We start from the raw sequence: 237,630 nt of genomic DNA, 5'->3' as shown, positions 1-237,630 counted from the left end.
AAAGGACATCTGTCAGTGTCATATTTTAGACCGAAATGTCTGCCAGAACAAAAGACTCAGTATACAGGTACATGGGTTATTTCACAAAGCCAGAATATATCATCCCCAAACTCAAAATTTCTCAGACAATTTGGTTGTCATTCTTAGCACTTCCCACTGCTGAAAATTTAACAAAAATGTAATTTTACAAACACGTCCTCTGCGGTTTGCAGCACTGCTCAAACAACATTCATTAATAGGTGTGATTTCTTTCTCGGAAGGTCAAATCTGAAGTGCATGTCATCCGTCACATTCCTCTTCTTACTTTCTCTATCCTTTCCCACATCTCTTGTCAGCTCCCTGTTGTCCACCATCCGTCCTTCCATTTTGGGAAAGGCCAGCCAGTGTAGCTCTATGAATAAATTACTGCTGGGACCTAACAATACAGTCACTCATAACAAGATGGGGAGAGAAAGACGATGAGAGACAGGGGCTGGGGGGGGGGGGGGGGGGGGGTGGCAGAATAACATCATCGCTGGGAGTGGAGGTAAGTGAGGGAGAAGGAGGAAAAAGAGGGATGGGGAGCAGAGAGGGAGTAGAGAGACAGAGATGGAGAGAGGGAGAGAGAGAGAGAAAGGGGGGGCAGAGGAAGGGAGGAAGCCCACTTGGTCTCAGTTGTAATGTATTATGTATCAAAATGGGCAGACCAGCAGGATAAAGCATATGAGGGAGTGCATTCTCACATGCTCCGGTGTGTGTGAGATGTTAACCATAACATAATAAACGGCTTTATACATAACAAGAGCATTCAACAGAACTTTTCATGTAATATTTTTTGAGCTATTTATGTTTTGTTTTTATGTTTATTTTAAATCAGGGAGTGTTTCAGTTTATTTTAATTATAATACGAACATCTGAGTGGAAATCTGATTTTTAAAGCACCATTTGCACATGCATCACAAACATGCAGTAGATTAACCATTTATTGTTTTTTAAGTTACTTCAAGTGCTTAGGTGTATAATCAACATCTTAATTCACCTTTATTTATATGGCTCGAGACTTATGATGATCACAGAATTGAACCAGCGGTTTCAAGATTTCGCTGTCATCGGGAAGGACATCAACCTGATCTCAAACCCTTTCTCTGTTGATGTGGAAGGAGTGCAGGATGTCAGACCTCTACAGGGATTTGGAAAAGTCCAGATCTACTCAGATGAGGCACCATGCCATAAAGGATGCTCCGTTTATTTGGCTCTACATGCATATGTGAGCAAACATTTTCTCTTATGACAGTGAACAAGACACAATAAGTAATCTACGTGATGTACTTCCAATCGCTACAACAAGACTAACGCCAGACCTGACAGCATTTCTTCAGTTCAAGGCCCAGCATCACTGTTCCCATGAGGGGAGATATTTACTGGTGAGTGAGATTTAAAGTGTTCATAACTCGCTCATTATGAGAGTCTTTTAAACCAAAAGGCTTATGGCCCACTACTACATACTTTTCTCCATGTGGCCCCTGGCATAAAAAGTTTGGACACGCCTGTTCAAAGCTCACTGCATCATGTACTATTAACTGCAGTAAACCGTGTCTTCTGGCAGCAGAAAACACAACAACATTTGATGCAGGGACAGAAAATCTGGGTGAAGATCAGATTAAATTGATTAGCTCATTTTAAGAAAGAACAGAAATCCAGGTCATGGTAAAAAAAAAAAACACCAAGAAAAATCAGTTAAGTAATAACTTTCATCCCCCACAAAGTAACGAATTAGTTCATCTACTGAAGTTGTGACTAAAAGAAGAGGCGTTAACAAGCACTGAGCTTAAGAACAAAGAAATACAGCAGGTAAAAGGAGAGAGAGAAAAAAACAAGAGAAAGAATAGAAATGGAGGAGGGAAGGACAAACAGGAGAAAAGCACATGTTGTTCTGTGCTGATGTATTTAACATCAAAACAACAGAAAGAAAAGAATAAGGCTCCTTAAAATATCACCTGCTCCCACTCCTCTTGTCTACCACACACACACACACACACACACACACACAGCAAATCAGTAAAACAACATCTTGACCCGTGAAAGAAACAGAGTTGATGCAGAATGACACATAGAAGGAGGAAGAAGAAGAAGTGGGTAGGAACGAGAAAATATGAAAATAGTTTTCTTGACTCTTTCTTTAACAGAAACACATCTGAAAAAGTATGTAACTCATTATTCCACATGTCTATATGTTTTTCTCCTTTCCAAACTCTTCACCCTGTCCAGACGGTTGTTAACCCATCGTGCTGCGCCAACACAAACCGCTTTTGGAAATCTTTAAAGCCTCTAAAATCTGAGATTAGGGAATCTATGAAACTGTAACAGTCAGAGCAATTTATGTCATTCTGCAACAGAATTAATATTGCAGCGGACGCCCACAACTTACTTTTTGAAGCCAGAGTTTCAAATGTTTTCATTGCAATGGGTATTACAGTGATTTGTTGTTTGATTTACTGGCTAATGGTTTGGCTGTTGTAGTAAATTTCATTTGATAAATGTGTCAACTCTGATTTTTGCAATGTTTCGCAGACCAGACGCCATGTTCGGCCAAGAAGTTAACAAATTATGTTGATGTCTTTCTCACACTGAGGGCTGCAGACTGATTGTGTTCGCCTTGATATAACCATCTACATACAGCGGAGTATGAAGGGAGAAATGTACATCTGGAAATGTACAGCTGGAGCCACATCTGTCTTGTTTCTTACTTCTATTTCCTCCAGCACAGAAAACCGACCCTTTCTGACAGCCGGCATATCAGTCAGAACACACAAGCGGTATGATTAACTGGGCGGTATGAAATAAGAAGTGAAAGCAGCACAAACACTATCAACAAACATGAGGCGGAACTAGGATTCAAAGAAAGCCGCATCCAATCAGAACTAAATCCACCTCCTCGTTACCGACTTCAAATTGTTGGTGACATCAAAGTAGCTTCCCAGACTGCCTAGTTAGGGACCAGGCGAGCTCTGGCCCGATGCAATCTCACCACAGAGACAACAGTACGACACACAACCTCTCGTCCTTATTGAAAAGGCAAAAGACGAGGATGAAAGAGGCAGGCAGTCAAGTAGAGAGAGGGAGAGCGACTGATGCAGATGCAAAGAGAGAAGAAAAAAAACAGTTAACGGCAGAGGCAGTTTTAAGAGAGATGGACAAAGACAAAAGAGATGAAAGCAAGTGTGCCCCCTCTTCGACATCAATCCACTCCACCACGAGGAAGCTTCTCAAAGAAGACTTTAAAAAAGGTGCAATGGGCCCATCAAAGACTTAAAACTCTCCATGCTCTCCTGAGAACACAGAGGTTAGGGCTATCAAAGATTTAAAAAAAAAAACTCCCTCCATGTTGATGTTTGGAAGGAGGCTGCACCTGGAGACATCAGCAAAACTATGACACACATTTATACCTGTAAGCTCCATGTGGATGAAAACAAACTATACTGTCTACTGCAGCATCCACAGCAGTAACACAGTCTGTAAACACACACAGATGTCCCACAAACACAACAAAGTCAACTGCACACAGACGTCCTTCATGTAATGTCTGGTATTTCTTTTAATGCGCTCATATACAGCTGTGTGCACATGGACGTACATTTAAAGTGTGTTTGTGCAGACATGCGTAAACACACACATGTACACACAACACATACAGCCCTGCTAGACCCCCTGCTGGCAGTAAAAATTGTTCATTTTTTGCCTGAGTTGACTTGAAAGGGATTTTTTTTTTTTAAAGTAAAGAGGGGAAAAAAGGCGGACCAGGAGACAGAATGAAAGAGACAGAGAAGAAGAAGTGCCTCTAGGCAATTATGACTGTGTGTTATCCATGCATCCGCACTTTGTGTGTGTGTATGTGTGTGTGTGTGTGAGTGTGAAAGAGCAACTGAGTGAGTGATCACGCTGTGGGTTTGTGTGTTGATTGCATTTGAGCAGTAACAACAGTCCCTATTTTAATCACAAACTTGGGATCAATACTCTATTCAGCTGAAGTAGTGTGTGTGTGTGTGTGTGTGTGTGTGTGTGTGTGTGTGTGTGTGCGTGTGTGTGTGTGTTTGTGTGTGGACCAGAGGCATGACGGGACAGGTGTGAAAGGTGACCAGTGGGGGTCATTGATGACACAGAAAACAGGGACAGATGTATGTAGAATTAAATAAATCTGGCAGAAAGAGTGCTTCACACACACACACACACACACACACACACACACACACACACACACACACACACACACCGTACATGAACTGAGAAAAAACACCAATTTGTCTTGACAGCAGGGAAGCAAAATGAGCATAAACTCTAATTAAGAACTTCAGATTCAAACTGCAGAACAGTGTTTGCATCCGTGTCTATCTGAGTGTGTGCGTGTCTGTCTGTGTGTGTGTGTGTGTGTGTGTTTACTGGTGTCTGTCTTATCATTTAGAGGTTAGACCAGTTTCAGAGACAGAAATTGCCGGCTTGGCATGTCATGGTGCTGCTGCTTTAACAGCCAGTCAAACTGAGAAAATACTGTCTGCATGCAAATGAATTCCTACCGGACTGCTTCACGGCAAGGCTTTCAAACAATTAGATATGTGACTGTGTGTGTGTGTAATTTCTTCTGTAGCACACATATGTGGCCCAGGGCAGAGTGTGTTCCTACTGCAAAACAAGCAAGGGTCAAGGACAACCTGTGTGTGTTTGTCTGGGAGCAGTTTATGGTCTCTTTACCACTGTGTTATATGCTTGTGTACTAAAATGTGACACAATAGGTCAAACAAACGAAAGCACTCTCGAACCTTTAAAGACTAACATATACTTGAGGGTGTCCAAAATGAAATGCACTTTATGTTCTTTTGTCCATTCTATCATCATTTCAGATATAGGCTTTTCCTTAAAAGGATTGCAGAATGTCCTGATTTGTGCCTGAGATGTGCCGAAGTTATCTTTTATAGATATAATGTCCAAGGAGTAGGATTATGTTCAAATTTGGCTTGACATTGTTTGACATGTATGGAGGTGTGTTATATTTGTAATTTTGCACTCATTGTGTTAGTTTGTAGTGCCTTGTAAGCAATAACAAATAAATTACTTACTTACTAGTTACTGTACATTCACCACGTACTGGTTATCTGAGGAGTCGTGATGAAGGTAGGACTGAAGAAGAATGTTGCTATTGTTAGTTGTAACCAAGGCTGGTCAGCTAACTGGGGAAAGCAGGGAAACGCCCCAGGGCCTCAGACCACCAGGGGACACAAAAGCCCCAGGTTCATTGTTTGGCAATTGGTTTGTGGTCATTTCATTAAATGTAATTTTGTTTAGGAATATAAATGGTACATGATCTCACTTATATAGCGCTTTACAGCTAAGTCTCATTCACTCACACATTCACACACCGATGGCGACCGAGCTGCCATGCAAGGTGCTGGTCTCCATCAGGACTTCAGTGTCTCGCTCAAGGACACTTCTACTCACTTCTAATCAGCTCTACCTCCCGTGCAACAGTGCTAACCACTGTGCCACCATGCCAATATGCACGACTACAGCACAATATCTACTGACATGATAAGGGCCTTACGGTACCTTCATTGCCATTGAAGCAGTGTCTCGAGATGAGAGTCTCTGTGTCAAAATGTAGGTTTAAGACCCTCATTGCAGTTGTTCTTACTGGACATGGTATTCCTAAATTAATTTGTGTTTAAGCAACATGGTCACATAACAGGCAATGTTATACACCAGGAAAAGAAGACTACTGGTTGCCGCGTTCTTGAAGGACCAGGATCACACACAGACTTGCTCTTTTCATGGAGCTCGTTATTCAAACAGCATTATGCTGAATGCTTAAAGCCTTCATCAGGGGTCAAACTATTCACACATGTTCCAGGTTGGTTTTTGGACTGTCTAATGGCATCACCTTGAACTCTATTGTGAAGGGCATATTTCGTTGTTCTCTGGACCCAATGATGAATCAATGAATCGAGAAAAGAATCAGCAGATTAATCGATTATGAAAACAATCATTGATTACAGCTTATCTAATTGTAAATCACTGCGGTCCGTAAAGCAAATGAATGCAGCCCTGGTGGTAACTGTGTGGGAAAATGTCATTATTGAATATTAATAGATAATTCAAAGGACCATTCAAATTATGTATCACCACATACTGTGTTGTTACATGCTGTCACATGAGTACATTTCTAGACAGAGATTCATATTTGATGTTTTCTTCCCTCCATACAAAACACTTCATATTCATTCAGAATATAACACGGGCTTATTATTGCTCACAGTTGAAGGTTGACATGTATTTTTGGCATCTGTGTGCAGTCTTTCTTTGACAGAAAGAGTTGCGTGTTGAGTTCCTGCTGCTTAAAATTAATATATGTGTAAAAGTTTTTTTTGGTTTTTTTTTTACAAATCCTGTACTTACTTCCTGTACAAAGTAAATGCATTCAGCCTCAATTCAGGTCAATTAATGTGGCTGATGCTACTCTACTGTGGATTTAAAAGCCTCTAGTATGAGCATTTAACATTTCTGTCCATCTGTATGTGGACCTTGTTGAGGAAATGACTGAGCTCAAGAGCACTTTGCGGCAGTCTGGTATACACAGTTGGTTTAGAGTTTACATAATGTCCATCCAGTGTTTTTAAAACCACCAGTTTTCTCCGAGAGGACTCCTTGACGTCTCCCACTGTTGTGTGACTCATGTGCAGGACTGTATGATCCCAACTCTATGGGGCTGTCTGCAGCTCATCACCTCAGCTCAGCACACCTCCATGTTGTTGTCCACCAAAAAATATTGTGTAAATGTTCATATTCTATTCTTATATATATTCTGCAGCAAATTTTGTTTTACATTTCCATCTATTAAAATACAACTAATTTCTATCTATTAATTTCAACCAAGTTTATCTATTAATGCGTTATGTTTTTATATTCTGTTTTTTTTATTTATCTTTTAAGAGCATTATATATATTACTGTATGGGTTATTTTATTAGCTCTTGCAAAAAGAGTCTTCTTGCACTCCTTTTATTCAAGGTATTCCTCAGGGATCAATACTAGGCCTAATACTCTTCTTAAACTGCCCTTCAGGTCATTTTGTTGAAGTGGACAACAGATGGATCCATTGAGACACAGAAGACACACAGCTCTAAATCTAAACTCAATAAAGTAAAAGTCAGCACAGCACACTGTGCCCTGACCTTTGCTGTCTGTCACACAACTTCCTCTTTCCTATTTCTTCCAGTTTTGATTACTGCAATTCGTTGTATTCTCACCCTAATCAAACATCCAAAATCCATCTCCCATCCTCACCTTGTTTAAAACTGCCAGGCTGCAGACGAACAGTACAGGAGTACAGAGGGTTCAGGAGAGATTTAAAGATCTCACTGCTTACATTTAAAGCCTTACATGGTGGTGTTTCTGGTTATGATGTGGACATGTTAACTCTGGTCTCTGTGATCTTCCAGCAGGGGATTTTTGGTGACCAGGTTGATGACTGTCTTATGTTTTAGATCTTTTATCCTCAACATTCACTGTTTTATTAGTTCATTGTGTCTTGGTTGACTTCTCTTTTGGCACATGGTTTAAACCTGCTGTATTTGGAGTGTTGTTGACTGAAGCCAGTTGTAATGCTTTACAAAGTGTTAACAAAAAATGCAAGCAAAAGGTATTATTACTGTACTACTGTAGTAGTAGACTTATATATTCCTTCCTTCTATCTGCTTTAAGAATTATATTGTACTGCCAACAATTTTGGGGGAGAAATATTTTAAGAATTGAAAACATAAAAACATGTGTGGTTCCAGTTTCTCAAATGGAAGAATTTGCTACTATAAATTGAATACTTTTGGGTTTTGGACTGGCGGCCTGAAAGAACTAGCAATTTGAAGATGTCACAATGGGCTCTGGGAAATCATGGTGGCCATTTTCTCACTATTTTCTGACATTTTGTAGAACAAGTCATCTGGTAATCAAGAAATGAAAAAAAATGAAAATGAGTCTGAGTCAAATGATGAAAATGAAAACAAGCAGGACAGGCAACCACTGGTAGGAAGGGTTTAGGAACTCAAAACTCATCAAAATATAGGTATATTATTATTATTATTATTATTATTATATTTATTCATTTATTATTTATATAACATAACATCAATTTATAATTGGTAGGTCAGCATATGGAAAGCTTAGAGAAATCAAAGTACACCTTTAATACAATAACTTAAGCCGGCACAATAGTACAGTGTTTCAAATCGGAAAGATATTTACCTTCATAAACTACAAAACATAAAATCATAATTTATCTAAAAGGTTCTGAAATACTGTAGAGGAAATTTCAAAACCCAATCAGTAATTTTACCGACTGAATTGTTGTTTCTCAACTAACTGCTTCAATGTTTTTTTTTTTAAATCACAAGAGCATCATTTTACACCGAGAACCTGTAATTAGATTTTGCTTAGTGATAGTGTCACTCTCTGCTTACTGTTTTTAGGTTGAGTCTAACCATTTTGTTTACATTTAGATCATATGTTTACAAAATAAACCTGCATTTTGAAAAAAGTAATATAAGTAAAACATTGGGTGCATCCCAAAGTATGGCATCTGTTTGGATTAGAGAGAGATTAGAGAAACACTCAGCTGTCATTGGTTCCTCCAGTAAAAATGTGCAGCAGCCTTGTCACATTTGTCACACACTTGGCACAAAGCCTTTGAAGAGACACACCTTCAGTCAGATTAAAAGAGGAAAACAACATCTAGATAGAATATAATACCCCTTATATGTTGGGTAACCTGTGACACCATTAGTTGCCAGGCAACCTGGACTACTCTTTGGATGAAATACCTGCCCTTCATCTATCAAGCCATCTCAGCAGCTTCTTCCTCTCTCTGTCACACCTGTCTCCCCCTCTCTGTCTCTGTCTGGCGGGTGGGATATCAAGGGTGGAGAGGTGGAGAGTCACTCACAGAGAAGTGAGAAAATGAAGAAAAAAAAAGGATAAATGAGAAAAGTGGGGACAATGACACGCAAATGAGGTGATGAAGAGTTAGTCTGTCGGAAATAATAACAAACCAGTAAACCAATGCAACACTCAACAACAGGGGCCATATATAGACAGAGAGGACAGATAGATACACAAACAGTCAATAGTTTATCGTCCATGTGATCAGAATAATCATCACCATGTTTCCATTTGGCAATCAGCATAAAAATAGCTGCTGAGTGCTAATGGAGTTTATGTCAAAATACTGGATGCATAGCAGCCTGCAGACAGAAATACAATCAACCTTTAGTGAAAACTATTACAGTATGTGAGGTATAGCATGTGTGTGTGTGTCTACTGTAGTGTGTGTGCATGTATGTGTCTGTTGATGTATGCACAGTGTCTCTACAGCCTGCATGTACATATGCTGTTAAACAAGCCATTTCACTCGGCGCTACAAGCATCACAAAACCTCTGAATGTCCCAAATGCGACACTTACAGCCTGTCAGTGGCTTTATCTCTGTGTGAGTCAATCAATAGAGCCGATCAATAAGAAAAAGCCCTGCAGTCAGGGCAAGAGGAACCGGAGCATGGGGACACATTTTGCTACTCTACTGTACAGACCGAGCACAACAATGCCGACCAGTTGCAATAATAACTACTGTAACAGCATCAATATAACTTTGGGTAACAAAACAATGACACACACATCTGCAGCTACTGTAAGAGCAACACACAAAACTGCAAAATCAACAGCAGCAACAGAAACAACTGTGTGAACAGCAACACGTGATGAATATCAGTAATACCTGCAATAAAAACATTAGACAACAATAAAAACACCTACGACAGCAGCAAAAGTAATGGCACACACTGCAAACGACGACACAATGAAATCAGTTCAGCTCAACGGAGTCATAGGATTCACTGACCACAGAGCCATTTTAGTCCCCTCACCTGTACAAAATGATCAAAAGCCATGTTTTTTTTTTACGGGAACGAAAAAGAGGATGTGAGAGAGAGTAACCTCTCCTCGCTACATTGTGAACTCGCGAGTTTCTGAGCTGCGTGAAAGGGTTTTTTTTGTGTGTGTGTGTCTGTGAATTTGAGATTCATAAATAATTTACTTCAGTCATCTTGTGTCATTTTTATCTCCCACTTCTGTTCAGCAGTTGCTTCAAATAGTCGCTTTTATTTCACATACAGTATGCCACTAGAGGATGTACTCTTACTACTACCATGTTTGTAAGTGCAAAATATTTATAAAGATACCAGATGCGTACCTTGTACCCTGTAGTAAAAACTCTAAGATGCTATAACCCCCTCTGCTTTTCATACTGTAACAATGACCCTGTGTCTGTGACCCCTACAACTTTCCACCTGTCTAAAGAAAGACACACACATAGGTTGCCTGCAAAAACAAATGAGTAAAGCTTGAAATGACTTTCAAACTAAAGTAGTCAATGCATTCAGGCGTTGTAGTGTCACAGCAGAACAACAAACCTTAAACACAAATGTCACAACGACTGCAAGTGCTAAAGCCGGATGTCAAACCTAATTTGCTGTATGCTATCTCTTTGGCAGACTACGCCATGTTTATTTAAGGTTATTTACTCAGGCTTTAAGTACAGAGGACACACACACACGCCTACACATATATACACACACACCTCTACTGCCTATCAATTAGGGTCTTGCCACACACAGGGAGGTACTGTTTTCTAATTAAACCAAAGCTCTGTGTCCCAAACACAACTGCCTCACCTCCCACCTTAATCCCTCAAGGGAGCACACACACACACACACACACACACACACACACACACACACGCAAGTTGCAGCCGCTGACAAAAACACCATCAAAAACACTCACACACACACACACACACATAGTTGTTGCTGTCCATTGGATTACTGACAGCAACTGTCCTCATACATACACACACACACTTGTAACTTGTATACACTGACCCACTTGTAAACAAACACACACACACACTCTCTCTTACACACATGTCTGCATACACACACACAGAAACACCTGTCTGTGGCAACAGTCCATAGAGATAAGAAGGCTGACAGGAGCTGCTGGAGCCAAAGCTGGGAACCATGGGAGCTGTCAGGCCCATTTCCCTGTGACACCTCCAGGCTCTAAGACACACACACACACACACACACACACACACACACACACACACACACACTTGTGATAACATTGTATTGACTTAAACTCATTCCCTGGAGCTGTATTCTAACCGTAACCATTATATACTGTACTTCCATCCAAACCTTCCTCTAACCTTAAAGCAACACTAAATCTGCAGAAGCTTGAATCTTAAACCTGCAACATATGAAACTTTAAGCTCATCCTCACTGTAACTCTAGTCTCCATCTTTAAAATAACTTGTCCTAATAAGGTGTGAGAAACAGTCATAACAAGTGACCAGCTGGCCAGCTTTTCTATTCTTGTGTGGAACCCACAATAGAAACGGCAGAGATGGCATAAAAAACACACACTCCCTCCTCACATGTACCATGACATGATATGGAAAATAAGCAGAGAAATGAGGTGAAATAAAATGAATGTTAATAAGAGGAATAAATAAAAGGACTGTTTCAGCTTTGTCCAGTATGGGGACATATTGGCTGGAACGATAATGGATGCAAAGTTATGACATTTCATGTAGACGTAAACTTACTTATTATATTCATGCACTGAGGTCAAAGCTGCAGGGCAGATCCGCAGGTGTGACTCATAAAAAGGTTGTTTTCAGATGTACTCCCTTGTGCTATGGTTTGTGAAAGCTGTGATGAAGGCCATTAGGTCCACCACCTCAAACCTATATCTGAATGTCTGGAACTAGATCTACCTTGACTGGTGCAAAGTTCAAAGTGAGCTCTCTAAGCTAACCACACGTCTTCATGTACGTCATATGCCTGCAGCTACTTCCAATGGCAGCATTGCCTCATGCAAACTATCCGACTTCCAACTTTGGTCCCATTTGCAAATGATCCTGGCTCACAGTTTCATGGATTGTGTATGATGTTGTGTGTATGTTTTTTGTGTCATGGTAAAAATTTATTTAATTTGCTCTCGCCAGTTCATCTTAAAATTTGAACAGTTGGACCAACTGAAGTCGTTCCTGATAACATGTTAAACAAAAACTCTGTCCCCCTACACAGTATGAAGTCTTCACCTTGGCTCGTCCTTTTATATGATAAATAGCTTTTAGTATGGTGCATCAATTTGGATAAACATCACTGGACAATCACAATGATTTATATCGGCTACAGGAAATCACTGGTAGATTAGAAGACAAATCAAGGAGAACCAAACAACATTAAGCTAAAATTAATGAGATGGATTTACACTCTGTTAGTGATAGGGACAGTTGTATTACACCATATCACATAGATTACACTCTGTTTAACATTAATGTCAAACAGCTTCTTGGCATGGCTAAATTAATGCATCCATCTCCTTCCCTCTCGCATAAATACACACAATGTAAAATACAAGTTTTGTTATGGCATTCATTGAGTGCATTGAGTTGAATCAATTTGGTCCCCATATCACTCTGAGTCATTTGGACATATTTTTCTGTGACATCTTTATTTGCATTGGCTTGAATATAAAATAGACTTTCCTACCATCCTGGTGTATGGACTCATAAAATATGATGACTTTTAACTGCTGCTCCTTCAGCTGTGCGGCGCAGTACATCACATGCACGTGTGTATCTACTAGATTATGTAAAAAAAAAAAATCAATTCTAGATCAAGTTTCCAATTACTTTAATTTTTGAAACACAGATACTTTACCATTAAATAATAAATGCACGTGGGTGTCCTCCACACAGTCGAAAGACATCCTATTTAGATGTACTGAAGACTTTAAATTGATCATAGGTGTGAATGCGAGAGTGAATTTCATACTCTATGTGTGTGTCAGCCCTGTGACACGCTGGAAACTTGTCCAGGGTTTAGCCCGCCTCTCGCCTATTGTGAGCTGGGATCGGGTCCAGCCCCCTGCAGCCCTGCACAGGATAAGCTACTATGGAAAATGGATGGATGAATGGATGCATAAAAATTATACTAGTCTATATGATCAGTTATGTGCCACTTTACAAAAGTGTTTTCTATTTCTTTCTATGCAGGCAAACACAGGTTAAACAGAAAACTCCACATCTTAGTATAAATACATATACACGTGTCATACTATATCTATGTAACCTGGCTATTTAAACGTCTTTAAATGTTGGTGTTTAAATGTGTGTTTATGTGTTGGCTCAACTATGCATGAAAATAACGTATGTGTGCATGTGTGTGTGACTCAGGATAACACTTTGGGCAGGTCGGTTCATGTGCGAATGAGACCTCCACAACTATCTATGCTGGTTCTGTTTAAGCTGCACATTTGTACAGTAATCTGAAGAGCAGGAGAGACATAAGAGAAGCAGGGTTAGGAAGGTCTGAAAGCAGCAGTTCTCCACATTTGAGGTTATGTTTCAACGATAACCTCTGTGCTACTCAAAACCATGAGAGTCTTCTGGATTATTTGATGATACTGCTGTAGGTTTCTGTTATATAATGGGGTTATATTCTGAGAAATAAAGTTTGTTCCTTCAGTTTGGTATGCCCAGAGGCACAAATCAGAGCTGTAGAGAATTCAGAACGCTTCAAAACACTTCACCAGTTACTGAATTCATTTAAGACCCAAAGCCAGAATCCCAAAGTGAATTGATTAAAACTGCTGAATGTGTTTTCAAAGTTGTACAAAGCTTAAATTCTGTCATAAACATGGTGTTGGAACCAGAATTTTAAGCTTGGTGATTGGATGTTTGTTACCTAAAACCCTTTGGGAGCCATAGTTGACGTCTCTCTTCTCTCGCACTCTTGACCTTTGACTTTTAAATCACAGAGACAGATTTCTGTACACGGTTGCTCATCTTTCGTACTGATGAGTCAGCTGGAAGAGTTTCCCGGCAGCCAGGCTTTGCCGGCACCCCATAATACTGCAGAAAATTAATGGGAGCAAGCAACCAAATATTCATTCAGTTCAGTATTTCAGAAATAATTACATACTTAATTTGCCCTTCAACTGGAGGACAAGATTTTTTTTTGCCAGGGATGTGCACAGCTCCCATTTGTTATGGTTCAATTTAGATTATTTTCTACAGATTATCTATTGCTGGCCTCCAAAGTAAACACACAGTATGTATCAGAGTATGTGCTTTTGTACTTTTAATAATGAATACTCTAATACAATTCTGGACTAAGACGCAGGAAATGCGGATTAATCAGTAAATTGCCAATGTTTTGCTGTAGCACACACGTGCTGTAGATACACGAACACACATAAACAACATGCAAACACAAGTCACAATGGTTTCTCTCTGCTTTCACTTTATCTCCCTCTTCCCTCTCTGTCTCTCTGACTCTCTCTGAATATTTTAGTATTGATGAGCCCATTACTGATGATAACACAGTGCAACGTCAGCATCCTTTCTCTCTCTTTCTCTCTCTCTCACACACACACACACACACACGCTCACTCATCAGGAGTCGGGTTACAACTCTGCTGCTGTTGGATACTTCTGTACATTTCTGTGTGTTTGTGTGTGTGTCTGTGTGTGTGTGTGTGTGTGTGTACAGCAGGAGGCTGGGGGATCTGACTTCCTGGCGTCAATCCAGTAAATTGCCATATTTTTCAGGCTGAAGACCGTTCACATGCTGGCACACAAATACAGATTACGAGGGCGATGCCTGTTGGCTGCTAAAATGATGCAAGATGATAACTGCAGATAAACAAAGTGCATTGAATATGAATGAATCCTCCTAAAAAGGCTGTTTAAAAGACACACGGCAACATAAAAAGAGAGCATCAAACATTATAAACTAAGGGTGAATGGAGGTCTAAGTTTAGACAGAATACATGTATGCGATTCCTGAAACTGTAGAGCTTGGTTGATATTTCTGATGATGAATAACTGGCCCTCAAAGCTGCAATCCACACATCCAAGACCAGAAAACCATCCCGATGATAAAAACACAAAAGGCTGTGGATGCTCCTCTTGCTTCTTTTTCACCCTAAATGGTTTTATTTTCACATCACAATGCTCAATCACAAGAGGAGGCATATCCCACTGGGTACAGGCACGACACCTCTGCTCTTGTGTATTTTGTGACAGCATCACACTTCATGACCTTAACTGATCACCGATGCAGAGTCTCTAAGTCAAACCGACTCCAGCTTGAGGAAAGCAGGTGAGACCAGCTACTGAAACTAATTGTATGTCAGAGACCACTGACGTCCACCTGGCAGATTCATTATTATTCCTCCACAGCTCTGGATATTTTCTCCCAGACTGGCCAACAAATGCCCACTGTTAAGAAGCTTAGCCTTTTCTGACAAGCACTGGTGAGGTGAATAAAAGCCATTATCCTCCAGTGATTTCCCTTTGAGACAAAAAGGGGTTGAAACTTGATACGAGGAAAATGTCACTAATATTTTGTGCAATCAGTGTATAATGGCATCACAATGTTATCATCCACAAATTAGGGTATTCAGCTATGAGAGAGGGGGAGGGAACTAACAAAAACACAGAGTATATAGGCATTAAGACGCGTCCTGAGGGAAGCTCTCAACATATATTACAGTACCTGCATGCTGTTTGATCAGCCACGCGTTTTGATCACAATCACTCGAGCTCCATAAGCAGCAGATGCAGATTTGAGCGCATGCGTTGTGTGTTTACATGGCAAACTTTAATTTCAAACAGAAGCAACCTGGTTTAATATCAGGAGGGCTCTGCTTTATCAACTAACAGTTAGCTGAACACAGACTGGTATTTAAAAGTTCTCCCCCCCCCGACAGCGGAGTGACGTCAGACGTCAAACATACAAGAAGAAAACACAATCAACAACACCATAACAACTAATGGCTGTAACAGTTCCCACAGAGCTTAATGAACACCTCTCCGAGACATAACAAACACCGTGAGCCTCACAAAGATAGTTTGCAACTCTGGGCTGCTTCATTGCATTAAGTTGTAACAGTGATCACGTCAGCCTCCTTTGATCCACAGCACATATTTACTGTCCTGTGAAAACCACTTATCTCCAAAAAGTCAACTTTTCATGAACAAGGACAACAGCCTCAGGCTCAAGAGTTAACTTTCACGCTGAAAAAGCGCCTTGTTTTGAGCTCTGTGATGATGCAAAACTGCACAGAAGGAGCATTTATTCTCCAGTTTATCTAATGTTTTACAGATCCGTTATAGAGCGTTTATAATGAATAAATTTGGGGGTTAACTGGTTGTGAAAAACCTCTTTGGCTGGTATTTATCTTTTTATATGGCTAATAAAGTAGTCACAAATGTTGGTAATCAATTATTAAATGCATAATAAGTTGGTCCAGTTACTGTTCAGCTCTTTTCCATGAATTGAGTCTAATCTGTCAGAGATTTTCCCACAACCTGGCAACCCAAATGTTGTTCTTAATAATTGCTCATAACTTATATACAGTAACTTACACAACTAATATAAAGCATTAGGAAATTGTTTATTAGCAATTAATGAAGCTATTAGTTGCGGCTTATAAAGCCTTTATGAAAGGGAGCCATATTACAAAGTGGTACCATACAAGGCCACAACAGATCAGGATTTGGTTTGCTCAAAGTCAGCCCTTTAACATTTAACATAACGATTGTCATGGAGAGAATTGAATTAGGAGGGCTATCACCGCAAATGTATCTGTCCCAATAGGGACATTAGAGGAGGAGCAGCCTTACGGAGCAGCGTGAGGCTGTGATACTCAAGAAGATACAAAGGCACGATAAGGTCACTAAACTCTCTGTAGAGCAGAGACGCACTATGAGAACATTACAGTGTGATGGAGGAGAGCTACAGGACTTCTGCCCACCAGTTTACATTGACAGTCTCCTGCGCAGCTCACATGGGGTCTTCACTGCCGCTGTCAGGGGGGAATAATGACACCCAGCAGGTCACACTCACTCTAATACTAAACCACCTCTGTGTATGTGGCTCAATGCTGGGCGCCATGTGCTTCTACATATGCCCATTTTGTGCGCTGTATGTAGAAGTGGCAGGAAGCTTCGAGGTAAAAACACAACACACAGAGTTATTAGACACACACTTACATCTCGGAGGACGGCGGTTGGCTACGGCAGAGGAGCGCGTGTCCGCACGCTTGTCCCATCGCGCATCCTGCCTCGCGCCTCCCCGGTTAACCCAAACAACTGCAGTCCGGAGGACCTGGCGGGTGAGGGGAGGAAAAGAGGTGGGATGGAGCTGCCTGCGTGCTGGGAGGGGGGCGACGGAGGATAGACGATGGGTGGATAGATAGATGGTTGGGTGTGTGCTCCTCTCTCTTTCTCTCCCCTCTGTCTGCCTCGCTCCGCTCTGCTGTCTCCTCTCGAGGTCTGACAGCGCGCGGGGATTGGTCGGGACCCGGTAACTGATAGCCTACTCGAGCTGTGGTGAGCGAGGATATAACGGTTGAGCGGAGAGAGAGAGAGAGAGAGAGAGAGAGAGAGAGAGAGAGAGCTCAGCCGGTATTTGGACACATCAACAGTCAAAGACGCGTCAGTCAAACCGGAGTTGAGGCACGTCACTCCTCCGCGTGTTCTGACAAAACAATCTCCCTCAGGTCAAGCCTGCTCTTCCAGGAGCACCGGCGAATTCATCCGTGGAAATGAAAGTTGTGTTGTTGTGAAAATTCTACTTTTTCACAGTGTTTCTTCACACCTCTGCTGCGCAGCTTCACACAACTCCCACCATGCACACTCCTCTTCTTCTTGCACCCTGAATCCTGCACACTCCTCTTCTTGCACCCTGAATCCTCCTGCTTCATGCATGCAGTAGATCTTGAACAGGACTTGAACTTGTTTCCTCTCCCTTCTTCCCAAACAGAGGAGATCTTATCAACTGGCGCTGGCAGGGTTTCATTATAAACCACATGTTGTACTCCACTCCAGTGTGTCTATCATGGGACGCAGGTCTCAAGGTCCAACACAGATCCCCTCCCTTATATGGCCTTTCCAGTACACACAAGGAAGCCGCAGATTCACTAGCCTACATAGTGAAACAGGAGCCTTTGACATGTTTGTTGACATTCAAGGCCTTTAAATATCCCTCAAGTGGCTTCAGATGCCAGGTGGTTTACATGCAAAGACCCAATGAGGATTTTTGGACAATATAATCTCCTAAAACTAATCAGTATTTTATGTAAACAAATCTTAATCAGCACCTGAAGATATTAAACCCCTTGTAGCCTACAGCCATGGTCCACCCACACAGGTGTTTTCAATTATTTTGCCTGATTAGACCTCTACTCAAGGCTGTGTGAGCATGCACAGACTGTGATGGATGGATATGTCACTCTCCTAACACATTCATTGCATCTGCTCGTCATCATCATCATCATCATTATCATCACCATCATCTCTATCATTATTATTAGTTGATGAGTTTGGTGACTTCAGGAAATTTCTACCATAGTTCCACCCAACTCCAACCTGAGCAGAGGACTAATCAGCCGTAACTGGAAACACCTGTGTGAATGTGCAGGGCCTCTGTGTAGTTTAGAATAAGTTATTAATCCATGTATACTGTTAAACATTAATACTTCTGTCAGATTCCCATCATGTTCATTGAGTTTTGGTGGTGGGGCTACCCTTGTTTTAACATGTGGATTATAGATTACACCTTCATATTGTCCTTTTACCTTTTGACTCAGAGTATTATGTCTCTGGTCAAGAGACAAATATTTAAAAAAAAAAGTATTTTACTTGAATAAAATTGTGCAAAACTCAACATGCACAACAGCGGGACCCTTGAAATGGCACACCTAAATGAAATGCAGCCATTATGAATGTTATAAATTACACCTGTGCATGCATGTCTACAGCATACAGAAAAAATGTTGCATGGCAGCTTACAGTGTAGTACAGCCGATTACTTATCTGTAACAACAACGGCATCTGTGACAGGCTGTTACAGAAAGTTCAGAGGTCTCCTGGGCTCAAGGGTACAACCAGCACCTAGAAGGTGGAGGTACGGCCATGGACCTTACTGGTGGTTGTTCACTGTGGTGGATTACCTATATCACAGGTTTCAAGACCATGCTGTTGTAGTGTGCTGACACAAATGGAAACTTTAATGGTAGTTAATGGGTTAAAAGATTAAAGATAAAAATATCAATCTCAAATTCATCTTGTGACACATTGTAGGGGTCCCGACCCCCATGTTGGGAACAGGGTTAAAACATGCAAACAACTGGTACAGTATTTAGGCTGGGATAAGCTTTATTTTTTTGTAATTTGGTCATTAAATTGTGGATGCATTTGTGGGCCTGCATGTGGTATGCAGGGGTTATATTTGGTTATATCACAGGTCCTTCATTTAATGAATTGTGTCTTTTGTGTGACAAATATAAATTGACATTTCCTCAATGTCCCCTGTGGTAGTTACAGGCCTACTTTGGCTGTGTTTAGACCACAAAAGAGTGTTTATTTCTAATTTGCAGCATGTGGATGATCTCCATATCACTGTCTAAACAGATGAAACCTGATTTAAGCCAGACTTTTTCACTGTAATAGAGGAAGAAAGGAAAAATCACATCTGTTATGCCTGTGTATCTCTGTCTGTCCCTATAGTTCTTTATGTATCAACATACATAGTTGCTCATGTAGATTGTGCTCAAACATTACATCCAAATTTATGTCAAAGAAGCATTTTAAAAAGTGGGAAATTTAGGACCAAAGATGACGTTCATCTTGTTCTGTTGTCACGTAGGGAACCACCATCCGGAGACATGTGGCACCTAATTTAGTGAAACACAAATTTAGAAAACACAGTGGGACAATGCAATGTGTCTGCGAAGCCCTGCAATTTTAATAGAGGCAGCTTAGGTCGCCCAGCAGGAACTGTCAATTACAAGGGAGGACAAGACAGAGAGAGACAAAAAAAAATGGAGGGGGAGAAGGCAGGGAACAAGAGAGTGCGACAGACGACACAAGAGGTGAGAAAGAAAGAATAATGCAGAAGTGAAGATGAAGGGAAAGGGTCAGGAGAGGAGAGCAGCAGCCGAATGAGGAAGACTGTGAACCTTATTATTGACATGTCAAGTTTGCCGGTGTGTGTGCATGGATGTGTGCGCCCATGTCACATCTGGTGTGTTGGCATACAGATCTATGGTGCTCAGCTGTGTCTCAACATGTATTTGTGTGTGTGTTTGTCCAGCAGAACTCGTGTGCCTGAGGCCCCCGGTTTCAGATCTGTCAGTGTGGGCACTAACAGATCTTCCGCTTGGACTCAGGTCAAAGAAATGTCTGCAATGGATGCTCAACACCAGCTGGAGAGCATATTTATACCAGGGTTTTTTAAAAAGTGTTTTTTTCTAAACGCAAGGTACAGCTGAGGCTGATGGTAACGTCATCAGTTTTGCAGGTTATTGGTCATGAAGTATTGGACAAATCCACATTTTGACCTGAAAATGGCTCTGGACTGAAAGTCAGGGGACCATCAATGTTATTAGGATTCAGCCACTGGCCATGAATGTCTGAAGATTGTGTGGCAATCCATCAATCTCTTCATTAATTTAGATGTTTTTTAGTTTAACCTTTGTTTTGCACCAACAATAATCAATATAAGAAACGTTTATTTTTAATAAACATGTCCTAAAGAACGTTTGAGATTAAAATATGCAAGATCTTTCACACATCCCCATGTGGATCTCCTGATGTCCCTCTGCATCAGACTCAGAAACCAACATACTCACAAAAATATACCAATATTAAAGGCTTTCCAGGACAGAGAGGGATAGTAAGGGGCAGCAGCTGTAATGTGACAGCAGTGTCTGACCAGCACTCTGCAATAAAGTGCAGTGAAGCTTATTTTTATGAGAGGGGAAGTTCCCATTGTTCCAGTCTGTACTCAAACACACTGAGCAGAGCTGCTGCTGTAAATAAAGTGAGACTGATGAGCGAAGCAGCCAGCCGCAGCTCTGTTCATTTTAAAACTCTTTTAATATGTGATTGAAACTGAAGCGACCCGTTAGTGTGACCCTGAAGAGTCTTCCCCTCATTAAAAACTGATTTGTTTGTTACATAAGACTAAAATTAGAGACATTTCATCCCCCCTGAGCCCAAATGGGTTGAAAGTGCAAAGCAGGGAAATATATTATGTTTTAGTCTGGCAATGAAAAACCAGACAGAGTGTGAGATGTGCTTCAGTTTATGGCTCAGCGGGATCAATATCACTACCAGACTCAATGCTCGTTTTGAGTGTCCCATGGCAAGGTCTAATCAAGGTCCATGGATCAGATAGGAGAACAGCAAGACAAGACAACTCCCCTGACATCAATATGAAAGTTTAGTGACCGTGAAGCTAAAATCCTCTTGTTGTGATTCAACAAAGCTGTGCAGCGAAAAGAAACCGTGTCACGCTTCAGCTGATTGAGCTCCCCTGCGCGTTGCTCCCATATCAGCTCCTTGAGTTGATTACATCAGAACCTGATTAGACCTTGTGTCCTCAACGTGGAGTGTTTACTGACATTTATAGGCAGCCAGATCTACCAATCATTAATACTTCCTGGAATTTGAAAGTGCCGACTGAACGGACACTTAATTATTTATGGTCCTTTCTGTGCCCGTGGCCTGATTGGTAAATAGCTCTCGGTTGAGCCATACTATGAGGGATAATGTTGTCTTCCAACAGGCTGTGATACATGTTTTGAGACATCGCTGTGAGCTACAGTGCCTGCAGCAGACATATGGAGTGACAATATGGTTGTAAATAACCTGTCAAAGACAAAAAGGGGGAAATTTAAGAGTCTGTTGGTGAAATGTAGCCTGTGTATCTCCTGTCCTTTCCTGTCCTTCACATGGAAAGATTTATCTGTTCTCTCAGTTGGTTCATATCACACACTGTGGGGCACACAGTGCAAGGCTGGCAAAGCTGTGGATGTTTTTTTTTTCTGTGTGTGTTTATTGCTTGTATCACTCTGCCTCGCTCAACTCTGTCCACTTCCCTTTCCCAACAAACGCACACAGACATCTCCCCCACAATCTCCTTGCCGGTGTTGGTGCTTGATTTTGGCACAAAAACAATCCTACCGAGCAAGCTGCATTACCTTGTCCAAACAGCATAACCCTGCGCCTTCTCTGCCACTTCTTCTCTCGCTTGTTCTGCACACATGGTGTCAGGTTGGTAACGAACAACAAATAACAAGCAGCAGCAGTTCCTGTGGTCCACTTTGTGGAGACAACAAAAGAGATTGTAAAGACGTGGAGTAAGGAGGAACAGTTCAGGAATATAGACACAAGCACATCAGGCATTTGAAGAAACGCATAAGATGATCTGTTTACATTTTCAACAAGTGACATCTCGCGGCCATGCAAATAATGGCTGTTGTCTCTCAGTAGCAAAGCCACAAGAAGTGTGACATTACTATTCTGTGCAGGGAGTATATGGAGTTATGGAATTATGGAGTAGGTCAGGGTGGATGGTTGGGAATACAAAGGGTCTGCGTTTGAAACTGGAAACTGTCTCCTCCAGTCTTTTAGCCATAAAGGCAACCTTTTCCCAAGCTTAAACCTACATGAACTGATTTCTAAGGGGGCAGCGGAAACAACCTGAGAACAGAACAGTGACATATTATCGCGTCTTGATATGGCAAACATTTTAGCATTTTAACAGTAACACATCCAGCAGATACTGAGCTACACTAGCATTTCTTTTGGATTGATTTGATATCGGGCTCTTTAGCTGCTAAATGCTCCACTATGTTCGCAAGCTAGTCGCTCATGAGAGCAGTGAGGCTGAATCAAAACAGTAAAGTTGAGGGCCGTAAAAACTAATAAGCTGACGGATACTAAAATACTCCGTAGAGTTGAAGAGAGTCCATGATCATTTTCAGTGGGTTCATCACTAAGAGCAACCCCTGTCACATACAAGTAGTCATGTGATCCATTGTTATCATGGACATATTGATCATAGCTGCTTTAACCATTAGTTTCAGTTGCCTAAACCTCTAGACAAGAACTCCCATTCATGTGAGGCCTTCCTGGAACAGTCATATGGGTCGTTTTCGGAGGCACTGGCAAACCACCTGACTTAACGTTTAGGTGTGAGAAATTGTTGGAAGTAAATCGACTGCTAGCAAAGAAAATGAGTTCCTGCTGAGCTCACATGCTTTTCAGACATTTCTCATTCCTCCTATCTATCCCTCCTTATCTTAATCCCCTCCTTTCTCTGTCTGTGCTCCCCTCCCTCTTCCCCTCCATCCCTGCTGCGCTTGCTTTAATACCTTCCTGTAGCCCACAATCCCTGCTTCTTCTTTCCCTCTCCTTCCTCCTTTACTTCCTTCCTCTCTCTTCTTCCTTCCTCCGTTCCTCCATCCCGCCATTCCCACCAAACATAAGCCTCTTCTCACAGCCATCCAATCACAGCATTAGCTGGAAACCCTATGGGCACTGCCATCTTTACTTGATCTTCTCCAGTTTTAACTCAGCGAGTTGTAGCCCAGTGTTATCCTCAGCCCAGGGCTGAGTTTTCCCAAAACTAATTAAACCCCTTCTTAAAGTGTTCATCCTCCACATTTGGATTACCTTGCTCCAGTTCAGGGCCAGCCAGCTCAGGGCCAAAAACACAGTTACCTTATGGTTGAAATATGTTTGCACTTTAAGTCACATAACGTCTGCACATGTTTACTGTATGTACTGCATGTGCATACAGTATTCCAGCATATCTCACGATGATCTTTAACTGTGCTGACATTACTCTGCCCCGTCTAACTACGCTGGAGAACATCGAGTTAATTACATTATGTCAGCAGATACAGAAGAAAAAAAAACACTGAGAAATGTGATGCCATTATACAACTCCTTTCTGTGAGCCGTTCTCTGTGCGCATATTTTAATAATTTCAACAGCCAGGCCGCTTTTGATGCATAACTTATCAGGGTACCAGAAAGGGCTTAAAAAGTTTCACTGCAAATCAAGCCTCAGAATTTGTAAACTGTGCTAAATTTAAGCACAAAGCAGGTCACTGGGACTACAGAGTGTAACTGCTGAATGGTTGGTTTTTGTAGAAATGAGCTGCATGTTCTCAGTGTCACATTGTTATTTCAAACAACTCTCACTGAATCTGAAGTAAACCCCACACTCTATGCTACACAGCTGCAATCATCTATGTGATTATAGTCATTGTCATATAATATCTTTGGCAGGGAGGATTCGAGTCACATACAGCAGTAAGGTCACAGATCCATTAAATAGTGAGACGCTGAGGCTCCTACCTGGTGAGGACCATTAGTCACTCTGGATTAAAGAGTCCCTAAAATGTAAACTGTTGACTGACTGGTTTGTGTTGGAGCGGGAGGCATTAGGCAGCATAAAACGATGCAAGGTTATACAGTACTTCATTTGAAATGGAAACTTTTCTGAGGCCATGTTTTGGAAAGATCGACAACACTATTCAACAAAACCTACAGTGTTTGAGTTTTATGTCAGCACACAGCCAGCTGACCACAGTTAGTCATGTGCTGAGCGCGTCGCTGCCACAGTTTCTCATAATTTTCACAGCACAAGGGTTCATCCTTTTATTCCCTCCGCTTGTGTCACATGAACAGCTTGAACATCTTTTTATTTTTTGGGGCTCAGCCAGAGGCGCTGCACCACATATTGTGCTTGGGGGGGGGGACACAACAGCCCAGCTATCACCAGGAGAACACAGTCTTGCTCTTTTATTTAATTGTGCCTCTACAGCGTCTTCAATGGACTGAGCAGGTTTAGTGGACTTACAGCCCCTGAGAGTCATCCGAGAGCCTCGGATGGTTTTACAAATGCCTAGAAGACGGACAAAAAAAACTGAGAGTTGATAAATTACTTAGTTCTCCCAGCTCTCATCACTTGGTCAGGGGTGTGTAAGAGTGTGTTTGTGTGTAAGTGAGACAGAATATGAACTGCCTGAATGCTCCATCAGCTGGGAGTTATGGTCAGTATGGCCTGTCATAATATCCTCTCTCAGACTGCATGCCCTCAGATTGTCATTCCCACTGAGTTTGTTTGTGGGGTTAGGGTGTGTGCGTGTGTGTGTGTGTGTGTGTGTGTGTGTGTGCGTGTGTGTGTGTGTGTGTGTGTGTGTGTGTGTGTGTTTCAGGGGGAGCCAGATGGCTGCTGGCTGACTTAGCAGCATGAATTAAAGGAAATCATATGAGACAGTTGTGCTTATCTTTCCATTAATACACTTCAAAAAGAGTGCCTGATACGAACACGCCCCCTCTCCACACACACACACACACACACATACACACACACACACACACGTATGTCGATGTTTTGGAGGCTTTGGGGGTTTGAACCTCTTTTCCACTAATTGTTTTTGATGATTCTCTTGACAACAGTATTTGACAACCCTTCATTCATTTTTTGTTAATGATTGTCATGAAGCTAAATGAATGTGATTAGATCATGTAAACAAGTAACAGTGCTAATTATATTCACCCCTGTTGCCATCACGCCCACCAAAATTGATGGTTTTGATTGATGATTCCCAGTTGAACCCTTACGGTCCCAGCAACACACCTGCTCTCCATTCACTGTTTAAATAAGGCTTAATGAGCAGGGACCGATTGGTGTATCTCCATGTCAATCAACATGTCAATACTCGAGCAAAATTAGTGATCATGCTTGATTGTAACCCCTACTCATGTTGTTATGGCGATCCAAGCAACATGTGAGCATCAAGTTTGATTGTGTCCCACACTCCTGGATTCTACATGTATCTACATAGTCCTTCATATATCTTGATTGCAACGGTTCACATTAAATGTTTTCTCATTTACAATACCTACAATACATTTACATCGCCCTGGTTGTAGTGAAAAAGAAAATGTGCAAAAACAACATTTTTGAATAATGTTATTAGATAATAAAGTGACGAACTCAAGCTGCAGCTACCATCCATATTGCTTATGCTCACTGGTATGTAACTGTCCAGAAGTCGTCATCCATTGCCTCTGTGATCGCCCGCTGCGTGGTTTATGGTTTCTGCTCTGCAGGTACTTCAGCTGCAGCCTTCCTGGCCTGCTGGTTCTTCTCTGCTGAGTCCACGTCGACCGAGCTTGGAAAGTCTCTGTCCTCAGTCAGCACCTCCTTTAGCTCTTTGGCGGCCACCATGACGGGCGCCAACTGCCCTCTGGCCACAAAGTGGAGCAGCTGCTTCCATGATAGAGGTTTTGAACAGAGTCCATACAGGCTTAATGTCATTAAGTTTGCTGGGGGATGAAAGATGAACTCGTTCTGGACAGAGTCCTCTAGGTGTTCGCAGAAACCCTCAATATGTTTGGGCCGGCTGGGCCAGTCAGGCAGCTCCCCAAAAACCTGATCCAGCTCATCTATTGACAGTCCAGCAAGTTTCACCTGCATGTCCAGAACAGTCAGTGCGACTCTTTCTGATGAAACAAAGTCATTCTTTGAGCTTTGGCTCAGTCTTCCCTGGTACAAAGAGCCATCTTCGTTTTCTAGCATGTTTTACTCAATTAGTGGATAAAACAGAAATCCAACAATAGCAGCTCTTCAACTCGAAAGTCATACTGGGAGACCTTACTGCTCTCTGCGTTTTACAAACTACTATTTGATGCATACCATCGCATCACAGTGAGTGTTTTCCTCTTTGCAGCATACAAAGACATTGAGGCAAACCTGTTATTCCTACAGGCAAACTTTCAAAGAATAGACATTTTGAGAAACTAATTTGCTTTCTTACATGAGAGGATCAATAACACTCTTGTGTTCCTGGAGTCTTGTCATCACAGTGAGGGTACCAGGCAGCCAGGGGAAACACTGCACAGAAGTGCTGAGCAGATGGACAAAGTTGTTTGTCAAGAAAAAGTTTCACTACATTGCTCCCCATAAAACTACAAATTGTCTTTATTAAATTACTGCTTACAAATTCAACAAATGAGATGTGATGTAATGTGTTAATTAGTGAGCTTTAAAGGCAGACTTTTGAACTTTGGACAGAGCCAGACTAGCTGTTTACCCCTGTTTCCAGTCTTTATGCTAAGCTAAGCTAATCGCCTCCTGGCTCCAGATGCATGCTCAAAGTGGCATCAATCTTCTCAGTTAACTCTCAGAAAGACAGTAAAGAACTGTATTTCCCAAAATGTTAAACTGTGCAGCAGCTACTTTAACTCACATTCGCTCTCTTAAGAACCAATTTCTGTTAACAAGGCCTAAATCCACCACTAAACCTTGCTTTGTTTACATTTGGGTAAATATTCAAAAAAACAACCATTACAGCATCTTAGTCTCTTCTGTATTTTACACTTTTCTTAATCCCATGTATCATCTGTATCAAGTAATAAACGTGGGGATTATCCCTTAAGTGCAAAGCGACATGCATGAGCACACAACACAGACACTGATGGTGGCATTTGTTGGAAAAAGCTGATATGTTTCTACGGCTTAGTGGCAGCCTGGTGCGTCACACAGTAACAGTAACGTACAGCACTGTACCCTATGCGCATGCACTAATAATGAAGTTGGAAGAGAGAGGGATGAGGGTGGTGATTTTGCAGAAGAGAGAGAAATGAGGAGAGAAAAGAGGATTATGCTACAATGTCAAAAGTTCTGCGCACATTAAGAAAACTGGCAGAGAAGTTTGGAGAATCATAGTGGGGACAGACTGTGGGATTACTGTAGCTTGTCTGTGTGTGTGTCTCTGTGTAATTTAGGATACAATCTGTGTTATTTTCAGCCCCTATAAATTGTATTTTTGATACCAACCCCCCCGACTTTACTGTGTGGAGAGTTTAGCCCTTTTCCCAAACAGCTTATGTAACTCAGAGAGCATAACCCAGGACTACACACACACACACACACACACACACACACACACACACACACACACACGAGAAGGCCCTGTGGCTACATCATCTGCACAGTCTCTCTATTTTCTCTCTTGTTCCCTGAACAGCACCCATGCTGCTTTGTGCTCAGAGGGCGGATCCTAAATGTAGACATATGATGCATGAAGGCCTCCCCTGTCAGTGCAGTGTCCATCTCTATGTCTTATTTTTCAGCACCCACTATTACAGTGTTATCACTGGTAAAAAATAATACAATCCACACAGGTGTGCTTGAACACACACATTAAGAAAGATGCAGACAGATAAGGCTACAGCTTGCTTCACAATCTTTGAGAGGCATTTTTAAACCAGAAAGTGAAGAAATTTGCAAATATTGAATTTAGTTGTATTCAGTTATCACTACATTTGTGACCTACGGGCGAGGACAAGTCAAGCTGTTTTGATGTGACCAAGCGAGCTTTCCTGTACCTGTTTATTACAAGATACACTTATCATTTATCATCATTATCTCTTGAGTTATACAACACAGCTGTTAATCAAGGTGTTTTACTCATATTAACTCCTCCCCTACCAAACAGCACATGAGGTAAAAAAAAAAATTCAATGTTAAATGTGAAATGTCATTTTTTTGTCCCTGACAAAAGAGCAAATAGTTGGTCCAGTCGGTCCAATTTCTAATTTTGGCAATTTAAAATGTTCAGACTGACAAAAAGGATTAAGTGTTCCTTTATGAGTTGAGAAAATCCTCCAATTTCTTAAGCTAAATTGGGCTGTTTTTTCTCAGCTCAGTAAAAGTTGACATTTTGGAGATACAGATACAGGTTTTCAGTGATGGTATGGGTCATTGATGTTACCAAATGTGAACAGTCCCAAAACCACATTGGCTTATATGTGAATTGTATGTGTTTTAGTGAGGGTTCAAATCAGATGTTTTCTATGGCTGCACCATTGATACTTCACGCATCCTTTTATACACATTTCTCCCAAAGTTCAGCCTGACATGGTTAGTATGTTGGACAACAGTGAGTCAGTGACTGGATTTTGAAATAAAGCTCTGAGAGTTTGAACACGGCTTGTTAGCACAACATGAGTTTGTAATGACAGTCGTGTCCTGGAGTGCAGGGAAGAGAAACAATAAGAGGGAGACAACAAGAGATAAGTTTTATTTATGCCACTGTGTCAGAAGAGAAATGTGTTTGCCGGCATACAGATGACGCCACTACTGCTACAGCTGCCTTTACAATATAATACAGTGACATCATCTGCCCTGCGGTGCTCTGTGTCTGTGTGTGTGTGTGTGTGTGTGTGTGTGTGTGTGTGTGTGTGTGTGTGCACTCATCAAGTCAATCAGGTTTAATTAAACTGTACAGTGATTAAGGGGCAAATTCCTCACTCTGTCATCTTGTGCACATCCTGTTTCACCCTCCCTCATAAATTCACACACACACACACACACACACACTGACTTGTTGTGCACTAGCCAACAGCATCTTTACAGTGACTAATCTACTATTAGCACTTGTCTCCCAGGCCCTCCCATCCTCCTCCTCCTGCCGTCCTTTGCACCACTCCCTTCCTCTTCCTCTGCTCCTTCTCCTCCTCCATTGATTTCCTGATTGTTAGGGTTTAGCAGCTTTCGACAAATAACAGTGGTGATTATGAAATGACAAAGTCTTATTTTCCTTGTTCAGGTTTTCATCTATCTATCCATCTTTTCAATCTTCCTCATCCTCCTCTCCCTCCTGCTCCATCTCTTATCCCATTTATACCTCTACACCTTGTCTTTTCCCCCTTCTGTTATTTATTCTCTTCCTCCCTCCAGTCCTCCTCCTTCCCCACCACCACTGCCGCCGCCTGTGCCGCCACCTCCTCCTGAGTCCCTCCATGGTGATTGTATCTGTGAGATAAGCTGGGTGTCAGACACGAAATGTTCTCCAATTTCTCTGTGTCTGCTGCTGGTGAGCAATGGGCAGACTGAAAGATAAAGTCAAAGAAAGACGACGGGGGTGGGAGGGAAGAAGGAAAAGAGTGAAAAAAAAACTGAGATCCTAAAAGACAGCTAGAGAGGAAGACAGAGGCAGATATGAGACGAGCATATGGAGGAAAGAGACAGAAGGCATTTATATTTTATACCACTTGCCATCACTCAACCAGATCTGCTAGTAATTGAGTACAACAGTAGGATAAGCCTAAAGGAATAGTTAAACATGTTGGAAAATACACTTATTTGATTTCCTGCAGGGAGTTAGATGAAGATAACAGCTAAAGAGATTAACATGAGCTTCAGAAGTGCTGGTAGGTGGGTTTTGTTAACTTTGGACAGAGCCAGTCTAGCTCTTCCCTCATTTCAAGTGTTTTTGCTATGTTAAGCTAACAGGCTGCTGCCTGTAGCTTCAAATGGACTGTACAAACATCTAACTCTGTAAATAAGAGTATTTTCCAAAAAGTTAAATCTCTTGAAATGTTATTATTTAATGCATCGTCAGGAAGTGAAGTATCGCTGAATATTCATGTCTTATTCATAAGAGACAAGGACATCTACATTTTGTTAGCAAAAGTTTGTTTCATTGTTTGTTTTTGGCTGTCTAAAATACTTTTTGTCGCAGAAAGAAAGCAAACACAGGAAAAGTTGGAGGACATGCAGAGACACTGTGGGTGAAAATGACCAAAAATAGCCTGCGCACCAAACCTCTGTAAGTGATATTTGGTTCCTGCACCTCTCCTCTTCAGCCGGGCTGGGGCAGGACAGCCAGACGTTGTCTGATTGATTGTGCAGAAAAGGAGAAGAGGAGAGAGGTTGCCATGGGGATGAGGAGAGGGGCCTTTTCCCTTCCTTCTTTTTTTTTTTTTTCTGAGGACCAGTAATTGGTGATAAACTTGAAGGGAGAGGCTGGAGGGTGGTAATCAGACGCAGCGAAGCACGACGGCTTTCGCAGAACCGAAGAAGTGCTGCAGGACTCAGGAAGCACGTGTGTGTGTGTGTGTGTGTGACACAAAAGTCAGTTTGTGTGTGGCACAAAGGCAGAGAAAGAGTGGGAGAGAAGATTGTGTGTGTGTGTGTTTTCCAGTCAGCTGGAGGTGACTGAAGACAAGGTGTTAATGAAATGTATAAAAGGAAACTGTTCAGATGGACTGTATCCAGCTGAGAGATGCTCCACGTGGCGCAGTCGACCATCGAACCCTCTTCGCATAAGTTCACTCCAACTCCATTTTCATTTGCATCCTGCTGCCCGCAGGAGGGGCTTCAGGGATAACAAGGACTACACACACACACACAAACACCTAGGAGCTACTAACGACAACTGAGGGTATAGAGTGGCATGAGGAGAATAGCATATATTTACTTTATTTTGGTGTCAGAGTGAGGAAATAACACAGCTACATAATATATATCACTACAGGGCTTATCGCTGTGTGCTTCTTTTCATGTTTCTTTAACATTTCATCGCCCTCCGAGGAGCTCTATGTTGTGTATGTTATGTCATTTTCCCTTGGAGGTTAGAGAGCAGGCCAAACCAGGCAGTGTGTGTGTTTATTGTGTACAGGGGGTTCAGTGTTGCTGCTCAAAAACCTGAAAATTACTGGAAATATTGTCTTTTTGTTTTTGTTTTTTTAGATTCTCCTGCAAGACAATCAACATCAGTCGCAGTGTGTGAAGGAAAAACTAAAACAAATGCAGTTTTACAGACTCTGAATACAGATTTTCTCCTCTCATCTCAGTTCTATCTGTTTATTCCTACAGTTCATCTGTTGTTATCTCAGCCAGCGTTGGGAGCAACAATCTTTTTTAACACTATAAGTGTGTTGCGGTGTAGGTTTTATGACACCCCTTCAGATGTGAATGCTAAGATGGTCTGTTGGTGCGCTAAAGCTCTGCTGTGAGAAGTCAATACAGCACAAAGGAAACTAGCAACTAATTTTCCATCATTTAATTCAAAATGAGAGTAGCTTACAAGTACTAAATCAACATCATTTGCCATTTCAGTTTCTTTGTGATGGCATTAAGTATGAGTCTCATCTCTAACAGTATAGTCTATTATTATATTATATTGGCTGCAGGCCTGCTGTACTGTATGTTTGATAGGTAAACACGTTAAAATCAAATCAATATTTTGCATCTGGCTGCTGACCTGAAGGAGCTGATGAACGATCTACTGCATTCATTAATTAAGGCCTTATGTAAACATGATTTTGCATCCGTATTTTGCTCACTAGCTACACAGTCTCTTGGGACAAACTCCCTTCTCTCTCATCTCTCCAGCTGCCGTCATCTCTTCACCATCTCGTTGAGACGTTCTCTTATGTACTGACAGTGATGGCGATACAAAAGTGGCTCCCGACCTCCTGTTTAAAATCTCCTTTAACTGAGGTTTAAAAAAATTATGTTCAGGCAATGTAAACCACAATTCAAACGATAGACAAATAGCACAGAGAAGAGGTAAACATGTCTTAAACAGTAGTCAGTAACAAGCACACTGTATCACCCATCAACTAAATATATTTTGCTATATTAAAGCCTTTAGAGGAGATTTCACCTGTGATTGAACTGCAGGGTCACGTTTTTCTCTGCATGAGCCACCAAAATAAGTTGTGAGTACATGACAGTGCAGCTCTCTCTTTTTAAGCTCTCGTGTCTCATTATCTTAATCTAAGTGACAAGTTCTTGACGGTACATTACGAAGAATAAAAGGCAAGTTGATGTGCTTCCCCTCTCACCTGTAGGCCTACACGCCCCTTTAATCTGACTGACAGCTGCTTAAATCAATGACAGCGGAGACTAGAAAGAAAACGCTGCATTAAAGATGCGTGAACCTCCTGATGCAGCGCGATACCACGAGCACAGCCTACGGATCTGAAGTATAACATTAAATAAAATACAGTATGACCTCTGACAGTAATGCTTTTTATAGTCAAAATGCTGCAAGGATCAACACCTTTCATGTGATCGGTTCTTTCTTGGCTGGTTTCCTTGACAACAAAGCAGAGGATGAGGGTTTCTGCGGTTGAAATGATTTTGTCTGGGACCAGAAAAGAGGAAACGTGTAATGAATGCGAACTGAACAAACAGATCCAATCGATTATATCTGCAAAAGTTTGTCTGAAGCTCATCAGTGGTGGATTAGAAAGTTTCACGGGGGGGGTGGCAGGTTCTGGCAGGGTGCAGAGTAATTATCCAGCTCTGGACTGATGCCTCATGCAGCTAAACACTGCAGGTGAATGTAGAAGGTGCAATGAAGGACACGAGGTATGGCAGTTAAATATGATTTGTAGGTTACAATCTACAGCGTGCCACCGATAGCTGGAGTACGGCACATGATTAATGAGCGTTGTGGACAATCAAACCATTGCTGTTGTAGAGCAGGTCAGGGGATTGTTTGCTTTTAAAGAGCACTGGATGGTACTTTCAAGATGGAAATCAAATCTAATATCATTTACGCAGCCCTGACGCAGAGAGGAAGAAAAGATCCAAGACGAGACAACACTTAACATAAGAATTAACAGAGTAAATGACATACATTTGACTATGTATGTAAATACTAAGCTGAAATGAATTACTGTTGGTGTAGGGCGAGTAAATGCATCAGTCTGTTTGTCAGATAAAAATTATCTGCAGAACCAGAGATTTCTGCCAGCTCATTCCCTTTTAAAGCGGCGTGTGGTAAAATAGAGCCGATTTGCAATTCAAATCAATACTTGTTGAACTGCACGGGCTATTTCCAAACATGTCTTGAGATAAATTAACCCAAATTCACATAAGCAAGTTTTGTGGCAAATTCACAGGCGCCGTTGCATCAGACAAAGATTCGCTCCCTGATTATTAACGCAACATTGGTGGCCAACAGCAGCACTCAATCCCCAAACGCCTCACATCTCCCCCTGGATTACAGTTTATAGTGAGCGAGGGATGAAGAAGAAAAAACACTAAAGTTAAGTATGTCTGTGCTGCATTTGCTGCCGTGCTGTTGTGACGGCCACAGCCACACATTGTAATATGATCCCAGTGCACACTCACCTCAGTAGGTTTGATACCTACACATGTTAATTTCATTTGCAGTCAACAACAATTAGCATCACAGTTTGTTTGATTTGGAATCTGTCATGTTAAGGTACCGTGGTTGTTGGTGAAAGCCTCTTCCTTGTTGAGCAAAAGGCGTAGCCCCTCTTCTTCTCCTTCTTCTTCTTCTTTTTTGATTTTCCTGGCGGACTACAAACCAACGTTAATGGTGCATGCCCGGAGTGTTTCACATCATGATGCAAAAACTGACAAAAAAAAAGACTCCTGGAGCCAGCTCATCGGGCCAAACCATGTGCTGCCATGTCACTGGGGGATTTGGGTTCAGTTAGTTTTGCTTAGTATTTAGTTGTGGTTGGTGTCCATCTTGTTTACCCCTTGTGCGTTATTTGGTTTGGCCAAGTCACTATATATATATGTTTCCTCCGGTGACATAGTGGGTGGCAGGTCAGTTTGTTCAGTTAACGCCTTGTTTAGTTGTTGTTATATTGACCTCTTTTCAACTTCTCGGTTTATTATGTTCTTGCATTGTTAAATAAATTGAATTAAAAAACTCAAAGTCTGGTTTCCTCGTTGCCTGACAACTGTCCAGTGTGAACTCAAATCTTACACAAAGACTTGTGATTAGTATAGAGACAGTGGAATGAGATAATACGCCTTTACAGTACATTACAGTGCAAATGGAACAGCAATAAATACTAGTTACCTTTCTCATTAATGTTCAGTCTTTGTTGATAGTCCTGCATTAGGTGTTTTCTCCGTTGACTCAGATATATTTTGAGAATGTGCTTTGATGTGGCCGTGCTGTAGTGGACTATTTTATATAAAAAAGCGTTTTTCATATTTTGTCAACCTCACAACATCACAAACTACAGCCATAAGATCTGATCTGACTTTGTGTAAATAACAATTATAACATTGCACAGTTATTTAATCGTTTTACTATAAATATTAAATGTATCATTATAAAATATTGTACAGGGTTTTCTGTTTCTTATATCATTCTACAAATAAATCATTTCCTACTTAACTCTTGCAAAGTGTGATATGGGCTGTATGGGTGATGGCAGTCAGTCTGAGTCATAAGTCCATTGCCATAGTCCTGAGAGAAAACTTTGGGATTTGAGGCTCTATTGTGCACTACTACTTACACACCACAGTACTCAGATCCTGTACTTACTGTGAAAGTAGCAATACCACACTGTGAAAATACGCTACGAGTAAGTAACACTGTCAGTGTTTTACTATTGTGCTTGCTCATGGTGGGAACTGTTGGGTCTCTGTAATAACATCATAAAGAGTCGGTCTTGACCTGCTCTATTTGTAAAGTGTCATGAGATGACTTTTGTTGTGATTTGGCGCTATATAAATAAAATTGAATTGAATTGAATTGAATATTAAATATGATGTTTCTGGATCAACATTCCTGCTGCATTAATGTGCATGTTGCTTTTGACTGCTGCAGATGTTTAAGGTGGAGCTAATTTTAACTACTATATATAGTTGGGTAGTCCTACAGAAATGCATCATTTTCTGTAAGATCATCATGTGTTTTGCGGCGTCGATGTTCAACTTTTCATGAGCACAGAAAAACATTGTTGACTAGCTAATACAAAGGGGGATTCTAAATCATTTATATACCTTAAGAAGTAGGAGAATTTTCTCAACTGAAGGAACACTTTCAGTTTATCAACACATTTGGAGATACATGGTTTTCACTGGACACGAAGGGTATGAAAGATTGTAATCTGAAAAATAACTAGTAACTAAAGCCGTCAGACAAATGTAGGGGAGTAGAAGTATAAGGGTACATAGAATAGACATGCTCAAGTAAAGTACAAGTACCTCAAATTTATACTTAAGTACAGTACTTCAGTAAATGTACTTCGTTACATTCGACCGCTGATCTGTGAGAAAACAATGACCACAGTCTGTCATTATGCATTCAAACCCACACACTCTTTTCATTGCTGGCTTGGTTCAGGCTGAACTTCACATTAAACAAGCTTCCACGTGTGCAGCATGCAGTGAAAGCCAATTTAAGTGTTACTCCCTCTCGCTGTTCTCGCTGCCGTATGCTCTGAGTGGAAATGAAGGAAATTGGCTCACACAGGTGGACGTCCAGATTTCTGCAGGAGGCTGGTGGCTGCAATTGTCCCTCCTATTGTTGGTCTGCTTCATGGGTTGTGGCACACTGTGCTCACTGAAAATTTACATTTTATTTTCGGGAGCTGGCAGGTGGGCTGGCAGGTTCTGGCAGCTGGCACGCCCTGCCACCCTGTAGGTCCGCCCCTGAAGCTCATTTCCTCAGTTTGGACTTTATCTCCGTCTTCCATTCGTGCCCTTTCTCTGAACCGCATTCATCTGTCTCCATCCCTCTGCTTTATGCAACTGCTGCTATGACCTATGTAGTAAAGGCCATTATGGTGTGTGTGTGTGTGTGTGTATTTCTAAGCATCCTCCTGTCTGTTTGTTCTACCCCGGTGGGTCTCCTGTGCATGTGTGCGTGTGAACGACATAGTGAAGGCCTCCTGTGTGCGAGTCCCTTGCGGGGCTCTCCGGTGTGTGTCTCGAGGTACAGAGTGACCCTGATGTGTCAGCTCTGCTTAGAAGAATGAACGGAGAGCTGGTGGACCACCGTGACTCACACACACACACACGGGAAACCTCCTTAGGGCTCTCCCTATGATCACTGCACCCCACCCACCCACACACACACACACACACACACACACACACACACACACACACACACACACACACACACACACACACACACACACTCCTGACATTTTTCCTCGAAGCACATCTATAGGCTTCCATTTTATGGCTGTAGCATGACATTGTCATGAAACCTGCAGGCGTCGCAAAAGTTTCTGTCCCCATATATTTGTGTTAACTCTATAAGTACGTGTGTAATATGATGTGTACGTGTTTGTAGCCCAGCTTGTCTTTTCACAGTTTCCCTGCAGGGCAGATTAGAGTTTGCCTGTGTGTGTGTTTGTACATTAATTTCATAAAAGGGCTGAAGAAAAACAAGTGGATTACCATGAGGGCAGAGCAGAACTGGGGGGCATCAACCTTTTGGAAAAACACTTTTTTTGTTGAGAGTAAAAGAAACTATGTGATGATGCAGTATAATTATATGCATGTTCCCAAAGACACAACAAAGGAACACACAAGTAGCTGAATGTGTTTATTAGAGTTTCACAGATGCAAAATCAGTAAAATGGAGAGTTACAGAAGAAGAAAACAGACAGGGAGAGAGAATATACACTGCTTATAAAACGTATTCACCTCCCGGGTTGGACTTTTATACTTTATTGTTTTACAAAACTGAATCATTGTGTTGAACCCACTAAGGACGTTTTGACAGAGATCCCTACAAACGTCTTCAAATGTATCATACAGATATAAAAAACAAAACAATGAATTGCATAAGTATTCACCCATCATGGCTGCAGCCAAGTGTTTTCAGAAGTCACATAAAAAGTCGTAACTTGGTTAAATACAAAAGCTTCAGTTTTCTCCATAAACTATGAAGATAAATCTGTGAGTTAGCTGAAAAGAACCATTCACAGGAAAGATGGAAAACTTGAAATTTGATTGGAAAACTGAGCACTTAGAAAGAGGCCACCAAGAGGTCTGTGGACATGATGGGAGACTGCTGCTGCACTGGTGCTTCACCAGCCGCTGCTTCATGGCTCTGGACTAATAAAATGTTTGCCAGAAGGCATGTGGGAGACTGTGAAACATAGTGGAGTAAGATCATGCTGTCTGATGAGTTGAGGTTTTTGACCATCATAGTTAACGCTACAATCGTTGTAAGCTTGATATCACACATCACCACCTCCAGAATGAAGCCTGTGGAGGAACCACAGCTGCCTTGCAGATTTGTGAAGGTGGAAGGTCAAATAAAAATAGGTCCCACAGTCCAAACCTTAATTCAATCCAAAGTTCGTGGTGGGACTTGTGGTTGACTGTTTGCTCACCGTTCCCATGCAACTTGACAGGACAGGACTGGACAGGACTGAATACTTATGCAAACAATATTTTTTATTAAATATTTGGACCAGATTTTGATCAATTTGTAAATATCCACTTTCGCGTTTTCTGACGGATCGGTGTCAAAAATGTAGTTATGGTGCATCCACTGTGACTCAATGTTGAAAACAATGAAACATGGCAAAAAGTACATGGAGGGAATGAAGACTGTCTACAAGGAGTGTAAAAACATGACTACACAGAGTCTTCTCTGGACTCCTGCTGAGGTCTGGGCTGGAGGGCAGCTAATAACACACACACACACACACACACACACACACACACACACTGCATATACACACTTTTCACACAAACTGTGCTTGAAGGTGTTTAAAACTAACATTTAGCTCAACATCATAATCTCTACCAGCAGAGGTGGAGCAAAAACACTCTACAGCACAGCAGCTAGCGTCCTCTGCTGTCCAAATAAATAAGAAAGGTGGTGAAGATGGGCAGTTCAATACAGCTGGTAAGACAACTGCTGACAGGTTAATACAGTTAATATAGATTGTTTCATGGCTCTCCTTTTTCACTAGGTATATACAAGTGTGGACCCAAGTAGAAAGGACGATGGAATGATTATAACGCACTTTAATTTGTTTCTTTAAGCTTACAGACAGGAACTTCTGTGCCCTGTTTTTATATCACAATACACTGTTGCAAAGATTCTATGTTGTGCATAACAAACACATAAAGATGTTTATTCCAATGTGGCTAATTCATAATATAAAACTTCATAAATACTGCTGGTTAATGACAAAACTGTCCATGTATTGTGTACTGCCTCTAAGCATCGCAGACTTTAGAAAATGACCTACAGAGTGGAGGCAGCGCTGAGGACTGTGTGAGGACAGGAAGCAAAGAGAGCTGAGGGGGACAGACAAGACTACTGATCAGGCTGGGGCAAAAACATTGTTTTGAATACGTGAATATGGCTTGAAATGTGACCTAATTAAGGTGCACTGAGTTTATTGGACTCAGAATAAGGGATAATGGTAAATCAAGGACTCTTATTTTATCACATATTGTAACAATTTCTGACGACGGCCATCTTGCCCTTAACTGCGACTTTCTTCTTTTAAATCGTAATGTTTTTTTCAGCACATGCCTCTCCTTCCTTCACTCCCCAAAAGACACAATTACATACGAGATAACACTTGTCCACTCACAAACACACGTACACATATTCACACATACTGGTGCACATATGCAGTCGAATGGACACAAGCACAGATATGCAACTCTGAGCGAGGTTTTGCACAGCACTGTGTCCTGCAGGGTAACAGACACAGCTCCATCACCTGTCATATCTCTGCTTTTCTCTCAGTCCCGGTCCTGGTCCCTGTGGAACAAACTCTGGACCAAATCAGGTCACCATCTCCTATGACAAAAGGTTATCTTACAATTGCAATTTTGAACGGCAGGATTATCTCAACACTTCTTTGAGCAATAGTACAGAAAGAGTGCTAAAAACATCACAAAATCCTAAATCAGATTCCTCTACAACTGCAAGTCGATAAACTTAAATTTTCATTAAAAAAATGCTAAGCACTCAATGCTATTGCCTAGAATAACCTGACCGAATAAGTATTTTCTGAAAACAAATACATCAAAGGTTCCTCTCAGCATGTCTTTCATGCCTCTGTCCCATAATGCAATGCAGTGATTGAGACACATGCCACCGACCAATGGAAACAGAGGAACGTTGGCCGCAGACTTGCCGCACGTCGAGTCGGAAGCGAGTTAGGAAATCTTGATTGGTCCATCCAACCGTCCCGGCTGCTTCTTCTGTACATCAAGTCAAGTCAAATTCATTTGTGCAGTGGAGGTTATATTTTACATGTGATCCTGTGGTCTGTTTACGTTTTGGTCCAGTTCATATTCAAAAAGGAGCAGATGGCAGTGTGAGGCCATAATCCACATACAGTACGAGTGTCCGTCATTCTGGTCCTTACAGTCGCGGAATGATGATGTCACTGGAATGTTCAGAGGTCATCGGAGGCCGCCCTTTAAAAGAACAGAGGGCATTGAAATCAGTGTAGTCACATCCTAAACTTCAAGAACATGTGAATATATATTTATTTATCCATTACAGCAGACTGAAACTACTAAAATGTAGATTTTATCCCTGAACCCAAAACCAGTTTGACAGCATTTTCAAAAGTCCCCTGTGAGGTCAAGCTTCAAATTTTCATCCAGACTACGAATGTCTCGGAGCCATGGCAACCAGATATGAGGCTGCTGACAAGATGTGGACTCGATAGGCAGCGGTCAAGAGAGCGGATAAAGGCAGCCTGAAATCAGCTTTATCTTTCACTCAAACTATCATGTGTCAATTTCAGTGTATTATACAGTGGTCTTCTATACTATTCATCTAATTATTGTTTTCATTACCAATTAATCTGTCTATTATTTATTGCGATTAATCGATTCATTATTTCGTCTGTGAAATATCAGAAATCAGTGAAAAATGCAAATCAAAACTTGCCATCTTTAAATTGCTTGTTTTGTCAGACCTGAGGAGCAAAACCCAAAGATATGAACCCCAGACAAGCAGCGCGTCCTCACATTATAGAAGCTGGAACCAGCAAAGTATTTCTGTTTGATAGGTGACTTGAACGATGAAATGATCAAAAATCAAAGGTGAATTTTCTGTCGATCGACTAATTCCCTCGTTTCAGCACTATAAACTATTAACAGAGTCATTAATGATAATGGTAAGATAACCTCAGGTTCATCCCGTTTTAACAGCTATAGGTGTGATAGTAAAAAAGAGAAAAATAATTGTAACATCGTAACAGAGTACTTTATGTAGTGTAATCGACTCACATTCACAAGCACTGGCACCAATGAGCCTGATGCAGCTCACACAGACTACGGAATACACAGCTGACATATGAATCAAAATTAATCTCATTTGAAAATCTACAATGTGTGTGTTAAATTGCCTTACCTGTCTTGCAGCGACCACTATCGAACATCTCTAAAGAGCTGAAAGATAAACAACAGGCGGGGGGTTATGACACAGAAAGAGATGGACAGATGGAGAAACCGGGAGGTGTAGAAATAGATGGAGGTGAGGACAGTGATGGACTGAAGACAGGACGGAAATGTAGGGTGAAAGACATTCAGAGGCAGGCAGATGGTGATGGTGTATCTAAACAACAAGAGAAGTGTGAAGATTTGTTTGAGTGCGAGAAGAGAGATGAGGTGAATCTGTGATGTTAACATTCAAAAGTCAAATCAAACATCATTAGATTCACTGTGAGAGTCATAAACAGGAGCAGTCAATCATCCTCTCTCTCACACACACACACACACACACACAAGTTTCATACAAACAGGCACACACTGACACACATGGTCAGCATGCCATATTTACTCTTTCACTTCACGTTGAAAATTGGACATATCAATATGCAGTGACTCTCTCTCCTCCACCCCCACATACACAAACATCCCGCAAAAAAATCCAGCTTCTGCTGCTGCCGCACCATCACCAAAGCGATCACACCTCCTCTCACACTCCCAACAAAACATTGTATCCAGTCAATACACTGACAAGACGAGGTTCAATAGAAAATATCTGGAAGGCAACAACACAGCAACCCTGGCATCGTGTTATTGCCAAAGACTGAGTTGAATTCTTATGTGCTGCTGCTGCAGTCTGCAGCAAACTAATGAGAGGCATATGATGACTACAAACAGCAGGAGAAGACAACTGCATCATCAGATTGTGGACATTTGGTCCCACGGCAGCAAGACTGAGTGCAGAGTGAATTACTTTGGATGGCTGCGCTCAAATCTTCTATGAAAATAAGGGAATAGATGGAGAGGGTGATATTGATGTTGCTGAGCGGGTCTGGTTTAAAGTCAGTGCGCTTGAAATATAGTCCAACAACCAACGTGATGTTTGTCAAGCTATTGCAAAGTACACAACTCTATGAGCTGGTATGGCAGCAGTGCTGTGAAACACAGTGTTAACCATAGTTTGCCCACAGGCACGAGTTCACTTCAAACGTGTTAGTCTTTGTTTCTGTTTCCTTGGTGTTTTGAAGCTTTGGCAGAGCCTCACCAGAATAACTCTGTTTTGTTGGTTCTCAGTCCAAACTTCTACAATATGAAGATGCTGCTGTCTACTCCTGTTCACATCATCTGGATTCTTAAACATTTTCAGACCCAGACACAAATTAGTAATTTATTCTCTTGTCCTGGAATTCAGGCACTTCAAAAGGAAGAGCCCTGGAGTCTATTTTTGGTCAAAACCCACAGTTTAAGAACCAGATCCTGTCATGATGATTAAATCAAAGATGAATCATGGAACAGAGATGATTGATTCTACACAGGTGCAACCCCCAACTCCTGTCCTCCAGAGATAACTAATAAAAAGAAAAGACATATAAAGAAAGACCACTGAACGTGCATGTTGTGCATGTTCTTACAAGACTGATACTTTTCATGCGCAGTCATATATCTCAAATATTTAAACTGAGTAGAGTACATATTACACAACTAGTACACGTTCAGTGCAAATTTGTCCTCCCCTTCGGTGAGGTTTAAAGTTGAGGATCTGGACCACCTGTGCAGCATGAATGTCTCTGATTAGCCAGCAGCTTTAGATTGAGCTTCCTGGTTTGTTCTAGATTAGTCCCGGTGATTGGTAGGTTGACTCACAGCAAGCGGGTCTTGGCTGAAAGCTGCTACGCTGTTCCGCATCTCATTCTCACTGCCACGCAGAGGTATCAGTGACACATTACCATGACGCGTGTCCGGCAACACGCGGCTCACCCGCGTCTGCTGGAGTCCGTCCTGAGGCCACACGTCGCCATCGTACTTTAATAAAGAGTGGACACGGACAGAGGGAGAGAGGGGGCAAGGAGAGATTTTACATAATACTGTCAGCAGGTTTAGGAAAAGATTTTAGAGCATGTTACTGTGCCAGGCCATTTAAATTGTCCTGTTGAGGACGTACACTGCATCCAATAGTGCTGTGTTACCACTAATGCTATAGAATACTTCCACAAACCAAATAGCAGTGCTACAGCATGGCCATAAATTATGTGTTTTTAAGCCCGCCAACTTATTATTTTTGTGTGTGTCTGTGTCTGTGTGAGAGAGAGAGAGAGAGAGAGAGAGAGAGAGAGAGAGAGAGAGAGAGAGAGAGAGAGAGAGAGAGAGATCTTACCTGGATACTGAGAAAAGTAGCATACCACTCCCTCATTTCTGACTGGGTGTCACAGCAGAGATACCTGTAAATAAATAGAGGGTGATACAATGAGGGAGACAGTGTGATAAAAATTAGGAGGTGGTGTGTGTATGAATACTGTGTGTGTGTGTGTGTGTGTGTGTGTGTGGTCTTGGGAGAGAAGAAGTCAGCGAGGCAGAGAGGCATTTGGAGGCCGAGGGAAATTTGGAAAAAAATAACCAGAAGAAAGAGAGAGTGGTAGTCAAAGATATGAACTGAAATTGACATATCCTCTCTTATGGCGCCCAGTGGTAGCGCCACGAGCGTAAACACTGAGCGTGATTCCTAATTTAAACTCCCGACAAAGAGAAACACTGATTAGGACCTTCAGCGGTGAGTGTGCGTGCGTGCCTGTGTCCGTGTCTCTGTAATGTGTGTGCATATTTTATGCCACTCAGGTTGCCATCGCATAGCCCTCTGAGTCATCAGCCATGCTGTGGTGCTGAATAACTAGGCTGATTTATACAATTATTACTGTTATGAGCACAGATTTAGACTACAACAATTATTCAAGTGCTCTCCACTGAGACACAACAAGACACTGATACAGACTTGAGACGAGTACACAGTATAGCGTACACCACAGACATAAATTTAGCTACAGTCAAGAGATTTTGCACACATGCTAACACACCACACACGCGCGCGCAGAGCTCCTCCCTTTCCCTAGTTTGCATCATTAGGGCCAGAAGAGCTCATTAGTGCTTGTTAGGACAGTCACTCTATTCTAGCATGCATACATACAGTACAGTACTCAGTTATGTTCTACAATACATTCATTTTCTATGCAATTAACTGGGCCACTAATCTAGAACATTATGGACTGCAGAAGAATAAATGCTGCTCATTTATCATCATGGGTTTCCATAAAGACGCAGAATAAAATTTACATAATACTCATGAAAATGTATCAGTGAGCTTAAGTACAGTGAGCGCAAGAATATGCTGATAAAGAAGTGCTACAAAAAGGGGAAAATGAATAAGCGTTTAAGAGTTTTGAGGGGATAAAAGCAGTAACAGGATAAAACTAAGCGACATTAAGTGCAGGTGGGTAAGTAAGATTGGGAGAGAGGGGTTCAGTCAGCCACATCGGCGCCTCCTCATGCATTAATTTTCCCGTTTTTTCACTTTCTTGCTTTTCTCTAACCACACTCTCCTCACTAAGTTTTCTTTTACCTGCAATAAATGCAAAATTTCTAACTTAGTGTACAGTATCTCTCCTTCAGCGTGACACTTTGCCTCCATTCTTTGCACTTTCTCCCCCTGCTGTCTTTATCTTTCTTCCACATGCCCTCCCTCTCTCTGTTTGTTCCTCTCAGGTGTGTTTTTCGCTGTGAGCGACATGGCGGTGGAGCGTAACCGAGAGATGATACGGCCTACAGCGTGACGAGAACAGCACTCCCATTACAACAGTGCTGATGTCTACTGCTGTTGACAATGTGGAGCCCAGTATAACACGAACACACGGACACACACAGAGCGCGCACATGGATGTACACACATATTCAACTGATGCACGCACACAGACAGAGGGATGTATATGTAAACCGACCCAGATTAGAATAGAGGTATGGTTACAGGTGTACTCATGTGTGTTTCCCTCCTGGGTGGAGCCGACCTTTCATATGCCTCCTTCTCCAAACTCTCACGCAGGGATATGACCTGTTTTCTCTGCCTACAGAGAGAAACCGCCAGCTTTTTCTAACGTTGGTCATGTTTACGTGCACGTCAAAAATGTGATCATCCTGCCACTAAGGGAGAAATCAGAAAGCATCAACAGCAGGCGTGTCAGGAGGAATGAATATGTTGGCACTGAAGGCTGCATACTGCAGAGAGATACAAATCTGAGCAGGACAGGAATTAAATTACTTAAAGGCAAGAAAACCACATTCTTCAGTTCTATCCAACATACTAAAATAAGCATATATATATATATATATATAATCTCAGGTCATCTGTCTCATGCTACAGATAATTTATGGAGGGATGCTCACAAATGTGCAAAGTATGCCTGAGGACTGTATCTCTATGAGAGCCGCAAACTGGTCCAAACTAATAAAGTAATTTGATATGCTTTCAACAACGTTCATCGGACTGTCTATGAAGTTCAGAGAGCAGAGCACTGCACCAAATCTGTCTTGGGTTGGGGTGTAACACAGATACGTATGAAAGTAAAAAGCTTGGAATAAACATGTGTGCTTGTTGAAAGTGACGACAGAACTGGCCTGAGCTGTGAGTGACAGCTATGTATTGTATATAAAAAGGTCTACATGCCGTACATACAGCACTGGTCAGCTTACTCACCACTGCTGTCTCTCTGGCTTCTCCTGTTTCTTACTCTCATACACCACCGTCAGTCCCCAACTGGAAACAGACAGAAAAATAAAATGAGTTCAACAGCAGTACAATTATTAATGGCCCAGCACTGACGATTCTTGGGCTCAGTCTGCCCCCTAGTGGTCACTCTGTTTAGTCCCCCATGAGTTATTTCGGATAAGACAAATAATTAAATGCGTCTAAAATTGAAAAATGAATTATTTAAGTTTAGCAGTTCATTATTCCTTTAAATTATTATGCTGAAGTGCAAGTGAGGTTACAGAATTGGCCGACCTGTGAACAGTTTTAAATGCATTAATTCTGAAGTAGGCTCAGGGGCAGTGACAGATTTGGTTCAAATAAAAAAAAGAAAAGACAGTTGAATGAAAAGTCCATTAAAAAACATTAAAATTTGTAAATGGTGCAGAGGTGTATACTCTTGTATACTAAAGCTATAGAAGTGGTATAGCATATAGCATTACTTTTCTGAAAATAAATACCAAAGGTAAACTTTAAGCTTTCAGCAAATAGTGTATATTCTTAACATTCACATACATAAAGACAAGCACATTATATGCTCCAGGGAAAAAGATTGGTATATTTTTTGTGCCCAGTGAAGTGAGTGAATCACCAGGACTCTGCTTTCAGCCCCCTGTTGCTTTGATAGGAAGTGACATCAGTGCTACACTGCATGTGCTCACCATGTGGGAGGACGGAGTTTCTTCTTAACACCCAGGTAGACCTTTAGGTTTTTCACTGTCCAATCACGTTCTGGACGGTTACTCTGACAGGCAGAGAGAGACAGAAACATGGTGAATGAGCCTGTGAAGGAATGTGACAAAAACAACACGAGAAAGTAAAATTAGTCTTACTCTGACTTCCTTGTACATTCTGAGAGAGCTGGAATTGAGGATAAAATATCGGTCGTGGAAACTTCCAGTGGACAGTCCCAATCCCAAGATGCTTCGCTCTTCTCGGAATTTCATCATCCCATGTTTGGATGCATCCACTTTACTGGCTGGAGGGCAGAATGATGAGATTATTAAGAAAGAGGTGACGTGGAGGACTAACAATGCAGCGACTTAGGGAGAATCATTTTGTTGGGATTTGCGGGGTTTGTGTGTTTACCCAGGTAGACGATCATCGTGTCCATAGCGACGTGTTTCTTGATAAGCAGGTGGGAGTCTGTGCCAAAGGAGTGAAGGATGGGTAAGACTCGCTCCTGATAGTGCAGAGGACGTTCTGAGGGAGGCACAGTGAAACACAACTCAGGGTGAAGTAAAATAATCTGAACCTCAAATCATTTGTTTACATCATCTAATGACTTTTAGCATTATTAAAAGGAAGACAAATAGGCGGAGCTCTTTACACCATGATAGACGGAGCTCAATATTTTTAGTGGCTATAAAATGTTTTTGTGTTTCTATTTTAGCAAACAATGAAATGCAGATTTGGTTTACAATGATATCCCCTTACATTCTTGCAAACAGTGCTTTTACGCCTACACACCAAACTCAAAAATAGCTTTTGTTATTGAAGTACAAAAGTCTGTAATAAACCAAAAAAATGACTGACAGAATTCCCTCCAGCTCTTCTCGTCACTCAGAATCAGAATCAGAGTCAGAGAATCAGAAATACTTTATTGATCCCCGGGGGGAAATTTTACAGTACTGGTGCTCCCATTCAAGATTAGAAAGCAGAAAGCAGCAACATGCTCCTTCTAATTTCCCTCTTCTTTCTCAGTATCATTCCTCTATCTCCTCCTATAATCAGCAGGTTGGTTTTCGGGCCAGTGATGGGAAATCTGCCAAATCTGTTGAGTGTTACTGGCATTTGATAAGCCACCTGCAGGATTCCCGGTGGGGAACCAGATGGCCCACATACCGGGTTCAAAACAAACCACGACACCCAGTCGCATTGCTGAGAATTATCTTTTTGCCTCTGGAGCTTGTGCGTCACTTTGGGTAGGTCAGGCTGCAGGTTGAGTGGAGAGCACTTCACAAGCTTTGAGTCATTGTTTTTGTTTCGCTGTGGGCCTTGTCATCTTTCATGTTAATTTTACATGTGAACCCATGTTGCTTTCCAAACCACAGGAGATATAAATAGAGCCTGTACTCTGAGGACGAAAGGTAGATTTAAAAAGAAGATGGTGGATAATTAAGACATATTTATAGCCATAAAATCTACATCAAAATTAAAAACTTAAAAAAGTTAGGTGTGTCAACTATTGCCCCTTCTCCCTCTGTCCTCCCATCTGTCTTACCCATTTCTTCCTTGTCGCTGACCTCCCAGCAGCTCCAGTACTCTTTGACTTTAACCGGGATGTTACGCCGGTCCAGAACCTCACAGGTCAGCTCTGCTGCTGTCATAGAACCAGGGATCTGAGGGAGGAAGTAACACACACAGTTACTCCAGAGGGTGAAAGTGTGGCTGCAAACTAATAGAGCCAGTTGTTTTTCCCTGTGGCACCTATTATACGCCACACCAGAGAAGAAATGGGCGCCAAAATGTCAAATGTTAAGTATTATTGTGTCATTTGATGAAGTCCAGGGCACCTTGACATGTTGCTCTGCTGTGTCCTTCTTTTCCTCCAGGTACACTGTACAGATGAAGTGCCCTCCAGGTTCAGTACTCTGCAGTGTCCGGTTCACACAAACACGCAAACAGAGAAAAGGTCAGACAGAAAGATAACAGCATTTGGATAACAAATAACAGCATGCATAGATGCCCGACTACATGTGCATGTATATAAGCGTGCACACAACACCAGCATATAGTGTTGAATGCAACCGATCATGTGAGGCATAAAGAACATAAACCACATTGTTATGTAAAATATCTACAAAAGGGGCAGGTTAGGTCATTGAAACGTTTTGTTTAATATAAATAAGATAACTGCAGTGTTTTGTGTGACTCACAGGAAACTTTGTGTTGAGTTTCTCTCGCACTTGGATGATAACAGTGATCTCTTCTAGCTGCTTCTTTAGCTGCTGCTCATCCACCTGCAAACAAGTACACACACATTAATTCACTGACATACAAACAATGAATTAATCATCAACTGACATAATACTTTAATTACAGCATCATGACAGTCTTTAGATCTCTAGCACAAATCCCCATCGGCGTTTTCAAACCTCTTTATTTACTCATTGTTGCTGCTAAACCAGCAGGAAAGGATTCATTGTTGATTATGTTTGAGCTAATGCCACTAGCATGACACTGCATTTTAATCTCATCAAACAAAACAATCCAGCTGAGATAAGGCTTTCTGTAGTTGGGTGGTTGTCTTTCAAGAGAGCTCATGAGAGGTAATCCCTACATTATTCATTTCCTCACTCTCTAATGAATTTTATGAAAACAAACAAAAAGGGCCATAAGAACATAATCTTATCACCACACAATTTAAAAAATGTTAAGATCACTTTACATTCATAAGATGAAAATGACGCACATTTAAATGCTACTGGAAATAAAATAGCAGTGACTGGAATCTGTTTTCTGTCTTTTTGGAGCTTGATCTTGCAGCCAATATTAGATGCCATGTTCTTTGACATCTCAACCTCTTATAGCTGTGCACTCAGCCTTGTGTTTGCCATTTCCTGATGTCACCGCTTAAGAAAAATGAATCAGCCTCGAGAGCAAAATGTTTTGCCATCCTATCACCGCCCTGTCTGACAGCGAGCAGTGAGTCTGACCTCAAAGATGAGTGTGTAGTGCTGTATGAGGTCCTCTATGGCACGGCCAGCAGTGTAGTCCTTCCCGTCGGTCTGGAACAGTGTGGGACCAAACACTATGGCCAGGTTATGGAGGTTCATCTGGTTCAACTCAGAAAAACGCTGCACGCTAAAACATATGCAGGGAAACAACACATGGGCATAAACAAACACACACACAGATACAAGAGGATTTCAGTGTGTGAGAGTGTATGTCTCTCACCAATAGAGGTGGTTGATAAGGGCTTGTAGTGTAGCCTTGTTGACACGAGGCAGTCTGTTGAACAGCAGCTGGTACTGAGAGATTTTCATACTTTCATCCTGAATGGCTGGAGAAAGAGACAGAGAGGGGGGGAGGAGAGGAGAAAATTATGAATACAGAGGAAATATAAAGAGAATCAGTATCAAAGAGAGTGTCAGGAAGTGTGAGAAGGAAAGATAACAAAAGAAAGAAGAAAACAAAAGGGAGGAAGAGAGAGATGGAAAATAAATTATCAGTGAAAAGTGGGTTGAGATATAAAAATGTAGAGAACAACAGACAGCAACAGAAAGTGAGATTGAAAGCCAAGTTTAAAAATGACAAGCTCCTGATAAAGATTTACTGTAATGCTCTGAAACAAAGGTCATATCTGCTTGTGAACTGACAAACAAGTTCAGCTGTATGTTGAAAATGGTAAGCAGTTTGTAGGAGTTCTGCATCAAGACACAGCATTTAGTATTATATAGTTTCAATAGTAAACACTGGAGTTTGATCCAAACTTTCTTGATGTAAAAACACAACTTTCCTCCCCTTTAAATGCCCTTAAAAGTTTTGAGATATCAGTCTGTTGGGACTACTTCTTAGTCCCAACACTGTTACAACTGTCCACAGCAAGGTCTGTGGATCATCCTGAAAAACCAGGACAATTTCCAGTTTAGTCACCTGCATTGTGTTGGGGTGACAGAGTATCTCCAAATATCATAAAACAAATATAAAACAATTAGCATGTCTGGATACCACTCGGTGTAAGTGGAAAAATGTGACTTGTGGTGAACTGACCCATCCTCAGAGCACAACAACAGTCTTGTGAATCCTACCAGCAGTACTGAGCCAGGTGCTGGCATCCTCTGATGTGAACAGTCCCTCCTCTAACTCCCTGAAGAAGCGTTTGAGTGTGTTGGAGACGTCGTCCACCTGGTGCTCTCCTTCCCTCAGGCGAAGACTGCGAGCGTCACGACGGAATCTCTCGCACAGCGCTGCCACGCGGGAGTTCACACCGCTCTTACGATAGATACCCTCAGACGTCAAGCCTAGAAAAAAAAAACACATTAAGTATACACAGACAACATAATGTTACAAACACAGGCTGTGTACTCTAAGAAAGGACATACTGTAGCACAATTGTTTTTGGAGGTTGTTCAGTATGTCTAAAACGGCTTGTTTCAGACAGAGGGTGAACTGGGGGGCTGCATAAAGGGCCAGTAGAAGATAAATGAGGACTTTTCTGAACTGTGAATCATGCAAAGCTCCCCTAGTGGAATCCCAGAATAAACATATAGACCTGAAATGAGCATAATATGGGACCTTTAAACAATCCATTGTAGTGTAAAATACAAGGGTGTTCCAGCTAAAAACTGGACTTAATTTCTAGAAGTCGTCCTGGGAAAAGGGGAAATTATGGAGATGGGGTTTTAAGGAGATCAATATTCCACATTGATGCAACATTACAGATTGGTTATAAGGCCAAAATATGTGGCTATTCAATTTTGGGTATTTGTCAAATCCTATTATTGTGTTCTTATAGATTGTTTTATGCAATAGGGCAAAACTCAAATCAATGATGAATGTGTAATCAATCATCAGATCAAATTAAAGTGTCCTGGGTGTGAAACACTGCTCAAATGACTTGAGTGCAAGTTGTGTCCACTAGAGGGCTTCTGATCATTAAAAAACCCCACTCTTGTTTGCTTTCTTTTGTTCCGCTCTTCTGTTAGCTGCTTTTGGTAGCATTGAGCCATGAGTCAAACTTCTCAAGTGAGATCCGATTACAATATAGTTTCCTTATGACAGACTTTAATCACTTGTCGGGACCAGAAATTCCAGGTCAAGGGCCTGCAGTTCCTTGTATGGCTCCAAACATCAGAAGTCCAAAAGAAGTCACTTTATTTTTTCACAACATAAAAGGATGATTACATCAGATGTTGTGTCATGCTAAATGCCCACTACCAGTACATGAAGGCAGCGACAGTTCTGTCCTGGTTTCCCGGAAAGCTGACCAAGGGGATTAACATTCACGACAGGAAAGCAGAGGATATCAGAATAATGAAGCCTCCCACACACACATACACATACACACAGCCCTGTACACACTTGGAAAGTGCATACAGTAAATGGAGGGGAAATGTGGGAATGAGAGGAGGAAAAGGCAGGGGGAGATCAAAGGGAGAGAACAGGGGTTGACAGAAAGGAGAGAGAAAGCTAGGAGTGAAAGAGTGAAAGAAGTCAGGTCAGCTGGTGGAGGTGGGAAGGAGACAAAGAACGAGGTGTGAGGGATGAAGACGATATAAAAGAGAGGGAGAGCAGCAAAGAGGCAGCGAGGAGAGAAATGGAGGTGGAACAGAGTTGTTTTGTTGTTGGTCTCTCACAGAGCCAGAACTCCTGCTATCATAGTCACTTGAGGACACACAGAATACGCCGAGTGTGCACACACGGTAACGTGGAGAAAGACTGTACAGACTGTGTACAGTGATGTGAATACAGGCACGTATGACTTTATGCATGTATATGTGTGTGTGTGCCTGAGTATGTCACACACAGGGCGTGAAGGGAAGAAATGCTGCGCCTCTTTTAAATGCATTTGTGTCACTGTCTGTGCACGTCTCTCACCGCACTGTGTGATGTAGCCGATGCAGCTGTGCACTATGACAGGGATGTCTGTCTCTGTCAGCTGCTGCTGGCTCAGTGTGTCTCCTCCACTCCCTGCTGCCGCCTGGATGGCCCCACACCAGCCAGCAAAATCCAACTTCCTCTCTCCCTCTATGTACAGAGTTCTAAATACAGAGAGAAATAAAAAGGGACAATAACATTCAACAAGAGATGGAAAAAGAGCATGGGAGTAAGGGAAAAAATGAAAAAGACCAAAAATGATTTACAATAAAGAGACACATTATTATACTAATGACTGTACGCTGTTTAAAGAGGCTTAACACTGTGGGACAGGTTGCGATGTCAAACACACATGTCAAACATTCAGTTTTCCTTCCATTGTAATAAACAATCTGCAATTAATCTCCAGTCTCACCTGCCTCTCTCCACCAGCACCAGCACCTCATTGTCTTGTTGAATTGCTGCAAAACATAAACATATAGTAATCATATTATTCCAGATGGCCATGCTTTTAAACAGAATAAACCTCACAGTATGTCTGTCAAACTACTGTATTTCAGTATGAAATGTACTCACAGAGTTCATTCAGTTTGCGGAGGTGGATCTCCTCTCCCTGGCTGTCTGCGAGGTAGGCGTGAAGTGTGGAACCCACCAGAGCAAACCACCCAACCTTGGATGTTTGTAGGTTCAAGCCATCTTTACACTTCAGCCGCCCAATCCGCTCAAAACCCAACCTCAGTAGAGGCTCTGCAGAGGCTGGGATAAAGCTCTATAGATAAAAGGTGGACATTGAGGCTTTGTAATACATTGCACATTAATCACTGTTTCCCTTCTCTTCTGATGATTATTTAACCACTTTCGTCATTACTGAAACCCTCTGCGAAAACCAATGCTAATTAAATTGTTAGAAGAAAGGTCAAAGCTCCCATGCAGTACTTCACTGCTAGCGGGATTGCTAGAAACATGGAGTGAGTGGTACAAATTTGAGGCATGCAGGAGCTACGGATGTGCTATGGATCTACAATGTTGAGATTCATGTTAGACAAAAACAGCCAATAGCTGCAATTTTTTTCTTTATTCAGCCAGCATCGTCTATGCGGTTTCTTCATGACCTTGAGCATAACTCTGACACATCCAATTGTTTTTAGATTAAAGATGTTGAGTCCACACACATTCAAACTAACTGCTCCATTTCACAGGAGTGCTGCTCTGAAGGAAAATAAGTGACACAGGAAACAAGTCAGCATTAGTTAGCTGTCCTGACAACAAGGCAGCATTTCCCTCCTCAGCATAGCTGGAACTGCAAACCTTCCCCTTATCAGAGCTCTCCAATTTCACTACAATAAAATGAACAATTACTACCTCAAATCCTCCCCCTGTAAGGCTCTACCTGATGAGAAAGTAGGAGGATTGGTGTTTCTAGACCCCAATGTGTATTTGGTGGTTACCTTGGCAATAGACTTGACCCATTCCTTGTGGCTGTCTGGGTCATCAGTGCCAAACAAATAGAGACGCTCTGACTCTGAGTAGAGTTCAAAGGTATGGTCATACCTGAGGGTTAGAAAGAGACGTTTGGAGGAAGTGAGACAGAGGGCGATATAAAAAACAGGAGGGAAAGGAGTCATTTTGTGTCAAAAAGATCAGTTTGTGTGTGTTTATACCCGTGTTTCTCAGGGGTGTCGACAGCCAAACAGACTATCTCTGAAGCCTTCAGAGCTCCGTTAGGGTTAGAGTTCTTGTCACTCTCGTAGTAGCTGAAGGTGCCATCATTCAGCGTGCACCAGCGACGACTGAACTCTACATGGAGGAACAAATCTATATTTACCAAGCATAATATCAAGCAGCAGCATAATAAAACAAATGGCATCTATAGACACTGTGGTTTTGTTTACTGTATTGTGTCGCTAATTGTGAAGCCAATTTTTTAAGTACTACATGACTTTGTTTAGAAAATGGCTTTAAAAATACACAATGCATTCATTATTAGTGTTCTGTATTGTATGTAGTGTAGTGAGTGTATGCAAGTGTTAGTGTTGCATGGCGTCCGTGTATACCCTCTCTGGCCTTGCGCTCTGTGATAGCTCGAGCCATGGATGCAGTCTTGAACAGGAAGCCATTGTGAGACACACAAGGTGGTGCTGAGTAATGTATCGTCTGCATGGCCCCGCCCACCTCTGATCGTGGTAGCTCTGCAGGAGAACGAACAAACAAACACAAGAGTTAAATACTCTTCTTGTGGAAAAGCTACTATCCAGGCTGTCATCTACTGTGAGTCTACCTGAAATGAGAGAAGCTCATCTGGTAAAGTTAAGTGGAAAGCAGCCAAAACACTCCAGGGTATGACAGGAGTGTGTGGCACATCGAACAAAGAATTAAAAATATGTCTTCATTTCAATTTTAACTGTATTATTGTCACATAGCGAGACACTATCAGGCTTACAGCACATATATAGCAAATATCATTTTGCAAACTATTATTTTATATATATACTTCATTCATCACAATGTACAATATAATACCTTACTAGCTTTTTTTTAATTTTGGATCTTTATGATAAGAGGAAATGGATACAATCCAGATAGTTTGTTTATTAACAACTCCATGCAGAACCCTTACATAAGCATCATTAAAATCAAAGGTGCTCTGATGTGACCGCGCACATGCACAGTTAAAACTATACCTGTGTTGAGATTGTGGCTTAGTAACTCAGCTTGTAAGGGTTGTGCGTGTGCGTTGGCCAGGGAGAGAGGAGAGGGCCAACTTGCCATACCAGTTGAACAATTCACATCTGCACCGCAGAAAATCAGGCTTAATGTCTCCAGCACATCACTGCACTGTACATTTATACATAGAGCCTAGGGAGAAGGAAAGAGAGGAAGGGAAAATCAAACAGAAAGAAAATGCTCATGTACAAAAATAACAGATGGAGACAATGATGTGTTGCTTTTGCCATAAACAATGGCCTCCAGCATTTTTAGTGTACAGAAATCTGCTATCAGACTCCATTTGGGTGCGGTGAAAATCAAACCAAATGACCACAGCAAGTCAAATTAGCAAGCTTTTTTGTTATTGACTAGAATGACAAAATCTGAACTGGCCTAATACAGCCAACCAGCAATCTGGTATAAGAATACTATTTCAATAGTATTTGTAAAACTATTGTAATACTTTTAAACCTCAGTCTGGTTGGCAGGGAAAAATAAAGAGAGAGAAAGAAAAAAAGAGAATGATACTAAACTGATAAAGTGATGACTTTTGTACTATGGTCCTGCAGCTGCTGACCTGGCTTTTATCATGTCATGTGATCCTCTGTCAGCTTTGTTTCGAAGGAAACGGTTGAGGTCAAACTCAGTGCATCTGAGTAGGCAGGCTTTCAAACCTGCAACAGGCCCTCAGCTGATCCAGAACCACCAACAGTATAATGAGCTTTCTGGTTGCTTCACTTGGGCCAGTACCTGTTAGCACTGCTATGCCGTTACCAAGTGGAACTTTAATGCTGTATCTTCTCTGCTATTGTTGAAAAACAAGTATACTGTACTGTCAAAAAAAACCCTCAAGTAATTATTTGGGGATTTATAGGTCCCGTGGAGGTTATTATTATGATAAAACTACCAACATGGTGTTCTCAAGTATTTTATGTTTTGTGCCAATTGTTGAGCGCTCTCTAAATCCACTGTATGCACATTTAATAACAAAGCAACCTGGAGCCATTTTATAGTGATTAGTCTGTAAGTCCAGATATACTTTTTGCTTTATGGTAACGCCACCTGGTATGAGAGACTTTTGCTAGTCTTTGTTTAGGGCTGCACAATTATTTGCACCCACATTTGGTGTGAAATAAAAAAAATCTTACATACACCTTTGGAAAAACAGAAACAGTAATTTGTTGAAAGATGAAAACAGAACAGAAACTCGCGTCAAAATCATCCCACACTCACAAAAACAGTGTTTTAGTCACTGAAGTGGATTTTAAACCAGATGATGGCAAATAAATACAGATTTCTGTACCCAGCAACACCCCCAAGGATGAAACTACAGTGTTGTCTTTAGACTGTAGCTTTAAAGTACTGTAAACAAAAATGTACAGAAAGAGGAAGGAGGGGGACGCGGAATAGAAAAGATGTTATGACTGAGAGGAGGATGCAGTGTTTTTACAGCTGAGGAACTCAACTCAGACTCATGCAATTAGACACACACACACACACACACACACACACACACACACACACACACACACACACACACACACACACACACACAGAGACACACAGAGACACACACAAGTCTGTCTTGTGTTAAAACCAATAAGCTCTTTTGGATCTGATTGAGAAATTCCACAGCACTCTGTCACACACACAGACAGAGCCCCTCCTCTATTTAAGCACTGTTGAGCCTCTATACACACATACAGACAAACAAACCAATTAACAAAGATTAAAATTGCACAAGAGACCCCTACACACACACACACACATACACACAAACTGCATTTCTCCGTTTCACACACCATTGAAGACATCAGAACAAAAAGCTTGTAGTCATCCATTTGGAGTGGAACACATCCACATGCACAAAGTGAACACTCCAACAGTCTCATCATATGGATCACATGAGTGCCTCCACAGCGCTGGTATACAGGGCTTGGTAATGTTATTTCAAGATGCATTCTACATTTATCAGTGGCTACAATAGTCTGCCATAGTTTTTGAAGCAAATGATACAGGTGCCATTTTCAGGTACACTTGACTATACATTTTATGGCTGAAAAGGCCAGTGAACTATGAAAAGGGGAAGTATCGTGCCAAACAACCTAAAGGAGGATATAAAGAGTAATGTTAGCATTATCAAGGCAAGGAACAGACAGCAAGTGAATACATTATTAAACAGCCGTTTGAAGATAGATACTGAAATAACCCTAACTTGATGTAATATTTCTAATATTAACAATTGCCTTTTTGCCTTCTTTCAATAATTTAGTTAGAATCATTAAACTTTGACTTACATGAGATATTAGACAGTATTTATAAACATAGCTGGGGGAAAAAACAGCTTTATTTTGGCAGGTACATGTAAAAGGCCAGCTGTCTGTTTGCTTCAACTGACTCTGTAAATGCTTGTCTTGTGTTTCAATACAGCTGATCACATTAAGTTGTAGCAGAAAGGAAGAAAAAAGGGGGAAAAAAGTCAGTCTTCCCTTTTAAAACGTTGGAATAGGAGTAGATACATCTGTGATCATTGTTGACGGAGCAAAACGAGTCCGACTAGATTAGCGGGGAACAGTAAAAAGAAAGAGGTGAGAGGGTTCAAAAGATTTAATTCAGAGTCTGAATACCTACAGCACGAAAGAACAGTAGGAAAAGTACACGAGTGCCAGTATGTTGACAGCACCATCTTGGAAAACTGGATCAATGGGAAAGCATGTGCTAGATCCCTGGAGTGGATGTGATCCACATTTTGTATCTTCGCCTTTTTCTGCTTGGATTTGGCAGCACACTCTATTTTCCTTTGCCTGGGAAAGAATTTACTGTATGTCTCCTGCATTCTTCCGCTCTCTGTGTGTGCTTCTGTTTGACATTGAATTCACTTTCCTGCAAACTCCTTTTCACTGTGGATTCATATCAGAAAGATTTAACACAGCCTCGTATTTGTGAAAATTGTACACTAAAAATAAAAACATGGCTTTAGTCTGCTCTACGTCACAGTGGCTATGAGAGAAAATGGCTGCCCAATTGACTCCAATTTTATCCACATTAACTATCACATGGACCGGACCATCTTGTTTACCTACACTGACTGATGCTACAAGCCAGAAAAGTCAATACTTCAGATCAATCCCTGCAGGCTAACATTAGCCACCATGCTACAGGCCAAGCCATATCGTGATATGTGTCCAAGTAAAATTGAACAAAACAAGCCCTCTGTCCCATGTGGGGACATACAGTACATGTGAAAGCTAAACTGTATGTAGGTCAGTGTCCTGTAACAGCCAACCATGTGCTTTCTGACCGACAGAAGTGAGCCAATCAGACCAAAGTACAATGAGGAAATGGGTGTTGTTTGAGTTTGGGGTGAGTGTTTGAAGACCTCACGCCCTTCAACATCTGCTGCCTATGAAATGGGGAGAAATGTAATAACACACACACACACACACACACACACACACACACACACACACACACAGAGTAAAGGGAAGGGAATTCAAGAATCTTACCCAATTTCCCCCGAGAGAGAGAGAGAGAGAGACAGAGACAGACAGAAAGAGAGACAGAGAGATATTTTATCTGGGTGTGTCTAAAATCACAGGCCTCCATCTGGCCTCTGCAGTTATATGGGACAGAATTGGAGGAAAAGAAAGAGATGAGAGGCACAGAAGAAAGAAAAATATTGTGAAAGGAAGATTAAAGTATTTCAGTGAGGTATATTAATCAGAGACTGATTGTACTTGGCTACAAACTCAACATAATAACACTCAGACCCCCTATGTACAGCACACATGCAGCCGACTCTGCTTTGTCCATTTTAGCATATAATGAACGCCCAACCAAAGGATACACCCACATTTATATATATATATATATATATATATATATATATATATATATATATATATATGTGTGTGTGTGTGTGTACGTACGTCCATATATTAAATCCAGATGAGAAAGAGCAGTTATCCACATATGTTCCATCATTACCTCACCAGGGACAGTTTACAGAGAGGGAGGGAGATGGAGAAGGAGGTGGAGGTGAAAATCCAGACAGATGAAGGGGAAGAGAAGAGAAAAGTGAATATGACATGGAGGAAAAACAGAAAGACAGACAAAGAGGGAGGAAAAGAAAAGCACCGGGAAATAAACAACAAAGCAGATCCCATCTCTCTGTACAATTGAAAAGGATTTATGACCTAAAATCCTACAGTGTGAATGAGGAAATGAGAGGACTCAGTTGGAAAAGGGAAGAAAGATGAGACAAAAGAATAAGCAAAAGCAGGGAATGATAGAAAGAAAGGGGTATGAGAGACGGAGCTGTTCTTCCATGGCAACCACTTTCCAAAACTATAAAAGCACAAAAACAAACCTATAAAGAGTTTTTACTACTGCCTCTCAGCTATGTTTGTTTGCTATAATAAGTACCAATAACATGCTGATTGTCACCAGCACGCAGTCAACATAGACTCAACAAACGAGCTCAAGAGGACTTGGATCAGTCCTTGGTAGCCAACCTTTTTACCCTCATAACAAAAATGGGACGTGTAATCCAACATGGGATCATAACAGTCAATGGGTTTTACAATCTTTAGAAATAGAAACTTCTTTTAAACAAATGCAACAAGATGCATGATAACGAGTCTTACTTGTGATAACTGTCCCTAACTCAAACTTGGCACACACACTCTCAAACTGCCAACACTTCTCTCTGTGTTAAATAACTCAATGCCATTCTGCACATTTCTCTGTCAAACATCTTTTTATGCTCCACCCAGTGCTCTTCGGTTTCTTCCCTCTCTCACAGACACACATAAAGGAAACCACCAAACAACAAAGCATTTCTGACATGTCAATCAAAAGGCTCTAACACATGGTTAAAATATCAGTGTAATATAATAAGACTCCATGGCAGAAGACAGGCTCATAGCTGGCTGTATACATCCTCCAAAAAAGAAAAACAAGTTGATATTCCCTGGGAAATTTGGGATTTTCTGCAGGCTCAAACTAATTTCTAATACAAATGTGAACACTTTGTTCCTGTAAGAGAATACGAACCCAATTAATGAAGCATCAATGGTTGCTTAGTGCAAAAGAGGAAAGAAGAAGGCAAAGAGAGAGGGAAAACAAAGCAGGAAGGGTAGAGTGAGGGAGGGAGACAGACAAAGATGTCCATTGACAGAGGTGAGCCTATCATCTACTCTACAGTACACACACATATGGACACACTCACACACATACATACATAGAGTACAGAGAGAGCAACACAGACCAAAAATGCAAAAAAAAGGCACAGAAACATGCCTACACACACATTAATATGCATGTTAATGTATCTCAGCCCACCCCCAGTGACAAACGTACACACAATAACTCTAATGTGCTCACTAACACAGAGCTACAGTGCAGCAGCAGTATAGTCTCAAGACAAAACTATGCCCCACAAACACATTCAAATGTGGGTCTGTCCAATTGCACAGAGATCACATACTGTCAGAGATCCAAAGTCCATTGACTAACATTCCTACAGTCGACCTCATTAAAGCACACACTCACATTCTTTACAGAGATAACCTACAAGAACACACAGATGCAGACACACAACATACTTTCACTACCCTATCCTACAGCTCACACAACCTTACCTGTAAGTTTTCAGTTCCTTTCAATCACTCCTCTATTTGAACGTCAGTCCAGACAGACACGCACACACAGTTGCAAATGCAAACAAAATACCTGGTTTGCGATGTTGTAGTCTGACAGAAAAGTTAAGGGAATACTAGCCACTTACAAACAAGAAAAAGAGCCAGGAGTGAAGAGATCAACTTTCTTCAGCAGTTCCAGCCAAACAATGAGGAGGAGAAGAGAGGGAGAGGCGGAGTTACAGCACATTCCAGCTAAAGCAGTGAGTAATGATGTCACATTCAGGAAAAAAAAGGAAAAACAAAGAAGAAAGGAAACTGAGAAGTGGGGATAAAAAGCCAGGACTAAATGAACAAACCTGAATGTGGCCCAAGACACTCATGTACTCACACAGTGCACAAACTTAGGTTTCTCTCTCTCTCCCATTCACACACTAACACACACACACACACACACACACACACACACACACACACACACACACACACACACACACACACACACACACACACAACCTTAATGTCAGTGCCTTTCCACATGACTGCATGGTTAAAACAAACACATTGCAGAAGTCTATTATGTCTTAAGACACACCCAAGTGGAAGGAGCAGCAACGTAGAGCTGAACTTCAAGTATTTGATCTGGGGCCGAGAAGAACAGGTAGATCAGGAATCATCAGAGTAAATATTTGATTGGAATGAGGGGAAGTTCTGCATTCAAAAAGACAAGACAACTGTAGGAACTCCAGAGAGATCTCGTTCTCAAGAGACAGCCTGAAAGCAGTAACAGGAAAAAGAGATAGCCATCATGGACTGAATGAAGAAGGGAGGACTAGCAGCTGAACAAAAACGGGTTCAAACTAAAACAAGCAGTGATTTGTGCGTGTGCGAGAAACAATAAGAAAACTTCCTTTATCTCCTTCTGCACATTCCAAACACAGTGACTCACACACACACACACACACACACACACACACACACACGAGCTTGAACGCTTGAGGGAGGAAAAATAGAGCTCACAGTCAGGTGCTAAATGTGACTCACTCACACACTAAGTGCGTCTGTGAGCAGTCCACATTGTTTGTGGTAAGTGGGTTAAGCAGCAGCTAATGAGTGGTCAAGCTGGGTCTGACACACTAAGACATTCACTGCACACAGTGGAGCACAGCAAGGGCACAATGTACAACCCCCGACTCTAGCCATTCCCAAACTCTTCCCAAATGTCCTACAGGTCTGCAGGACTGCGCTTTGCATGTTGGACTTTGGGGACTCTGGCAGCTTTTGCAATCTAGGAACCTGCGTTTCACTCCAACTGCAGAGTGAGTTCAAATCAGTCCCTTGAAGGCCCCACTTTGGGGTAAAGTGACAAATCTAGCTTGGAGGGGGAAAACATCAACCACTGAAAGGGTTTACGATAGACTTTACTTTTACTCACTGGAGAGATGTGAGACACCATACTTGCTATTTCAGACTTTTAAGATGAGCTTACTGAGTGATTTCACATTTGCTTAAAAAAGATGAAATGCTCTCCTTTAATACAATATTAGGCTCTAAAAAGTGTATTTACATCTAGGGATTCGCTTATTTTTTACGTTCATATATTATGTTTTTTATGTTCTTTTAAATTGGTATCATAGGAAAAGCCTGTTTTGTTGTCTGTCTGTCTCTATATAGCAGGTCAGTACAAGAATGAACACTGACAGGACTAGTAAGCACGCAGATGTACAGTGTATGGTGGGTGTATATGCCTGTGCACATTCAAAATCCAGTCACAATGAAACCGGTGACCCTCTATGAGACATATGCACACAGCAGCTGGAAATGATCTGAAGGGATTCACTGTATTATGAGGCATACAGGCAATACTACATTCAGCAGTAACGGGTGTCCGAAAGCGAATAAATTAACGAAGTCACCATGATGAATTAAAAAGACAATTGAGTCATAGTGGATTGCTCAACCAACCATCTCACCACTAAATCTTCCCTGCATATGAAAGCCTTTCTTTCCCCAAGTATGTTGACTAACTAACTGACAGAATTTCCAATGTATTTCTGTACATAGAATCTCTATAACCACAGACACCACTACACAGTGTGTGAATTTCACAAAACACGAGGGTAAGACAGACAAAAGCAAATAATCAAAACACTGATTCCAACTTACATTGTTGAGCTCTCTCTGGTTTCCGTACAGAGGGTGGTACTTCCTGTATTTGCCCTGGCGGTATTTGTTGGTGATGAAGTGCCGTCTCTCTTCGCTGCAGCTAGAGGGTGTCAAAGCTTCACTCGGCGGGACGTTCGCAGCCCAGAAACTGTTTACCCGCTCGTTGCCTAGCAACAGGAACACCTGCATCACAGGTAGGGTTTAGGAGCAGTATTAAAAATGTCTGGAAGCGTGTGTAGAGGTTCTACAGTGGTCACAATGTGTGCTGTCTTCTGACGATATACACTATGCAGTTTATTAGGTACATTATTATTTTCATTGCATCATATTGGACCAAGTTGCTAATATTCTCTACTCTTATGAGTGTAAATCAATATAATGCAGCCCATTACAACACCACCTCGAACTACTGCCTCAGAAATTACCACAGAGTTGAATCCAAAGCCCTGACACAGTGTCAACAAAAACTTCACATTGTAAGCTTCACAAAGATTAATTGCAGTAGACTGTGTTACGTTATACAAGTGTACCTAATGAACTGGAACCTCAGTATAAATGAGAGCGCATCTCTATCAGGGTATTAGCAGCTAAATGAATTGGTCGTGAATAAGTAGTTCATGTCCCTGAAGGGACATCTCATCATTTTTTTGCTAAAGATTGTATGATCTTTTATTCTGTATAAAAAACCTCCAACAACCAGTTCATAAATGTTTAGATAGACTTTCTGTGTGTGTGTATGTATATACCTGTATAAGCTCCTCAGTCCAGACTTTCCTGTCCATCTTCAGACTTCGAACCTTTGAGATGCTAGGACCCAGTCCTCTGTGCTCTCCTGAAACACACATACACATTTTGAAGACAAATTACATTCCAACCGTCTAACACCACAACCACTCTAATAAAGAGTTTTTACACCAGGCTAATTGATATTTGGCTTACATCCCTATGACTGTCATTGCAACACGCATAAAAAGCCCAAATTCATCAAAATATCAATAACAATATACAGTATGTATATATAATGTATAATTTGAAACACATTTCCTGTACTCAAAAACATGCTGACAACAATATCAAAACTTTTTGAAACAAAACATATTCACATTGACAAATGTACAAACATAGATGCACAGACCACAAGCACATGAAAGCAAAAATACACACAAACCCAAACCCACACACAAACCTGCGCATCGCTTGCAGACCACCACACACAAGTTGATGGCAGCCCATTCCGGCTTGTGAGCCCCGCAGTCGGCACAGAAACTGTTGCTAGGCTCCGCCCAGATCCGCTCTGCCACCTCTCTATTCGACAAGGCCTCACCTATGGCATCCCTCATGGCGTCCACCCATTGCTCGCGCAGCTGCTCCGACTCTGTGATGAAACTGCGGAGAGAGACAAACACACGGCCGACTGTTAGTGCCGACATGATGGTGTCGATAGCAACTACCAAGTGGCAGAAATGAGAAAGCCTGTGTTTGCCCCGTGTGTGAGTGTTAGTGTATCCTTATGCTCTTGAACCCACTGAGTACTGACTCTTAACTCTGCTGTTGATTCGCTAAATATACTTGCGTCAAAGACTGGAAACTATACAAACACATACACACACATAGACTTGAGGCTTGACACAGACCCGCATGTCTGAATCCTTCCTCTTCTCATCAGTCTAACCACATGTTGGTTCTGTCTGTCCTTAAAATACATGAACACACACTTCTCAAAATGCAAAAATGTACACTTAGACCACGGCACACTGACACACAGTCCAACTCTTATACAAATACACAAGCCTTTTCAGATTTCCCCATCCTGTCAAGCTGAGCCCTTGCACTGCAGGCTGTGCGCTGTCAGCCAAAAGACCACACACACCACACCACACATACACTTGTGCACACACATCTCCCTCACTCTTCTTCACACACTCATACAAAGGGCTTTTCACATTCTCGAAAGATGTCCAGCTGAGGACTCTGAGGATAGTTGGACGGTGGGAGTTCTCAGTGAAACAACATAATCTAATTTCCTGTAAGTATCCTAGCACCAAGACCAACTGAGCCTGACTCTGACTACACTGAAGAATGATTACCTTTGCACTTAAATCCTTATGGGAAAACATAAACCCATTGCTGAGATGAAAACAGTAATAATCAGACTATGTACAGTACGTACAATTATGTGTATACACAGGCCACTTACAGAAGACACATACACAAAGCACACATCCACGTCAAGAGTGTAAGTTTACTGTATGCACATGGCAGAGAGAGTCTGTAAGTGTGTGTGTGTGTGTTTTGCACTTTTGTGTACATGCGATACCTGAATATGCGGTAAGGTGTGGTGAGATCAAAGCTACGACGATCTGTCTCTTTAACATTCCCTACATTCATCTCAATAGATGTGATTCCCACACCTATACGATAGTCCTAGAAGAAAAAACAAGAATATAGTTTATTATTCTGGGTGAGTGGCTTATATTTCAGTTTAAATATAATTTGACATTGCTTTATTATATCAACCTTACTGTTTACTTTTAATGTGGAGAAGGCTAAAAGAAACTCCACTAGTTTATCTACAAATTTAGATGATGATATTTGATAAACTTGTATAACACTGTAAAAATGTAAAAAACAATTTCTGAGTGAAGGAAAAGCAAAAAATAATACATACACAAATACACAACAAACTAAAATACATTTATCTGAAGTATGTGATTTGTACACGCTGCTCATCTCTGCAGTCACATACACAGAAGGTCCTTACCTCCATGTTTTTGTAGAGGAAGACTTTATTTGAGGCGACAACAGTATAAAGTTTGGAGCGTAGGCCTCGAAGCTCCAGATAGCCCTGATAGTCCGGGGTCAAAGGGGAGCCAGGGATCATGGTGTTATGCCGAGAGCGCCCCCTGGTGCAGTCCTGCAGTACAGTCACCCAGTCGGTTCTCTCAACTGAATGGATGTGAAAAACACAACATGTTTAATAAAATATGCATGCACAAATACATGTGAACCAAGATACATGCATATACACTACTCACAAAAAGTTAGGGATATTCAGCTTTCACATGAAGTCGATTCACATTGAGCAGAAATGAGGAATGAGATGAAGAAATTACCATTGCATGCTTCTACTTAAATGCCCTACTTTCATGATATAATATCACTGTAGCATGAACTTTTTACATTTTCCATAAATTTCACCCGAAAGTCGAATATCCCTAACTTTTTGTGTGTAGTGTATATGAGTGCACCAGACATGTTACAAACAGTAACATACATTATTTTTGATGCATGAAGAGATGCAGATGACCAGACAAAAACAAACAGACCTTCACTCTCAGCCCTAAAGATAAACGTCCGGTTGTTTGTGACGACCTCAAACTTGAGCTCTCCCACACTGGTCACATTAGTGATGAAGGCAGTAGAGATGATCCCCTTAGAATACACCTCCTACAACACACACCACACATACAGCAGCAACTACACTGTTACAGTAAACTGATCCATTTCCAACATACAGCATGCAGGAAGTGCGTGTGTGTGGGTGTGCTTATCTGTCCGTGTTTAAGTGGGCAGGGAGGGTCAGTTTTAATGCACCACTGTTTCTAATGGGCAATCCACACAGAAAACCATTTTTGAAGCATTTTTGCAGCTACACCTCCATTTTATCAAACATATCTACACTGACTCCGAGGCATGCGTGTGTGAAGCACAAATCTCCCACTGCTTATATATTGTAAACTTATTAAAGGTATCTGTTATGATTGACGGTCCCCAGTTTCACTATAGGCATACTTCCCCTGCACACTACACTGGGCAGGGAAACAAAATCAATGAAACTTGCAAACTATTTTTGTCATTTTTTTGATTTCTGCTGTCAGTCAGCGCGTTGACAGTTTGGCAGGCTGCTGTGATGCTGACAGCTAGTTCTGACGACAGTGGCGGCCTAACATAAGTCAGAGTTGGTGTGGACTGAACAGACTGGAGTGACAAATGTGATGGCGTTATTGTGCATGTTTGTTGTTACCTTGTCATTGTCAAAGTATCTCAGGTAGTCAACATCCAGCTTTACCCATCGTCTCTGATAATAAAGGGCCCTGCACAACACATACACAAACATAGGCTCAAATATGTGTGAAGCACATATTCCTTTTACTATAACACAAGAGGGACTAGGATAGGGGATTTGCATTGTTCAACTGGGCAGTATTTTAATGTGTTTCAACATTTTTTTTATTACAAAACCAACTGTATAATGTTAAAAGTAACTTTGTTAATAACAAAATGAAAAGCATGAAAAAAACTTAGTTGTATTTGGTATAAAAACAGCCCTGAGAAGCCTACAATGAAACCATAGCTTGATCTTTTGTATTGATTTCATGTTTGAAGTGTGATAGAACCAATGCTAATGTCACGTACACAGCAGACATCTGGTTGATACTCTTTTTTTAGCAGAACCTCAGCTTGTGTGTGTGTATGTATTGTCAGTTATACCCCTGGGGTGGATTTTTGTCCAGCCAGCCTATCTTGATGACAGCAGCGAGCTGAGAGCTGTCTTCTTTAGAGGTTGAATCCAGTCTGCGTGTGGTTGGCAGGTAGACACTGCCTTGCAGGCTGCTGAGGCCCTCATCCTGCCACAGAACAGGACTTTGGACACACATATATAAGCACACAAACACACACACTTAGTAAACAATATCAACTGAAAGATATGTTTGTATAATAATATTGTACATTTTTTCTAAACAAATCAATCTACCAGTTATTGTAATATGAACTTTATCAGCCAGACAAGCAAACATTTTGTGTCACCACACCAAGGTTTCTGCAGGACACCGCAAGTAAGTTTCTGTTTCAGTGATAGTTTTGATCTAACTGGTGTCTGTGTTGACAGTCATATGAAACAAGAGGGCAGCTACTGACTAGATTTACAAATAAGCAAGCTGTAAACAGATTATTTTTGCTCAAAAGCTGAATTTTTACAAATGATTCACAGTCTACAAGGATAAGAAGTAGTTTCAGTCAAATCAGTCATGTAAGTGGATTATTCAAAATCGCCAAACCCAGCCACAATGTCTTGTCATACACTTCACTAATAGTTTAGAGTCAAAGCTCCAGTCAGCTTTCTAAACCCCCTATATGATAATAGTGGTTTTGTTCTACTTGTGATTGGCATGAAGCAAGACAAACTATGGACCAACCTTTTTTGTAATCAAAGGCGCATTCCTTTTCAACACTGATGAGATGCAAAGAACCAATATACAGTTAGGCCCAGAAATATTTGGACAGTGACACAAGTTTTGTTATTTTAGCTGTTTGCGAAAACATATTCAGGATACATATATATACTCAATATGGGCTTAAGGTGCAGACTCTCAGCTGTAATTTGAGAGTATTCACATCCAAATTGGAGGAAGGGTTTGGGAATTACAGCTCTTTAATATGTAGCCGCCTCTTTTTCAAGGGACCAAAAGTAATTGGACAATTGACTCAGAAGGCTGCATGGGCTCGTCCCTCGTTAACCTGTCATCAATTAAGCAGTTAAAAGGTCTGGAGTTGATTCCAGGTGTGGCATTTGCATTTGGAAGCTGTTGCTGTGAACCCACGACATGAGGTCAAAGGAGCTCTCAATGGAAGTGAAACAGACCATCCTTAGGCTGAAAAAAAAGAAGAAATCCATCAGAGAGATGGCAGAAATGTTAGGAGTGGCCAAATCAACAGTTTGGTACATTCTGAGAAAAAAAGAGCGCACTGGTGAGCTTGAGAACTCAAAAAGGCCTGGATGTCCACAGAAGACAACGGTGGTGGATGATTGCAGGATCCTTTCCATGGTGAAGAAAAACCCCTTCACAACATCCACCCAAGTGAAGAACACTCTCCAGGAAGTAGTGTATCAGTATCTAAGTCTACCATAAAGAGAAGACTTAATGAGAGTAAATACAGAGGGTTCACCACAGGGTGCAAACCATTAATCAGCCTCAAAAATAGAAAGGCCAGATTAGACTTTGCCAAAAAATATCTGAAGAAGCCAGCCCAGTTCTGGAACAGCATTCTTTGGACAGATGAGACTAAGATCAACCTGTACCAGAATGATGGGAAGAAGAAAGTATGGAGAAGAATTGGAACAGCTCATGATCCAAAGCACACCACATCTTCTGTAAAACATGGTGGAGGCAGTGTGATGGCGTGGGCATGCATGGCTTCCAATGGCACTGGGTCACTAGTGTTTATTGATGATGTGACAGAAGACAGAAGCAGCCGGATGAATTCTGAAGTGTATAGGGATATACTTTCTGCTCAGATTCAGCCAAATGCAGCAAAGTTGATTGGACGGTGCTTCACAGTACAGATGGACAATGACCCAAAACATACTGCGAAAGCAACCCAGGAGTTTTTTAAGGCAAAGAAGTGGAATGTTCTGCAATGGCCGAGTCAATCACATGATCTCAACCCGATCGAGCATGCATTTCACTTGCTCAAGACAAAACTTAAGGCAGAAAGACCCACAAACAAGCAACGACTGAAGACAGCTGCAGTAAAGGCCTGGCAAAGCATCACAAAGGAGGAAACCCAGCGTTTGGTGATGTCCATGGGTTCCAGACTTCAGGCAGTCATTGCCTGCAAAGGATTCTCAACACAGTATTAAAAATGGACATTTTACTTATGGTAATGTTAATTTGTCCAATTACTTTTGAGCCCCTGAAATGAGGAGACTTTGTATAAAAATGGTTACAATTCCTAAATGTTTCATAGGATATTTTTGTTCAACCCCTTCAAATCCAATGTGGTGGCTTGCAGAGCCCAAATCATGAAGATTGTGTCACTGTCCAAATATTTCTGGGCCTAACTGTAGATGTACTGAAAGAGGGGGCATTCCTGTTCATACTGAGGTCACAGTTTTTGCTTTGTGTACTTACAGTTTTTAAAGATTGGAGAGCTGAGTAAGCCAATTTACTGTAATAAATTGTAAAAAGTCAACATACAGGTATACTCGTCTGTGTACTGTATAGTCACCATATTTACAGCTGCACAACAGCTGGTTTTAATCAAGCAAGCTAAAGGATCAAAAATCCCGTTCACATTAAAAACTGGATGAGCCTGGAAGGCTGAAGCAACAATGGCTGAATACGACCTTGGGATTCACAGAGTTATGAGCAAATGTTGAAAGATTACTATCATGCTCTTGTGCATAGAGACTCATTTGTGGGTGGAGGGCATTCCAACGGACGCTGTATCAGTTTTACCCACTGGACTGTGAAATGTGATCAAGCCTGTCTCGATTCACCTTTTGCCAACACTTTCATAATCATATTCTACACTAAACAATGACAACATTCCCGAAAGCTTCAAGACAGCTTCGTCCATGAGTCAGACCTCCACACTAAACGGTAGTAAAACAGATAATTACATTCACAGATAACTTTATGGCACACAGACAACTCAAGCATACGTTGACAGCCTAAGTGTGAGTTTCTGGGTTTGTGTTAATGGTTCGTTTGTGTGTTGATGCATGACTCACTCATCATCATCCAACAGCTCATCATCGCTGCACAAGGAATTGTACCGTCCCTTAGGCTGATCGGGAACTTGCAGGGACATATCCTATTGGAGGAGACAGCCGCCATTCACTTTGTGCAGAAGGAGAAGAGGAAGAGGAGTGTAAAAGAAGGAAACATTCTCACTTACCCTGTCTGGTGTGTTCATTCGATGAACAGCGGGGTAAAACAAGTCTGGATCCTCGTAGTCATCAGAGTTATCATCGAGTGAGCCCAGCCCTGAGGGAGGAGTAGAAGATAAGAACAAACGGAGTTGTTTAGTTAGCTTTAAGTCTGGTTTGCAGGGAAACTTTAAAAACAGTGACATACACAATGTGATGTCCTATCAAGACAAGACATTATTCAAGTATTCATTGTGAAATTGTGGTTTCCCAGAAAATCTATTGACTCTATAGATTCATAATCTGTCAATCAGCAACATTATTGCTCTCTGGGCTTCCTTTTCCGTTTTCAGTTAGAAAACAAGTAATCAAAACCATACTGATGAATACATCTGGCAGGGCAGATGTACAGAGACAGTAAATCCAGTGAATGGATGTTGAACATCCGTTTTGAAGCTAACTTCACTTGAGTCACGTGCAACTCACAGATTAACTCAACACCATGACATTCTTTCTCTGAGGGAGGCCATTCTATGCAGTATGCAGTAAAACACTTGCTGGTCGAGAGCAAGAACAGGGAAATGATATACAACTAAAAGTAAATAACAGCACTGATTATAACAGTTACTCAAGTTATCCAGTGCCGGAGTGTTAGCTGTGTTAATCTATGTTTGTGAACACAGAAACTAAAGGGTCTGGGAAGGACAGCTGAGAGCGTGGTAGAGCTCTCTGTCGTAAGAACTAGTTTTTCAGGTTGAGAGTCCAAATAACAATATAGTCATTCTCTCTGGCACTCAGGATAGGGTAAGCAATATCGACTTGAAACAGCCATATTTAGGAGAGAAAAACACTGTGAGCCCAAAGTCTTTACACTCTTGCAAACAGTTTTAGAAATGTAGCGGTCCATGATAGCATGGACAACATCAGTAGCACTACAACGACAAAACATAATGCCAACTCCGATTCTAACTTCATCAGACTTATTTAAACCAGGTTTACTAAATGCACAATCATGGCCTTAAAACAGAGATCTGAGACATCAAGTATATATCACATCAACTCACAATGAAGAAGGAGAAAGTGGTTTAACTACACACAGTCTCTTTCATGCCTTTCATTTTAATTACATGACATTTACAATGAGAGTATATTCAATATGAGGCTACAGCCATGGGTCAAAATGATCTATACCTGTCAATAACTGCAGCCCAGATGTCAAATTGTGATAAATCTGACACGTGCTGCAGTTCGACTGTAACTCACTGTACTGTTTGTTTACAGCAGTAAAGAAGGACTGCAGAGGAGGAACTTTGGAGAGAATACGGTGTTTCGATGTTTAAGTAGAAATAAACAGAAAGTGAAGTTCCTTTTTTTGTACAATTCATAGTTGCATGGTATCCCCTATCTCTACCGTATATACAGAACTTTAGGTTCATTATAATTCAACCTGTAGTCCTTTAAAACACAAAAACAACAGAAAGGTTCAATAAGGATTACATGCAGGGGCAGTTCTGTGGCTTAGGGGTTATGACGCCAACCATGAACTGCATGAACTGGTCTGGATCCAGCCAGGACCTTTGTTGCATGTTGTTCCCCTCACTCCCTCATTTCATATCATCTCTCAACTATCGCTATCTAATTAAGGCATAAAATAATTCATTAAGTATCATAAGCTGATTTTAATACTTACTTGACTCACAGGGCGGTTGGGAGACGCTCTTAGCAGACAGAGCCGGCTGAATGTCAGGTTGAGTTGACTGTTGTGCGTTTTCTAGAGTTTGGGGTGTCCTGATGCGAGGTGGGACCTGTGGAGTTTGGTCTTTCTGCATCTCATCAGCGACCGTCTTGGTGGAAGAGGGGCTGGGGGATAAAGGGGTACAGGATAGGTCAGCAGAGGTTTGGAGAGCAGGAGATGAGTCCCCGGACAGCACAGTAATCTGAGATCGGGTGAAAATCCCATACAGATGGCCGATTCTATACATCCTCTGTTGGAAACTCCCTCCTGTCTTGTCTTTTCTCATTCCATAGTAAAAACCACAAAGATAACAATATTTGAGATTTATTCCAGGCACCCAATACAAAAAAAGGTCTGGTTGCAGGCAAAAAAGTTGAAGAACTGCAAGAAGACAAGAAAAATAATAACTCTGGTAACCTGATTCGGTTCCTATTATTGACTGCTGCTTCTTCAGGGGTACGAGCATTTATCCCAGAGCTGCGGCAAACCAGCGTCCCTCTGCTCTCCTTCTAACTGTCTAGTTTTCCCTCTCTACTTCTGGTTTCAGCAGCAAGTCCAAACCTGCCTCATTATGCAAGTTCTACACGTAAACACGGCACACTTTTGGATCCCCCGTAGACACACACACAAAAACACAGTATGTGTTCACTAGAGATGCTGGTATACCGGTTGTACAATATACCATGGTGAAATATTCAAATGGTAACAATACCTCAAACTGTTTCTATTACCGTCATTACCATGATTATCACTGTTTTCAGAGGACACCATGAACACAGCACAGCTCTCCTGTCTTTATTAGCAGGTATATTTTGAGGGAGAACCTTTTTACCAGTCAAAGTCAGTCTGCCTAGCTGGCCCTGGCCATCACTTGCTATGCTAACATTAGCTAGTGGACTGAAGCGCGGCTAGTTGGTGTGGATGCAAGCAGGAAACACTTCGTACAAAGTTCTTGCACTCCAAAAAGTCTTTTTGGAGGGTCGGATCAAAATTGAACCAAAAATGCTGCACACTAAAATTGAATTCAAGAATTTTACCTCATGACCGTTAATCATTATATTTTTGGCAACAATAATCATAGCATTTAAATGTCATACCCCTAGTGTGCACACACACGCAGGAACACACGCATCTATCCATTCTTTCATACATTTTCTGGCGCTTTTGTAGTGGTTGTGGTAGGCTAAGCATCTCACATGTAACTCCCACTCCCCAAGGTGTTCCCAGGTCAGATTGGATATACAATCCATCCAGGGAATTCTGGGTTGATCTCACACACCATCTCAAAACACCTTAATGAACAACTCCTCCACACTGCATACATAGTACAATTGTAATATTAGCTGAAATAATAACAATATTTTATATATTATAGTTTTCCCAATGAAACAAATACACACACGGTCGCTGGGCCTGACATTACAAGGAAATAAAATAAAATACATGGCAGTATACCGTATATAAATACCGTTACAGAACGAGCATTAGCTGATTTTCTTGCTTACTTTTCACATTGTTGCTACTCTGTTATTCTTTTTGTTAGTCTTGGGGTTAGTCATAAAGACATATACACCCACAAATTGTGAAATTAATTCTTTCACAAAATGTTTAACAGCCTGTATACACTACTTCAATGCAAACGGGAAAGTCTAGAGTGAGCACACAGGCCTGGTTTCTATCCATCCAGTATTGTGAAAGTTCCTCTTTATTCCACCGTCTTTTATGAATTTCCTTCGCATTACTGTCATAAGAGATATTAGTCACACATTACAGCAAACAAAGAACATGTCACTTTGTTTGCAAACAAATCTTTAGTTTAGTTTCACAAATAATTATCTGCACCAAGCCTGAGTCAAATACTAGTAGAAAACAAATACTTGGTCTTGTTTTTATGTCAGAACAGGAAAGGTTTGCCCAATAGGACACAGGACATGTCAGAGAAGCTCAAACAATCACGCGACAGGACCTGACTGTCAGTTCAACGTACTTTAGAGACAACGTACACAATTGGAAGTTGCAGAGAGCACAGCATTAACAAGTTGGCTGTCGGACTGTAGGCTAGGAGTCAAAGATTCAAAAACAGTTTGGTCAAATTCTCTATGGGCTGAAACTGAAACACAGAAATAAACTGCTATATTGTGTTAGTTTAATTTTAAGTGGCCCTTAAGGTAGTAATACCATGTCTGCATAAGCTGTCATGACAAAAAATACCTATATTTATATACACAGCCTAAATCAATAGCAGCAAATCCACAGACCCATGTGGACAAATTACACAGCTTTTTCATGCACTTGGGTTCCAGCACAACAAACAAATATGTGAAGAAGCAGTAACCATGAACTTGAGACTCTAAATAAATATTCTATTCATTAGCTCTGTTTATTAATAAACCAGAAAATAATACACAAGGCCCACAATGACGGGAAACTGACCTGTTGACACAGTTCCTCCTTTCTCTCAGAGGAAGAATGCTGAGAGCTAGATGTTATATTTAACCTGCTCAATGACTGCTCCTTTGTCTTCACACTGTGTGTATGTGAACTTATTCTGGGAAAAATGTCTCCACTTTATCCCTAGATCGACTGGCAAGATCAAATGGACTCTTTAGTTACAGTGTTGACAGATGAGAGGCGTTTTTAACTAGCATATGTGTTGACTGCCCAGCTTCCCTGTCTTTTCTGCTCTTAAACAAAAGCAAAATGTTTGGCATACAAGACCAGCAGCAAGCTATTATATGCTGTGACACACAACCAATGTGCATTATTAATAACTTCTGTTTGAAAACGGTCTGTATGTCAGAGCTGATAGGGAGTGCTAACAGTAAAGCTAAGAGCACAGTTTTTACTATTAGAAAACACCTGATTTCCATGACGGCTAAACACGCCAGGGATGCCTTTGCAAAATCATCACTTTCTGGTGTTGTCACAGACACACAGGTAATACACCAATACCAATGTCACCCCCAGGACAGGGTAGGATGTCTGGTCTCACCCAGGATCATTAAAACACTAAACTACCTTACTCTGGACAAGGTAAAACAAACTCATATAAACACAGTAAGATTTGCTAGCTAAAATCAGCTACAACACAGCAAAAAACATGAACACAGCAACAAAGAAAGGCTTCCTTGTTTGAAACACTAACACAGAACAGAGTGAGGAGGGGGATGAGAAGGAGAGAGCGCATGCTAAAGACGAGTACAGACTGAGAAAAGACACGCAGAGATATGAATTAGTGTCAATGTTACCTGTCCCGACATGTTCAAAAGGAGTCCTCTTCCATGATGATACAACAATCTTAAAACACACACATACACATCGGAGTGGGGGGAGGAGGAGGAGGAAATGACCAGTCAACCAGAAGATGGGGGGAGGCAACAAAGCATGCTGACGAGGAAACAAGAGAACGACGAGAGAGCGTGTGAAAGTGTACTGCAGGGGTTACAAAAACTCTGAAGCTAGTTCTTGGTAACAAATCACTTTTGTTTTTCTCTTCTATCTTTATTTCTCACTCTCTCTTTCTCCCCCTGTGCCACTTAATGAAGAGTAGACGTTTTTAACCGCTCACTTTAACCCTCTGTTGTTCTCCATTGTGACTTCCTCCCTCTCTCTGCAGCTAGTTTCCCTTTAAAACGCAGACAGAGTACATGCATGCTACTCACAATAGAACTACTCCAAAGCTTGAGGCAACGCTTACGTTTCTTTTCCCGTAATGGTGATGAAACACACACAAAAAAGAAAGAGTATGCTATCACCAGGCACTACACAAACACACACGATAAAAGGACTGCTAATCGACTGCTAATTGCCTATTTTTTGCAAACGAAAACAAGCAAAACAATACTGCCAGTGCAAAACATTTAAACTCTAAACACAGGACATTATAAACAATGCAGGAATATAATAGTTAAGAAAAGACCACAGAGCCTTTGACAAATAAAACATACACACAGCCAGTCAAACAGTGGTCAGGTAGCCACAAAAAAAGACCGCAGCTCAATTTACACACATACGTACACTGAATAGGTGTTCTTCACATATTTCCGTATTCAGTGGGCCATTGAGCTTTAGGTCCACTCAGTAAGTCAAAGTGCTTCAGCCTTTCATTTTCAGGAAGTGTCTAATTTTCATTTCAGGAAGTCGCCAATAAAATGTTTTTAGTCACACTTTGATGTTTTACTATTATATTTAGAAATGCATACACTACAGTATACTGTATACAAAGAACGTTATTGAGACACACAACACAATACATCTGCTGCTTGCTCACATTGTTACTACTCTGTTATTCTTTTTGTTAGTCTGTGGGTTAGTCATAAAGATACATAAACCCACAAATTGTCGAATTAATTCTTTCACATGATGTTAAACAGCCTATATACACGATTTCTATGTAATAAAAACATTTTGGTGTCTAAGCTGCTACTCAAGTTAAAAGAGATGCATTTCTAGATCTTGTCCAATAGATGGCAGCGCAATCCTCTAAGAGCTGAGTACAATTTTAGAGATTCAGAGGTGAGATTCTTGACCATTTAAATCTATCTCTCAACGCACACAAACACACACATTAACTTCAAACATTATTTCTTATTATTGTTATTTCTTGTTATTTTGCCTTCAATATAGCATCCTCACACACACAGGAACAGCAGATTACTAAAACTCACTCATAAAATAGTAAATCCAAAGTTAACACACATTCAGTACACAGTGGGAAGTACAAGTACTTTTAGAGGGGTTAAAAACAAAAATCCTACTCTTTGTACTAGGAGCAGCCCAGGGATGGGCCCATTTAAAACATCTGAAGTTATTCTGTTATGTATTTTTTTCTAAAATGCTATAATACAAATGATATGAGAGGATGTGAGAGGACAAGTAGGGTATTTTTTTTTTTAAATATCCTTACCTATGAGTTCTGGGAGACTGTGCAGGAAACCGCTGTGGGATTGGTGGAGGGCCTTTAGGTACTGCCCCTACTTTTGGAGGGAGAGGTGGAGCATTTCTGTCGTCACTGGGGGAAGCAACAGGGGAGACGGGTGAAGTTTTTCTACCTCCATCACTACCCAAATGTTGGGCAGGTGGCTGGATGGCTAATGTCTGAGGACGAGTTTGGGCAGAGGGGAAGTTGGGAGGGTGGAGAGGTGCATGTGTGGGGGTATGGGAAGGGGTGCTGGTGGGGGTGGATCTGCTCTGTACAGCTGGGGCTTTAACTGCATGCCTGTCCAGTTTAGGGGAGGCAGGGGTTTGATCAGGAGGTGAGGGGCTCAGGGAAGAGGTGAAGCACTGTGGAGGGCAGTTGGGGGTGCTTCGTGGGGGAACAGGAGGTAAAGAGGTGTCAAAAACTGGAGAGACAAGGGGCCTGGGGAGAAAGTCCACTGGAGCACTAGAGCGAAACTTAGTCCTCTCTTTAGGCACAGGCCTCTCCCTCTCTCCATCTACTCCTCCATCCCTCTCTTCCTCTTTTCCTCCTCTAGGTGTTGTTTGTCTTTGTCCAGGAACTGGCTTCTTCTCTCCTCTTTCTCCACTTTCCTCTTTCATTCTGGACACTTGTCTCTCCCTGGGGACTGGTTTCTCTCTTTCCCTGGGTGTAGGTCTTGATATCTCTCCACCGCTTTTCTCCGTTTCCTTCAGGACTGGTTTTTCTTCCACAGGGACAGGTCTCTCTCTCTGCAACACTTTGGCACATCCAGTTTCCTCCAATCTCTGATCTCTCTCAGCCTGTGCGAGGTGAGAGTGTGTGTCAGATTGTGTATCACCATTACCATGTGTTTTGTTCAGGCTAGCCAGGATGCGTCTCCGGTGACCTGGCAGGGTGATGCCCATCCGCTCCAGCTGATCCGGTGTGAGGTTGCAACATTGACGTAACGTTGCCAGCCCGGCGCTCTGAAATGCCTCAGAATACTGCTCCAGACGAAGCACACATAACCAGTCCCACACGGTCACACAGGATTCAGACTGAGACATGATTGATGTGTGTGAGTGCAAGTCGACGTCCGCCTCAGATCATGGCTTACACAACCTGTGGAAGAGAAAAAACATGAACATGTACAGTATACCAAAAAGCATTGGATCAATGCATGGAAATAAAATGGTATAACAAGACGTTTTCAAGAGGAACAATTAAAAAAGCATGCATCAGCTCAAAAGAAAGATTTCTTTTTTTTCCTGATTTAAACTGAAAACTTAGTTCCTAAAAATGGATAATTGTGTGTCTCAATAATCTTATTATAGACCAGATGATGAATAACACCTTCATGCTACACTATTTTGAGAAATCCTGCATTGGGAAATGTGTTGTGGTGCGAAAGTGCAACAATAATTTTGCTTCCTGAAAGTGGACCATGGTATAAATCCAAAAGGGGGCCATTTTTATAGACTGCAAACAGCAGTATCAAAGCTGTGTGAGATAAACTGTTGATACGGTGGATGACTACCACCTCGGTAAAAGAGGAAGTTGTGTTAATGCCTCGACAGTAAGATCCCCTAGCAGTTTGGTCATTTTAATAAGCACTGCCTGCTCACTTTGGTGTCTTTACGCAGCTTGAACAAACTGTGGATTGTGTATTCAGAAACTGCTCAGGGTCACTGCTCAGGTCAGATGATCATATTTAATTTCAGTATGACTTAGAAGAAAACTGCCGTTAGATCTGTATTCCACGGCTAATGTGTTACACATACAAAGCAAACATGTTTGACCACTATCTCACTGATGTATAACCATAAAAACACAAATCTTTAGAATTACTTAACGTTTTTATAAATGCTCTTGTAAAACCAATTAAAGTTAAATTAAAGTTTATCTACTACACTAGTTTGCTAGTTTATTACTTAACTGTAGCACCATCACATAACAGACCACTATGGGAGGAAGTGTAATTGACACAACAAGTATTGGTACACACAGCACGTTCACACCGACTCACTCAATTCTCTCAACATCTCTCGAACACACACTTGAAGGCTGCGTAAGTGGATTCAAGATCAGCTTCCCACAAAGCGTCCCCATCCCTTTCCATTAGCACTCTCTTACCGTACCATCCACTCTAGGTTTTGGTTTTCTAATGCAGTACGTCTTAGGATATGAATAATGTACATCATGACAGCGTTCAAACTGTCTGTATGAGGATTTCGTTTTGAAGTTTTTACATGCGGATCAGTCACAATGTCAGGCCTTGATTAGCACACAGCAGGCAGTGCCAGCTCAGTGCATTCACATGATGCAAACCTGCATAATTGTAAGCAATATCTCAGTAAGGACTGTTGTGATGTATAAACTGGATCACAAAAACATCAGCAAAAATGAATTCTAACAGTGTAATAACTTTGAAGCATACCTCCTAAAGCTATTTTGTTGTTGTCAAAATAATTAATCACACCTACTATGTTCACTATGTCTTATCTCTCTACGTCGCACTTTTAACCACAAGGGAAGCTGCTGGTTTCCCAGGCAGAGCCACAAACAGTCTTTTCTCAACACACACACACACACACACACACTGCTTAATATGGCTCCCTCTATACTGAATATCACTTGTACCAAGGCACCTGATAAGTGCCTAAGTGAACAATAAGAAACACAAGTACATTTGACTGCATTCTTCCAGTTCAGCTCAATGCAAGGGCACTAATATGCCTTAATGAAACTATTTATTTTACTTATTTTATTCTTATTTTAGCTCTTGAGAACTATACGCCACATTTCAACAAATTACAAAGGGTGTAATTTAAATAACAAACATTATGACAAAATAAGAGGAAAATATGCTTGAATTATGCAATATAGTAACAATTATGTTGTTCATGAAGACAGATCAGTTAAAATTACATGAAAGTATACAAGGTTAAGTAGGTGGTCTATACTCTTATTAATCTAGGACATAACTGCATTTGCAACTTAGTAGTTACTATCTGCCTTAGCATCTACTTATCACAACAACCTACATGGTCTAAACTAGACTTAGGAAATAGGCTGATAAGTCTTTATGTATGATGTCATATAAAACAATCAATGTTACGATGAATAAAACGTTTCATTAGCAGAATATACTTTCGGACTTTAACAATTAAACTTTAAATTAATTTAAAAGATTTCATTTAATTATAATAAAAAAACAGAAGCGGACAGTGTATTGTTTCACTTCACATAAATATTCTGTGAATTTACTCTATTATTAATATTACAAAGACACATTAGCTGCCTGACTAGCCACAGATTACACAAAACAGAAAATATTACAAATATGAAATGGACCTGATTTCATTTGGTGACTGGACGTGAGGGCTGAGGAGGCTGAGTGAGCGCACAGTAACCCTCACTATCCAGTCCAAGAAGTGCTATTCACCAGTGTGTGAGTATGTTGAAATGAGCGCATTTCATTTCCTGTCAAATGTTTCCTCTAACAGGCAGAGACCACAGGGCACAGGGACAGTGTCAATCTTGCTCTCTGATCAAACGCAGTTCCTATTTTTGAATTGAGGAACTCATGCAGTCTCAACTACTGTCTGGTTGGTCCTCAGCCATCTTTGGAGGGTTCCTCATAAACTAAACACACACAGCATCCAAAAATTATATCTGAACACACACGCGCGTGTGTTCTGTGAGGGTGGGTGTCTTCAAGGAACGATATTAAGCGGCTGAAGTGTTAAATATTGATATAGAGAGTGAGAAAAAATAATGAAAACAGTTCAGTTTGAATGACACACAGTTCACACCTCTTAGCTCTGGTTAAAAGCATGGCAGCTGAGTTCTGCATAGTCTGTAGCTGCTCAATCATTTTTTCATTAAGACAAGTGAAGAGGCTGTTGCAATAATCAAGGGATGACTCGATAAAGGCATGTCAGATAACGTCTGCATCTCTAAGATTTAAAGCAGATCTTATTTATGCAATATTTAGGTGATAAACATTGAGAAGGTTGAGATTTTGTTGCAACAGGCCTGATTTTGACATCAATTTTAATTTTTAAATCAAACAAGCAATCCTGTAGAGAACCCAGCTAACTAAGCTCAGTGGAGGAGGGTTAACTAGAAGGTACAACTGGGCATCATCTGCAAAACAGTTTAAAAGAGAAGCCATGTTAATGGATGACGTGACCCAGGAGATACAGTTGTAAATACAGACACATAACTTCCTGCGGCAGTTATGAGGGAAAACCAATATAAGACACATAAGCTCAGGCAGGTAAATGGGACATTTTTCTCCCAAAGTAGCCCAGTGTGGGTAATGAACATCAAAAAACATAGCACAGTAGGTAACAGTAAGTCTTACTGACTCCACCTGCACTGAAAATAAGAGTTTTCACAGTCAGCTTCACTTTCCGCAGAGGCTCAAGAAGAGAAAGGAGTTACGACCTGACCAACAGTCTGGGGTTATATTGACGGGCAGATATACAATCTTCAGTAATGGAGTGAATATTTTTCTTGTTCATCTACGTCTACTACAGAGTTTAGGTTAAAGTTTAGGTTAAATTGAAAGGAATGCTCACTTGGGACAACTTGGCTTGTCTGCCATTATGCTTAAAGCCAGATGAGAAGACTGATGTCAATTCTATTCGTGAGAATCCAGGACAGTGATATGAAGGACCTCGACATATCAAGGACACCTTTCATCTATCTTAGCTTGAAGACTGGAAGCAGGAGGAACCTTAGTAGTTCATTGTCCTCTCACTGATTACTTTTCTTCCACAGATGCAGCAGCACAGTATAACACAAATGTCTAGCCTTCATCAAAATTGAAAAACCTTCCAAGACAAACCTGCCTTGTTTACACACTGAAAGTTGTATATTTAAAGCGCCTTTGTGCCAAATTATTTTGTTATAGAATCGTTAGTTCTGTCTGTTCAAGCACACACAATCTGGTGAAAACTGGCTGGATTGGGGATTACAAAAAGTTGGGCTGGTGGATATTTTCCATTACCTCAGTTTGTCAGTCATCCATCATGTGTATAAATAAGGCATCATAACTTGTATTGTACACTCCGGTATCATGAAGTACCACTAGAAAGCCCCAGTTTCCCGGTGGTATTTACACTCTGTTAAATAGTTCAAACTTTATGACCAAACAGCCAACAAACACACCTTTAGTTTTGGTCTCTGTGAGACTAGACCATCTCATTTGAAAAGAAAGTGCAGGTTCAACCTGGCATTGAGGTCCGTCATATGACACTTTCATGGCCAATGTCCTTTGGTTGATCCAGTTGCTGGATTAGGAATTCCCTACTCCTGAATGCACTAATATTAGTTTGCTACCTAAAATCATGTAGCTACAACATTTTGGGAGTTGTTACAAGGACTATTTTTTCACTTTTGACAGAGGCTACATGCTACCCGTGTTTGTGCTTCGCTAGGCTTAACACGACCTGGACCTTTCTCTGCACTAAATGCAGAAAGATAAAATTGATATTCATCTTTTCATCCGACTGTCAGTAAGACAGCAAACAAGCATATTTTCAAAAATGTCAACAATGTTAACTGAAATCAGCAAAGAGTTTTTCACTTGGCCTCACATAATATAACAGAAAACTGTAGGTGCTTCATAAATTCTGTCATCAACTGCTGACTTCCTTTTTCCTAGGCTTTCATTTCCTTTTCGGCAGTTTCCAACCAGCATTTGTGCTCTCTGGACATTTATATTCATTTATCTCTCCATCTCTCCCTCCCTCCATCCTTCTCTGCACTCCCTCCCTCCCACTCAGAAAGCTGCCAATAACAGGGTCTCTGTGCTGCCTTCACAATGGGGCATTCTGTTGCCTAGGCAAGTACACATACACTGACAAGAAGGAGGGAAACGCATGGTGGGGACCCACTGTTCGAGTCTGGTCACACTTTCTAAAACAAGTGCTCACCAATAATATTGTGTGTCTAAAGTTGATGGGGGTGGCAGTGTCCTCAGAAATGGTGTTTCAGGCCTCATATCCCCTTTCAATTTAATACACACACACACACACACACACACACACACACACACACACACATAGCCCGGATGTTCCATTTTCTCTCTGTTTGCACTAAGCAGTGCAGGCTGACGTCAGGTTCAGCTCTTTTTACTGTCAGTGTCCTCAGTTTTGAAGCACCTTATCGACCTCTTGGACTGACGTTAAGGGATTTCTAAGACAACGCAACAAAGCGTAAAAACCAGTTTGATCTCCAACATATTGTCCTATTAACATATTATCACAATGAGACCTCGGCAACAATTTAACACATCTGACGCCAAAAACAAATGACCGTCCTTCCCTCCTGCTCTCCTTGCACACATAGTGACAAAATTACAACTAACAGCAAACAGTATGTGACAAGGCTAAAAGTATGACAGAGCTATAGTGTCAGGCTGTATACATATATATGGCTGGCAGTCTTTGAATGTTTCTGTGTGATTTAACCACTGCACAATAACAATAGCCTGGGTATGGTGTGTGCAATATCAGCCTAAATGCACTTTGTCGGTGGAAGGCTAACATACCAGGTTCTCAAAGTCCCCCTGCAGTGAAAATCTGAAATTTTAAAATTAAACTATTTGATTATTACTCAAAAAATCTGTTCATCAAAAAAAAGAAGATTGTTAGAAGATGTATGTTTATTTCTTAAATTTAATGACTGCAGACAAATAAGATGTCAGCTGCACTTTGCAGGCCCCTCGCTGAATAATAGAAAACGTGCCACTGCTTGACATAACACAGCCATGTTCAATAGACATGCTTGAATTATTTTGTAATGTTAATATTATAAAATTAGCAGAACCATCCAAGGTCACCTGCATCCATTCCAAACCAAGGTTGACACGTGTATTAATCTATGAATGCACGCTATGCATTGACGCTATGAATGACGTAGCACGCATGTGGCACTAAAAACATTACATTACAACAATATACTATCTAGATCTACACAGACACATCTACTTAAACAAATGATGACTTCTTAGATGGCAGAAATGCATTATGATGTTAATGGTATGACTGCAGCGCGCCTGCTTTTTTCAAGAAAATCTGGACTTTGGTTACAGACGATGGTGAAATGCAATAATACCAAAGTTTTTCCTCATGTCATCATGTAATATGAACACACTGACACAGCACTAGCATCCTGTTGTAAATTCTAAACTAGAGACACACGTATGATCATGACACATGTCAAATGTTCTCTGCCCATCTGGCTTATCATGACATGGAATTCAGTCCAACACTTCATGCAGATAATTCTGGATAATTTAGTCTAATTAATGCTAAACACTGTTTTAATTTGCAAAGGGTGCTGAATGATGATGATGAGGTGTTAATATGTAACCCTACTTTGCTGGTCTGTATTACAAGCTTTTCTACAGATGGCTAAGCATCAGTATTGTATTTATTGTACCCACTGGTGAATATAATATATCCTAAGTTTCTCTACATGACAAACTGATGTTCAGCTGTTTTAAAGATCACTCTTCTCTACCACCCCTCTGACTGTGTAGTCTCAGGAAATAGCTACTCAAACAAGTTACTATTTCCTTTAACCTATTTCTCACTAGGGTCAAGTGAAAGGAAATTTATTTCTTAATTATCTGCCAACATGATGTAGAACAAATACCAACAGATCAGGAATGTGGGGAATTCAAAACCTCCAGTCTAAGTGACTTCAACAAAAATACCATTGTAAAATAAGGACAGAGAAAGTCCTCCTTCTCTGCGACATTCTTACAGATTAGTGTTTTTAAATTTACGTATTCATTTGATCAACAACATATCAAAAATATTTTGTGATTGATACACTGTTACTAAGACACGGGATCTTCTTTTCTCATCTTTCTTTGAGAAAAGACTTTTAAATCAGGAACTAGTCTGCTCTATGTGCAACTGTTTTGCCAGTGGATGTAATCTACGATGTCTTTGACTGAATGGTGGCATACCTGTATGTTGCTGTGTGCGTTACAAAATGGCTCACTCTATGAACTTTGTTACACATGCCATAGTTCCAGTAGAGAACAGAGTTTAATTGTCGCCTCACATTGTGCAGCACGAACATCAACACCTAGTTGACAACTTCTCAACCAAAACTTCTAAAGTTGTACTACAGCCGCTTTGAAACAGTGGAGGGCTCAGCATAATTTCCTGTGACAAGACAGATATACAAAAACACAATGTCACCTCTGCAGTGTGATAAGCTTTTAACTGTCACCATGTACAAAACTCTAACTCTGGTTCAACACTGCTTCGACTAACAAAGTGACATCTTTCTATTGATAATTAATTGATAAAAACATAAAGGCAGTACAGGGAATACTAAGTCAGAGCCTTGAACTGCATGTAATTCACATTCTGCTGAAATTATATATGGAAAGGTTTAGTTTTAGTAAATAGGCTGTTTGCTAACACCGCAGCAATAACAACTGAGGACAAATGTTATGACCCATAAATTTAGCTTTCTCTGTATTTTGAATTTTGGATAGTAATGATAATCTGTGTATATGCCACTAAATTGACCGTGACAACACTTTTTCAGTAATGAATCAAAGATTATGTTTGAGACATTTAGAAACGGTGTCTCCGCTACATAGTTTGTCCACCAGAGACATCTTGGTGACCGGGTGGTTAAGACACATACCATATGCAACATTCATGACCCAGTTCAATTCCTCTCAGGGTCCTTTCTTGCTTATCATCTCTCTCTCTCTTCCTATGTTTCCTGTCTTGCGCTAATGTCTCAATAAAGGCTAAAAGGCAAAAAACATTTTTGAAAAATTAAGGGACCCCGGTCAAAACCTAATATTGGCCAAATAAGACCCTTTAAACTCCCAAATATCCATAACTGTATCAGCCTCAGAAATCCAGTTTCAATCAAGCTCTATTATTTACACATCCAGCAGACACAGAGCAAATTAGCATTTGGAGTTTCTGGCCACCTGATGAATGTAAGGATTTCTGATATCAGCATTCCCATAATTTCCCATAATTTCCCATAACTAAATTTGCATGCTTCCCTGGGACAAGTAGTTGGGTAGCCACTATAGAGTAATTTTCCTCAGACCCTCAGATTTCTATCAAGGTGTTGTCCTTATAAGGGTTACTGGTTAAAACACACACACACATGACTCATATACCCTCCACCAGACACACTGCTGCTTTCAGCCCACTTTCAATTAGAACTGAATAGTGACTCAGTCCTGCCAGTAAAGAAATGCATGTGAACAATGTCCTCTAGTGAACAAGCCTGTGCCTGTGTGTGTGTGTGTGTGTGTGTGTGTGTGTGTGTGTGTGTGCGCGTGCACACTCTTCAGGGTGCAACATTTCATGGGAGGATGTTTCCCATGGTAACCCTCCACAAACTACCAACCCCTTCTAACCTAGGAGTCCATTAATGCGACCAAAGGCTCAGCCAGTGACAAAAAAAACAATGTTTTAACTTTAGTGAGTGTGAAGTTCAGGGGTTGATGATGTTTTCTTCCCATGGTGGACGTCAGCTCATATTGCTGCAAGAACAAACTGTGCATACCACAAACTTACAACAGAATAGGTATCCATGCTATGTTTCCTCTCTCTCTTTTGCCCCCCCTCCCAAACATTTGTAAAAGGATAATTATGGATGTTCTGCATGTTTTAGCCCACCAGACTTAAAAATTCACATAATCCTTTTCATGAAGTCCATTTTTGATTATTGCTTAACCTAAAGTTTTGATTTTCTGACAGCATATCAGCATAGATTTGAGCAAACTGTCAAATCCTAGATGTTGGAAATTACCTATTACACATCATTAAGGCTTTAAAAACAGTGCCTAACCGCTTTCATAATAACATTATATATATATAATGCGAGGTGCTTTGAATATTCAGTCTACAAACCACATTCTACAAAATGACCAAGTTGAATCAACACCTCCCCAAAACAGTTTAAACTGGCAACTGGGTGTGTGACTCACAACACTAATGTCCACTTTTGTGTGGAAAAGATTGAAGAAAATAAACTCTACGTCTTTAATGTTCCACTTTCAACAATTATGTTCCTTTATGAAAACAACTAAATTAGTTCCTCCATGTCAAGCTAATCTCATTTTCACAAGATATACAAACCAAATGGCATGTTCCCTTCCCGTGTGAAAAGTCAGAATTTATAACTTCAGCTTAACGTCATTTTAGTTACAGCCTCCAGTTATCACTTCATGCACAACTGGGCTCTCCATTTAGTCTGTGTAATTTAACAGTCAGACTGTTCTGAACCAGGGAGATATTCTTCCTCTCACCTCATTATGGAGTGATTCAGTAGCGAGTAATCATGTGAGTGTATGAGACACACAGAGAGGGACACAAAGAGAAAACAGGGACAGAAAAATGGTAGACACAGGACGGATAAAGAAAGACCGACACAAGGACAAACTGACAAAGCCCTTCACTTGATGTCGATGACCAAGAAATAATTCAGAGCTGGCATCCTCGGTAGAAGTACAATCCATCTAAATCAAGATTATGAATTTAAATTGGCCTCTTATACTGGTAGATACAAAAATCAACAATATCTTGTGCCTTGATAAACAACATCCTGTAACACTACATTATGTGGCTCTCAGTGTGCACCCAAAAGCCAAAACCAGACAGTCACAGGCGCACTCCTTACCAGTTCCCACTACTAGACAAAACAAGGTCAGTAAGGCCATGATGCCATCTGATAGCTACTTCTGCCAGTCCCCTAAAATAACATTATTATGTAGCCTTTTTTTAAATTTTATTTATTTTTTAAATAGGCACATAGGTTGATCCTTGCTTTAAATGCAAAGCTTAAGTTCTTTAACTCAGTAGTCATAAAAATACGATGTTTTATTAACTATACTGCAAAGTTTTGTAACTGGGGAAATTATACAGCAGAATAACATCTGTTTAACCGCAACAGACGTGATTTTCATGGTTGAGAGACACTGAACTGTCCACAAACGCCTGTATTCACCTATTTTAATAGTCTATTATGCCAGCCAATCATGCAAAATGTACTCTATTTTAAGGCTTTAAACCCACATGCAAAAGGTCTTCCTCTATGACACACAGCGTAAGCATTCACATTTAAAAGGAAAAACTATCACAGTTTCCAGTTAACTTAATAACTTATCTAATATTATCAGCATATTCAAACAGTTTCACTATTGATCACACCAAAAAATAAATCCCACATGTAGGAGCCCTGCCCTAGACTGCATAAAAGCAGAAATAAGAAGAAGTAAAACAACCTTCAGAAGCTAAGTGGGTTTGTGTAATCTACTAACTGTAGGCTGTAGTGGTATTGAAGTGTCCTACTTTAGAAAGTGTTAAAATTACTGCACTAGGTCAAGAAATGCTAGGCCACCTGTCACAAGACCACCTGTCCAAAAGACAGTTCAGAAATCATGGAGTGGGAAGACAGGCACATGGTACGCTCTTATCCGACCAATTACTCCATCTAAGTTTAGTTAAAAGCCGCGATTTAATAGTCAATTGATCAATGCACACAGCTTAATAATACGAATTCCACTGGGGATAAACAACCCAGTCGTAGGCAGTCCATTTGTTCTCCGCTTTTACCACCGAAAGACTAAAGCAGCCTGTGGCAGCTGAGAAAACAACACGTCTAACAAGTTCACATTAACCAACAGAAGGACGAAGATTATTTCCTCCTCTTCATTAATAAGTAAGCCGATAAAAGCAGAACTGGACTCGACTAACTTAGCGGTCTATCCACAAAAATGTTGTCTGATTCGTGAATTTCTTTAGCTTAGTTAGCTAACATTATTTCCACCGCAGCAGGTCAAGCTAACTTTAAGCGCGTGAATGTAACCTAGACAACACCGCTTTTCTGTTTGAACCACCCCAGTGTGTTTATGGCTTCAGGCTTTTAAGTTAGTGTCTATTCTTATCAGCGGCTCTGGGAAAGTTTATCTTGGGGGAAAAAAGTTTTAAATTCTTGTCATTCACTTACCTTTTCGAGTCTTTGTGATTGTCCAACTCACTGAAATATACGGACGTTTTGCTTTTGAGGCGAGGTTAGTGGCCACAACTGCGACGAGAAATAGCGGATAACATTTTTCACACGGATGAAAAGCAGTGGCCGCAACAACTCAAGGCAGCCAGTGTTAAGTAAGTAAAATTACTATGGCATTTCCGGCTATGCTTTTCATAATAAAAACAAACATTCACATTTAGTTATGTAGCGTTTTATTTTTAAGGGTAGTCGCTGTTTATTTCCGGTGTTTTTCTGTCTAATCGAGGCGGACTTGATGCTGCAAAATTGTAAAAACTTCCGCACGGCCGTCATGTGACCACTGAAAAACACTGGACAGCCCAGTCCGCTTTCATGCAAATGCCCTTTAACAAGATATTGTCCCACTTACTTCTCACTAACAAGAAGTTCAGCTCACACAAGGCTATATTTGTGAAGAATATATACCTATTTTAAATTGTAAATCCCTATATTACTTTAATGTTTAACGGCAATAGAAGACAATAATACAAAAAATGTAAATATCATTATTAACTCACTATTGACTAAAAGACATGACAAAAAACAGACAGTATATACAAGATGCACAGTATATATAACTAATTGTTCCCTTGGGGAACAATTGTATTATTATACAAAAATTAAATATAAAAAAATACATTTATGGGTGAATTCACTGATTTATACAGTTTTAATCACAAAAATCAAAACAGTTACAGTCGTATATAAGCCAAATGACAAGTAGCTATTTAATTACATAGGTTCCAGTCCAGTCCATGAGCCCACCAGGTGGTATGAACAGGTATAATCTTGGAAACAATCAGCACTGTGACCATGAAAAGACATTTCTATGTTATTTCTATGGAGGTGGCGGTGATGTGGCATTCAGACCAGCATTAAATCAGACAGGCTGCCAATTTGTTAGTTGTAAGCTCCCATAGGAACCAGAAGAGGGCAACCACCAACCATCAAGATACTGAGCCTCGTAGAGAGATGCAGTGAGTTAAAAAAGCACAAAGTAATAAATGGAAAACAGCATATGTAGTAGAAAGAGAATGTTGCATCAAAATAGACCTTGAATTATTAAAGAGGAGTCCTTTGATTGTATTTCAGCCACAGTGAAGAAAGTCAGCAAGATGAAAGCAACTGAGAGAGAGGGAGGCTGGCATGCAATAAAAGTCATGAGCTAGACCAAATTGGAGCCCATAACTTCACAGTCGCGCCGTACATCATGATGTGCCAGGAAACATAAAACATTTCTGAACTAAAAATATCCCACTTCTGAGTTTACATGAATAAAAAAGGTCACATTTGTCACTATGATCTGTCCAACCTTTACTGTTCATAGTGTTTTTTCAAGAGCTGAAGGGGAAACGTGCGTATTACTTTGGCCTTTGTGTTTCTGTGTCACATATGTGATTCAATGTGTTGTGTCCCCTCATGTTACAGTCAGGGGCCCAGTTGGCCCAAAGAGCAAATGAGTAAAAGGGTAATATTTTAGCCTTCAGGAGCCTGGATGAACAACACACTGACTCTGTAACAAGTCAGTAACTTGGCAGTGTGTTACTCATTTTACTTGTTTTAAGATCAGGGGGCCGTGCCGGAAAGATTAGCTTGGGCAAAGGAGGTGGAAGAAGGAGAGGTGACAGATGGAGGAAACAGGTGGTAAAAGGTGAGAAGAGAGAACGAGTAGAAAAAGTTGAAGACGAAGAAGAGGGAGGCCAAACAAGCAGGAAAAAGGAAAGCAAAAGGAACAATAAATGAACAAGCTGGAGACTGTAGAGGCGACAATATGGGAATAAATGGAGGAGAACAAATGGTTTAGATTAAGAAAAGGGAAAAGGGGGAGAGGAAAAGACAAGAGTGGTGGAGAAGAGGATAATGGGAGGAGGAGAAAGAACCGAAGAAAAGAGAAGGTGGATCAAAGGATAACATAGGCCTGGATGAGAGGGGGATGAAAGGATGGATGCGAGGATGAAGGGGTTGGATGAGGAAGAAGAAAAGAAACAGGGCAGAGAGGAGGAGAAATTGAGGAAAGGATGAGGAGCAGACGATAAAGGGTCAGAGACAGAGCAGGGGGAGAATACAAGAAACGGAGGGAAGGGAGAGGAGGAGGAGGAGGAGGAGGAGGAGGGACTGTGATGAGTCACCACCAGGCTATCAGCCCTGGTGGGCCGGGTTGCTGTGGGGGTGGCAGTGTGACACTTGTGCAGAAACACACAGAGGGATGCCGGCCGTCATGCTGCTTATACGTGTCCTCTTGCTGTGGAGGCGGGTGGAAGACAATACAGGGATGCCACTGGGACACGCAGTTCCCACACTCGTGCACACGCAGCCCCTTTCCTCTGACACACACACTCACATATACATAATGATGATGGCTGAGCGAGAGGCCTCATTAAGACTCTGAGGATGGAAAGATGGTCATATACAAGGACAGAGGGATAAACAGTCAATGCAGCTGTAGGAAATAACAAAGGACCAGAGCTGTATACACCTCATGCCTTATTGCATTTCTCGCATACTCTTTCCTTCATCATTCATATTTCATTAGGTGGTACATACGCAGAGGCGGATGTTGTATAGAGGGAACAGTCAGAGAGGATGACATGCAGAAAAAAACAAACATTTTAAGGCATGACGTTACATGTAGAGTACAACACTATGTTCCTCTTACAGAGGCACTCACAGACAGATAGCTTTATGGACTTTCAAATAATCTTCTTTTGCTTTGCTTTTTCTAATGCTGGCATACCTTAAGCCATGTTACTGTGTGTGAGTGTGTTAGGTAAGACAAGCATTATGTCATCCAATTAACTACAGGGAAACAGACATTGTAGCTGTTGTACACGTGGTCCATTTACAGCATATGTGCTCTTTACTCTATTTCTACAAAGGGGATAGGGGGCTGACACCCTGCAATAAGTCACTTTCTCTGTGACATGCAAGCTCTCATCTCTCCATGTCTCCCTTTGGTGCTGAGTCGATTTCAGTGTTGCCATGCCAACAGATTGGGGGATTCCTAATTCTGATTTAGGCCACTACGCACACAATGGGTGCATGCAATCAAACGAACACACATGCACACTTGCCAGTGAGTGATAAAGTGTTTATCAATAGGTTGTATGTCATGGTGTTTCCCTCTTCTAATCATAGCAGCACAGTGTTAAAATCAATGGTTTTGTGTGTGTGTGTGTGTCACTGAAACAATGTGTGAATGAGAGCAGATCAACCACTTAATCAGGTCAATGATTCTTTGTACCTATTATTGCATCAGCACAACCATGCGCACACACACACACAGATAAAAAAAATGACTCAGCTCACCGGTGAAATTTGAAAACCTTTGTAGGAATCTGCATTTAATTTTTTAAACTCTACATACATTCATACATCTCTCAAATAGAGGAGCAGACAGTACGTGTGAGTATAACATCTGTGTATGTGTATGTGTGTGTGTGTGTGTGTGTATGAGACGGTTGCAGGTTGGGTTGGGGGTTCCAGCTGCCTTCTGCACACCTGCGTATTTATCATGTGCTTACAAAATGTGATGGGAGGCACATAATGAGTGACAGACACACAACATGGACAGAAAGACACAAACTGAGTGTATATACATGTCTGAGTGCATAAATGTAGTATGAGTAAATGGTGTGTGTGTGTGTGTGTGTCCCCTTACTGTATACATGAGCATGAGGGGCTGCAATGGATGTTTACCCACGAGATAGGTCGTAGAAATAAATTGAAATCCATTATTCATATCAGGTTCGTCTGTAAACATTTTAACAGTAAATTTTACTGAAAATATATGCTGCTATGATAATATGCATAGGTCCCGATTAGAAAACTTTGATATCCCTTGAAGAGCCATAAAAAAAAATTACATTTACAGCCTCTTTTCTGGTTACAATGAAGTAGTAATGGTTTCGCTGCCCCTTGTGAGTGGGTGGGTGTGTATTTGTGAGTGCATCTATGTTGTTTGTTTATGCATGTGTTCATACATTATGTATGTAAGTAAGAGATGGAGTTGGTCAAGTATGAGTTTGTCTGTGTGCATGAATGCTTACATACAGTATGTATGAAAGTATGTGTGTGTATGTATATACACACATATTCACATATAGAATCACATATACATACGTGTATATATGGATGTGCATGTGTGTGTGAGTGCATGGCTGTGTGTGTGTGTGTATTTGTGTTAGTCGCTGTCTTCTCTCTCCTGGGTCTCAGCCACGGAGCTCTCGTCAATATTCTCCAGGCTCTCGGCATGCTGGATGCTGAGCTCAGAGAGTGGGATGCTGGGTAATGTAGTCTGTTCTGGGTAGAGCCAGGGCTTGAAGCCAGGGTTGTGTCTCTGCTTCCACTCTGAATACTTCAAACAGACTTTGTGGATCTTCTTCATTGCCTAAAAAGAACAAAATAGATAAACAACACAAGAAAGAGGACATACCCGTTTACAGATATGTATGGATCAACAACAGCTTCAGCTAATAGAAAAGACTGTGTTGACAATATTCACTCTTTGTCTATGCTCAGATAAAGCAGACTGGACTGGTTTAAAAAGCCAAATCAAATGGTAACATTTACGTATCTATGTATTATATTTTAAATTATAAATGAATCCTGATCAAAAAAATCTATAAAACCCAGACAGAAAATTATTCTTGTATTTATTGTGTTAGTGTAAGTCATCAGCACGGTTATTTTCAGTGGGATTTGTGCATCTCGCTGAGCTGCTATTTTCTGACTATCATCATGGGATTCCTCCATCCGGGGTGCTCTCCAGAGAATCTTTGCCCTATTTCAACAAATATGCACACACTCTAAAACAGACAAACAAATACAGTAAACAGTATGTTTCTAGAATGTGTAGGAGAGATTATAAGAATTGCACGCATGCAGGTTCCTCATCTTGACAGGCACTGTGCTGTGCGTAACCTAAATGCACGCTGCCTGTGAATTAGCACGTCGACAAACACACAACACGCTCACAGAATCAGTGTTAATCTGCACATGACTTACGCGAGGAGCAAGGAAGTGGGAAGACCTGTTGACAACCCACTTGGGTAATGAACCTGCAAAGAGACACAGTGTGAACAGAGGAAGATGGAGGAAAGTGAGAGGGTGACAGAGAATGAAAGTGAGAGAGAAAGAGAGGAAAAGAGGAGGATGGAGAAGACATAAAAAAAATAATTTAAAGTTTGCTTTGTTAAATGTCATGTCATCCAGGATCAAAGTGAGGCTTTGTAACGTGCTACTCACTGCAACCAGTTGCCTCTCTCACACACACACACACAAACAAGTGATTAAAGAGGTTTACACAATCAGCACTTGCATGCGAGACAGTGACAGTAAGAGAGTGAATAAAAGGGAGAATAAGAGGAAAAGATTAATGAAAAAATAGAGAGCAAAAAAGAGAGAAGGGAGAGAGAGGAGGAAGAGGGATGGAGTGAAGGAGAGAGAGAGAGGTGGCAGGGTGAAATAGACTCTGTCCTTCATATGGTTACTATGGTGACTCATTTTGACATAAAGGCAGGGCAATGAATCATTCATTAGAACTTTGTGAGTAAATGTGTGTGTGTGTGTGTGTGTGTGTGTGTGTGTGTGTACCTGTGTGCTTCAGCCTTTTTTTGTGTGTGTACTTCTATTATTGCATTTCTGTATGAGTTTGTCCTTGTATGTTTTTGCTGTTGATTGCCTTTGTGTGCGTGTGTGTTTTTTTTGTGTGTGTGTGTGTGTGTGTATTAGTTACCTCTTGGATCTACCTGGGCCATGTAAGTGAGGATACATTGGTTGGTTCCCTGGCACTGGATCATGTAGCCAGTCTGAATGGACACAGCTCGCACCATGTCCTTTTTAGGAGGGTATTTCTGTAGGGACAATATACACACATAAATACACACACACACACACACACACACACACACACACACAAACAAAAAAACCTCTTTAGCTCTTTATGACCATCCATCAAATGGTTGACATAAGTGGTGCAGGGTAAGCACCAGGATGTTTTTCTGTGTTGTGTTTTTCTGCTGCCAGTCAATCTGATTTTCTACTTCAGTCATCTTTCTGATGCAAATCCAGACCACACTACCCTGTGAATAAGACAGCAGTAAAGGCCAGCTCCAGCCCACTATTCCACTACTGCCTCCTTTGACTATATATCTAAAGATGCTTACTCATGATGATAAAGTCCAGTACTGGTTAGCCTGTGCTAACTGGGACAGTACAAGGAGGAGCACTTAAAAGGGGTATTTCACTGCTGGAAAGATGGTCTTTTCATAAAACTGGGCTGTCTATGCAGTAGAAAGATGCAAATATTTTTGAAATTGGTGCTGCGTGATCAGAGAAAACAGAGGGCTGTGGTATTCCCTTTTGCTCAAAAGGAAGAAAACCTTCAACAACCAGAATGCCGCAGCAGCAGCACCACCAGTTGTCCCTGGCACAGGGCAGCTCTGCACCGCTATCCTCACCGGACGGCAGTGCTTGACTCTCAGCTTTGGCGGCCTCCTCCTCCTCCATACGACGTAAATCACCCACACTGTATTGTGGCTCATATAAGGAGCCCTGAATGTCTGATTCCAGCATTACACTGTGAATATTCATGTATCTTATATGATGAAAAAGGATTCATCCTCTGGGAATCATAGATCTGAACCAAACATGGCAATTCATCCGCTGGTTGTTGACATATTTCACTAAAATACAAAAACGTCAACCTCATGGTGGCGCTACAGGAAAAGTCACGGTATCATCAAAGTCAGGGAGCTTCATCCTCTGGTGACCATGAACTTCTGTACAAAATTGAATCCATCAAATAGTTAGATGGATAGATATTTCAGGCTGCACGAAAGTGGCGGACCAACAGACAGATCGACACTGCCATCCCTGAAGCCACGCCGCCATTGTGGTTAAAAAAGTACTTGAGGTCAACTGCCCCCTTATATAAACATATAGGTCTCTCTCACAAGTACAAATTAGACTATATATAACCAGTTTTGCAGTAGCGCAAACCACAGTTGCCACAGGGCAGTGGCAACTGGATCTCAAAGATTGCTGATTGCTAAAAAATTTTTTTAATGTGTGACTGAAAAAGCAGTTGTTATTATTCATGTGAAAGAGCGCAGATGAATGTAGTGTCAAATACAGTATAAGTATAAGTGACTCCTGGCTGTGGACGCGTGAACTCAGCACTCAACACACTCCCCTTAAGCTGCACTCCACAAGTCAAGCTCTCCAATTCTACTGATTATCAAGAGTGACCTTGGCTAATCACACACACATAGAGTCATGCACACACACACACACACACGTGGAACACAAACACACACACATACTGTCTATTATGTTCGCAAACCACTTATTGATGCAGGAATGCGGAAGGGGAGGCGGAAGTCAACAGCTCAACAGTCACATGAGAGGTCTTATCCTTTTGTAAACATTATATTAGTGAGCGAAACTGAGAATGAGAAACAGAGAGGGAAAAAGACAGAGAGAAAGAGGCAGGGGGGACAGACACAGAAAAGACAAAGACAGAAGAAAACGAATATGAGTCATGAAAAGAGGAGGGGAGAAGTAATTTTTCTGGCAAAAATGCCAAACATCATCTGGTTCCAGCTTCTCAATCGTGAGAATTTTCTGCTTTTCTCTGTCTTATGAGATGGTAAACTGAATATCCTTTGGTTTTAGACTGTTTGGGACAATGTGAATGGAATTTGTCACTATTTTCTGACATTTCATAAACCAGACAATCCCATTAACACAGCCAAAGTCACTCACATCATCTCAGCATTCTCTAATCAAAGTTTGTTTTACTGGCCTTTGGCTTTTAAATTACTTAAGTTCTTCAAATGCCAGACTGGAAGCCGAACTAAAAACACAATGTATTTAACTGAATCAAATGAACTATCCTACACTTAAACTGATGCATTGCCGGCACACAGTACATCTATCATTCTCCCAGGTAAAAGCATCGAGGCCAGGGGGTAAGGGAGTGCTCTCTCTCTCTGGAAAGGTGCCAAGCTCTCTTTACTTCCTGGATGCAGTCATTCCGTACAAGATGAGACGCTTAAATTACTGACACACACACAGAGGGCTTTGTATTGCAGACTTTCCACAAACATTTAAGGATTTCTTTTCATACAGGAAAACGCTCTTAAGCTTGCTAAACTGGATCAACATTCATGTCAGTGCGCACTCATTTCTAAACGGGCCATTTGTTTCACAATGCACCCTTGAACACATATGCACCATGTTATAGAGGGGTGAATGAGCAGGGCCCCAGCTGGGCATGTGTAAGGTAGTGTGTAAGGTAGTGTGTAAGGTAGTGTGTGTGTGTGTGTGTGTGTGTGTGTGTGTGTGTGTGTGTGTGTGTGTGTGTGTGTGTGCGCGCGCGCTTACAGGATGTTTGACAGAGTAGTTCATGATGATGTAATCTTTCCCTATTGGCAGCCAGGAGCGAAGCGTGACGACATCGCGGTTCCGAAGAGGTTTCGGACACTTCCCTGTTAACAAACAAGACAAATCTGCTGAACAAGACATTGCAGATCAATGTGCACTAGTGACAAATGAATGAGGATGCTTTTTATAAAGGGCACGTTTACACTTGAGTGTGCAACATACATGAGTAGTAACCAACATCCGCATTGACTGTAAGTCTCCCAATATCAAAGGTCTCATAGACGTTTGTGTCCCATTTCCTTCTGTACTCAATGTCATGGAGAACGTCGTACATGGTCTCAGCTGACACGTCCTTACACACCATACGACACTGAGAAAGAGAGACAGACAGAGGGAGACACAAGAGTGTTAAATTTTTTTAGCCAATGAAGGAAAGTGTACACAGAGCTAACATAACTGAATCATAGACTAAACCAGATTTATTGAGCTCATATTTACGATACGTAACTCATGCTATTGCACTGATCGTGCAAAGCATTTCAGAGCTCTATCCAATGCAAGCTATGATGCAGGAAAATCCATTAGATTTTAATAAAGCTGCAACCCTTAAATTCCCAGTAAAGTATGTGTGCCATTGTTGAGGAGTGCTAGAGTTTGTTGCTGTTCACGCCGACAAAGGTGGGTGTGAAACCAAAAACACCTTGGTAAACACATCAAAGACAGATATGGCAACTGACATGTAAGTGATTAGACATCAGGTGGTTGCAGAGTAAAAGAGTGTGTGTGTGTGTGTGTGTGTGTGTGTGTGTGTGTGTGTGTGTGTGTGTGTGTGAGAGTGTGTGACAGGGAGAGAATTAGGAGAGAATCAAGAGACAGGCCACTGACCACAGATGAGTCATTACTAGACCTGAGCTCTCAAATGGAAAACAGCACAGTCAGTACAGGACAGAGAAAGACAGACACACATACACAGTCGGTCAAATGGTCTGTGAGAGGGATGGCGTAGCAGCAGGTCTCAGTGCTAGACTTTTAGAGGCCATACACGTCCACAAGTCCCCTGCTGTTTGGACATGTATAGTTTTTAAAACCAGTAATGATCGCTTTCATGCTGCAAACCAGAGTCAATAAAATATTACTCAACAAGTAATGCAGGGTGAAATAGACCAGCACCCATTTTGGATCCTAAAATTTACTTAAAGTCCCCCTCCACTCAAAATGATGTTTTTCTTATTTTGAGCTGAATGATGAACGTGCAGAGTTTGACTCTAGAAGGATGTTATCTCCTGAAAGCGGAAAGTTTCTCTGTGCTCAGTGACGATCAGATTTTAAGGGGCAGGCCCACAAGCATGATTTGTGACGTCACTAACAGTTTAGAAGCCAATCCTCGTCCAATTTGCAACTTTTACAAGTGTGATGTAGAAACTTGCACATACATGGAGAATGGAAGTAGGAGACTTCTCGTGTCCAGCAGGAAACGTTAGAGATTAACACAATTTGTGGAAAAAACATATTAGACACACAGTATTGTTCCAAGCAGACTATTTGTATAAGTTTTAATACATGTCTGGAGGGGACCTTTAAAGACACCTTAAGATAAATTACAGTGATACATTTTGATTGTTTATAAATCCATAATTGTTGATTTGGAACAAGTTTGGTGCAGGTGTGTCACAGCTTATTCATGAAACCATGGGGACTCCCACCTATGTCAGGCTTGGAGTAGATGGCACTGTATATACACCATGTGTAAAGGAGAGGTGTGCAGCCCTTGAGTAAAGCTGTTACTACAGTTACAAATGCCAGGGGGAATTAGTCTTCATAATAACAACAAGGAGAAAGAGAAGGGGGAGTCATGTAAAGACAACAAAGGACAGAGCAGTGGCGGATGAGAGACACAAAGAAACACTATGAGCAAGTGAGAGGCCAAGAGAGACAGAGAGAAAAACAGAGCACGAGAAGAAGAGTAAACGAGAAAGTGATGGACCGAGGGTGGTTTGTCTGTCCCAAATGATTTTAACTCCCATTACAAATCAGCCCAGAGGGTTTAAAGCTCAATCTGTGCATCTTCTTTCCCTTGTTCCCTGAGGACTTCATTTAAGAAAATGATCACCAACTTCACTCTACATTTGCCTGTACAGCTGTTTAAATGGGAGAGCTCCTCTCAGTCTATAACAACAATAGCTAGTGAAATAGTATGTGCTCACCCTTGGTGTGACAGCACAAAATATGCACTTGCCATTTAAATGGCAGAACCGTATTCTCTGAATGGCTCATTCAGATATTGATCTGCAAAATCTTTTACTAATAATCACTGACTAATAATTCTGACCTGTGAAAAGTAACATACAGCCATGCTAGCAGCTCTAACATGCTGGTTTAGCAGGTATAATGTTAACCGTATGTTACGTTCATGTTAATGTTTATAGTCTTAGTTTAGCGTGTTTGCTAATTAATGGTGGACCAAATGACCGACACACGGACCGACATTGCCATCCCTAGAGCCTACAGCAGATATATCGATTAACACACACATTCACCAACACTTCAAGAACGTCGCTATCAAATACCCATTTCGGACAAACAAACATTCTCTTTACTTTCTCTTTACAGACGGGAAATAATGGCAGGCAAGTGGGAAAGTAAAAGTAAGGATGGAGAACTCACAAAGAGTCACCATTTCAGAACACTTTTTCAGGCAAAGATCCAAATTAAGTGAAGTTAATTGTCCTGGGACGAGATATCATTATAACTCTCAACGTCCCATTTTGGCTGCCAACCCACTTGTTCGCAAAATGCTGTTTTACAACCTCTGAATCCACAGTAACGTAACTGTACGTGAGTGTTATGCTCACTTGTTGCTGCACCACTGCTGTCAATTTTATTTATATAGCCCTTAAACATAGCCATAATCTCACAGGGCTTCTCGACCAGCCACAATATGAAACTGAATTGAAAATGCTAAATTGAAAGGACATCTCTCAAACACAGAACCATAACTGAGAACAAGGAAATGTAGGGTGCAGAAAGCGGGTAAATACGCACTGAATGCTGACAACAAAATAACATGAAACAGACAGAATAAGAACATGTGAATGTCTGAATGTGGCACAGGGTATCAAAGTCTATATTTATCTTAATCAGGGACATCATTGGAACTAATTTATGCTTCTGTTTAGGAGGTAGACTGATATATGATTTCAGGGTCAGATACAGATACTCATAATATGGAGAGGAATCTGAAAATGTCCTGTTAGACTCCAGTTATTCATACATATAGGTATCGGATGAATAGGTCACACGGGCAGCAATCAGGGGTGCATGTTAAGAAAGTTAAAGAAGTTAAAAAAGGCAGGCAGCAAGTCATGCAGGCCAAATAAAGCCACAAGCTATAAACAATATCTCTGTGAGAGTGAATACAGACAAACAAAAGTATGCACCACAGTGTGCTAAGTGAAACACCATCACAGAGCTAAAGCACACTGTGACACCCCTGTGGTGGAGGCAAAGGCAACAGTGAAAAGTTATAAATGATATTTATATTATTCCATCCTTGAAGAGAGACAGGTAATGACGTTCCACCCACACAACCACTTGTTATCACATGAACAAAATTCCTGTGAGATGTGGTTGAAAGCTCTGAAACAGCTAGCAAGTGGACCTTGGAGTTGAGATTATAATTTTTTACATTTTTTACATTCTCAAGATGACCACTGTGAAAAAGGCTCCCCATGGTTCTCTCTTCTCATTGAAAAGCATTTTAAGAAATACTGTTTTTTTGAAGGCAATCTGTTTGGTGATTACAACATTTATAGCATCAAATGGTTATGCGCTTGTATTTGGTGGAAAATGGTACTTTCTTTAGAGCACTCCCCAAATAAATCAAGATACATAATATTAATACAATATATGGACGATACTATGAATAATACACAAGGAAACAAGTACGGCATGATTACAGTAAGTTCATTTAGAAGTCCAATTTTGCCTTTATCTTTTACTTTACTTGAGTATTTCCATTTTATGCAAACTTTATACTATCCATTTACTTGAAAGCTAAAGCTACATGTCATCAACTTATATGCATTGTTATAAATTAAATTATAGTTAGCTGTTGTATTGGATTGCATTAGATTGTACCGGTGTACCTAATAAAGCGGCCACTGAGTGTATAAAGCCTTTAAAACAGCTGAATCTTGACCAGCTACAACATGAAAATGCAGCTTACACTCTGAAATGGGCCATTCTGCATGAAAAAGCACTTGAAAGTGTATTTTTCTGTTAATACTTACGTATAATTTTGTATGCAGGACTTTTAATTGTAGCAGAGTATTTTTACATTGTGGTATAACTATGTTTAATTTAGTAAAAGGATATAAGTAAAGTTTTCAGCACTGTGAATAAGAAACCAGAACATGTGGAGGCCAGGGGAGATTACAAAAGCGAACTCACAGACTGTTAAAATGTGATTAGTGGTTGTAGAGTCATCTGATACTGCTCTGCCTAAACTAATGCAATGCCAGTCTGTTAAAGACAATAGTTAAAACCTTTACAAATGTTCTATTATTACAGAACGGGGGGCATGGCTGCAGATCGACATTACAGGGAGACAACAAAGCCTTTAACAGAGAAAGCATGATGATTCCTGTTGACAGCAGAGATGGGGACGCTTTGCTTATTGCAAAATTACAGGCTTGTTCCTGACGCTTTGTTGACGTACCTCAGAGGAAAATACAGATACCGCAAATGTTAAATGTATGATATCTACAGAAGGCTACCATAGGCAAATAATGACAGTACACCAGTATCTGTAAGGTCTCATATTAGATATCTGTGTATGTGTGTAGACAGACTGGTAGAGGACTTGTAGGTCAGAAAAGACCAGGGAGAACAATGGATGTGTTGTATCCACAGGCGAACTGAAACAGGAGTAGGAGCAAGAAGGAAAGCCAAATGAAAAGGCGAATGAAGAGAACTGTAGGGAGCAAAAGACATACAGCCAGCTAAGTACACGTGTGCTTAATTCTATTACACTCTAATTCGGTGAAGTCAACAGATGAAGCAAGGAGACGGAGATAGAGGGAGGCGGGTGAAAGAGAGTTCAGGGAGATGAAATAGAGCCAGAGAGACAAAAAGGCGGACAAGAAGGTACACAACACAACACAACACAATAAGTGCGTGTGTGTGTGTGTGTGTGTGTGTGGCTTGGTGAGGCTATTCTTCATGCCTGGTCAGAGTCCACACTGTGCCCACCGCCCACTCTGAATACCCAATGACCTCTGACCCCTGCACATCCAACCCACTCCGCCCACTCCTCGTTCTCTCTCCCTTATTCCCCGTCTCACCCACTCTTGTTCTCTCCCTGCCACTCTCCTCCTTCCCTCCAACCTGTCAGCTCTCATCATTTGCTGATGTGCTGATACATGATTGTGGAAGACAATACGTACAAGAAAATAAAAATTAAAATAGACGGGTGCGTGTGTGATTCAGAGCCGGGCTTCCCTGTGTGTCAGCAGGGGAGGAGGCAAACCCAGGAGCCTCCAGTAAATGTGTGTCTGTGTGTCTGTGTGTGTGTGTGTGTGTGTGTGTGTGTGTGTGTGTGTCTGACTGTTTGTCAAACTGTTAAAATAAACAAAACCACCTACACTCTAAACACACATCCACACATTGTGCATTGTCTGTGTGGAGTCTTGTGCTGACAAATGATATGATGATGATGATGAAGATGATGAAGATGATGATGATGATGGTTACAGCTGTGATTACACCGTGATATAAAAGTCATCATTGATGAATATAACAGTGGCAATGATTGCGACAATAATGAGTCTGGTGATAATTAGCCCGCTAATGATAATGATGATTGCCAGTCTGGATATATCCCTTTTTCTTTACGGCTATCAAAGCTACAGTAAAGAGGGAAACAGGAAGTCTCAACACTCGCATTAATCATTCGACATGCATCAGCAAAGATGCATGCTTTTATTTCGTCTATAAATAGAAGAGCTGTATCTGTGGCATCGCTGAATGCCCTTACCCTCACACACACACACACACACACACACACACACACACACACACACACACACACACACACACACACACACACACACACACACACACACACACACACACACACACACACACACACACACCCCTATGAGCATGACACATACACACCGAGTTCCATATTTACACACAACTACAATTAATGTCATCATTTTGTGTAGGTTTGCAGAGGAATAAACAAACTTGTGTCATGTCCGGGTTTGGACAAAATGAGACCAAAAGGAAACCAGAGAGAGACGATGACGTGCCATTCAAAATGAAGCTCCTGTAACTGTCTTATTTGCATAAAGATAAAGTGCCAGTTAAAAGAATGAAACCGCACCCAAACTCCAAATGTGTGTGTGTGTGTGTGTGTGTGCCTGTGTGTACTCTCTACTTGTCTCTGTTTGCAGAGCTGCCGTGAGGAAATACACCTGTCCTGTATGAAAAAGCATGAATAATTCCTAATCTCTTCTGAGCACGCGCACACACACACACTTTATTCCCTGCTGATGCAGACATGATACACCTCTCCTTCAGCACACACAGGACATACCCTGAGGAATCACACAGGCAAATGAGGCAGATTTACACAATACTGCCTCACAGGTACAAAGACAGATAAAGGGGGCTGGGAAAAGCCCTCCCCCTTACGCACACAGACACACACCCACGCACGTACACACACACACACACACACACACACACACACACACATCACTTTATTTAACAAAGTAAACACCTGGTGGCTCGCTCACGCTCTTCAGACCCGGATACACCAGCAGGAAAGCACACACACATTTACACAGAGGTGAATGTGTTTAAATGTGTTAATATGAGTGGAAAATGTATCCCAGAGTAAGTGACATTAATCAGATTTTTCTGTCAGGTCAGATCAAAACGTGGAAGCAACCTTCCCAAAAACTGTCAGTTGTGAAGCCAGATCTGTCTTTAAGTGAAAGTGACATCACTGCGAGAGGTTTTGATCAGAACCAGAAATACTTGATCCCCGGGGGGAAATTGTACAAGCCAGTTACACCAGTCTGTCAGGTTGTCAGCCAACGTCTGAGGCTAAGAGGAGACTGTATTGTGCACTAGCAAAGTGAACTGCAAGTGTGTGATAACAACATCTTTCTCGATTTCTTGATCCATTTTAACAAGTTCCAGGGAGCTGTAGGCCCCAACTGCTGCTAGATTTGGTCAAAACTGCGGCTAAATGTAGAACAAGCCACATTGTTTGGATGAAAACATTTCACCGTTTATTATAACTACTTATGCATGATTTAAGTATATGTATGTATGAATGCACTGTAAGTAGGCATTTATACATTTTATAGGGTTATTAACAGACAAACTTCAGCCAGTCAAAGGTGAGACAGATCACCTGAGCCGACAAACTACATCACGGCTTGCAGCATTTCATTCTCTTTACTGATGATCTTAATGAGAAAAGGGAACTTTGTATTAAACTTTCACTTTGTATCTTAACGTGTGCAAATTCAAACTACTGATCATCTATTCCTATTCAGGGGATAACTCTTGCCACAAGCGTGCTGTGAAGGCAGAGTCTGAATTTGTGTTTTTGTTTTTTTTTTCCCTCTGGGTCTCTGTCCCAGAACACTAACAAAGCATTATTAATGACTGTGGTCAAATATAATGTGTTGGGTGGTACGCAGCAGTTTTTCCACGGCTTAAAAGGGGCATCGCTGTCCTGATGACGCCACCACACCGACTCCCAAAGACAAACATTCCCCATTTGAGAGAAACTGCCACGACTGCTATTTGACTTGATAACAAAGTTTACTCATCAAGTGCTTTCACATGCCTGTCACATTATTACCTTACCTAAACAATTCCTAAACAGGAACTTCTACATTTCTTCCACCCCACCTCTACCGCACATTGTGTTATGAATGTCAAACTGTAAACTAAAGCTGTTCTGGGGCTGGTTGATCATTCAGTCAATAAAATACCTACAAATAATGTCTTTAACCTGCATATTTTGTCATTAAACCCAATTTAGAATATGAAACTGAGAAAAAGCAGCAAATCCTCAAATTTCAGAAGCTTTAACCTCTGAATAAAAAAAACTTAAAAAGTAATCGACTGTTCAGCCATTTGTCAGTTCTATTGTCTATTGTATTGTATTTCAGTGCGTGCTTTTGTTCACTTCCCTGTGTGTTCAATGAATGACAAACTGTATGCAAATCCAACTCTTCAGAGGTCAACAAAGGAAACTGACAAGTCATACTCAACACCACCTCATATGCTTTTAAGTAGAGACCTGAAAATAGTTCCACTGGCAAAAAATAATGGTGCCTCCGGAGAATTAAGCCTGCCTCCTGAGGCCGACTCCTGCTCTCACTTCTCTTTAGTACGAGGGGATTTCTCTGTAATGTGCATGAGGCATGAATTCATTATTCATTTACAAACAGACGAGTGAATCTAACACAGGATGTGTTTGTTAAACAGTGACACTGTTACCATCACATTGGGACTATTTTAAAAATGTTTATGTGCTTACAAAAAGGGACAACACACTGTAGGCTGTGTTAGTGGGTTGGAGAAGCCTCTGCAACTGCCATGCAGCAAAAAGCAGTGGTTAAAGCAAGTCAGCAGTTTGAACCATATGGGAATATAGAAAATGCTCTTCCCTGCCAACTGGATTATACAGTTTCTTTTTTTCCCTCTCATTCCCTTTTTGTTGCAAATGACTGTTGGCTCACTTCCTTCTATTATTCCTGTGCAGGTTTGTTATGTCTCTAGGACTCAAATCTACACGTTATTGCCTCTTGACATATTCTAGAGGCAAGTCCCTATACCCCGTTTCATTCCTAGACAGGCTCACCTTAATTTTGTGGACGGATTTCCCCTCCTCCAGAACCTGGGTCCACACCGTGACGCCCCCCTTGTTGTAGCTCATGCTCCAGCCCTCCTCGCACAGACACTCCGCCTTGAAGCTGGCGAATGCCCGGTCGTCCGGGATGGTCACAGTCTGAGCAGACATGGCTTGTTACCGGGGGGAAGGTGGGAGGAGAGAGAGGGGGTCTGAGAAACTCCTGGTGGGTGGGCCCGCAGGAGACACAGTGAGCCGGGGGAATGAAGGGAAGCCGAGAGCCAGCAACTCTTGTCCTCCTCCTCTTCCTCCTCTTCTGTGGGAATAACTTGTCTAATTCAATTTCCTCCTCGCAAGACGCTTTTGTGGGCTGCACCGCGTCTTGTGATGATCAACGTGTGCGTGTGTGTGTGTGTGTGTGTGTGTGCGCGCGCGCGCGTTCAGGGAGGTGCAACAACCGCAATCCACCCCGCACAAACTAATCAAACAGAGGTGGAAAGCCACAGCCGCACACAGGTGAGCGCACGCAAAAATAAGGCAAAGAAGAAGTGCCCAACACAAAACGAGGTGCACGGATCAAATGTGCCGTATAGTTGATCGGTGGTTGAATAAGTTTCAGTCCGGTTCAGCAGTCCTCAGAAACAGCCGCTCTTCAGACAAACCATATGTTTCTGTGTTCCCGCTGGTCACTCTCCGTTTCCCCCTCTTTCTCCGTGTCTCCCTCTCTTTCTGTCTGTCTGTCCCTCGGCGTGTCTTCCTCTTTACCTCGCTCAAATTGCGGTCTTCCGTGAGCTTATATTAATTTGCAGCAGCTCTCCATCGCTGCTGTGGCAGGTGCTGTAGAGGAGATGCGGTGAGAAATAAGAGGAAGAGGAGGTGGTGGAGGGGGAGAGGGAGAGGAGGAGAAAGCAGGCTGAGTGAGCAGGCTGGCGACGCAACGACGGCTTCAATGGAAACGCCTCCCTGTGCTGCCTTTAGGTGCTCCTCGTAAAACTCTCAGCTGACAGTTTGTTCGTTTAACTTCTTCTTGATTGGAAATAAGGCAAGGTGGACTTTTAATTAATTAGATTGCTCCTCTTTTGCTGGCAACTGCTTTATTTCAGAGCCCCTGCTTTGAAACGCAGTTTTCGAAAGTTACAGCCGAGTGAAAACGTGCAATAAATAGCACTATCTATGCCTATTTACATTGACGTTATTCATTATAACCTATTTAAAAGACAAAAGAGCTGAAGCATACTGAAAACAGTCATTACAACAATAACATCAAATATATGCAACCTGCATGTTAAACTGGGGTCTAACTGGTTTTTGTGCTTCACACTGTTGTATTTTATTTTAACATTTAAAGGTACTCAGTGGAGTTTTTAATCGCAAGTAGTGCTATGGAGCAATGTTTTCATAAGCAGGTCATCAGTGTACTTTTAAGACAAAAAATACTTATATATAGACTGTTATTAACATTTTTGCATTGGTTCACACCAAGTAGCCAACAACTATTGATTAATGTTATGTTCACTTGACTTTATGTGAAAGCACATTATGTGAGTACAGCTGGCTAACTATAGCTGTAACCTGCTAACGTTTGAGCTAAGATTTTTTTTCTCCCTTTACAGCACTAGCTTGTAATTCACATTTTTGGGAGACTAGCTTATGCTAAGTAGCCTATTTTGTTAATGGGAACAAAATAATTTTGGTTGGACCAACAGTAACGTTACAGTGGTGTATGAAATCCACCAAATTAGCTTTATACAACTGTTATACAACATATTTTTTCTGTAGGCTGCCAGTTATGGTAGATGTTATCATTAGGTCTACAGCTGGAGGAAAGATGAAGGTGTAACACAAAACTTTGGAAGCAATTTGTTTTCAGCAGCAGGCTCACATTTGGTACATTTGACCCAGGAAGTGCAGCTAAGCTGTGAAGGGTGAAGAGGCCTGCGTTTTCTTTCATGTCACGAGGGTTGTGTGGTGTAAAATTGCCACAAAAACTGTATTTAAACTCTATTTTCAAGCCCCCCTTTATAAACGATTATATTGTAAGGAGCTGCACGTGGTGGCAAGGTTTTTTTTCTACAGCAACTCCTATCTATATGGTTACTCTGTTGATGGTTTTTATATTCCCGACAGTATCTGAACGCAACCCGCGCTATCGCAGCGGGGGCGCGCCTGGCCCCTGTTGGCTGACGTGTAAAGTATCTGTCCTCACCTGTCTTTCTGCCATGCTTCCTTGTGAACTCTTCATTGCTAAACTCACGACCTATATTAAGTGTCACCGTGTATCTGTTACACTCCCTCACTCTGTTGCCATTTTCTGTTTCGTCGCTCTCCCTCCTTTCATCTTGGAGTGTGTGTAAACCCATTATCGGCCTCCTTCACTCAATTTGATCTGTGGGTGTTCTCACGACATCTTGAGGCCCAAGTGCGCCTCTTCTTAGGATCACATATGTGTATGCATGTTTCATTTTTGTTCAGTGCTGAAGTGTTTCATTTTGTGGCGGTTGACAGGTACTGTAGTGTGGCCAAAGTGCTGTAGCCTACTACCCTGATCCACATCATACAGCACTCCCACTTACTACTCTAATCTACAGTACAGTGGTAAGCTCTTAACAGCATTCAGACATCTCAGTAGTGCACCGTGTACACCCATCACAGAATAACTTTCTCATTTCCCTTTCTGCAAGCGTGGGCTTTCCTCTCTTGCTTTGCACAGGAGCACTACAGCTTTCTGGTTATTGAAACTGTCTTTTCAACCCACACTCCCTCAAAGCCATTGTGCTGCCATGCGACAACCTGTGCTCAACTGTGAATAAAACCCTGTAAAAGTTTCCCATCGCTGACCCTGACCTCTGACCTCTTCAGATAGGTGAGTGAGAGGAGGCCAAACTAGGTGGGCCATTGCAGGAGGCTCTGACAGGGAAGAAAGTGCTTATAACATGGAAGAAAAGTACAACTGGTGGTGATCATCAAGAAAAAAATCATATAATCTCATTGTTGTTGAGATCAATAGTGATAGTAAAACAGATATGGGCCCAAGCACATCAACAGTTGCAGCAACAGTTAGTGTGGGCATCTTTAGCTGTATTTGTTGGTGGGAATGGATGTATTTTCAGGTGTCACCCACACTGACTCCCTTGTAGCATTTAGATGGGATGGCTGGTAAAGGTGCCAGCGGATTTATGATGGAAGAGCATGATGTCCTCTTATGATTCATGTGTGGTGAGGCACAGTAAGCTTATACTGCCAGCACACAACATACCCGCCTAATACATTGCAGCTCTACTCCACTGTGGGATGTAAGAACGACTCTGTTTAGATTGTATTTCAGTCACAGGAAAATGGCATTTTCAACTACTTTTTTTAAAAACTTTTCTTTAGTGGTAACCTCATCACATTCAAGTAGTAGGTGTAGATAAAAATGCCAACAAGTAAAACCATCAGATTTCTGAACAATCTAAATAAGAGGGTCTTTCCTTAACTGATATATCATTGCTTTACAAATTTGAACAATACCTTTTTGCATTTTTGTCTGCTGCTGCATCGCAACAGGAAACATTTACATGAACCCAAGGTAGCAAGATGCTCTCAAAATGCCGTTTCATTTCATTTTAAAGACAAGCCGATATATTTTTATCAGGAATATCAAGCTAGGTTTCTTGTGCAGAAAGTAATAAATTCATGCAGAGTTTCCTCTCAACTTTGCAGTACAACCCTGCTTTTGTAGGCATCTGTGTGTGTGTGTGTGTGTGTGTGTGTGTGTGTGTGTGTGTGTGGTGGATAACTTTTGTTCTTCCTCAACCATTTAAATTATTTCAAGCCCACTGGGTTTTCCACAATGACTAATCTTTTTATTTTCTGTTCTCTTTTTTGCAGTCACAATAAAGCAGATAAAGTACAAACAAAAACCACATCACTAGATAAGTGTGTTCACACTGGGGAGAAAGGCACAAGGTGTGTCAACAATATTTCGTACAGTAAATCCCATATTGTCAACAAATGTGACACTTACACAGGCATTCACCAACCATCTTTCCTCCTCTCAACATTAAAAAATGAGCAAATGTGAGAGCAGAAGGGTATTGAGAAAGACAGGCATATTTGAAGCATTTCATTTAGATAAGGATACAGTTTTATATTGTAATGAAAGTGCAGTATTTCTGATGAGACTGACCCTCAAATAATACTTTATTTTCAACATCTGTGTCCCACTGAGAAAATGAACCTAGATAAATTAATGTCTTATTTGTTTGTATTCGGCATTAAAAACTTTGAAAGCTAGTTGGTTTAGAGTCTACTCTATCTCAGTCTAGAATAATGAATTGGTCCAGCCATTCTCAATATCATTTCCGAGACTGAAGTCAACATTTGATGAAGATGATGACATTTTCCTGCAATGGCCCTGTGTACTATACAGAACCATCAAATTACACTGTGCTTTAACGCCATCTGGCGGCCATGATAAACTATCAAAGGACAAGTACACTGACAAAACAACTGCTTGTGTCATCAAATGTGTATACGAAAAGACCAGAAAACCGAAACAACAAGTAAATAAACTGCTCGCGATGTGAGCTGTTTTATATTGTACAGATTAATCAAATACAGTACATCTATCCAGTAAATAAAGCGAGTATTTTAGGCAAGAAACTTCAAAAGTAACCGTTGGCAATTGGCAACACCACGCATGCGCAAAAGATGCAATATTACTAATATATCATTATCATCAATATCATTGTACCTCTTTGACAAAATTGGGGCACAGAAATATGATAAACTCACTGACTCCTGAGTAAACTACTGCAGTTTGACTTCATGTTAGCGAACACGGAGGTGTGTACGAGATAGACGTCTCGCCATAACACCTGACACAGACGTTTCCAGTAAAACCACATTTCCCAAAATGCACCACACGTTCTGGTGACATCCACGCTACGATGAGGTGAAGCGGTTGTTTTCGTCTTCACTGTTGTGATTAGCTGCCTGTAAATTGAGGTATAACGGCTGTCACATCGGAATTAACGCGGTGTCCCCGGCCGGTAGGGTATCCGTTTCCCTCTGGACTTACTGCCAGACTGAGGGTTTCATCCCCCGTTTCGTTTTCGGTGAGTTTATCGCCATGTTATCATCGGTTCCCACCAGGCTAATTGCGCGAAGGTCGCGCAGCCTGTCACCATGTAGTCGCGTGCTTCAGACCAGCGCAAGCGGTGCCGCATGCCAGGGTATCCGCGAGACACCGGCGGAGACCAACCGCAACCCAATCGTGTCCACGTCCCGTGTCTCCAGAAGGGGAATTTTGGCTGAGGACACGGCTGGTACCAGTGTCAAGCCGACGGTACAGTACCACCACCTCGCCCCTAGATGGCTGTCCAACCTGGAGAACCGCCGCAGCTCCTGGGCGGCTCTGGCCAACAGAGGGCGCAACAACAACCAGTACTGGGAAGGGAGCGGCCAGAGCGGCGGAGGTGAAGGCCAGGGAACAGGTGGAGGAGACAGGCGGACAGGATTGGCCTCTGCCGGTGTGCTGTCTGCTGCAGCCGTGGCCTTCTGCCTGAAGAAAGATTCTGATAACAAAGGTAGGCTTTGTTGATCAGCTGTCATTGTGCTTTCTGACTTGGTATAATTGTTTTGTCAATTATTGATAAGTCACTGACAAGTTTTATATTGAAAATATTGATAACAATCTTGAGGGCCATCAATTTTTTCAACAAAATTCATGAATCAAGTTCCATTGTTGTCAATTGAGTTAGGGAACTATTGGGGAATTGGATCTGGCTTCAATAGCACATCCCTAATTTGCTAACATGTACTCACGTTTTCTACATTCTTATCCTGTTATGTTTTCTGTATCTGTTTATGCTTTTGCAATATCAAGGTGATGCTCTACTGGAGGCAGCGAGGACCAATAACTCTCAAGATGTGGCCAGGTACACACACACACACACACACACACACACACACACACTGGTTGATGTAAATGTTCTGATATTGATGGCTGAAGTGGAGCTTTAGCCTTAGTATTCACACTGTTCCTGCTAAAGAGGAAAGGAGGAACGACCTGGGTGGATTTGTTCTTGTTAGCTCAAATTTCCAAAGATGCAGTATTTCCTCTTATCTCTATGTTTTAGTTAAAATCAGTAGGGAATCATCAATGTGTGATGTTGATATAACATCACTAACGTCACATGACGGACTGGTGACTCTTTTCCTGTAAGATGTTTAGGCTTTTTTGGCCACACAGCTCTTGTAAATAATCCAACATCTTCTTCTCTTCTCTAGTATTGTTATGATCTCATAAGCTCGTGTAAGTCACAGATCATCTGCTGGGGACAGTTTCTAGAACAGCCTGGATCATCTGCAGTTATGAAAGCCGTTAAATCACCTGTAGTTGTAAGTCCCATCAATAACCACCAGGTGGAAGAAGAGGACCATCTGTGTCTGAGGAGGAGGATGGATGTCACACTCCTACTGAAGATTTTCTTCTCCCAGATTGCATTACCTTTATTTATCTTTTCAAACTCACAAATTAAAACCCTTGCTCTGAGGCCTCAAACATAGTTCCAGACTTGTAAATTCCCCCACTGTGGGATAAATAAAGTTTATCTTATCTTATCGTATCTTTCCCTGCACACTCAGAGACAGTCAGACACCAGCTACCCAAAAAGCAGTATGCCAGAAGGGTGTGTGTACCTCTCCATGCATGTGTGCACTTTACAAAGCTCATAGCACTTCTTGGTCCCATCTGTTCTTCTGATAATACTTTAGTAACTATGAAAACAAACCTACATTGTGCCAATTAATATATTAGTACCTTTGGTTACATAAGGTACAGACAAACACATTGCACTTCATGTTGTGGATGGTTGGCTTTCCTGTCAGTCATGCCGCTTGCCTTTGGGCAATAGTCATGTTAATGTGTGTTAAATCTATGCTTATATGTGTACAGTGTGTCGTTGGGTATCTGTATCGGTGTATATGAGCGCAGAGTACATGTGCTTGTCCATGTGTGTCTCCATTTGCTGGCTTGGGTTACCTGTGCCCATGTGGCAGATGGTGAAGGTGAGAGTGCAGTGAGACAGTCAGCGAGACGGCCAGTCAGCAGATCACAGATGTGTTAAGTGCTTGGGTTTAGTTTATAGAAGTGGTAGAGTGTCGGGGTGTGTCTGCTGACAGGCAGTGGGGAGGATAGAGGTCTCGTTTTCACACAGGCTTCATAAAAGCAGTTGTACTACATCTGTGGTGAAACATTGTATAAATCTGAGACAGCATTTTGACACTGGATGGTGCATATTAAGTTGATGTGCTGTCATAAGACCCAGGCTTTATTTATCCATTGAAAAGGGTTCATGTCGGCTGATAACAATGTATTATATATGTACTCAAATTTTAGGGATGGAAGCTGCTGTTAGTTCATATTTTGTGCTTATATATATAGATATGGATATATAGATTTGCAAATGTTATTGATTACAATAGTTTATATGCCCCTTCCAGTTTTATTGCAGCTTAGCTTGTGAAACAGCGTTTTGTCACTGCAATTGTATAGCTCATAGTAAAACCCGCATTAAAGACACTTTTTTTGGTTGGTGAACCCATTCGTGAACAATAATATCCAAGAGCCATTAAAGATCAGGTTAAAATATACAGAAAATCTAACCAGAAATGGCTGAAATGTCATTCTAAGCATAGTGTCACTACTGCTTGTAGAGATGACAGCTCTGTGAGACACACCCTTTCCTCCTCATGGAGCGCAGTTCATCTACAATGCTTTTGCTTCCAATTCTGACATGTATTTTTTTTTGAGAAATGCAACAATGTCCCTTCTTTATCATAACCTTCTGGTAAAATTAAAGTAGTATGAGCTGCTCAGTTTGACTGAACTGAAACAGGTACTGCACCCTGAAGAGCTCGGATGAAGCTGTTGTGGTGAGCCCTTTTCTCTGCTCAGACCCTGATGCATGCAGACCAGGCAGTGAAAACAGAGCCAGAGAGCGCCTGAACCAGACAGAGGCCACTGTGTTGACTGTAAACACACACACTGTCTACCTGCTCAGTACAAGAGACGACAGACGGATCGCTTATACGCGCACACACACACTCACTCTTATAAGGACTGTGCCACTCCAGTACCTGATGTCATACCCTCGGGCAGAAAAGTCAACACACACCTGGCTTGCACACACATACACATTAAGTGGTCAAGGAGCAAGTGTGTGTGGCTTCAGATAAAGACAAAGATATCATGGGCTGCTTTCATGCTGGTGTGTCTAACAAGGCAGGTCACACAAGCAGCTGGCCAGCCTTATCTCTTGTTTTCAAATCTTCATTCTAACATCATTGTATCTCCATATATGTTAAAATACTAACAAAACAACGTTGTTACTAACATATTGATACCACTGCTATATGGATACTTGTTTCAGACACCTCCCACTATATGTTGATGTTAAATTATAACCACTTTTTGTTTCTTTTTCCCCATCAGGCTGTTAAAAGAGGGGGTCGACCCGAATTACCGCCACCGCCTGGGTTGGACCGCTCTCATGGTGGCTGCCATGAACCGACAGCACAGGTCTGTGTGTGTTTCATCCAACTAAACCCACTGAACAAATCATGTGTTTTACCGTTCTGAGATGCCCTCCCTGGTGAGCATATGTAACAGTAATGTAGTGTTGTGGTGTCGCGCAGCTGTCTGCATGAGTTAGCGTGTGAGCATATGTCATCCATGTCCCTGCTCTGGTTGTTACAGTAGGTCTTCAGAAGTGCAAAGTGCGACTTTCAGACTGACAGACGGTCTTTACCCGTTCCCCCATCTCTCTGTCCAACAAATTAAATTAGCCTCCTGGCCCCCAGAACACACACAACACAGAGAGGGGCCGAGGTTAAGGCCGGGCCAAATCCAATTTACAGGGCTTTTTTCTTTTTTCCTCCATCAGGACTGTGTGGTCACTTTTTTGTTTAAGGGCCTCATGTGTCCGTGAGAAGCATACTGTGACATTTGAATATGAAAATAGCTTAAAATGAGCTTACTTACACATCTCAGGGTTACAGCTGGTTACATAGTTTGAGTTAACGCGGCTAAAATGGGACAATTTTGAAGTGTGAGTATGAATGTGGCACGAAATGTGAGACGAATCAGACTTAGTTTTCAGGTTTTAGAGCATGTCATTTGTGTTAACTTGTTTTAGTTTCAGATTGTTGACTTTCTGCATTTTCTATTCATGTTCAAGTTACTGAAGTCTTGGTTCGGTTAATCGGTTAATAAGTTAAGTCATTAATAAAGAAAAAATGCCAAACATTTGCTGCATCCAGCACCCCAAAAAGTGAGAATTTGCTGCTTTTACACAATTTTGGACAAAACAAGCAATTTGGGTTCCTGGACATTTTGATGAGCATTGTTCACATGCCAATTTATAGGCAATACTCAATCAATCATAAAAATGATTGCAAGGTTAATCGTTAATGACTCTACTCACTGTCTGTAACTCGTTCTCAGAGACGAATACGATCACAAGCTTTGATTATTTCACTTTGTGGTGATGTTTGAGCTCCAGCATGTCTTTATGTTTAATGACGTGTGCTGAGTGATTGTTGCTGTGTCACACACTGATGTATGTAATGTGTTTTTGGACACAAATTTGATTGTATGTGTGTTTGTGTCTGTATGGACTGTCTGTGTGTGTGTGTGTGTGTGTGTGTGTGTGTGTGTGTGTGTGTGTGTGTGTGTGTGTGTGTGTGTGTCACTGTACTGTTTGTGTGTGTGTGTGTGTGTGTGTGTGTGTGTGTTATGAGTGCTATAACTCAGCGAGGCAGTGACACTCCTCTGTGTTTAATCCCGTCCTCCAACCCCCCAGTGAGCCGTCACTGCTGCAGGGAAGACAGAACATCGGTTCACACACATCAGTCACACACATCTCTCTCTCACACACACACGCTCATATCCAGTCACAAAATATCCACACACACACACAGATAAGGGGAGTTTATACGAAATATCTTACAGGCCAACTGCCTATTACTCAGTCACACACAACTTTATTTGCAGCCGTTAAGTGAAAACACAGGGAGCATTACTCATGGACAAGGTTCAGCCCGTAGCTAGAATGTCAGCATGGATCTTTATTGTTGAATTACTTCACCCCCTGCCTCACACTGTATTTATATTTTCCTGGACCAGAAGTGATAACTGTGTTTCAAGAGACAGAGGAAACTGTGGAGTCCTGTTTCTAGGTGTAGCGTCCACCAGGCAGCTACACTCGTTGGGTGTTCAGGGGTCGAGGTGCGGCTGTGTGAGGGAATCAGGGGTGGAGTAGAGGGGTGTGTGTAAGAATTAAGGGTGAGACTTCAGGGGGCGTGTGTTTGCTTAGCTTTGATGTGGGGCTAAATCGGGGAGGCGCAGGGCCTGTCCCACTGTTTGCACTCTTTAACACACAATACCCATCTCCATCTCTCTTTCTCTCCCTCCATCCCTCCCGCGCTGCATTCACGTGCACAATGAACGCTCAGCCGAGTGTAACGCCTGTTGACTGTTCCGACCTGTCGGCCGAGCAACTCGATGGGAAAGAGAGGGACGTTGAAAAAGGGGAAAGCGGAGGGATGATGAAACGAGAGGATGAGTGGCTCGTTGGGAAAGAGAGGAGAGAATAGTTTAGCTGTGGAGAGAGAGTGATGTGGAGTGGGATTATGGGTTTGGGACCGGGATTAGCTGGATTGAATAGAGGTGAAAATCACCAGAGAGCTCCCGGTGAAATATTATCATCATTTGGTCACGATACAACATGATTATGATGGTAAGCAGTCAGGTTTAGTGATAGAATCAGTTACCATATATTCTTACATGCACACTAAAACAATATTCCCTCACTGATAATATAATAAAAAATAACTTCAAGGGTATTTTACCCTGTGCCACATTCAAGCCACATTAATGGGCTTGCATATAATGATTTTCAACATGTGTACACTGCTAAAGTTTTATACGTTTTTTTTATGCGGTAAATTAGTAATTTTCCTAAGAATACAGTGCTGTAAATGAGAGATCATTATCTAATTTTTTGATTTCACAGCTACATAGCGGCCATGCAGTGGTTAAGAGAGTAACAGCTGTTGAAAGTTGGACATGAACTTCACCGCTTTGCACAGCCAATTTAACAGAGAAAAAGTGACAGGGTTTAAGTGGGCTGAATTGAATAATTAGGCTTTCTCTTTCTAAAGATATTCTAGTTATGTTGTACAAGCTGTTATTTACACTTTGAGCCGTAGACAAAGAAATGCACTTAATAGTGTTATATGGATTTCCTGATGACCACACACCCACGATGGGCACCTTTTTATCTCCAGTATATTGTGACTTTATTTGATGGGAGTGGGTAAAAACACACAGAGCTAAGTGGTGGTTAACAGTAGCCATTGAAGTTATGATGGTGTAAATGGTTTTCCACTGGACAGCGCAGCAAGGTAAAAGGGTAAAAGTCGTTTACCTGGATGGCATGTTGGAGGTGTGCTGTTTCGCCCAAACTGCAGTAAGAGTTTGTTACCTGCAGCTCTTCATCTAATCAGCCCACCGTGGCTGTTTCTTCTTGGATTCCTCCCTGTAATATTTATATATAACTGATCTGCTGACCATTTTTTATTGAACAGTAGCAGCCTGTGTTACAAGTTACGCTGTTAGATGAACCTGAGCCTTTTTTGGGTGGGTCAGTTATTCCAAGGCTACCTCATTACAGTGTTTTCTTTTTGATTCTTTATGTACATGGTTACTTACAAGTTCTTTGTTTAAAAAGTAAAACATCGCAGTGTATATTTAGTGTATAAGCTGAGGACATTCAGAAGATATTGCCATCTTATTCAGGTCTGGAAAAAAAAAATACTTGGAAGAAAATGCAGCTAAATGAAATTATATTTTGAGGTTTTCAGGTTATTTGGCTGAAATGAAGAAGAGAAAAACTAAGTGCAGTGAACCTCTCCTCCTGGCATCTATCTGACCCCAGGTGTGCACCAGGTGAGATGAGGTCAAGTGAGGTCCAGCGTCTGGGCCAGGTGGTCAGAGACATGGATGGTCAGTTCGGCTCGGGTGTCTATTATAGCACAGGAGAGACGGAAGTGTCTGTTTCCTGTCTTCCCTCCAGGGCAAGGATGGGAAATTAACACCAGCCCAAACAGCAGCCACCTGCTGGCAAACCTCGGCACGAGCTGGAAGGTCAAATCTACCAGCCTCAGCACCGGCTTGTTAAGTGAACAGTTATTATTTCAAGCTTTCAATACAGGAGCTGGATGGTGGTATAGTAGGGAGAACTGGTCCAAGTTTCAAGCGTAATACCAACTATAGCTCTGGACCAGAGGAAATTTTTTGAAATTTTGAATTGCAAAAAATAAAACAAAAATATAAATCAAGATGGGAAACATGGGGGAAGGGGGAAAGGTTAATTGAGGTTCCAGTTCAACAAAATTCTGACTACATTTCGTGTCATGTCTTGTGCCACTCAGACCGCCACAGAGGGTCAAGACGATGGACACATGACTGGCTGAGAGTGTTAAGTCAGTAGCTAGATAACGCCCTCCTTAATTAACTGACACACATTTTGTCTTAGTTTAGCTATGAAAGTAAAATGATCTTGTAATTTACAGATAACATTGTTTTGTTCCGTATAAGATTGTATTTGGAAGTCTGTAATTTTTACTTTTGGCCTAGTCCTTTTAAAATGGGATTTTAACCTAATTAACCCCTGCATGCCTTCAGTTTGGCCTCAAATTAGTGCTGCAACTCTCCTCCTAAATGTCCCAAATAAAGTTAGCCACTTGATCATCAGTTGATTAGTAAAACTATAAACTGTTTTCAAAAGCTCATTAGTTTTAGCACTACCCTGTATAATTAAATCTCCCTCTTTCATCTTTTTAGCTGCACTTCCCTCCTTTCATCCACTCCTCCTCCTCCTCCTTCTCCTCCTCCTCTCTGCAGTTTTCCTCTCTTTATCCCGTCGTGTTTACCTTTCTGATGCCATTAACCCTTTTCAGACCATCTCATTTCTTCACACAGTCCTGCCCAGCCTCGTGTGACCAACCTTAGTTTGAGTTTGTGTGTGTGTGTCTGTATGTGTCTCAGAGGATGCATCGACGTGTTTGTAGAAGTGCTTGCAAGGGTGAGAGGAGAGCCCTCCGTGGGTCACGGCCCCCCTGCCGCCCCTAGCCACAGTGATACAGTAACAAAAGGGGACCCCCCGATAGTCCTTTATACCCCCCCAGCAAGGTCAGACACAAAGACCTGGCCAGGCTGTTCTCAGCCTCGCTCTCCCACAAGAACACACATATTCTGACGACACAAACTACCAAACTCTGCTCAGATTTTATTTATGTTAACAGAGATGAAGGAAACAATTTGTCTCATTCTTATTCTGTTTTTTCTTTAGTTTTACTGATGGTATACTGTACTGTGATTTTTGATCCTGGTATCCCAAACAGGATCAAACTCTGGTACCAGATTCCATTTAGAGCTGAAGGAGTTTTTTTGATAAATTTGTCTCCATCTATTTTGATAATCGATTGACAGTTTTAGTCATTTTTTTAAAAGCAAAAATGCCAAACATATGCTGGGAAATTAATATATGTATATAAATTGTAGATTCATTAGTAATTCCATTTATTGATACATGCTTCATTCTGTTGTCAAATGCACAGTATATGTTATTTATATATATATATATATATATATATATATTATTATTTATATATTTTTTTATTAATTTCTTGTCCTTTTCTTTTTAAACCAGTACTTTCTCTGTTGCTGTAACAGGTGAACAGGTAGTTTAATTCCACACCTCACCTTTAAATTACCTCTGTGGTGTAATGTCAGAGTTGACTTACGCAGTTGCTCCATTGTTCCTGACGTCATATCTCCTGTCACTACTCATTTTTAAGAGCACAGGTTCTCCTGAAATGAAGCTGAAGCCTGTTACGTGGTCAAATGTAGTTGCTCTAAAAAAGGAGTCCACCTCATCCTCTTATGAATAATCATTTAGCTCCATTAAAGCCCTTTCAGGCCCCTGCCATAACCATTTAGCTGAAAATGATCCATCACTCCCTCCCAGGCTGCATTACGTAGTCACAGGTTTAATGACAGCCAGCAGCGTACTGGCAGGGTTCATGTTTCGGCCATCACCCCCATTCTCGCTCTCAGTGGGCACAGGCTAGCTGACTAGTTTTTGTGTGTATTCATGTGTCTCAATGTCAAAGCCATTGCCCACGTTCATGGTGGTAAATGTAAAGTGTGTGTGAGTGTGTTCTGTAGACGGAGAGACGGTACCTGGAATGTCCGTTGGGTCACAGTGAGTGGTGTTGCCGAGGTTCTCGTGTTTGTTCTATAAGGCGGTACGCTCCAATGAAGGGCTACACACAGACCCCCCCCCCGCCCCAAAATGTCGCCGGAAACAGGCCCGACCCTTGCCCCTTCAATGTGCACATATGTACATGTTACAAAGCAGACAAGTGTGTAGTGAAGGAGAGAAGGAGGGAAGTGGCCATTGAAGTGTATCCACCATAACGGGACTAGAAATGGAAGTAAATCAGGTGAAAGAGTCTTTGTCAGTTGAGGAATCAGATATTTGCATCTGCGTCTGCGTACAGCGTGTTGGTTTTTCAAGTAGTGACGATGGGAGAAACTTTGTTGAAGGGTCAAGGTTATGTTTGTTTGGTGATGTGAAGGAAGCAAGACCTGACTACAGATTCAGGTTCTGTGGCACATATGCTTACATGTGTTTTTCGGACTCAGTAAGGCTTGATTAGGGTTGAGCAATTTGACAATACATACTGTGACATGATAGAAATGTGTCGACCATACCATTTATACTCAGATAGCTATCCCTTAAATATCTCTGGCTGTATTAGGCCATTGTGGACACTGTTGTAAATGACAAGGCTGCTTCATGACAATATTGGATTAACAATATTTTTGGCATAAATGTGAAGAAGAAATCGAATTTGTTTTTAATTCACTGTATTCACCAAAAATGGCAGACCCATAGACTTGATTATATCTTTAAGCAGTGGTGGCTGTAAATACTGAATTATAACAGTGGAAAGACGTGTGTGTGTTTATATAATACAAATTTTGCGCAGGATTATCACGTGTATTTAAATGCGTGTCTTGTGTTGTTTTCCAGTGTGGTGAAGGTTCTGCTTGAAGCCGGTGCCGACCCAAACGCCGGAGATCACTTCAACAACGTTTACGACACCTCGCGGGAGAAAGGCATCCACTCACTGGAAGGTGAAAAAGAGAAGAAAAACACTGTGTGTGCATTCGTCACGCACGTGTTTGTGTGTGCGGCTGCTATATTACACATATGAATCCTAAGTGTTGAACCAGATATTATGAGACATTATAATTTGCATAAAGATTTGCATATATGTACATGTTTCATTTCTTCCGTATTATTTATTTTCTATGTTCGGTGACAAGTAGTCTGTGTTTTATTTGTTTTTCTTCCGAGCTGCGCACAAACACACAGACAAGATGGCACAGGCGTACACACACACACACACACACACACACACACACACACTACCCCCCCAGTCTGTGTTGGGTTCTGCAGACATATTTATATGGGATATGTATATTGCAGACATTTATATGGCTGTCAGGTTTGGGTCCACGTGGGGCCGGCGTAGCGTGGGGAAGCGTTTCCCAGACGCACGCTGATGGATGGGCTAGGGGGGCCTGTGCGACGCTTTATTGGGTTAGCTATGATTATCCCGCCCTGTCTCTCTCTCACACACACACACACACACTGCAGAGAGAGACTGCCAGAGAGATAGAGAAAAAGAGTGGGATGGATGGAGGAAGGGAAAGACTGATGAAGGAAGGAAAAATGAAAGGAGGAAGGCAGTGGAAGGAAGCGAGGGGAAGGGAAGAAGGTAGGGAGCAGCGATGGACGGAGTGAGGGAGAGGTTAAAGATGGAGGAGAAGGAAGAAGATGTGGATGTTTGGAGGGGTGATAGAGGGAGGGAGGGATTGGAGGAAATGGGTGGGATGATGAGGGAGGGAGAGGAAGTCAGGAAATGGATGAGACAAAGTTATTGGGATAGAGGGAGCGGGGAGGGAGGGAGGAAAAGGGTGCAAGTGATGAAAGGAATTGATGGATACCGAGGAGGAGAGGAAGGAGGCGGAAAAAATAAAAATGGATGATGGAGGAGTGGTACTAGATGAGTGCTCTTATGAAAAAGAGATGTAAGGAGAGAATGATAGACTATCTCTATTATTAGTAAGGAGCAAAGCAAAGGAGACCCTAAAACACAACGCACATTATTCCTATCATGTTGGACAGTTGAGCTTAAATCTGTGAAAATGAACAACTCTTCTAAAGCTGGAAACAGGAAAGACAATTTGCAGTGTTATCACTGTCACACTTTCCGGAGCGTTACTATTGACTGTGAATAGATTAAAGAAAGTTCTTCCGGACTTAAAGGCTCAAACATTTCCAGTAACAGTTGTTTGTAAATTCATCATATTCGTCTGTTCAGCTCCACAAAGTATAGTGGTTGCTTCTCAGATTGGAGTTGTGCCTTTCCTATTTCTGTCTTTGAGGAATTTGTGTATTTTTTTAAAATCAATTTTTAGTCTAAATTCATTAAAAGAACATACTCTTTTTTGTTAATTGTTTGTGTTTGAAATTTTGAACTCAAGCTTTAGTATAACTCTTACAAATGAACCATGTTTCCATCAGGCTTTTTGTGTGTCTTTTTTTTCTGTTCTGCAAAACAAAATGCAGCCTGTTTGTGTTTGTTCTAATCCTTCTTGTCTCTCCATGTATTGCTCTCTGTGCGTCCCTGCAGTCCTCGTGTCCAGAGAGGATGAATTCAGCAGCAGGCTCAGCAGCAGGGCTGGCTTCCGTAGCTGCACAGCACTTCACTACGCCACACTGGCCGATGACCCACGCACTGTCCGCATGCTGCTGGAGGCTGGTACGTCACGCCTCACCCACCCCAACCCCATCCCTAACTCCGTTTTAGAGACCACGGGGGTCTAGATATCTCCATATAGATTATCAGATGTTGCTGTGCACATTTTGCATAACAACCCTGCAATTTTACATCATGGTAGTACGAGTTTATTCTCTAACATGCACCAAAAATCCCCACTTTTTATGTAAATGTTCTTTGTAAATCAAGTGTTTCTGGCTTTACTATGGCTCACATTCATGTTCCTCCTTTTATTTTATTCTATTGAGGGGCTCCATCCTTACCACCTATATTATAATATAATATAATATAATAGCGAAATGGAAGAATAGGATGGAGGATTTCTGCACCCCCCCTTGCTTAGATGGACCAAGTCCTTCCCTGCCAAACTGCCAAAAAAATGCAGCTGTCACCTGAACTCTGTCAGTCTCAGCTGAAATAATCTGACAGAACTCAATTATTGTCCACCGAAAGAGAAAAGTCCCGGTGGTTTAACAGAATGCCTTTATGTGTTGTTAGGCTGGGTAATGCTCATTCTGTGTTGACGGTTACTTTGCTCGTTTACTACCTCTACAACTTGTGTTTTCAGTCCTGTTGGTCTGAAGAACATGTTATTGCTTGGTGCCATTTAGAGAGCCCTTTACATTCTCACTCATACATTTTAAAAGTTTAATGTAGAAGTAAAATTCATTCCCCCACCCATTTCCTCCTGAACAGATTTTCTGGCATTTTGAATTTCTGGAAAAACAAAACTGACATTTAATTGGAATCTAAATGAGCCACTTGGGTTTCATATTGTTTTACTTAAATTTTGCATACAGAGTCACATGGACATACACAAGTCTGTGTTTTATGGGATAAGATTGTTTCTGTATTGTTAATTAATTCGAGAGAATTACTAATTCTATTGTGCGATGTATTAATTTGAGGAAACACATTCAAGATTCAAGGGTACCAGTTTCATCACAACACATGCCAGCCTTCTTACTTTTATCTAAAATGGTTCTCAGAGCTGGAGGCAGCATCATCTCCATCAGCTTTAAAAAGCTTTCCATGTATCATCGTCTTAACACTTCCACCCCCGAGTAATATAAACAGTATTACAAAGCTCATTTGAAATTGATCACTTGTTCATACCCCCTGTCCATTCACCCCCATTACACTCGCACCTGTCGTTGACTCAGCTCCACTGACACACACACACACACACACACACACAGTCATAGACCCTCGGGGCAGAATATCCCCCTCAGTTTCCAGGCGAGCAGCTCTTAAACAAGCTAGGCCTAGTTGAACTGTGACCTCCACACAGAACATGCCCTTGGGGTAACTCTACAATCACACAGGATGTGTGTGTCTTTTGTGAGTGTGTAAGAACTGTGTGTTTGTGCACTCAAGCCTCCGATTCATAAATTAACATATTCATATAGTCATGTATGCTTTTATCCTTTGGATATGTTTTGAGTTTGTACACGGCTTTTTGAATCTTAACCTGGGGGACATTCGTAGTTGTTGCTTTTTAGGCTGATACGTTTTTAATCTAAAAGCACTCATATTTTTTGGGATCCAACACCCAACCATCACTACACACACACTCAGAGACACACACACACACACACAAGCAAGTATTAATGTCTTGTTTATGTTTATGATGGATGGTGCATTCAAAGCTCTGTCTGCCCGTCTCACCCCCTGCGTCTGTAAGCACTCTGTACGCTTAAACAAATCACTTCATCTAACTCAATCAAATGTTCTGCAGACGCATTTTTGAATTAAAAAGGTAAGAAATTTCACAAAGCAGAGACATTTTGTTTTAAGACAATCAGATTAAAGACGGGGCAGGTTGCTGCTCGCCCGACTGGGCCATTGCCGGGTTGGCGCCACCATCGCAGCCAATAACAATCATGACATCACAGACTTTCAATCACAAACACATTACTGTCCATGTGCATGTGTGATTCTGTGTGAATGGGCGCATAATTAAAGACACTTTTTTAATGCATGTTTTACTATTCTTGACAAAGCTTGTGTCATTTGTCTTTTTCTTTCTTAAATCCATTTCCTCTGTGTAGCCTCCTATCCATCCATCTATCTAAAAAAATCTTATAAACTGCCACAGCTTCAGGACATCCATGTGGATTTGGGTGTGTGTGTCTGTCATGTATGTGCACATTGCATGTGTTTCTGTTTAGAGTTGTGCGTATCCTATACTTTATTTCCCCTGTGTTTGTGTGCATGCATGTTACTCCACAAGCCGTGGGTTTGCTCTTTTGGCCTTAGCCGGCCCTCGACTCACATCTCCATCCATCACAGTCTCCAGGCCCACCCTCGGGCCTCTCCTCGGCCCACAGTCCCTCGCACTACCTGCGGAGGCTCTCTAGCTCCTCCCCAGGCTCCACATCGGGCCCGTGGCCAGGGGCACTTAGTAATGGGCGGCTCCGTAGGTGGTATGAGGCCAGAAGAGACACACATGCTCACAGACGCACACAATACAGATACAAGGACACACTCACACACGCACAAAGAGCAGCAGGGGCTCTCTCCCACCAGCTGCAGTGAAAGAGAGGGAGGAGGAAATAGGAAAGAGGAGGGGACTCCTAATAGGCATAACTAAAGCACTCCTAATGAAGGGATCCTGTGTATGCGAGTGTGTGTGTGTGTGTGTGTGTGTGTGTGTGTGTGTGTGTGTGTGTGTGTGTGTGTGTGTGTGTGTGTGTGTGTGTGTGTGTGTGTGTGTGTGTGTGTGTGTGTGAATGTTGAGCTGGGGTGTGTGTTGTGCGTGTCTGTTTGTGTGAGTGTCGTTAGTGTTGATGCTGTTATAAAGTGCTATGGCCCAGAGGGTTGGCCTGATATTAAAGCCCTAAATGATGCTATTTATTATGTCCACTGTCTGTGTGTGTGAGAGTGTGTTTGTGTGTGTGTGGGTACTTTATTGCTTTCCTCCCTCATGTTTTTGGCGGGTGAGGGGGGTTAGAGGTGTATTGTTGTCAGGATCGATAGCTTCGTGAGCAGGTCACAAAATTTAGGGGTTTATCGATAATCATCATGGTGATTATTAGTCTCTGCGGTCGGTGCTCTGAGCAGTAGGAAGAACCAGCACCTGTATTGATTACATACACTGTTACAGTTTTCCCGAGTGTTGCTCACTCAGAAAAACTTGAAAAACAGATGTGTCGTCTGGTTCTTAATGCACCATTCAGCATCCTGTACATACAGTACAGTGGTCACTAATGTAGTTGTGAGCATCATTGCCAGGTTTGGTACAAATATCTGCCCTCATCAACTGAAAGGGTACCGTGGAGACCTTTTAATATACACTAGATAGACCCATTGTAAATATATCCAAGGATTATTGTGACTTACTTATTTTAATCATCTTATATATTTTAACAGAGGTTTCAATGTACTTTCCCTGCCAACTAATCATTAAAGTGACACATTTCATGTCACTCCAGTGAGTTTGCTCTGTTTTTCCTACACTTCCTTTCATGAGTGTCAGTAATGTCTTAAATTGCACTCAGGCCTCAGACTGCACACAAGCCCATTTGAATCTCCAGTGGTGCCAGTAAGGTCTGAGTACGTCCAGAGAAATCCATGTATAACAGGAGTGTTGCATTGTTTTCATCACTGGGATGAAGCACTGAACCTGCTGAAACAATAATCACCTTTTATGAGTTCAGAGCACAAAGTGTTTGTTGTCTATATTGGTAAATACAGGAGTAGGGCCGGTATGATTTACATTTTTTTCTGTACTAGATATGATACTTTTTTCCATGACATACTTTGAGGATTATAAACATGTTTTTTCTGCAAAATCTTTTAATTTAACAAAAGAATCCAGACATCTCAAATGTTAAATAAAACTGCCCAAATAAAGCTTACAAACTTTGATTTAAATTCAGGGACTGTCTGAAAGAATAAGTAAGAAAGAGTACAAATTTGATCAAGCATTCACTACCAACTTCCACCCTCACAAAAGCTTTAAGCAGGAACACATTGGTGTCAGCAATGAAAGGATTTTTATACATATACCTTGGATTTCCCTTCTTGTTTACATTTGTGGTGCTGCTTTGACCAAGTTTCACCACATGAGAGTTTTTCATACTTAGAGCTATCGATGCATTTTGGTTACTACCAGAAAAGTATTGAGGTTTGATCCCTTACCTGGAGGTAGGCACATGTTGGCTGTCGAGACTCTACCATAGGTCTTAGCTACACTTAGAGCTGCAATGATAACTCGCTTAATCGATTATTTGAAAGAAAATTAGTTGCTAACTATTTTGATAATCAATAAATAATTTTATTCAGTCATTTTTCAAGCAAAAATGTAAAACGTTAGCTGGTTCTACCTTCTTAAATGTGAGGATTGGCTGCTTTTCTTTGTCATTTATGATAGTAAAAGAAGAGTCTTTGGGTTTTGTTGAGGCACGTGTGTTGGTGACTCTGGGTTGAGAGCGGTGGCACAGGTCAGGGCAGAAGGCACTGCTAACCATCCTCACTGACAAGCCCACCACTGTCCAGTCCTGGCACACTTCACAAGCGCTGTGACATTATGTTTCTCTCTCATTTATACTCTGACCCCTTTAAGTTTAACAAATTTTTTCCTCCTGCTGTGTGGGTGTGTGTGTGCGTGCTTGTGTGCCTCAATGGGCCCCCAACCTGCAACAACCTGCAGTGTGTATAGATTGTATAATAATCCAGGATGCTGGTGTGTGAGTGAAGGGGTCAAAGGGTGTGTTATTGGCACGCGTTGCAGATATGAAACCCCCTACAGGGTCATTGCACGGCCCTCCTGCTTCACTGCAGTTAGTCTCAGTGACCCCTGAACCCATGTGACCTCTCACTCCTAACCTCACTCTCTGGATCGACGTTTGGACCCTCCTGCTGAGGTGGTGTGTGCATGTTCTGTTAGTCCTTACAACAAAACAATATCTAGAAAAGAGATGATGTTGTCGTTCTGTTAGTCTCAACCATTTTCTGAGTGGCTACAAATAATACACTTTTTTCCTAATATATGAACTGTACATTTGTGTGTTTGTGTGTGTGTTTTGCATGCTTGCATACAGGTGCCAACCCCCTGCAGACCAATGGTTTGGGACACACAGCACGGGCCTATGCTAAGGAGGGAGAAGCCAGCACAGTACTGCAGGAGTGGGAGGGCAAGGTATGACACACTCATACAGACGCAAACGCTGACTTTGTTGTGCTTCCATACAAGCTGTGCAGAGCGATTAAAACATTACTTTACATGCACACTAATGTTCTGATACTGTAGTTGTTTCCTGTGGCCTGGTCTGAATGACTCAGCACAATTCACTCAGCAGACATCTGTGTCATTTACTTGCCTTCATGCACACAGACACACACTCCTCAGGAGGTCTCTGTCAGGCCAGTGACTGAGTGACAGCTGCTTTTGAGTATTAGAGTAGTGAAAGCTGGTAGAGGTTAACTGGGGTTAAACACGTGCTGAACAATAAAGTTGGATTATATATCAACTTAACATAGATTTGTCATATGGGACTGGATATAACCTGGAATCGTAGTTGTAATGTGCTTTAGCTTAAATGTTGTTGTTTTTGTACCTTGATCTTAAAGCCTAATTTACATTCAAATGAAAATAAATCAATCTACTCAGCACCACTATGCATAGCCAGATGATGAATCTTCAAAAACAGGCACCCAAAAAATATGTATTAATGCACAGGTTTTTTTCACTCAGCGTACAAACATGCATATCTTCTGTATCTGTAAATATCTTCTGAAAAGGACCCACAGTCGTCTCCAGAATATTGTCACATTATTGATATCAAGATGTTTGGTCTAAAGTATATTTTAAAAATGTATTCACTGCTTCCCTTATCCCTTAGAATACATATCAGTTTGCGTCAGATGAACCCGCATAGAGATGTTGATTCAGCACTTTTTGCACATTCAAGAGCATTAACGTCATCACAAATGCTTTAAAAATATCAGTTCTGCTTTGTCTAATACTTTCTTGGATAGTTTGAAGTTTTCTGATGTGAAAATGTGATTTAAATTTAAAAATGTCTGACTGAGGGTGAACTTGAGGCTTGGTTTGGTTTTAACTGAACAATGTTACAGAGTCAGCTAACTGAAGGGCCTGTCGCTGCCCGCCTCTCTGTATTTCACAGGTGGATAGTAGTAGAAGTGGGGTCTGCGGTTTTCTTAAATCAAACTTGAGTTATCCGTAGTTATCTAGCAGCTTGACAGCAGGCCAGAGCTAAGCAAGATGGAGAGAGAGAATAAACAGCCTGCCTCCACTGCAGGGTAAAAACCTGGAGTCTGAGGAGTCAAAGAGGAGAGGATGAATGAGTCATGGGGCGGCTGCGAGAGGGAAAGAGGGACATGAAAATAAGGGGAAAGAGAGAGAAGAAGAGAGAACAAATCAGCAGAAAAGAGGAAGTGTGTGTCAAGAGAAATGGAGGCAAAGGCAGTGTTAATGAGGAGGAAGATGGAAAGCAGATAGCTGTAAGTGGCAGATGAAGTTGGAGGTAGAGAGTGAAGGGAGTAGTAGAGAAAGAAGGATATGCATTTGAAAAGTTTCTTTCCATAATTTATACAAAGATAATGTGACACCTAATCTAACATCAAATGATTGTTGGCGTAAAAAGTGTGCATGTCCATTATTTAGCAGCTGAGCCAAGTAACAAAAATCAGCTCATGCTCACTGTAAACACACACTTCACATTTGCGTTCAATGACTTTATCATACGTTTTGATGTGTGTGTGGGAGCTAATGTTTGTTACTTTGACTCCTCACTTATTCTACTCAGCGCCTGTCTGAATAGACGTGTGCAAAGATCACATGTCTTGTATGACATCATTTATCAATGAAAGCATTTCCTATAGGGACAAATTAAGGGATTGAGATTAATGGTTTCCAAGTGTTTTGGGAGACAACTCGCTTAAGTTTATGAGGCCTATCAGGTCAATTTTATTTATATAGCCACACCCTCTGGCCTTTGAACTTTGATTCAGTGAAGGAAAAACAGGGAGCTTGAAGGGATTCTCAGTTTGATGCTTTCAGTCATAGCTTTGCACAATAGTCTAAGGGCCAGTTTAGCCACTTACGCTTTCTTTGTTTCAGTGTAAGTGGATGTGAAGTTGGCAAGGGTGGTAAAGAAGACATGGTGATGATAAAGAGATAGAGGAGTAAAGAGGGGCAGACCTGCAAACTCCTCAATGTCCTCATGTTTTTCCCTTGAGAGTTGATTTTCTTACATTGCCCCCTTTCCCTGCGCGCTCCCTCAAATGTCTCTGCCTGATTCATTTCACTGTCTCATCTGTATGTCCATCTTTTTTACCTCCATCTAGTTCCAGGAGGCGCAGGCTCGGCGGGAGGCGGAGGAGAGGAGGAGGTTTCCCCTGGAGAGGAGGCTGAAGGAGCACATCATCGGACAGGAGGGTGCCATCAATACTGTGGCCTCAGGTAAACGCACACATGGAACATTATATATGCAGCTAAACAGACGCATACACATAAAGCGCGGATAAATCTATGTTTTCATGCCATAGCCTGGTCCTCCTCCTCTTCCTCTTTGTTTCCTCACTGCTTTTCTTTTTCTTTCTTTCTTTTCCATCTCTCTCTTCAGCATGTTCGTGTTTTCTAGTGCCCTCCTTTTCCTCTCCCTCGCTCTCCTCCCTTCCCTCCCGCAGTAGGTGGGTTCAGACAGACCGGCGGAGGCTGTAATTGGTTAATTGTGATGAATGAGCTGTCTGTCAGGCATACACAGGTGCTGCGTGCATGTGTGTGTGTTTGTGTGCAACAGCTGAAGAGGCCAGGCTTGGAGCCGCCAGTTAACACGATTACAGAGAGAGACATGCTACAGACTCACCCCTCCTCCTCTTTTCTCTCCCTCTTTCTGCTTCCCCCCTCCATCTCCCTTCTCTTTTCTCCCTCCATCTCTCTCTCTTTACCCCCTCGATCTTCATCACACCCGCTCTTTCTCCTTCACCCCTCTGTCCTTCCCTGCTTTCACTTTGTGGCCTCCACCTTCTGCATCTTTCCATCATCGTTCCTCCACGGTGTGCCGTCCGTCTCCCCTCCTTGAAACGCCCAGAGTCAGGGCGACGGGCAGGCCAAAGGCAAAGTGATGGGAGACGGGAAGAGAAAAACAGATGAGACGAGGGGAAAACAAATGGAGGCAATGTGAGACAAAAGAAAAGAGACGAGACCGCTGAAGGGAGAAGATAGCAGAGAAGTTGCTGAGAACCAGAAAGCTTGGAGCATTGACAGAAAGACAAAAGGAGCGAGTGTAATGCATGGAGAAGAGGAGGGAGGATGAGTTAGAGCACAATAACACAGCAGACAGTAAAGAGCTGATATTACACCAGGCATCCATGGAGGCCATGTATTGATCTGCAGATGAGTGTGTGTGTGTATGTGTGTATGTGTTCAGAAAGGGTTCTGCAGCAAAGAAAGAGGCTGTGTGTTATTTTTATGATCTTGGACAGATTTGTGAAAATAATCAACTCTCTCCCAAAGCTAGAAGCAGATATTATAATCTGCAATGTTCTTGTGAGCGCAAATACTGCAGAGTTTATAACCAACAGGAGAACAAGGTCATCAAAATAAAACTATATATAACTAAAATTTGGTAAATACAAACTATAGATGTCTACGGACCAAAATACAAACAGTGATGCTGTCATTTCAAGTGTGAGCGTAGGTTTTGCTGGGAGTCTATGAAGGAAGAGGGAATCGTGGGACTTGTAGTCTTTGGCAAGGTGATGAATGACTGTTGTTATCATGGCAAATTGTCCTGAAAGCCATAGAAGACATCGCCACAGTGATAAAGGAACATCTTATTGATCTCTGAGAAGTATTACAGTGAATATATCACACACACACACACACACTGAAAGCTGTGCTAGAGAGCATGTGGGATGCCTAAAAGAGGCCGAGAGGGAGACAGGATCCATCTGCAAAGGTATTCACAAAAACACCCGTTATCTACTGTACATTTATACTTACACAAAGATGAGCCGAGCAGGAATCAGCCGAAGAGTCGGAGGGCGGAAGTAGAGGTTTAGAGATGAGGAGATGGAGCAGGAAGGGATATACTGCAGATAAGGAGACAACAAATGAGAAAGGGATGTGGAGATAAAGAGAGAAGAGGGAGCTGCACATGACCAGATGATGTAATCGCAGAAGCAACACATACAACAACATATTTTACTGCAGTATATATATCATGAGTTCTTAAACTATTAATAATCTATACGACTGCAACTCCTGATTATTTTCTGTAAAATGACAGAAAATAGTGAAGAAAAAAGTTACAGCACAAGACACGTGACTGCAACGTTCCCAGTTCGATTCCAGCCAGAAACCTTCACCCCTTCTCTTTCTCTGTTTCCTGTCTCTCTGGGCTGTACTATCAAAAAAATCTGAAGTCTTGAAGTTGCTTGTTTTGTGTGGCCAACAGTCCAAAAGACAAAGATAATTTACAATTATATAAATCGGGAAAAAAAGCAGATCCTTACATTTGAGACGCAGGACTTTTTTTTCATGATAAATTACTTAAATGATTAATCTTTTATATATGCAAGTTGTTGAAGATCAATCGTATATCTATCTGCTGCTAATTAATCAACTTTTATTAATGAACGATTCAACATTAGTTATCTTTTGTATATATACTGCAAAAAATAATGGATATGCTGATTGTTGTAGGAAAATTTTGCTTGCAAGTTGAGAAAAGGAATTTATTTATTTATTTTTCATATTTTGCATTTGATTTGTGTTGTCATGCCTCCAAAACAGCTATTTCCACCTGAACTACTCATGATGAACAGCTGGCCTGCAGCAAGATACACAACCACGCACACACAAGTACAAATACACCAACTACACACACACACACACACACACACACACACACACACACACACACACAGGAAGGAGGTTAGATTGATCCAGGTTTAGCTCTCAGGGCTAAGAGTTATTGAAGAGAATCATCCCTCTGTAATCATGTTAGAGCCAACCAGACCTGCCCAATACACACTGCTCTGAGTGTGTGTGAGTGTGTGTGTGTGTGTGTGTGTGTGTGTGTGTGTGCATGCATGAGAGAGAAAGAGAGAGCAAGCTTTCATTTGTTTTGTGTCTCCTTCCTTTCCTTGTTGTTGAGAAATGTCAATGTGCCCTTCTGTCAAAGTCGGTCTCAATCAGCTAAAAACACACACAAACGCAGAAGGTTACGCTGTCATTCACACGGCCATTGATAAAGCAGACAGAGCTTCGGAGCCCCTCTTGTCACTATTCATCTCTGTGTCCATCTCTGACACACTCGTTTGTTTCTCTGTCTCCTTATCTCCATCACTCCTCTCTCGTTCCCCTCTTTATCTCCTTCTGCATCCCTACTCCTCTTTCCTCTCCCTACCTTTGCTCCTCCTGCCGCCTTCCCTCTCTACCACGTCGCCTCGCCATCTCTCTCCCTCCCTCGTTCTGCCTCTCCTCCTGCCAAGCATCTGCTCTCTTTATGATTATCAGCTATTAGTAGCAAGTTTAAACACTCAGATCTCATGTCTGTCGGGAAGTATTTTAGCTTCGCTGCATCACACACAGAGCCTCTTAGCCGCGGCAGATTCCAATGAGTGAGCAGGAAAGGTGTCATCGTCTTGGTAAAAGATGCTTTGGCAGGACACATGCTGTGGCTGTTGTTGGACCAAGTTTTGGTTCCACAGTGATCTCTTTAGCGAGTTGGCCACAGCGTTCTCCTGCCACTTATCTTGTCCTGCCTGCACTCGGTAACTTGCCAAGAAATTGACACCTCTGAGTCGCATTGTTTAAGCTCATTATGTCGAACTGTGCTGCTAACTGTAAGACGTTTATGCTGAGAGCACATGCATCTTCAGGGACAGTTGGCCAGTGGTTGTCAAGGCAGTGACAAGATGAGAAGAATACATGGCAGGCTGCTGAACCTTCGCTAGCGTTTTTGGGTAAAGGCTTGTGTTCACACTTGTCATATTCAAACGGACAGGGTTTGAAGATGTGAATTTTGTGTTCAAAGTATTTCAAATCTCTAAGGCAAAAATCCACAAAGCATCTATGTTGTGTCTACAGTGGAGTTGAAACAGGTTTTTGGGTAAAGACATAAAGAAACTGACTGAACAAGGTGTCATCTATTACCTAAAAAATGACCTACAAGAAAAGCTAAATGTATTGTTACACAGGATATACAGGATCATGTGGACTTTCCTCCGCACTGTAAGAATGGTGATACCATGCAAAAGTTGTAAAGATGGATTACTGGTGTACCAGCATGTCTGCCAGCATCAGTTGTACTGAGAGGTCTTGGGGTGGATGCGCAGCTCAGAAAGGGAACTGTGGTCATTTTGGTCTCAGCTTCATCAAGATTGACATGCTGACTTAGCTGGATGACAGTCAGGGTACATCCTTCCATTTTCTGTACCTGCTTATTGATTTACGGACTGGAGACGGTTTCGCTGAGACACACACAGCAAGAACATGCAAACTCCACACAGAAAGGCCTCAGCCTGCCAGTGGATTCAAACCCGGGGTATTTTTGCTCAAGGCAACAGTGCTCACCAATAAGCCACTGCTCCACGACTTGCTTCGATCCTGTTGGCAAAACCCTGCTCATCTATGGCTCTGGTTTTGGCCCCCGGCCTCTCAACAGCTTCAGATTTGGATGAGTTTGTGCTAGTGTCTGCTTCTTCGTCGAGTGGCTGAAACCACGGCCAAATACACTCTTTACTCCCCTCCGAACCACCTCATCATCTTGTCTTTGTGTATGTGTGTGAGTGGTTGCTGGGGTGATGGCAGGGTTGGGTAGGCACTCCTCTTTAAGCAAGCGTGTGTGTCTGTGTGTGTGTGTGTGAGGCTGCGATCCATGCTAAACTGATTTCACCATGGCCGCGCCAGGGAGGCTAACACAATTACTGCTGGCTAATGGCCCCACTGACTGAGGGGGGAAGAGAGGCATCGTGGGTAGCTTTCTGGAGGTCTCTCATCTTGCTCTCTTGCTCTGTTTTCTCTCTTCTGTCTCTTGTTTTTTTTTTTCTCCACCAAATGTCTCTGACCCTTTTCTCATCCCTGCTCTCTCGCTCTTTTATCATAGTTTCTGGGATACCCGCCGCCCTCAGGTCAACTCGGTTCAGTTGGGTGAAACTTGCAAAAGCAAAGTCAACAAATGCAAATGAGTGAAATAATAGTCTAATTTTCTCTCTCTCTGCACTCTGTATGTAGCCATCAGGAGGAAGGAGAATGGCTGGTACGATGAAGAGCATCCTCTCGTATTCCTCTTCCTCGGCTCATCAGGAATTGGTAAATCGCTCATCTTTTACACCCAACACTTCCTCTCTTCAGTTTCCTGAAAGTAGCTGCCAAAATAAACAGACCACTTGAGTAAGTTCAGTTTCTGAAGCTCGTTGAATGCATGTGGAGTGTATTTTTCTCCAGTCAGTCTACTGATTTCAAAAGAAACTGAATACACAAGACTACAAAAGCACACACTGTGTCACACGGTAAAATGTAAACAGCTTGTCTGCAACATGTCATAATTTACCGTGTGACGTAAAAGAAGAATAATTTATACCAGCATTTTTGACTGTTTCTCACATCTGCCTTTTGGGTTGTTTAGTTGCAATAATCTTGATGTTATAAAGATTTTAATTCAAAGTTAAATAGAGAGGCTGTTTGTGCCTAAAAGTTTTTGCCGGCTTGACTAAGCTAGTGTCTTGTTCCTACAGCTGGCACAGTAACAGGTTGGCAGGCTAACGTTAAGTTAGTAAGCTAAACTATAACTATGTTTTTAGTGTTATTAAAATGAAGAGTTGGGATTGGAAAAGAAGGAGATCATTAATATTGTTTTTCATGTCATGAGCAGTCGGGAACACTTTAGCAGTGTCACCAAATGGAGTTCCGCCCACAAAGGCTCTAATTGGCTCACTTGTTTCTCAGTCAACTGTCCTTACATGATAATAAAGTTAATCAATAATCAATGGCCAACCAGGGAAACAGCAGACACTGACTGAAAATTTGAGATTCTGAGGTCTGTAACCGGGCTGGTAGTGTTTAGTAAGCAGAGCTGGTACTAATGTACACAACACAGGATATTGCTTTAGAATTGGGATGTGCGTGTATGATCTGCAAGACTGATTTCAGGATCGATCAAGGCATTTTTCAATCGATCAGTATTGCCTTTATAAAGCTTCGTCCATTTTGCAAAAACAGCTGATTGCACTGGAACCTCTTTCTGACACACTGAAGCACTGAGAGCGAGCACATCTCAGAGCAACACTGACAAAACAACAACAGCCAGCGGTTTCAATGAATGATGATGATGATGAGAGTCTAAATACTGTCTGTACACACTGACACTCCTCTATCCATGCGTATCATACACTGTAGGACACTGTACAAAATGTCTACCACCTTTCCTGTCTCTCACACTCACTGTCAGACTAAAGATCAAAAGATATAATAATAATATATTCAAATATTCAATATTAAAGAACATCTGTAGTTTAGAGAAAAGCTTAAATGTTCTCAAACAACAGCAAGATGAAGAAGTGTGTGTGTGTGTGTGTGTGTGTGTTGGAGTGAAGGAAAGAGGGAGACAGAGGGATATTAAGGGCCAGATAGATGGCTAAAAAAGAGGGAGATGGTGAACTGACAGGCCAGAGAGATAGATGAAGGAGAGACGGTGTTCATATTCACTGTTGCCTTCAGCGACAAACAGTGGCCATGAGACATCAATATTAAACACAGCAACAAGACACAGGCACGCACACACACACACACACACATCATACCCATATGCATACCAAACACAAGACATCAATATCATATATGAGCATTTATATGCAGAATATTTTAGCGACAAACATAATGTGTGCTTCTGGAGAGCAGGAGATGATTGAAAGCTTTGTAGAGGGAGGCAGCGGGATTTAGACCAGCACTTAGAGAAGGAGAGAGATCGGCTTTCTGTCTGAAAGGAGTGTTTGTTTTCCTGAGTTCCTGAAATCTCTGCATACTGATGTATTCCAATAAAACAGGGATTTATTAAGTTTTTTTTTATATTAAAAACAAATTCATTAAGTGGAGGCAGTTCCTGTTTGAAACTGAATAATTAAATGATGTCTCTGTTTTGTCTGACCGGCTGTCACAGGAAAGACGGAGTTGGCCAAACAGGTGGCTCGCTATATGCACAAGGACATCAAAAAGGTATGTCATGTCTCTCTCTCACACACACACACACACACACACACACACACACACACACACACACACACACACACACACACACACACACACACACACACACACACACACACACACACACACACACACACACACACACACCAGTGTTTTAACATTCAGTCAGGTGGAAAACAGGTCCTCTCATAGATATAAAACACAGACATTTAATTTAGTGAAGAAATGACAGAGAATTCAATTTGTGTTGGTTTCCATGGCAACTGTTTGTGGCACACTGATACAGTGGCATGTTGTGCCTCTTGGGGAGGTTAATCCATCTGTGTGATTGCAGGGTTTCATCCGTATGGACATGTCGGAGTTCCAGGAAAAACACGAGGTGAGACACTTTTTTTTACCTGTTATAAATACATTAGTGTGAAATCAGGAAGAAGCCAAAGTGTTTGGTTTCCTGTGTCACACACACTGTGTTGAATATGTTGCACTGACAGAGGTTCATTTATTTCAGAGCAGAGTATCTATGGCATCCCTCTGCTTTAGATGCATGGCAATGACACATTGGATTAATTCTTTTTATTCATACTCATAATGGATGGATAAACCAAAATTAATGTTGTTTTTTCCCTATTTGTGAGGCTTTGGTGATGAATACATTTAATCAGTGAATCAGAGTCGCATCATGTTACAACGTTCAAGACACATCTGATCATTTCACCTCAGCATTTTTATTCAGTGTTAACTTTTTGTGGGATTCTGCACAGTTTGCAGCAACAGAAAACATTACAGGTTAAGTACATACATAGTAGTAGTATACTTTTTGTGTTACATTGTTAAACTTTGTCTGTCTCAGGTGGCGAAGTTCATTGGCTCCCCGCCAGGATACGTGGGACATGAGGAAGGGGGTCAGCTGACCAAGCTGCTGAAGGCATGTCCCAACGCCGTTGTCCTGTTTGATGAAGTAGACAAGGCCCACCCTGATGTTCTTACCATCATGCTGCAGCTCTTTGATGAGGTGTGTGTATACAAACACATGGAGACTTATAGAGATCATTGTACCTTTTTGTGAAGTTACACGTCGGCTGTTCCTCTCTCAGGGTCGCCTCACAGACGGCAAGGGGAAGACCATCGAATGTAAAGATGCCATTTTCATCATGACATCTAACGTTGCAAGTGATGACATCGCCCAGCATGCACTGCAGCTTCGCCAGGAAGCTGAGGAGGTCAGCCGCAGAAAGCTGGCCGACAACCTCGGTGAGAGAAATATATACATACTTGAAAAAAAAACAAACACGTTGATGCACAGTACATCAAACGCTGCAAAATGAATTGCATGTTGTGATTTTACTTGTTCCCACATTGGGAACTCATTCTGACACATTACTTTCCATTTTCATCAGTTGATGTAGTTTAAAATGTTGATGATATGATGTGAAGTATGGTCCAATAATTCTGTTTGTCAGATCATCTAAATTTCGGGACTTATCACAGTATCTTGCACAATAATTGGGATCCACATTTCAGCCATTCATGCAAACACATTGACACAAACTCTACTGTGCATATACATACAGAGCCTTCAGGTTACCAAACGTCAGGTGAATAAAATGGAAAGTAAAATTAATGTTGTGCTTCTCCCCAGCGGACGTACAGAAAAGTGATGACATCAAAATCTCCAGACAGTTTAAAGAATCAGTGATTCGACCAATCCTGAAGGTAAAACACACACACACACACACACACACACACAGGTAAAACCCACCTTGTTTCAGTGTGATTACAGACAAATGTTGCAGCTTTTCTGCAGTAGTTTACCGTAATTGGCCTGAGATGGTTGTCATTGTTAATTCTTTGGTTCCTCCTCAGGCTCATTTCCGGAGGGACGAGTTTCTCGGTCGGATCAATGAAATTGTATACTTCCTGCCGTTCTGTCACTCAGAGCTGCTACAGCTGGTCAGCAAAGAGCTCAGCTTCTGGGCCAAGAAGGTGTGCAACACTGTGTGCAAATCTCATCACAATGTACACATTATATCTTTTTTACAAATGTCACACAGAACATGTGTCATGTTCATTATGAAAATGTCAACTGCCATCTGATTCATAATCCTTTATGATGTGGATTATGGCTGATTATTAACATGAATCGTTTCTGCAGTTTGTAAATATCAGAGTATCATGGGACTGTTCACACTGCCTACATTTTATCAATGAAACTAACCCCTGACCCTGCTTTACAGTATGTATTATTTGAGGCAACATATCTGAGAGTTCAGGTCAAACAGGCACATTATTGTTTATTCTGTACGGTCATGTATGGCTAACTCAACAAAGCCTCTGTGTGTATCAGAGAGAAGGAGGCCCGTCCTCACAGCCCCCTACATTTACAACACAGGTGTCCTCCAGTGGGACTGGAAGGCTCTACCCGCCTCGTCCTGCAGCCGCTGAGCTGTGCAAGAACACACGCAGATCAATATTATGTGCCACTACTACTCACTATAATGTGATTACAGTGTTTAACATGTGGAGCCTTCATCAATATTTAATTATTAATATTACAGCTGGTGTCCTGACAGCCAACATGAGCCCTGCAGGGCAACTGATAGGGACCTGACTCATGGCTCTCACTGTGTGCTCTTTTGTGTTGTTGTTGTTGTTGTTTCTGCTGTCTTCATTTTTTTTAAGCGTGCGTGTCCAGTATGAGGCAGCCGTGCTTACGGCATGAAATCTCATTATTACAGAATCCTCAAGGGCCATTCGTTTGTCGCTCACTTCAATTAAATGAGTGAAACTCCTTCATGCTATCATTATATCACCCTTAATATGGTATTTGTAATATCAGTGTTTATATCTCTGGAGTAAAATGTGGCATCATATTTATTGAGTGGAGTGTTAAGATCAGTAGCTAAATGAGCAGCTCTGATCGCTACTATTGACTGCTGTTTGATTAAAACGCATTAAGGGCCTGTTGATTAGCACTGGCAGACATGCTGCGTGACAGTATCTCCTCTCTGCCCCGCCATTTGTCTCTTTCTCACAATCTCGTTCCTCATTATTCCTCTCCATCCGTCTCCGCCCACCATCCCCTCTTTCCGATTTCACCGTTTATGATACTCCGAAGGTCTTATCTGTCTTTAACATCACCACACCCAATTAACCTCTTGTCTTCCCTGTCATTAGGCCAAGCAGCGCCATGACATCACTCTTCAGTGGGATCGCCCGGTTCTGGACCTGTTGGCGGGCGGGTATAACATGCATTACGGAGCACGCTCCATCAAACATGAGGTATGCAGTTACTGTCACACACAGACGGCCACAGCAGGTCGTCTGAAAAGTCTTAAAAGGTTTAATATTATATTATCTATTCTCAAAGCTTTAAAGGGTATTGAATAGAGTTTTTTTTTGTGTGTCAGACATCATTCATATCAGTCATGACAACATTTTACTCACCAGTTTCTTTACAGAGTAGAGCTTTGCGGCAGACCAGTGACGCAAGCAGGAAGCACCTCTGAATATTGTCACATTGACATTTATAGACATGGTTGGATAATTTATTTATTTAATAAAAATAAGTGGTTAAGATAATATTCTTAAATATTCTTTTGTGGTTTGGTGTAAAACCTGATTATGTGTGATTGCCTTGTAACTGTAAAGCTGTGTCACCACATCCCCAGATCTCAGCAATGATTTAAATGATGGTTTAAATTCAGTTTTCTAAACTCAGCCTCACCACTAACCTCGTCCCTGATCCCTCAGGTTGAACGGCGGGTCGTCAACCAGTTAGCCGCAGCGTACGAGCAGGAGCTGCTGCCCAAAGGCTGCATCCTGCGTCTGTCCGTCCAATCAGAGGACCAGGAGGAGCAGAGCACGCCCAGTCTGCGCCTTGAGGTGGTGGGAGAGGACAGCTCATCGAGAACGCTGGACATCCGCCCACCGCTCAGCCCCGAACACTAACAAAGAACAAACAACACAGAAACACAGAGGATATATCCAGATATGTATACACACATGTACACTTGCCACTCACATCATCATCATCATCATCATCATCATCATCATCATCATCATCCAGTGTCAGGAGGATGGGTGGTTCTCGATGCATGTTACCAATAAAAGTACCTCTGATAAACACATCACTGCCTCCCTGTTTCAGTACACACATGCAGTAATTACATGCCAACCTTTCCACAATGTGCAGTCCAGTATCTGCCAACAATGTGCTGTAAACCTACTAGACCATTAAAGTTTATGTTACAACAGACTTTCATATCAGATGGGACTGATATCAGGAGGTCAAGGTGTAAATGTGTTGCAGGTGTGGTTGTAAAAGTAGAATAGAGGCTTCAGCGTGCCTGTGCAGCTTCATCAACATCAAACATCTCACCATCAGTGTTATCGTATTATCTGAAAATTGTTTGATCAACTTAGCCGTGACATAGTGATGATAGTTTAGAACACTGAAAACAGCCAAAATATTTAATATTTATTAAAGATATATATGTGTAAGTTAAGTTCATGGCGATGAACGGTGGTTTATCTGACACTGACGGGATGAATGACAGTTTTGGGGCCAATCAAGTTGTTGCATGATTTGGCAAAGATGGGGAACGTCAAATGGAAAAACATGAAAATAGAAAGATATTTATAGGAGATCGTTAACTAGTTTGCCAGATGTTTTGCCAAAGTTGGATGAATAACAGCCACTTTGTCCATTTGCTGTGAAGGAACAGGACATTTTAATGACCAAAGACAGTTTGCCTCAGATTGTTGCCTGTGTTCACTTTTAATGCACATTTCCTCACCAGCAGAGCTTCACTGATAAATGTTTGTCAACACAACCTGCTTATTCGTTTCATGCTAGTACAGAATGTGTTGGTGGAGAAACACCAAGCAGAAACGTACAGCAGTCCATTTGAATGATGGGTAATATAACCGCCTTGTGAATTGTCTCTGTTGATGCATGTTAATGTAAAGAAGTCTCGTCTGTCACGACGATGGCGTGCTCTGGTGCTGTACAGGCGAGTCTGTCTGACATTAAGAGAAATTTAGAGTCATAAAGAAATAATATTCAAAGTGTTGTTTCATAAATGTTTGAACAGCATGTTGACGAGGCGCCAAATGTAATCCAGCGACATTTTTCATTCTTGTATCCCAACCTCCGCCGCGTAAATAAAGTCATCACAACAAAAAGGGGAATTCCTCTGTTTTTTGTTCTGTTTGCGGTGCACTGACACTCCTGATGGATGGATGTGCGTGTGTGTGTGTGTGTGAGTGAGTGACTAGTGCCTGGGTGGGAATTCTGCAACAATAACGCTTGTCCACCTTGTGAAACAACATGACAGAGGAATTTCCTTGGAATTCTGCTCTGTGTGGGGGTCTGTGTCGGACGCCGGGAGGGAATGCAGAAGACATCACACACACACCCTGCAGGAATGTCTTCCCTATAGGGAGGAATTAGCATGCAGGAGAAAAGACACATTCACTCTTACTGTGCTGCGCCTGGACCCCCCAACACACACACACACATTTAGCCTGTTTTACTCACATCTACAGAGTCACAGTTGTCTCCTGTGGAGCAGGAGTCACTGCACTGCTTCTAAATGAGTCCCTGTTGCAGCACATGTACAACACCGCGGTCAATTTCTGTAGGCCTGAAATGAGTCAGTCAATTAGTCGACAGAAGAGTAATCAATTAATTTTTTTCTTTTTAAGCAAAAATGCCAAACATTTGCTGCTTCCAGCTTCTTTAACGTGAGGATTTGCTGCTTTACTCTGTTTTTTATTTTTGTAAATTAAATTAAACTGTGTTTTTGACTGTTGGTCTGACAGAAAATGCTTTTTGAAGATGTCATTTTGGGCTCTGGCAACTTGCAATGGACACTTATTTTCTGATTATTCCTTATTTTCGCAATATTTTCTGACATTTAATCGATTTACGATGAATCTAACAGATAATAGATGAATCGATAGTGAAAAAAAATCAAACGTTTTCTTCCAGTCCAGTTCCAGCTGGAAAAAAAAAAAAACCTTTGAAAAACTCCTTGAAATCCTGCTTCATTAATTCTCCATCTCCTTTATGACCGATATACTGTTAATAATGGAAATCAATAAAGGGTGGTGGCTTTGCAGTGCATTATATTTTGTGCATTCATAGTGGCTGTGGGTCGTTTGATATTCTGTACGTCCTCAAAAGGTTGTCTGGTCATTAGTTGTGCTTCCTGGGAACTGAAAAGACAACGATCACTTCACTGTTATTCTGTTAAATTGTCGTATACTTGAAATGACATCTGCATGCTGTCAACTCTTGACGCCCACTGACAGACCAGCAACAGACCAGGGTTTTAAAAGGAGGGACGCTTGAAGTGGCTGCATCTGGACAGTAGATCAGGTTTTGCTATGATACATCAAGGCTTTTCCCATCTCTTATAATCCTCAAACACATCTACACTTTATGGTTTTAGGAAGTCAAGCTGGTGTGTGTGTGTGTGTGTGTGTGTGTGTGTGTGTGTGTGTGTGTGTGTGTGTGTGTGTGTGTGCACGTGTGTGTATCCATTTACCCGCCCTGAGGAGGAAGACAAGAATAAGAGGAGGAGGAGAAAGAGAAGAGGCTCTTAGTCTGTCCGTCAGGCTATTTCTGACTGCTGCCATTTCTCTGATTAGATTATGGAGAAACAGAAACCTGGCCCTCCATCGTCCTAACCTCCCTCTCACTCGCTACATTTCGTTCCCCCTCCCTCCCTCCCTCCCATCCTCCCTCCGCCTCATGCTCTCTCTCCCTCCTCTACCTTTTTCTCTCAGTCCCTCCCTCTTCCTCCGCTGTCCATCTGTCTGTCTCTGTCCCCGGTGTGTCTCCTCCGCCTGCTGCTGCTGAAACAAATGGAGGAGAGTTCAAGGTGCAAGAGAGAAGCAAAACAGAGAAGTGAGCGAGAGGGTAAAAGGTCAAATACGGGAGGAGGAGCAGGGAAATGGAGGACCAGAAAGACGGGAGAAATTACACACATTTCAATAGTATTAGTATGTCTGGATTAAGCTTCATTATACTGTATACACCCCAGGCCCGGACCCCGACCAGTACTGCTATGCTGGGGTGATGCTACCCAGTTTGACCCAGGGTGCCTCTGCAACACAGGGCCACAAGATTAAGTAACAATGCATGGCTTTAGTTGATAATGCACACTGGCAAACTGCAATTAGCGAAATTACAAAAAGAAAACCCTCGGGGCACCCTGGTGGTCTCTGGTAGTTTTTTAAGGTGCTGACCATGAACCAGCCAGACTGGGACCTCTGTTGCATGTCATTTTCTCTCTCTCTCTCTCTCTCTCTCTCTCTCTCTCTCTCTCTCTCTACTGTCAGTTATCTAATAAAGGCATACAGTGGATAACTTTGCAGAACGTGTGTGAGAGGGTTTGCATGCACAAATGGACAGTGATGTGTGAGATCTGGCTCATGTGCTTTACTGATTATGAACACTAATCTCTGTTTGGGTGCGTTTGATTTCAGTGCAACGGTGGGCAGCAGCAGCAGCAGCAGCAGCAGCTCAGAGAGGTGCAGCAGCCAGGTGGAGGTGGTGAATGATGAACGACTACTAGAAGCTCTCCCATTATCATATCTGTCCCTGCTCTTAACGGGGGATTTTCATCCGTGTCCCTCTGCACTCCTCTCATCTCTCCCTCCCTCTCTTGCTCATTGCTCTCCCCCAGGAAAGCGATCGATTTCACCTCCATTACCTCAGTACCTCCTCCTCTCTGCTCTCGGTTTAAAGACGCTGCTCATCATCAGCAGCACAGTGTCCACAGCCCGCTGCTGCACGGGCCTTTTATTTTTACATGTTAAATTGTGGTGGCTTTGTTATGGTTCGGGATGGACCGACTGAAGGAAGGCAGGAGGGGGGTGTAAGCACACCGGATGCCGTCCGGTTACCGCAAGGCAATCACGTGACAGTCCCCTGGGAGAATTAGCATAAAAGACAAATAAAGGTCCCCACCAAAAACACACCAGTCTGTCCTCCTTTCTTTAAAAGAAAAGGAACAAATCCATTCCGCCTAATTCGAACCTTGCTCAGGGACAGCTCGCGTGGCAGATTGCAGCCTAATTAGTTTAGAGGGAATTTAATTCAATTAACTTTCCACAGCTCCGCGCGCCCCGCCGCTGGGCTGCTTTCAGAGCGCGGGGCCAGAGCTCGAGATCTAATTAGCGTGTTTGGAGAAGCTCTCCTGCGCGCGGCCATCCCTCGCCGCTCCAGCTGTGGTGTGCGTGAGTGTGTGTGTGTGTGTGTGTGTGTGTGTGTGTGTACACTGTGGTCTCTCGGGACCTGGTTTTTATCCTAAAAAGCTTCTTTTTTAAGTAACATGCCGTTGTCCATTAGGGTAATACAGGTCTGGTGCTGCAGTGGAGAGATGTACGCAGCATGTGAATAACCGCAGCTGCTCTGCGTCACATTGTGGCCGCTGAATGCACGTTGGATTGACGTTAGACGTCAGAGTGGACTTTAATTACGATGAGTGTAATCTGATGGGTTAACTAATGACAAAACCTCAGCCTGGTGAGCTTTGTGCTGGACAAGTATTTTGTCTCATCAGACTGTTGTTGTTGTTGTCACATTTGTTTTATCCCATCTGATTCAAATCTGTGGATTTCTGACTAAATGTATGTTGAGCCCAAATATGATGCTCTTTGGTGAACACAGTGGTTTCCCTCCAGGCGCTTTTATGGGTCCCAATGATGATATTTTGAATTTGTAATTACACCTTACGCCTTTTGGGGATGTTTGCCTCGGTGCTATTTCATCAGGCTGTTTACATCATGCATTACAACGTCTGTAATTTATCTTTAGGTTACAGCTGTCACCCACATAAAGACTGAAAAAGAAATTGATGAAGGTAAAATATAGTCTACATTTTTGTCAGTGGTTTAACGTGCTCCTGTAGCTGATTTTGATCATGTGTATCAACACCACCTGAGTGAGGACTTGAATGTAACTGGCTGCTGTTGCTCCTGTCTCTAACCCGGTTAGATGCGCGCCGTCGTCTCGAGCCGGAGCGTCACGGTACATTCCGGTAATTGGGGATTGAAATGCGGGGACAGGCGCACCGACGGGACCCCCCCCCCCCGGCCACCCCCTCCCTCCCTCCTGCACCGTCTCTCATCCATCACCGGGCAAATCAAATGCACCGCCAGCCTCGGCTGCCGTAACGACGCAGGCCGATGTTAACGGCAGGGTCTGTGATTTTTGATTTTATTTTATGCGCAATCAAATCCACCTCCGAGAGAAGAGGATCTTAAGAGGGGCGATGACACGACACATTTTAGTGACACTGCAGGTAGAGAGCCGCCTGCTCGGCTGGTGGGTTTAACACAGTCAGCAGAAGTTGAGGATGAAGTTGCAGCAAACGAAAACGAAGTATGGGTCCTGATAAATCTGTTAAATTAAAATGATAGTTAGTCTTTACAGATATGGAAACTATGGGTTGACTGTCAATAATACAAACTATTGATAGGAGATTAAAAATTACATCAAAGGACCACAGCTAAAACCAGAAGTGTGTGTGTGTGTGTGTGTGTGTGTGTGTGTGTGTGTGTGTGTGTGTGTGTGTGTCACAGAGAGATGGCGATGGAATCAGCATTAGCAGACTCATTTATAAGGTGATAGTCCAACGAAAACAGACTTTGCTTTGCCATCCATATCCTAATTCAATATACACAACATCAACGTGTCTAATGAAATTCAAGAATTAGAAAATTCACACAGGCCTACTAATAAGGCAAAGCGATTGAATATTAAAACTATTTGACTTATTAATTTATAGACTACTGTTAATACTTAAGATATGAAGGTCATATAGCCTAATCTGAAATAGTGAACAGCATAATTTACATTTAAAAAAAATTATTTTGATTTATTAGTATTCCTAACTCACTTAAAAGAGATTATAAGCATTTCAAAACGCGGATATGTGGGTATTCGTTTATAAAGCATCATCACATGAACTAAAATGTCATTTCAGGAGTCAAGCAGCCGTGGACAATTCGTTACAGAGGAGACAGACTCGTGAAACAAAAGGCCTGTTTTGCTTTTTGTCCCCCTGGTTGCATTTTATTGCAGCAGCACACCGGTGGCGCCGACGTCAATAAACTCTTAATAAAATAAATAGTAATCGTGCGCATTTAACGGCAGGTTGTACAAAGCGCGACCTGACAATCAATAGCTGCCTCACTCTGAAGCAGGAAAACGGCTTTCGACACACGGGACATGTTCTTCTTTGAGCTTTCGTGATGGATGGACCTGGCAGGCTCTCTCTCTGACTGACAGCTTCACTTGGTTTTCAGACCACCACCGCGTGTCGCGGGACAGACACCGGACTGGGGCCTCCCGCGTGGCTTTTCTTTGGGCCACAGTGTCGCCGCTGTCCCATCCTTCACTCATCCCTTATCCCCTGTCTCTATCCATGCACCTCTCCATCTCTCCATCCAGCCATCCATCACAGAGGCCAGTCTCTCCACCCACCACCACCACCCTGACACACACACACACACACACACACACGCAAGTGATCCCACTGCCTGCTTCGTTAAGGCCGAACTGCGTGCAGCCCCGCAGATCTCCAGTCGGTGTCTTAGACCATCAGAAACAATTACAGTGGCAGGAAAGATGGGAGCAGAGCGGGAACAAATGTTGGGAATTTAATTAAGATTTCTCCACAGATCATGACCCTTTCGTGTTTGAAATAAGCTCGGGCAGACAGGACAATTAATGGGGCCTGAATAGAAGGCCTAGTGCACTTTGTTTCCCCCCGCAATAATACATTTTATTTATGACGCACCAGGGTCATTAAACAGGGCAGATTGACGTTTGAACAGAAAGCCTGAAGTCATTAATCAGGGGAAACATAACGAGACATCCGATTACATAGAGTTTTAGAATGATAATCAATATAGACTTTATAGTCTTCTTAATTATTCTTCATAACGGCTGTGGTAGGCCTATATGTTGTCCTTCATTATGCCCCATATATAGGAATTTAATTGCTTGATGGCCTTATCTAGCCTACATTTACAGTGTTGGTCTCCTGCCATTATATCTTAATGTTTTAATATTGGATAATGTTGCTATAGATTTTTAATCGATGCCACAAAACGATCACAGAAAAAGGTGAGTTGATCCTTTAATGTCAACTCAATCATAACTCCGATTAGGAATGGACCTCATATGTTAAGTGCGTCCATAATAACAGAGTCCTCCATGGGCCCATAATCCCTATAGTCGGGGTTCCTCTCTCAGGGGCCCTCAGGAGCCTCTAGGGGACCATTGTGTCCCCCCTCTGTTGACTCAGACGTCATGAATGCCAAAGATCCCCGTTACTGTTTCCGTCAAATCGCCCCATGAATGTAAAAGTCCAAAGTTAAAGCCTCCGCAGAGGAGAAGTCTCCCCCTGCGCTGGAGCACTATAGGGCGGATTAGTGGCCTGGAAGAGACCGGTCCCCTCTTTGAAGGGATTAAAGTTTAAATGCTTTTAAAGCGGGAGAAGCTAGGGTCGCTCCTGGCTGCTCTTTTTTTGTGAGGGGGTGGGGGCAGAAACGGCCTGGAGAGTTTAACTTTGAAACAGTTTAAGTTTCTCCGTAAACTCACCTCTGAACCCAGCAGACGGGACGGGGACACACAACAGACGGCGTGGCCTGGGAGCTGACTGGTTATAAAAATGTATATTTATTTTTAGTGGCTTAAAGAATATAGTGCGTGGATCACACAGCTCTCAATGGTGTTTTTGAACCTATTCTAATGAGTTCATTTGTTCAGGAAGTGGTGCTTTTATTTGTTTATTTATTTGTTTACACTCTTATGTCAGACATGTTGAACCTGTCTGACATACGTCCATGTGGGCTGGACACTTGTACTGTATGTAGCCTACATGACACAATAAATAACACAACTAATAGTGAGCTGACTCTGCGGTATTTACCTTGACCTCTTGCTTGCAGTATTTGATGCCAAGTTGCATCTATAAAGCTTCTTTTTTTTCTGGGCCACAACAACTGTACAGACCTACGATATAGGCTACATAATACTAACTGTAAAGGGAGCTGAGTCAGTCAGGCAGGTGCACAAAATCACAAAATCTTTGCAGACGAGAACGCGATGTTTCTAAATTGGAGATAAAATTTGAAATATGTTGCATACATGATTAGTTATTATTAAAAACACAGTTACAGTCCAGCATTAGAAGCTTATAACTAAAACAAGAATAAGATATATAACATGAAGTGTGCAACATTAAAGTTACTTGAGCCATAATGAGAGCACGTGGCCTACAGTGGCGGTATACAGGCGCGTGCAGTAACGCAGTTTAAATGTTGTGTTTCTTTCTGTTCAGTTCGGCACATCTTAACATTCAGACGGGAGACTGGGACTGAGTTTAGTCCTGGCCCATGTGAGCCTCGGACTCGGACTCCAGCAGCACTACAACATCCAACATCAGCACGAGAGGAACAGCTGTATCAACAGGAGCGCCGCGCGCCGCCCCGCAACAAACATCCACCAGCTCTCACCAACCGCACAATAAACGCTTCGAACAAGTCGTATTATTAACACTTAATAGTTTAAGTGAATGCAGCGCGTAAAATGCACGCATGCGCGCGTGCGTGTGTGTGTTTGGCGGGTTAATGAAATTGAGGAGCATCGTCGTGCAGCCTCTGGTCAAGCAGAGATAAGGGCGCGCACTTTGAGCCCTGTTGTGCATTTTGAGCGCGCGCATACAAGCCAAACTTAATTAATTTCTCGCATGCACGTAAAACGTCATGTTTGGTTTGTGGGTGAGATTATTTGGTGAAATTTATTCACTAATAAAAAGCCTGTTAATTTCATGAGCAGAGCCTGAAATGCAGCAAGCAGCCGTCGTGTTTTTTTAATAGCACCAGATTTGGGAACTGCACGGAGCGCGCGCCTGACTGCCGGTTTCAAGCCCCCTCTCTCTCTCTCTGTGCGTGTGTGTGTGTTTGTGCGTGCGTGCGCGTGCGTGTGACGGGGGCCGTGTGGGATATGACTTATCACATTGTATGACACCGAACAATAAACTTAAACCAATTTATGGAGCGTCAATGCGTTTATGGTTAGCCTGTCGCGGTTGCTCAGTTGTCTCCGCAGCCAATTCCCTCCCTCGTCCTATACATCAAACTGACGCTCGCTCTGGTGACATCTCCGTAAAAGTGATCGGAATCAAATCAAAGCTTTTAATCTCAGCAATCACCGTCACATCTGGACGTTTCCCCCCACATAAAGACTTCTGTGGCTGAGCTGCAGTTTGTTTCCACGAGCCGTTTGAGGGGCAGTGACACAACACTGACCGGCTCCGGAGTTGTTTGGGGCTCAACCTGCACCTGCTCACGAGCTGCATTTTAGTCACATGTTAATAGATTAGTTGGACCGTTTCGGCGTGAGCTAATCGTAGGCCTATATAATATGGGGATATAATCAGACATTAGATTCTCCCAGAACATGTTGTCTATCCTGAGTGTTTCGTTTTGTCCATGCGCCCAATATCGGACACATTTCACTCCCAAACCGAGCGATTCCCCATCAACATTGCTCCTTGACATTCACTTTTTAGAAATCTCTACAGGCTTATATAGGCCTTTCTTGGGATATTTTACATATCTACATTCATATTCTGGAGTTCAAACTCAATCAGCCGAAGTTCTCCCGTCTGGATGCAAAGACAAGCTATTTAAACGGAATATAATACCACAGATAAACTACACTTTACAAACAGGACACGGTTTATGAATGATTTTGGAGGCTGTTAGGCCGGACTACTTTCTGGGCTGATAGGCTTGAATCAGCTGACGCTTCTCTTCTGTAAGAGGGGAAATATAGGCTCGTATAACTTCAGGGGGAGACAACAAGCATCTTGGCATCTTGGCTGAAAATGGTCCTTATATTTTCTACCTTTTGTGAGTTTGTGGGCTGATTAAACTCCCCATACACGCAGTTTCCAGCTATATGTAAAGGAGATGTGGTGACTGAAACAGTGATATTGGGGCTGAGAGGAAGACTCACCAGAATCAGAAACGTCCGATAAAGGAAACAGGCCTACAGAAGACATTATAACTGTTTTATATAAAGAAGTCGCCGGTTTTTGGACTCATGATTTAACTCTGCTGACACCTGCGAGCTCGCGATGCTCTCTGGAGCGCGTGGGCGGTGCAGTGAGCGGTGGGAGGGGGGCCGTCCGTGTCCACGCTCACTCACTGGTGGCATTGTCATGGAAACTAGACCACCGCCTCGCTATTGTCTCGCGCTCTGCCAAGTTTATTATAAACACCGCGCGAGCCGCAGCGCGCTGTCAAACGGAGCGCGAGAGCAGAGCGAACTGCAGTCCGGGGAGGAAAAACGGAAGAGACGGACAGAGAGAGAAAAACCAGAGGAAAGTGAAGAAGGAGAGTGAAGCTGCAGAGAGAGAAAAACATCTGGATTATTTACTAATAAAAACGACAAACAGCCGCGTGACAGTGAGATATTCGCCACAAAGCTGACAGGAGTTTGGAGAGACGAACCAGCAGACTCTGGAGATACTGGAGAGGCTGACCGACTCTAACTGGTTTGAACAATATTCACTCCATCTCCTAAAATAAAAGGCGGCTGAAGACGCGCCAGAACCCTCTCTGAATCAGAGTCCAACCCGTCGTTTCTTTTTGCAGTCCGGTGTTTGCACCGGCTGATCTCCATGTATAAAATGGATTACTCCTACCTGAACTCCTATGACTCCTGCATGGCGGCCATGGAAGCGTCGGCCTACGCGGACTTCAGCTCTTGCAGCCAGGCCAGCTCCTTCCAGTACAACCCGATCCGGAGCGGACCCTTCTCCAACCCGGGCTGCACTCCGCTCAGCACGGCCAGCTGCACCCTGGGAGCCCTGCGGGAGCACCAGCCCACACCTTACTCCTCAGGTACAGGAGCCTCTGTTTTATTCCCCTGAAGGTCCTAAATAAAAGTTATAGGATGAGGGAATTCGTCATTAGGTTAATAATTATTCAAAGAAGCGAAGGAAGAAAGAGAAGCTTTACACGTTGTTGTTTCCATCATTTCCTCTTGAGCTGCGAAACACTGCTAATCATATAAAACAAACAAGAAAATATTTAATATCAACTCTATTTTTCGTTATAGATGATCTAACCTTCTTTGCATTTGAAGGCCTAAATTGTTTTACATGGATTTGTTTTGGACTTAACTCCTGATTTAGAATTAAATCACTGCAAAAATGTATTGATGAAGGGAGACATTTGTGTAATAATTTATATTTTAATGTTACTCATTTTTTTAACAACTACATTTAAAAAGAGAACTGTTAAGGTGAAACCTTATATTTCTATAATCATTTGGACAATATCCTACATATGCATGCGTCAAATAGGTCAGAGGACTAGTAGGCGTATAATAATAATAATAATAATAATAATAATATTACTACTAATAATAATCATAATAACAATAATCGCGAGCACACACACACCTGTTGGCCATATAGGCCCACCTAACTGACAAATTGTTTGGGTGGGTAATAATTCTTTATTTGCCTGCAACCATAATTGTGTCCTATTCTTAAAATTTAAATTAAATTTAAGAATTAAACTCAAAGTCCATTTTGTTCGTTTTATTTTCTTACAGCAGTGAAAGTCTGTTCCTTTCTAATTGAGTTTCTGTGGATTTTGACAGTCCTATAAGTCATGACCTAACTCCAAAACACATTTTAGTTGCAAACACTGACATTCTGTTAATACTAATTAAGGTACACTCGCTTTTACTTTTATTACAAAACAAGTTATACATTCGATAATTAAATAGCCTGTTAGACCTGTTAGTTTTAGGTTAAATTATTTGTCCTTCACTGTGTTACGAGGGCCAAAAATTATAAAACGGAAAAATGTTTATAGGCTGAATAAAATAACAATTAAAAAAACATGAATTAACCAGCTTTGTGAATGGACTGAATATTTCCTTTTCAACATTTGGTTATAAATGCGGCCTTCAGCCTGATGTACAATGTCCGCTTTGGTCTGGTCATATTTTCTGATTGGCTCTGAGCACAATGCGATCAATTTATCAATCAATTAATCCGCCTTCCACAACCCAGTAACTACTGTACAAAAACAGTTTATCGCACCGTGAAAGATTTCCTGATAGCGTCGATTAAAAGTTGTTTTATTCTAAAGGTCCGACCCGGTAGACCCGGTAGACCCGGTAGACCCGGTCCTGTTTCATGCACGCAGGGCCTCTCAGCGTGTTCAATGTCACTGTAATCCACGTGCCTCTTGTTTTAAAGCGTCACTCACTCCCAAATAAAAAATGCTGCCTTTCGACCACTAAACGGATGTCATTTCCCCCCTCGCAGTCCCGTACAAGTTTTTCTCGGACCCCTCCGGCCTGAACGAGAAGAGGAAGCAGCGGCGCATCAGGACCACCTTCACCAGCTCCCAGCTGAAGGAGCTGGAGCGGGTCTTTGCCGAGACGCACTACCCGGACATCTACACCCGAGAGGAACTGGCGCTAAAGATAGACCTGACCGAGGCCCGGGTACAGGTGAGAGGCGCGGGCTTTTATTCTTCCGCTTTCTTACCTGAAAAAACACCAAACACACCTTCCGCAAAGGAAAACCTTAACGTACAGTTTTATTGTAATGTTACTTTGGTACCATTTTCCTGCCATTATCCATCTGTCTGTCTCGATATCTAACTCTATCCATCCCATGCTGTGTCTGTAATCAAATGTTCATTTTACCTGTGTTTGACAGGTGTGGTTTCAGAACAGGCGTGCCAAGTTTCGTAAGCAGGAGCGCGCAGCCAACGCCAAAGCCAACAGCTCTGGTGGCACCTCGGGCAGCACCAGCAGCAGCAGCTCTGGAGGGAAGAAGGGCGGAGAGCCGAGATCTTCATCAGACGACGATGAGTCCAAAGAATCCACCTGCAGCCCCACGCCTGACAGCACGGCCTCCCTGCCGGGCTCGGCCAATGGAAACTTGGGCAGCCCCGCCAGCCTGAGCCCCAGCCCGGCTCCTGCCAACAGCGTCTACGCTAACACCTCCAGCTCTCCGGTCCTCCAGGGGCTGAAGCCGCCCAGCTGGTCCAGCCTGGGGCCGTCCAACCCGGCCGTGGCCCAGCCCGCTGTCCAGACTCAGGAGATTCTGAAGGCCTGGCAGCCGGCGGACAGTATGACCGGGCCCTTTGCCGGAGTCCTGTCCTCCTTCCACAGAAAACCCAACCCCACCATCAAGACGAACCTGTTCTGAAGCACAGAGGAAGAGAAAATGAGACATTATGTGGTCTACTGGAACAGCGAGGAGTGTCTAGCTTTTGTTGAGAGAGTCAGGACTTGCCCATTATAACGCTGAATTCAGTCTGCTGTAGCTCAGCGAGGCCCTCGGTTCTCCTCTAAAACACCTGTCAAACTGATTCAAAGCTCAGATAATAAAGTCAAAGGTCTGGTCACCATCTCTCACCCCCAAAATATTATGCAACTGCACATTAAAACTCCACCTGGACGACTTAAAACTCTTTCACCCTCAAATCAGAGCTGTTCATACAGCTCGACAAGACAAAACGATGTAACGCTCTTCACGTGCAGGACCCTGAACTCCACCCTTTTCCTTTGTCCTACACCCACATTCCCACATTCCCACACTCTGCACGCTGCACTGCAACGAACTCACCAGAGCCGCTGAGCATGGCGGTCAGGTACGAGTTTAAAGCAGATATCCAAACATCACGCTCCAGTCTCTGCTGGGGAAACAAAACAAACAAACTTTCTACCCTCAAGCACAACTTCCTCTAAGCCCCCCCCGACACACAGACTCCCACCAGAAGGGAACAGGGTCCCCCCCTTAAATCTCTTTGCCGAGCAGAGCAGAGCAACCCAAAATCCAATTAGAGCGGCCGGGTCCAGACCAGAGACCTCCCCAGTTCATCCCCTCCTCCTTCTTTACTGTATCAAGTCCTGACTCCCCCACTCTCATCCTCAATGTGACCCCCCCCCGCCCCCCCCCCCGCGCCCAGGCTTTATGGTCCCATCCCTTCATGCCTTCTCTCTGCCCCATCACGCCTTCCTCTATCAAACAGTGGGCACTTTGTTCAAATTCAGCAAAGGGAGAGAGACGGAGACTTCCTCCGCAGTCTCCTGCCCTGTTCTTCGGGTGGAGAGAGGTGAAGAGTTGTACACAGAGCAGAGTGTAACCTGCAGAATTATAACTGACTTGTGCTGTTGGTATCATGGTACTACTACTGGTTTCTCACTTTCGTCAAGAGCTTTTTTTTGTGTTTTTTGGGGGGGCGATTCTCCTGCTGGATGTGGTGGGAACGAAATGCGGTTGGTTCAGCAGGCAGCGCTCACCCACCACCCGCTCTGACTCTTTGATCGGTTTCATTAACTCTCACAAAGCCGGGCCGATCTTTCTCAGAGATGCAACGCAAGCTGGTCAAAAGTTGGCAATATAGAGAGCGATGCAGACAGTTGCTGGAGTTTTCTACTGTATGTCCATTAACACCCTGATTTTTTTTTTGCAAAAAACAAACAAAAAAAGATGTTACATTCTGTCACCTTGCGAAGTTGCTTGTGTATCATCTCTATTTCACTGAAACAAGACTGATTTCAGACCAGAAATCTACCCAAAAAGGTGAAGGGGGAAAAAAAAAACATGTATTTATTAAAATTCTTTATTATGTCAGTGAGAAACCCACATTTCTTTGAACTGCTCCATGAAATTTTGTGACTGTAAATTCCGTAATTAGTAATATAAATATTAGATAGCCGTTTTCTTTATTTCTCTAATGTTGCTTTACAGATTTATTTCATTGCAGAGCATCTGTCTCACCGACCAACACGTCCATGAAAACTATGAATCGACAGAAGCTCTAGTGAATGAGAAGTTATAGCACTACTCTGAATATTCTAATAAATCTACATTATGGAAGCACTACGTGACGCGTTCAATGATCTGGTTTCTTGTGTGTAACGGAGTGATGGGAGTGTTGTGTGTTATGTCAGACCTAAGAAACCCACAAAGGTGTTTTCATGAACACTGGAGGTGCGAGCTCCTGAAATCAAATAAAAACTTGAATGAGTGTCACTTATTTTACCGTACACTCTCTCCCTTTCCTTTAATGAGGCAGGTCTACAGCTCTCGGACCGTAACTGTTTCATCCTTTCAGCTTTCCCTGCAGACGACAAGAAAACAAATAAATGAGTGAATCTATAAAATAATATGTTAGATTTTAATTGAAAAAAAAAACAAAAAAAAACAAATAGACACGGGTGAACAACTTACATTAACTTAACATGACCAAAAGAGGAGACTACATGAAGGAACAAGATAAAATGGAGTGTGTCAGAGAAAACAACAATGGCAAGTGTCTTTTTCACTCACACGCACACAAACACAAACACACACACAAACACACACACAGCCGAGAACACTGAAAGGCCAAAAAGGCTTAAAAAGACATTTCGACTGAACACGTCTGATCGGCAGATAACCACTTTCTCTGCTTTATGGTTGTTTGGCTGTTAAAGACACTGTGTATAGCACAAGTAGCTGAGTCTAACTTTGTATGTGAGCAACATAATTCAAGGATGTATTTGGGAAAATTAGGTGAGCGATCACGTCCTTAAAGTTTTCATCATATTTAGTCCCAATTATACAACAGCACATTGATTTAGAGTTCTGCTTTTGAGGCACTCTCATTGTAAACTGTCGACGTGGCAAAATATTTGTACATCTCATCTTAGTAGCAAAGCAAGTCAGCATCTATTGAAATGACGATGAACTGGTTTCTCGGTTTGGCTTCTAGTCTTGCAGAATTTAAATTAAGAACAAATCAAGTCCGTCTGAACACAAACAGGTAAGTTAACTCTCTGCAATAGAACAACATATGAACAAACCACTGAGAAGAACTCTAAAGTTAAACTCCTTTCACTGAACGTGACTTGATTGTCCCAAAGTTTCCAGTCAGCATCTATGAATGAGGTTTATGGAGACGCAGCGCCACCTGCTGGTTAAATCGGTGAACATCAACAGCCGTCACAGCCCTCACGCCGAACCAGAAGCCGAACTTTTTTTTGTTTTTAATGCATAATGAGAGGTGACATCTTCTCCCACCAGGCCGTGTCTCCAGTAATGCAACAAAAGAACCAAATAAAATCAGCAAATTAAACAAATCTCTAGACTACGTTACAGAAAAAATGTTTTGGTGACAAATGGTTTCTCCAAGACAATGACAATATGATGGCTTAGTAAATCCTCAGTAGAATAACCATTAGTTCATCTATTTGTTAACCAACTCCCTGAACACTGCTCCATTTACACAATTTAAAATGAAATGAGTCAAACCTGGGTCACATTATGCTAAAATAAGATTTGTCTTCTTCTGTAAATTTAAATTTAATGTCCTCACAGACAATTATGGTGTGAGCATGAGAAATGTACTGGGTGAAATCTTCAAAGTGATATTTCACTTTGGTGCAGCATTTATTACCTCATGTATACTTGTGATCTACCAGTCAACCAAATACTGACTGTGCCAAGAGTCCGTGTGCTGCATGTGTCATTTGTTTATGTTTAAAAAGGTACTTCTGAAAAAGGAAAAAGCACAGTGTGTCAGAAACACAGCCGAAACGTCCGTGTTGAGTGTGTACAAATCACACACCAGGGGCAGCTGAACACAGTCACTTAAATGTTGTACCAATGTGAAATATGCACTTTTAGTTCTGAGCGGACTGGTTTGGTTGGTTTGCGCCATATTCCCTTTATCATTAAAAAAAACAAACAAAAATAAAACCATAAATACATGCAGAGACACTGAGACAATAATTGCCACCATTTCAACAACAGTGGCCCAGACACCATCACAAAAGTAGGACTAGCTCCTCTCCTGTCACCACTTCCTGTCTGCCTCCCTCATAACTCCATCACTGAAGCGAGGGGGTTCCTCTGACCGAGCTGTGGGCTGACATTACCCTCGAGTGCTCTCTAACAATTCCCACATAGTTTCCCAAATGTGACATTTAGTGGGGGGAAACTGAGACTCGGAGAAGAACACATTGTTGTCTGAACTACAAAACACAGGCAGTGTTTTTTCAAGGCTCTGGTTTCCCACAAAAATCCTGCTTTCTATTCTTCGCATTTTGCTTTTAGACTCCCCATTTCTGAGGAGTCTTAAACTCTGTCGCTCCTCAGTTAAGGTTTCTCAGGACAAAGAAAAGGAAGACAAGCTTTAACGCTAGCTTGAAGCTGCAGGTCAGAACAGATGGTACAGCTCACATGACACAACGTCGAGGCATCAGCTGCTCGACACGAGAGTCAAATCTCTGATTCTGCCTGGCCAAAATAACAACATTATCTCATCCTGCATCTTCTCGCTAGGTTTAAAGCTGAGGGGTTATGTAGTGATGCTTGAAGGACTGAAATGATTCTCCTTAAATAAGGCCACCTCTACGACAACAACAACACACATACAGTACATGTGAAAAAGGATGGTGGATTCAACAAGTGTTTTTTTTAGTACAAATGGAGTGCAATTTTTCTCAGAAGGCACAGTCTGGCGTCAATTGGCACGTTCGATCTCAGTTCAGTTCAGTTCAGTTCAGTTCAGCTGAGATTTGGCCTCTTGGGACCTGGTGTGGTACCAGGACCAGTTTGGACCAGTTTGATGCAGTTTATTTCTGTTGCTGCTGTTGCTGCTGCCTGAGGCTCTCCAGCAGGATCCGCTTGTGGCCGGGGTCGAGAACTCCCGCCTCCTCCAGGTCCTCCTCTGTGATATCACTGGAAAAACAAAACAAGACGTGAGAATCAAACGACAAGGTTTTTCATTTTCACCCACTAACACACGCAGCAGAGCAGGAACGTCAGCATGTCTGAGTGGATGTACCTGAGGAACTCCAGGTCGTCCCAGCCGTTGTGCAGAAGACCCTGCTCATACCTCTCCAGCCCCAGTCTCTGCAGCCACTCCCCCACCGAAGATTCCCCAACAGACAAAGACGAGCTACTGCTGCCCCAAAGTGCCTGCACAGGGGAAATGAAACACGGGATCAACCAGGAAACTGCTGTAGGAACATCTCAGCTCGTTACAGCTGCCACAGAACATAAGCCAACAATGTCACTAGACAGTAAAAGATACAATATGTTATTTTACTTCACCCCAAGAAGGAAGCATGAAAACTTTGATCAAATACAAGAGAAAAGAGATGCAGATACTATGGTAAAATCTTACAGATGGCTATACGAACAGCAGAGGCTTTATGTAAAATAATATGCTTCAACTTGTCACATCCAAGTTGAAGAGCACTTCTGTGTTTGTGAGAAAACGATCAAACACAAAAACTGGCCTGAAAGAAACTGCTTATAACAATCCAAAAAAGTCAAAACATCACTCCCAGCAGCTGCCAAAGCATTATTGCATTACATATAATAAAATACCCTTGATTGAGCCCCTGAACTGCTCACCTCCTCGGGCATGTCCTCTGCGATACTCTCTGTGATGGCATTTCTGGGTGGGAAGGTGCGGCAGGCGTCCAGACCTAAACCCATTGGTTGCCCTCTAAGAGGCGGCGGCGCAGAAGGAGCGCGTGGAGGCTGCCCAGGAAACTCACTCTCGCTCAGTGTCTTTGCCATCTGGAGCACAGAACACGACTGGTCGTCCAGCGCCCCTGGTCCACCACCACCACCACCACCACCTCCTCCTCCTCCTCCTCCTCCCCCTCCTCGTCTAAAACCCTCTCCGAGGGCCAGCGGGGTGGCAGGACTGGCTGCTGGGATCCTGACCTCTGCTAGGTCTGGGTAAAGAGGGCGAGCCTTGGGGAAGGGGGCCTCTGCTACCATCTCCAGGGCTCCCTTAGGGAGAGGAGGCGGGGGGAAGTCAGGAGGGGGTCGATTCAGTGTGCTTCCGACTGTTGTTCCGACACCACCGCCCTGCGCTCCTGCTACACAGGCCCCTCCATCGTCCTCTGAGGAGCCCTCTTCGCTAATGGCACGGACCGGGTGCCCCGTCATGGGTCTGCGTTGATGAGAAGGCCCTGAGGCCACATAGGGGGGTTTGGTTCGAGCTCCAGCTGAGGGAGGAGGGGCTTTAGCTACCTGAGGGTTTGCGGAGGTAGGAGATGGGAGAAGCTCTGGTGAAAGAGCAGCTGCAGACTGGTTGGGAACGCCCTCCAGGATGTAGTAGGCTGGATTATTGTAGCTGTTCTTGCTGATGGATGGATCACCGTCTGGTACATCCTGTTTAGGCCTTCACAATACACACAAGAACACAACAGGTGGTTGATGGTTTACGTTTTTATGTTTCATATTTTCTCTGCTCTATTAAACTTTCCACATCAAAAAAGTGTGTAAGTGGTTGTATTTTTTTATGTGGTTAACTTGAAGATTGTGTGTATTTGCTGGTGGAGTGTATAACGTTCATGAGTGTGTCTGTACCGTGCAGCTGTTTCCTCCTTGTTGCTCCTTTCCCCCTCCTCGCTGACCTTTCCCAGCTCTCCAAGCTGTTTACGAACCAGAGATGGCCTGCATCGAGAACACGTTACAACAAGTTAACCAGTGGGACAAAATAGAGAATTCAGAGAGGCGTCTCTGTGGACTTCCCTGGCACAAGGTGCATATCAGATTCAATATTGGTAAAAATAGAGAGTATCTGCACAGTAGATTAAAGCATCGAAAACGTAATTGGACTGAAAAAAAAAAAATTGCAACCATACATGCAGATACTCTTTAAAATCAAACGCAGAAAATAGAGTTGCATTTCAAAGGCTAAAGTTAAAATGAAAAAAAACAAGCTATATATATATGTGTGTGTGTGTGTGTGTGTTTGTGTTTGTGTTGCTGCTTCTGTCACGACACAGCCAGGGTAGAGAAATTGACAAATGAGACAGATTTTAACACATAGATGCATGTGTTCAAAATACTTTTGTTATCCCAAACTGAGCCATTTACTGGGGGTTATGGGGATATACTAGACAATGCACATATATACAGAGTAGGTAAACATGGTACATAGAATAATCTCCTCTGAAGAATGTATGCAAATTTGAAAACATTCAGCTTTTTATAGCATTGCTATACTATAAAACAACATCAAGTGCAAAATGAAAAGAGTAGAGTGTACTGACTTGACGTATTCATGTCCCACTCTGGATACCATAGTGGATTTCCCTTTAGGTCCGCCTGTCTCATCCTTGTCCACACTGATCCACTCTGAAATGCAACAATAAAATTGTGGTAAAATTAAAAGGTGTGTCCTACGTCAACCTGCATCATTTCAAAAGGATTGGTGTTTAACTCTCCTGCTGAAGTTCCCCGTCTGTCTGCACAGTGCACCAGACTATCACCACGCAGCTACATATAAAGTTCATTACCATAGAGTCTCTCCCTGGTTCCCATCCTTTCGGAGGGGACTCTGACCCTCATGGATCCCCTGATATTTCCTGTTTCCTCGCCACGGTGGGACAGGTAGGTGTGGAACTGCTGTGCTGTGCTGCCAATCATAGACTTCAGAGCCAATACACACTCTCCTGGCAGAGGAAAAACACACGTAGTTGTTTGTCAGACTCAAAGAAACAACATCAGTTTGTCAACCTGAAAGACTTGCATAGCCGTAGCACAAACATTTACACTCTCTTTATACCATAGGACTCATATCCATCCAGTGACTTCACTGTTAGCAGCAGATGTTGGTCCTGCAGGTACTCGATCTCTGAGAGGAGAGGTTTGAGCGTCGTTAGCTGCTTGTTGGACCAGCCCACACGCAGGAAGTTGACGTTGTCGCTGCTCTGACTGTCGTTCTCATAACTCTTCTTAAACTCTACAGACGAGAGACAGAGAGAGAAATGCAGGGCAGGGTGGATAGGAGAGAGGACAAAGGGAACGAGGAGGGAAGGAGAGAAGGAAGATGTTTCTATTGCATTTCATTCACAAAATTACATGGTGGACAGGAGGTGGGGATGCAGTGCGGGTCAAAAATGGATTCTAGCTTAAAGGTATACTGACTGCCTGAGATAGAGAGGGAGGGAGAAAGACACGAAAAGAAGAAACAGACACAATTTTATTACATCCACTTGGTGTTACAGAAGTCTGTGCTGTAACTCCGGGTGGATTTTGGTGGATGGATCATCTCACCTTCCAGACAAGTGGAGTAGAATTCGATGAAGAACTTGGTTCTGCTCGCCGTCTTCACTATGGCCTCAATGCTCTCAAACTCAATGTAAGCCTGCTCTGAGGACTTTGGCAGACCTACACAGGGACAGGGGTGGAGGAGGGGGGGGGGGGGGGTGGAGGAAGAGAACGAGAGAGAGAAAGATCTGAGAATGTGGCGCAGGATAGGAGAATAGCAATTTTCTTGTAAATGTGACATTTTGCTCAATGAAAGGTATACACAGAATGAATGAGCCAGGAACATAACACAGATCTTGAAAAATGAGTAACAGGCTGCTGTATTTGTTTCCCTCTGTTTAGCTCAACTCATTACCTATTTCTGGTCGAAAGAGGAAATAAACAAAGAAAAGTATTTTCTTAAGAATTTAAGTGAATCCACTTGTACCTTTCTTAGAGACAAACTGGGAGGTCACGCCCACCTCGTAGGTAGCAAACACAGGGGAATGGTCACTGGTCACTATATCATCTGTACAGCCTGAAAAAAGAGCACACGTTTAAGTCTCCTTATTGATCAATCATATTAATTGCCGTACAAGCCATATACAGAGGATTAAAAAGGACCTCAGCTACACTGAATTGAAACAAATGTGTGTTTTTATTGGTTTCACCATAGGAGTTGCAGACAATGTGTGTTTCTGGGTACGACTTCCACAGGATCCTGTCACACCAGGAGGGAACATTAGTCCTCATCTGGGACAGACAGAAAAGTAGAGGCAGAATTAATAGGACGACTCACAAAAAGAGGAAACAAAGTGGGTAAGTATTTGTCAGAAATGGCTGGGAGTAAGTCTGTCTGTGATGTTGTTCGAGTTAGCAAACATACCCCTGTGGCCTTCTGCTTCTGCCAGACATATGTGTCCCTTGAGCCACGTTCATAACGGTAGGTGGGTGGGAATGAGATCTCTTCCTCGGCTGCAAGCAAGCAGACACACATCCACTTGTTAGAACTTGTAGCAGGTGAGTGTAAAGGCGCAAAGTGTGGCATCTAATCAAATAAATAAATCTAATTAACACATTCATTTGAGATGAACTGATATAGACTGAAAGGCTGATTTTGAGTCTTCCAACATTTATCTTCAGTGGAGCAAAAAAAACCCAAAACAAAACGAAATCACACACAAGGAGGGGGAGTGCGGACAAGTAGCCAGATCCGGTGCAAATGGTGTTAATGAGAAATGTTGTGTTACTTTTGAGAAACAAGCAGAAACAATCCAAGTGATATGAGACAGAGGGTCACCATTATTTTACAATAAATATTTCCTATACTTGAATCTTTTTCATCTGGTCCTCATCACCTTTAAGTCTTCAGGTCTGCATATGATGACATTTCCTGGAGACCCTTTGGTGGTGATGTAACTAAAAAAATCCAGCAGTCTTGCTTGCACAACAGAAGTGGTGAGCAGGTGCTTTTGTGAGTCATCACTTTTGCTGTGTTGCCTTTGAAATCTTGTTTTAAGGAAAGTAACCTTCCGTCAATGTTGAGATATTTTAACTTTTTAAAACATAACCTGCTCTTACTAATGAACATCTCAGGAATATCTATTCCATTGTGCACAGGGAGAGAGGAGGTGAACAGTACTATAAGACAGAAGTCCGGTAGAAATACTAACCGAAGCGTAAAAAGACTTTGTTCTTCTCCCTCTCCAGGTTGAGCTGGTCCACCTTCAGCAGGGGGTCAAACTCCTTCCTGTTAATGTAGTTTAAAATCTCCTGCACACAGACACAAAAGAGACAGGACCACAAAATGAGGTGTCTGCTGTATTTCATCATTCTGTGTAAGTGTGTGTGCTTGTGTTTTGTTTCACCTGTATGTCCATATCCAGCCTGTAGTTGAGGTCTCCCAGCCAGAAGAGGTGTGTGAAGCGCAGTGAGATGTCAAAGGAGCTCAGCTGTTTGTCTCCTAGCGACAGCAGCCGCAGGATATCTAGGTAGTTCTGGTTCCTCCTGCAGGAGTCAAAGGTCTCATGTATCACAGGTAATAAGAGGTGAAAGAGTAGTGCGTGTTGTGTCTGCAATGCATTCTGAGACACTGTAAAAGTCTATCATCAAAAAGTACAATTTCAAGGCGAGACCCTGAAATAAAATAGCCACACATAATGTGTGTGTAGGACTGTTGTAGGTACCTGGCAATCTTCTCATTCCCTGATGTCAAGTGACAATTCACAAAGCCGAAAGATGTCCCGTTGAACATGAACGACACACCCACGGCTCCTTTGTTACCTAGGAAACCATCAAAACAAACATACAAACTAAATATATTACAGTAATTGACAAGCATTACTTTATAGGAAAAACTAAAGACCACACAGTCATTTTGATCCTGTTTTGATAATTAATCACACTAAAATGTCAAGACACACTGCTATGAAAATCTTTTAATCTTAGTTTGGGATAAAGAAGAATCTAGCATCACTCTCTTATTTTGAAAGTTTACAGAGCTTACATTAATGTCATGGCATTTTGATCATACAGACACCAGATGTTTTTTTCTTAATTTAAGTCACATTTTTAGTGTGAACACAAGAGTTGCACTAAAAGAATCTTAATTACCCCTTTAATTGGCCCTTTGTTAACAGAAACATTCAGCGTTTGATTGTGCTGTTATTCCATGGTTCATATTTTCCTCTAGATTTTGACCAGGAAGTAAAGTACGTGAAGGAAGAATAAAGACTGAATAATGAGTACTGTTGTTACCCAGTGTGTTGGCGATGCCCGTCTTGACACTGGACACCCCCACGTGGCTAATCCGGTTCTCATGTTCAGGTTTCACCAACACAGCAATTTTTATGTTCCACAGAGTCTGCACTGCAATCTACAACCAATAACAACAACAGACAATGAGGAACATGTAGTCATCGTTTCTGCACTCACACTAACAGCCCTGCCTTTCTTCATCTTCAGTTTCCAGCCATCTCAAAAACATCACCTCCACTTTTTCTTCCCCCTTAAACGGATTTGGTCAGCGTGAGCAAGCACAAATAAGACTAATGTAATCAAAGACTGTGATATTTAGCAAAATGGTCCTACATTTAAAATCTTTGTTTCTGCCTGCTTTCCTCACCGGTTTATAATCCAGTTCTGTCTGTTCTTTCAACATGGCACGCAGTGACTCCACCCACTCCCGCTCACATACAGAGTTTTCTTGGCTTCCAAACACATAGAGGTCATGAGGGATGGTGACCGTCATCTCGTCTAGAGTCTTTCCGAGGCCGCGACACAACACCCATGAGGCCACAGACTTAGGCGAAGGCACTGAGCCTACAGACAAAGACCAAAATGGTACATTCTCATCAGAAACACCAATGCCATGCTCTGGAAATACATGCAACATATGAAAATATAAGACAAGTCAGTATGTGTTGCTATTAACGTAGGTTGTGTTGAAAGGAAAAATTAATCTAAAGACACTAAAAATACTGTGTGTGTGTGTGTGTGTGTGTGTGTGTGTGTGTGTGTGTGTGTGTGTGTGTGTGTGTGTGTGTGTGTGTGTGTGTGTGTGTGCGCGCGCGTGTCTTACCCATATTCCAGGTGCCTATGAAGATGGAGATCATATCTGGCTCGTCTTGGTTGGAATGTTTGTTCTTCATCAGCTGCAGCAGCTGGCAAAATGCCTCCCGTTTCTGAAACACACGTCAGTGAGAGGAAGGTTGCCACAAAAAGGCATCTTGTGTTTTTCAGTAGCAGCACTTGAAAGCTGACTAACAATCAGTGTGTGTATATGTGCTTTCATTAAACCTTTCAACTGTTCTTAGCAGCTCTCGTTTTTACAACTCTTTTTGGTATTTTCCATCCATTCCATTCCATTAAAAAAATAAATATCTATGCAGAGTTGAGAATCTCATTACAGGAAGAGTCTCAGAAGAAACAGAATTCATAGAACTGTTTCATGTATGGGTATGTGCCACAAACCTTGGCCCTGTTAGTGTCCTTCGTCTGACTACGAATATACAAATAAAAGGGAAATGTGAGAGTATTTCCTTGTCAGTTTGAATATGAATGTGTATACCTCTGTAATGTTTGTAGGTCGGTGTCTTCCTTACATCTACAAATGTATGTTTGAGGCAGTATGTGAGTGTGCAAACCTTGGCACTAGCAAAGATGAAGTCTTTCCTCTGGCTCTTGTCCTTTTCCTTCTCGAAAACAATGCCCAGTTTATTCTGCACCCGCTGAGACTTGATCAGCTGACGGACTGAGACAGACAAAATAGGCAGACGGACAGGAGACAGAAGGTCAGAGATAGGAAGAGAGGGAAAGGCAGGGAGGAAAAGCAAAGGTCAAGGAATAGTTGAGAAGTAGGAAGTAAGGAAGGAGAAGTAGGAAGTAAGGAAGGAGAACAATGAAAAGGCATGAAAAATTTTAAGAAAAAAGTTGTCAAAGTTGCCGTTAAATCCTCATATACTTTTTAAAGTCTTTACCTCAACTAACTACTTCTAGGATATAAAACATTGACCATCAGGTAAAAGAGCAGAGGCCCTATTTTTTTTTTTCAGAATCAGAAACTGTTTATTGCCAAGTAACATACATTACAAGGAATTTGCTGTGGTCTGACACAGATTTAATGAATGTGGCTATTGTTTCGGCCGACATCTACAAGCTAAATTGATCACAAGATGAGATGCGTCACTATCTGGGAGGCTTACGCTTTATTAAACAGATTTCTGCTCAATCATTTCCTGGGGGAAACCCTGATTACTCATCTCACAGTTCAGAAAATACTGGTGTTATTGAGTATGGAGTGTTTGTGTAAGTCTCACTTTTGTCATGTGTGAAGGTGGTCCAGTCCTCTTGGCTGTCCTTCACCTTCTTCATCACTACCAGTCGTCCTCCCTCCACGTCCACAGACAGAGTGTACTTCTGACTCTTTCCTATCTTTGTCAGCTCTGCCAGGTAAACATCCAGCTTTACCTGAAGTGGATCAGAGGAGTATTAAAAACACACAAATATCAAAGCTTCACACCACCAGGGGTCTCCAAAGTGAAAGTAGAGCACTCTCTCCGTCTATTGCTCTCACATACAATACAAGCTTGCTGCTTCTATGACATTATGGAGAACAACAGTCACTAAAATGCAGCCAGCAAGAGGAGAAATCTGAAAACAAAAAGCAGGGATTTTGATGATCACACACTATGTCCTGATTCTCTCGATGGTAGTTTTAGAAGGAAGTTCACAAATTTCTGTTCATTGTATACTGCAAAAAATATTTTGACAGTTCTGCAACAAACTGGGCCTTTTGTGTTTGAATCCATAGGCCTCCATAGGAAAACGTACGACTCATAATTTCTCAGAATCAAATGGAAACCACAAGACAGAAATTGATTCTGACTTTGAGTCATATCACATAAAACTTAAATGGGGTCTGTTTGTTTGTCAGTGGGCCAATCAGGTGCCACATCTTAAACATATCTCCTCGTCGTAACAACATTTGTGTTCCTGTGCAACAGGAAGCTGCTGAAAGGAGGTCACCACAAAGGATGCACACTTGGCTGATAGTTAATATTTCAATTCGTTCATCTCTTGTTCCTTCTTGGTCTCACACTTTTCCCCATGTATTCCCAAGTTATGTTGTCGTTACTCTAATGATCAATATTACTCATTGTGTGTGATAAATACTATATTCTATGACAAAGCCGCTGGCGATACAACAGGAAATGCATTACAGACATTCCTTTGGTCTCACGTCAGCTCTGCTGCTGACAAACCTCCTGCAGTATGTTGAGGAATATATGACCTCACAGCCTGTTTCATGGTAATTCAGGTTCAGTCTGTCCTCTCAGAAACAAAACCATCATTCCTTTATCATAGCATTTAATTAATCAAATCTGGAGGTGAATGAAATCAGCACAATTAAAATTCTCATAACAGGACATATGAAAGATTTAAGATTTTGATTATAAGGTGCATGCCTAAATTGATAGTAAGAGTAAAGTAGAGCTTGAATATCCCATAGGGACAATTATGTCTTGGAGTGTCTTGATAAGTATCTGACACTCAGAGGGAGGAGTTCAACAGTTTGATGGCCACAGGCAGTTCACTTTGATAACTGCTAAAATGCAGATATTTCACCCCTCCCTGATTAAATATAGCTTAAAAAGTACTTTCAGTTTTTAGTTGATGCACTTCCAGGAAAGGCCAAAAGCTAGAAACAGATGACATCATCACTACCACCTTAAAACTGACCTCATATCACCCTGCAGAGAGACAACCACGAATAAATTGTGTGTGTGTTTGTGGGTGGTGTGTGTGTGTGTGTGTGTGTGTGTGTGTGTGTGTGTGCGTGGATGTACATGTGTACCTCGAAGGCCTGAACAGGGATTGCTTTGCTGTGACGCATGGAGAGAGGAGGAAGGGAGCACGGAGAGGACAAACTCATGTCCTGGAGAGCTTTCAGAGCCTGAGGGGACAAAGAGAAAGAAGGGGGAGCCATGAGGAGAAATAATTAAAAGAAAGAACACAAAAAACATGAGAGGGAAAAAGGAATGCGAGGACACAAAAACACACACACACACAAAGGAAAAGACACAAATAGATAAAAGTTATTGTTTTCAGCTTCAGTGTTGTCAAAAAGGAAACACTTTCCCATTTCCTGGATATGATCTAACAGGAGCAGAGAAGGCGGAGCCAGTGACATCACATGGGTCAAGACATGTAGCTTGATTGCACTGAGGCCATTTCCTTCCCAGGCAGCTAAAGCCCCTACTTACAAATTAAGTCCAAGTGGAAATGGTATGACCTGCTAACAAGGCAGAGCTGCTCAAACTGTACTTGGGATAAGGGATAAAAGCAAAAAGTCTAATTGGTGAGGTTTACTGTGCTAGAAAATGACAAATGATGCATGATAAAAACAACTTTAAATACTTCCCTGTTATGAGCTACATGGCACACCCTCTCCACCTGGCTTTCATAGTATTACAACTTATGCAAATTTTTAACTGGTTGTTTCAACAAATTGACAAACGGCTGCTCTGTCCAAAAATGTCACAAAATCTGTGTGGCTTCACACACACACACACACACACACACACACACACACACACACGCCCACACACACACAAGCCTGGAGTCTTCATACTGGGCTACACATAGCAGCCAGCAGGCCTTCTGGACAGATGATCCATCATATGGGGAGGGTTATCTAAACTAACCACCTCCAAACTGGCAGCTGTGTGTGTGTGTGTGTGTGTGTGTGTGTGTGCACGCACATGATTGAGAGGGAGCAGAAGTGATCATGTGTGAGGGTGCATGCCTACACATGACTGAACATATGTGTGTGTACCTTCTTCTCTATGGAGGACAGCAGGTCTTTGAGAATTGCTAGCTTGGTCACAAGGTTCTCCAACTCCTGGTCTCCACCCTGATTCACAGACTGATGGGAAGAAAAAAAACAAACAGTTAGAACTCATGTTGAAAAGAAGAACAGGATGTAAGGAAGACAGAAAAAAAACAAGTTTAGCTGCCTGCTGAGTAAAAGCTTCAAAGTTTGGGTTTTTAAAAGATAGGGATGCAACAACGTGGCTTTTATGGAGGAAGATTATCATTATGATTTAGTACATTTCCCACTGAAATTATGCATTTTCAAAATTCATTAAAATTGCACAGCAAACAGACATTTGCATAGTGTCTTAAAGATTGTTCTTAGGGGTGCATAACAGATCTACCCATGTGTACATAAATCAGTTTTTATCCAAACATAAAACTACATGTTAGTGTGTGTGTCCCACTATGTATTAAAACCAATAACTGTTCCCTCCAGTAAGATGAAGTCTCTCTCTCCCTGTTTTAGGAGAACTTGTTACTGAATCTCTGTCACTTATTCTAATTTGCTACTCTTTATACAAGGAGCTTAACTATTTAGCCAGGCTTAAACATAAGTGTTGATGTATCACTTAAGATCATTATGTCACATATGCCATCATCTGTGAAAGTGAATGAGTATTCCTGTGTGACACACATCATGTGCGAAGTGAGCCATACTGGAAGTGATTTTTTACAACCAATACAACAAATGTTGTAATTGGTAAAGAGAACAGAGAAGTGATTTGTAAGTGGTGGAACTTTTTGTCTGTAGTCTGGAGGAAGCAATTCTTATTGAGGTTTTAAAATGACAAACAGTTCATAAATACTGTCTCACAGCTTGGATATAAAATGCAGACCGCTTATATTCACATTTGATAATCTGGGTAATGCCCACAGATTGGTGGTGAGGAGTTAACACACACACACACACACACACACACACACACACACACACACACACACACACACACACACACACACACACACACACACACACACACACACACACACACACACACACACACACACACACACACACACACACACACACACACACACACACACACACACACACACACACACACACACACACACACGCGAAGAGGCAAAGATGGGTACCTGTTGGATCATCTTGGAGACCATGAAAGCACTCTGCTGATCAAAGACTTTAGACAGGATCTCGAGACCAGACAGAACCTTATCCACTTCCCTGTTTGGGGAAACAGAGACATCCACAACTTAGCTGTCTCAAAGCTTAAAAATCCTTCTCATGTCTTCCTCTTCATTTAGATCTATCTATAGGGAAACAGATATTTCCTATATTTATCTGCACAATGAATCACAGATGATTCAGTTATATTTGTTATTGTTTAATTCAAGTCTTAAATTCAAGTTTATTTATTATCACAATGTTTGAATGTGCAACATGTGCCATTGTGACCAAAACAAGAGATGAGTTGAGGGAGCAGGCAGCTCTGCGGGCTGTGAATCCTTACATACATAGTCAGCGTAGTGACAAGCACATATATAAAAGAACAGCTTTGTGTAGAATATGCAAGGATAATGTGTGTGTCTACAGATGTCCTTCTTACCCATTGAGGCGTTTGCAGGAGGCCACTAGTGTCTTGTTGAGGTGAGGCAGGGAGCAGGCTCCCTGTTTGACTGCCTCAAGGTCCAGAGCATAGCTACCCTTCAGGTACTCATGGGAGATGGTGCTCAGGCCGTTGGCTGCTGGAGCGCTAAAACAAATTCAAATAAAAGTCCAGTGAGTATTTATAACAATCTTCACTACATGCACATAACTCCACATCATAAGTACACAGATTACAGTACTAGCAAACTGCAAATAAAAACAGCATTATTGTGATTTGATGTTAGAAGTCCTGCATTGTCAGTGGCAGCTTTTGAAAGCTTTCTAGCACTGTTTGTTATATTGTTTGCTATATTCTTGTCTTTCTGTTGTTTGCCTGCTGTAACCCTGTCATGGACATTGTGGTGACCATATCTGCAAAGCACGTGTGTGAGTCTGTCAGCACTGCATCTGTGCAGTCAGGATTTTTGGAATCACACACTTCCTCTAAAACAGAGAGCTGACTTACCCTACCACCCACAGACACAGACACACAAAACACACACTCACTTAATCAAGTGAGCCACCAGGATGCCCCCAGGCCCCCTGCACACCGGCCGAACAACTACACTTCTACAGCTAGCAAAGAATTTGTATTATAGACTTTAACATGGCACCATTTCTTTCTGAACTGAACATAAAAACTGTCTAGTCAAGAAAGGAAAGTAGCTTTCTTGTTTAGTTTTACAGAAATAAGGAACAATACCTCCTGTGTTGTTCTTAGTAGAAACACTGCTGACAGATTTTTGTTTTTCTGCCCATTCACCACTTTTAATATGGCCAATAAAACACCTTTTGGTGTAACCTCTGCAACCAAAACTTTACATCTGCAAATGTCTGCATTTACAATCCTTTAATATGGTCCACACTGTGGCTTACAAGTAAGCAAAGTACATTTTCATACACCAAGCCTTATTTTTAACATGCAACGTCTACAAACCAGCAGATTGTTAAAGTGTCGAGTATAAATGAAAAGTTGATGTGTTGTTCCTTCACTGTTTCTGATCTATGATGTATTTTGTGCTCAGGAATTAGGAAAATTTAATGAATGATATGTAAAAAATGTCACGACTGATTTCCATGGCCAATTTTACGCTTCTTTCCATGACAACTTGACAAATGAGGACCACTGTGACAGAAAGGAGGATTTCACCTACAGAGGACACTGTGACGAAGGTTACTGCAACACACTCATTTTTGGTACTTCATTCATTGGGAAAATTCTACCTTTAGTTAGTTGGTTATATCTTGAAAAAACATAAGTAACTTTTACCTGCAACAGGAATTGTACGAACGAAGGCACTGACTTTTGTTCATTAATATACTATGCACAGATCAGAGTAACATGCACGCACACACAAATTACAGCTCCCACTTCATCAAAGCCTTCCATCATCTGTGACCGATGTGGTTTTCAACAGGATGTGGCTTTCCTTCATTGCGCAGACAGAGGAGGGCACACAGGCAGAGCGGAAGATATTAATATATATGTGTGTGTGTGTGTGTGTGTGCTAATGAATATGAATGTGAGTGTGTGTTTGTTATGTTTGATATCAATATGTAACAACGTGTAGAAACAGTACTGACTGAGGAACAGTGTGTGTGTGTATTTGTTTGCTTGTTCATATAATCAATGATACCTCTGCTTACTATTTTTTATCAACAGCGCTGACTTATGACGTAATCACATTCACAATGAAGCAACATCCTTCCTCTGTGTGTGCATGTCGCGGCTGTGTGCTTGTGTGTGTGCTTTCAAAATATAATTACATTTGAGTACTACATAGTTAACATGTTTGTTAAGAAGCCATGCAGGTAGTTTGTGATTTGATTCTCAGCGCTTACATACTATTATTGTGGACTGGACACAATAAAATGAGTCCTCATATAGACTTTGTACCTGTCTGTGGGTGTGTCTGGTCCAGGAGGAGTGGAGGTGGAGGCAGAGCGAGGGGGGAGGGGTGGCTTCTCATCCTCCCCATCTACCAATGACAGAAAAGGAGAGTTAACATGTGACAAAAAGGAGGCAATTAGTGAGTGTGCTTGTATGGGCTCTATAGATACCTGAATAGTCCCTGTCGTCGCTGACAGCTGTTTCCTCTCGGTCAACAGCGTAAAGCAGGGTAGTGACCAGACCTTGGCTGGGCTGCAGGTATAATGACACCAACTCTGGTAACGTCTTAAACCGCTTAGGCTGCACGCCCTGAGATGTCTGAGAGAAAGAGAGAGGAGGACAATCAGGGAGGGAAGAGACCGAGGAAAAGAAGGAAAGCTGTTTTCCATATGGTATGAACGTAACAATTACACCCAAACTCCTTGGCTACAAGTAGTCGTGTTATTAAAATCTCTGGTGGCCCCTATTGTTCCACATTTAATGTTGTGTAAGCAAATATGACCCGGTAGTCTAAATATAATTCAAACCAGGAAGAACTGTTTTGGTAAACATTGCTTCCAAATATATTCAGTTCCAGGAAGCAAAATTAGACTTTTAGACTCTCTTTAGCGTCACAGCAAAGAAAAAAAAATCATACAGCAGGGACACAGATGTCTGTGATGTGGCCACACGGATAGTCTGAAGCACTGTATTGTCATGTGTGTGAGACAGAGCGTGTGTGTGTGTGTAGGGCGGGTGGTGTTGGGGACTTCACAGCTGTTGGGCACAACGCACAAAGAGGCTGCTGTTGGTGTGTGTGTGTGTGTGTGTGTGTGTGTGTGTGTGTGTGTGTGTGTGTGTGTGTGTGTGTGTGTGTGTGTGTGTGTGTGAGTGAGAGAGCTCAGAGCCAACAAAAGCATATCTGCCTGCCAGCTGCTACTGAAGCAAATACAGTTTTTGCTGCACACATGCAAACACACTTGACCTCAGCAGAGTGTGTGTGTGTATGGGTGAGTGTGTGTGTCTTCTTAGTACCTGTACGGCCAGAAATCCTTCATCATCTGGGAGGATTCGGTATGTGTGGACATGCTTCTGAAACCTGCAGAGAAAGAAAGAAACAGAGAGTTATGAAGACAGAGCAGAGAAAGAGGAAGAGAGGACAGAGCGAGGAGAAGAAGTAGAGACAACTCTTGAGACTATTGTTTGACTCAACAAAAAATAACATTTCAAGTGTGACATTCGCACATACACTCTTGTACTTGACCTCAGTGGATAGGGGTGTGTGTATGCATGCATGAGAGTGAGGGGGGTTTAAACGCTTTAGACCGCTTCAACCTGTTGCTGTCTGTCACAGTTGTGAGCGGGCTTTATCCTTACAGTAGTATGATACAGTGGAGCAGAACAGAGTTGAACCTAGTGTTTGTACATAATAAAGAGACAGTACAAAATAAAGAAACAAAAAACAAACCCACCATAATTTCTGAGGCAGGGCAAAGATTAAAAGGAAAACTATCTGGTCCATTCGTGACTCTCCCAGAGTTTGTGGTCTGTCTCTTTCAGTCAACAACATTGTATCAAACTTCAAAGTCTGAATTGCCCCCCTCCCCCCCAACCAATCGCAGATCAATGCTCTGACATTGTGAATGCACAGCCGTGACTACACGCCTGCAGCCACAAGCTGGAGTTCAATGATGTTTTTTGTCTGTACTTCATGCCTGCTCAGTGGACCGGACACAAAATGTTCAATTTGCCAAGCAAATTTTGTGGTTTATGTCTGTTGGTGTGTGTACAGTATGTGTCTGTCACGGTTGTGCGTCTGTTTAGAAGTGTGGGTGTTGGGAGGGCAGCCTCTGCAAAACACTAAAGTAATGCTTTTACTTCTGCTTATACTGTGCTTATTTACAGTATGCGTGTGTGTGTGTGGGTGTGGGTGTGGGTGTGGGTGTGTGTGTGTGTGTGTGTATACACTGTATAAACTGAGGGAGGGATAAATCCATGTCAGGAATTCATCCTGCCCTGTCCACTCAGCTGTTTTTCCGGTCTTTCCAGGTCAGTGTCCCACAGGAACTAAAACATGGACTGGAGTGCAAGACAATTTTGTATAATCTAAATTATATCTATTTCTGTTAGACTTGAGCAACACTGTCCCATTTAGTTGAGCTTTTTTAATTGGTGATGTTACTCATACCTCTCTCAGACCGGCACAGTGACATGGAATAAACCAACAATTGTTGTCTGTGTGAATGGGTCGACACAGGTCATCAAACCTGAATTCATGATCTTGACCCTGACCAGGGTTCAACATGGCTCTGACGCCACTTGAAGTGTCAGACGATTCTTTTTTTGTACCAGTGCCTGACTGGCAATTTCCAACGGATTCCAGTGCATCTTGAAATTAATCATGATGTGTTTTAAATTTGCTCTCGCTGTGTTTTAACCTTCTGACTTTTTCCCTTATTGAGGGCAATTATGTTTTTACAGGCTGCTTATCGTCAATTCCTGCTGTAGTGGCTTTGATACCAAAACATAAAAGATGTCCATTTTTTTGTGTGCTTCTTTTTTTGGTATTCCTGCCATTATCTGGCAGCACACAGAGGAGAGGGGGGAAGACATGCAACAAAGGTCCTGGCACAGATCTGAACCCACAGCGTCAGAGTTAAATGATATGGGACGTAGCCAGCTAAACCACAAGGACATAGAAGACAGAAGTTCCCACGTTGTATTGATTTATAAACAGCACATTTATTACATTGTTGCCAATAATAGCTCCATATATCATGTCTCGAGCGACTTGATAAATATTTGCTCCTGCCTTTCAAGGTCCAGCAGTAAACACAGTGAGTGAGAGAGATGAACTGTTCCTTTTGTCTGCCTGGGCTCTGAAACCATATCCACATTTAATCCTGTCAAATTAAAAACACAATGCATTGTGGGTCAAGTGGCACAGAATCCATAGACAGAAGTCACTGCAGTGTACAGTAGTATGTGTGTGTGTGTGTGTGTGTGTGTGTGTGTGTGTGTGTGTGTGTGTGTGTGTGTGTGTGTGTGTGTGTTTGTCTTCCTGTTGGCAGCTGATGAGATTCTCTGCGGGTCTGTGGAGTAAATACTATTGTTTCAGTAGCAGCAAAGTTATAACGGGGGAGGGAGACGGAGAAGGAGAGAGAGGTTTATTATGGGATAGACATAGACCCAAATCATACAGTATATGTGTTTCTGTGTCTGTGTGTGTTGTCAACAATAGTTTGTGTTGAGGGTAATGACTGCCTCACTGACTCCCCATGTCCTGTTGGCTTAGAGTGCACCTCCTCTTCTTCTGTCTCATCCAGTGTCCACTGTTTCAACATGCAGCAGGTCAGTTTAGTCTCCGCATTGACTCTGCACAACACACTCCATTGACTGGCTATATAATAATTATTATCTATATAAAATTTGCTATATAATTCTTATGCTGCTTATTATTCAATATGTTATCTGTGCCTCACTTCTCTAGCCAATCACCTCATACTTGTGAGGAAGGATTTTTGGCTTTATGACAGTTAATACAAGGATGTGTAAAAGGGGCTTCACATCTAACATTTTCTACACTATGGCACATTTTCCTCACATTTAATATGTGATTACCAAAAACAAAACGCAAGGAAGAGACTGTAGCTATAAAAACAGCTATGAAAACAAGTAAAATGGCTAAAAAACATTACACATAACCAAATACATTGCTGTTTACCTGTAAAATGGCTATTAAAAGAAAAACACACATTAAAAAAAATTCCTAACCCACTAACTCCACAAGGCAATAATATATACACCCACTCACACATCTTCCTGGTGAGGAATGTTTTCACAGAAACTTTTAGGTTTCAAACACACGCAGAAACACCATGCCTGAACCCTGGCGTGTTTAGACGCGCTGCACTGATACTAAAGAACATCTTCCTGACAGGAAAAATAGGAAACAATTCAATATCTCTGCAGTTGTCACACTGATGCATACACACACAAACTTATCAAACACATTGCCTCACCCGATGCTTGGCACCTCCCTTGTTGGAATCTAAAAATGTGGCACTACAGCTGGAACAATTTTCTTGCTATCTCCTTAGCTAGCAAGCGGCTTTTCAAATATTGCAATGTTTAATCACACAGTGACTGTGAATGACAAAGCTTTAACATACTCACCATACTTTAACATACTTTATCTGCACCATAAGTAACACATCAATATCAAACACACTCGGCAGAAACCAATCAGCTGTAACTGTTGAGTTAAGCTGGTCAAAGTGGTCACTTCCCACAAAAGAGTGTTATCTTAAAACTTGCATGTAGACACAGAAAACACAAAGTCCGCAGACTGAAATGTACACTAAGAAGAAGTGAAAGGCAAAGGCCTGAAGACAAACTGGCACTGACCCACTGCTTTTGTAAAGTCAAAAACACAAACATTTTTTCCACTCATCTGTTCTCAGACAGCAGCAGAGTGGAAACACGTCCTAAACACACTGGTGTGGTGTCAAAGCCCTCAAAAAGGAAGTACACATGTCTGTATATGTAAGTCACAAAAAGCCATGTCTAGTAGCCATGTTCATTTTGGCACGTATGTGTTTTGTGTGCTGTGCAGGGACTTGGTGGAGGTCACTGAGCAAGCATCCATATTAAATCACCACATTGACGCAATTGCGAGCCAAGCCTCCACCGTGCCATCTTGAAATCCTCTAGACAAAGACAATGATTATTTCAGCTTGAAGAGGATCTCTCTTAACAAGTACAACTTATTAATTTACCAACACACATCTACAAGGCAAGCCTGTAATCAGCTGGCTTTACCTTGTTTACTTTAGTAGACAGTTTAGAAAGTTAAAGCATATAAGACAAAGGTGACAACATCAAGAAGACCTGGTATAGACCTCAGGCCTGAGCCTCCAACACGCCACACTGGAGCCATGACTAAAAACAGTGTGCTATTCAGCAGTCTGGAACGTTTTCACACTTTTGATGATTCAGATTTTACTTCCTGGAAATGCATTTATGCATTCAGTAAGATCAGCACAAGTTCACAAGAATGAGATTCGAATGCTTGACCATATCATCTTTTCCTCTACTGCTTCAAGAGTCGTTGGGAAATACTGAGTCATCCCTATTCTCAAAGACATAATTTATGAGGACAAGCAGCTTGTTTCTGTCATACTGACCTACCAACACTGGTCCACATGACCTGGGACTGGGTATGAACATTGGGCAATATTTTAACATTTACCGCTTTCATTGTTGGTATTGTGAAATGTTGTATACTGTGAACTATGATACATAATTTGACTGAGTATGGATGAAAACTAAAGTGTCAGCTGAAGACGACAGTTATGGTTTGACTTCCCTTTACCACAGATTCCAGTTGAATGAACATCAACTTGACATGTGATTTCCTAAGCTTTGCAGATATTACAAAATGTATACAATGCTATATGGAAATACTTTATAGTCAATATATATTATATTTTCTGTTTACAACGCCCATCTCTAGAGTGGTGTATGTGAAGTTTCAAATTCAAATAAAAAATGATTACAGTTATCATTGTTTTTTAATTCTGTGGGTACAAAGTTACACATATTGACCCTCTGAACAGAGAAAAGTGCCTGTCCCTAAGAGGGTTTTATTGAGAGGAAGCCCACAATTTACTCATACAAGCCCTCTGGTTATCAATAGGGTTGATTGATACATTGTCAATAACATTCACCACTGACACTGGTGCAATGTACCGAAAATTGGAACCACCTTTATTTCACCTATTCACAGATGTGTCTCCTTCTTTTTTACGGTTATCAATGTACATAATTAATGTCCAAATGACCATTGACCTTAGCCTGGATTGCTGAGTGAGTATTGAATGACAATAACTGTCATGAGCAAATCCCAGTATTGAACATCTGCCTTATATATACAGCTCTAAAATCACTGAAACGTAGTTATTTAAAAGCTGCATATATATGGTTAAATTGCTGTTTCTGTTGTTTTATATATTGCAATACACAGCGCAAATACCTAGATTTGCAATACCACCACTACTACTAATACCTATAATCACTAACAAGGAATGAAGGAAATGATGAGTGTAAAAGAAGAATGATGAAATTCACATTTGATGATTATAGCAGCTTCAGTCCATGTTGGTGCCATAATCCTGCTCCATGACTGCCATAAAGTACCCAGATAGCTAATCTGTCAGCTAATATTCAGAAAAATTAAGAGTATTCTATTATTATTGGTCATTTGGTTGAGAGTGACAATAAAAAGTCATGGTGACCATGTCATGTTACTGTGTTACTTTTTTGTATGTGGGGGCGAAACTTCTTGGTAAAAAGTGCCAACATAGTTTGTAAAGTACAGCTTGGCTAAAGCCTATCCACAAGCTTCAGGCATCATGAAGGAAACTTTCTGAGATGAAACAAAGTCCATGATGTGAAAGGTGAAAGGGTAGAGGAAGGGAGAGGTGGAGGCGGGTATGAATCCGGAAACGGATGATGCATGGATGTGAGGAATGTTGTTGCTCATAGAGTGACCTACTGAATTACTACTGCATCCAGCAAAGGATGAAAGATTAACATTGTCACCAGTGTTTATTAATCTCTCTAATCTTGTTTTTTTTTTTTGATAGGCCAATGGGTTGCAAACCTATTTTTTTGGCAGAGTGAAAGCACGTCTATATTCTAAGGTCAGACTGTAAAATAATCTATCCTGTAGTAGCGTCACCAATTACAAATATAGGTGCTAGTACATAGAGTATGTACTGCTGCTGGTGTGCGTGTACACACACAATGAACTCAGCGTGGGGTAAACTATCAGATAGGGGACGTAGGTTGAGTCAATGTCAGAGTATTGTGTCACATGGCATAGGCCTTTTATTTCCTGCATCTGCACAATCAGTAGTCTATGCATCTGTTTAACTTTGTGTGGGCACTGGGGATGCGTGTGAGTCACTTTGGTCATTTGTAAGTTTAACATCCCTTTTCCACGGTTCATCGGACTTTCCTGAGTCATTGTCAAGTATACACAACACTGGCAGTATTGTGTGAGGCTTGATCGTCTGCTCGTCAGGTACACAGAATATGGATACATGCTTGCTGAACATGGAGGTAATCAGTGGCAAAATCTCCCTTGTGTAAATGATGGTGGGCGTTTAATTACCTCTGTTAGCAAACACGATGCAATGCCCTCTAACTCCCTCTGAACAGAGGTCTATATAGCCCTGACATTCAGATGATTGTCATTTGATGATATACTGCGTATATAAGGACAGTATGTGTAAGTCCTCAGCTAAGCCAGCTGCTTCACCACTGCGCTGATCTTAAATGAGCCTCAATTTAAAACACCAGCAGGGCTTCACCAGCCCATAGATGCTTATATTTACCTCCAGCACCATTCAGTTTCTGTGCCCTGTAAAAACGGCGCTGCAGGCGACCACATCAGACACACGACCCGCAGGGACAGCCCTAAAGTTGTGTGCCATGCTGGAGTTTCGCCTGCTGGGCAGACAGACAGTCTCTCTCTCCCACTCACTGACTTCCAGGAGAAAGTAAACAAATGCGTATGGCTGAAACCTTGTTTAGCACTGGTATACGCAGGCTTCAACTACAATTTGATCTCATACAACAGCTAAGGATGCAGCTGCAGGAAAGTTTATGTACAACTTAGAAAGGTTTGTCAAGCTTGGCAGAGTAACAACAGCCCAGGCAGTGACTTTAACACAAAACCCAAGATTCCCTGAAGACATGTGCTAGTTAGCTATTAATTTAAAATACCATTTAAAGTAAAATGTTTGCAAAGTCATAACTTTTCCTGATAAACAAGGCAAAGCCAGGCCGCACACACAAATTAAGAGTTCACACAAGCTTCTTTTTTCTGCGATGAAGTTACTTACAGTACACACAAAGCGTAAGCCCCGTTGACACTCTCACTGTCCCGCACCAGGAAGCTGCCGTCTCTCCCGGCCCGGGCAAGCAGCTCCTCGGCCGCCGCTCGACTCAGGTCCCGGTGATACCACATCGGCGGTGCGGGCCCCAACGGAGAAACCCCACCACCACCACCCCCGGCCATGGCCACAGCCCTTCAAACCGGGTTCAACTCAAGCTGCTTCCAGACTTCTCCGAAAACCTCCCAGCTCTCCTCCAGACTAGAAAAATAATCCAGCGAGAGAGCCGTTGAGAGCCAAAAGAAAAAGTAAATTAGCTTAAACGTTATTCCGACGGTGGTTAAGAGGCGCGAGAGAACCGACGACGAGGCTACAAGTTTTACATTTGTTAAATTACGCTGCTTGTGGCTGTTTCCTCTGTTCCTGAAATGCTCACCACCCTCCTCTTTCGCTTCCCAGTCCCACGGAAATCAGGGTATGTAAATCCACACTGGAGACCGGGGAGCAACAGCGGGGACGACCCGCGTCAAAGCCGACATAGTGTCACTATAAAAGACTTCCTGTTAGAATTTTCAAAATAAAAAAGGCTGCTGACGAATTCACATCGAGGCGCTTTATTTCAGGGGGGAAAGTCTCCGACTGTTTGTTCCCGTTATATGTATCTCTAGCTAGTTTGACAGAGCTCTCTGGGAAGGAGCGATGGAGGGATAAAGAGATACTGGGATGGATAAATACAAAAAGAGAGAGGTGGACAGGAGGGATGGAGAGAAACAGAAGTAAAGGAATGGGGAAGTGGTAGAAAGTAACTACATTTACTCATCTACTATACAAATGAGGTACTTTCATTTTATGCGAATTTATACTTAATTTCCCTTACATTCAAATATAAATATCAGTACTATAGTACTTTTTACTCCACTACATTTATCTGACAGCTTTAGTTACTAGTTACTTTGCAGGTTTTACATACAAAACGCCTTGACCACCTATAACATTAAAATACTTTGTACACCTTAATGTATCTTTAATAATGAATATTCCAATAATATGATATATAAAATGACACTCTGAAAGGGGCCGTTGTTCATTATGAGTAAGTAAGAACATTTTTCTCATAATACAAAACATTTACTTTTAGGTAGATAACAATTTAAATGAAGGACGTTTACTTGTAACTGAGTAAATATTACTACAAAGCGGTATTACTAGTTTTACTTAAGCAAAGGATCTGAGTACTTCTTCCACCACCGAAGAGGGGGGATTAAGTTAAGTTACCCCCTTTGTTGGAGTACCAACCAATCCTATATCCTGTGGGTACTTGGCATGGGCTCCAGTTTCTGTAACTTTATAGCTTTAAGTAGGTTGACAACATTTAGAATAAACTGAGGATTTTCTAGCAAATTAAATCCACTTTTCGCCCATATGGATAAAAAACCACCAGAGTGAACTTAAATATATTGCAGCTGCTGATGTCTCATCACCTTCACTTTTTTCATATATACAAATCCTCAAAAATGACCTTGTTTTCTTCTTCTGTACTCTTTTATCATAACTATAAGTTGTATCCTACATGGTCAAAGCCTTCACGAATGCCAGAGGGCTTTCCTCAGTGTGACCTGCAGCCATGAAGGAGGCCAGGCTGCAGTAATTTCAACACAAGCTCCAATCCAGTTATGCAATCCTTTTCTTTTCCAGACCACACACACACACACACTCCCACAAGGTATAACTGTCCACCTATGGGCCAGACTGGCAAAACACAGGAAACAGCCAACCCAACATTTAGAGATTGTAGCACATTATCCTGACTTTAGCCATTTTATTTTTTTTCACTACTTGCCCACAAAAAGTCTGACTCCTAAAATGTGGTGTGGATAAACACACATACACACACAAAGCACGAGAGAGGTAGAGTTAAAGTGAGGGAGAGAGGGTGAGAGTTGGGTAGGATGGTGTATGTGGCCAATGACCTCAGAAAAGTAGAGTATTAATAGCCACAGGGACAGCAGCCATCCCAATGCTATTCCTGGCTGTGGCATCACACTGTGTATGCCGTTGTGTCTGTGTGTGTGAGTTGACTGTAAAAGACTGTAAAAGTATGTGGCTAAACAATATGTCTGCATGCAGGGATCGTAAAAGTGCACTGCAAGATGTCACATCATAATAAAACTACTTCATCTTAAAAATAACACATTTTTTCACACTTTTGCCATAACTGTCTGCTTACAGTGAAACGAGAGTTAAAGTCTGTGGCCATGCTGGTGAGGCTGTGATGCTCATTAGAAACTCAAAAAACAAATTGTTGGATGGATTTTGTAAAGTTGGACCTGAGAGTGAGGCCACAAAACAGACCATATTGTTACTTTTACACAACCTGTTTCCCCAATACAGTGGCCATGATAGGGTTGCATTAGGCCACTGTACTGAGGCCACACTGCACTGTATGGACATGAGAATCAGCTTTTCAGACTCAGACTCAGACTTTACATCGTTAAACTTAGCTCAACTTTCATTAGTCTAGCTTTACTCTGTCAGCAGTCCCTTTCAGGTGGACTCGGCTATAGTTACAGTATTCTTAGCAATAAAATCAGCATGTTAGCATAACTTTTAGCACGTTATGTCATATGGAAGTTACATTCTTTCTTTCTGCAGCAGTTTCTGACTTGTAAATATTGTTCATATCCAAATCCAAGTTTGTTTCTATGATATCTGACACCCAAAAATATTCTGTATACGCTAAGTATTATTAAAGTATCTGAAAAGCAAACTTGCATGGATATCTCACATCAGCTAACATCTACATCCAAGATAGCTATAAACCTATATAATGTTAATTTGGCAAATGCACATATTTTTGCATAACCAAGTCATACAACGCTCAACATAACTGTGCTGATAATTTAGCATGTAAATGACACTTCTTATGAGTAACACTTGCAGTCAGCATCTTTAGATGTCTGAAGACAGTTAGAGGTAAGTGGGAAAATATATTTAAAGTGATGTTAACTGCATTGTGTAAATTGAGGGGATTATGACAAAGTGATGGTGGTTGTTGAAACATCTTCTGTTATTTAAACCCAAGTATTATTTTAGATGTTTTGATCACAGAAGATATTGGAACATTGTTCTGCTCAAATGTGCCCCCACTTCTGCAATGGGATAGTCCCATGCAAGGCCACCACTCTCTTTGTATGGGAGCTTTATGCATACAGTTCATGCAGTGAAATGAGACAGGAAAGACTGGTCTGGGGTTCACAGCTGAACTTGCAATGCTAAATTATGCAGTTGTAAGGAAGGCGGTTATTATCAGCCTCAGAAATGCAGCAGCACGTTGACACGTGTGATCCCTGTCAGATGGTAAAGCCACATTTACTGCTGACTGCATCAGTTATGTATTTTTAACATTACTAGATTAATTATCTCATCTCCTTGATTATTAAAGTCCAGAGTGCACAAAAGTTGATAAATATATATCTCAGGACAGCCAAGGTAAAGACTTGTTCAAAGACCTGATAGAAGACATTCAGACGTGGCATTGACACACACACACACACACACACACACACACACACACACGTAAATTCATGTCCCTTACAGTCACGCACACAAAAACACACTTAAACATAGGGGGAGTAAGGCAAGCATTAACACACCCTCCCTCTCTTTGTCACACACACTCACTCACACACACACACACACACACACACACACACAAACACACAGGGGACTGGAACTCCATAATTACCAAGCAGTGGAGCCCACTAACCACTAGCTGGCCCAGAGTGGTCATGTGATGGTGTACAGAGAAACATTTTCCCTCAGTGCAGATCCTGGGTCAGTTTTACTGTTTCCTCACTGGTGGTAGAGGTAATGAAGAGGGATATTAAACTGATCCATAGTTTGCACGTAATGTAATGTAATCCCAGAGCTGTGCAGTGATATAGTATGTGGCATGTCTCTTCATGCCTTGTCCAGATGCACAGCTTATTTTGGTTTTATACTCTTCATCCACACAGATTTCAGAATTCACTATACTTTCCTAGACACAAAACTTCTGTGCTGCCTTTGTTTTGACTGTTTCTACATTTTGGTGTTGAAACTACAATCTTGTTTTTGTGTATATGCTGTATTTATTTATTTTTTAATATCTTGTTTTTATCCTCATGGACAAATCAATATACTGCATGTTTCCAAAAAGGAGTGTTGACAATCCATCACTGTTAAGGATTTCTTCAGGTTGAACCTCATTGCATTTATTCACACTGTGCAGACATTTTGCAATGTCCATGTAGCAAATGATCACAGCTTCATGGACAAATTATAAGGAGAAGAATAAACTAAGAAGGAAATAAAGAAAAGCAGCAGGAACTGCAAAACACAGAGAAAATAAACCGGAAGAGGATATGGACTGGTAAATTATTAGCCAACCATGTTGTGATATGCATCAGGTGCACTGGTGATTTCTGTCTATCATTATGTGTATTCTGAGGCAGATCTGGATACAGATGCAGATTAAAACATTTTAAACATTTATTTCAGTAAAGTATCAAATCTAGAGAATTATATAACCCTGGCAGACGTATACTCCAACTATCTTCTACTTACAAGTGGGGGCTTCACATACATGCTTTTGAAAGGCACTGGAGGTATGCCAGTCTAAAAACTGTTAATAATGTCTGAGATGTGGAACTGTATGTAAAAGAAACAGGACATTTAGAAAAATTGCATTGTCAGCTGCACATATTTTTGAGTGCAACATTTCTGGGGTTGCAGCCAAATGATGTAAAGGAAAAATTCAATATTGAGGTCTTAAAGACACTGCACTAAATTTAAAGTTACAAATACTCACAAATGCAGATGACTGTACTGGAAGACATGGACATAAAAACCCCCAAGATAAAATACTAGGGGTGGTCTTACTATGAATTTTGAGGCTCGATGACAAGAAAGCATCAGAGACAGGAGAGCATTTGAAATCTGTTTTATTAGTACCTCCAAGGTGATACAGGACAGGTCCAAGGATGTCATCTTACTACATCATTGCAGAGAAAGATGCGAAAGACAGGAAAAGCAGCGTCGTAAAGGCAAAGCTTTGGTGTTGCTGTGCGTTGTTAAGGTAGTACTCAGCTACCTTCTTGTTCGGGTTTGTCCCAGTGAACCAGAGCTGCATGCAGCGGCCTGAGGTTTTGGAGTGGGTGGTATAAAGGTAGGAGTTGGACCAGATTTGTTCACACATGGACTGGGGTGTGGGGTAAACTTCGGTCCACTTTCTGCACTTGCTGCCTTCAGGGCATTTGTTAACACCTGTAGGGGAGGGAGAGGGTAAGGACCAAGCAGGAGGTTAGAAAGAGTCCAAATCACAGCCACAACTATTTCTCAAGTATAACTGGATGATTTATATTCATGTCGACTGGCAACCAGTAAAAACTGTGTGATGGAAGATCTCTGTATGTGTTTATGAGTGAACGAGTGCATGGTACTGTGTGCACATAGTCATAAGTGTTTGTTTTTTGTGTAAGGCAAGTGTCTAAATGTGTAAATTTGTCTGAGTGTATCCACTGGTCTGTGTGTGCGTGTGTTTTTGTACTTACCTGAGTTCCAGTCCCATCCCTTGTGCCAATTAGTCTTGCAGGTGTAATCATTTTTGCAGTCTTCCCACCAATTGTGGCAGTCCTCTTGACACAGAGGCACATCCAAGATACGCTCCTTACGCCACGACTGATCCACCTACACACACACACACACACACACACACATACATACATACACACACACACACACACACACACACACAACTGACTAGTTTGTATGTTCCATAATTTCAGAACACAAGTGATATATATCTAGAATTAAACTCCTTGGCCTTGCAGTTGCAATGCTATGATCTGACAGGAGAGTTATAAAGGTCTCTGCAAATTAAACTGGAGCACATTACGAAGTATCAAATGTAATGAGCTGATTATCTTTTTATTACTGTAATGACAAAGAGTAATGGCAACATGCTGTATATGTAGATTTAACTATCCTGACAAGCCCTTTCAGTCCTTTCAACCTCTTATGCTGCCATCTAGTGTTGCAAGTACACACATACAAGAGAGAGCACAAATGCACAATACATACTTTTTGTATCCAGGGCCCCAAGTGTGGCGAGCACTCATAGAAGCAAGTGTCCTGGATGAAATGTCTCTTGCACTGGGAGCTCATGGCACCACAGTGATTCAAGTTGAAGTTGTACAGGTAGGAGTTATCGTCGTGGGCCTCTGTGCTGGTGTTGGCCGTACAACATGCATTGTCACGCCACGGAGCACACTGGGAAGAGGAAGTGGAGAGAGGGGTCACATTATGCTGCTCTTTGTCTGGATTGGCTGTGGCAACATGATCAGAACATTTTGATCAGCCATTCAAATCTCCCAGCATCCCATCATTTCATTTGTTTTATCTTTGATGTCTGGGGACATCTGTATTCATCACCTGGAGGTAAAGTTGTCCCTCAGGGCCAGGCTCTACTTTGTGGTGTTTGGCATCCATACACATGTTCAGTTTGTCCAGAGACAGAGCGCCACTGGAGAGGGCTAGTAGCAAGGCCAGGACAACCAACATGGCTCTGCAGCAGGGAGGCATTAACAAACATCAGTGTGACGTTCTTAATAAGATTATCAAGAAAAAACATTTCAGCATTTTTGAGCAGTTTTTATATATATTTTTTACATATAAGAAAGACTACTTAATCACATCTAAGAAAAATTTTAAAATTAACTTTTCAACAGCTTAAAGACCTCTTTTTTGGCCTCACCTTTCAACCAACTTTACACACCTGCTTAAAAACAAGTTTCTTAGGATCATCTATGCTCTCTGTGTTTTTTCCCAATCACTCCCATACTTACAGGGCTTCTGTGAAAAAAACAACCCAAGCCTTGAGAGAAATGTTTTATCAAATCTATAAGCAGAAGCTGGTAGAAAGTGTATCATTGAGGGATGGAAAGTTCTGTATAGGAATAATGAGTAGGAATGAATAAAACAGGGTCACACACAAAGGTCAGAGTGCTTGTGTTCTGCATTTGCAATTTGAAACAAATCCACTGTCAAGCTATCATGCTTTGGGGTTATTTGTTCTAAGTTAATGGCAGTCTCATCCAGAATGCATGCTTTAGGGGCATGTGGTTCCGTGAAGGTTATGGCAAGTTGGATAGTCCTTCATTCTTTATGAAATTCAAAATCTGAAGTACAACACCTCAAAAACTTAGCAGAAAATCTGGCAGACATAAAGACCAACTCAAACTGATGACTTGACAGTCTTCACACAAAAATGTGACAAACTTGACAGAAGAGTCGCAAACATGTGCAACATTTTCCGTTTCCATTTAAAAGGAAGATTGTGTCTTTTTAAGAATTCTACAATATTTTAATATATGTTTTCATTTTCAAGTACGTCCAGAACTTTATATGATGGAAAACAAACAAAACCTATTTAGGGCCAACTCAACTCAACTTTGGCTAGTGTTGGGGGTAATAAGGTTAACTCACTATGACTTATCTGATGGGCATTGGCCCACTGGAACATCTCTTAGGTTCTCAGGTTCTGACATAATACAAACAAAAGCATTACTCTGTAAACTGTATGTAAAATTTAAACAACTTTATTAGAATAAGATAAATGATGGTTTTCACTTTACAGTAAATGTATTTGCTTCCTCTCTCTAGAAGTTCTTCATTCAGTTTTATTTCTCATTTATGTAACTGGTCTGCAGTTACATAAATGAAAACTGTTGCAAATAAACATATACCAGTGCTCCTGAATGAAACCTAAAAAAACACTACAAACAACAAAGACACTGTGAAAGAAACAGTCATAGTTTACTTATTTTAAAAGAAACTCAAACTAACAAAATAAATACTAAATACTTGATATAAATAAACTAAATACTTGATTTAGGGGAAATAATAAATGTGGCAACTCATTTAAAGACCATTGAGAAGATTTTCTACAAGCAATAATGAACAGACTCACTTTACCTTGTTAGATTCTGTGATGATTCTTTCCTGAAGAGATGATCCTACAAATCAGTATCTCCAGTCACCTCTTACACACTTCTCAAGACCAAACAAGACTTAGAAAACACACATCTGTGCACACGTCTGTGTGTGTGTGTGTGTGTGTGTGCGTGTGTGTGTGTGAGTGTGTGTATGAGTATGAGTATGAGTGGAGTGTGACTGAAAATAAGGTTGCCCCTTATGCAGGTAAAATGGGAAAACTTGCTGTACTCCAAAGTCCAAAGTCTGCAGTGTGTGTGTGTGTGTGTGTGTGAGAGAGAGAGAGTGTGTGTGTGAGTGTTAGAGAGATAGAGAGAAATAACGAGAAAGAGGTAGTGCGTTTGTGATAATCTGTTTTATTACGTCTTACTGTGAGGAAGGTTAGTCTTATCTCAAGGTCTACCCTGCTCTCTCTCTCTCTCTCTCTCTCTCTCACACACACACACACACACACACACACACACACACACACACACACACACACAGGACATCTGGTGTGAAATGGCAGAGTGACCTGGGAAGGCAATGAGAGTAAAAAGGTGGCAGTTAAGATATGTTGAACTGCTGCATCAGTGTTGGCTCCTGATTCAATTGAATATTGTGATGCCATGCAATTTTATGGGCACAGCACAACACCCCCATTAGGTTTGGTTCTCCAAAAGAGTAACGATACACATATATCAATAAACACAAGAATACTCACAAGTTTCCCTCTCTGGGGAAAGATAAGTGAAAAATGTAAAACAAACAAACAAACAAAACAAAACAGACTATAACTACAATGGAGGTTTTAGTGGTCTTGCAAATATATCAACAAAATGATTCACATTTAAGGCCTTTGTCCTTTGAGACTCAATACTAAGGATATCACCCATTAGACTGTTAGTTAAAAATAAGATAATAAGATAAACATATACATCTAATGTATAATATAAACTGCAAAAAACGTTAAATAAACATGCTTATCATGCTTTATGTTTTTTTGTAACTTCTTCTGGGATCAGCAGCAGGCACATGTCGCACATGTAAAAGGTGTCATTTATTTAACATGTAGCTTCATTGGAAGAAACACTACACACAAAATTATGTATTTTTTTTATTTGACTCAGAAGTTGCAAATGGGCTTACATGGTACGTGGGCTAAATCACCGTTACCCTAAAAGTTACATTAGATCAACTTAGCCAAGGCAAACATGAAAAACATTACCCTTTTAATGTACTTGTAATTGTGTAAGTTTGTATAGCGGAGTATGTTTTAACACAGCTCAACTGTTGCAAACTTTGGTAAGTTGGCGTCAGCGCCAAAGATTTTTGAATCGAGAATGTCCTGTGGGTCCGTCACCTAAAATGGTCTGACTATACAAATGATTTATTTTTTGATTTTGCATTTTGCATCTAATTTTTGTTCCACCTTATTCGCCACAGTTAGGGGGGAAGAGGGGGTCCAGAGTTAGTATTATGCCCCACCTTAAAACCGCCATTGATATTAGCCAAAGTACATTCTCGTTTTTGCTTCACTTTCAGAAGCGGAACTTTGCAAAGTGACACAGGACTGGATGACTCCGGACATATGTGTAGGTGAACACCAGCGGTTTCCGGCCGAATTTGTTTTGAAAATTTTGAAAGCTGGAGCCAGAGAATTACAGGTACTTACACTAGCTATAATTTCGCTGTGCATTACGGGTAAAATAGCATATTATATTACGTTATTTTTTACCTACAAGATTCGCGGAGGTGATACTACATTACAAGTTTTTATGTCATAAAACACTTTAAGTCGTACTTTAACGATATGTTACGTTAACTTACCGTGTCCCACCACCAGCCCTGTGTAGTTTTAAATTGCGTTTGTGAGCTGTTATGTTTTACAGAGTTCCGACACATACCTTTTGGCTCCATTTCTTTCGTGAAGACCCGGGTTTTAACGCTGTGGTTTTGTGTGTGTAAAACCTGCACATAGTCCCCACTCGTGGCTACACATAGACTTGCTGGTTGACACTGTTCTTGTTGTTGTCCTTGTGCGACAGACATGTCCACGCTGTTCCCCTCTCTCTTCCCCCGGATAACGGAGTCCCTGTGGTTCAACCTGGACCGACCCTGTGTGGACGAGACCGAGCTGCACCAGCAGGAGCAGCAGCACCAAACCTGGGTAAACACCTCAGCTGAAACACAGTCTCTTTCTCACTCTCTTCATGCTCATAGTTTAATGTGTGCACTCTGTCTCTACCTCAGCTGCAGAGCATTGCTGAGAAAGACAACAACCTGATGCCCATCGGGAAACCTATTTTTGAGGTAATGTGTTGGCGTAGCCTTTAAGATGTAATCAACAGATGCACTTTAAGCTCAGCCTCACTATGTTACTAGAGTGAAACATACAATGGGTACATAGTTCCCTCCATTTATGTCATCTGCCTTAACTGTGGCACAGGCAGGATATGATGAAGAAGAAGAGGAGGATGACGAGGATGAGGAGGACAGCGAGGAAGACTCAGAAGATGAAGAAGACATGCAGGACATGGATGAGATGAATGACTACAACGAGTCACCTGATGATGGCGAGATCAATGAGGTGCTTTAATTTATGATTTGTAGAAAATCTTTTCCCTGCCCTGCAGTCAATGCAGCAGGACAGCAAAGGCCAACAAGATTGTAACATCAGTGTCATTACCTGACCAAACAAATGGCTTGACACTGTTAAGAAGTGGAAGGAATACATTTTCTAACAGCGCTTAAAAACCTCGACGTAGATTACATTTTAAGTGAAGTGAAGGCACAGTTACTAAATATCTAAAATACACTGGAATGACTGTTAATCACACAAAGTGTTTTCCTCTCTCCAAACAGTAAAATGAAAGTCTTTAATCTGGCTGGTTTCTTTCTGTCAGGTGGACATGGAGGGACCAGACCAAGATCAAGACCAGTGGATGATTTAAGATAAAAGACAATGTTAGTGTCCATCAAGCTGTCTGGCACTGGAGTTCTACTCCCTTCTTACAACAGGACTGCTGCCAGTCGATGACACAGATACATTTTTTTATTTGTGTAAACAGGACATGAATATAGTAGAACTAAAGCTTGTACCATGATATCCTTCAGAGGGAGGTTTGGTAAATCCAGCACAAGTGTCTCATGTCAAGCTGCAGTTGGCCTTGAAGGCCCTGGACGTCGTTGGACATCGCTGTGAGTGTTGCTACCTGGCACACATTCACGTTGTTAAAGTACTAGCATGGATGTATGTTTGAGCGCCTGTGCACATGTCCTGCTGTTTGTCTTGTCTGTTAGTGGCAATGTGTGAACCTCTCAAATACATTTAACCAATCTCTAAGATAGACACACACACACACACACACACACACACACACACACACACACACACACGGTCCTGCTGTTTTGTAACCAGTGGGACACACACCCACAGTGGCAGCAGTAGGCTTCAGCCCAGTGATCTCTCATTTAAACTTTGACCTTGTCATATCTTCCGTCATGTGCCACTGCGTCTCCAAACAGCTGACCGAGCACAAACAACAGTTCAGTCAGCTAAATAATTTGTTACCTATGAAGGAGACTTACAGATACTTCACCATATAGTCCAATTCTGGGTCATAGCAGTGTTGTGCATGCTGCTAATCTTTTGTTACAGATATAAGAATTTTCATAAAAGCTTGTGAAATAGTGTTATTTTCAGACAATGCATGAGTTCCTGTTGAAACACATTTTAATATTCTTTAACTATGTCAGAGGTAATAGCAGCCATTACCACCGAAGAATGTTTATTGAAATATGAACACACAGAGTGTCCATCCAATTTATCTCATGTTTATCTGACAGGATTGCTTACCAAGGCTGTGATTGTTTGTACTGAAATGAACAGAAGCCATGACTATTTATATTCAATTAATTCATTTTGATGAAACCTTGTTTTTCTGTTTTCTACATTTCAATTTCTTATTATTAAAAAAACACAAAATGTAACATGGTAGTGAGGGTTGTGTGTTGGATTTAAATTAATTTACTGTTCTATGAGATACAAATTAAGATATGGATCTGGTGTTTATTGTGTTTAATTTAGGATTTGGGTGTTGCCCATGTCCATAATTGACTTTATGTAAGTCAACATTTAATATCAGGAAATATTTTAACAGGTAACACAATAGTTTTCAGTATTAAACCTTTACATAAAGGACATCTATTATAAACTCACCAAAAATGGGCTTCATTTTTATAACATGTTTAATGAATTTGCTCTTGTGGTTATTTTTTTCTGTCAAATTTGGCAGTGATGTTTAAATAAACAAGATATTTTTTGAAGAATCTTCTCTGATATTTGTATTTTTATTAGATAACTGACAAAAATGAATGACAGAGTCGTGACAAGTGACAAAGATCCCCTAGTGTTATGCACATGGGGTTAAATTAAATAAATTAGTACATGACAATTTATTTTCCTGATAATTCTTTTTTACAAGAGAGGGCACTGGCAGTGAGGTATTCTGAAAAACATTCATACAGTTCCTTTAGTTGAGATATAATGCATCTCTGAAAATACTGAGATGCTACAGTTTTCAGGTGAACCTAATTTTTTGGGAATAACTTTCAGTCCTCTTTAAAAAATAGTGTTAACATGGGGTATACCATCATCACATCACCCATTGCCATTCCTAAAATGTGTCATAGTGTGTGATATCCTGGTCTGCATGATCTACTTGATTCCTGCGTACACCAGCTCAGCCATCCCGTCCCTGATGCCTTTGCTGTACTCCAGTGTGGCCCGGTGGACCTTCCACTCATACAGGCCGCTCCTGCGAATGTGTCTGAGGAACTTTGGAGCCCCAGGGAACAGCACATTGTCGGCCACGATCATGGATCCTTTTCCCAGCAGACCGGAGCCCTCCAGCATCTGTAACACACACAGAGGCAGTATCATGTATTTAAATTTCATATTACTAAAGTACTTTAATAGTATTTATTTGAAAGAAACAGGCTTCTGCAAACTCAAAGTAAATATTCATCTTCATAACTCTACTAGGTTTACGTACACAAAGTAATTAACTCGTCAAGGTAACTTCAACTTTAACTACAAAACAGGATTTTGTAAATCTTTCTAATGATTTATTCTTTATTCTAGTCACCTGCAGATCTGGGGCATAGCATTTCTTCCAGTGGTCCATGAAGACAAAATCCAGCCTTTCCAGACCATAGTCAGACCGCAGCTTAGGGATCACATCATCTGATGGATTCACGATGAGCTCCACCTGGAGAACACACAGCATGGATGTCTCAAAGGTACAATACTCTCCACATTCAATACATGAAATAAAAATATCCCAGATTTAGGTAGCAACAGATAACGGTGATGGCCTGTCATTTGGGGCTTCTATCAAAGTACATGGGGTGCATGTTGTAAATAGTTGCATGTTTCTTGTCTCACCGTGTCATCGTCAAAGCCCGCCAGGCGGATGATTTTCTCAGCGATGGCAGCATTCCTCTGGTCCATCTCGACGCTGTACAGCCTGGCACCCAAGGGCAGAACCCGGGCGATCCGCACGGTGCTGTACCCGCAGTGAGCACCCAGCTCCAGCACTGTCAGAGGGCTCTGCTCCATCAACAGTCGGTCCAGGATCTTCCCTATACACACAGAGGAACCAAACATTTAAAATCATGTTCATAAACAGAATGAATGAACAGAATTGTTGCATGAGGTAAATTATCTCCTCACCTTTTTTAGGCCCAATGTTGCTGATGAACTCCACCTTGCGGCACCAAGCATCGAAGGCGTCCAGGATGCTGTCAGGGTCTCCAGGGGTGGCATGAGTGAGAACATACTGGTAGGCGCGCTCCTCCCGGCTCAGACCTGTAACACAGTCCTTCCATGCCCTGACCAGGACCGCACGATAGAACAGCACAAAGTAGTAGCGGTACCTGATAATCAGTGTCAGCAGGAGGGGAACGAAGGCCAGAGCGATAGCAGGAGACACCATCCTAGCTGGTAGAAAGAAAAACACACACACCTGAGAAGATTCATGTGTCACTTATACTCAGTAAAGGAAGTAGAGTGGTGTTTATATCAACTTATATATTCTGCAGTGTAAGAGAGCAACAGATTCCATCTTGTCAGCTTTATCAGACAACAAATCACCTCATTTTTGAGTACAAGTAATTCCTTTAAGCAGCGGATTAAGTGTCAAAATCAATGGTTGTGACAGATAGGAAACATGGTTCTCCCTTAGTTTGACCTATTAATCAGTGTGTTCTTCTACACCTCATCACACTGCCATTTTGCCTTCTGATATTAACATGTCCAGGTGCAGTAAGATCCTGAGTATCTATCTCCCTGCTCAAACCTTCCATTAGTGCTGCAAGACCTTTCAACCATTTCAGAGGCGCACACTACCATACTGTATTGAAGGTGCAAAAAAGTTTGTGCTGAAAGTGTCCACTCATCATTTATCATGAATATGGGAAATCGTGAGTCCACAACTCTTTCTGTGGCATCAAGGCTCTGCAGCTGCTGGTGCTGTTGTAATGTTCTATGCGCTAAATTATCAAAGCCATGAATTAGTTACAGCAAAACTGCAGAAAGACCACTCACAATTGACAAAAGGTCTCTAATTAATGCAAAGAAAGAAGATGGAGACCATTGTGAGACTAAAACAATAGTGACAATTTTATGAATGGAATAATCTACTCTCAACTCTCAAATTTGAGGTCTACGCAACATGAACACTCGTTCATGCTTTAGTCCTGTGGTAGATGTGAGAGAAAGTGCTGTGCTCTCTGCCTCAGGTAACTGTAGCCTCCACAGGCTCTCTGCACCACACACACAACGGATGCTATAACAAACTATTTGCAATAAAATGAAGTCTCTCTTACTGTCCCGTGAAAAACAGACATACTCACCTGTTTTCTAAAAGGTTTGGCAGAGCAGCAGGGCTGATGAAAACGAAGATGAAAGTGGCACTTCAGCTGAGATGAGTGCAGAAAGACCGAGAGGTTTGTGCGTGTGTGTGTGTGTGTAAGAGACCTGGGGATGTGAATAATTTATGCATGACGTGCATGACAGTATATGTCCTGTAATTATTTCCAATGAACAGACATTGACAGTAACATAACTAACTCTACGACTATTAAACATTAGTTTTTGTAATTTGTGACCAGGCAGACAGATAACTTCTTGTCTAGATTAGATTAGAATAGGATCGATGCTGTGGATCGGAGCAGAGACAGTGAGACAGAGAGAGGCAGTGTAAAACGGACATTTGATATATCAAGTTAACATCAACAGGTGTGTGTCAGTGTGGGATCAAATGTCTTTCTTCACTGAGTCATGATGAAAAGATCAAGAAATAGACAAACACAAAGACAGCTAATTTATGGAGTATCATCTAATGTAACTTTATTAAAGCTTATTTAATTGTTTTTTTTAATCAACCAAATATGTAAAAACCTACAGTAGAGTCATGTTAGGTACAAATAAATGCACTAAAATGCAAAAATAGAGACCAAACTCAGATCTAAATGATTTATTGCTTCTCTTTTGATGTGACTTGAGATGACAGCATCCTAATGTGTTTGTTGTTTTATGTTATATGTAAAGTATTAAGACTTTGTGATAGAATGGGTAGCATAAGAAAACTTTTTTTTATCATTACAGGAATAACAATTACACTCCTTCAACCCAAATACGTATCAATAGAAAACTTATGATGAGGTCAGCCTACACCCATGAAACCACTAAACTACTCAACACGTTGATTAAAGGGTTACATTTTGTCTCTTCTATATACACAAATGTACACAAAAATACAAAAAAAAAACGCACAAATATTGCCCAGTTGGAATTACATTAACCTCTGCATGCCATATGTAGTGGTAACTTTTGTAACAATGCCTTACCATCACTGCCTATGTGATATTTCCAGAATGATGAGGCAACACAAACACCCGCTCTCTGACTTTTCTAATAATCGTTCTCTGTAAAAACACTTGCTTGTCAGTTTGGTAAAATTATGCTCTATTTTACATGAGGGAACACAAACATGGTGAGTAATGGTAAAGTAATACACTGCTTTACTTGATGGGACCCAAAATAATATGCAAGGAAGACTTGATTGGTTATTGAGTGTGTGGGATTTAGCACCTTTTTCAGAGTTAATCAGGAACAGTTCATCAAGAAAGAGGCCAGTATGCAGATTTACAGATGTCTATGAACTAATCTTTAAACACTGGTTCATTTACATTTTTCTGTGCTCACTTGATTTATTCAGTGTTATTTGGGAACTATTTGTTAGCTGTTCATTATTTAGCAGTGCGTACCACCACAAAGCAACGTCCATTGGGCTAAGAACTCCCTGTCTACAGCTCAGGACAGGACTGTTTAAGGAGAGTTCTGATGAACTTCTTCAGCTCTTTGTCCCCTCTGCTCCACCGCACCAGTCGAGTCAGCACCAGTCTTCCCTCTTCAGCCTGAACCAGGGCCAGGTACCATCCACCATGGGCCCTATTCCCCTGCTTTCCTCCTTCTTTTGCTTGTCTCTTATCCATCTGTTCCTCCTCCAACCCTCTGTCTTCGTTTGTCTCTAAAGAGTCTAAGCCAGGACAAGTACAGGTGCCTCCCTCTTGCAGCCACAAAGCACTGTGGGCCATTGCACCTCCGATCCCTTCTGCCCTCTCCGCACCTCCCCCTGCCCACCTCAGGATGCGGCTGCGAGCCATAGGCACCAGCTGACGGTCCCCTCCCACTGTTGACACACTGCCCAGACGCATCTTAAATGCTGCGACAGAGACAGAGAGAATACAATTTTAACAGGTGCCATTTCAGACACATTGTAAAACAACCTCTCTATCTATATCAGCCTGCTTTGTATTGGAGTAATAATACAGAAGGTTGTGCTGTGTTCATTCTCAAAAGAAAAAAGGGATGTATTTTGCATCCTACATTATCTACATCAGTTTGTTCTCACCATATGGACTTTGGCAGAAGTTTTCCTGGATGTCAGTCTCTCCTTCAGCAGCCAGACTACAGGCATCACAGATAACACTCCCTGGGGGATGGAAAACAGAGGGGGATCAAGGCATGCAAAACAACTTTAAGATAAGATTGGATAAAATAAAACTTTGTTTAGTTGTTACAACAGGCCTAAAGCCAGGAAATAGATGAACCATTATAAATTAAATAAATAAAACAAAACAACTTTCCAAAGGTATATGCATTATACACATCACAACACCTTAGGCCATATGTGTACATGCTTTGTACTACAGCCTGACGGATTACTGTTGAGACTGACATCAATATTAGAGTTTTTGAGACCGCTAACATAAACAAACATTTTTGAAAAGTATCCCTTAAATTTGGCTCTACTGAGTGGTACATTTTACGGCTGGAAAATAAACCTGTCAGTGCTCTCGTGGACAAACTAAATAACGGAGACTTTCCAAATGAACTCATACATATCTTTAACATATTGACATTTCTTGTGACTGAGCAGAAATAAGTGTTGATATAGATATGCCTGTGACAAACTAGTATTGGCCAATGATATTGCCATGCTGATACAGGTCGGATTGTGCAAAACTATACATGCAGGGATAATAGCACAGTGCTGTAGTGCACATGGAGAGCCTGACTGAGGAAGTATTGTGACTTTAAAAGGTCATACTGCAGTAAGGATAGGAATATATAGTGCATGTAATACACATAATAACAGTTATATAGGTATGATATAAATACAACAGGCCCATACATAAATATATATATGAAAAATTTATTGTTTTAATTATTTGGTGGTAAGTAACCTAGGCTGTGTATCTGACAGTTTACATTACTTTACTCGGGTAGTTTGAGGAGTGACAGTTCAATCAAAGTAAATTAAAGGATAAAACCGATCAGTCCACTGACCTTTCAACGCCTCCTCGTGCCTGACCTCCTCCACAGTCCGCCCCTCCTGCTCTCCGGTTGCCGGGATACAGAGCTCGGTCGCGCGCGGGAACCGGGTGCAGTTGAACATCTCCGGCCAGGGGAACCCGAACGCGCTCATCACGGGCACGCAGCCGTCCCGCACGGCCTCGCACAGGCTCCTGCAGGGGCTGACCGGCCCGCTGAGCTCCGGCAGGCACACCGGGGCGAACAGCGAGCACAGGAACTTCTTTGTGTCCCGGTGGCACAGCTTGGAGATGAGGGGCAGCCAGGCCGCCGACTGCTGCTGGGCCTCCCTCAGTGAATCATGGCCGAGCAGGTTGGGGATCCGCATGTGCCTGTAGCCGATCCCGTGGCACAGAGAGAGGGTGCTCGGGATAGGTTTACACACCGAGCGGACCGAGGAACTGAACCCGAGCGACGGCGGCCCGAGCTGGGCAGGAGCCCCAGTGTCAGAAGCATGAGAAACTTCAAACAGTAAAACAAAGCCGAGCACAGAAACAAACATAGCTGCTATTGTTCCAACAGGAGCAGAGTGAAGTCTACCAAGCTGCCGCACTTCTGCACTTCTGCCTGGACTTGACCGGCATGTAGGTGTAAACAAAGAGGTGTGGAGGAAACGGGGGGTTAATGAGAGGGCAGGCGCCTCCCAGTCACCATCCCAGCCTTATCAGACTGGTGTCTGCCAGCGGGGGCATGCTGGTTGCTTCTTTAATTTAGCATGCGTGTTGTAAACTGCAAACTTTGTAGAAGACACAGACTGAATTCTTAATGCTAGTTGTATCATCTTCTGGAAATGAACATGAGCTTTAATGAGGATTACATAAAACTAGACTGTGCAACTGTGAACTGGAGGATGGTGCTCTCTCAGCCCAGAAACACAACTTATTGTTATTGTTTAGCTTTTTTTGTAGTTGCTTGAAAATGAAGTAAATAAGATCGGACCGAGTTTACAGTGACTGTGTGTCTCTGTCCCCTGAATAGTTAATTCTTTAGCTAACTCTAAACTGAATCCATGTCATGCATAATATCTGCATTTGAATTAGTAATTTGCTGTATTTTTATTTATGTATATTTAGTTTTTATTATCAGGCCAAATTCATTTAATTTTACAAAGTATTTAAAGCCATTTGTCAGAAATTCTGCAGCAAAAGAATTGTTTCTTTTCCTCTTTTTATTTTAGAATATTTATTACAAAATACACACATTCAAAGTAATGGAAGCAAAAAAATCAAATACTTTGTAGATCCATAATAACTTCAATCAGCATAATCATTTAAGTTTTTAGGTTCTGAAAAGAGGGAAAACATTTATAAAATAGACAGTACAGTTGCCTATAATGTTTGCTTATATTTGTAATAAGTGATTACAGAAACTTTGAAGTAATTACATGCATTTATTGTGAAACCAGTGAGAATAAGATGCTGTTTTCGTGTATGAACAGCTTTGAAAAATGTTAACTGTCTGTATTGTGAAATTAGGTACTGGAAATAAATGTAACTGTAGTGTGTCAGAGAAGCAGCGTGTGTGGTACTCTGTCATCATACTCAGCCAGAGGGTGTCAGAGACCCTTTCATCTTTTTCCATGGAGAAACATGCCTCATCCTGTTTCCTTCTCCTGCTGCTGTCTATTTGATTTTGCTCAGTGGCAGCTTATTATGACTTTGGACAGCTCAAACTTGATTAAATATTTGCAATGTTCGTATTTCACTAAATTTCCTACACTCTTTCGTAGAAAAAATACCACTTGACCTACTTGAACAGGTGGAATTGGCCCTTTACTCAAGTACAGTGCAGTGCATTAATGCTTCATTTCACACGTATGGCTGTAGATGCTATTTTGCATAGTAAGACAAGCATTTTATGTATATTTCAAGGTATATTGAATATCAAAATACTTGCAAGTAAATGCATCAGTAATCAAATGCTCTACAAGCATGGCTGAATTAACATGTTTGGGGCCCCGGGGGGAAAAATTTTCTGTTGGGGCCCTATTGCCCACTCACCGCCCGCTTTAAATTGTGTATGTACCATTGTGTCATGTCCAAGTTCTTATTGAGTACAGTGCACACAGCAGACTACACATGGCAGTGTCATTATACTGTATACGCAGAGCCAGAGGCCCACCAGTACTCCTATGATGTAACATTTTTGGTTGATTTGTGGTAGTTTGATTAAACACAATTCAATTTAGAAATAAGCACTGTACGAGCACAATACAAACTACATATCTGTTTTTATATATATTGTTGTTGTTTTTTTTTTTTTAATACTTCTGGTTTTTAATTGACACAGTGCTTGTCTGCTGTGTGTTTCTGCCCCTTTCTGTCTTTGCTGCTGGACTTGTAAATTTCCCCGCTGTGGGATAAATAAAGTCTAAGTCTAAAGGGCTCCTCTCTCAATTTATCATTGACATGCAGGGAACCTGGGACTTTTGGCTTTGTCCACGGGGGACAATTAAACTATTATTTTTAAATATTTTTGTCCCACTGCTGCTCATGTTTTTTTTTATTTTTTTTTTAAACAAAGCTCACGTTTGAAAATTCCCACTTCACGTGATGAAGGCCGCAGCTGCTTCTCAAATACCGGAAGTGGTAGTTGTGTTGTTGCACCACAGAGCTGCTGTCATGTGATAGCTCGTCCGAGGAGCTGCTGTTGGCAGTAGCTTCCTACCTTTAGATGAAGCTAAAGTAAAACCACGCAGGAGAGACGTTTTATGTTTGTTGGAGACGATAAACAAGACTCGTTTCTGACGGACAACAGGGAAGCTGGGGTTGTATAGTTTCGCCCCTCGGACGCTGTCATGGGTTGCTGTTACAGCAGCGAGAACGAGACCACAGAGCAGGTAGTTAGCTGCTAACGTTAGCTGGCTAAAACTGTCCCGACCAATACCATGTTTTTTTTATTAAGAAACGAAGTACGTGATATTATTTTATTTATCGAGGGTTTTTCATACATAAAATGCATTTGAGTAATGTGTAACGACGTTACCCAAATGGTCGTTTTTTAGTAGTTAAAGTGGTATGACACCTAAAAGCAGCTTTAGCTTGCTAGCCGAAGCCTTCTGGTAGGCCTGGCCCAAGGCAGCCTGTGAAGTTAGCACATAGAATATAAACGATCGTGGATAAGACGACGGAAGCTCTCTGATGGCAGAGAAACATGTTTCGAAGAGAACTGTACATATGGCAACTTATTTACAGCTACTTTTAAGATTAGCAGGACATGGTAATTTATGGCTGAGCATACCAAATTGTTTTAAAGGTATCTGTAAAGAACTGAATTACCGGTAACTTACTGAATATTCAATCGTGACATAAACAACAAAAATCATTGATATTCTGGATATCATGATCTTGATGTGTTTTATGTCATATGACCCTCAAGATCTCTAGCTATTTATAGTTTAAGGAAACAAGTCAGTTCTTCCTTGATGCAGAGTAGCTTCCCTCATTTGCAGTTAACCTTATATTAATAGTAGCATAAGGACTACAGTACTGTACTGTAGCATAAGGACTACAGTACAAACACACATCTAACCTCTCTGTGTTATACTCAAATCATGTGCATTAGTCTATTTGTAAGATAATCATCAGATAAACCCAATTAGATGTGTACAGTTGTTTAAAATCAGTGTGAACTTGATTACTTTTAGTTGTTCGATTAAAGTCCAATTTTACTAGTGTAGGATCAGAGTGTAATGTTGGTTATAGCTGTTATCCAGGTGTTCAATTTTGTGAGAGTGGGTGGTTGAGTCAAATGTTTATTCTTTACTTAATGTTTTACTGTGAGTGGAAGAAAGGCAAAACTGAGCTTAGAACAGAGTATGTAAGGAGTGTAATAACGTGTGTTAAATGCATGTAGTTGCTATGTTGTAATGTAATGCTTTTTTTTCATAATGCATAATTTTTTTGTATCCAATGGAGAAACCACGTTCAATGGATCAAACAGTATTTGTTTCATCTCATAGGCTCAATTGCCATGTTTTTATCAAGTTTAATGTCTTGCTGAATTATAAAAACTGTACAAAGAAGGCACATTCTTTGGCAGAGCTGAAAACTATCATTTATTATATTCTGCTTGACCTGTTCTAGGACCCTGATGAACGTAAGCCGCTGATCCCCCACCCAAACCCTGTCAGCAAACCCCCGAATGGGACCGACTGGATCACTACCAGTGTCCCCTCAGCGCGGACAGATGAACAGGCCCTCCTTACATCCATCCTCACCAAGACAGCACAGTAAGACATTCACTTCACGCAACCATAGATGAGCCAGATTCTGCATGTGTTTCCTGATAATAAAGCAGTCATTCATGTGGCCATTTTTATTTCCTCTATGTCAGGAACATCATTGATGTCTCAGCAGCTGACTCCGTCATGATGGAGCAGCATGAATACATGGACAAAGCTCGTCAATACAGGTATGTGGGTGAGCAGTTGCGTAACATTTGTTGTGGAAGGCTGTCGCTTTTCTGCACATTTCTTTTTTGTTTTCTGTGTATGGGTATGGGAACGGTGTGGATTTCTGTTTGAACGAAAGGTGGCTATTAAAATGAGATTAATCAGTCTGTATTGCACTTATCTGAAGATGGTTATCATTAACCAGCTGAGTCATACATGTAGGTAGCCTATAAACATAACTTTGTGTTGTACATACTGTATGTACACTGTATGGTGCTTTACAGTGTTGCGTTGTCTGGTTGTAGCTCACTAATTTATAGATTATGGGAAAGGGATGTTTGGATGAATTGAATACTATTAATAAGTGAGACAGTTGTATATCCAAAGGCATGTACTGGCGAAGTGATTTGACAAAAAAAATGTAACAGCATAGGCCAACTCCCTCAAACTTTACCTTAAACCTCAGATACAATGACACCTAGTGGCTGGATTAATACCAAACACAGCAGCTTTGTTCAGGCTAAAATCCATGAGACAAGGTGATGTGTTGTGGGCCAAATGTGTTTTAAACTTAAACTCTAAACTACAGTTTAGGCAACAACTAGTTTTTTTTTTGTTTCAGTACAAAGCTGGCTGTGTTGAGCAACAGTCTGCCCCAGAAGAAAACCCTCGCTCTCCCCTCCCTCACCAGCCAGCCCCACCAAGTGCTTGCGAGTGACCTGGTGCCATACTCAGATGTTCAGCAGGTAACCATACTCATGGCATATGGTGTTTCCTTGTTGACTACATTTAACACCAGAGAGATACTTGTTTGGAAACCGCATGCATGTGTAGCTGTGTGGTATTTCAGTGTGTGAGGGTGTGACTGCATGTGTGGCTCAAAATAGATCTTAAAGATATCTAATGCTTTTCTGTCGTTAATGTTTTTGTCCACCTAAAAGAACACATTCTGTTGGTCACACACAGCAGACTAGTCTTGTTTTACTCAGTGAAATTGTGATTTTTTGTTTATTTGCACACTTCACTTAAATTCAAAATATCTCTCTCTTTCTTTTCAGGTGTCCAAGATAGCAGCTTATGCTTACAGTGCAATCTCTCAAATCAAAGTGGATGCTAAAGAAGAACTGGTGGTCCAGTTTGCCATTCCCTGATTCTGCGACTCTGGCCCTCATATTGTTCCTCCCATCCCGCTCTCTCTGTGTCACTTCTGCATCCTCACCCTCCAGCCCACCCTTTATTAAAGCATCTTGGTCCTTGTGCTTCTTAGCTATGCCTCTAACTGCTACAAAGACAGAGACAATGTAGGATTGCACTCTATGGCTGTCCTTTAGTGTACTTAATTATGGGTCAGTGACTAATTGTCATCATGGGCAATGGGAATATGGTCTACTGTAGATGGGCCATTGGGGTGTGATCTCATATTTACAACAACAGGGCCTCCTCTGTACGTAATGTGTGGATAACAGGCTTTGTCAGAACCAGCTGTGGAAAAAGCATCATTCATCCTTTATTTTGTTAGTTTTCAGAGCCTGTATACTCATGCAGGCAAGGCTAGCTCCACACCCCAGACTGTTATGCAAAGGCATGGAAGAATGTACAGTGTATTCACCTGGGACATAGCTGTAGGATTGGGCACAAGGCATTGGCTATTGGTGTAAATACTTGATGCAATCTCCACTGGAACAGGAGAAATGAGGAATCTCTCTGGCATGGAAGAATGGGAATTATCACAGTACCATAGGTGCAAGTGCAATGGTTGACTATTTTAGCCATTTACCTGGATAAAAACTTGCAACATGGCTTAAAGTTTGCACTTCATATGTCTTTAACTCTGTACTATAGTCCTGGGATGACCGTGCCCATTCCTTAGACTTTCTCCTTGCACAGAAAACAATTTAAAAATTGGAGCTAAAAAAAAGGAGAATAGGTTAAGATGTCATTATAATTTAGATGGTTGTAACACTATAGTCATGGTGTATGCTGGTAAGATTTGAGCATCAAACATCCCACAGTAATCTGGTGTCACCCTGCACCAAGAACCATGTCTCACTACAACCTAAACATGAACCAGTAAACCAACCTGACTTGAGTAAATTTCATTCACATTTCACTGTAATAATGTTTAAAACGTGACAGTGAAACATGTCATGTTGGCTATTTGTTGTCCAGTGTGTAATCTGTTATTCCAGTTGAGGCCAAATTATGAGTGACCTGTCCATGGCTGGTGTCCAATGGTGGGTGAGGATGCAAACACAAGCAGGGGGGGTGCTGGGTGGGCCTACTAATGTCACTGTGGGTAGGAAGACATGGAGCTTTCTTGGGGCACAAGTTCTCGAGTTTACAGACAGCAATGTGTCCTCTGCGGTTTTCTAGCACTAACAAAATGAGCTGGCAGACTCTTAAAATCAAATCCCAGAACTTCATGTATTTCATAGCAGTGGAAGTATACAGAGATGAAGGGGGCGAGTTTGTGGAGGGTGCCGGGACAGACATCGTGTATTCATGCCTTCTTTGTACAGAATTTTCTGAGTGAATATAAAAGCAGATGATGGATTGTATGAAGTTCCTCTTTTCGTAGAGAGTTCATTGGTCAGGATTGGCTAAGATCTTGTGGTGATAACAAACGTTTTTATGAAACACAAGAACACTTTTAAGGCTTACATTTGTTAGCTTTTAAACAAAGCTTTTCGCTGCAGATTGTAATATGATTGAGTTGTTCATATTAATCAGAAACTTACCATTGTAGCAGTGTGGGTGAGCATTAACAATCTATGTACCACCGCAGATAAAATGATCCGAGACCTTTTTGTGATTATTTATTTGTTTTTAAATGTATATTTGCTCTATGGAGGAGAGCATATGACTGTATGCGTGGGCAGGGAGCACGGTGAGCCGCTCTTCAGTCTCTAAAGGGATGATCTGCAAGGCTGTGATTATTTCTACCACGCAATTGATTTGAGCTTTTTGCAATGGGTTCTTGGCATTTTTTTTTCTGTCTTGTTTGTTACTCAACTGTGTTATACTACCTGAAATATGTTTGTAATATCTTAGGCTAGTACCAAAAAGTTTTAAGATTTTGTTTGTTTTTTTGGTTTAATTAATTCATTAAAACTTTTCAACATAAGCACTCGTGTCTTATTAAATAAATCTTCAAATACTCGTATCTGGGAAGTAGTTGGTTCTGTAATGCTACATTAACATGTGTACAGTTTGCAACAACATCAGATAATTTACAGTATGTCAGAGCCAATATCTCAGGATCATTCAGTGACATTTGCCTTCCTGTTATTTATGACTGTTTTGGATGGCTACAGCGTTGATAACTTCTTTTTGAATTATCCTATAATTTCAGAATATAAAAATGAACAAAACGTAATCATTAAAAACAATGATGATTTCACCACAGATATATAGACAAACATACAATGCAGTCAATATTTTAGACGATATGGAGCACAGAACCTTTGATGCATGACGCAGATGAGCCAGCGTCACTGGAGAGTCTCCTTGCTGCTTCTGCTGCGGCTGTTGCTGTTATGCCAAATCTTTGCCATGACTCGCTCCTGGCGTGTCACAGCACTGAAGTCCATTGTCTTTAACTGAGGCAGAGCAGAAATCACACGATTCCTAAATGCACAAAAAACACATATTCATGCATGCGCACAAAGTAGTTTATATACATTTTGTATGTGTCCACACAGAAAAAGGTCTACAGCTATGAAAAGTTGACCTTGTCTCTACTTTACTGGTGCCACACACATATTACAAATTGAGATACAATTTAATCAAAACGCTGCATTGATTCATGAGAAATCAGCTAATTGGAATAGACTTTTAACCAGCAGCCCCTCTTTCTGTGTGAGTGTGTGTGTGCGTTTGTGACTGGTGTTGCTGCGCAGACTAGGATATGTAATATGAGCTTGATCTGCATTTAAGCACCTGTTACAATGTTATGCACCTACATTCTTGCCAAACATGCACACACACACACATACACTCACAATGTAACTGCACTCTTGTTGCACAAGAGTAAACCCCCACTCTGCACCTCTGAAGTACGTGACAGTATGAAGTGCTGGCTTTGGTTCTTTTCTGTACTCAGCAAACTACCAGAGGTTGTGGATTACTGCTGGGTGCTTATGGTACAAAACAATGGCTGAAAAGTACAAGTTTCTCACATCCAAATATTTTACAGCGAAGCAGGATGTGTGTGTGATTGTGTTTGGAGTACATTTCTGAGTCTCCACCTGTAAGCCTTGTTGGTTTCTATGACATTTCCATGCAAAGTGATGGTGTGTAGATGCGGTAGCCCTCCCAGCCTGTCCACCTCTGACAGGATAAAAATGCTGTTGCCGTGAAGATACAACACACGCAGTTCACGCAGCTCGCACAAAACCTGGAACACAAGCACACACATGAACACATACTGCAGGTGCACTGTGACAGAAAGAAGACAGCTATGCCACTGTGCAAGCCATGGAGAGACAAAGCTTACTTGATCTATGTGTGAGATTTTGTTGAAGGAAAGGTCCAGCCAGGCGAGCTGTGATGGCTCAGCCAGGAAGTGGTGAACAGTCCTCTGGAGGTCATGTAGGTCAGTGATGCTGTTGTTATTGAGACGCAGGGAGCGGCTTAGGTACTTCATCTCCGAATTTCTCTTTGACGGGCGCAGACCGCTGCTGGGTTCTTCAGTCCATGTGTCTGAGACTGCAAATAAAATAAATACAGTGAATATTAAGTACTGGCTTGTTGATTTGTTTGATTTTGTGTAACACTGTATTTATGCTGCACAGTGATTCAAAAGCATCTACATTTATTGAACAGATTATTAAAGACAATGCACTGCAGCCATTAAGTGTCTGTCCAACTTAACATGGAATCCACAACACAGAAATATGAGGAATTATCTTGAGCCGTTTGTCAAAAATGTTATTTTAGAAAAGAATAATACTACCTATGCATACAAGTTTATCACAAACTATATACACAGATATTCTTTCTGAGGTGTGCTAATCCTATGATTATTTTAAGTATACTGCAGTACACTGTAATGTGCAGCCATTACAGCAAAGGTACAGTTAGCCCCTAAGAGAACTGTAATAATTTTATAGTGTAATAGTAATACAATAGTGTAAAGAACTAGACAGGGAGACTGAAATGATAGAAATAGAGTGTGCTACCTGCCAAACTGCTGATGTGTTTAAAAGATAAATCCACTGGAGCTCCATACATGTTCACACCTGTCATGGATTCACTCACCTGTGGGAGGACAGTGGCGTCATGGTTTGACCCAGAGTATCATCAAACATCAGTTATTTAATTTAACTGTTTTTAAAAACAAAACTGACAGCTTCATTATAATGTATTTTATTGTGCATGTACTTCCAAACTGTTTTAGTATCTTATGCAGCGGCTATAATCCAAACATTTCTATGGTATAGACCCACACAATCCCAAATTGTCCATTTCGGCCCGATTTTCGGCCTGATTCTGATTCTGATTTTTTGTTATTGACCTACCTCAATAAATTGTTGACCTATCACAAATATCATGCACTCACCAACAAACTAAGGCAACCTATAACAGCAACACACTACTTATCTTAGGTTATTTAGAAACTCGTGTTTCGATGTGGCTAGCTGAACATTTACCTGTTGAAGAGACAACAACCCGTTTCCAAGGAAACGAACAGGTACATTATGGGATTTGTAGTTAGACTATGTTATCTATCTAACGTTAGATTACAATTAAATTGCGCTTGCCCACAGGCTTCTAATACTATATGAACATTTGGTGAGTAAAATCTGTCGCGGTCACAAACACATTTTAACAATTGTTAATTAAAACAAACGTGTGAGTGTAGAACGTTTCTCCTGCTTTCTAGAAACACCTTTAGATTGTATTCTGGTGTACGCCGAATTTCATCCGGGTTGGCGAAGTCGACAGTCAGCACTCAGCACTAATATTAAAACGGGTGTAACCCGCTACAACCTGTCTGATGCTGACACGAAAAAAACATAGAAGATAAAAATTGTAATGTTGAACGATTGTGAATACCAGGTGCATTTTGAACTCTATTTTGTCGGCCCTTCCCCGCCTACCTCGAAACCGAGCACCGACCCTAATGTTGATAACGAGCACACCCCTCAGTTGGCTTCCGGTGTTTAAACCAATCAGCTTCGCTCATTTTCAGACGCGTCGATATGTGAAGACGGATTGGCTGGTTCAATCTTTGCAACCCTTTTTGAATTGTGTCTGGTTTCGCACGGGACTGTTTATTTCTGAGCTGTTGTTCTGTGTAGTTAGATGAAGGGGTTGCACCCATTTTCAGAGAAAGAATAAATACGTTGAAGTGGCCAAAGTCTTTGGCTTTTAAGGTGAGTAACTCCTTGGAAACAACATTTTATTACCGTTGGTCTTTAAGAATTAAATTACACTCGCTAAGTTACAGTTAGCATTACAGTAACTACTAGCAAACGAATATAACGTTAGGTTAGCGTTATCACTAATGTTGACCTAACCTTGCTAACACTAAGTCAGCATTCTGTAGGCAAATTAACAGTAATGTATGGATGGTGATCGTTAACTTTAATTACCTAGTTACCTAATTAGATGATTGTGAACGAAAATATGTTAACGTTAATGTGCTCATTCGTTAGCTTGACAACCCCAACTGCAAACGCTTGTTTTAGGCTTTGTTTTGTCGCTTCCAGGTTGAAATCCCTTTGAGATAAAGGGTCAGCCAAGATGACTATTAACTTGGGCGTTAAGGCTCTTCTCAGCTGGGTGAGTTGATAGTCAAGTTAGTTTTATAGCTGTTAGTACAAATATGTTGCTCCTAACATGGCTTGTTGGATAGTTGAAGTTTTATTTAACCAATTTGCCAAACAATTTTTTTTGCAGGTTAACAGCATAAAACTGTCCGACCGAGAAATAACTATCGACGATTTACAAGATGGGACAGTCTTACTGAAAGTTGTTCATATGCTGTAAGTAGGAACAATGTGTTGAAATGCCTGGCCTGTGTAAGCAAGGGAAAGTCCATGTCTGTTGACCTACGTTTTAAACATGCTTCTCTTAGTGGGTTCTTGAAAGTACAGAGATGCTCATTCCTTGGGTTAAACCTCCATTTTATTCTAATTTCACCTTGGTGTCATCTCAGGAAAAAGGAACCCAACTCCTGTTTCAGTAATTCCATCGAGGATCGGTTTAACTTCATTGCAGACTTTGTGGAAAGTGAGTTTCTCTACCTTTTTAAAAAATGTTCTGGTTGAAAATTTCAAATCTGTTGCAATGTTTGACCACGGTTGGGTGTGCCCCGTTGCACCTGTAAACACGCCAGACAGTGATGTCAGGGTGTAAAGAACACACCCTCAGTACCACCTTTTTTCATTTATGTTAAGTAACTCTCTAAGGCAGACAGATGTTGAATATTGATGTCCTTGAATTAACCTATATCTGTCTATTTTGTTTTATTAGGGGATTGCAGATTTAGTGCAACCAAAGGCACTTCATTGTCTTGGAACAACATACGAGATGGCATCAACCTAACAGTAGAAATTGCAAAGGTATAAGACAAAGAAAGATGGATAATGTAAAATAATAAATAAAGACAAACATAAACAACGACCCATTCTGACCTATTCTTTTTGTTATGACCAGGTGCTTTTGTTGCTCGTATACCATGACATAATGAATGACCGCTGCACTCTGAACATGTTGGAATGCGATGTGGAGGTAAGCAGAGAACAGTGTCTTGTATCCACAACTGAGATACATCACATTTCATTCATCATGTGTTGTGTTGTGCTACAATTTAATTCTCAGCTGATTTTATATGTTCCCTCTCTTCTTTGTTAGCGAGAGATAGCAAACCTAACTGGATCCTTTGTGATGGAGAGCGATGGCTATGTTTCTCTGAGCAATGGACTTGATGCCTATCTGGCAAGGAAACGTAAGTCACACATTTTTTTCAAATCTTCCATTTCCTCATGATATGCCGTATTAACAGACATTATTGTGGCACATGCAATGCGTCTGTATAACACTAGCTTTCTGGCTTGAATTTAACATGCAAATTTGTCAAAACGTATCTTTCCATGAATTTCAGATCTGCCGGTCTCTCGTGAAATATTTCAGCGATCAGCAACCGCATCTACCTCCAATGTGTCGACTATCTCCTCGCTCTCAGATGATGAGTCCCCCGTCTTCCACCGCACACAGAAAATCACATTTATGGACATGCAAACTGTGGCTTCTTCCTCAGTCAGGTACGAGTGTGGATTGTGAATAAGGCGATTTTACAGCCAGCATTAATCCAAACTTCTTGAAATAATAATGTTTCATGAACATGCATAAACTAACATTATGAGGAAGTAAGTGAGTTTTATTTTCCTATGGCATTATGGGGTAGTACAGTATATCTGTGTGGTGTGGTTTGGGTATTGACATTTTCAACTTGATTAACTGCATGTCTCCATTGAAAGACCTTCAGCCCGAGAGAATAATAAGTGAAAGCGCAAGTGTTTGTATTCTTTGTAATGGCCAACTTTGTAGGGTTACAAACGACCAAAACATTCAAACTTGTCTAATACTACACGCTATATGTCACTCCATATCCATTTATGTACATAAATTCATGAGTTGTTAATAATTTTGATTACATATCTTAACTTTGCATGATTTGCTTTTATTCCCGCAGCAAGTCTCCTCTGCAGGATATCATGAACACACCTAAATTTCAGATGAGGAAGATGCAACGACAGATGATCAAGGAGAGGGACTACAGAGATGGGCTGGAGAGGGAGCTGGCTGGCAAGCTTGCACTCATTTCACAGAGAGGTATTGCATTTAATTGTTTGTTTGGGTAAAAACATTGTTAGATGGGTTGATAAGAGAAATAGAAAAAGCCTCTTGTATTGCTTTTTCTTTTACGAGTAATGTTTAACAAACATGGGGTGTTCTGTTGAAGTGCTACAGATAGTGTACACTGTAGTTAACTAAATGTGTTCTGCGAATATTGACTGCCTTTTCATTTATGTTATGTACGTTGTTTCTCTTCTCTTAAACTCTCACATTAAATACTCTGTTGTATACCTACTTTGTTTTCTTTAGAGTCCCATATTAACCAGTTGCAGTACCGCCTGGATAAGTTGAAAGAAGAACAAGTTGATCAGGAGCAGGTTATCCGGGAACAAATCAATGAGCTTGAGACCAAGAACAACACGTGAGTACACAAGAACAGAACTGACCTTTTTTTTTTACTAAGTGAGTTAATAACAACTTTTACACCAAAGATGTCTGTTCAACTCGAGTTTGTGTATAATTTTACCTCAGGCTGTGACACTTCTCCTGCGAATTGTTTTTCTCAGACAGCCCTTGTCCATTTTAAATTGAAACAGAACAGACTGAGCTAGTAGCCTATAAGTTATTAAGTTATGCAAGTGATTTTGTTCAGGCTACAACAAGATTTTGCCAAATGGGAAGTGATGTTATAAATGTAATGAGTCTCACGTTTTATGTGCACTAGAAAATATTTTTTTCATACCTGAACCCATCCAAAACGTTGAGAATTTTGTATAAAAGTGATTTGAAGAAACTGCTTTGCTAACTGCTTTTTTTCTGTCTTAGGTTACAAATGCGTCTTAATGAGATGTGTAAGCAAAATAAAGACTTCAAGAGTTACTCCTCACTTATGGAGCGCAAAGTGGATGAGCTGACAGAAGAAAATGGTGTACTCTCTTCCCAGGTAATGAGACATGTGCAAAGTTTCTCTCTGTTAAATGCCACATCTTTGTCTTCTCACTTATGAGGGGATTTGCAATCCGTAACAGTCACGTGCCATTCTTACGTGCTTGAAAGTTTCAGCATAAGCAGACTTTTGAAACTAAATCATGCTAATATTCTGGTGGTGTTGCGTCTCAGTGGGCTCACTAGTAGCAACCCTTGGACCCATGGAGTCACGCGTCAATGTCGAAATTAAAACTTTCACTTAATACAGCTAAAGATAAAAGCTTTCTTTGAATGTTTCCGCAGGTGAGAGCAGTGTGTTCACAGCGGGCCATCTTTGAGGCAGAAGTTGGCCGGCTGACAGAAACTCAAGCCTTTACTCAGGAAGAATGGAGAAGCAAAGAAGTCCACTTAGAGTCTGAACTCAACCAAGCTACTGCTGAAAAGGTAGATATATCCTCACAACAGAAGTAGTGTTAGAATAAAGCAATACTATGTTAAAAGTATTCTGTTATAGTTCAAATGGTGTGTCACTGTTAGAAATATCTAGGATTTGTTATTACATGACAAGTGACACAATGTATGGTGTTTTTATTTCTTAACTCTGTATATACAAAGCAGAAACATAATTTCCATTGAGAAAATGGGAAGAAAAGCACACACTAAAATATCTGACTGTCTTTTTGTGGTACTATTCATAATGCAAAGCAAATGTATGAATTTTTAATGACAGGAATCAATCATTACATTCAATCATTACATTTCGGGTTCTACTATGCTCCTTTTTCTCAGGAACAACTGTCTGAACAAATCCAGATCCTCCAAGGAAAGATTTCCTGTTTGCAGGATGAAATCAGCAGGGCCACTAAGGAAGAAGTAGGAGAGAATATGGGGCCTGTAATGGAGGTAAAGTCCATAATTATATGTAAAAGCTGACAATTGTATTATGATGCTGAATTCAGAAATGCTTGATAATCAAATATAAAGTCAGCATTTTCTTAATTTAAAACATTTTGGGATTACATGTTTACTAATTGTCTTCTCTTCTTAAATTGTCAGAGAGAAATGTTTGAGACTGAAATTAAAGGTTTGAAGAATGAGCTGGAGAGCACATTTTGCTCCCTGAAAACCGCTGAGCTGGAGATTCAGGCCAAAACACAGCAGCTGGCAGAGTATCGGGAAGAAATCGCTCAACACAAGGATCTCCTGAAGCAACAGAAGTCCCAAACTGAAGAAATGATTCAAGCCAAGGATCAGATTTTAGAGAAGTTGCAAAAGGAGATCACTGAGCAGAGAGCGGTTCTTCAGCAAGAGATCCAGGATCTCAAGCTTCAACTTCAGCAAGTTGAGCAGCAGAAAACCGAGCAGATTACCAGACTACAACAGCATATTGCTGCTTGTGAAAAAGAAGTCGAAGAACTAAAGGAAATTAAGAAAGAGAAGGAAGATCTTCTCCATCAGACTGAAGAAAAGGTGAAAGAGCTTGAGTCGAAGTTATCTGCTGCCAGTTCTCTCTTGGCTGATAAAGACCAACAAATTAACAGTCTCACAGAAGAAGTTGACATTCTTACAGATGAAACCAACAACAACAAAAATGAAATTCAAGCCAAAGAGGAAAAGCTTGCCAAATTACTTCTAGAGAAGTCTAATGAGAAAGAAATTCTTCACAATAAAATCCAGACCTTAACAGTCCAAGTGGAAGACCTTAGCTCATCTCTCAAACAGGCTGAGCAGGAAATTCAACTTAAGCAAGACCGACTGGCTAAAACTCAACAAGACAATGTCCAACAAAGGGAGGTACTCCAACAACAGATTGTAACTGGTGAAGAGGAGGTTCAGAAGTTAAATGAAGAGATAAAGGCCAAAAATGAGCAGTTTGTTATTCTAAAGAATGACAGTTCTCGACAGTCTGAATCACTGGAGCAAGAGATTGAGGGTCTAAAAGGCCAACTAGAATGTCTGAATGACCATCTCAGACAGGCTGAGCAACACGTTCAGGCTCAGGAGGTTATGCTTACAAAGCAGGAGCAGGAAAGTGCTCATCAGTCTGAGCTCCTGCGACAACAACTGTCTGCTTCTGAAGAGGGGATAAGGAGCATGAAGGAGGAGATCCAGACTAAAGAGGAACAGATGAACATGTTGAAAAACCAAAGTTCAGAGCAGTCAAAACTACTACATCAAGAGATCCAAGATTTTAAGAAACAGGTTGAGTGTCTTAGTTCCTCACTGAGGAATGCTGAGGAGAATTTGCAATCAAAGGAAAATCTGTTTGCTGAACATCAACTACAAAGCAACCAGGATATGGAGGCTCTCCAGACGCAGATGGTAGCATCTCAAAATGAAGTGAAGAGGGTAAATGCAGAGATTCATGCTAAAGAGGAGCAGTTAACTCTGCTGAAGACTGAGACCTCTACACACACTGAATTGCTACAGCAGGAGCTTGAAAGTCTGAATAAACAAATAAATAGTATGAGCCATTCTCTTGAGATTGCCAAGGACCAGGTTCAAATCAAAGAAGATTTGATTACCAAGCAGGAGCAGGAGAGCACTTTGCAGATTGAGGCACTAGGAAAGCACAGTGCAGTTGTTGAGGAGGAGGTTACTCGGCTGAGAGAGGAGATCCAAGCTAAAGAGGGCGAGCTAGACATGCTAAAGGTTGAGAACTGCAAGGAGTCAGAGGTGTTACAGAATGAAATCCAATCTCTTAGGGACCAAGTACAAAGTCTGAGTGAATCTCTGAAGACTACAATAGAGCAGGTTCAGGCTAAAGAAAACCTGCTGAGTCAGAAGGAAATGGAGATTTCTCAGGAAAAAGATCAATTTCAAAACATGATGACAGTCTCTGAAGAAGATATAAGAGGGCTTAAGGAGCAGATCCAGGCTAAAGAGGAACAGCTGGTCACACTGAAAAAAGAGGGATCCATACATTCTGACATGCTACAGCAAGAAATCAAATGTCTAAAAAACCAGCTAGCAAATATGGGTGACTCTCTCACTAAGGCTGAGGAGATGGTTCAGACTCAGATGACTGTGCTCACCAAACAGGAAAAGGAGAGTGCTCAGCAGAAGGAGCTTCTGCAGCAACAACTGTCTGCTTCTGAGGAAGAGGTGAGGAAGATGAAAGAGGAGATCCAGACTAAAGAGGAACAGATTATACTGCTGAAGACTGACAGCTCGGAGCAGTCAGACCTACTACATCAAGAGATCCAAAGTTTAAAGACACAGGTTGAGTGTCTTAGTTCCTCACTGAGGAATGCTAATGAGAACTTGCAATCCAAGGAAAATTTGTTTGCTGAACAGCAATTACATAACACTCAGGATATGGAGGCTCTCCAGATGCAGATGGTAGCATCTCAAAATGAAGTGAAGAGGTTAAATGCAGAGATTCATGCTAAGGAGGAGCAGTTAACTCAACTAAAGACTGAGACCTCTACACATGCTGAATTACTACAGCAGGAGATTGAAAGTCAGATTAAACAAATAAATAGTATGAGCAATTCTCTTGAGATTGCCAAGGACCAGGTTCAAATCAAAGAAGATTTGATTGCCAAGCAGGAGCAGGAGAGCACTTTGCAGATTGAGGCACTAGGAAAGCACAGTGCAGTTGTTGAGGAGGAGGTTACTCGGCTGAGAGAGGAGATCCAAACTAAAGAGGGCGAGCTAGACATGCTAAAGGTTGAGAACTGCAAGGAGTCAGAGGTGTTACAGAATGAAATCCAATCTCTTCGGGACCAAGTACAAAGTTTGAGCGAATCTCTGAAGACTACAATTGAGCAGGTTCAGGCTAAAGAAAACCTGCTGAGTCAGAAGGAAATGGAGATTTCTCAGGAAAAAGATCAATTTCAAAACATGATGACAGTCTCTGAAGAAGATATAAGAGGGCTTAAGGAGCAGATCCAGGCTAAAGAGGAACAGCTGGTCACACTGAAAAAAGAGGGATCCATACATTCTGACATGCTACAGCAAGAAATCAAATGTCTAAAAAACCAGCTAGCAAATATGGGTGACTCTCTCACTAAGGCTGAGGAGATGGTTCAGACTCAGATGACTGTGCTCACCAAACAGGAAAAGGAGAGTGCTCAGCAGAAGGAGCTTCTGCAGCAACAACTGTCTGCTTCTGAGGAAGAGGTGAGGAAGATGAAAGAGGAGATCCAGACTAAAGAGGAACAGATTATACTGCTGAAGACTGACAGCTCGGAGCAGTCAGACCTACTACATCAAGAGATCCAAAGTTTAAAGACACAGGTTGAGACTCTTGGCTCCTCACTGAGGAAGGCTGAGGAGGATATGCAATCCAAGGAAAATCTGTTGGCTCAGCAACAGCAAGAAAATTCTCAACAGAGGGAGGCACTCCAAAGCCTACAGGAGAAAGTCAAACAAGTGGAGATGCTGCAGAAACAGATTTGTTCACGTGAAGAAGAGATTCAAAAGCTAAAAGAATCTCAGAGTGAAAAAGAAGGCCGCCTCCTCCAGGCTGAGGAGAAGCTTCAGATCCTCCAGACTGAGTTGTCTGCCATCAACACAGTCATAGCTGATAAGGAACAAAATCTCAACACTCTTAGAGATGAGTTCGCTGCCCAAGCTACCTTGGTTCAAAAAGCAAAAGAGGAAGCTGAAGCCAATGAGAAAATGCTGGCTGAGATAAAGGAGGAGAGCTCCAAACAGACAGATGTTCTTCAACATGAGATCCAGGATCTGAAAGGGGAGGTGGAAACCATTTCTATAAATCTTCTGGCTAAAGAGCAGATGTTACTTGATACTCAGCAGGAGTCTGCTCAGCAGATAGACCTCCTCCAGCAGCAGCTTGCCTCAGTAAATGCAGAGACACAAGCTGCACAGGAATTGCAGGTTGTCACTTTTGCTGAAAAGGAGGCTCTTGTTCAGGAAAAAGAAGTGCTGATGGCCAGGATACTCCAGGCGGAAAAGGATCAGAAAGCTCTGGAGAAACAACTTGAAGCCATTGTGTTTGAGAAGGAGAGACTTGTCCAAGCCAAGCAAGCCACAGAGAGAGAGAACATAGCCTCCCGTAAACTGGAATCAGTATTACAGCAGGAAATATTGAAAATGGAGAAAGAGAGACTCCTGGAAGACAAAGAAAGAGCGGAAGGAATTGAGATTCTAAAGAGAGACCTCCAGGAACAGCTCTCAGCTAAATCGGAAGCTGCAGAACACTACAAGGCACAGGTAGGTGTGACCACAAACAGTCACCACAGAACACAACACAATTCAGTTTTACTACTTGTATGTTTGTACGTATCATGTAAAAGAATTGATTTGAATATTTTCCTTTCTGCTTGTTGCTTATTGACCAGTAACATCAACTGGTCTTGTTCCTGCCCTACAGCTTCATGTGCATACTTAATTGGTTTATCAGTTTGGTGTCAGATGAATAGTCTAGACTAAGATATTTGTTTTTCTATCCCAATGCCTCAGATGGAGAAGGCACTGAGTCATTACAATGGCAAGAAGCAGCTTCTCCAGGAAAGCCATGAGGAGGTGGCTGAACTCAAGCATTCCTTAGAGGTTAAAGAGCGTGAAGTAAAGGCTACTACCATGGAAAACAAGGTGCTTCAGCTGGAATTGGACAAGGCCCAAACCAATGAGAAGAAACTTGTGAACATGGTGGCCAGTTTGGAGGCACAGGTTGGTATTGTATTTTGAAGCACAAGGAGAACTGAGTATAGTGTAAACAAGAAGCGAACCTTTACAGTTCAATTACTTTTTATAGCATGTTTTGCTGCATTTCACCCTGATCACTACATCTGTTTTCTTTTAGCTGGCCTTTGCTGACCATAACCTACGGGTACAGAATAAGATTCATGGTGATTCGTGTTACTTTGAGGTTCCCAGCACACACTCAAGTGTTCACACCAGAGCGCAAGTGAAGAGGACCTTGAGCTCTGACAGCCTGGACCAGAGCTCTCTGGAAGACTCCTTGAACACCACAAGGTAATACACCTCTGTTTGTGTAGCATAAAATCTTTTAGGGCTGCAGATATCTCATTGCAGCTGTTTCATAATGTGATTTTAAAAGGACTAGAACAATTGTGTACAGTGTTAAAAAAAATCCTAGCATTTCAATAATTTTTTTTTCAGGCTCATTTTGCAGGTCCGGCACTTATATAAAATGACGCTTTGTGGTTTAAAACTGCTCGAAACACAAAACACAAAATTCTGAACAGTTTTCACCCCAAATTGGTCTAGCTAAATAAGAATTAACAATATAAACTATTTAAGAAAAACAAACTTTTCTGTCAAACCAACTCCTGCTTTTCACTTGTTTGTGATTTTGGACTATATAAAAAAAGTTGACTTGACTTTGTTTTCCTAACCAAGGAAGTTCCCATTGCTCTAATGTCATCTCTGAAATTAGTTTTTTTTTTTTCCTGCTCCAACAAAGTAAACAAGGAAGAAATAAAACTTAAGAAAAGCAGGAAAGCCATAAAATCTTACATCAGGGGCATAATGTTGTTGAATCTATTGTGAATGTAATCGCATAATACTGTGTTTCTTACCTTTGCAGGAAACTTTCAGCGCCTGATGAATCAAGCACACCATTTGTTCGCAGTTCAGAGCGCTTGGCAGCCAAACGCCAGGGTCTACGTGCCGAGTCACTGGAGACCCTTTACTTTACACCTATAAACAACAGACAGATCAACAGGTATGTCACACAGTTGTGACACAGAATAGCCACCTTTAGGGTTTATTTCTGTTTACTATGAGTGAGTGAGAGTGGTGGTTCTCTGAAATGTATTTTCAGTATGTACTATACTAATTGTAGATGTGAGTCTTTTAATTGCTTAGCTTTACTCAGCTTTCTTTGCCCTACCTCAACATTCTTTGTTTGGCCTGAGCCTATTATCAGTCACTAGTAACTAGTAATGACCTGCTAGCATGTCTTACGCTTTTGTTTAATTGTAGATCTGACAACAGTTGTGGAACTGGTATGAAGATAATAAAGAAGTGGGGGGGGGGAAAACAAAACACAAAATAGGTGGAACTCTTAGAATGTAATTTACAATCGTTTACATTTCAGTAAAGCTCAACCAAGTAATCCTTCATCCTTGTTTTCTTTTTCATCCCCATAGGACCAGTACAGAGCACAAAATGGAACTGGATTCAGCCCGGAAAAATCCATCTTCATCTGTCAAACGACGCAGGACAACGCAGGTTATCAACATCACCCTGACCAAGGTGGAGGAAACTCACTTGCACGCTTATTGCATGTTTTGCATGTTCACAATAGCGCACACTGTTGAAGACACTACATTTGAATTATCACTATACAGTTTAATAATCACAATGGTTTCTGTCTGCCTTGTTTAATCATATTTGTTATGATATTTACTTTTAACTAGGACGTTGTCGTCTGTGTGTACCTTTCAGGTTATTGGGAGTACTGCATTCAAATGGCTGAATGCAAATGTTTGACTTTGCCTTTCAAAAAACATGCCCACGCTCCCACTACAGTATCATTATAGCCGTAATTGATTGTTGAACTCTGATCTGTAGAAAACCCCAGGCGGTGGTGAAGGTGATGAGACTTTCTACAGTCTGGCCTCAGCTCGCTCCCATCCAAACCTCTCCAACAGCCACGCTGCACGATCCGTGTCTATGGAGCTGTTTGACAAACCTGCCAGAATGACCGGCACTGCCAGCGACCAGCTCATCGGTCTCCCTGGGTACAGACGGAGCGCAGTCCATTCACAGAGTAAGTAGATACCTGGCTGAAGGGAGAGAAATCAAGTGAGCAGTCAAGTTGGACAACATGGAGGGTTGGGACCCACAATGTTGTTGTTGTTGTTGTTGTTGTTGTTGTTGTTGTTGTTGTTTTTTTAGCCTTTTCAACTGCATGTGGGTAATATGGAACTGCAACTAACAATTATTTTTATCAACTATTTTCTCAATTAATCTTTTGGTCTGTAAAACTTCAGTAAACAGTGAAAAAGGGCCATCACATTATCCTAGAGGCCACGGTGATGTCATCAAATGTCTGTTTGACTAACAGGCCAAACCCCCCAAATATTCAGTTTATCATAAGGTGAGATAAGTGGCAAATCTCACATTTGAGAACTTGGAACCATCAAATGTTTGGCTTTTTTTACATTAAAAAATGACCTGAATGGTTAATTGATTATTTGATTATTTTTGATCAACAAATCGTTGCAGCTCTACATGGAATTTATCTGGAAAAGCTCCATATCCTGAAGCCTTCAGAACCAACCTGGTTCTTATTTACATCTCCACTTTACTTAAAGAACCATGAAGGTCATAACAAAACTGAGATATCCATATTAGCAGGCTACAATGCTGCAACCAGCATTTATAAAAACCACTGTTACCACTTATTTGAATTTGTCATGTTTTTACTCAACTTATTACTAATGTTTTTTATTCAATACACCTTACTGCAATATTATTGTCTCTGCCCACTAACTGTACAATCCAGCACACCTGCAGAAGCCGCCCCACACTTAAAACGTAGGACTCATGTAGGCTGTTTTAGGAGTTAAGACTCCTGTCCAAGCCTTTGTTCATCATCTGTGATAAAACATTACATTTCCTCACAGTTGCTGTCAGCTAAGGAGTCGATCACCCTGTACGATGGTAGAGGTCAAAAGTAGTTTAGCTGACTTTGCTAGTATTCAGCACTGGAGCAGCCAATGAAAACAAGTCACACGGCCCTCCATTTCCATTACTGTTTTCTATCACAGATAGTTTTATTTGTAAGTAACTTAGAGACAAGACTTGGTTTGTAAACATTTACAGCCTGCATGCTGTTGCTGACAATGAGATTTGAATCTGGAGCTTCTCAACTGATGATTCGAATCGACATTTAGGGGACAGCCCTACTAATTAGTTATTGATAAAAGGTAATTGATCACAGATAGTTGTTGACTACTGTAACTGCAATACCTGAGATTTTTAAAAGGTGTGCATGTAACTCTTATTTTTTTTTTTTTCTACATCCGTTTGTCTTTAGCCACTAGTACATTCTGCGTGGGGGCAGAGAACGAGCCAGAGGGTGCACCTGAAGATTGGATGAGGATTGCAGAGCTCCAGGCCAGGAACAAGGCCTGCCTTCCTCACCTAAAGAGCAGCTACCCTGTGGAGTCTGAGGTTAGTAGAGAGGGACACAACAGGCATACGTTACACATTAAAGATATACTATACCTAATTAGTAGTCAAGACAGTGAGGAATATGGAAATGTAATGTTCAGGGGATTGCTGTGGCACCACACCATGAAAATATAGATACAAATATTAATTTACACATTAATCACTACTGTAAATCTGGTCATACTAGCTTAAAACCATATTATACACTTTATGACTACTACCCACAGAGCCAAATGGTTTTAGTAGTTGACTACTTGACTAGGCAAGTAGTTTGTGAAACCCCTTGTTTAAACATCGTAAATGGACTGCATTTATGTAGGGCTTTTATTCATAGTGCTTAACATTCACACACGCTTGTACACCAATGGCAGTGAAGTACCATTCAAGGTGCTGGCCTAACCATGTCTGCTCTTCATTTTTTCCCCCACTAGTCTTATAAAATCCCTTTGTGTCTGTTCCTCTAGACTGGCCGTGGCAGTATATTCAGTTTCACAGATGAAGAACTCCGTACGGGTGACCCATCAGACACAATCCGTCGAGTATCCACGATGCCTGGCCAGCTGCAAGACTCTCTAGCCTCCCATCGGCACTCCCTCATGATGGGACATTCAGGTGCTGCAGCCAGTGCTCGTTCTCATCGTCTGTCTTTGATGCCAGGCCAGCTGCCATCGACTGTCAGCTCCTCTCAGCTGAGAAGCCCGAAAGGCACAAAGCGGTCTTCATCTACATTATCCGTACATCAAACTTCGCCTGAGGTTGGTTTGCATTAGAACACACAGGAATGTTTGTTACTTAATGTTTGAGCCTGACTGAAGCATAGTAGAGAACTGTTCAACAATCAAGTTCAACTGTAAAGTATCCTGCTATATTACATGTCTTTGTCACTACCATAAAGACCAAATTTGAACAGCTGACAGATCATTCTCCAAACTCTAATAGTAGTATTTTGTGTTGGGTGCTTATTTCATTGGTAATCGGAAAGTTGACTCTTTGGTCATAGTCATTGGACAGTTGCAAAATTACACAAATGTAATAAATAACCCTGATAGTCATCGATTTAACTTTCTGAAACCCTTTATTTGCCTTTTTCCTAACTTGTCTTTCCTTGTCTCCATCTGAAAGAAAAAGGTGAAGGCCAGCTGCTTCCCCCGTCCACTCACTCCTAAAAACAAGAATGTGATCAGTGGACCTTCGGGCTCTCACCTTCACGCTGCTCTCAGTCCAGTGAGTTTAATTAACTAGAATTTTCTGGTCGGTTGAAAACAAGAACAGTGACATAATCATTTTATTCATGTTGCCATGGGACACAATGGTGCATATTATGTTTTGCACGCTTCTCAACAGTTTCACTTGTATTATTCTCTCAGGCTGAGCGGAGACAGTCTATGATGTTCACTGTTGAAAACACCCCTAAGAACAACAACTACCTAAAGAAGGGGCTGAACAAACTACGCAGCTCCACCCGGAAATCCCCGGGCAAAAGTTCAAAGAAGTTGCCCGCTCAGACATCTGCTCGCAAGTGCCAGGAAAACATGCCTTCGGGAAATTCTCGTGCTGGAGTGGGAGGAGCAGCCAGAAATGGCAGCTTGAAGTCCCAACAGGTGGCAACTAAAGGACAGAGGAAGTCTCCACGAGCCACCAGCAGGACTGCAGTGTCTCCTGGACTGACGGCCAGTGCTCGCAAGGTAAACGAACACAGACACATTTATTCAGGGTTTTACATGGAACACTTAAATAGTCATTTTAAAGGTACCCTGGGGAATCTTCTCTGTCTGCACCATACGGCCTGTTGTGTTGTGGCGAGGGTGGGCAAATCTGCTTAAAAGGAGTGCAGGTGGCAAATGAGGCAGCAGGTATGATGTAGAATCCCTATCAGCTGATAACACTGGGGAACAATTTGAAAAAAAAATTCTGTTGAGTTAGATTTTTATGCTGATTAAAACTAAAATTGGCATGCTGATTCCAAAATTGCAGTCAGTTTTTTTCTAGCACGTCAAGTTTTTTCTCCACAGCTTACCCTCCAGATAAGCAAAATTCCACTGATTAGCTGTAGTAAGACTTGCCAGCTGATTACGATTGGACTCATCTACAGCTACGTGGCAACTTGTTTGTGCAGTCACAATTGAGACAGTGCGGTGAGAGGTGTGTGCAGCTCCCAATAGGTCAGTACTATCACACACATATCTGTTAAGTACAGTATTTTTCATATTTTTTAAGAAAACGGGGATCCTATAGTTCAAAAACTTGACGTGATAGAGAAAAACTGAGATCAGTTTTGGATTCCGCACCCAAAAATTAGCTAAAAACAGCTGTCAGACCTAACTCAACAAAAATTGTGTTCCCCAGTGTAATCAAACAGCAGCAGGTAGTGGAGATGCTGTGGTAAACTTTTAGAGCTAAACTTTAAGTGTTGCCAGAGACCGCACAGTCTGACTCATTTGGAGCTACAACAAGCCATAAGAGATACATTAATAGTCTACATTGTTTACAATTCTGTTGGTAAACGTGGTGTTTTTTTTTTGTTTTTTTTTAACTTGTTACTCAGTGCTGCAGTACATCATGTCACCTCCAGTCTTAATACTGTGTGTGTGCTTGTAGAAGGACCCGCTCATGAGTGCTGCAATGTACAGCTGCGCTAATGGTCAAAACCTCACAGTAATAGTGATGCACTCGAAAATAAACAGAAAATAAACTCTGGGACAAACGCAAGTTTATCATACCTACATGTTTTGTTCAGCAAGTTAATCTTCACAAATGAACACCACTTTTATGATTTTTAAGTAAGAAGTAAGTAAAAAGCTAATGTTAGAAGTGTAAAAATTTCACTTGCCAAACTAATTTCAGGTTTTTAGGACTCATTCCTGCAGCACTCTATTACTAACTGAACAGATTAATGTCGTTGATACATGGTAGTTGCGGGTTATCTTCTCAATTTTTTTTTTTAACGAGGACTCCAATAAAAGACACATTTTGACTTGTCAAACAGGTTTAACAACTCCATTTATTTAAGTGTGCCAATTCCCTGGTATTGTGGATGTCACAGTCGTCATCATCAGTGACACCTGTGCTTTTCCTGCTATAACGAGGCAAAATGTTTATAGCCCTGCCATAAATTAGAGGTGTTAATTACACTTGATGGTAATTTTTGAATCCATAGTTTGTGGTCTCTCCCCGTTTACACATGAAGGGGACAGAAATATAACGCCTCAGCATAAAAAAAACAAAACTTAAGATAGGATTTATTTCAGAGCTATTGTATTACATTAGAATGTGCGAGTGTACCTAATAAACTGGTAACTGTGTATATTGGTACAAGCTACTGGGGAAGGATTATGTGTGGGTGTCCCTCATTACTGATCTAATTAATGAAGCAAAACTGCATGATGGTGAAAGAGAACTTCCTTGAAATACGTGTTCAGTCATTACATCTCAAATAGCTGCTGAATTTGAACACTGTTTCCAGAAGTGTGCGACTCTGAAGAATGACGAAAATCTTGCTGGATGTCTTTAAAAGGTCAATATAGGTCAATAAAAAGTTATTTTAATTTAGTTAATGTGAGTTTGTTTCCTCACACAGGGTGGTTGTTGGTTCTCACATTATGCCATAGTTACTCACGGTGTATTATTTCATACCAATCAACCTAAGGGGTGTCCACATGTTTCTGTCAAACAACACTAACCACTGGCAGCACTTGGATTTCAACTTTTACTAAATGTCACCTTGAAATGTGTTTCTCTGTGAGCTTTAGTTTAATCAGATTTCTTTTTATCCCACAGATGATGCGCAGGATGAAGGTGTGAGGACTGGATCGTCGTCTACAGTTTCATTTGATCATACTTTTTTTTTTTTTCCCCACTTGTTCTTTCCACAAACACAATTTCATTTTTATTGTTGTCCTTCAGGACTTTTTACAGTCTTGTTTTAATCTCCCTTCATTTTCTCTGTATTATATTTACATGTTTGTCAATAAAAAGTTGAGCCCTTAACCAATTCTCCGAGTTGTGTCTGTAACTCTGAATGCATCTCCTGGATGGTCCAGGTAATCTTAGGAGAGCGCTTCACCTCATGTTTAAGGACAGGTTCGGATTTTATGATGTATCTGACAGGGCATCAAAATATTGAGAGAACACCATTGCTTGTAACTATCCCACAACTCGCTAATTTACCTTAATGTACGCATATTTATTACATAGGAAGTCCATTTTCATATAGGATATCTAATTATTTCCTACCAGATAGACTTGTAGAGCAGTCCCAATTGTCAGAAGAACTAACTTAAACAAACTTGAACACCTAATTTCTGAAAAATCATGTAAACCCAGTTTCCATTATTGGGTTAGCCTGTATTAACAGGGGGATTTCTACTGTGTGACAATGAAAATGCGCTGGCAGTGACTGATATCAAGATCTACTAAGAATTGTCATTCAAAAATAGTTCATCCGAACACTAAAATACAAAATTGTGCTCTAAATATTAATTGAAAGGTGGAGGCACTAAAGTCCAGTCTGCTTTCAAGAACGTGTAAGTACCAATTAATCCATAATTTAAATTATAACACTACCCCACATGAAAAGAGGTCAGCTGAGTTCCTGACTCAAATGCAACCGTCTTCCGGTTAGCGCCTCAAACCTTCAGAATAAAAGACCTTTGAATACATCATACCTAGAAAATGAAGACAGACTGCTGATTGGTGTAAATAGTTAACATTAGAAATTGTGTGTATCATTTTTAACAGGGCTGATAATGAACTGACAAAGCAGCTAGTTAGGGTGTAGCAAAAATTACTACGCGTGTATAATTAATACACAAACTATTGGTCTGCATTCACCTGACCTAACCTGTTCACTCATGCTGCCATTAGTTTTGTAGCTGTGTAAATAAAAACATCACAAGGCTCTAAAAGTAGGCGAGATGGTGACATTGGTGTGTGAGTAATTTCATATCTGCTTTGTGCATTAAAATTAAAGGTGGTTATTGCTGTGTAGTAATCATGTCACCACCATCATGTACAATTTGTCTGACTCATTATGAGTGCACAGTGTTTTTTTTTTTCCATACACGAGTCAAAATTAGATGATGATGATGTGAGGGTAAAGTGTCAGGATGAGTATTTTGATCATTTGTGTATTTTTGTGCTGACTGCTTGTGGATGTTTACCATCCCACCTTTGTGAAGATTGTGCTTTTATTCTGAAGGACATGGTCCGGAAGTCATACTGTTTCTGTTGGCGGAACTTAAACCGACTGGAAACCGAAAGTTGTAGCTGTCATAACGAAGCGAAAAGAAGTTCAAATGGATGACCGGTGACATTATCACACCATTTATAGTATATTTTGTTTGTATTGATTACTTGCTGGGAAACTATAACTTCTAAGACGTTATGTATTCATAAGCTCATCATGTTACGTGTCGATGTTAGCATGTCAGTAACGGCGTCAAAGTAACGTTAACGTTAGCACGGTGGGTTCTTTTTCTGGATGTAAAGTATTTGCGTTAAGTAAGATTTAGTTTACAAAAACCCATACGACAGCTGCGGTGTGTGAGTCTGTCAAAACCACAGACATGGACCCGGACACTGAAGTTGAAAGGTGGGTGTTGTCGGTGTCGAGTTCCCCTCCCATCTTTAATCTTAATCATTTTACACATTTTTGACTCGCAAAGTTGCTGTAACTACTCCCTTCGGTCAACGTTAAATCACCATCTTTTTGTTAATTTAGTTGTTTGTTAATTTACCTAGTAACTTTCCCAGTTAGCTCCATCGCTTATTAAATACTTATGCAGGTATATTCAAGTATTAATACGCGTTTATCACACCCACGTATCCAAAGAGTTGTTAGGTAAACTGTCACTTTCAGGCCAAACGTTTCACATAATCTTGTCAAACCACTTGGTCAGTCTTTGATTAACTACCTGACTTATCATATTGTCCATCACTATTGTTTATTGTTTGACATGTATCCTAGTAACATATTGTTGGTCATTAATCACCCATTGGACTAATTTTAAACAGTCACAGCCACTTGCATACTAACACCCTCTCTTCGTCACCATCAGCATCGTCAGGCAGGGGGACGAGGATGGGGATGAGGAGGAGATGAAGAAGTGGAAGAGGCCACCCTCCAGCTATGGTTCAATGAAGAGTGACATCGATGTGATGGAGGAAGAGGAGGGTGCAGAGGCCTACCCTTTCCTGTTTCCTGTGGTACTACCTGAATCGGCTGCTCCTGAAGGGACAGGGTACTGTGTCTTGGTTTAATATCTTTGATATATTTCCCAACGTGTCTGTGTATTTTGTGCAATTTTACCACAAATGGCATAAAGCCTCACATTATTGCAGACTTTTGCTGCCATCTGTGCTCTGGCCGGTTTAACCCTGCACCTGAGCTGGTGTAGGGCTTGTGAAAAGTTCTTTAGAAAATTATTAGATTATTATTCCTCTCAAGTCTGTTACTGCTTTTCCCGGGCTCTAGGTAGCAGTGATAACCTTTTCCCAAAACACACAAGTTTGATTTCCTTCTTTGTAGGCTGCACTTAGATCAGTTAATTTTGGTATAGGATGCAAGTCAGTTTGCAGAGACTTAAACATTGCTTTAGACAGGTAATAGGTAGGAGCAGCTGAAACATGACACTGGGGGTTTCTTTCTATAGTCAACCTTACTATATTATCTACTACTTTTACTCAACAGTAACACGTGAACGCCTTACATTATACCTAAGATTAAACAACTATACACACTTTCTATATGCACTTATCCAGTAGCTTTTGATTTGTTTAGTGTTTTTGGAAATTCAGCCAGTATGTTAAGGGGGAGGATCAACTTGTAAATGACAATATTCTACGTTAATTCTTTTTGGGAAAAACTAATGTTTGGAATGGTTTACTGTGGAGACCAACACTGGTTTGTTTTTTTATTTCTCCAAATTCGTCTGTGTTATATTTCGATGGGAAAGGTTGCTTTCAATAGCTTAATAATTGCTGTTAATAGTAGGCTAACTAGGTCTTACCAGGTGTCCCTCATTTTTGCCAGGTTGCAGATGATTCGCTCAGAGTCTCCAGAGACCCTCTACACCATGACCACACAGCAGACCAAACCACCGGGAGCTGTTGTCATTGACACCAGGTGGATGACACACATTTCACAAATTCACCACTTGCAGAAATTTGACAGGAAAATGTACGAGTACCTGTCTAGAAAATAATGAAAGGATGCATCTTAGCTCGGAGCTGTTATGCAGCTGAAAGCTTTAAAGTTAAATTTACCTACATAGAGTTTCAAGCCACGGCCAGTGCTGGCCCTGATGCAATTTTTGTACTCTTCTGTCTTTAGAAGGCTATGTCTAAATGAAATTAGACCACTAAACTATAGTTTGTCATGTGAATTTCATGTGAAATAGATCAATTTAAATATTTGTTTATTTCAAATGATTTTTTGTGTTTTTACTAACTTTGTTTTTATTTTTATTATGTGAAAACATAAAACATCTATTAAATATGGTCTATATATCTATGCAAGTGTTTACTATCTTTAAAAAGTCTCTGTCAAAAGTGGGTGTTGCAAAAGGGGGGGTGTCTTGATATTTTAGACCACATGATATATGCAATTTTTGTTTGACATCAGTCAAAATGGGACCAAACATCACGGTGATCATTGGACAATATTTGCAGTGCACTTTCTTACCTTAGCCCCGGGGTTCTCGTTGTCTCTTAGGTCTTCTGATCTGGGGGATTTTTCAGAAGATGAAGAGGAGGATATGGATGAGGTTTTGGTAACTCATTCGCCAGAACCACCAGAGCCTGTTGAACCAGATGATACAATGCAGACTGATGAGTACGGCCAGCCAGGCAGACTGCACCCAGAACAGGACCTGCCCCATATTTTCAAGGTTTGTGCATTACAGTTGGTCTTCAATGCCTAACCTTTTCTTTTCTTCACAGACATTGTTGTTTTTGTCTCAGGACTTTGTTTGATCTGTTAATACATTTTAGCTTATATAATAAAGTGTGATACGTCCCAATAATAGTACATTTTCCAATTGATGTCTACAACTCTATTAGTCGTTGCTCCTGATTTATTATACTATGAAAAACTCTTAAATAGTTATATAAAATAAAGTAATGATTATGTGTCTTTTTGCAAATGCTCTCAAGTTAATAAAAGATAAAACTGTATTTGTTGCTTCTTCTTAATATGGCCCAAAGGATGCCTGCATCATTTGTGCAGGACAACATGTTAACTTGTGTTTTTCATGCTTTTCTCTCTGTCTGCAGAGTATCCAGACTATTGTGACAGGCCTCACCAAGGACGAGTTATTCAAATTTAAGATGTGGTTTTACCAATGGGAATCAGGCATAACCCTACAGCAGGTGATGGAGGGAGACATTCTCGATTTTGTGGACAGAATCCTGGAGATCCTTGGTAAGGAAACGCAGCTATAATTTGAATGGTATAAATAGAGCTCAAAATTTTGTGTAACTAATTTCAACTGTTGGGATGGCGGACGTGAACACTTTGTGAACTTGATCGTTTTAAAAAAAAAAAGTAGAATTTAGCTGTAAGACCATTGTAAATTTGAAAGCCTAGTGAAGTGCACATGGACTGAACCATGTCAGTGATTTCTTAATATTTTCGTTTTTTATTCAAATTCTGTTCTGCAGGCCAGGATCGTTCCCTGTTGCACACTATAAGTAGCCTAGAAAGTGTCAACAAGGAAGCAGAGGCAGAAGAACTACGGAGCCAGTGCAAGAGAGGCAAGTTAACACTGATTTTATCCCAACACACTGGCTAATACTGGTCAAATTAAACGAGCATAGAATGCTTTCTCCATGAATTTGTGGATGTCAGGTGTGTAACAGGTCTAAAGTTACTCAAAAAAATGAGTTTATTTATTTTTTCCAAAGAAAGGTGTAACTAATGCAGTTTTAAATGCATCTGGATACCAAGGGAACGATTAGCATGCAGCCTGTTACAGTCGCTCCTGTTTGTTTTCTTATTTTTCTTACTTTTCTCCTTTATTCCTTCATTTTTGTATAATTTCCCCCTGGGGATCAATAAAGTATTTCTGATTCTGATAAAAATGTCAACCGTGTGATTTAAAACCCTACACACTACAAGTAGGAATCGGATCCAGAGATCAGGTGGAGGATCTTTTAACCATTCAGCATGTTCAGGTTCACTTAATGTTCTAAAAACACTAAGACTCACTAATCATGGGAAAGGTACAATACATGGATGTTGTGGCATGTCTTTTCTGGTGAGAATGTGTTCAGACTACCATAAATGGGCAGAGAAGTAGTTTAGAAAGAATATTGTTCCAATGTGAGATCCAGATTCAAAACCACATGTAGTTTGCTTACTTTCCTCTTTCTCCACCAGCACTGCTCCGTTTTCATCTGAAGCAGTATTTAATCAGAAAACACCAAGTCATCCGTGAGGGAGTTGTTCGAGCCGGAAAGCAGAATCTCCTAGATAACATCTACGTTGAGCCCCAGATTTCCACCTGCGGTTATGGAGGAGTTGACCCCTCGCACGAGTTCAGACCCCATCCTCCGACACCTCTCCAGGTCCCCGGTGCCGACACCTTCGTTGGCGTGAACAATCTTTTCCGACTGCAGAAGGAAGACGGCACGCCGGTGAGGACGGTGCTGACCACTGGGATTCCAGGAATTGGCATGTCTGTCTCTGTGGGGAAATTCTCCCTGGATTGGGCCGAACTGCGCGCCAATAAGGTGATTGGAAAAACTCTCATAAACCGACTATACGCTACCTGCCCAGCACCCAACATTAATATTTGTCAACATTGTCAAATTTTTATTTCATCTAAAGTGAACTGGCCTTCACAGTAGATAAAGATTTGATGATTTTACATTTTGATGTAAAATGTGTACTGCACCATAGGTGAAACATGCAATTGGCTCTTTCTCACAACTGAAGTTTTTGTATTTTGACTCGTCTTTTGTGTCTGACACCATTTCCCTGTTCGTTTTTGCTCAGGATCTGCAGTTTGTCATCAAACTTTCATTCCGAACTTTCTGGTTTCTGCGAGCCAAAAGTCCTTTTCCTTCACAGAAGATGTCCATCATGGAAGTGATAGAATATTATCATTCTGAGTGCAAAGACATGAAGTACCTGGAGGAAGAGGACTGTAAATTTCTCATCATAATGGACTCGTTTGATTGTTACCAAGCTCCTCTGGACTGGGAGGTATCCCATCTGCACACATACACATTTGTAACAGTAAGAAATATCTAGAACCTGAATTATAAAGAAAAGCAACCATGTAAAGGTTAAAATCTCTCTTGTGTTGGGGTACAAGTAATGTTGACAGCACCTCCACATTGAACCATTGACAATTAACAAACACCCAGCAACTCATAATGTTGGATACTCAATTATAACTCATAAGAAGAGACATTTTTATGCTGTTCCCAGTAAAAATGATTAAAGATATCTTGGAAGAAGTATGTGGTATATGTATCAGTAAAAGGTTGGGCTTTTTAAAGTGCAAAATATAAATAGCCGTAGTTTTTGAAGATACGAAACGCTTAAGTGAGCAATCCAGGCATGTTTTGAAAGCTACTTACTGGCTCTTAATCTAACAAATGATGACCAGAAACTGATATATTTGTCTGTTTTTCTCCCCAGAACGCTCCAGTAATAAATGACAATTACACCCAAGCACATCCTGACGTCCTGATAGTGAATATCATCCGAGGCACCGTGCTTCGACGTGCCCGCATCTGGATCCTGGGGAGACGGGCGGCTGTCTCGCAAATACCATCTCGATTCATAGACGTCGTCACAGAAATACAGGGCTTTAGGTGTGTGTGTGTGTGTGTGTGTGTGTGTGTGTGTAGATTTACCATGTCTGTTTTGTCTGATCATGTGTGTGTGTCAGTCTTATTTTTACTTTGTATATGTTATTATGGTATTAACTGCTGTTTTTAGCTTTGTGTCCACTTAGTGTATATGCCACCTTGTAAATATGTTTGATTATATTATGTGTGTATTATTATTTTAATCCAGCTTTATCTTTTTTTCCCCTCTTTTCTCCAGTGATGACATGAAAGATGACTACCTGACCAAACGCTTTTGCAATGCAGAGCTAGCAGCGAAGATCGTGGCACAGTATAAGCGCCAACCAACACTCAGCGTGCTCGCTCGCCAACCCTTTGTCTGCTGGATGGTGGCGACAGTGTTCGAGCGCTGCTACCGGTATCAGGGCTACGGGGTGCACCCGCCCAGGCTGACGCCATTCTACGTCAGCATTTTGATTGTCCAGACCAATCGCAGGCTGCAGTTCTACTATGAAAAGGGCGAAAATGAGCTGGTAACGTGCGTTTGTCTATAGCTTTTTTTTAATCTTCTAATGTCATAGTCCCTTGTGACTTCATTCACGATCACCACTCACTAAAGTAAGTACTAAAATAAAACATTAAAATGCTGTCAATCTTTCATTACACATTAGTCATTATATTATTTGGTATTGAATGCAATTCAGATTTAGTAATTCATCATCAGGTATTTACTGGTCCAGGGTTAAAATTTTAATTTCGGGGATACAATATCATAAACTCCTGTACCACCTGATGCAGTCTGATACAACTGACCTGACATTAATATCTTTATGAAGCTTATAATTTTCTATATTTGTTGAGACTGTATTATTTTAGTGTTTAGTGTTATGTTTTTTTTATCCCCTTTCACCTTGCAATATTATTTATTCCAGTGCAACAATAATGCAAACTGCTGCCTCAAAAATGACAGAATATCAACAAAACCAAAAATAGAGCTTAACTTCCTTAACTTTGTGTGTCCTTTTGTGTATTGTGTCCTCTTTCTGCTCAGAAATGGTCCAGTGAGGACAAGCACCTGCTGACCAAGATGGGGAAGATGGCCTTTAAGTTGCTGGAGAGGAACGCCAGTGTGTTCTCTGAAGAGGACGTGAAGGAGTGCAGTCTGAAGTTGACGGAGGTGACGGTACTGTCTGGCATGTGCACTGAGCTCCCCACTACAGCTTCAGATGGGAGGAGGACGTTTTGCTTTATACACTTCACCTTTCAGGTAAAAACTTTAATAATCAACTTTCCATCTCACAGAGTTTGACACCAGAAGGGCTATTGTCACATTCATCCTTCTGAAGAGGGAAAGTTTCTCTTTGCTTTAACACGTGTACGTATGAGCATGACTTTGTGACATCACACCTCGTGGTCGTGGTCCAATATGCAACTTACACAAGTTTAACATGGAAACGTAAAACCTTCAGCTCTCAGACACAAAGTAGGTAACATCTTGTGTCCAGCAGTTCAACTTTTGAAATGAACAATATCTGCGCATTCATAGATTCAGGATTTTTCAACGAGCGAGAAGGACCACATGTGTTATTATTCAAAGCATAGCATTTTATGTGTGTGATGTGGTGTATATGTCTTATAACATGTAAAGGGGATCTTTAGCATTTACTTTGTGTTTTTCAAGTTAGTCATGATTTCCCACACTAATAAAACACTGGACAGTTTGGAGAGTGGGTTTGTGTTGTGTCCACAAAGTGATTTTAACAGGCGAAAAAACAAAATCTGGGAGATGCTGGGTATCGTTTGTCAGAGGAGGGTGTATAAAGTAATCTGATTCTTTCTTTGTTGATGTATTTTTTTTTGTTTGTTTTTTTACTCAGTTTCTGGCTTATAGGCACACATGAAACTCTCACCTCCTCTGACATGAGCAGACTCAGAGGCAGCTGCACAAAACAGGTGCCGTGAAACGAAAGCTAGAGCGTCTTAACTTCCCTAATGTGATGTATTTCCGAGTGAAACAGAATATGTGAGCAGGGTAAAGTTTTGAGAGGAATGTAATTCAAATCCGTCAGACTGATGGCTCAGAATTGGGCGTGACTCAGTGAATACGGAGCGGTACAGAGCCTCCACCTACACATCCCTCTCCCATGCTGTTGGATCAGGAGGAGAACAACGAGGGAGAAATGAATAGACCTCAGCCACACTCTTTAAAAGTGAAAACAGTTTTTGCTGCCTGAGATCCAAACGCACACCTCTGAACCATGATGTCAGGAGAGGTTTGATTTGATTCGATAAATGTATGTATACTCCATGATGAGTAATCAAAGATATTTTAATCTTTTTACAAGAAGAGAGAGGCAAACATATATTCGTCATATACCAAGAGATAACAGAACAATTAACACAGGATTAGAACTTTTTAAAAGAAAATCATTTCACCGGGTCTTTAATAACTTTAATAACAGTTGAAACACTATGCTGCTCAAAACAAATCCCTCTAGCAGAGACGTGCCCTTATGCTTCACCAAAGGAATCATCTAAAAATCACCCTATCTTCTCTCCTCCAGGAGTTCATGGCCGCTCTGTACGTCTTCACAATGTTTCGCACAGAGTCTAAGAACGTTCTGGAGTCCGGGGTGTTGCACATGCCCAAGATCTTCACACCCAAGGATCAGACCAAATCAGTGGCAGGCCTGGTCCAGTGTGCCTTGGAACGAACCCTCAGCTCCACGCTGGGCTACTACGACATGTTCCTGCGCTTTCTGTGCGGCTTGCTTTCCCCGGACTGCCATGAGAATCAGCTGAGTGGGTATCTCTACCGCCACAACGCGCCTAAGGTGGGAGGACTGGACGAGGTGCAGCGGCTGCTGGAGCAGGCGATACAGACTGCTGAAGAAAACAATAGAGCCCGGGTGGGAAATTTAAAGGAGTGCCTCAGAGAAATGACCCAGGAAGATGAGTGAGTTGGGTTAGATGGCATCGTGAAAATCAGTGTCGCTTTATATGTTTTATCTCGTCATAGTGTCATGCTCAAAACTCTGAAAACACTCAATAGAACTCAAAGTGACGTTATATTTCATACAATAGACGTTGTTTTGAATAAGACAAGAGTCCGTGTCAGTAATGTGACTGCTGTACCAGACGAAATACGATGTTGTTCTGTGAACTCCAGTACAGTGGAGCTGATGCAATACTACAGTACATTATCACTAATGAAGACGCATCACTGTGGATTTTTACTTCATCCAGCTGTCATTTTTTTATTTACATATGTGGATTTTACTATTTGGAGATTTGTGATGTGTCTACTTGTACATATGCAGGGAAAACCATATGAGGCGTTATTAGTGTCACTGTACTAAGGCATTATTAGTGTCACTGTACTACTTCGACTGTCAGAGGAAACAACCTGCAAGGCCACAAAGAAACCTCACATTGCAATTTATTGAAAGTAATACTGTCAATGAGAGGCGCTCATAGGTAGAGGTGTAGGTAAGTTTACAAATGGCACCTGGCAAAACTAATGGTACGGGTAAATGATAAGGGCGCATATGTGCTTTTGTACTTGCTGAATTTATAAACTCTACCTTTTCTGCATCAATTCATCAACACAAACTAGATTTTGTGACGCTGGATGTTTTTAGCGTTTGTGTGTGCATTTGTTTTCCTCTTCGTTTTAGGTTTTCATGTTACCACCTGACAGAAGTAATGAGCCCAACTAAATGATGAATTCCGGCAATGAACTCGTGTTTTCCGTGGGAAAAAAGATGACACTGTGAACTGTCTTCTCTGAAAAAAGGGCTTTTTTAGTGTGTGTGTGTTTGTCCCTGAGAAAGTGATTTTATTATATTGCAAAAGAAAAAAATCAGGTAAATACCATTGATAAGGTGGAAATGGATCTCAATTTATTTCTTGTTTATTGTACATTGTATTCCTGCACTCCTGTTGGTTTCAGTAATTTACTTGGTTCTTGTGTCATCCTCAACTCAATCAATCAATCAATGTATGTGTCACATGCAATCATAGATTACAGCGAAACGAGTTTTACTGGGTGGTGATGTTGTTGACACTATTATTAATTATGTACAAACCACAATAAGGGGAATAGGTGAAATTGTTTATTGGAAGAATGATAATGAATATGTACCTGCATTAGATTACTTGCATGTTGGTTTTATAGGGAAGGAAAACAAATCAGTCAGTTATTAGAAAGGGAGTACAAGTGCTATAAAAAGTGAATGCAAAAATCCGATAATCAATGAAAATGAATATCAAAAAGAGTAGTGGGATCACTCGTGTAGTTTCCAGAGCGCCATGCAGTCTTTATGTAGGATCTGCTGAGATAAAAGAGACAGAACAGTGAAAAGAACGTTTCTGCTCTCAAACTGGAAAACATAAACAGTTCCCAGGTGACTTACCTTT

General features: G+C 41.5%; 14 protein-coding genes across 18 annotated transcripts in view; 6 read left to right on the top strand and 8 right to left on the bottom strand.

The window, feature by feature from the left end:
- The window catches only part of LOC139285098 (cGMP-dependent 3',5'-cyclic phosphodiesterase), a 134,613-nt gene extending 117,413 nt beyond the window's left edge, over nucleotides 1-17,200 (bottom strand). Inside the window, 1 exon segment of the mRNA XM_070905545.1 lies at nucleotides 17,142-17,200. Coding sequence (XP_070761646.1) covers nucleotides 17,142-17,200 — 59 coding nt within the window.
- Nucleotides 17,201-37,073: 19,873 nt separating this feature from the next.
- LOC139284934 (arf-GAP with Rho-GAP domain, ANK repeat and PH domain-containing protein 1) lies at nucleotides 37,074-88,961 on the bottom strand. Of its 4 annotated transcripts, none has more exons than XM_070905310.1 (34): nucleotides 88,893-88,961; nucleotides 76,884-77,996; nucleotides 71,933-72,102; nucleotides 70,272-70,360; nucleotides 70,105-70,187; nucleotides 67,080-67,232; nucleotides 66,613-66,682; nucleotides 65,915-66,035; nucleotides 65,350-65,534; nucleotides 64,906-65,012; nucleotides 63,775-63,974; nucleotides 63,335-63,420; nucleotides 62,589-62,771; nucleotides 54,759-54,933; nucleotides 54,132-54,266; nucleotides 53,739-53,874; nucleotides 53,526-53,628; nucleotides 52,654-52,846; nucleotides 52,493-52,538; nucleotides 52,078-52,241; nucleotides 50,289-50,501; nucleotides 49,435-49,540; nucleotides 49,194-49,341; nucleotides 48,414-48,497; nucleotides 48,051-48,128; nucleotides 47,759-47,876; nucleotides 46,624-46,737; nucleotides 46,368-46,513; nucleotides 46,197-46,279; nucleotides 45,484-45,543; nucleotides 43,120-43,183; nucleotides 42,609-42,767; nucleotides 40,888-40,925; nucleotides 37,074-39,941 (listed from the first exon to the last, which is right to left on the bottom strand). In XM_070905310.1, the coding sequence occupies exons 2-33, from the start codon at nucleotides 77,939-77,941 to the stop codon at nucleotides 40,905-40,907; spliced, it is 4,851 nt and encodes a 1,616-aa protein (XP_070761411.1). In that variant the 5' UTR covers nucleotides 77,942-77,996; nucleotides 88,893-88,961; the 3' UTR covers nucleotides 37,074-39,941; nucleotides 40,888-40,904. The 4 variants fall into 4 exon arrangements, with proteins under 4 accessions (XP_070761411.1, XP_070761412.1, XP_070761413.1 ...); XM_070905311.1 differs by having other exon boundaries at nucleotides 71,942-72,102; XM_070905312.1 differs by lacking the exon at nucleotides 88,893-88,961 and having other exon boundaries at nucleotides 42,692-42,767; nucleotides 76,884-76,936.
- Nucleotides 88,962-92,243: 3,282 nt separating this feature from the next.
- stard10 (StAR related lipid transfer domain containing 10) lies at nucleotides 92,244-107,032 on the bottom strand. Its single transcript, XM_070905460.1, has 6 exons — nucleotides 106,213-107,032; nucleotides 97,542-97,689; nucleotides 97,320-97,423; nucleotides 94,669-94,786; nucleotides 93,939-93,991; nucleotides 92,244-93,321 (listed from the first exon to the last, which is right to left on the bottom strand). The coding sequence occupies exons 1-6, from the start codon at nucleotides 106,369-106,371 to the stop codon at nucleotides 93,115-93,117; spliced, it is 789 nt and encodes a 262-aa protein (XP_070761561.1). The 5' UTR covers nucleotides 106,372-107,032; the 3' UTR covers nucleotides 92,244-93,114.
- A 4,281-nt stretch (nucleotides 107,033-111,313) lies between these two features.
- Nucleotides 111,314-142,531, top strand: clpb (ClpB family mitochondrial disaggregase). The gene is made up of 16 exons (XM_070905459.1): nucleotides 111,314-111,770; nucleotides 112,070-112,121; nucleotides 114,680-114,766; nucleotides 121,350-121,453; nucleotides 123,019-123,147; nucleotides 128,211-128,308; nucleotides 130,480-130,594; nucleotides 135,377-135,454; nucleotides 137,301-137,356; nucleotides 137,682-137,726; nucleotides 138,198-138,359; nucleotides 138,442-138,598; nucleotides 138,987-139,060; nucleotides 139,211-139,330; nucleotides 140,522-140,626; nucleotides 141,098-142,531. The coding sequence occupies exons 1-16, from the start codon at nucleotides 111,314-111,316 to the stop codon at nucleotides 141,293-141,295; spliced, it is 2,037 nt and encodes a 678-aa protein (XP_070761560.1). The 3' UTR covers nucleotides 141,296-142,531.
- Nucleotides 142,532-152,058: 9,527 nt separating this feature from the next.
- Nucleotides 152,059-154,617, top strand: phox2a (paired like homeobox 2A). 2 transcript variants are annotated; one of them, XM_070906355.1, is made up of 3 exons: nucleotides 152,059-152,281; nucleotides 153,724-153,911; nucleotides 154,123-154,617. In XM_070906355.1, exons 1-3 carry the CDS (start codon nucleotides 152,059-152,061, stop codon nucleotides 154,615-154,617), a joined length of 906 nt encoding a protein of 301 aa, XP_070762456.1. The 2 variants fall into 2 exon arrangements, with proteins under 2 accessions (XP_070762456.1, XP_070762455.1); XM_070906354.1 differs by having other exon boundaries at nucleotides 152,068-152,281; nucleotides 153,724-153,974.
- Nucleotides 154,618-158,898: 4,281 nt separating this feature from the next.
- Nucleotides 158,899-181,404, bottom strand: inppl1a (inositol polyphosphate phosphatase-like 1a). The gene is made up of 27 exons (XM_070905427.1): nucleotides 181,229-181,404; nucleotides 174,354-174,417; nucleotides 173,510-173,657; nucleotides 173,346-173,427; nucleotides 171,408-171,554; nucleotides 170,935-171,025; nucleotides 169,796-169,885; nucleotides 168,815-168,913; nucleotides 167,277-167,427; nucleotides 166,605-166,711; nucleotides 166,040-166,142; nucleotides 165,584-165,780; nucleotides 165,217-165,334; nucleotides 164,646-164,742; nucleotides 164,328-164,466; nucleotides 164,133-164,232; nucleotides 163,346-163,434; nucleotides 163,131-163,212; nucleotides 162,908-162,997; nucleotides 162,487-162,600; nucleotides 161,996-162,172; nucleotides 161,727-161,882; nucleotides 161,481-161,565; nucleotides 160,792-160,878; nucleotides 159,823-160,603; nucleotides 159,248-159,381; nucleotides 158,899-159,141 (listed from the first exon to the last, which is right to left on the bottom strand). The coding sequence occupies exons 1-27, from the start codon at nucleotides 181,402-181,404 to the stop codon at nucleotides 159,036-159,038; spliced, it is 3,810 nt and encodes a 1,269-aa protein (XP_070761528.1). The 3' UTR covers nucleotides 158,899-159,035.
- A 4,847-nt stretch (nucleotides 181,405-186,251) lies between these two features.
- folr (folate receptor) lies at nucleotides 186,252-187,819 on the bottom strand. The gene is made up of 4 exons (XM_070905428.1): nucleotides 187,691-187,819; nucleotides 187,340-187,528; nucleotides 186,811-186,946; nucleotides 186,252-186,523 (listed from the first exon to the last, which is right to left on the bottom strand). Exons 1-4 carry the CDS (start codon nucleotides 187,817-187,819, stop codon nucleotides 186,252-186,254), a joined length of 726 nt encoding a protein of 241 aa, XP_070761529.1.
- A 3,036-nt stretch (nucleotides 187,820-190,855) lies between these two features.
- Nucleotides 190,856-193,455, top strand: anapc15 (anaphase promoting complex subunit 15). Its single transcript, XM_070905429.1, has 5 exons — nucleotides 190,856-190,896; nucleotides 191,278-191,399; nucleotides 191,483-191,542; nucleotides 191,679-191,819; nucleotides 192,136-193,455. The coding sequence occupies exons 2-5, from the start codon at nucleotides 191,280-191,282 to the stop codon at nucleotides 192,181-192,183; spliced, it is 369 nt and encodes a 122-aa protein (XP_070761530.1). The 5' UTR covers nucleotides 190,856-190,896; nucleotides 191,278-191,279; the 3' UTR covers nucleotides 192,184-193,455.
- A 494-nt stretch (nucleotides 193,456-193,949) lies between these two features.
- Nucleotides 193,950-195,252, bottom strand: tomt (transmembrane O-methyltransferase). Its single transcript, XM_070906449.1, has 4 exons — nucleotides 194,967-195,252; nucleotides 194,679-194,875; nucleotides 194,380-194,502; nucleotides 193,950-194,147 (listed from the first exon to the last, which is right to left on the bottom strand). The coding sequence occupies exons 1-4, from the start codon at nucleotides 195,226-195,228 to the stop codon at nucleotides 193,950-193,952; spliced, it is 780 nt and encodes a 259-aa protein (XP_070762550.1). The 5' UTR covers nucleotides 195,229-195,252.
- Nucleotides 195,253-197,602: 2,350 nt separating this feature from the next.
- sfrp2l (secreted frizzled-related protein 2 like) lies at nucleotides 197,603-199,674 on the bottom strand. The gene is made up of 3 exons (XM_070906471.1): nucleotides 199,149-199,674; nucleotides 198,211-198,291; nucleotides 197,603-198,021 (listed from the first exon to the last, which is right to left on the bottom strand). The coding sequence occupies exons 1-3, from the start codon at nucleotides 199,672-199,674 to the stop codon at nucleotides 197,603-197,605; spliced, it is 1,026 nt and encodes a 341-aa protein (XP_070762572.1).
- A 2,109-nt stretch (nucleotides 199,675-201,783) lies between these two features.
- On the top strand, nucleotides 201,784-206,676 carry lamtor1 (late endosomal/lysosomal adaptor, MAPK and MTOR activator 1). The gene is made up of 5 exons (XM_070905719.1): nucleotides 201,784-202,011; nucleotides 203,258-203,403; nucleotides 203,508-203,585; nucleotides 204,188-204,311; nucleotides 204,624-206,676. Exons 1-5 carry the CDS (start codon nucleotides 201,970-201,972, stop codon nucleotides 204,714-204,716), a joined length of 483 nt encoding a protein of 160 aa, XP_070761820.1. The 5' UTR covers nucleotides 201,784-201,969; the 3' UTR covers nucleotides 204,717-206,676.
- Nucleotides 206,677-207,056: 380 nt separating this feature from the next.
- lrrc51 (leucine rich repeat containing 51) lies at nucleotides 207,057-209,114 on the bottom strand. The gene is made up of 5 exons (XM_070906497.1): nucleotides 209,085-209,114; nucleotides 208,746-208,824; nucleotides 208,061-208,266; nucleotides 207,813-207,961; nucleotides 207,057-207,192 (listed from the first exon to the last, which is right to left on the bottom strand). The coding sequence occupies exons 2-5, from the start codon at nucleotides 208,810-208,812 to the stop codon at nucleotides 207,057-207,059; spliced, it is 558 nt and encodes a 185-aa protein (XP_070762598.1). The 5' UTR covers nucleotides 208,813-208,824; nucleotides 209,085-209,114.
- A 1,198-nt stretch (nucleotides 209,115-210,312) lies between these two features.
- On the top strand, nucleotides 210,313-226,351 carry LOC139285410 (nuclear mitotic apparatus protein 1-like). The gene is made up of 24 exons (XM_070905975.1): nucleotides 210,313-210,351; nucleotides 210,469-210,554; nucleotides 210,728-210,801; nucleotides 211,045-211,133; nucleotides 211,228-211,302; nucleotides 211,426-211,519; nucleotides 211,676-211,835; nucleotides 212,267-212,406; nucleotides 212,680-212,791; nucleotides 213,196-213,313; nucleotides 213,601-213,741; nucleotides 214,087-214,200; nucleotides 214,354-217,344; nucleotides 217,387-218,478; nucleotides 218,728-218,937; nucleotides 219,071-219,243; nucleotides 219,818-219,970; nucleotides 220,389-220,488; nucleotides 220,807-221,005; nucleotides 222,278-222,414; nucleotides 222,879-223,169; nucleotides 223,537-223,638; nucleotides 223,782-224,099; nucleotides 226,192-226,351. Exons 1-24 carry the CDS (start codon nucleotides 210,313-210,315, stop codon nucleotides 226,213-226,215), a joined length of 7,032 nt encoding a protein of 2,343 aa, XP_070762076.1. The 3' UTR covers nucleotides 226,216-226,351.
- Nucleotides 226,352-227,978: 1,627 nt separating this feature from the next.
- Nucleotides 227,979-237,085, top strand: nlrc3l (NLR family, CARD domain containing 3-like). The gene is made up of 12 exons (XM_070906055.1): nucleotides 227,979-228,004; nucleotides 228,471-228,653; nucleotides 229,445-229,537; nucleotides 230,126-230,300; nucleotides 230,686-230,833; nucleotides 231,073-231,165; nucleotides 231,791-232,143; nucleotides 232,409-232,618; nucleotides 233,060-233,235; nucleotides 233,471-233,744; nucleotides 234,263-234,478; nucleotides 235,776-237,085. Exons 1-12 carry the CDS (start codon nucleotides 227,979-227,981, stop codon nucleotides 236,169-236,171), a joined length of 2,343 nt encoding a protein of 780 aa, XP_070762156.1. The 3' UTR covers nucleotides 236,172-237,085.
- The last annotated feature ends 545 nt before the right edge of the window (nucleotides 237,086-237,630 follow it).

Source organism: Enoplosus armatus, chromosome 5, assembly GCF_043641665.1.
Source record: "Enoplosus armatus isolate fEnoArm2 chromosome 5, fEnoArm2.hap1, whole genome shotgun sequence".
NCBI classification, from domain to species: Eukaryota; Metazoa; Chordata; class Actinopteri; order Centrarchiformes; family Enoplosidae; genus Enoplosus; species Enoplosus armatus.
Note: the sequence above shows the minus strand (reverse complement) of the source record. Positions and strands in the feature narration are given on the sequence as shown.

Bases quoted from the DNA above. Each gene is read 5' to 3' on its own strand.
- LOC139284934 (XM_070905309.1), bottom strand. From the start codon at position 77,941: ATGTCTCAGTCTGAATCCTGTGTGACCGTGTGGGACTGGTTATGTGTG. The intron at 53,875-54,131 runs GTATACACGGAC...TCCTCCATGTAG, and splicing joins AGAGCGCAAGGCCAGAGAGG to AGTTCAGTCGTCGCTGGTGC. The intron at 49,342-49,434 runs GTGAGAGACATA...CATATGTTTTAG, and splicing joins CTTATCAACCACCTCTATTG to CGTGCAGCGTTTTTCTGAGT.
- stard10 (XM_070905460.1), bottom strand. From the start codon at position 106,371: ATGTCTGCTCAGACTGTGACCATCCCGGACGACCGGGCATTCGCCAGC. The intron at 97,690-106,212 runs GTGAGCCTGTCT...TCTCTTTCTCAG, and splicing joins AATCCGTCCACAAAATTAAG to TGTCGTATGGTGTGTAAGGA. The intron at 93,322-93,938 runs GTAAGTCATGTG...TGTTCTTTTTAG, and splicing joins CCCACTTCCTTGCTCCTCGC to GCAATGAAGAAGATCCACAA.
- clpb (XM_070905459.1), top strand. From the start codon at position 111,314: ATGTTATCATCGGTTCCCACCAGGCTAATTGCGCGAAGGTCGCGCAGC. The intron at 139,061-139,210 runs GTAAAACACACA...GTTCCTCCTCAG, and splicing joins TGATTCGACCAATCCTGAAG to GCTCATTTCCGGAGGGACGA. The intron at 140,627-141,097 runs GTATGCAGTTAC...CTGATCCCTCAG, and splicing joins CACGCTCCATCAAACATGAG to GTTGAACGGCGGGTCGTCAA.
- phox2a (XM_070906354.1), top strand. From the start codon at position 152,068: ATGGATTACTCCTACCTGAACTCCTATGACTCCTGCATGGCGGCCATG. The intron at 152,282-153,723 runs GTACAGGAGCCT...CCCCCCTCGCAG, and splicing joins GCCCACACCTTACTCCTCAG to TCCCGTACAAGTTTTTCTCG. The intron at 153,975-154,122 runs GCAAAGGAAAAC...TGTGTTTGACAG, and splicing joins AAACACCAAACACACCTTCC to GTGTGGTTTCAGAACAGGCG.
- inppl1a (XM_070905427.1), bottom strand. From the start codon at position 181,404: ATGGCCGGGGGTGGTGGTGGTGGGGTTTCTCCGTTGGGGCCCGCACCG. The intron at 168,914-169,795 runs GTACACACACAT...TTGTCCCCTCAG, and splicing joins TGTCCTCCATAGAGAAGAAG to GCTCTGAAAGCTCTCCAGGA. The intron at 162,173-162,486 runs GTGAGATGATCC...TCTCGTCTGTAG, and splicing joins CTACTCCACTTGTCTGGAAG to AGTTTAAGAAGAGTTATGAG.
- folr (XM_070905428.1), bottom strand. From the start codon at position 187,819: ATGTTGGTTGTCCTGGCCTTGCTACTAGCCCTCTCCAGTGGCGCTCTG. The intron at 186,947-187,339 runs GTATGTATTGTG...GTGTGTGTGTAG, and splicing joins TGGGGCCCTGGATACAAAAA to GTGGATCAGTCGTGGCGTAA. The intron at 186,524-186,810 runs GTAAGTACAAAA...CCTCCCCTACAG, and splicing joins GGGATGGGACTGGAACTCAG to GTGTTAACAAATGCCCTGAA.
- anapc15 (XM_070905429.1), top strand. From the start codon at position 191,280: ATGTCCACGCTGTTCCCCTCTCTCTTCCCCCGGATAACGGAGTCCCTG. The intron at 191,400-191,482 runs GTAAACACCTCA...TCTCTACCTCAG, and splicing joins AGCAGCAGCACCAAACCTGG to CTGCAGAGCATTGCTGAGAA. The intron at 191,543-191,678 runs GTAATGTGTTGG...ACTGTGGCACAG, and splicing joins TCGGGAAACCTATTTTTGAG to GCAGGATATGATGAAGAAGA.
- tomt (XM_070906449.1), bottom strand. From the start codon at position 195,228: ATGGTGTCTCCTGCTATCGCTCTGGCCTTCGTTCCCCTCCTGCTGACA. The intron at 194,876-194,966 runs GTGAGGAGATAA...CTGTGTGTATAG, and splicing joins CAACATTGGGCCTAAAAAAG to GGAAGATCCTGGACCGACTG. The intron at 194,148-194,379 runs GTGACTAGAATA...TGTGTGTTACAG, and splicing joins GCTATGCCCCAGATCTGCAG to ATGCTGGAGGGCTCCGGTCT.
- sfrp2l (XM_070906471.1), bottom strand. From the start codon at position 199,674: ATGTTTGTTTCTGTGCTCGGCTTTGTTTTACTGTTTGAAGTTTCTCAT. The intron at 198,292-199,148 runs GTCAGTGGACTG...TCCATCCCCCAG, and splicing joins GCACGAGGAGGCGTTGAAAG to GGAGTGTTATCTGTGATGCC. The intron at 198,022-198,210 runs GTGAGAACAAAC...TCTCTGTCGCAG, and splicing joins CTTCTGCCAAAGTCCATATG to CATTTAAGATGCGTCTGGGC.
- lamtor1 (XM_070905719.1), top strand. From the start codon at position 201,970: ATGGGTTGCTGTTACAGCAGCGAGAACGAGACCACAGAGCAG. The intron at 203,586-204,187 runs GTATGTGGGTGA...TTTTTGTTTCAG, and splicing joins GACAAAGCTCGTCAATACAG to TACAAAGCTGGCTGTGTTGA. The intron at 204,312-204,623 runs GTAACCATACTC...CTTTCTTTTCAG, and splicing joins CATACTCAGATGTTCAGCAG to GTGTCCAAGATAGCAGCTTA.
- lrrc51 (XM_070906497.1), bottom strand. From the start codon at position 208,812: ATGACAGGTGTGAACATGTATGGAGCTCCAGTGGATTTATCTTTTAAA. The intron at 207,962-208,060 runs GTAAGCTTTGTC...CTTGTGTTCCAG, and splicing joins AAATCTCACACATAGATCAA to GTTTTGTGCGAGCTGCGTGA. The intron at 207,193-207,812 runs GTGGAGACTCAG...TTGTGCATTTAG, and splicing joins GAAACCAACAAGGCTTACAG to GAATCGTGTGATTTCTGCTC.
- LOC139285410 (XM_070905975.1), top strand. From the start codon at position 210,313: ATGACTATTAACTTGGGCGTTAAGGCTCTTCTCAGCTGG. The intron at 210,802-211,044 runs GTGAGTTTCTCT...TTGTTTTATTAG, and splicing joins CATTGCAGACTTTGTGGAAA to GGGATTGCAGATTTAGTGCA. The intron at 218,479-218,727 runs GTAGGTGTGACC...CCAATGCCTCAG, and splicing joins CAGAACACTACAAGGCACAG to ATGGAGAAGGCACTGAGTCA.
- nlrc3l (XM_070906055.1), top strand. From the start codon at position 227,979: ATGGACCCGGACACTGAAGTTGAAAG. The intron at 229,538-230,125 runs GTGGATGACACA...GTTGTCTCTTAG, and splicing joins GCTGTTGTCATTGACACCAG to GTCTTCTGATCTGGGGGATT. The intron at 233,236-233,470 runs GTGTGTGTGTGT...TCTTTTCTCCAG, and splicing joins ACAGAAATACAGGGCTTTAG to TGATGACATGAAAGATGACT.